Here is a 233,091-nt window from a genome sequence, read left to right on the forward strand (position 1 = left end):
CCACCCAAAATCATGGGCAGTGATAAGACACCTCCACAGAAAAAACATGGGTAATGCAACCTTTACAACTGCCAAGGGAATTGGTTATTAAGATTTTCTTTAAAGTTTCCCAGATGTGACACAAAGGCTTATTCTGAACACTGTCACAATTCTCAGTCTTCATGTTTTGTATTGTTTAACTGAGTGTACATAGGCTATGTGTTTGTACACTGTAAAAAAAAATCAGGTCTCCAATTGAACATTTTCTAGTGACTGATCACATCTAAATTTTTCAGCTGGCCAAATTGAATTTCTGTGAATTGATGCAATTTAATTAACAGAAATTCAATTTGGCCACCTAAAAAAATTAGATGTGATCAGTCATAGAACATTTTCAATTGGAGACCTGATTTTTTTTTTTACAGTGTAAGTATAATTATGCAATAGTCAAATAAACACAAGTTAATGCTGAGTAACGTACATATTTTTAGACAGTTACTTTGTCTGTTTTTTCTCCATCAACTTGCCCTTTTCAGACTACACGATTTTAGCCCGATTTTGACACAATCCGTTTGATGTGGGGATTAGTAAACGACAATGGCCGTTGGGATGCAAGAATCGATTGTTTTCTCTCATATAGTGTGTGGACGACAACCGACGCCGCGTCAGCGATGCTTCACTAGCATAAGCTACAAAAAGCTCCGTACACAGCTTTCAAACATGTCAAAACGAAAGAGAGACGTGTATTTGGTGCAATGGATGAAAGATTAGTGGAGCTATGGCAGTACTCCTGTCTTTATGATGTTTCCTCGAGGGACTAACGTTATCACTGTCGAACGATAGCAGAGGCGCTTCAACAACCAGTTCTCTTTTGTGGATTTTATACTGTCCTCCAATTCAGGAATGTGTCAAATGTCAGGTTTTCCTTCATTTTGGGGCTTTTATGACGATAAGACATCCAGTGCAAAACATGGTAGCCATTTTATTGTTTGCTTAAGCTCACAACACCTGTCAGTCGATAGTTTATGTGCGCATAATCGTGCGCATAATCTGACGCAGTGACCAGACAAAAATATCATGTAGTCTGAACACGGCATATAATAGTTCCAAACTTGCATGTTTCCAAGCAACACTGGCATTCCCTTCCTGAATGAATAAGTTTTCGAACGAATCGGCTGAATGAATGATTCAATGGCTCACTCACAAACACAGAATTGTTTTATTCTGCGGGAGTCAAATCAAAGATGTAGCTGTCGGTAACTCTGGTGTTCTTTGGATGGGAGCGGGTGGTCTGACAATAGCCCGGCCGCTCGTGACATCCTTTGACAACAGCGTATCTGTGCTTGAACTTGAAGTGAACAAAACTTTCTACAGTGGTGGCGTTCACACAATTCCTCGTTTCCGGCCCTGAGCCTGGCAATATATGTTCTTTGCATCCCATCCACAAGAGCACCTTCGGAGAGAACATTCAGCCTTTGTGGTTGGATTTTGGAGGAGAGACGTTTGATAATGAAACTGTCGTCAGTCAGTGACATTCTGTTCTTGCATGGATGTTAAAAAAAGATTTCAGTAGCTATAGCTAGTAAGCCGAAGTTTTCTTTTATTTGTGTTTTTGGCTGATCATTTGTAGTGACAGATGTCGTATTTAATTTAGCCTATTTTTGTCTGTGACATTTTTTATGGTATTGACAGTATCATGATAAGACAAAAATAAAAAAGCCAACATTTTATATTATAGCCAACATTTTATATTAGTTATCCCAGTCACTCTCTTTCTTTAGGGGAAATTTAAACCTGGAAACAAGGTCTAAATTTAGCGGGATCGGTCAGGTCGGGAAGAAAATCATTCTAAGCAGTAAGCAGATGAACAGAGGGAATTTTAAGCGGGAGCAGGTGGGAGGGTGCGGAATAGAACCTAGCAGGAGCGGGCGGGACAAAACTACTTTTCAACACTCAAATAGATGCTTCCTTGTTTCCTCGCTCCTCCATCCTCCAGCCTGTGACCCGAAAACTGATCAAAGTTAGCCATCTTGAAGGACATCTGAATTTTCTAATGCACCGCTAGGAACGAGGAGCAAGGAAGCTTCCGGAGCTATGAGCGAGGATGCACAGGTGTATCCTATGCAGAAGTCTTTCTTCTCAAAAGACTTGACGCCATATAAATTCTCCTCCCACTCCCAACATCTGTCACACTCATTTTAATTTCACAATCATGTTGTCACAATTCACCAGTGTGAGTGCCCGTGGTTACCACCAGAGGGCACTCCACCCCAGACTGTCACTCCATCAAGGACTACATCTCCCATAATCCTTTGTCCGGACTCATTAGTCCCTCTAGTACAGTACATTAGTACAGTCCCTCACCGGACTGTACGTTCTGCTAACCCAAGATGGCGGCGCGAGTAGTTCGCGAGGCTCCGGGTCTCTCCAGATTCTGCAATTTTGCGGTATTTTTCCTGCTCATCTCGGGTCTGTTCGTTCAGAATAGTTGTGCCTTAACATCGTACACCCGTGGTGAGATTTTGGATATTGGTTTGCGAATTTCCGACAGTTTTATGGACAATCTTCGACTCCTTCCTGAGATCGCTAGAACACCCGAGGCTATGCACTCTGCCCGGCCGGGCGGAAGTGCTCGCAGGCGGCGCCGAGATCGTAAACAAAGGCGGGGAAGACGCGGTGGTCTGAGAGCTAAGCTAAGGCTAAAGCTAAGGCTTACCCCACATCGGCTCTCTTTACCCAGTATTTTCCTTGCCAATGTACGGTCGCTAGTGAACAAAATGGAGGAGATTCGACTCAGCATCACACACAGCAAGAAACTTTTGAACTGTAACGTCCTAATCTTCACGGAAACCTGGCTAAACGGCGGAATACCGGACACCGCTATTGAGCTAGCGGGATGCCACACGCTCCGGGCGAATAGAACATTAGATGGCTCCGGTAAGACCAGAGGTGGTGGATTGTGCATTTACATTAACAAAGCCTGGTGCACAAACTCTGCTATTGTTGGGAGTCATTGTTCAGCTAACCTGGAGTTTCTCATGGTTAAATGTAGACCGTTTTATCTGCCGCGAGAGTTCACTTCCACCATTATAACTGCAGCCTATATTCCACCCGATGCTGATGCCAAGCTTGCTATGAAAGAACTTCACGCAGCCATCAGTAAACAACAGACTGATCACCCGGAAGCTGCTTTTATTGTTGCAGGTGACTTTAATCATTCAAACTTAAAGTCAGTGCTACCCAAGTTTCACCAGCATGTTTCCTGCCACACCAGAGGAAACAAAACCTTAGACCACGTGTACACAAACATGGCGGGAGCTTACGTTGCGACACCCCTCCCCCACCTGGGACAGTCAGACCACATCTCTTTGTTCCTCATCCCCAAATATTCACCCCTCATCAACCGTGTGAAGCCATCAGTGAAGACCATCAAGGTGTGGCCTGCGGGGGTTGATTCCACACTCCAGGAAAGGTTTCTACACACAGACTGGAGTATGTTTGCTTCTCAAGCCACCAGTGGCGCTCACACGGACATTGACTCATTCACTTCCTCTGTATTGGATCATATCAATACCACCATTGACAGTGTTACAACCCAGAAACAGATCACCACATACCCAAATCAGAAGCCATGGATGAACAGGGAAGTGCGACTCCTGCTGAAGTCACGCAATACTGCCTTCAGATCAGGAGATGCACAAGCCTACAGCGCATCCAGAGCAAACCTGAAGAGGGGCATCAAAAAGGCCAAGCACTGCTACAAGCTAAAGATAGAGGGTCACTTTTCCAACTCTGACCCTCGACGCATGTGGCAGGGCATCCAGGCCATCAGTGACTACAAACCCACCCACTCCACCCCCGCAGCCACTGATGTCAACTTCCTGAACGAGCTAAATCACTTTTACGCTCGTTTTGAAAGAGACAACAGAGAAACTGCCACCAAGCTCAAACCCTCAGCTGACCCACCAATCACACTCTCCTCCACAGATGTCTGCAAGTCACTGAGCCGGATCAGCGCGCACAAGGCTGCTGGACCAGACAACATCCCTGGTCGTGTTCTCAGGGCATGTGCGGAGCAGCTCGCTGAGGTTTTTACAGACATTTTCAACCTGTCTCTTGCCCAAGCAGCTGTACCTTCATGCTTTAAACGCACGTCCATTGTGCCAGTGCCAAAACACTCTAACCCGAGGTGCCCTAATGACTACCGCCCTGTAGCACTCACACCCATCGTCATGAAGTGCTTTGAGCGGCTGGTCCTGGAACACCTAAAAGACTCTCTACCATCCACATTGGACTCACACCAGTTTGCCTACCGCAGCAATAGGAGCACAGAGGATGCCGTTTCCATGGCACTGCACTCTGTGCTCACTCACCTGGACAATAAGAACACTTACGCACGCATGCTGTTTGTTGACTTCAGCTCAGCATTCAACACTGTCATCCCAACCAAGTTAATAGCCAAACTTGGAGACCTGGGCATCAATACCTCAATGTGCAACTGGATTTTGGACTTCCTAACTGACAGACCCCAGAATGTTCGTTCAGGATCCACCTGCTCCACATCCATCACACTCAACACTGGTGTACCACAGGGCTGTGTGCTAAGTCCGTTTCTCTACTCCCTCTTCACCGCCGACTGCAAGCCTGTGTATGGATCTAATTCTATCGTCAAGTTTGCGGACGACACAACGGTGATTGGTCTCATCAGCAACAACGATGAGACTGCCTATAGGGAGGAGATCCAGCACCTGGCCACATGGTGCGCTGATAATAACCTGCTCCTCAACACCACCAAAACGAAGGAGCTCATCGTGGACTTCAGGAAGGAGTCAAGAGGCACACACGACACCATCCACATCAATGGAATGGCTGTTGAACGTGTCTCCAGTTTCAAGTTCCTGGGGATCCACATCTCGGCGGACATGTCGTGGACGACCAACACCTCCAGCCTGGTCAAGAAGGCTCACCAGCGCCTCTTCTTCCTGAGGACACTGAGGAAGAATCAGCTCTCCTCGGCTATCCTGGTGAACTTCTATCGCTGCGCAATAGAAAGCATCCTGACCAACTGTGTGGCAGTGTGGTATGGGAGCTGCTCTGTTGCGGAGCGCAAGGCACTGCAGCGGGTGGTGAAAACTGCCCAGCGCATCACAGGGACTCCACTGCCTGCCATCGAACACATCCAGAGGAAACGCTGTCTGCATCGAGCTCGCAGCATCCTCAAGGACTCCTCTCACCCAGCCCACAGACTGTTTTCTCTCCTGCCCTCCGGCAGGCGTTTCAGGATCCACCGGACCAGGACCAGCAGACTTAAGAACAGTTTTTTCCCCAGAGCTGTCTCCTTACTGAACTCAAACCCCCGCTGATCCACTCCCCTCATATACTGATAACTCTCCTACCTCACATCCACCTTCACTTTGTTATTTGCACTACCGACTCTTTATTACAGTAACAACTGTTTACTTATTCATTTTGCACTACCACACCGTAACTGGATTATGCTCATTTGCACTGCCGACTGTTATTTACAGTACCTACTGTTTACATTTGTATTTTGCACCGTACTTCTAACTGTAATATGCAATCACTTCCACTGCACTTTTACACTTTTTTTCGGATAGCTTCTGTCCATAATTTATTGCACTACCTTAATCCACTGCCATATTCCTCATTTTAGCCTAACATATCATTGTATACCTCTATCTGTAAAATTCTGTTTATAGTAATAGCCATCTGTATATTATATTATATTCATAGTACATATCCACCTGTAAATTATGTTTATAGTATTAACCATCTGTATATTATTCACTGTACATATTCACCTGTAAATTCTGTTTATAGTAATAACCATCTCTCTATTTATAGACATATTTATATATACTCAGTACATATCCATGTCCTGCACTTATGCAAACGTTGTATATCCTGCACTTGCTGCTATTGCACTTCTGGTTAGACCTAAACTGCATTTCGTTGCCTTGTACTTGTACTTGTGTAATGACAATAAAGTTGAATCTAATCTAATCTAATCTAATTAGCACTGTTTACACCTGTGTCTCATTTCCCTGTTCACGTCACCCTATATAAGCCTGGTTATCTCAGTCATTCATTGCGAAGTCTTGTTAGTTGTATCACTACATTTCTGAGCGTTTTCCCTGGTTTCTTGTCTCTTGGTTTTGGATTACTTGCCTGTTCCGTACCCTTTTGCCTGTCTTGTTTTTTTGTTTGTTTGGACTGCTTGCCTGTGTATGACCTTTTGCCTGTTTTTGACTACGATTGTGGATTACCCTTCAATAAAGCTGCATTTGGATCCTCAACCTTTGAGTCTCAGAGCAGTACATTACAGAAGACTTCGACTTCCAAGCATGGATCCAGCAGTATGTCTTGTCTGTCAGCGCCAAGGAACTCACTCACTCGAGGACCACATCAGAGACTTTCTGAACATTGCAAACATCACCAACCTCTCTGACTTTATGTTGATTGACTTATTTTGCCATTGACTCAATAAATCGTTACAAACCAAACTTGTCCGTGATTGTCCTCGAGGGTCCCTGAGTGAGTTCCTTGATTATGCCCTTCAGGAAAGTGGCTCTGCATTCACTGTGGGAGTCGCAGAGGACGAATGTAGTCCCATCATGGCCGCCATTCCAGAGCCTCATCCTGTCCTGGTCTCCGTCCAGACCCCAGTGACATTTCCTGTTTCGAGTCCTGACATGGCCGGGAGGGCTGTGCTGGGGTATTATGTGGTGGTGGTCTTGCATGCATGGGAGGAGCACAGGGTTTCCTTCAGAACTTCGGAGGTTAGCAGCCCGCGGTCATCCTGGAGGAGTTTCCAAAGCTGCCGAGGTGCATTGCCTTGCCATGGCCAGCCACTGACCAGCGTCCAGAGAGGGCTCCAGCCACTGACCAGCGTCCAGAAAGGGCTCCAGCCACTGACCAGCGTCCAGAGAGGGCAGGGCCGGCTCTAGCTCTTTGGTTGCCCTAGGCGAGATTGAGTTTTGCCCCCCCCCCCCTTAATTGTTAAGCCCACCGGCAACTATAGTTGCCAGTGTATAGTTGTCATTTTCCTTCTGTAAGTATTTTTCTAGATATTATCCATGTTTTATATCTTAATGACACACAAGCAGACAACCAAATAAAGGATTTCAAGAAGAAAAAAAAAGTATTAACTTCCTTCCTGTCACATCCTTCCTGAAAGCAGTTATTTTGAGTTAGATGCTAAATGTTCTCCTCTTATCCATATTTGACATTGAAGGGGTGCATACGACATATTTGCCCACCGGCAACTATAGTTGCCACACATTCAAATACGATTTTCAAGAAAAAATTCAAAAACCTGGGGAAAATAAATGCAGAACATGCCATTCAGAAAAAAGTTGGGCACAAATGGGTTAAGTATTTATAAAAACTATATAAACAAAAATGCTCCTATAGTTACTCCAATACTTAAAAAGCTAATTATGACTTAAATGATACACTCTAATAAATTGCACATACAAAAATGCTACAAAGAACGTTGGAGGATATTTAACAAATTATGACTCAAACTATGGATGAACAAACAAAAATGCTTTTATAGTCACTCCAACAGTTAATCAAGAAAATTAAGACTTGAAGGATCAACTGCAATAAATTGGTCATACACAAATGCTAGAAAGAATGTTCAAGGATATTTACCAAATATTAACTCCATAAACTGTGCAAAAACTTAAGCACCTGTAAAGACACTTAAGCAAATTATGACCCATAAACTGGATTAACTATACCCTCTACAAACAAAAGTGCTATTATGGATACACTGTACTTACCACTACAAAAATTAAAATATATAAGTTCTTGTAGCTCTATCCCTATCTTAAATAATAAAAGATGAACAGTTGTTTATGGCATTTCTATTCACCTTCAAAATTGACGCAGCATTAAAAATTGGCTCGTCTGGATTTCCTTATTGTCATTGAAATGCGTAGTAATATGTAGATAGCTAGCTAGTTATAGCTTAGCGACAGCAATAAAACGTCCAATGCTGTCCAATATTAGTTGATAATATCGATAATACGAAGTAAATTTATTTTGTTTGACACCTTTATGGCTGAGATGAGAAGACTTACCTCTATACTGGGCTTTCTTTTGATCGTCTGCCTTTCTCTCTTTCCGTCCCTGTGCACTCGAGGGTTTAGACCACATTTTTGAAGAACGCGCCAGTGCTGAGTTAGTGCACTTGCCTGACCTAACGCCTGAACGCCTGTGCTCGACAATACTCACCATCAATTCAATCTAATAATCAGGTTAAGTAATTAAACGTGCGGCTGAGGGGGCGCCCAAGGATGATCCTGTTTAATAAACATTATGTTTTATTTCGCTTGTTCTAATTCTATGCTTAATGGGAAGTAAGTTTAAGGGCGCCACTACAGGGCGCCTGGCTGCGCCCCCAACACATTTGTCGCCCTAGGCAACCGCCTAGCTCGCCTATAGCAAACGCCGGCCCTGAGAGAGGGCTCCAGCCACTGACCAGCGTCCAGAGAGGGCTCCGGCCACTGACCAGCGTCCAGAGAGGGCTCCGGCCACTGACCAGCATCCAGAGAGGGCTCCGACCCCTGTTACGAGTCCAGAGAGGACTTCGACCCCTGTCACGAGTCCAGAGAGGACTCCGACCCCTGTCACGAGTCCAGAGAGAAGGAGTGATGAGATAGTTAGCAGACTATCATCACTCAATGGCTGGTTGTCTAAGTGGTGTCTGCAAAATAACATAGGGTTCATAGACAATTGGAAAAGTTTTTGGGGCAGACCTGACCTGTTGAAGAAGGATGGCATCCATCCCTCTTGGGGTGGTGCCGCTCTTCTCTCTAGTAATCTGGCACATAGTCTTAGAGCTAAACCTTGACTCACTAGGGCCCAGGTCAGGAAGCAGACAAACTGGCTAAACCGACCGTCTGCTAGCTGTCTCACGTTACCGGAGTCAGATAAATCCCAGCACATAGAGACTCTTTCACCTAGATATTATCATATAGAGACTGTGTCTGTTCCCCGAATTAGTAAATACAAAAAAACATCAAAACCATTCAACAGTAAAAATTTAATTGACGTCCAACAAATAAACAAAATATATAATACAGATGAACAATTGATAAAGCTTGGGTTGCTGAATATTAGATCCCTTTCCCCAAAAGCGCTTATTGTTAATGATATTATTACAGATAATAATCTAGATGTGCTCTGTTTGACAGAAACCTGGCTAAAACCTGACGACTACATTACCTTAAATGAGTCCACCCCCCAAGATTATTGTTATAAACATGAGCCGCGTCTGAAAGGTAAAGGGGGAGGGGTCGCTGTAATTTATAATAATATCTTCAGTATTACTCAGAAGTCTAGTTTCAAATATAATTCCTTCGAAGTTTTGGTGCTTTATGTAACGCTATGTAGTGTACATGATAAAACCCGTTCAACATTTGTGTTAGCTACTGTATACAGGCCACCTGGGCATAATACAGACTTTATCAAAGAATTTGCTGATTTTCTATCAGAGTTAGTACTGGCCGTAGATAAAGTACTAATTGTTGGTGATTTTAATATCCATGTTGACAACAGAAAAGACGTATTGGGATTAGCATTTAAAGACACACTAAACTCTATTGGAGTTAGGCAACACGTGTCAGGAGCCACTCATCGCCATAATCATACTTTAGACCTAATATTGTCACATGGAATAAATGTTGATACCGTTGAAATTCTGCAGCAGAGCGATGACATCTCAGATCATTACTTAGTATCATGTATACTTAATTTAGCTAAGGTTGCAAAGCCGCCCCCTCGCTTTAAAAATGGCAGGACAATCACTGCCGCTACTAAAGATTGCTTTTTAAATAATCTCCCTCATCAGTATCATCTGCTCAGCATCCCAGATAGTATAGAAGAACTCGATGTTGCAACAGAAACTATTGACTCTCTCTTTTGCAGTACTTTAGACACAGTTGCTCCTCTGCGCTTAAAGAAGATTAAAGAAAATAGTCCAACGCCGTGGTACAACGAGCACACCCGGGCCCTTAAAACAGCAGCCAGAAAAATGGAGCGCAGCTGGAAGAAAACAAAATTAGAGGTATTTCGTAATTCGTGGAAAGAGCACATGATCACATACAGAAAGGCTGTAAAAACTGCTAGATCTGCTTATTTCTCAACTCTCTTGGAAGAAAACAAACACAACCCAAGGTATTTATTCGATACAGTGGCTAAATTAACCAAAAATAAAGCTTCAACTTCTGATGATTGTAAACAGCACAGCAGTAATGACTTTATGAACTTCTTCACATGTAAGATTGATAATATTAGGAAAAAATTTTTAACCATGCAGCCATCTAATACAGCATCACATCAGACAGAGCATTGTAGTGTCACTGAGGAAAAATTACACTCATTCACTGCTATAGGAGAAGAAGAATTGGCTAAACTCGTTAAATCATCAAAATCGACAACATGTATGCTCGACCCTATACCAACTAGGCTATTAAAAGAGATGCTACCAGAGGTCATAGATCCTCTTCTTAATATCATTAATTCATCTTTGTCATTAGGATATGTACCGAAAACTTTTAAGTTGGCAATTATTAAACCACTTATTAAAAAACCGCAACTTGATCCTACAGATTTAGTCAATTATAGACCAATCTCAAATCTACCCTTTCTGTCAAAAATACTTGAAAAGGCAGTGTCTTCACAATTATGTTCCTTTTTAGAAAGAAATGGTATCTGTGAGGATTTCCAGTCAGGATTTAGACCGTATCATAGCACTGAGACTGCTCTCGTCAGAGTTACAAATGATTTGCTCTTATCATCCGATCGTGGCTGTATCTCTCTATTAGTGTTACTCGATCTTAGCGCTGCATTTGATACTATCGACCACAACATTCTTTTGAATAGACTCGAAAATTATGTAGGTATTAGTGGAATTGCATTATCATGGTTTAAATCATACCTATGCGACCGTTATCAGTTTGTAGTAGTAAATGAAGATATGTCACACCGATCGCAAGTTCAGTATGGAGTACCGCAAGGCTCAGTGCTAGGACCGCTACTCTTCACCCTGTACATGCTACCACTGGGAGATATCATTAGGAAGCATGGCGTTAGTTTTCATTGTTATGCTGACGATACTCAGCTCTATATTTCTTCACGCCCTAAAGAAATTTACCAATTCACAAGATTAACGGAATGCATAGCTGATATAAAACATTGGATGACTGGTAATTTCCTGCAACTCAATTCAGAAAAAACTGAATTTTTAATTATTGGACAAAAAAGCTCCACAAGTAGTAACCTAGAATACTGTCTAACACTTGATGGCTGTTCTGTCAAGTCCTCGTCGTCAGTGAGGAACCTGGGTGTGCTCTTTGATACCAATCTTTCGTTTGAAAGCCACGTTTCTAGCATCTGTAAAACTGCTTTCTACCATCTTAAAAATATATCTAAATTACGGCACATGCTCTCAATGCAAAATGCTGAACAGTTAGTTCATGCGTTCATGACCTCAAGGTTAGATTATTGTAATGCTCTACTGGGTGGTTGCCCTGCTCGCTTAATAAATAAACTCCAGCTGGTCCAAAACGCAGCAGCTCGAGTTCTTACTAGAACCAGGAAGTATGACCATATTAGCCCAGTTCTGTCAACACTGCACTGGCTGCCTATTAAACATCGCATAAATTTTAAAATCTTACTTATTACTTACAAAGCACTAAATGGTTTAGCTCCCCACTACTTGAGCGAGCTCTTAACATATTATACTCCATCACGTCTACTGCGGTCTCAAAATTCTGGCCAGTTGATCATACCGAGAATATCCAAATCAACTGCAGGCAGTCGATCGTTTTCCTATTTAGCACCTAAACTCTGGAACAGTCTTCCTAACATTGTTCGGGAAGCAGACACACTCTGTCAGTTTAAATCTAGACTAAAAACACATCTCTTTACTGTGGCATACACATAAAACACTTTTTCAATGAAATGATTGTTAGGCTGCATTAACTAGGTCAGCCGGAACCGGGAACACTTCCCATAACACCTGATGTACTCGTTACATCATCAGAAGAATGGCATCTACGCTAATGTTAGTCTCTCTGTTTTATCCCGAGGTTTACTGCAGTCAGCTGGATCCGGGCCGTATCCAGATCAGATGGTGGACCTGCGCCCAGAGAAGACCAACACAGGACCCCGAAGTGTCTGGGAGACCGTGATTAGACTCCCCCTGAAACTGCCTCATCGACACGGCATCTCAATAAACCCGTCTCCTGCGTGTTGCCTCCGATCATTCGAATATTGCACTTTAATAATTATTTAATCAACATCATCCTCAATAAACCCGTCTCCAGCATGTTGCCCCCGGTCCCTCGAATATTCTGATCTATTATGACCTCCGAGCTGTAAAACTGCCAGAATAATAATAATAATAATAATTCGCTGTTTGTTAATTGGCCAGAGGAGAACTGGCACCCCGACTGAGCCTGGTTTCTCCCAAGGTTTATTTTTCTCCATTAGGTCACCTAATGGGGTTTTGGTTTCCTTGCCACTGTTGCCTCTAGCTTGGCGTGCTCAGTTGGGGACACTAAATTTTTCAACTAAACATCGAAATACATCTAAATAATAAACTAAATTAACCATTTAAACTAAATTACTGATCAAATTATTAATCTAAAGCCCACACTGTCACTGTATGATACTTGAAATTTTTCCAGAATGGCTATACAGCTGAATAAAATTATGCTGCATTATTTTCCTGTTTAACACTGTAAAGCTGCTTTGAAACAATCTACATTGTTAAAAGCGCTATATAAATAAAGTTGACTTGACTTGACTTGAGAGAGGATTCCGACCCAGAGAGGGCTCTGACCCCTGTCACAAGTCCAGAGAGGACTTCGACCCCTGTCACAAGTCCAGAGAGGACTCCGACCCAGAGAGGGCTCCGACCCCTGTCTCGAGTCCAGAGAGGGCTCCAGCCACTGACCAGCATCCAGAGAGGGCTCCGACCCCTGTCACGAGTCCAGAGAGGACTCCGACCCCTGTCACGAATCCAGAGAGGACTCCGTCCAGAGAGGGCTCCAGCCACTGACCAGCGTCCAGAGAGGGCTCCGACCCCTGTCATGAGTCCAGAGAGGACTTCGACCCCTGTCACAAGTCCAGAGAGGACTCTGACCCCTGTCACGAGTCCAGAGAGGACTCCGACCCAGAGAGGGCTCCGAACCCTGTCACAAGTCCAGAGAGGACTCCGACCCCTGTCACGAGTCCAGAGAGGACTCCGACCCCTGTCACGAGTCCAGAGAGGACTCCGTCCAGAGAGGGCTCCAGCCACTGACCAGCATCCAGAGAGGGCTCCGAACCCTGTCACGAGTCCAGAGAGGACTTCGACCCCTGTCACGAGTCCAGAGAGGACTCCGACCCCTGTCACGAGTCCAGAGAGGACTCCGTCCAGAGAGGGCTCCAGCCACTGACCAGCATCCAGAGAGGGCTCCGACCCCTGTCACGAGTCCAGAGAGGACTTCAACCCCTGTCACGAGTCCAGAGAGGACTTCGACCCCTGTCATAAGTCCAGAGAGGACTCCGACCCCTGTCACGAGTCCAGAGAAGACTCCGACCCAGAGAGGGCTCCGACCCCTGTCACGAGTCCAGATAGGACTCCGACCCCTGTCACGAGTCCAGAGAGGACTCCGACCCCTGTCATGAGTCCAGAGAGGACTCCGTCCAGAGAGGGCTCCAGCCACTGACCAGCGTCCAGAGAGGGCTCCGACCCCTGTCACGAGTCCAGATAGGACTCCGACCCCTGTCACGAGTCCAGAGAGGGCTCCGAACCCTGTCACAAGTCCAGAGAGGACTCCGACCCCTGTCACGAGTCCAGAGAGGACTCCGTCCAGAGAGGGCTCCAGCCACTGACCAGCATCCAGAGAGGGCTCCGACCCCTGTCACGAGTCCAGAGAGGACTTCGACCCCTGTCACGAGTCCAGAGAGGACTTCGACCCCTGTCATAAGTCCAGAGAGGACTCCGACCCCTGTCACGAGTCCAGAGAGGACTCCGACCCAGAGAGGGCTCCGACCCCTGTCACGAGTCCAGATAGGACTCCGACCCCTGTCACGAGTCCAGAGAGGACTCCGACCCCTGTCACGAGTCCAGAGAGGACTCCGTCCAGAGAGGGCTCCAGCCACTGACCAGCGTCCAGAGAGGGCTCCGACCCCTGTCACGAGTCCAGAGAGGACTTTGACCCGTCACGAGTCCAGAGAAAACTCCGACCCCTGTCACGAGTCCAGAGAGGACTCTATCCAGAGAGGGCTCCAGCCACTGACCAGCATCCAGAGAGGGCCCCAGCCACTGACCAGCATCCAGAGAGGGCTCCAGCCACTGACCAGCATCCAGAGAGGGCCCCAGCCACTGACCAGCATCCAGAGAGGGCCCCAGCCACTGACAAGCATCCAGAGAGGGCTCCGACCCCTGTCACGAGTCCAGAGACGAGAGTGAACAACGTAACCCGCAGAAAGAGTATAGAATGAACACTGAAATGACATAATTATGAAATGGTATAACATTATTTAATACTAATGTTACAGATTATATGAATTGAACTTTGAAAAAAACATTTCCCCTATACCCAAGTGATTAAATGCACACTCAGTTGCATGCATGATCATGTGATTTTCGTTGAAGGTTCTATAACATACGTTTTTTCTCGGAACACCATACTCAAATATTATGACACTGTTCACTGCATTATTCAACACCGTTGAATCTATATCACAAAAATATTATAGCTACCAATTTATTCCAATTTCCGAATGATTGAGTTGGTCCTTTTTAATGAATCAAAAGCATGCAGTGCGACCAGCAGTATGATTCTCTAACGAATTACTCTTATGGTTCTTTTTAGTGAATCAGATCGGTTTCTTAATTCATTTGACTCACTTAACCTAATTTTACATCATGTAGGCCTAATGTTTAACTCGAAATGTGCATGTGTAACCTAATTTTAACCCATTAAAGAGTCATGACACAAATCAGAGCTACTAGCTGATTGAACATAGCTATCAACTGAGTGAGTAAGTGAATTAAATATGCTATGTTAACACCTTTTCTGTTTAGAAACCAAAATCGTATTCAGTTGAATTCATATGAAATATGAACTTTACGTTATCTTTATAGAGTGTCAGTCTTTGCGTTATGTGGTGCCACCTACAGGAATGAAATGTCTATGACATGACAGACTGACTCCCATCACACCACACAATAAATCTAGAGCATGGCACACTACATCAGAAGTGAACATTTGTTTAGGGAGGACAGGCTGTTAGGGGGGATTCAGGTGAAGACAAACTGTGTTTGTGAATGGATTGAGTGGCCATTTATTTTGGTCATTAAGAAATCCATCCCTACTCCAGCTAGGCCCATCAACCTCACTAGCCACTGCTATTTATGGACCCTCTCAGAGTGCTTCTGTCATTCTCCTTTATGAAATCATCAGCATTTTCATGAAGGGAGAGGATGGGAAAATGCCTACACTTTTAGATCTCTCTCATGGGAGCGTCGGATATCTGTGAATGATAGAATAGCTTTTGAAGAAATGATCCATCAGCACGCAGTTGCCTTTATAGTCTCCTCAGCAGAGGCTGTCTGTGATGTAGAATGCTGTCAGTGTCTTTATACACAGACTATGAGAGAAAAAGATCAGAGGTTTGATTTTTGTATGTACATGAATGTATGTAAACACAGAGCACCGGTCAAAGAAACACAGCTGACAACAGATAACAATGACAGAATCAGATTATGCGTTAAACAATATCATTATTGGTGCTTAACCCACACTGACAGTAATGTAATGTATATTAAGTTAATATAATTAAAACATGGGACACATTTTTATATAAAGTGACCCCAAAAACGACTTTAAGCGAGACACAAAAAGCAAGTATTGCACTGCATTTGAAACTAAATATCAAACAAGTGGCTTTTGAAGAATGATTCTTTATCTTTAATCTCACTTTTTACGCCATTTTTGAAATGACTGTTATAGTCCCAAGATAATTTCATTTTTTTGGATGTATAATGTTTTACAAAGGTGTCCTAACAGAGTCTCACTATATTTGACAACCAGAATATGTTTAAATGTCATTTAGTCTTCATTTTAAATAAGAAAATTACTTGAAATATGAATATAATATAAAAATTCTGATGATTATGTTTGTGGGCTTTTTTTTGTATTTCAATAGATTCAGTTAGAGGCAGTACGAGCATGAAATATGTACTCTAATACCATCTGATAATGCAATACCAACATTTTGCCACAGGGAAGCAGTCTCTAATCGAAGGAGACAGTTTGGGGAGCTCTGCATTGCTTGTACTATTTGAATTACCATGACCAGAGAATTGGACCCTCTTTCAATAATTGAACTGATTTTTCTCTCTTGATCCTCTAATGGGCTGGATTGAAGCCAGCAGTCTGAATGGAGCAGATGCCAGCTGGAATTCATCCACCCACTTCATATAGTGATCAGAACTAATGAGGAAGATGAGGATCATTTCAAATATTACGTGGGGCCACTGGTATTTTTCTTTTAATCTGATTCTACATTCAAAGAAAAAAAAAGTCAACAAATATAGATAATGCAAATTGGGTACTTCAGATGGTTTAATGTGATCCTATCTGCTTGTATAATGAAATTTAATGATCACTTCTAGGAGCCTTCCTTTATTGAAAACTGTCCATTATGTTCCTCTATTCTCTTCTACCCACGACAAGCAAACAGAGTTGTGTGACAGTAATTCAGACAAAACGATGAGAGGAGACTTACCCTTGATGCCTGTCTACACAGCACTGAGTGTATTTAATTAACGTAATACATCACCATTTTTTCCGAATCTCTACCCTGTTGTCAGATGGCTCTGTAAATGAGATGCGAGGAACAAAAAGTACTACGGTAATTCTTCCTCAGAGAAGAGACTGTGTGCAGAGAACAATTGGGAAATCCCATGTGTCAAAGAGAACAAAATCGTCACTTCCTGGAAAATTAGCACAAAATGTCTGTAATAAGAATGTAGTATGTTGCTGCAATCGGGGAGGCCACTGTGACTCTTCCTTTTTTCTTTTTTTTTTTTACATCATAACTTACTTCTTGTGCCTCGAACCGAGCAATGTTCAAAGACAGATGCCTGCTGTTTGGGAATGCAATCGTACGAGTCACGTTATCCAATCACACATGATCTGTTGAGGTAAAGTCACGTGAGGCTTGTGTGTTGCCCATCCAGGGATTTATTCGGTAAATGTGTTTTTGAATGAATCACTTGAGTAAATGATTTAGTGACTCACTCATAATAAAGACAGCTCTGGCTGCATCCGAAATCACATACCCCCTACTAGTAGGCGAAATGTGTGAAAAAGCATGTCCGAATGCAAAAAAAGTACCCACTATTTCCGCTGAGACACTTACTATCCAATGAGGATTTGTGAATGACAATGACGCTGGTCACATGATAATGACAATATGGTGAATATTATGTGTCAAGATTATATTCATACAACACACATTCATGCGATATAGAACAGACTTTTTTAGCGGTTGCAGAGTAACTTATTCAAAATAAGCACCTACACAAGAGAGTATGCGATTTCAGACGCAGCCTTTGTCTCTCATTTGTAAGCACCCAAATTGAGGCTGCCTCATTTTTGCAAATTAACCATTAGCTACATTCCAAAGTAAGAAAGAAATGACGGTAGTTCACATCACTTTTATGAAAAGAAACATACTCAAATGATGTATGCGGTTGACAAATGCAACCTCTGGAGGGCACAGCCTTCCAAATGAGACTGTTTCACTCATGAATGAAGTATTTGTGAACAAACCGGCTGAATATATGATTCAAATGACTCACTCATGAAAACAGTCACTTGTTGCCACCTACTGGCAAAAAGATGTAACCTGCAGAAAGAGTCAATAATTCTTAGAGCCCTATTTTATCGATCTGAGCGCATGGTCTGAAGTGCATGGTGGATTAAGGTCATGTTTAATCCACTTTTAATAGTTTAACGGCGTAAAAAACTCTTGGCGCACCAGGCACATGGTCCAAAAGGGTTGTACCTAGTCTCTTAATAAGTCATGGGTGTGTTTTGGGCGTAACGTGCAATAAACCAATCTCATCTCAGTCTCATCTCCCATTCCGTTTAAAAGCCAGTAGCGGAAAGACTGAACAAAGAATGTTTGTGTGCTGCTGTGTGTGTAATAAGCAGAACAAAAAATAGTGCGCTATTGACTTTAGACCAGGTTTTTGTTGGTCAATGGCACAGACATTTTCAGTTGCCTCAAAATAGCAACGCGCCAACAATGCACCTAGAAACACACCTCGTTTTCAGACTAGCACACCAATGGGCGAACAGATGGACATGAGTGCATTTGCGCAGTGGACATGGCGCTGCGTCAGGTTGAAACTACCAAAAAACACTTTGAGTATGGCGTCGCATAGCGCCGGGTGTATGATGGGGCCCATAATCACTAATGCACAGACTGACTGTATAAGCACTCAAATAATGACACAATTAAGAAATATTATAACATCATTTAATATTAAAAATGTTTTATCCTTGTACCCAAGTATGAATAATGCACAGTTGCATTATATGTGGTCTTACGGTAAGTTATGTCCATGTCAGTGGACCTCTGTGAGCAGGGGCATTTGGGAGCTCTCTGGGGCTTGCAGAGGGCCGGCTAAATCAGAGACCACTGAACAGATCTGCTGTTTCTGCCCCATTTCTTTATTCATATTATTCACCTCACTCTCTCTCTGTTTCAGCTTCATCTGTGAGATCCGTTTCTTCACTGCTGGGGGCTGTGGACACACAATAAAACCGAGGGCTGTCAAATAATGCTTACATATTTAATTACAACATTTTACACAATATACAGTGGCAAGAAAAAGTATGTGAACCGCTTGCAGAATCTGTGAAAATGTGAACAATTTTAACTAAATAAACAAGATCGTACAAAATGCATGTTATTTTTTATTTTACATAAAAACTGTTTATATAAAGTCCACAAGACTATATAGCTGAATTTATTAAAATAACCCCGTTCAAAAGTTTATGAACCATTCATTCTCAATTCTGTGTGTCGTTTCCTGGATGATCCATGGCTGTTTTTTAGTTTTGTGATGGTTGTTCATGAGTCCCTTGCTTGTCCTGAGCAGTTAAGACATTCTTCAGTTTTCCAGCATCTTTTGCATATAACCCTCTCCAGCAATGACTGTATGATTTTGAGATCCATCTTCCCACTGGGGACAATTGAGGAACTCAAACACAACTATTAAAAAAGGTTGAAACATTCACTGATGCTCCAGAAGGAAACACGATGCATTAAGAGTTGGGGGGTGAAAACGTATTGAATTTGAAGATCAAGGTAAATTGTACTCAATTTGTCTTCCGGGAAACATGTAAGTATCTTCTGTTGCTTCTGAAGGGCAGTACTAAATTAAAAAAATATATATTTAAACAAAATAAGAAACATTTGGACATCTTCATCCTGCTCAAAAGTTTTCACCCCCGGCTCTTAATGCATCGTGTTTCCTTCTGGAGCATCAGTGAATGTTTGAACCTTTTTTAGTAGTTGTGTTTGAGTGCCTCAATTGTTCTCAGTGTGAAAAGATGGATTTCAAAATCATACAGTCATTGCTGGAGAGGGTTCAGATATGCAAAAGATGCTGGAAAACTGAAGAATGTGCAGGACCTGGAGGATTTTTCTGAAGAACATTGTGCAGTTTAACTGCTCAAGACAAACAAGGGACTCACGAACAACCATCACACAAACAAAAAAACAGTTGTGGATCATCCAAGGAACGACACACAGTATTGAGAATCAATGGTTCATAAACTTTTAAGCAGGCTTATTTAAATTCAGCTATTTTTTTGTCTTGTGGACTATATGTAAAAAAAAAAAATATGTAAAATATCTTATTCAGGACAGTACTAAATAAAAAATAGCATGCATTTTGTATGATCTCTTTTATTAAGTTGAAATTATTCACATTTTCACAGATTCTGCAAGTGGTTCACATACTTTTTCTTGCCACTGTACCTGATATATATCAGAGGGACTGTGTACACAGAGGTGAGAGGTTCTTGGAGGGGCCATAACGATCTCCCCTGAGGGTCCCTGTACAGTATAAATGTAATATTTAAATATTTGAGAGAAGAATCGCTCCAAATGAAGATAATTCAAAGGCATTACATTATTTTGGCAAACAAAAGTATTAAACAGATGTATTTTTGTATTTTATCTGCATTTTTTTAATAGGTCTAACATCAAACGAAAAGGAACATATTCATGCTCCATTAATAGCACTGAGATTATGAGCTCAGGAAAGAACAAATTTGTTGGAGCTACTGAAAAATCTATTAATTGCACAGTGTGGAGTTTCTTTGTAAAACCCCAGGCAGCCTGTGGCAGACAGCATGGATTTATACCGTACATATGTTCTGAAGATCAAACACACACACACATTCTACTTATCAAGTCACTGATACAAAACTAATCCACTGTTGCCATTGAGTGTACCTTTTCATAGCTTTCCTTTGGTATACAGTTGTGATGGCCCACTCTTCCACTCCTTCTGCCTGTTCTCTCTGCACTAAGGCCCTGCAGAGAAAGCATTTATTATAGACGGCACTTGGGTGAGCTATGAAGCCACTTAAAAGTGTCTCTATAGAGAGACAGAGAGACGGTGTGTCTGAGATGTTGAAAATGCCTATTTTAAGGCATGACATGCATCCGCGAGTGAGTAAATAAATCCATTAACTTATAAGTAAAAGCATTAGGGTCCCATAGACTTTCTAACCAGAAATGCATGTTGGATTCTTTGTAATGGATTGTTTTTATAAACTTAGGGAAGAATCAGAACTGTTTTCTGTGGCAAGGGCAACTTTTTGACTTGTTGTTTTATTTTTTTCTCTTTATGAGTTAGTGTCAGTTCAGTTTCTCACTTTCTATGTGAGCTTGTATGTAAGATACCCTATTATTTCTGTTGGTTACACAGCGTTCCTGCTGGCTTCTCTGCAGCTGGCTGATGCTTTCCTGTAGAGCCTGGTGAAGCTGGTCTGTCTCTTGTCTCTGAGCCTCCAGTTCTGCCTTCACACACTCAAGCTCGGCCTGTGTCTGGTAACCCAGCACCTGTCTCTCTCTGAGAGAAAGAAACAGCACAGACAACAAAACAGCAAAAAAAAAAGAAAAATTATATATCGGGTTAGTTCACCCAAAAATTAAAATTAGCCCATGATTTACTCACCCTCAAGTCATCCTAGGAGTATATGACATTCTTCTTTCAGACGAATAAAATTATTTTTATAACTATTTTTAGTTATAAAGTTATATTTAAAAAGTCCTGGCTAATCCAAGCATTATAATGGCAGAAAATTGTTATAAATTGCCATAAAAGTGCATCTATCCATCATGTAACTGCTCTACATGGATTCGGGGGGTTAATAAAGGCCTTCTGAAGCGAAGTGGCATGTTTGTGTAAGAAAAATAATCATATTTAAAACTTTATAGACTAAAAAAACTACCTTCGGGCGGATTGCAGTACACAATGATTTTCAGCGAAAGAGTAACCCTTGACACAAACGTATTGACGAACGCAGAAGCGCAGAGGATAGAGCAAAACAAAACACAGGTCATGGATTAGAGTCTAAAACGAGAATTTTTAAAGAGAAATGGTGGAGGATTTCGATATACAAGAGAAGACGGGCTTGAGTTTGTTGCCGAGCCCTATCCATGAGAGGCGTCAAAGCTTGCGATGCTCCTGTACATCGTGTCAGGGGTTACTCTTTTGCCGTAAGTCGAAATGCGTACGGCTTTCTGCCGGAAGTTAGTTATTTTAGTCTATAAAGTTTTAAATATTGATATTTTTCTTTATTAACCCCCCGGAGCCGTGTGGAGCAGTTATATGATGGATAGATGCACTTTTATGGACTTCATAAACGAGACAACAATTCACTTGAGTTCACTGACTTGAGAGTAAGTAAATCATGGGCTAATTTTCATTTTTGGGTGAATTAATCCTTTAAATATATATTTGTATATATATTTTAAACATACACACACACACACACATATATAAAGCTAAATATTTAGCAGCCATCACTCAAGTCAAATCCAAATATGCTGATTTGTGCTAAAAAAAACATGTACTATTATCAATAATAAATAATAAGTTGTGCTGCTTAATAATTTTGTGAAAACCATGATACATGTTTCCAGGACTCTTTGAAGAATAGAAAGCTCAAAAGAACCACATTTATTTAAAATAGAAAACTTTTGATGAAAGTAATTTTTTTTCTTTAAATAAATGACATTTTAAATGTACATTTATGCATAATCAATACTTTTAGTCAGCAAGGATGCACCTTGCTGACTAAAAGTATTGATTATGCATAAATGTAAATTTAAAATGTCATTTATTTAAAGGAAAAAAATCTGACCCCAAAATTATGTCCGGTAGTGTATGTACGTATTACATATATTATACATTATTTCATCCTATTTTATTATCTTATTTTGACATTCAACTTTTTCAAGAAAGAGAGGGAATTATTTGTCACGAGTGTGTGTTTTTCTGTTGTTTGCACCTGAGTGTGTGCATCTCTCGCTGGTTCTCCTGCAGCAGTAGTCGTTGCTGTTGGCTCTGGCTGTTCTGTATTTCAAAGTGGGTTCTCACAAACTCCAGGTCTGTTTGTCTCATAGAGACAATGTGCTGTCTCTCACCAGGAGGTAGGTGCTTTAAACTAGCACAACCCGACAGCTCACCCTCACTGAGCTCCAGAGCCTCACGCAGCACTTGCACTAGCTCCAGGTACTAAGCGAAAGACAACAAATAATGATTAATTAATGATTCACTAACACAAACTCAAAATAGAGCACAATCTCATGGCCACAGAAGCACTTTTCACACAATTTAGTTTAAATGTGTACGTGCTGTGCGTCACTCACTGTTTTCTCACTGAGCTCCAGAGTATCAGACATGTCCAGTCTGGCTGAACGCTCTCGTGCAGCCTCGGTCAGAGCTTCAGGGAACGCAAAACCACTCTGCATGTGTCACAAAAGCACACGTAAACACTCAAAATACAAACACACACAAAAATGAACAGAATGTATCCCTTCTGCTTTGAACCACGTGAACTCCACAAGTTTATTGAATTGCTTATTAGTGACCTGCAGAGGTGCAGAATCTAAAATATTTTAAAATATCTTATATGCATTTTAGCTTTACTTTCCATGACTGGATTCAGTACTGAAATGTACGTTATCAGTGAAGCTACTACCACAGAACTGATGGACCCTCTGTGAGCTGCAGATCTCTGAAGCCTCTGAGTCTTCATCCAACCCTGCTTGTCTGGCTCCCCCTGCTGGGTCAGACGCTCTGAAAACCACACAGAAGAAAATTGATAATGTAGAAGGTTAATGCTGGCCTGAAATTAGATCAGATCAGGATCGCATCCAAAGGTTTGATCATTAGTTCAAATGGATCGTAAGACTCACTGCTAGGCCACTTCTGTTCTAGAGCTCTGATTCGCTCCCTCGTGTCACGCAAACCTTCCTGCTGGTGAAGTATCGCTTCCTCGCCGCGATGACCTTTGTGTTTTGACCCCTGATTGATGACATCATTAGGAGCTGTCATGAGTGCCACATCCTGAGAAAACAACATCCATATAACAAGTTAGCAAAGTGTCCATGTGTGATCTATGAGAGTCTGTGTTTGTGACCCCGTTCATTTGTTTCCCTTTTTTTGGGTGAATGTACCCTACTATTCAAAAGTTTGGGGTTGGTAAGATTTTTAAATGTTTTTCTCTCTTGTGCTCAGCAAGATTGCAATTATTTGATAGAAAAAATACAGTTAAAAAGAGAATATTGTGAAATAGTATTACAATTTAAAATAACGGTTCTCTGTTTTAATATATTTTAAAATGTAATTTATTCTTGTGATGGCAAAGCTAAATTTTCATCAGCCATCACTCCAGTCTTCAGTGTTACATAATTAAAATAGATTTTTTTTGTAACATTATAGATGTCTTTACTGTCACTTTTGATCAATTAAAAAAATCTTACTGACCCCAAACTTTTAAACGGTTATACCCAGATGTGTTTTTTAGGCTAATATCAGGCACACTCTATGGCAGGGGTTTTCAAACTTTATGATGCCAAGGACCCCCAAATATGATGAACCTTAATGAGGGACCCCCTTCCTAAAATACATCTATATATTTTTGTGTATGAAAAAACATTTAAGTGTGACATTATAAATACAACATATTGTTTCCAAACATAAATTGGTTATACTTAATGTTGGATGTATAAACCTGAAGAACGTGTTCAATTAAAAATTATTTGTATGAGCAACTTTCACAATAAATGTATGTAAGCAGCTTACGTACTGCATTAAGAATACTGCCTTACAACCCCAGTGAGCAAGATAAAGGGGACTATAGTGAGAAAAACTCACTAGAAAGATACAAAGCAAACACATACAATTCTGGAAAGTATGTATATGGCAAGAAAGGAGAGAAACATTTAGAAATGAAACAGTTAGAATGTTCAGTAGACTTTATAAATTTTTGCTTTGTCTTTTTATTCTCTGAAATTTTCTGGGGACCCCTTTGAACCTTCTGGAGGACCCATGGGGGTTCACGAACCCCAGTTTGAAAACCCCTGCTCTTTGTGACTCATTCAGCTATTATGTTTCAATATACTATTATTATTCAACAAATTTAACAGAGCATATTTTCTTCTTTATCTTCCCTTGTCTCGATTTTCCATAAAAAATGTCTAAAGTATAGATAATTTCAGTTTTGTAAATGCTTGTCAAGTTTGTTGCCGATCTCACTTTAGTGTTTCTTGAGGGCTGAAGTAGAACAAGGCTTGTGTTCTCCATCTCTCTGTATGCTGCTGCTTTACTCTTCAGGTCTTCCTCAGTTTGTCTAACAAAAATGGAACAATATCTACTCAGAACATGTTGTGGATTCATTTAGCAGAGATGTGCTATCTTAAAAAAAAATACTACTTTGTTTGATCATTTGTTTTATAATGCAAAGATAAGTTTGAGGCCATTGCAGGTCGTACCTCAGTTTTTCTCCCAGCTTCTTTGTTTCTTCATCTTTCTGTTCCACAAGTTGTGACATCATGGTAAGCTTCTGTGCGAGCATGCTCAGTTGAATCTTCTGGTCTACAACTAAAGCTTTATGACTCTCCAACTCCAGCTTCTGCTGTTCACTTAGTTGTCCTGCACAGACAGACACTCGTTTAGAAGCACAAACACAGAAAGCAGTTGTACTCGCATTGTGTTGCTTTTGCGGCACCTGTCATGTCAGAGAGCCGAGCATGAGCCTGGGCCAGGTCACGACTTAAGGCATCGATGATCTCACTCTGACTGACCACTTCTTGTTGGGATGAGACCAGAGATGCCCTGCAGAACAAATTAGATACTGCGTGACTGATTTCTCACATACAAGAATATATTCTGAAAACAGTAAATTGAGTATGAGTATAGCGAACAGTGTAGATTGTTTAAAGTCGGCATGAAACACAAAAGTGCAATAGCCTTTTCTTCCCAATTGTGATTCATATCAGAGTGAAAAAAGGAGGACGGGATTTGATTTTGTCCTTCGGGATTTGATTGGATAGTTGTGGTTTCCTATTGCTGTGATGTCATGTGAGTGACAGGTTGCCCCGCCCTCGCACCAGTAAACACATCATCAGAGAAGAGATTCTTTTATAAATAAATAATAATAAATGATGTATATATTGTCTGTGGTTATCATAATTTATAAATTATTTAGAAGATTTACAAGATTTTGACAGTAATTGGATAGTAAAAAATGGAAGGAGGTAGAAAAAGAGGCATATTTGCTGCTACAATTTAACAGTGCCTGATCTATGAGATGATTTAAAGAAAAAAACATGGGCTTTGTCATTAGTTATTAAGCAAGAGTTTTTCGTTAATAATGCATGAATAAATAATGAACTTCATGCATTATGCATTAACAAGCGCACACTGTATGGATATTCTCCTGTGAATGTGACGACAGAGTAAGGAAATTGGTTTGCAAAGTAACTTGCAATATATAAATCTCTAAGCTACAATCTTACATACGCAGAGCTGTTGCAATCGGTTCCGGGGCAGGCCTAATGGATAAATACTCTGAATATTAATATACAACATAGTTTTTGGATGATGGGTAATGGAGTGATAGTATTCATGGGAGCTCTATTATACCGGAGGGATGTTATGGTTTGATCCAGTTCCTGAATTCCCTGTTTTTCTGATGTGTAAGATGTGCTGTTGCTTTCAAAGACCTCCAGTCTATTGAGTGCCTCTGTGGGACGAGTACAACAAGGGGAAACATGATAATGAACACAGAACACATGTAGGACACATAGTTTGAATTAGGAACCTAAGGCTTTAAAGAAGCTGCCCTCTATGGGTAACATATGAAACTGCCGCATTTCAAAACAATGTAAAATAAGTGAGTTTCAATAAAATTCACCTTTGAGTTGATCCTTCAGTGAGTCTCTCTCCTCCTCCGTCTCTCTCCGTCTTTCCTCACTCTGCTGGGCTTTGTTTATTCGTGTTTCCATTGCGACAATGGTGTATGCGTGCTGTCGCACCTGCTCCCTGTACTCCTCTACCTCGACCCTGTGTTTCTCTCTCTCCTCTTCAGCTCCTCTCTGCAGGGCCTTTGCCTCTCTTTCATCATACTGCTTCATCTTCTCGTTCCTCTTCTCCTCTTTAAGATGTAATTCACGGAGTGTTTCTTTCAACTTTGCCTCTTGTATCTTGGCTTCTTCCATCTTGGTTTGCCACTCAGCCTTGCGTGTCTCTATCTCCCGGCGCAAGGCACTCTTGGAAGGCAATAAAGTTATAGTTATAGTTATGGAGTTTTTTTTTTTTATCACTGTCATTTGAAAGCCCATTTCCATTACATAAGAAAACGCTTGCTTTGGTAAATCATAATTATGAGATAAAAAGGTCAAACACATACTACAGTAAGTCTTAATTATCACATAAAAATCTTAATTATGGCAAAAAGTAATAACTGACATCAAAGACTTTTTAAAGTCATAATTATGACCTTTTTACCTCATAATTTTTAACTTTTTATGTCTTAAAATCAAATGACCAATATGGTCATGTGCTAGAAATGCTTAAATTATGACATACAAGTCATAATTATAGTATTAAAAAGTAAATAAAATGTGTCTTTTTTTGTCATAATTATGATTAACCAATATTTATATAATTATGATTCTTTTTATGTGGTAGAAATGGGCTTTAATATGTGTCAAAGGGAGAAGCAAACAACCAATACGGCTATATGATGGGAACTAACACATATGGGTAAATATTTAGGAAACTAGACTCTCAGAAACCAGGTCAAATATAGAGATGGAGCACGTGTTGAGAGTTGAGGTCAGTTTTGTTTTTTATGGAATGAATTCAATTCTTAGTTTTAACTCACCTCAGTTTGTCTCACTAACTGTAGCTCAGCCTTGACCTCCTCCAGCTGTCGCATTAGTGTGTTTTTCATCTCTCTCTGTCGCTCAGCTGCCTGCATCATTAAAAGGTCAAAGGGCAGGAAAAACTTCAGAGAAACCAAATTTGATAGTAAATTCAATTAATTTAATGAATCTAGTCCATTAGCTTGGAGTCAATTCTCTGGAACACTTTCAATAATGAATTTCCATTGGAACTGGGATGAGTTTCACTTCTAATTATAACTGAAAAGGCTAAATGACAATCTAATGAGACCATCCCTCAAGAGGCCTATGCCTCAGAGACTAAATTTTGGTGTTTTTGAGAGAGGCAGCAGCACCTGAAGTTTCTCCAACTCAAACTGCTTTTGCATGAACTCCAGCCTGCTGTGAAGATCTCTGCTCTGCATCTCTGTCTCCTGAAGCTTTTGCATCTCTGACTTCAGTACGGGAAAGAAAGACAGTCATGTTTCTTACGAATCACTCATTTTCTGATTTTTTTACTTTAACTGATTTCGCTGCAATACCTTTAGTTTCCTGAGCTCTGATTGGATGTCCGTGTGGTCCTGGCATAAAATCTGTAAGGCACCTGATACTCCTAGACAAAACAAATCATAACAATAATTCAGACAACTCTTCTGTAAAATGCACTGAAATTCAGTGCATCACTTAGTTTTTCAAACCCAGTTCTGCTGAATCTCTTTAAACTTTCTGTTCCTTACCTCCATTCTTCAAAGAGACATCAACCCCTGCTGCCTTTAACATCTGAGTAGCATTTTTCAGCACTGTGCGTAGGAGGTTCAGTATAAACAGCGAATGCTCCTGAACCCAGCTGAGCACAGGACTCAAATTCATGTCCTGCAGTCCAGATATTTCCATCTGCACTGTGTCCGCAATGCATGCATCTTGTACTCGACTCTGTATACAAGCGCAAAGAGATATCATATAGCTGTGCAACATGTTGTGCATTGCTGTAACACAAACATACAATATTACTTGGCATAATCAAGTTTTCTAATACCTGACATTCTTGCAGTCTGGCTCTAAATTTCTGGGTCTCATCCAACATTTTACTCTGCGTGTGAGCTTCCTCTTTGAATTTCATTTCAAAGTCAAGCACTTTTGTTTTGTACATCTCCATCTGTTCCATTAGCTCTGATACACAGTCCAATACCTCCAAAATCAGAAACAAACAAGACTATTTTATTATAATAACAAAAAAATTCTGGCAGAAACTTTTTTTCTCACTCTCTTTCTCATATCTGTCCAAATCTGCATGACTTTCTTTCTTCCGTGGAACACAAAAGACAATTTTTTTTAAATCCTGGCCATTCTTTTCAACATAATGACAGGGAATATGGACTGAAGCTGTCAAGCTCCAAAACGACAAAAAAGCACCAGTAAAAAAAATCATAAATGCGGTCTACTCGACTATATCTATTTCTAAACTATATCCGTCTCTCAGATACATTTCTATTTAATTTCTTACCTTATAAAAATAAGTATACTTCAAGTTAATATTATTAAGTAAGTAAAGTTATATATATTATTTAAGTATATATAATAATTTTAAGTATACAAATATATTTTAAGTAAACTTTATGTAGTAAATATGCTAATATCAATGTACTAGTAGTATACTTGTATGTAGTGTGTACTATTTAAATACTACTTGGGACTAAATTGGCCCACTTTTTTATAAAAAATGTATAAATCGTGTATAAAAGTACGATTTTAAGTATACTTTAAGTGTAACAGTAGTATTCTTTGAGTCTAGTTTTGAAAACTAGTTTACAACTACATTTTTCCTTTGTACTGCAACTATACTACAAGTAAACTTGTAGCACATCTTGTAGTATATAAAAGTACACTTTGAAGTATACTCTCAGTAAACCACTAGTGTAGTAATTAAATTGCTGTCTATGGGGGAAGATATTTTCATCAGAAATATCTTAACTTGTGTTTTGAAGAGGAACGAAGGTCTCACGGGTTTGGAATGACATGAGGGTGAGTAATTAATAGACAGCATTTTCATTTTTGGGTGAACTAACCCTTTAAGTGTACTTTTAAGTATATTTCTGAGAAGTACATAAAGTATATTTCTGATAGTGACATAAAAAGTAGACTGAAAGTTTCATATTTTTAGTATACTAATAGCACATTTGAATAAACTTATTTTTTATAAGGGCCCAGCAGGCACACAACGTCATAAGACGTTGATATTTGGTTACATTTTGGTTGTGGCGTCAGGTGACCAAAATTCAACGTCAGCTCAAGGTCTAATGCCAACGTTAATTTGACGTCCAATACCAACGTCAATCTGACGTCATATTAACGTCCGGTGCCTGCTGGGGGTATGTATGGATGTCATGTGACGCCACATTAAGAGCCCTTTTCCCAACAAAAGGTCTTTCCAAACTAGTTTTCCATGACATTTGAAGTATCAACATAGAATTTATTCCCAAATTAAACTGAAACAAGATTTTGTTAACATTTGAAAAAATTTATTGATAATTAGCATTTCCATTACCTATATCGGTAAAAATGATGCGCTTGAGAAAAATCCTTGAATGAAAATGTAGCTTCTAATTAGCATGAAAGATTTTCTTACCTTTTGGTCCGATTCTTTGTCAGAAATACGAGCAGTCTTGACGATCTGGTCACGAAAACGATCAAACTTTGAAGAAATTTCAGATACGTTATAGACACCAGAATAATCGCTTTACCACTACTTGACTGTTGTTCCTGTCTTGAGTTCACTTACCCTTGACTGTGTGTGTTTGAGTTCTGCTAGAACTCTCTGTTCTCTCTGCTGCGTCTGCCCATTAAGCTGCTTCAGTCTGTCTATCTCTGACAGCAGAGAAGCCTTTTCCTACAGCGCACATCACGCACGAACATACATGACATCAGATTTCATAAGCTGGCATTGCCTGGCCCAGTGGCCAAATGGATAAGACACAGAGCAGTGTTACCAACTATACTCAATGGAAAGTAGCTAAAGTCTGCTCAAAAAGTTGTTAAATGCCGCTAGATGACTTAATGCGCCAACTGTCGGCAGTTTACATCTGTTTTCTCTCCTAATCCATGCTCACATACTGTAATTTTAAGATAATATATAGCCGAATGTCCAATAAAGTTGTTCACATTGACATATTTTCTGTCAGACAATGGAGTGAGTATGATATAGTGACTGACTACTTTAACAAACAATCCAAAAAGTTGCTAGATTTGTCACTAGTCACGTTTTTGAAGGGGAAAAAAGTCACTACAGGGGTCTGAAAAGTCACTAATCTCACTGTGTGGAGAATCAGGCCTGGGTGTGAGTGAAACTGAAAACTCACTTTCTTGAGGGATTCTGCCTCACTCTGCCTGGCAAGCAGCTCGTTCTGATGCTTCTGGGAGACTTTCAACTTTTAAAACAAAAGAGAAATCATTATTTTTTATTAATAAAACATCAAGTCAAAACAGCATCATTAAAACATAAGTGCTGATGCAGGAACCTTGTCCATCATGCTTGCGAGATTGGCTTCTTTGTGTCTCACATCTTGTCTGAGCTTGTCCACCTCAGCTGCTAGTTTAAGAGCCTGTTTCTCTCGAGCTGACACATCTCTCTGCAAACTGCTAATCAACGCTGAATAAAAAATGGAAGTAAAACACAGGGTAACTAACTGCTCAGATATAACAGGATGGTGCCTGTATGCAAAACATGTCATTGATAATTCAATTAATTCATTTAGTCAATCAAAAATACAGTAAAACAGTAATATTATGAAACATTATTTAAATTTAAAATAAATGTTTTTTTTGTTTTTTTATTTATTCCTTTGATGGCAAAGCTGAATTTTCAGCAGCCATTACTCGTTGAAGACAGTTGTGCTGCTTAATTATAATTTTTTTTGAAACTGTGATACATTTTTTCAGGATTATTTAATGAATAGAAAGCTCAAAAGAACAGCATTGAACAGTAAATGCATCATACAAATAATACTATTGTTTACTTAAAATTTTACTTTTATACAAATTGATAATTTCATAATATCATATCATATATAATAAAAATGATCAATACATCCTAATTCTTTTCACATAACAGCTTTCCACAAGGTTTAGGAGTGTGTTTATGGGAATTTTTGTGAGGTCAGGCACTGATGTTGGATGAGAAGGCCTGGCTCGCAGTCTCCGCTCTAATTCATCCCTAAGGTGATCTATCGGGTTGAGGTCAGGACTCTGTGCAGGCCAGTCAAGTTCAGTCTGCAAGTTCTGTGCAGTCATGTTGGAACAGGAAGGGGCCATCCCCAAACTGTTCCCACAAAGTTGGGAGCATGAAATTGTCCAAAATGTCTTGGTATACTGAAGCATTAAGAGTTCCTTTCACTGGAACTAAGGGGCAAAGCCCAACCCTTGAAAAACAACCCCACACCATAACCCCCCCCCCCCCCCTCCACCAAACTTTACACTTGGCAAAATGCAGTCAGGCAAGTACCGTTCTCCTTGCAACCGCCAAACCCAGACTCGTCCATCAGATTGCCAGACAGAGAAGTGTGATTCGTCACTCCAGAGAACACGTCTCCACTGCTCTAGAGTCCAGTGGCACCGTGCTTTACACCATTGCATCCAACGCTTTGCATTGCACTTGGTGATGTAAGGCTTGGATGCAGCTGCTCAGCCATGGAAACCCATTCCATGAAGCTCTCTACGCACTGTTCTTGAGCTAATCTGAAGGCCACACAAAGTTTGGAGGTCTGAAGCTATTGACTTCTGCGCACTGTGCACCTCAGCATGCGCTGACCCCGCTCTGTGATTTCACGTACGTTGTTCCAAATTGCTTCCACTTTGTTATAATACCACTAACAGTTGACCGTGGAATATTTAGTAGTGAGGAAATTTCACGAATGTACTTATTGCGCAGGTGGCAACCTATCACGGTACCACGCTTGAATTCACTGAGCTCCTGAGAGCGACCCATTTTTTCACAAATGTTTGTAGAAGCGTCTGCATGCCTAGGTGCTTGATTTTATACACCTGTGGCCATGGAAGTGATTGGAACACCTGAATTCAATGATTTGGAGGGGTGTCCCAACACTTTTGTCAATATAGTGTATATCACCCCTAAATTATGATCATACCTGTAGAGGAATTATTTTCATTCCTCAGTTTATTCATCTGTTCTGATAGACTACGTATCTTCTGATCTCTCTCTGTAACAGCCTGACCGGTCACCTCTCCAGAACATCTCTGAAGATCCAGCATCTACATCCATTAAAGAGATAAAGCTCACGGCAGTTAATAATTAAATAGCACATGAAAGATTTCCGATGGGTTTTCGAGAGAGAATAATTAGCTTCATCAAATAAATGTCTCTCTGAAATTGAATCTTAAAACATAAAATAAATAATGAAACTTGAAACATTACAGTCAAAAATGGGTATTTATGCTACAGAGTGCATGCTTTCACATGGACCTTCTTGCCCACTAGGGTCATTGCAACATTTATAAGAGGTTTCCTGATTCTTTTTTAAGATGGAGACAACGCATTAAGTTTTCTGTGATCACATTCTTGTCCTGTAGCATAATTGCGGCTTTTAATCCCAGATTTACCAAATGTACATTTTTACTGCACTATAATATTAATTAAATTATAACTCAAATGGCAAGAAAAATGACACGTTGTATCATGAAATCAAACCTACAGCCTTTGTATTTGTATATGAATGTGAATCTGCTGCTAGCAATTAGTTGCAGAAGGCTGACATAATCTAAGTTAATACTATTCTTACACTCCTTCAAAATAGGCATGACCCAGGTGGGACTTGAAGTCACAATCCCCCGCTCCTGAGGCTGATGCTTTATCCATTACACAAAACAGTAAATAATGTAAAGTGCAAAGTAACAAAGCAGACACCTGCTCCTTTAGCTGTTGTATCTGATCTTTCTTCTCTTTGATGTCACTCTCCAGGCAGCGAAGTCTGTGTGTGACATCTGGATCACCCTGCTTCTTCTGAGACAGCTGGAGCTTGAGAGATGACACTTCCTCCTTCAGGGCCATGATCACATCATCCTTCCTTCGGGACTCATCCTCAAAGCACAAAGACACACGAACGTGTCCCTCTCCGAGCCGATGAAACCTCTCCTCCTGAGAGAGAACACAGTTATCAGTGTATTGCTTAAGCCTTTTAGCCCTATGAGATGGCATAACAATAGCATGGATAGTCCAGCAAATGTACACTAGTTACACTCACCTCCTCCATTGGCAAGGAGTTAATGCTTTGAGAATCGTGAGGTTGTGTCTTACTTCTTAAATAACATCCTTTCCCTGTGTTACCACTCCAGCTTCCTGACAAAAAATCCCCCAAAAAAGCAATCAAATGTATCCAGTTTGAAATAAAAAAATCCATGCTTTCACTTTCCTTTCATCCCTTCCTATTATATCTTATGCTACTCTGAGCAATGTCTGAAACTTTGTATTTTGAGCACTTCCTGTGTTTATTTGCCTCTTCAACATGAATCGCTTGCTGTATTCCTCATTTGTAAGTCGCTTTGGATAAAAGCGTCTGCAAAATGAATAAATGTGAACTCTTTCCCATCAGTTTGGTCCAGTGTTATTTTAGTAGTTATATACAGTGCTATTATAGCATTTATTGATATTTTGAATGAGCTTTTCTTTCTTTTTTTACTTAATGTTTAGTCATGATGTTATGTGCTTCTGTCATTTTTATTCGTTTTTGTTTTTTATTATTACCATGTAGTTTTAATGTATTTTTTATTTCAGTTTTTGTTTTTGTTTATTTCCAGTTAGCCGTCTTAATGCTTCAACTTCTTCCATTTCAAAATCTTCAACAAGTTTGTTTAAAATGTTTTTCATGTAATATTTATGTTTTATTTTATTTCAGCTTTATTTTAATGAAATTCTTTTTAATACTTAACGCTGATTTAGGTCTCTAAAGAAGTCTCTAAACTAAGAAATAATAAATGTGTAATCAAATTTTTCTAAACCAATATTTTTATTTTGGTTAATTTTGGCCATTGTCTTCCTATCTGGTATCATGAAAAATAAGGTAATACTCGAATTTATTAGGTAATTTTTTCCTTACAATCAAAACACTCACCGCGCTAATTAGGTGCCAAGACCTATATATCAGTACAAAAATGTGAAAATATAAAATACTTTATTAATAGGAGATAAAGATGTACAAACGTTTCGGTTCTTTGCCTTCGTTCAGTGACACATTTTTCACTAAAAAAAGAAATTATATTGTCTGTTGAAAAAGACTTTAACTGCTACCTGGTCTGCTAGATTGGGTTTTGCGATCCGGTGTATTTAAACCCCTTTTAGACCCAGCACTCATGGGGCGAGGTCTGGTGGGAGGGTGGGGTGAAACAGAAGGGGTCCGAGCTCGTACCCAAGCCTGGGGAATGGGAGACTGGGCAGCCAGAAGAGGAAACTGTTAGGGAATGACATTTTATATAAATATTAGAATGTTATTTATTATATAATTATGTAATATAAACTTGAATCTGTAGGCCTACATTACAGGCTTTATTTGTGTCTTTGAACTTGAACTTAAGTCGATATAAAATGCTACTGAAACATACAGAATAAACTTAATAAACATTTCTCTTATGAGTTCAAACACATCAAAAATGTTACTGATTTCTCGCTGTCAATGGAGAGCTCATAGGTCGATCCTCCGTAGCCAAAGTGAAGCTGGTCTCCCGGAGAGAGGCGCACAGTGGCATTGTGTATCCGGCAGTCGTTGACGTAGGTCCCGTGGGCAGAGTTTAAGTCACGAATAACATAGCAGCTGTCCCCTTCACACCAGTCAATAGTGGCATGACACTCATCCACCCCACTATTCTGAGTAGATGAGATGAGACACTTAAAAAATGTCATTTCTAGTGGCATGTCTAGTAGGAGTCAGAATGTCATATCCACTATCAGATTATCATCTCAACAGGATATATAATTAAATGTCAAATCAATGACCATGTGAATTGGCATACTAGTGGACACACCTGGGAAAGAAAGTTTAATACCTGTAGACAGAGGTCAGAGTCTTTGTGTCTTCCTATAGTAGTTCTTTTAGGCTGAAGTTTGAATACCCAATTTAAAGTTTTGAGGTAACCCCTCATTTCAACCTGAAGTGGAGAGAAAACTAATAAAATTGACATTCAACCCTTAGTGAAAGTCTCTGTATCCGTGTCTTTTTTAAAACCTCAGTTAGGCTACTTGCAGAACATAGTAGGCAGCAGCAGTTTTTTTTTATAGTACTGTATATTGTAATACTTGCGTCTTGACAACTCACCAATAAGAGTTTTCATCTGCATTCGTCCAAACCGTGTCCGACCCTGCAGCTCATGGACATTGTTACTTGCTGTCTCTAAATAGGTTGTGTACGAGTGTCATGGTAACGTCAAAGGCCGTGGAGCCCCGCCTTCAACACGGCGTGCAGTCAGGTCGGTCTGGGTGAGCGGACGTCAATCTCCCACCGTGGAAACATTCGAGAGTCGACACGCGCAGAACTTGAAGGTTGTCAATATAAATGATAGACTTTTGAAGTATTTTAAATACTTAAGTATTTAAGTCCTTCATTTAAACTATTGTAATGGCCTATTTTATTCACTTATTATTTTATTTCTTATATCTCGTTCTATTCCAACATTACTTTTGGCTCTCAGGTTGGTTCGACTTAAAGAAAATTCTGTAGCCTAATTTCCCGTCGCTCGAAAGCGAATGTATTTTGGCGGTGCGAGGTAATTAAACACGTTTTTGAACAAAACACAACATTTGTGAATTTTAAATCTATAATGAAGTGATACAGTAGCCTAGCCTACTTGCTAACGTTACTTCTGTTTATGCGACCTGCACACTTTCAACAGTCTTTCAACGTTACACTTGTGGCTCCTAAACGGTGGTCGTAGCCTTTAAATGTCATATAAAGTTTATGATATTTAAAATATATATATTTAGATAAAAATGGGACAAATAATTGCTTAATATAGTCATAATTTAAGTAGCCTAAATTAATAAAAAAATTAAGTGAAGTTCCAAACGTAATTTAGGGAGGAGCGAGCCCATCTAATCTTTCAATCAACTGCCAAAAGCCAGAGTATAAACAGCTGCTTACCTCTCCTCAGTCTCAGATGTTCCAGCATCCCACCACCTCCCCAAACTCCACTTTTATCTTAGGTCCCTTGCCCTACATAATCATTTAGTCACTATGGGGGTTTATCAGAGCTCGAGTTGAAGCCGCTTCCATGAGCCCCTCATCAGTAGACAGCAAGCCAAATAAGCTTAAACTAAATATCTTAAGATTATATGGGCAAACAAATTCGTTAAACATTTTTGAATTTCAGAATTGTCAAAAAAGTGATTACTGGTTCAGAATGACTGGTCTGGGCGTGAATGGGTGTCCCTTATTTTGTAGTGATATTATAGGATTGCCAAAACCACAGTCCGTAGCAGGCATAAAGTGCTCAAGCAATGGTTATCTCAGCATTCACTACCTCAACCCACAGCACTTTAGCCAATGAATTATCTAAATTAGATATTTAATTGGAAAAATATATTAGGCCAATAATAACATAACCACAACAAGAAGATGATTAAATACAGTTTTTTATATATATTTTTTATTTTTTACTTCTTTAAAGTCAATTAGACAAGAGTTTTGTTCCACATTTTGTTGTTGTTGATGATGATGATGATGATGATGATTTTGAAGTAACCACACCTTCCACACTTTAATAAGAGGTCATCACCTGAAAAAAAGGCCAGTTTAAATATCTAATACGTCTTAAATGAATGTCAACAATAGGATATGTGGAAAAAATGGTGTCAGCTCGGAAAAAGACCAACAGTTTTGTAAAGTGTGCTCACCTTATTGATCCAGGAAATGTAGCCAGACACACGTGTGAAGACGGAGGGCTTCTTGCGGTAGTTGCAGCCCAGGCTAGAGCCAAAGCTCACAACACCGTGAACATCCCAGGTGCCATCATTTCTCTGGCAGTTCAGAGGGCCACCAGAATCACCCTGCACCAGTGAGTAACAAAAGTTTACATCAGTGTGCATTTTCACACATACTGGTTGTTAATAATGAAATATCACAAATATAAGCACTCATTAGGGATAATGACTATAAATAAGGCTATAAATAACAAGTGTCAAACCCACATTGCAGCTGGACACAACTCCATCTCCACCAGCGCACACCATGAGGCTGGTCACAAGGTTGCCCCACCAGTCAGACTTAGTGCAGGTAGCGTGGTCCACAACAGGGAGCATAGCCTGCTGCATGATATCAGCAATGGGACCATTGGCTGAAAATAGAGAAAAAGGAAAAAGTTTTTTGGGGGTGCTTGAAAATAAGTAAATAGCATTGCAGTGGAAATGCACATACTCCAGAGGCGTCCCCAGCCAGTGACGTAACAGGAGAAGTTGTGAGGCAGGACGCTTCCAGAATCAGGCAGGCAAGCAGGTGCGATCTTGTCGGAGAAAGTCACTGGAGTTGACAGCTTGATCAGGGCAATGTCATTGCTGAAAAACACAATACATAACAAAAAACACTCTTAGATTAGATGTCTAGAATAATTACTTACGACAGTAATATGGCGAAATATTGTTACAGTTTTCAGCATCAATACTCCAGTCTTAAGTGTCACATTATCTTTCAGAAATCATTGTAATATGCTGATTTGATGCTCAAGAAACATTTCTTATTATTATCAATGTTGAAAACTTTTTTTTCTGCGTAATATTTTGGTTGAAACTGATACACTACTATTCAATTTTTTTTCAAAGAAATTAATACTTTTATTCAGCAAGGACACATTAAATGTATCAAAAGTGACAGTAAAACATTTATAATGTTGCAAAAGATTTTGAATAAATGCTGTTCTTTTGAAGAATCCTGAAAAATGTATCATGTTTTCCACACAAAAAATATTAAGCAGCAAAAACAGTTTTCAACATTTATAATAATAAGAACCAATATTAATAAATGAGTACCAAATCAGCATTTTAGAATGATTTCTGTAAAATAGAAAACTTTATTTTAAATTGTAACAATATTTCACAAACAATATTAGCGTTTTTATTGTATTGTTGATCAAATAAATGTAGCCTTTGTGATCATAAGATACTTAATAAAAAAATATAAAAAAAACGTAATTATTCTAAACTTTTGACCTGTAGAGTACATTAAAATCAGATGAGGACCAACCGGATATTGTAGGAGTCCCAGTTCTCATGCACGACAATTCTGGCAGGAGAGATGGCGAGAGAGCCGGACTCGCTGCCGACTGCCAGGTTGTGCTTGCCCAGGTAGACTCGGTAAGTTCGGCTGCTGCTTGGCAAAATTTTAAGACATAGTTTTAGTCCATCTCACGATGAAAATGAATGAAACATTCATCGCATCCCTTCAATGCCAATGAGAGCAATGCAGCATTATGTTTCATGATGCCTATTGTGACAGAAGGAGCAGTGTACCCGATGCAGTGAGCAGCAGTCAAGACCCAGTCCTTGGAGATCAGGGTGCCACCACAGGTGTGATAAAAGCTGGAGCCACTCTGGTACTGGAGAGACACCTGAAATATTGAGGAGGTAAAGAGGGTTGAACTGGAGCTCTTTTCAGTGCATTAAGTTATACAATCAAAATCATTTAAAAAAATCGCATTGCTGTGTTTTTAATTACTATTTGATGGCAGAGAATTTTAGGATGAGATTAATGAACTGTAGCATTCACAATACCTGCCATGGCCAGCTGTTTGGTTTAACATCAGTTCCACCCACCACCTTTGAGGCGAGAGGTTTATAGGTGGGCTGCCCACATCCGTAGGCTGTTTCAAGACAACACACAATGATGAATTACATGTCTGGTCAGGTTCATTTGCTGCAATGCATGTGAATGTGAAAGATATCCCTGCTCATTCCGATGCTTAGGAACCAAAGAGAATTTCTGAACTCTTTTTAGAGTTTAGAGTAGACAAACGATCATCTTACCGCCAGCAATGAACAGAGCCAAGATCACAAGTTGCATGATGCCTGATTGCAGTAGCTACAAGCGTACACCCATCACTTATATACAGTAACCAGGGTTGCCAAGTAGTCTAATTCCATAGTTCCCGAGTTCCCATTCTAACAATGATACAACTGTGCTAGTTCACTTGTAGGGAGCTCCTTCAGGAAAACTGACTGTTTATGTTTACTACTATAAGTTGAATTGTGTACAATGCATACAGTGACTGTAAAGGATGTTTAGGTATGGGAGTGACATATTTTAAGTGTTGAGCATTGGGATAGGATCATTGGCTATTAGACTAGTTTTATCACGCAGACCTGGCAACCCTGAAAGTAACTAACCTGGACAGCACTACAGGCCAGTTACTATTCCTGTAGCAATGCACCGATAGCATTTCCAGTATCATTTAGCCTTGTAGATAAACATCCCATAATATCAGTTATCGTACAGGTTTTATGAATGCGGCCTGTGAAACGCACAGATGACATGCTGATATGAACAGTAATCCCTTGCCAAAGCCAGATGGCCTTTTGTGCTTCACAAACACTGCATATTTAATATTTGTGTGTGTGTGTTTTGGGATTTAACTAATATACATCTGAGACAAAAATTATATATCTGAAGACAGTATGCAGGTGGTGAAATTAAGGGAAGACAACAAAAAAACTATTAAAAAAAAAGATGATTCTGCAGGAAAACTAAATGTGAGAACAAACCTTCAACATGTTAATCAACAGCTACATTATTTGGAACTGGAAATATTAAGTTCAATGTGCACCAGAACTACTTTTTTTCTGACTATGTTTTCTCTAAAGCAATCATTCATTCCAAAAGACGAATTGAGAGTGAATTGGTCAGTTTAAAAACATGAAGTTTGTGCTCTTTCTGGTTGTTGGAGGTAAGAAGTCTTAAAGACTGATAATACAGTTTTTTATTTATGGTAACCACAAGGAGGGTAGTATAATTATTAATTATCATACAAATGCATATGAGTCAATGACAAATTAGAGTGTTCAAAAAGCCCAGATAGTAAGATCAGATTTCCAGATATCGGAACACCACTTCAGGCTCACTGTCAGACCACCATCATATTATAAACTTGCCTGATCATTAATAGAATAATATTGATTATTATTACAATATGAAGTAAGTGAAATAAGAAGTATGAATGATCAAAACGTAGAGATGAGCAAAATGCCTGCAGAATGCCAAATCTGTCCCCTGTTGACCAGACTTTTTATGTGGGATGTCTCAACTTTCAACCTTGCACAATTCCACTTTGATAGGTTTTAATTAGGGGTGTGCGATATATTGACAAAAAAATGATCTCGATATTTTCTAGGATTTTATCGAAAATTATAATTAAACTATGTGTTATTGTGCTGTACCTTGGCAGGTTTAGGACTGCTGTGGTCAGCTGACTCCTAAAGTTTTTGATATTCTGTGTGGTGGTCAGTTCACAGCAGTGACAGATATCATCTTTTCCTTAAAGTTTCAAATGATTTGTTTATCTTTTTATGGGCCTTTTTACCTTTATAATATTTTTTTTTTGTGTCAATTTTCTAATTGTCTTTTGTGTCGATTTCATAATTTAATAAAATGTAATTATAATAAGACACAATAGGGCTGTTACCAATCAAATTAAATAACAAAATGTATCTTTGCAATGGAGAGGAAGTGAATGAAGTGGCATTTAGATGCATTTAGACTGTTTAATGCAGCTCAGAGGTGACAATGAATAACCTGCAGTTACAAATGCATAAATAATGTTTTGATGTTTTAAACATAAAACGTTGAATATTGACATTTGAAATGAATTAAGACACGAAAAGATACTTTAAATGTGAATTTAAAACCGCCAGTACATGGCAGCAAGTCACTGTTAATGAGTGAGACATTGAGATTCAACCAATTCATTCAAACGGCTGATTCATTCAGGAACAAATTCTTTGGCTGAATCCGAAATCGGCCCCTATACCCTCAAATAGGGCATTATTAGAGGGGCCAGCCATTTGTAGTGGTGTCCGAAACCATAGTGGACGTTATTGAGTGCACTCATTCAGTCTTACATTGCACCTCAATAACGAGTGTACAGCCGATGTACACTCAACCGCTGTCCGAATTCACTCATTCGTTTTCATTCACTCCTTCAAGTAAACTGTATTAGTGGACTAACGTAGGGAATAGTGAATAAGGGTTTAGGGGGCGATTTCGGATTCAGCCTTTGATTATCTCAATTTTTCTTAGTCATCGAATCATTGATTCAACTGATTCGTTCAAAAAGCTCATTCATTCAGTATGAAAACACTGCGTGTTTTGCTCAGAGACACAACAGTGCTGTGGCTTTGTTTTAAACTATTTTCATTGGCGAAGTAGAGCGAAAACAGGCAGTGTCCAAAATGTAAGTCACTTATTAGAGAGATGTGTATGGGAGTGGATGTGTGGATGTGGATGTGAATGTGAATGGCCCCATAGACATAATAAATAAATGTATTATGTCTATGTATGGCCCTGCTTGTGTAGTTCTTATTTTGTGTTCAGAATAAAAAGAGAAAGAAGGTGATACTGCCTCCTGCTGGTCTGTTCTGCCTGTGATCCTATTCTCAGAGACACTCATGGTCGTGCGGTGTATGGGACACGACCATGGGCCCCACATTCTTCAGAATAACTGCCAGTTATTACACTATATTAAATGATTTAAATATAGAGTAAATCACGCAGTGAAAGTGTGCCCTGTAAATGCCCACCTGCAGTAGTCTAACCTACAGGACTACATCACGTGTATGTGTGCGCTCTCTGGGTGTGTGTGAGGGATATACTCGATAATGTCAGACAATTATGATATTATCGCAGACGATATAGCCTATGTCGATGAATGTGATGTTCATTGTCAGAAGTTTTAGTTAGCGAATCACACAGGCTATTTTCACTTATCAAAAGTGCAGGGGTCGATTGCTGTTTTTTCAAAACTGCGGGGGTCATGACCCCCCCTGTCCCCCGTGTCAACGGCGCGCCTGTTCTCTGAGTGGTAGTAGCTTGTACAACACTTGCGGTGGCAGCCTTATTTCCAGTTAGTGGGTTCTGACTGCTGCTCACTGCATCAGGTGAGTGCTTTGTGGGTTAGGGCTGTTTACTTTGTCTGATTCAAGGCTGAGGAATAGGTTGAGAATCTTAGAAGCCAGCAGAATTAATTAATTACAACTCCATAACTCCATAAGTCCATAACATGATCCCATGATGAGACCCCTTTTAGGTTCTATATAGAAGACAGTGGTGTTATCACTTGATGTCATTACTACAGTGGTATCACTACAGTACTTTTTATAAATGAATGTTTCATACTTGGAGTGTTTCTGAACTGTTTTGTCTTTCCTTTTGTGGCCTTGCAGCAGTGGCAGACGTTACGGAGTGTATTCGGGAAAACATAATCTGATGGAGCAAGAGAGAGTGGATCTGTCGCCATCTCCCCTAGCAAGATCATTATCCGTTATGGCTGGGATTCTACCACTTTACGGTATGGCCAAAGAGACTTTAGTACTTAAGTGAGGGGGATGCAGAGTTACCGCATATTATAAAAAATGGGTAATTAAGAAATTACACAGCCCCGCACATGACATGCAGCGGGAACAAATGTATATCTTGGACACAAATTAATAATTAGTCAGCACGTTTTACTAATTCGTTCCTTCATTTAAAGTAAATTGTGTGCACAATACGATCATTTGTTTTACTAAATCATGACCACATTGTAATTGTGGTTAGTTAAATCAAAACGAGAGAACAAATTAGTTCAACGTAGCCACGACCACAAATTAATTTAAAAGTAATGGCAACTCATTTTTAACTAAAATGAATGAGCTAATTAGTAAATTGTTGTCAAGAATTGTGGTCACCATTTACTAAAAGGAGAGAACTAATTCTTAATTTGTGGCCATTATATACACTCACTGGCCACTTTATTAGATACACCTGTTCAACTGCTCGTTAACGCAATCTAATCAGCCAATCACACGGCAGCGTCTTAATGCATTAAGTCATGTAGACATCGGGTGTGTCACAATCAGCTCCCTAGTTCAGTAGTCAGGGCACTGATCAGGGAGTCAGCCACATTCATGTATACCCTATACTGATTCACAACCTAGGAAACTAGGGAGCTGATTGAGTTGCATGGTCAAGACGATCTGCTGAAGTTCAAAGTGAGCATCAGAATGGGTAAGAAAAGTGACTTTGAACATGATATGTTTGTTCCTGGCAGACGGGTCTTTCAGAAACAGCTGATCTACTGGGATTGTCATGCACAACAATCTCTAGGGTTTACAGAGAATGGTCCCAAAAAGAGAAAATATCCAGTGAGCAGCAATTCTGTGAGTGAAAATGCCTTGCTGATGCCAGAGGTCAGATAAGAATGCCCAGACTGGTTTGAGCTGATAGAAAGGCAACAGAAACTCAAATTACCACTCGCTATAACCAAGGTCTGCAGAAGAGCATCTCTAAACGCATAACACGGCAAACCTTGAAGCAGATTGCCACTCCTGTCAGATAAGAACAGGAAACTGAAAATTGGACAATAGAAGATTGGAAAAATGTTGCCTTAGTCTGAAGAGTCTCGATTTCTGCTTGATTTCATTTAGATGGTAGGGTCAGAATCTAGCGTAAACAACATAAAAACATGGATCCACCCTGCCTCGTGTCAACGGTTCAGGCTGGTGCTGGTGGCGTGATGGTGTGGGGGATATATATTCTTGGCACACTTTGGGCTCCTTAGTACCAGTTGAGCATAGTTTGAATATCACAGCCTGAATATTGTTGCTGCCTATGTCCATCTCTTTATAACCACAGTGTACCCATCTTCTTATGGCTACTTCCAGCAGTATAACATTCCATGTCACAAAGCGCAAATCACCTCAAACTGGTTTCTTGAACATGATAGTGAGTTATACTCATGAACTCTATACTCAAATGGCCTCCAGTCACCAGATCTCAATCCAATAGAGCCCCTTTGGGATGTGGTGAAACCGGAGATTCACATCATGGATGTGCAGCCGACAAATCTGCAGCAACTGTGTGATTCTATCATGTCAATATGAACCAAAATCTCTGAGGTCAAAATCTCTGAGTTTCCAGTACCTTGTTGGATCTATGTCACAAAGAATTAAGGCAGTTCTGAAGGCAAAAGGTCCAACTCAGTACTAGCAAGGTGTACCTAATAAAGTGGCCGGTGTATATATGTTTGACAGCGTCATATGCTGGGCTCCGTAAGGTACTGGCAGCAACAAAAGAGCTAAGAAACACTCACTGTTGGCTGGATAACTGGAACCGTAAACTGTGGAAAAGTGAAGTGTGTTGCTCTGGGTCACTTTAGCTGTGTCTCTCACATATCCAGTTGAAAAGCGTGAAGGCCACAACATGACAGCAACACTGACCAGCCCAAATCTGCATTTTTTTTATTGCTGAAAACAATTACAATAAGACAATACAAAACAAAAAGGGAATCCAAGTAACAGAGCAGAACTACACAAAAATAAAATGAATCAAATGAAAACAACATCTTATATATCAGGGCCTTCTGATAAATTTAATTAAAAAAACTTCTTCCACTTTTCACTTTTGAAAGTAAACAATGGCTTTAAGGCACCAATTTCCCTAAAGAAACATTTTTCAATAAAAACCGTAAGTATACGTAGATTTGCGGTTGTGCCTTCAATCTTGATCTTCGACTGCTGAACATCTGCACTTAGGTTTTATTTTTACAACCATAAAATAACCTTCCCACAATGTTGCAGGGAGGTTTTTTGTAATAACCTAAAGAGTGTAAATATATTTGCCTTATGAAAAAGTGCAGGGGGTCAATATTAGCTTTATTAAAAGTGCGTGAGACAGGTTCTTCTTGTTTATTCAACACCAGTGTCTTGAACACTTGTGCAGTGAATATACTTAATTATCCTCATTTTTTTGTTATGATGCCATATGAACCATTTATGTTAAATATTGTCTGAAATTTTAGTCTAGAAAAGTATTTGGAAATGGGAAATGTGTAGGAACCCTAAAGTTTCATGTCATTATGGAAACATATATATATATATTTTTTTTTTCATCTATTACCGAGCATGTCCAGCTATTAGCAGGAGTTTTGCATCATCTATGGCTTGAACAATAAAATGATCAAATACACTCTTTATATTCATGTATGGCCTGTATGATTTAGTTCTGTGAACACAATGTTTGTTTTTTTACATTATTTCCATTCAAAGTTCTAAAAACTGTTGTGGTTGTGAGGACTTCTAGCTCAGTGACATTTCCATTGCAGCCCACTGGGCAGAAATGTAGTGTTTTATTTGTATTTTATTTAAGTCTATTCTGTTAAGTCACATTTCGGAAACTTCGCTATTAATGGAAATACTGCTAAATAAATTGAAGGTGCACTCAGCAATGTACGATAACTATCAAAATATAAACACATTTCAAGGACGATGACAGACTAAGGATTATAAATAACGTGTGCATTAAACCCACATTCTATCTTCAAACTCAATCTTCACTGGCACACACCAGGCTGCCCCACCAATCTGACCCAGTGCAGACAGCATGTCCACTGCTGCAGGATATCACTATCAGCAATGGGACTTTGGGAGGGAGAGACAAAAGGGGTGTTTTTTGTTTTGAAAATGAACGACTGAAAATGCTGTTTTATTCATGCCAGGCCAGTAGTTGGCATTTACATACAAAACTTGCGCTTTGAAAAGTTTGCGTGTTCAGGCCTTCAAAACTCTGTTGTTGTGTAAATGAATGACCAAAATGCGTTTGTCAAGTTGAAAACGTTGTCATGTAAATGGACACTTTGATACAAATATGTTTCTATCTAACATTACTTATTTACTTCTCATGCTAAGGTTCTGTTTAGAAAATTATTTAATAAAGACAATGGGCCTCATTCATGAAACATGAGCAGAACAAATTTGCGTAAATTGTTCGTAAAGCCGCTCTGACGTAAATTTTCGGATTCACGAAAATGTTCGTATTTTCAAAATGTTCGTTGAAATTTGCACCTGCTCCCTACCACGTGTAAATGGTGCGTAAAACACTTCTATGTAAAACACTTCCACGTTCTATGTTCTAATTTAGGCAAACTGATGGCATTGCATTTTGATGCACTACCAAAATATTATTTCAAGAGTTGATTTGCAGCGTCTTTTCAACATTGGGTAATTGGCAGCGCTCGTCACTGTCACTTTTTACCAAGCCGTCCAATCACAGTTGAGGAGGGGCAGGACAAATACTACACGACCAATAATCCTGTACACCAACTGAACAACAATAATGTAGAAGTTAATACTGCTTTTTACGGCATTTTTTATAATCAGTAATATTATTCAAAATGAGATACTAGTTACACATTACTACTGCCATGGATATTCTGTATCATTCATAGCAATCAAAGTATCTCAGCTGGAAAAACGCTGCCCTTGCCCTGGCCGTTTTCAGAAGAGCACCAGGCGTTTTTTAGCTGGCTAAAAATGCTTTGGCGACACACGATAATTGAATATTTATTGCTAGGCATATGGTCAATTATTCTCTTTAGCATTTATGCAAAATACTGAAGCCAAACCTGAGAAAGAAGGCTTCCAGAAGATTCCACAGCATTCACGTCATTTGCAGTTGCAACTCATGGGCGGGGATTATGCTAATTATGAATGAGCGTGCACGCCCGTCTTATTTACGAATGTTTGGAAATTCATTAATATACACACGTTTAACTACCGAATCCGTGGTATACAAAGCATTTGTGAATCTGGAGGAGAGTTTTCGCAAAGGTCCATTTTACGCGCAAATTACTCCGAATTTGCTCATATTTACGAACATTTCATGAATGAGGCCCATTGATAATAAATAATGTGTGGGGCAAGAGAAAATGCATGCAAATATCAGATTCAGACGTACACATTCAAATGAAAATAGAAGCAGACCCACAGATTTATTGATTACTTTTTACTCTTTATTTAACTCTTTAACTTCTTTGGCAACTTCATATTTGGGCTACCAAAGAAAAAGAATGTTTTTACTAATTTAGAATAGACTTTAGAAAGAAATAGTCAACTTACCACCAGCAAGTTTCATGATGCCTGATTTCAGTCTACTAACATTTATAAAACAAACCTGAGTTTCACAAAAGCATCATTAGCCAACTGTGGTCGCAAGTTTCGTTGAACTCTGTTGGTAACGACGAAACTTGCGACCATAGTTTTGGGAACCCCACCCCTGGACAGCACTACAGACCAGCTGAAACTCATATAGCAATCCGGTGCCCCCCAGAACGTGACTTCACCCCTGCCCCAGCGGAGGTCTGTGCACGCCACAGTATTCTCAGTACCATTTAACCTTGTAGATAAACATCCCAAAATATCAGTTATCTTGTGGTACTGTGTGTTAGCAGCCTGTGAAATGCACAGATGACATTCTGATATGAACAATAACACCTTGTGCACAAAGCCTGTGCCTAACAAACTATACATTTCATAACATATTTGATTTTCTTTCTTTTTTTTTAGCTTAATCTTGTGAGAGAAAAGTAGCTATTGACAAGAATTTGTGTCAAAAATAGTGGCCCAATATATATATATAAATGTAAAGTAGATTTTTGGTCTTCAGTTAAATACATTTATCCAAAGTATTAGTGCAAATAAAAGGGGAAGCTGTTTGAAAGGTGGTTCTGTAATGAAATTTTAATCAACAATAAAAATTACTTTCAATTATTCGATTATTCCCTGTTAAATATCAAGGTCAAAGTGTACCAAGTGGTGCTATTTTATTTGTTTTTCCTAACGCAGTCAAGGACATTTGTTTCAAACGATTGCTTAACTGTGGACATACATTACGTTGAAAGTGACCTGGCCAGTATATAAGCCACAGCAGAGAGGGCAAATGTTGACGATACAACCATGAAGTTACTGGTCTTGGCTGTTCTGTTTGTTGGAGGTAAGAAGCCTTTAAAGACTGATAATATACAGGACTGACTGTAGGTATGGTAATGAAATGCAGGGACAGTTGCATCATTCTTAATTTTCATCCAATTAATTTAAACAAACAAAAATTTACTTTTTTTAATATGTTTAAACAATATTATTACTTTTAAAATGCCTAATAATGTTTATTGCTATCATTTTATTTTACCACAGCTTACGGATGTGGGCTGCCCACCTACCCTCCTATTGTGTCGAGGGTTGTGGGGGGTGTGGATGTCCGTCCTCACAGCTGGCCTTGGCAGGTAGAATCACATTCCATTCATTTTTAAAATGGAAAAAGTTTATTGAAAATTTAGACAAAACATAAAAAAAAGTTTTGCATATTTGTTTTTTGTTGTTGTTGAGTATTATAATTGAAAATGCAAAACAAAATCAGCACACTTGCTCCCACAAAAAATAAAAAGATATATATATTTAAGCTCACCAGAATAGCATAATGTGACATTTCGAGCAAGTCAGCTCTTAATCATATGAGACAAAGCATCAGGCTTTTATGGCTCATATTATTATGATACAGGAGAATATGGAGCTCATACTGGAGGAGTAAAACATTTTATTAAGAGGCCTAAACTTAGCAAAAATATGCAGTTTGGTGCAGTTGCTGATATTTATATAAACCACAATAAAAGATGAAATTCTGATAGCTTGTAATGCAAATCAATGAGATATTAAACAGTATATAGGACTACTAACATATATGAATGCTTAGTTTTATGATCAAATCTTTGTAGTTTTTATTTTGGGGGGCAAAACATATAATGCAATGCAATACAATGATGACTGAGAGATGAACAAATAAACGTCCCTCAAAAGCCTGATATATCATACACTCTAAACAAAAAAAAAGGTTCTATATGGCACCAAAAATGGTTCTTGGCTCGTAATCATAGGGGAACCTTTTTAAGTGCTATATAGCACCATTTTGGTGCTTCAGTGGTTCTTCAGAGGTTCTTCACCGGTTCTTTGACTAAGGTGCTATATAGCACAGCTAACTAAGGTACTATATAGCACCGCTACCAGAACATGTTAAGATATGGTGTTATAAAGCACCAAAAGTGGTTCCTCTATGATTATGACGAAGAACCCTTTTTGGTGCCATATACAACCTTTTTTTTTTGAGTGTATTATTTTTTTTAAAAAATGATGTGTGGATAATCAAGTAAACAATGTGTGTTCATCTTGAAATATTACTAACAATATAAAAGTTATTCCTACATTTACTTGACCTGAAGAGGGACATTTTTAGAATTATACTAAAAGACCTTTTGCTTGCTAAAAAAGTATAAACTATCAATCAGACGATTATGCACATAGATTTTGTCCAACAGATTATTCAGCAAAGTTTTGATCATTTAGAGGCCTTAAAATGTATAGGGTTTATATTTGCCGACTTACACAAGGACACAAGGAAGTCAACTGACCCCTGTTCTGTTCTTCACCCAGGTTTCCCTCCAGTACAAGAGTGGTAGTAGCTGGTACCACACTTGTGGAGGCAGTCTCATTTCCAATGAGTGGGTTCTGACTGCTGCTCACTGCATCAGGTGAGTCTGAGGAATAGGCTGAGGATCTTAAACGCAGCCCGAGTTGGAAATAAAAAGTTATGGTCACACTTTAGATTAGGGTCCAATTCTCACTATTAACTAACTATTAACTGTGACTTTTGCCTCAATAAACTCATAATTACTGCTTATTAAAGGGTAAGTTCACCCAAAAATGAAAATTCAGTCATCAACTACTCACCCTTATGTCGTTCCAAACCTGTAAGACATTCACATCGTTCGTCTTCAATTTTGATGAAATCCGAGTGCTTTCTGACCCATCCATAGACAGCAATTTAATTACCAATTTCAACGTCCAGAAAGGTAGTAAAAACATTGTTAAAATAATGTGACTCCAGTGGTTCAACCTTAATGTTATGAAGCGATGAGAATACAAACAAAAATAACAACTTCATTCAACAATCTATTTCCTACGCTGTTGACTTAGTGTAAACAGTGCAGTACTTCCGAGTTCTACGGCTCACCATTGGCTAGCTCCTGCGTGAGCATCACACACATACGTCATGGTGCTCACGTGAACAGCGTCGGCCAATGGTAAGCCGGCGTTCTGCCGTAGTGCTTAAAAAGCGCAGCACTGTATTTACTACGTCTACAGCGTAGGAGACTGGCACAGACGAAAAGAGATTGTTGAATAAAGTGATTATTTTGGGGGGTTTTGAACCACTGTAGTCACATGGATTATTTTAACAATGTCTTTCCTACCTTTCTGGGCCTTGAAAGTGTTAATTAAATTGCTGTCTATGGAGGGGTAAGAGAGCTCTCGGATTTCATAAAAAAATATCTTAATTTGTGTTCTGAAGAGGAACGAAGGTCTTATGGGTTTGAAACAATATGAAGGTGAGTAATTAATGACAGAATTTTCATTTTCGGGTGAGCTATCCCTTTAATAGTTGGTAGGGTAGTTAGGTATTGTGTAGGAATAAGGGATGTAGAATATGACCATGCGAATAAGGCATTAATATGTGCTTTATTAATACTAATAAACTGTCCTAGTTTATGTATCCTAATAAGCAACTAATTAATATTAGGCTAAGTGTTGGACCCTAAACTAAGTATTTTAATATTATAGAGTTCAGTTACATGGCTTATATCAAAGTACCATGGTATTTCTTACCATTGGATAGCACTTGTAAGTGTTTCTGAACGGTTTTGTCTTTCTCTTGTGGCCTTGCAGCAGTAGCAGAACTTACAGAGTGTATCTGGGAAAACACAACCTGAAGGAGGAGGACAACGGCTCTCTCGCCATCTCCCCTAGCAAGATCATTGTCCATGAGGGCTGGAATTCCTTCACAATCCGGTACGGGTGCCTCACGAAGAACAGATTTTAAACAATTGAGCAGTGAAATGTAGTTTTAATGTTGTCTCTGGACCGCAGTAATGACATCGCCCTGATCAAACTGGAGAGTGCTGTCACCTCAAGTAACACTATCACACCTGCATGTCTTCCTACGGATGGCGACATTCTGCCCCACAATGCTCCCTGCTACGTCACTGGTTGGGGACGTCTCTACAGTAAGTAATGCTGATGGATATGCATCAAGACGATCACAGTAAATGTGGAGATTTCCACATTTTAGAATTTTTTTCTTCTTTTCTTCTCTAGCCAATGGACCCCTTGCTGATATCCTGCAGCAGGCTCTCCTGCCTGTGGTGGATCACGCCACCTGCTCCAAGTCTGACTGGTGGGGTTCTCAGGTCACCCAAAACATGGTCTGCGCTGGTGGAGATGGTGTTGTTTCTGGATGTAATGTAAGGAGATACTACTGACTTTTATATCTTTTTTTTATCAAAAAATATGTAATCTTTAATTACAATTAATTCTAATTAGCGTACAATACTAATAAACATAGGCTGCTTCCCGCATTAAAGCTGGAATACACTACACGAAATCTGAACAAATTTTAAAACACTAGGCATCATACACTTGCCGACTTTGTAATGAGAAAAACTGGGCATCATACACTGACTGATAAATGTAAAGGATATTTTCGTCAAAAGACAACAATAACAATGGGCTTATTAAAACTGCTCCTGTCACACAACACAGGGCGACTCTGGTGGACCCCTGAATTGTGCTGGTAGCGACGGTGCTTGGGAGGTCCATGGTATTGTCAGCTTTGGTTCAGGCCTGAGCTGCAACTATTCCAAGAAGCCCACCGTTTTCACTCGTGTGAGCGGCTACATTGACTGGATCAGCAAGGTATGTGTTTTATATTAACAAACAAGTTAAATAACCTGCAAATGTCATTTTGGATAGTGTTTGTTATTCTGGAAAATACTGTAATACTACTGAAAATCTTTTGTCTTTCTAATCTCTTACAGAACATGGCCAGCTATTAAAGATCAAACAGATAAATGGGTTTTGTATCATCCTTGCCTTGAACAATAAAAATATTAAACACACAAGAACGTTGTGTCAATGTATTTGCACTATACATACATTTTTGTTTATCATTTATAACATTATAAATAAATGATTGAAATGCACTTATGATACATATAATTTAGCAATTTTAGTCAAATTTGAGTTTTGTTAGTTGTGTTTGTCAAAATTATGAGATCTCATAGCTCAGTAAGTCACATTTTTTTTAGATTGTATAAAACAATGGACGAAGTGTCCATGACGCCAACCGTAGGTTTCTGAAGAGCATTTTTGAAGCCCAAAGTGGGCGGACCTGGCCGTCGCCATCTTGGCAGCGTGTCACCGTGCGTCACTCCTGGATAACCAAAAATGGGCAAAGAGGCGGGACATGGGTGGAGCTTAGGTGCCTGGTTACTGAAACCACGCCCACATAGCAGCAATCCACCTGTCACTCAAGTGGCCATGCCCTTAATTATGCATAACTTTAAGGCTTAATATAAATTAAACGAATGAGTTATACAAAAATTCACCCCCTCACAGTTGCCGTTAAGGGCAAATTTAGCTATATACACCTAAACCACTTTTTGTACCAGGCTGTAAACATATTTGTTTCTGCTGTAAAATTGGGCATTTTAAAATGGGGGAGAGACAGATTTGACTCCCTTTTGAAGACTGTCCCTAGCGGCCAGTCGATGAATTGCAGTTTAAGTCTCTTCCGTCAAGAGAGGGCCGCTTGGTCCCATCCAAGACAATTTTATATGTTTTTTTAGATTAAGTAATTTTAGTTGACCATCGTTTGTTAGTGTTTTGCAAATGTTCTTCTATCATTTCCAGTCTCTCAATTTAAAATTAAATTCATCAGATTCATAGAACAAATATCTACTGCTTTTGTTGGTATTTGTAACCAAGTGGTTGGAAGTAGCTACCTGATGCATTTTGTTGGAATTGACCATATTTATTGCATTTTTAAATTCATGAATTTGAGTGCAAGAGAAGAAAACGGTCCAAAACAGGAAAGGGGACATGTGGCATAGTCTCAGTGTAAGCTGTTATTAAACATGATCTTTCATGCGTTATGTATAGTATACAGACAATAACATCTTAGGGTATTATTGAAAACAATGTTTGATATCCATATATTTAATAATAGGAAACTACCAAAAAGTGTCCATGTGCAGGTTTGTTGTCATGCAGAGGGGACACACAATTAATGTGGGATTCAGCCTCAAGTCTTAATAAATAATTTTAGTGGTACACTTATACGAATATGTGAAAACAAATTATTCTTGCATCATTAGCAGTCACAGCAAACAATACAGAAGCACAATTCTTGCCACAAACATTGCTTTAAATGATTTAGGACATTTTGAGCACCAGAAAATATTTTAGAATGGAAGGGGATTTGAAGACTGATCAAATCTGATAAAACAGATCTTCATCTTGGTCTGCTGAAACTCACTCACTGTGCAGCCACAGTGATGTACCTCGGCTCCATGTTACCAAAGTAGGACTTCTCCCACTCACTCATGAGGTCAAAATGGAGAGGCCGGTCACAGAATGTGCATGAGGCTACAGCCGGTCCATTCAGCGGTAGGCCAACCTCCTGCCAGACATCCAACAGTTTCTCTGTCCAACATAAAATATTATTAAAAATACAGATACAGATCATAATCAGTGTAAAATGTAAGCACATCTGGGGACATCCCTACAGCAATGGCACATGTTGTGTAACAAATTAAAATCAGTTTAACTGCTATTCTGTATATCGGCGCTAGCATTTCTCTTAAACTATAAAAAGGAATAGTTTGCTCAACAGACCTTATTCAGAGCGTGAAAGCGAGGCTGTGAGGGATAAACTTACTGTGTTTTCAGTGGCATCCGCTGTATAAAGCTCCTAGATCACTTATAATTTTCCACAGCTCATGTTGCCTGTATTTTTTGGTCTACTGAAATTACTTGGAAAGATATTTTTTGCAGTGTTTCATCCGCAGAACAATCCAAAAACACATTAAATAATAGTACAACCCACTGAAGAGATGTATGTTTATCCCTCACAGATAAACAAAGATGGCGCTGCTGTGAATAAGGTCTATTGCATATGATCACTCACCTACAAAGTAGTTCATCATAATGGGGTTGTGGAAAGGAGAAGGAGCCAACCGCAGTAGCTCCTCCCCGCGAGCCACTGTCGGGTAATTTATGGCCTGAACATAGATGTTGTGTTCCTCCAACAGAATATCACACACCTTGGAGTTTTTCGCTGCATTTCCAACCTGAAATATCAGATTTAAAGTTGAAACATTTATACTTGTGCAGACCAAGTCTTTCTCCACATGACATATAATTAGAGCTGTAACCACCATAAACATTGAGGGTAATAATAATCAGATATGGCCAAATCAGATATCCCCCCCATTCCTCCTTTACTTTAGCTACTTAAGATGTAAGTAGCTAAACACTGAATAGTGTTTACCAACTGACAGTAAAAAGTGTAGGGGTGTAACCCCGGCATCCTGGCCAAATTTGCCCTTTGGCCTCTGTCCATCATGGCCTCCTAACCATCCCCATATACTGATTAGCTTCATCACTCTGTCTCCTCTCCACTGATAAGCTGGTGTGTGGTGGGCGTTCTTAACAAATTATTATTATTAAATATGAGTGATGCAAAAAAGTCAATGTTTTTCTGTTTAGAATTGAAAATGCAGCCGATAATTTTCATGATTCGTGTGTAGTTCATAACTGAATGTGATGGGACAAGAAACATTAACAGAGCTGCTTTCTGTTCCCCATGCAATTTGTATGGTCCCCCAATGTGTTCAAGAAATGGTTACATTCTTGCAAATAACATGCACACTCGTCAGTGCAGTTATAGAACAATTAAGGGGTTAGTTCACCCAAAAATGAAAATTATGTAATTAATTACTCACCCTCATGTCGTTCGACACCCGTAAGACCTCCGTTCATCTTCGGAACACAAATGAAGATATTTTAGTTGAAATCCGATGGCTCTGAAAGGCCTCCATTGGCACAATGGCACTTTACACTCTCAAGACCCTTAAAAGGTACTAAAGATGTCGTTACAAAGTCCATCTCACTACAGTGGTTCTACAATAACTTTATAAAGCGACGAGAATAGTTTTTGTGTGCAAAAAAAAACTAAATAACGACTTGTATAGTGATGACCGATTTCAAAACACTTCATCATGAAGCTTCGAAGCGTTATGAATCAGCGAGTCGAATCATGATTCAGATCGCGTGTCAAACCGCCAAAATGCTGAAATCATGTGACTTTGACAATTTAAACCGCTGAATCGACTCACTGATTCATAACGCTTCGAAGCTTCATGATGCTGTGTTTTGAAATCGGTCATCACTATATAAGTCGTTATTTAGGGGTTTTTGTGCACAAAAACGGTTATCTTCGCTTTATGAAGTTATTGTAGAACCCCTGTAGTGAGATGGACTTTGTAACAACGTCTTTAGTACCTTGCGACCCATAAAGTGCATTGTGCCAATGGAGGCCTTTCTGAGCCCTCGGATTTCAACTAAAATATCTTCATTTGTGTTCTGAAGATGAACGGAGGTCTTACGGGTTTCCAACGACATGAGGGTAAGTAATTGTTGATGACAGAATTTTCATTTTTGGGTGAACTAACCCTGTAAAATAACTTGAGTATTTACAGCCCATAATTGTTAACACTACAATTGCCAACACTGACCCGTATAGGAATGATGTGGCTGGGGCAGTTGACCACAGGCAGCCCAGCGTCCAGCAGCAGCTGTCTCATGAGTTTGACGTTTCTCTGATGGGCTCTGCGCAAGGCCTGGCCTTCTGCGCTCTTCAGCACTTGCACCGATTCCAGAGCCCCCGCCAGCACCATGGGAGGCAAGGAAGTAGTGAAGATAAACCCGGCGGCGTAGGAGCGCACAGTGTCCACCAGGGCGGCAGTGCTGGCGATGTACCCACCCACACAGCCAAATGCCTTGCCTAGAGACAATTCAAACAGTGTAATCTTGATGAAAAGGATTAAGGCAAGAACACAGGTGACATTGACTATACTGGATATAATCATGCTTTTGACATTGACTGTATCTCTCTTACCCAGAGTTCCAGAGACAATATCGATCTTGTGCATGATGTTGTCTCTCTCTCCTACACCTGCTCCATGAGCCCCATACAGTCCGACAGCATGGACTTCATCCACAAAAGTCAGAGCACCATATTTGTGTGCTACGTCGCACAGTTCTTCTAAAGGGCAAATTGCACCTGAGAAACAAATTGAGACGTAGTTAGTTGCAGCGTCATGCAAAAGATGGAGTTTTAAGTTACAGATGCAGAGTAGAAATGCACTATTATCAGTTGGCCATGATTAATTTATTCCACGAGCCAAAGCATCTGATAAAAGGGTTGTTGCCAAGATAAAGTGAGCAGTATTTGGCTGGTCACGTAATCTCAAAATGGCCGCCCCAATGAGGCGACCCGCTCCATGTAAAATAAAACGGCATATACTGGCTACCGATAACTGGAATCTTTATTTCATGTGAGTGTACATACACACTCAGCAAAAGGGTGTCAAAATGTAGGGGTACACCAGCTTGTCACTGGGGCAGTACTCTTAAAAGGACATATTTGTACCTTTTTTTTACCACAGAAAAGTTCATAGTACCTTAAAGGGTTAGTTCACCCAAAAATGAAAATTCTGTCATTAATTACTTACCCTCATGTCGTTCGACACCCATAAGACCAAGACCCTTAAAAGGTACTAAAGACGTCGTTACAAAGTCCATCTCACTACAGTGGTTCTACAATAACTTTATGAATCGGCAAGAATAGTTTTTGTGCGCAAAAAAACCCTAAATAACGACTTATATAGTGATGACGATTTCAAAACACGGAATCATGAAGCTTTGAAGCGTTATGAATCAGTGAGTCGATTCATGATTCGGATCGCGTGTCAAACCGCCAAACTGCTGAAATTTGGCAATCCAAACTGCTGATTCGACTCACTGATTCATAACTCTTCGAAGCTTCATGATTCCGTGTTTTGAAATCGTCATCACTAAATAAGTCGTTATTTAGGGTTTTTTTGCGCACAAAAACTATTCTCGCCGATTCATAAAGTTATTGTAGAACGACTGTAGTGAGATGGACTTTGTAACGACGTCTTTAGTACCTTTTAAGGGTCTTGAGAGTGAACCGTGCCATTGTGCCAATGGAGTCCTTTCAGAGCCATCAGATTTCAACTAAAATATCTTCATTTGTGTTCCGAAGATCAACGGACTTCTTTCGGGTGTCGAACGACATGAGGGTAAGTAATTAATGACAGAATTTTCACTTTTGGGTGAACTAACCCTTTAATATGTAAGTATGTGTACTTGTACTAATATGCATCTTTTAGGATAAAAAAAGGTACAAAGATGTCCTTTTAAGGGTACAACCCCAATGACAAGCTGTTGTATCTCTAAAGGTACAATTTTGATGCCCTTGTGTACTAATTTTCCAAAGTACATTTTATTTTTTAATAACGAAAAAATACTGAGTGCACTTGTTTTCAAGTTTTACACCGTATACGCTTTCCCTGGGAATCAAACCTATGACATTGTCAAATTTTTGTCTATATTTTTCATGATTCATGCAGAATTCATGATTGAATGTGACGCGACAAGAAACAGAGCTGTTTTCAGCTATTTTGATACTAGAAAACAAACTCTTTAGAATCAATTGTGTGATATTATCTACTCACCATCCATTGAATGCACAGTCTCAAAGGCCACGATTTTGGGTGTGAGTGGATCTGAGCGGCTGAGAAGTTCCTCCAGGTGACTGGCATCGTTGTGTCGGAAAATTAAGCGCTTAGCCCCGCTGTTCCTGATGCCCTGGATCATGGAGGCGTGATTGCCCATGTCTGAGTAAATCTCACAGTCTTTGCAGAGAAAAGACATTTTTAGAGGATTTTCAGAAGAACAACACTACTGTTCAAACGTTAAAATTAATTTATTAATTCACACAGTTCATTCTGTTTTGTTTGATACCTGGGAGAATTTTAGCCAAAGTAAAGAGGGTGGAATCATTGGCTACAAAGCAGGAGGAAAAGACTAGGGCTCCATCTTTCTGGTGTAAACGGGCCAGCTCAGTCTCCAAGGCCACGTGATAGTTACTCGTCCCAGAGATATTTCGGGTTCCACCTGCTCCTGCACCATGCTTCTCCAAAGCCTCTCTAAGAAACAATAAAAGCTGTGATTACTCAGTTCGTTTTAGCAGCTATACTGTATGTATATCCAAAAACAAACAATTCGAATCTTTAACGTTGTATTAAAATTGGCATACAGTATTTAGCAAATCTACAATGCCACCGTATATTTGAAAAACATACAGCACAAGTTAGTATACTTTGCTGCACCTTCATTTGTTATTCTCTACATAGGATAACAGATAAGGGCAAACATTTTTTCAATGTCTGTTTTATGTACTGACCTTATGGCCTTGACAACTCTGGGATGTCGGCTCATGCCCAGGTAATCATTACTGCACCATACAGACACCTGGGAGCCCAAGCGTCCAGGGATGGAGTAGTCCTCAGCAAAAGGGAAAACCTCCGCAAAACGGTTCACCGTCTTAAAGATACGGTAGGTATGGTCATTCTTCTTTTCCACTATCTTCTGAGTGAAGAAGTCATCGTAGTTGAAACTGGCTCTGGCTGAATTATTTAAAGAGTAGACAGGCAATTACCACAGTCAATAAGTGGGAGGGAATGAAAGAAGATTGAGACTAAGTGCTGCAGAATATACACTGTATACTATATTAAACCGTCTTGGATCAATTCGATAACTTACCCTTTACTGACCATCTATTATTCCACATTGTCATTCCATTAGTTCAGTTATAAAAACAGATATTTTCACACACAAAGAAGACTTCTTGCAGTCCAATCAAATAATGAGTCAAAAATGTGATATTGAATATACTGCAGATATAGTAATATACAATTGTACAGTAAATCATAAGGAAAATGATGTCAAACTCACCAAAATTGTCCTGAAGAAGGTGTGTAGGACCAGTGGACTGATGACTTTGCAAGCCACCGAACATCGAGCTCATCAAACCTGGAGAAAAGAATTCATCGATTTGTCAGAAATTCATCAAACACACACAAAATTCAGTTTTTTTCACATTGAAATCACTTTTACATGTCAATACATATACAAAACTAAGCCCCGGTTTCACAGACAAGGCTTAAACTTAGTCCCAGACTAAAGTGCATGTTTGAGCTGTTTTAACTGAAAGCAACTTGCACTGAGATATCTTAAAATAATAGTCAGTGCCATTGTTTTGTCTCAAGATTCACACCAGTAATGTTTTTTTTTTTTTTAAGGCATGTTTATAAAAGCTACTGAAAATTCTTGAACTAAGGCCTAATCTTAATCTAAGCCTTGTCTGTGAAACCAGGCCTAAGTGTTTGGTATTTAATCCCACTGTTTAAATCTTACATTTTCTTTAAATTACAGGCTATGCAGTAGCACTATGCACCATACTTCAAAAACCAAAAACTGCAATTTTCCAATTAGGTATTATTTTCTAGTAAACATGCGGCTGTGTGAAGTTTCATCTGTAATGCGATTGTCTGAAGACTGGCTTTTGTTACATCAGCAGTCTGAGTCATCATCATCTGCTTACTATTCACAGCTGAGGAGTCTCTGAAATTGGAGTTAAATGGCGCAAATTGCAGAGAGGAGAATGTTCTCCAAGCTGCATGTTATTATGTAAAATGCATCCAACCGCTGCATGATACACCGCTCAGACAAAAGAGCCTCTTCAGCAGGGAACTAATTATACTGAGGGGGCAAAAAGAGACATCAGCCAGTCAGTCAGTCAAGTCCATGAATCTATCACACAGAGTTCTTTTTTTTTACCCAAGGTGCCTTGATTCTCTAGATTAGGCTGAACATCCTCTTGTACTTGTGGACTTGCTTTAACCAGTCCAATCTTCGAGGAAACAAAAGGACAGCCTTTGGACATGGAGATCGCCACCTGAGTCGCTGTGGTCGCCAGCTGTCGGTTTGGCTCCTTGTGAGGGAGCAGGCCTGAACACAAAATTTAGATGAATATAAGCAAGTGTACATATCTGGGGTATTAACTACTGATTTAGCCTCTTGGGTGCCACTGTCCTCATACGAGGACATTATATTTTAGTGAATTTCTCTGACACCACAGTTTTAGGCTTTTCAGAGATATCATTTGTTTTGAGGATTCACCAAGACAACAACTGAATAATCAAATTTAGCACTCTTATGGAAATATTATACTATTTTGTAATAATTGGGGACACTATACATTTTTCAACTTAATATCCAAATAATTCTAATTACTAAACTAAATCAACCATATCAACTAAATTACTGATCTAATTACTGATCTAAAGCCCACACTGTCACTGTATGATAATTGAAATGAACTGATGACATCACCGTTTTCTCCGGAATGGCTATAGGGCAGAATAAAATTCTGTTGCATTATTTTCCTGTTTAACACTGTGAAGCTGCTTTGAAACAATCTGCATTGTTAAAAGCGCTATATAAATAAAGGTGACTTGACTTGACTTGACTAATAGTTTGTAATTATAATTTAAATTGACTCATTTTCAAATTGTTTGTTATATGCTGGGTTAAAAACAACCCAAGTTGGGTTGAAAATGGACTAAGTGAATTATTTAACCCAGTGAATAGGTTGTTTTAACCCAGCAATTGGGTTGTTTTAACCCTGTGAATGGGTCATTTTAACCCAGCAGTTGGGTTAAATGTTTGCTTAAAACAACCCAATCGCTGGGTTAAAACAACACAATTGCTTTGAGTTTTTTTACCTAACAGCATTTTTTAGAGTGTATAAATCAACATCTCAGGAAAATGTGATGGGGTTTCTAATCAAAATATGACTTTCTGTTACAAAACAGGGCATTGATTTCTTATTTAAATCATTGTTTATCAGACATTTTAGGAGACACAACAAGTGAATAGGGAAAGAAATTACACATCAATGTTCCTATAAAATATTAGATATTATTGTGAAAATGTTGCCAACTATTACTCCCATTATTACACAATTGATAAAATGGTATGAATTCATTATATCTTTCATAACATAGTTTAGAATCATCTATAAACTAAGTTTGGTTAATAAAAAAAATCCTGAAAGCCTAGCATAGCATAACATTACATAACATAAAATATTATTTTTCACACACAAAAATCTGACTGAAAAAAACTTTGACGGGTAAAATAGGCCTACTTGGTCAGTTTTAATGAAATTTGAATAACGGAATATTATAAATATGGAATGTTAAAGTCATTATTGTATCTGGTACCTATAGTAAACATTATGATATACTATAGAAAAATATAGAAAACAACAGCATTACCATTTCCCTCTGAGAATTGGGTGGCTTTTACAGAGATCTGGCGGACAATGATCGGACATCGGTCAGCCAAGCTGAGGTATGCTGCCACATTTCTTAGAGAAGGGCCTGGGGTAGACTTCAGGAATGGACAGTGATGCAGAAAAGCAGACATGATTTTAACAGCTGTAAAAAAATGGAAAATGTGTTGGTCAGTGGGATGAGTATTTTCAAAATTACTTTACCATAACCATTACGATACCATAATAACCATAACCATACCATTACCATAACGTTATTAGATTCAAAGGAAAGAGGCCCCATATAAAAAAATAATAATAATGATTAGGCTACATAATATTAATATGTCAGCGCCTTAAAGACCCTCAATTAGGTGACCCGAGTTTCGAGCAGCGGAGGTGTGAGCGCACCGGGCACCTGGGCGCGGCCGATAGCGCTCCTTATCTGGAACGCGCAGACTCGGGCTTTCCACAGCACTCCGTTCTAAAAGTTGAAAACTGACGTCATATTGATAAAGGCTAGATTATACTTACCGAGAAGTTTCAACCTTATAACACGAAGTATTATTACAATGGCCCAAAACAACAACAACAACAAAGTTTCATAGTGTATTTGCGAAAATGTAAACTAATTTCACTCATATTACATATAACCTAATATTAATAATAATAATGACATTGTTGTTAATATAGCTAATAATCATAACAGTCTAATAATAAGAAGAATGACTTACCATTATATTAGGCTATGTGATAAAATATAGGTACGGTTAAATGAGAAAACCACACACACAATTCCACTAGGCTATTTATCTTTCAGTAGCCGATAGACTTTCCCTGTTGACTATTCCTGTGTTCTGAGGTTACATTCAACATCATTTATCAGCATCAAAGGATTAGAAAAGAAACACTTTCTATATTTCTATGAGTAGGCTAACTAATTAAATCAAGGCTTGGCAATTTACTTTTTCTTTTTTTTTTGACTGATCCGGTCTTTCGCAGGAATTTGCAGAATTGTAATTCCCATCTTTCCAGAAGGTGAAGTTTTACTTGTAAATACCCTTCGTTGTAAATTAATGGGATACATACTGTTCCCATTTTAAATATTGCGTTAATATGACGGAAAACATAGCCTACCTGTTGACCTGCACTGAGGACGAACTTCTGAACGGCGCCTGACGCTCTAACGAAGAGCCTTCAGGAATTGAGCCTGTCAGTCACTCTGCGTCACTGCTCACGCCCTAATACTGTGAAATTGTGAATCGTGCGTGACAGAAGATCTCACACAAGTCAAGTCAATGGACAGAACTGCACGAATTACTGAGTACAATTGCTTTTGCTTCGTTTCATTAGGAAGATATCATTCATTTTATGTATAAAACACACACACACACACACACAAAAAAAACAATTTGCTCTAGTAAAATCGTAGTAGCCTTTTGTAGCCTGGATGCAAGCCGAACTTAACCCCGCTAAGTATTGTGTCTAATTCGTTTCTATTCTGTTCTTTCCCGTTTAATAATCTTGAGACAGAAGAGGTGAAATGGCCAAATGGTTTATTTTGTGCAAACTTGGTGAGGCTCTTCATATCAACATAAACAATATAAGCAATACATTGAAAATTATTTGATATCAATAGTACAACCGATTAATTACACACTGGCTGTTAATAAGACCAAAATACAAGTATGTTCCAGCATTCATTTTGTGCCCATAAAAATGCACTTGATTTAAAATGTAGTCTGGGCCAGTTGCATAAACAGCCATTATGTTAAGACTAGTATGAACAACTAGCTGTTAGTTAGGGGTCAAATTAGACCAATCTACATTTTAATGTAACTGACTTATGAAAAGTTTTCAAGAACAAAATTTGATGACTAACTTGTAAAACTAGTCTTGGCAGTTTATGCAACCGGCTACTGGTTACACAATAGATTAGGATGTCCTCAAAACGGTGTTTTTTAATGACAGATGAGATAAATAAGAATAGTTATTTTCCTGAGCAAAAGTTCATTTTTAGTCAATTTTAGGCACTTTGTTTTAAAATTAAAGCTGTATGAACTCTAACCACGCTTCTATACATTATGCCATTTATACACCTCATATTCATCTACAGTAACATGTTAGCATTTCCCATTCATTATAATGTGGTTAAGACATATCATGATATTCCCCAAATCATCTCGCATGCATATCAAGCCAGACGCATGATGCTCATCCCTATAAATACAGCATGTGCACTCTCATCAGTATACTACAATTATTCATGATCTAAAAACACATCAGCCTCACTTACAGTAATGCTACATTTTTCCATACATCCAACGTTTTTTGAAGATAAGCTATCAAATATCTTAACCAAAAGATGCTCTTTAAAAAAAAGAAAATCAAATAAAAACTTCATATACTTTAAATATATAAAATTTGTGCATACTAAGACCTTTAGGTAATCAGCCCCTCAAAGAATGACTATTTTGAGTCAAGTAGTGCTTTAGTGGGAGTGTAGATCCAATCCGTCAATCCGTTTCAACAGTTGAACGCAACTTTTCCACATTGAGAAGTACACCAGCATCACAGGATTACATTATTGCTTCTATAAAGTCAATGCAAGGTTACATGGAGGAATTAGGGCTTGTAGACTTGATGATTTCCTCCAGCAGCACTAGGAGCCAGAGGCATCCCAGGGTTTGAGCCAGACTGAACATCCACAAAACCCATCCGTTGCCGTCTCTTCCTCTGCTCTGTCATCTAAATGAACAGATACACAGCCATTATTTTATATAGAATCTGAGAAATTCATTCATTCCAGTGTCCCAACGTCATTAATACTGGGCAAACATAGCCTAGAAATCTAGACGCACCCTAGCGGCAGCAAATATAATTTGCAGCCAGGGCGTCTAGCAACTCTCCGTTGGCTTGCGAGCTGGAAAAACCAAACTCTGGTCAGGCCAATCACATCGTGTATAGAGTCGGTGGGCGGGCTTAACATAATGACGGCAGAGTTGCGTTTTTTGCGAGGTGGGTTCTGCGTTCAGTAAATATTTTCTTTGCAACAATGGAGTTCAACAAAAAAATTCGACCGACGACTAGGTTCAGGCTTTGAGCATATATGCGGAGGAGGACATCCAGCGGGAACTGGAAACGGCGACCCGCAATTAAAAAAGGTATAACGTTACCTGAAGATATCGACTCGGTTCCAGTCACACTGGAAAACAGTGCAGAGAGAAGTTAAAGAAATTAAGACAAGATTACAAGAAATTAAAGGATCATAACAACCGGAGCGGTTCCGACCGGCGTATCAACAAGTGGCATGACCGCCTGGACGCGTTGTTGGGACAGACCGTCTTTTTCTGACGCAGCGGTAATGAAAGACTCGGCTAATGCGTTGTTGGAAACCATCCCGGAATCCGAGTGGGTTGAAGGTAAATATCTCATCTTGGTATCATCTATTAAACTCGTTGCAGTGTAACGTTGCAGTAACTTTTTCCAACGTGCTTTTCCAGACGTAACGGGTGGCCCTGATGAATTGCAGGCAACGGAGACCAGCGTATTTTCCCCCGCGGTCACCAGTACACGTTAGCCCTCGTCCCGTGTCTCCTGCCGAAACACACACATGCCAGAGGTATAAAGCTGACAAAATGTGTATATATTTAAAAACTGATGTGTAATCCATAATGGTTTTGAGTAGTTTTGTTGTTTTTAATTGTAAACTTAAATTGCCAATGATAGAAATTGCACACTGGGCATTGTTCAAGCTGGGCAAGCAATTGTTCATTATTTGTAGTGAAAACACTAAATAATTAATTGATGGTTTCTATTGTTTCATGGTTGCCTTGTGTATTAATTTCCATGTGTTTCTGTGCAAGTTTTCTACTTAGGGAAAAGGAAAAGGGACTGTCTTTTCTTGATGCACTGAGGGACATGGAGGATGCAACCCGGGCGTCCTGCAGCATGGACAAGAACAGCGAGACCAATATATGCAGCTGTTACTGGAGAGCCAGGCCGAGGAGAAATGAGGAGGCAAGAGCTGGCATTCCACCAGTCAGAAGCGGAAGAAAGCTGACGGCAGCAGAGGGACTTTCAGACCGGGTTTCTGTCTGTTCTTGGACAGTTTGTCCAGTTGTTCAAGAAGTAGCCACAATGACCAGCCGCTTGAATGAAGCATTTGCTCTATCACATTTGTACTTTATATATTGTACGTGTTGGCACAGCTCTTGGACAGGTTACTGAAAAATACACTTTTTTATATTGTTGTTTTCACATTTTATAATTTCATTTTATTGTTCTAGTAATTTATTTGTCTTTGCACACTTATTTTAATTTTGTAAGAACTAATCTGTCTAAAATAAAGTCAAATGTGTAAAATGTCACTGTGTCTATTTAATTTCCACATTCTAACTATATAACCACTTTCTAATTGTAGTGTTGGAAGCAAATAAAAGGGCTGCTGCTCGCAAGTCTTTCTGAATATGCACATAAACATATCTAGAAAACCCAAATATTATATTTTTAAATGTATAACTATGTGAATGTAGTATAATAACTTATAACCACAACTTAAGTGAAGCCATACGTGTGGTCCTGCTTCATTTCAAATTTGAGGAAGAAGTCTCTAAAATTATGCATTTAATGAAGCATATTGTAATACTAGTCATGTGATTTTTTTTTTTTTAGTGAATGCTTAGAGATGTTATTGTGATAAATAAATACTTGCAGTCTAGTACCTAATCTTTCAACCGCTTAATTCAGTCTATTGTTTTCATTCAATTAACTTTTCACACATCTGTCATGAATGACTGACCTCATTATCCTTTTATAGAAAATATTTTGGAATTGAGCTATTACAACACATTCAGATTTTGGATTGCCCATCATCCCATTTTGCATTAAAATGGTCAAACCAGGTGAAAGTGCACGTTTAAATAAGCAGTGTTGGTAATGTGTATGCAAAAGCAGCGCTGCTTGCATCTTCTCCACTTGTTGTTGCAGACAGTATCGCGCAAAAGTGATTCATGTCCGTCGGTGACTGGGAGGAGCAGCCGCGCGCATTCTCACGTCACCGGGCTAATTTGCCTAATCTCCCCGGTACTTTAGACCGCGGTGGAAACGCAGAAAGTAGCAGGTCTGGGGGAGAAAAAGTTCCTGGGAAAAAAGTTTCTGGTACAAATAGTTCCAGGTAATTTCTGTGGAAACGCGGCTTAAAGCTACATTGAGAAATATACCTGTTCTTTTAGCTCTGTTAACTGGCTTGTGAGTTGCGTGACCACTTTCATAGTTGAGGTGAGCCGATCCTGCAGGTTCCTCATTTCATTCTGTTCTCCGTCTCCCTCCGTTACAACCAGAGACATGGCCTGCATGCGTGGGAACCAATCCAGGTTCTTATTCTAACAAGAGGCAGCAACAAAACCATTACAAAGTGAAGGAAGAATTCATTAAAGCTACATACAAATATTTAAAAAACTAACAAAAAGGACAAAAGCAAACAAAATAATTTGTATTAATAAAGTATTAATAAATACCCTAATAGTATACAAATAATACTGAAACAACACTGGTAATAGTTATTAATACAATGAGTGTGAGCAGTATCCAATCAGCTGGAACTTTCCTTAAATGTACCTTTATCATATGGGCCACGTAGCTCTCCGGGCCAGTGTAATCTGTTCTGTTTTTCTCCCGTACCAGCACGATGAAATAGAGGTAGTTCCAGATGTTGTGCTCCAATTTAATGTGTTCCTCGAACGACACGGTCTTGTTATCAAACTTGTCCCTCTCGAGACCTGTTGAAATATAAATACAGAGCAATTCCTTTATGTAATGTCTTCTGATTTCAGGTGATTTATATTTGGGTGACTTTTATAAAGACTGTCAAGGGTTGGGTCATATTTAAAAAATAAATAAATTAACAAATTATATTTTTAATAAAGAAATAAGCATGCATTAAGGAAAATTGAGTTTTTTAGTGCATCATGACATTCATTTCAGGACAATTTAACATATTTTACCCCACATTCTCTTCACTGTAATGTATAATGCTTTTTCAAATTCGTATCATAACAAAAAAGTTTTACATTGCCGTATTTATGCAAAAATGGGGTGGAAAATGTGCTTAATTTTCATAAAAAAATAATGTTGCAATGCAACAAAAAAAATCTGTGAGATGTCAGTGAGATTTATTTATTTATTTAATACATTTTATTATTATTATTATTATTTTAAATAATAAAAAAATATATATATTTTATTAAATTATGAAATGGTAATTTTACAATATTTTTGTTCTGGTTGTATTTTGATCAAAAAAATACAACAAATAAATACAGTGTGTGTGTGTGTGTGTGTGTGTGTGTTTCAGTCACATTATCAGGCTGTAGCAATAACATGTTTCGATCCATTGATTTCTTACCACAAATGAAACAGGTTGTCTTCAGTATCTCCTCTTTCTTCTGTTTTTCACTACGCAGGTCAGCGAAGGTGTCAATAATCACACCAAATATCAAGTTGAGAACAATGATGATGACAATGAAGTAGAAGAGAAGGTCATACACTACACGAGCAGGGAACAAAGGCTCCTGTAAGATGAACAACATTGTACGAGTTTGGTTAGATTTTGTATTCAAATGTGCATATATTTGATTATGGTTATGGGTCTCCATACATTCTTAGAGGGTTTGCGCAGGACATCTCCCACACCTCCTCCGTTCCTCAGCCCATGATTCAGCACCGTAACGATACACATGAGAAGAGTGTCACATGCTCTCTCTCTGTTGTCTACGTCTTCTGCAAAGCCATTTAAAAAAATCAGTTGAGTTCTGATGCCAGTAAAATAATCATTCATTATTGTTTGGTTTTTAATGTTATACTCACCCTCTGGTGGAGCAACCATCCCAGTTTCCTCTGTGCAGTCCAATCCGTCTGCACTGCAGCTGCTCATAGAGTTATCTGTACCTGCATAGAGGACAAATAACACCATTAAGCCTGTCAAAATGATATCAATGGTATATTTTAGTTTTCATCATAAGTGCTGGATTTGATCCTTTTCTGCAACAACTGTTGGGTGAAAAACTATTCAGATGGAGGTGTATGCAATTTACCTGTATCTAGGATAAGAAGCGGGTCCACTTCCATGATGAAGTCATCCCTGAGGCAGAGAAAGCCCACGATGGAGAACAGATAGACCAGGATGATGGCCAAGACAGCAGTGAGGAGAATAGAGCGGCCGTTACGTGTCACACTCTTGATGACGTTAAACAGTGTCTCCTCACGGTAGATCAGATCAAACAACTGAAGGAGGTAAAAGAGGAACACGAGGTGAAGTAGACAATAGATGATGTGTGTCTTTCGGTCATAAACAATCACGTCACGCCACAGTTTCACAATTTGTTTGAAAGCATCTTATGTTTCCACTGACAAGAACATTGGCTGCGTCCCAATTCGCCTACTTATACTACGTCCTAAAAGTATGTACTCTTTTTGTGAAGAAAAAGTACATACTTTTGAGTGTGTAGCAGAAGAGTATGCAAGCTTTGGGACATACTACTTCGTCATCTTTAACGGACTCTCTTACGTGCGTCCCGTCACCGTTTAAACTGTCAATCATTGTCACAGTTCAAATCCCCCACTTTAAATTTAATTTCCTACCGTAACGGAGAGAAATGTAGTCGCTCGTTGATCTGCCTTTCGTGGGTCTTTAGACTCCTCTCATGTGTTTGCAAAGTTAATGGCCAAACGTATCATTACAAAAGTTCTCAATGCTGCTGCAGGTGAAATATAATGTGGATAACATTGAATAAATATCTTTTCGTCAGGTTAAATACTGATAATTGCTCACTCAAACCACTTTATCTAATCCTCTCCACTTAACCGTCAGACCCGTCATGTTTGTAGTTTAACACTTTTTATCCGCGTTTGTAGTTCTAATCGAATCCTCGTCCATCTCGCAATGGGTTGTGGGCAATATCAGCCGTTAGAGTGCGCATCGATCTGCACTTCGGATTCTGACCGGAAATAGTAAACCATCCGGGAATCTTTGGAATACTCTTTTCAACATACTACGATTTGGGACATACTAATTCTTTTTTCGAATACTATTTAGTACGGATAGTATGCGAATTGAGACGCAGCAATTGTTTTTTATTCGCCAAATTAATTTTTATTTGCATTTGGTGTTTGGAAAGAGTTTTATGGCAATCAGCAATGAAAAAAGCAAACGAATAAATAAAAAAAAGCTAGTTTATACTACCTTTCAAAAACTTAGGGTTGGTAAGATTTTTAAATGTTTTAGAAAGAAATCCAAGTGAAATACTTTGCAAGGCTGCATTTATCACAAACATGAAAAAATTTAGTGAAATATCATTACCATTTAAAAATAGTATTTTTTTAAAGTGTCAATTATTGCTGTGATGGCAAAACAGAATTTTCAGCAGCCATTCAGAATCCAGTTTTCAGTGTCACATGATTCTTCAAAAGTCCTTCTAATATGCTGATTTGGTGCACAAGAATAATTTCTTATATCATCACAGTTGAAAACAAACGTGCTGCTTAATATTTTGTGGAAACCACAATATATATATATATTTAAGATTCTTTAATGAATAGAAAGTTCAAGAGAAGAGCATTTATTTGAAAGAATCTTGTATAACACTATACATATCTTTTGATAAATTTAATGCATCCTTGCTGAATAAAAAAATAATAATTATAATCTTACTGACCCCAAATTTTTGAACGGTGGTGTATGAGTGATAAAATAAGTTGTGACACACCCACCAATATGCTGTAGAAGAGCTCGTGAACAAACAGCCCCAGTGTGCTAGTTAACACATAAGCCAAGTGGTAGATGAACTCTACATCCATGACCATGGCTTTGTATCCCATGATGAAGGTGCCATTGTTTCCCACAAAGCTAACCACAAACACTATCTTATTGATGAGCTGGTTAAAAAGAGAAAGAGGCAAATGTTTAATTAAATCAATTAATTTTTATCTAAGCAAACATACAGTATTATGTTCTTCTAAGACTTACATTTAGAGCGCCCATCATGATGAGACTCGGCCCGATGCCAAAGTGATAGATGCAACGCAGGGTGACGGCGACAGTGAGGGCCTGGAACCCATAGCGCTTGGATAACAGGCCCAAAACAGCCAGTGCAGCGAATCCCCAGAACAGCATAATCAGCAACGAAGCGTCTATGCTACCTGTAGGCACAAGAGACTGTTAAAACTACATGCAAAAGCTATTTGCAAAGTCAGTCCAATAATGATGTGCTTTTAAACTGATGCTAAATGTATAGCATTTAATAATATAATACAATCAATACTTTATAGCTACCAACAGGTAATGCACACATAAACATACCAGAGTGACCAGATTCATGTGGGTAGAACAAAGCGATAATAAGATTGATGAACACAGCCAGATTGAATGATATGGTGCCCCAGAGAGACATTCGGCGAGAGAACCAGTACAGCACTGGCATGCCTAAAACACACAAACAATCACACTAAACCTGGTGTAAAGCTCCTTGCTCAAGCACATATTTGTAGAAATTTGTACTGGCATCATTTGGGGTGCCACACCACGCCAGGCCCAATACTTACTGCGGAGCTTTTTCTGCCATTCCATCTCGTTGTGCAGGAAGGAGGTCTGCTCGAAGAATTGTGTGATCTTGCTGCCCTGCTCATCCTGCTCTGTGGTGGTAAACACGCGGATCTTTGACTCCTCCGTCAGGAACTCGCAGATGGGGTGAACAGGAAACACTATCTGCTCCATGCTGCGGTCCTCCCGCACAATCTGCATGTCACATACAATTTTGACTGTCATTTTGAGAATTTGTGAAATAATTTACATTGGTATCACATTAAAGGTTAACCAGTGCTACATTTACATTTACATTTAGCAGACGCTTTTATCCAAAGCGACTTACAAATGAGGGAAATAGAAGCAGCTAGAGCAGTCTAAGGGCAACAATATTAACAATATGCAAGTGCTGTAACAATTCTCAGTTAATCTAGCACAGAACAGAAATTTTTTTATTTTATTTTTTTTTTATAAATAAATTAGACAAGACAGACAATGAATAGAATGATAAGTGCTATTCTCGATGGGTCAGGTGTTGCTGAAAAAGATATGTCTTTAGACGTTTTTTGAAAATGGCTACAGACTCGGCCGCACGAATTGAGATAGGCAGGTCATTCCACCAGGTGGGAACGGTCCAGGAAAAGGTCCGTGACAGCGATTTCATGCCTCTCTGGTATGGCACCACGAGGCGTCGTTCACTGGCAGAACGCAAGTTCCTGGAGGGTGTGTAAGTCTGAACGAGCGAGTTTAGGTATGTTGGGGCAGAGCTAGTGGATGTTTTGAAGGCGAGCACCAGTGCCTTGAATTTAATGCGAGCGGCTATTGGTAGCCAGTGCAGACTGATGAGGAGAGGCGTGACGTGTGCTCTCTTCGGCTCACTAAAGACCAACCTCGCCGCTGCATTCTGGATCAGTTGCAAGGGTTTGATAGTGCATGCCGGAAGGCCCGCTAGAAGAGCATTGCAGTAGTCCAGTCTGGAGAGAACAAGAGCTTGTACCAGTAGTTGTGTGGCATGATCTGATAGGAAGGGTCTAATCTTCCTAATGTTGAATAGTGCAAATCTGCAGGACCGGGTTGTTGCAGTAATGTGGTCAGTGAATTTTAGCTGATCATCAATCACAACCCCAAGGTTCCTGGCTGTCCTGTCCTTATGGTTGATGATCCTAGCTGAATGGAGAGATTGTGATGCAGTGCTGGTTTGGCTGAGACCACAAGCAGTGCTAAACTACACAATGTAATTGATGACATTAGTAAAGCAGAAATTGCAATAAGGGCAATGATTACAATACACAAAGAGAAATATATTATATATATATATTTCTCTTTGAATTTTAATTTGAATTTGCGCGCGATGTGTAAGAAGTGTTGTGTGCATACACACAGAAATCCGCGTCTCAAACCATGTTTATACTTTCACCTGGTTGGAAGGGGAGGCGTGTGCAAAGTTCCAAAAAATTTTGTGAACAACTGCCATGCGAAATGGGGTCGCGAAATGTTTTAGTGACAACAGCCTAATATTCCTACTGCTGTTTGTTTTTGCACACATATATCTTTTTTTCAATTACCTCAATCTGAGCAGTTTGATGGTCATAGTGCTCCAATGGATCCTCCTGTTGCTCCTCCAGCTGTTGCTTGTTCAAGGTGAGCTGCAATAAACACAAGCAAAAACTCAAAAACAGAAAATGCCAGACTTTATTTTCTAGAAAATATGAAACATTTGCTTAATAAAAGTACAGTTCATAGGTTACCATAGAGGAGATGCTTTCCTCTTCTTCCTCTTTTGTCTTCTTTTGTGGTTTAAGCAGCATGATGAGTGATTTGTTGTGTCGTGCAAGCTGCAAAAAAACAACAACATGGAAACTTTATGGTCTTTACAACTGCCAGTCAGAAAAATCGTAAATTATTTATAGGTAAATAATTACATTACACAATTTGATTTTAAGGTTGTTGTACTATATATAGAACAACAACCTTAAAATATGATATATATATATATATATATATATATATATATATATATATATATATATATATATATATATATATATATATATATATATATATATATATATATATATAGGTGCTATAAAAATATAGGTGCTGGTCATATAATTAGAATATCATCAAAAAGTTGATTTATTTCACTAATTCCATTAAAAAAGTGAAACTTGTATATAATATTCATTCATTTCACACAGACTGATATATTTCAAACGTTTATGTCTTTTAATTTTAATGATTATAACTGAACTCTAAGGAAAATCCATAATTCAGTATCTCAGAAAATTAAAATATTGTGAAAAGGTTCAAAATTGAAGACACCTGGTGCCACACTCTAATCAGCTAATTAACTCAAAACACCTGCAAAGGCCTTTAAATGGTCTCTCAGTCTAGTTCTGTAGCCTACACAATCATGGGGAAGACTGCTGACTTAACAGTTGTCCAAAAGACGACAATTGACACCTTGCACAAGGAGGGCAAGACACAAAAGGTCATTGCAAAAAAGGCTGGCTGTTCACAGAGCTATGTGTCCAAGCATATTAATAGAGAGGCGAAGGGAAGGAAAAGATGTGGTAGAAAAAAGTGTACAAGCAATAGGGATAACCGCACCCTGGAGAGGATTGTGAAACAAAACCTATTCAAAAATGTTGGGGAGATTCACAAAGAGTGGACTGAAGCTGGAGTCAGTGCTTCAAGAACCACTACACACAGGCGTATGCAAGACATGGGTTTCAGCTGTCGCATTCCTTCTGTCAAGCCACTCTTGAACAACAGACAGCGTCAGAAGCGTCTTGCCTGGGCTAAAGACAAAAAGGAAAAAAAAGTGGTCCAAAGTTATGTTCTCTGGTGAAAGTAAATTTTGCATTTCCTTTGGAAATCAGGGTCCCAGAGTCTGGAGGAAGAGAGGAGAGGCACACAATCCACGTTGCTTGAGGTCCAGTGTAAAGTTTCCACAGTCAGTGATGGTTTGGGGTGCCATGTCATCTGCTGGTGTTGGTCCACTGTGTTTTCTGAGGTCAATGCAGCCGTATACCAGGAAGTTTTAGAGCACTTCATGCTTCCTACTGCTGACCAACTTTATGGAGATGCAGATTTAATTTCCCAACAGGACTTGGCACCTGCACACAGTGCCAAAGCAACCAGTACCTGGTTTAAGGTCCATGGTATCCCTGTTCTTATTTGGCCAGCAAACTCGCCTGACCTTAACCCCATAGAAAATCTATGGGGTATTGTGAAGAGGAAGATGCGATATGCCAGACCTAACAATGCAGAAGGGCTGAAGGCCACTATCAGGGCAACCTGGGCTCTCATAACACCTGAGCAGTGCCACAGACTGATCGACTCCATGCCACGCCGCATTGCTGCAGTAATTCAGGCAAAAGGAGCCCCAATTAAGTATTGAGTGCTGTACATGCTCATACTTTTCATGTTCATACTTTTCAGTTGGCCAAGATTTCTAAAAATCCCTTCTTTGTATTGGTCTTAAGTAATATTCTAATTTTATGAGATACTAAATTTGGGATTTTCCTTAGTTGTTTGTTATAATCATCAAAATTTAAATAAATAAACATTTAAAATATATCAGTCTGTGTGTAATGAATGAATATAATATACAAGTTTCACTTTTTGAATGGAATTAGTGAAATAAATAAACTTTTTGATGATATTCTAATTATATGACCAGCACCTGTGTATATATGTGTATATATATATATATATGTGTATATATATATATATATATATATATATATATATATATATATATATATATATATATATATATATATATATATATATATATATATATATATATATATATATATATATATATATATATATATATATATATATATATATATATATATATATAATACATTATATATAATTATAAAATTAAACAATACATGTATTATTATTATTAAAAATCAAACAATATATTTAATAACACTTTAATTTCAATGTTTGATTTATATCAGGTATTGGACAAAATATAACAAGACAAAATAAAAAGAATCAGTGGCGGTATCAGTTAAAAAACAATTCTCCAAATACAACAGTATGGCATTATGATTCAGTGGTCCACCTGTAGTGCCAGGATGTAGATGTTGTGTCCAACTTCCCGTGGCGACACTTCTCCCTCCTCACATTCAGTCTCTTGCTGGTAAGCCTTTTTTATCACCTCCACCTAAAGACATACAATACAGTACTGTTAAAATATTACTTTTACACTTCGTACACCTAATACACAAGACATAGCCAGACTGACCAGTTCTCGGGGCCGAAGGTTAAACAGGATCCTCTCTGCATTCTCACTGTCATGACGACTTTCCATCAAAGCGAGGAGCAGCTTAGAGGCATTGTCCTGACAATAATCGCACATTAGTTTGAAAGAGAGTTAAGAGTTATGAAAATTATTTTTATGATTCAAGCAAAGCCTGTGTATGCATCCTGACTTTATCTTCACCTTGAGCTGCAGCACCAACTCCATACGGTAACGACAGAGAGGACTGATGTCATTCAGAATCAAGGCTGTGATGATGTCAATGCCGTTGCACTCGTGTGAGACAATGCAGGTCTTCAGAGAGACAAAAAAGAGGTTTCATGAATTAAAAACAATGTTTTGCTAGATAATTTGTCTCTGTCGACAAAAATCATTTAAAAAAGAAACGCTTTGCTTTTATAATAAATATTGGGTTGTGCGTTTTAATACATGGTCGGTAAAGCTCTTTCTGAATCTGATGTTTACTGAATCTCCATTTTCTGTTTTGAATCTTAAATTTTAATTTTATAATCAAGTATTTAAAGGGATTATTTTATTTTAGAGTGAAGTAAGTCATTGTCTACTCACCATGGTGTTGTTCTAATGCCGTATGCCCTTCTTTCTTTTTTTGGACCACAAAAGGAGAATTTAAAAAAAATTCCCACTCGCACTTGTCTATGTCAGTGAAGAGCAACCAGCATAAAGCTTTTTAAAAAAAAGACAGCAAAAGTGTCTGAATGATCCCATGCGACAAGTGCTGTATATTCCAAGTGCTCTGAGGGTATACAATAGGGTTTGGTGAAAAACAAACCGAAATATAATGTATTATTTAACCAAAATCTTGACCGTGGCCATTTGTCTTCTGTGCTCTACTGCGTGTTCATGTGACTCTATTAGCACAACAGTTCACTCCGACTCACCCAGAAAAAGCACACAAGTAAGTAATCGAGACTAATACCATGCTTAGAAATCCCCAAAAAGTATCTGTGTATTTTCTTTACCGAGTTGAATATCTCCAGACCGGAACTCGATTGTCAGACGACAAATGACAATGCGATAATGGATACAACAAATATATTCACCTGGATACATGGATTGTACTGTACTTCATATCAATGTGTCTTGATTTCTCAAATTTTTTGTGCTTTTTCTGGGCAAGTTGGAGTGAATGGCGGTGCTAATAGAATCACACAAACAGATAGAGTCAGATAGATAGACAACAGACAGAATCATCACATAGCCGTGCACAGAAGACCAACAGCCAAGGTCAGGATTTTCATTAAATAATACCCTACATTATACACTTTGTTTTTGTTTTTTACCAATCCCTGTTGTATAACCTCCGAATACTTGGAATATACAATATGTTGCATCGAAACATTCTTTGATACTTGTGCATTTTTTTTTAAAGGTCCCATGGCATGAAATTTTCATTTTATGAGGTTTTTCAACATTAATATGAGTTCCCCTAGCCTGAATATTGTCCCCAAGTGGATAGAAATGTTGATCGGTGTAAACCCGAGTTCTGGCTGTCTTTCTCTGCCTTTGAGAAAATGACAGGCCAGACTAGCCAATCCTGAAGTCTCCTGGTTTGACGTCACCATTTTATGATGTAAAAATCATACTAACAATATAAGTACACCTCAGGAGACACTATAAAATGATAGAAAAATGCCATACCATGGGACCTTTAAAAGCTTGATGCTGGTCGCTATTCTCTGCCATTATATAGACATGCGCGGGTGGGACGTTTGTTTTTTTAAATTCTCCTTTTGTGGTCCAAAAGAGGAAGAATGGCATAGAAATGATGAAATTATGACTTCATAATTAAAGTGCTAATTAAGCAACTTCTCAGCTGTGGATTATTAAAAGCATCTATGGCCAAAAAATGTTCTATACAAAATCTCACCTGGTTCTCTTGGCATGGTCCCTGGCAGTACTCAGTGAGGGTCTCCAGGGTTTGTGTGATCAGCTCCACATTGTTCTCATTGATGTAAAGGCCCAGCAGTCCCAGCCCTCCTGTCGTACTGCCACACATGATATCCAGAAATTGGAGTGTCTCACACACCAGGTTATAGTTTGTCTTATTGTTCTGACAGCGAAGAAAATTCTAGAGCAAAGAATGCGAATTTTTTTAATTAAACAAACATTATAATTAAATGATTGGGGTTAATCATTTATGTACAGTTGGGTCCAAAAGCCCTGATACTACACTGAACATTTGGGATAATTTTTTTTTTTATCTAAACCTGGGAATAGGACCTGGGAATAGGCTCTTTGGTTCATTCTCTAATCATCCTAGATGACATAATCATCGGATCTGATTCTAAATTTAAATTCTAAATTCTAATCTGGGGTTGTTCAGACCTGAAGGTCCTGATTGTGGTTCTCACAGAGGAGCTGTAGAAAGCGCAGGATGGGTTTCATGATGGTGACAGAGGGGCCCATTTCGGTTTCTACCTCCTGCTGCTCAGGTTGTATTGGTTGTTCAGATTGGCTGAAGGAAGGTACTGAACCTGAAGGAAACCATTGTTAGAGCCAGCAATGTATGTAGACTCATTTGTTTCATTTATTAGAAATGCATATTGAATAAATCAGATGTAGCATTCAAATTCTTTTTTTTTAATTACCTGTCTCTAAATCTTTGTCATCTTTGGCTTTATTGGTCATTTCTCCCACATTGACAGAGATGGTGGATTTGATGTCCAGCTGTGCATTCTTCATGCGGTCATTCAGCACTTTAAAAAACTTCTCCGACTTGTTGTCTCCCATCATAAGTTTGTAGAAGGAGTTCTGTTATAAATATGCATAGGAAACAATGGGTACAATATTTGTAACTATAGCTAAATATTTTTATGACATCAGCTTCCCTACCTGGATCTCTGTGTTGCCTCCTTCTAGCAGACAGATGGCGAGCTGAATGCTCTCCTGGAAGATCTTCTCGTTTTTACTGCTTGTTATGAGGTCTGTGAAAAGTTTGGTGCCACCTTCTTTATCCAGACGACACTGTAATGCTGCAACTGCCAGCCAGTCTCTCTCTACCTCTCCACCTGCACATACACAGACACCACCATTTTACACAAGACATATGTTTTGTGCTGATCCAATTACACTACCAGTCAAATGCCAGCACTCTTGCTAGTGTGGCATTTCTTAATTCTATCCATTTTTCATTCACTTTGGGTGGGTTGCACCAACAAGGATTAATCTTAAATCTCGATTAAATCAAGGTTTATATAATAATGTTGTACCAAACTTTAATCCTTGTTTAAAAATAAGCAGGTTTACATTTAAACCATCCTTTTTATCCTGGATTTAATCTATATTTAAGATTGATTAACTTATATCCTGTTGCTCCATAACTTTAAACTCAGATTTAAATCTCAATTATGGATTAATTTTAAACTTGCATGTGAGGAGGTTTAAATTAAGAAATTAAATAAAGTACACCTACAATTAAACTATGCGGATGATTGAACAGAGATAGAAACTGTGGGTGTGTCGTCATGTCTCAAAGAAGTGTTTATTACTAATACAAATGAAAAATAAAAGCGCATTGAGCCGGCAGAGTGTGAGGGTCGTGGCGGCCCGTGAGTTCGCAGATCCGTCACGTCATTTCAAACAAAGAAAAGAAGAGAGGAGTATATTTAGCATTAACGGCAGCGGGGATGATGAGGTGAGCGCCAGTGATCAAACGGAATGGGCGGCGCTGTCAAGAGCGGAGATAGTCACTCCCCCAATCATGACAGTTGTTTTGTCATAAGTTACGCTGCCACAATACTCCATTAATTGATACTATAAATATATTCCCATGCTTATGAAATCCGCATGCGCTTCTGCAATGTTTTCATTGCCTGCTTGATCAGTAACAGTCTCTCTAAGTAGCGCTTTATAAAGACAGACATAAAGTTTATTTCCTTTATCCGCAAGAGCTACTTATGTCAGAGAGAGAGAGTTTCTGGTGGTCAATAAAGAAGGAAATTGAATATTAGTATTGTTGCTGTCAATGGCGAATCCATCATGGCGGCGAAAATGAATCGTAAATGGAGGTTTTAATCGCAGGTTAAATTCGAATCCCCGATTTGTTAATCTGGGTTTCAAATTAAGTGGTGCAACACAACTCGATTTAAAATAAAGCCTAGATCAACAAATCCCAGATTAAACTAAACTGTGCTTAATTGAATCCTTTTTGGTGCAACCCATCCTTAGTTCCCTTTCGAGGGAACTCGCACTGCATCGGGACGACGCTTTGGGGATGCTCCCTTAGCATCAGCGAATCTGAAACCAGAATGCCAACTAGGCCAATCCGATTGGCGTGCGTGATGACGTCATTGTGACGGCATACCCGGAAGTATAAAAGGGGAGCTGGAACGTAATGGCGGTAGTTATTGCTCTTCAGCAAGCGCTATCTGTCAAACTGTCTGTCTATTTACTGTTGTATGTCAGTGAAAGTGTGTGATTGAAATGAAGTGTGAAAAAGTGAGAGAGTTCAAGCAGTGTGTGCATCCTTGCCCTCGCTACATGTCGGGCTCGGATACACACCTGCTGTGTGTGCACTGCCTGGGCGTTCAGCATGCTCGAGCGGCTCTCGAGGGAGCCGCTTGTGAGCATTATGAAAGCTGACGCTCAGAGTGCTCCGCTCTCGGCGTGAGCCCCGTGGATCGGTCCCGCATCCGCCGAGGCGGTGCGGCGAGGCTGGTCATGGGGCTCACGGATGGACTGTCAGCGGGACTGGGACTGCTGAGGCATTTTCCCAGTCTTTATCTGACAGTTCAGATGTTCTCCTTCCCCGTGTGGAAGCCCGCGCTGCGGCTTCTTCCCCCGGGGCGGAGGACGCGATGTGTGAGAGGTCTGATTCTGAGGAATTAGACGTACTCAGCATCGAGGCAGTCAAAGTCATAAGCACTTCTTAAATATGCAAGATTCCATCCACGCGATTGCTGGAAAAAAAAAAAAAAAAAAAAAAGGCAGCGCGCAGGTTATGGGTCTGCAATTAATGTGAACACACGCGATCGGTGTGCATGAGATACTGGTTGGCTTAACGGACGAGTCCGTATAGTAAAATAAATCAGTATTTGTCTGATATGGCTGCATTTAAGTCTGAGGATTTAAATGAGATATTATCTGACTCTGAGGAGTTAGATATTCAGTCATTTCAGACCATGTTTCACTGTATTGTGTGACACTGTTTGGCTTTTTTCTCGAGGGATGAAAGCCAATTGTATTATGACGGCTTGAACCACGTTGCTGAGGCAACGCGGGGTCTATGAGTCCGTATAAATACAAATAAAACAGTGTCGTCTGATTAATTACGGCTACATTTAATTCTAAGGAATTAAAATTAAATATAATCTAACTTTGAGGAGTTAGATATTCAGCCTATCATTCAGACTATGTTTCACCTTATTGTGGCTGCATTTAATTCTGAGGAATTAAATTAAAATATTATCTGACTTTGAGGAGTTAGATATATTTTTTATTCAGCCTATTATTCAGATCAGGTTGCACGGGTTTGGTGATTATGATGGCATTTAATTCCGAGGAATTGAGTGTCATGTTATCCGACTTTGATAAGTTGGATACTTTAATTCTGTCACCCAAGCGTGTTTAACTTGTGAACTGGATATTCATCTAAGATGGAGCCCTCCTGAAGTTGATGTCGTTCTCGCCGCCTTGTGGCCTGCGGGACACATCAGTTTCAGGCAATTGCTAATCGCAGTGTCCGCTCTAGGGTTGTGGCCCTGTTGAGCTGCTCCCTTAGATGAGGCCCCCTGCTGGCCAGCCCCCTCTCCCGGGTAGGAGCGATCGAGGTCGCCTCCCCTGTGGAGTTTTCGGGAATCGATGCTGTGTTCCCGCCGTCTAGTACGCTTCGGGCCACATCGTTTCCCCGTGCACGCGTGCTGCACCAGCCGCCTCTAGCAAGACTTGCGGTGGTCCAGCAAACGCGTACGCACACCGAAAATCTTCCTCGATTTCGCCCTGCCGGTAAGCCGCTTCAGGGGGTCGGGGAGGAGGCTCGGTTGACACCCGAGACCGGCCTCGAGAGGCTGGTTCCCTTAGCAGATTATCTCGGCGCATGGTTATGCCTCCGAATATATCAGCTTGGGGCCTGCGACTGTAGGAAGGGGCATACAGACTGCAGTCCGGTTACCTTCCCCTGAAGTTCAGTGGGGTGGTCTGGACGGCAGTGGTCCCTGGGCAGGTTCGGGTAATGGAACAGGAAGTTCACTCCCTGTTGGTAAGGAGGCCACAGAATGTGCTCCTCCGCCAGACAGGGAGTCCGGGTTCTACAGCCAGTACTTCATAGTTCCTAAGAGGGATGGCGAGTTGCATCCAACTTTAGACCAGAGGTACTTGAATCGTTCTCTGAGAATATTCAGATTCAAGATGCTTAGCATTTCCTCCATTGTGATTCAGATCCAGTCTGAGGACTGGTCTGTCACGATGGGTCTGAAGAGGACGCATACTTCCCTGTATCCATCCTTCTGTGTCACAGGAAGTTCCTGAGGTTCGCTTTTTGGGGCAAAGCGTACCAATATCGGGTTCTTCCAGGCGGCCTGGTCTCTAAAATGAAGCTAGGCCACAGCATCACTGTGAAGCAGTTTAAGGCTGCTGGGGCTCATTGCGGCTGCGTCCAACAGAATATTTCTTGGCCTGCTGCATGAGACCCTTACAGTGGTAGCTGGGAATCAAGGGGTTTTCCTCGGGGGAAAACCATTCTGTATGATCAGGGTAACGCGCAGATGCCTTCGTTCCCTAGTCATATGGAAGAAACCTTGGTTTCTGTCCCAGGGGCCAGTGTTGGGAGCGTTCTGTTGCCGGTAATCCGTTTCAACAGGCGCCTCCCTCACTGGCTGGGACGTGGTTATGGGAAGTAAACCAGGTGGCTTTCCTTGAGGGGAAATCCATTCTGTATGATCAGGGTAACGCGCAGATGCCTTCGTTCCCTAGTCATATGGAAGAAACCTTGGTTTCTGTCCCAAGGGCCAGTGTTGGGAGCGTTCTGTTGCCGGGAATCCGTTTCAACAGATGCCTCCCTCACTGGCTGTGACGTGGTCATGGCGGCCGCTTTGCGAGAGGTCTGTGGGAGACCAGGCATTTCTCCTGGCACATCTACTGCCTGGAAATGCTGGCGGTCTACAAAGCTCTGAGGAGCTTTTTCCCGGACCTCCGCGGCCACCATGTACTGATACGGAGGTAAACCAGGTGGCTTTCCTTGAGGGGAAATCCATTCTGTATGATCAGGGTAACGCGCAGTGGCCTTCGTTCCCTAGTCATATGGAAGAAACCTTGGTTTCTGTCCCAAGGGCCAGTGTTGGGAGCGTCCTGTTGCCGGAAATCCGTTTCAACAGACGCCTCCCTCACTGGTTGGGGCACGGCAGGGGGGTTTGAGGTTGCGCCCTCTTTGCAGACTGGCGCATCACATCCTCCTGTGGTCCCAAGGGAAACTGTTGTCCATCAGGGCAATGTATGTCCCGGGGGTCCAAAATCAGGGAGCAGACATCCTGTCGAGGCAGGGGCTGAGGCCCGGGGAGTGGCGACTCCACCCAGAGGTGGTGGAGGCCATATGCAAGAGGTTCGGCCCAGTGGAAGTGGATCTGTTTGCGTCTCGAGAGACGTCCCACTGTCCACTGTGGTTTTCCCTCACGCATCCAGCTCCGCTGGAGCTGGATGCCATGGTGCAGACGTGGCCGAGGCTGCGTCTGTACGCATTTCCCCCGATTGCTCTGCTCCCGGGAGTCCTGGAAAGGGTCCGTCGACAGGGGGTCAGTCTACTTCTGGTAGCACCCCGTTGGCCGACTCGAGTTTGGTTCTCGGATATCATAGCTCTGCTAGCAGGTCAGCCGTGGGAGATTCCTCTGAGGAGGGATCTCCTATCTCAGGCGGCGGGTACGATATTTTACCCCCGCCCGGAGATTTGGAACCTGTGGGTCTGGCCCCTGAGGGGACCAGGTTCATAGAGGCTGGCCTATCGGCAGACGTGATAGAGACCTTACTCAGCTCCAGGGCTCTGTCTACGAGGAGACTGTACAGCTTCAAGTGGAATGTATTTTCCACTTGGTGCAGAGAACGTGAGGTGGACCCAGTTAACTGCCCAGTGGCTTCAGTGCTGGAGTTCCTCCAAGATCGTTTCTCTGCAGGGCTTACCCCGTCCACACTCAAGGTGTACGTGGCTGCCATTGCGGCTTTCCACACTCCTTTGGGTGATGGGCCTCTGGGTAGGCACCAGCTGGTTGTACAATTCCTCCGTGGGGCTCGGAGGATGAGGCCTGCGGCTCGGTCCAGAGTTCCAACCTGGGACCTGGCAGTGGTTCTCGAAGGATTGGCTGAGGCCCCCTTCGAACCATTGGAGTCGGCTGGACCAAAGGATCTGACCCTTAAGGTGGCTTTTCTCCTTGCCATTACCTCTCTCAGGAGAGTGGGAGATCTCCAGGCCTTGGCGGTAACGCCGACCTGCCTGGAGTTTGCCCCGGGAGGAGTAAAAGCCATCTTACACCCTAGGCCGGGCTACGTGCCTAAGGTGCCATCAAGGGTGGTCAGGTCATTGGTCCTGCAGGCATTTCATCCTCCGCCTCATGTGACGGCGGAAGAGGGGAGACTTCACCTACTCTGCCCGGTTAGGGCGCTCAGAGTTTATTTGGCGAAGTCTGCACAGTGGAGGAGATCACAACAACTGTTGGTGTGTTTTGGCTCACCTAAGAAGGGATTGCCTGCGTCTACTCAGACAATCAGTAATTGGATTGTCCAGGCGATTACCATGGCCTATCAGGTGCGCAGTTTGCCTTCACCTGTGGCCGTGAGGGCTCATTCCACCAGAGGCATGGCCTCTTCGGTGGCCCTTCTTTCTGGGGTCCCCTTGCAGGATATCTGCGAGGCGGCCGGGTGGGCTACCCCACACACTTTTATCAGGTTCTATAGCCTGGATCTCCCTACGACGCCTGGTGCTAGGGTGCTCCAGTCCTAGCTGTGCCCGGTTTCCGGCTTCACACTAGGGCAGGCGCTACCCTTCGGTGTGGCCTAGTGGGTACTCGTTCCCCAAAGCGTCGTCCCGATGCAGTGCGAGTTCCCTCGAAAGGGAACTGCTCGGGTTATGTATATAACCCTTGTTCCCTGAGAAGGGGAACGAGCACTGCATCCCGACGCCACACCTCGGCGCGCCTGGAGCGCATGCTTCAGAGCAATTACTACCGCCATTACGTTCCAGCTCCCCTTTTATACTTCCGGGTATGCCGTCACAATGACGTCATCACGCACGCCAATCGGATTGGCCTAGTTGGCATTCTGGTTTCAGATTCGCTGATGCTAAGGGAGCATCCCCAAAGCGTCGTCCCGATGCAGTGCTCGTTCCCCTTCTCAGGGAACAAGGGTTATATACATAACCCGAGCAGTTTCTTTAATATTTTAATCTAAAATGTAAAAAGTTTACAATTTAAATTTAAACTGTGTAAGTATTAACAAATTACCTCCACTTTGTTCAACAAGCTCTGCTTTTATGTTCTTTTTGTTGTTGTAGAGGTAGTTCTGGAGTAACACCTTTCTTAAGGCAAAGCCCTGCAAAAGACAGCATTGATTTAATAGATGTTCACTGTTCACACTCACCTTCACCCATCTAAACAGGGACTTCCTTTTGACTTTCATTGTAAAATTAAACTAATTACAATCACTATAGAAAACAAATTCTAGCCCCAAAATAAGCCAGAACCAAAAAAATAAGACTTTTTTGTTTGTTTGTTTTTTTGTTTGTTTTGTTTTTTGTTTTGTTTTGTTTTGTTTTTTTCTAACCTCTGGAAATAGCACAAAGGAACAATCTTGGTTAACAGTCCACCGCATCTGCAGAAAATAATTTCAACTCATTCCTCAATTTGCAAAAGCAAGTTATGCAATTCCTGTAGGTGAAGTTTTTCTCTATGTAAAAAGGTGCTGTAACAATTTAATGTCTCTAAAATGTTTCTGATTATTTAATAATTTACCTAAACTTATCTTACTTAGTATAAATTAGAATATAAGTTAAATTCTATTACATTTCATATTTAAAATATGCTTAATATATATAATATAAAGTAAAATAAAGAATATATTTTTTTCATTTTTAAAATGGGATACTTTACCAATTTAAATAAACAAATAAATAAATATTTAAAATGTATAAATTATTTTTTAACTTCAAGTTCACATCAACTAATTTGATAATTTACATTTGTATGAGAAATGATTTGATTACATTGTGATATAATTAGTATTATTATCTGTAACATTTTACAATAAGGTCTAATTTGTTTACATTAGTTAATGCATTAAACAAACTAGCAATGAGCAATATGTTCTTACAACATTTATTAACCTTTGTAAATGTTCATAAAAATGTTCATGTTCTTAAAATGAATTTTAAATGTATTAGTAAAATCTGATATTAATTGTTGTTCATAGTTAGTTCATGTTAACTAATGTAGTTAACTAATGTTAACAAATGAACCCTTATTGTAAAGGGTTCCTTATTATCTGATCTCACCTTCTCATCAAAGTCCAGATCACGAATGAGCATTTCCTGTAGAGTTCTGAGGACTTTGATACAGAGCTTCTCATCTGAATTCATGAGGGCCTTTGTGTGTTGGATCAATCTGCAGAGTTTAAGAAGGAGTGAGATGACGAAGGCACACATACTCACAAACAGTAATATTGCATGATGCAATATAATCTCGGTTTATTTAACTGATCTCTAACAGTTTAGACAGAAGTGACTCACTTAGATATGAAGCCTCCTGATTCACAGCGAGCTCGAGCATCAGTGCCTTCCAGGAACAACAACTCAGGCTGGTGCAGCACATCCACCAGCACTGACAGCTCTGCATTAACCAATGGCATCACACGCTCCTCCAGTGTGTTAATGATATCCTGACAGCAGTGTTACAGAAACATTAAAGGTGAAAATTCGTCAAACCCGTAAGACCTTCGTTCATCTTCGGAACACAAATGAAGATATTTTTGATGAAATCCGAGAGCTCTCTGACAGCTATTTAATTAACACTTTCAGGGCCCAGAAAGGTAGTAAAGAGATTGTTAAAATAGTGCATGTGACTCCATCGGTTCAACCTTAACTTTATGAAGCGACGAGAATAAAAACAAACAAAAATAATGACGTTATTCAACAATTTCTTCACGTCTGTGCCAGTCTCCTACAATGTTGTCCAGCGCTTCCGAGTTACGTCAGAGCTATGCCAGAATGCCGGCTTACCATTGGCCGAAGCTGGTCACGTGAGCACCACGACACATGCATGTGATGCTGACGCAAGAGCATAAACTGCGTCGAAGACTGACACAGAGGAGAAGTCGTTGTTATTTTTGTTTGATTTTTGTGCACAAAAAGTATTCTCGTCGCTTCATGAAATTAAGGTTGAACCACTGGAGTCACATGGACGATTTTAACGATGTCTTTCTGTATACATGTATACATTATTATTGATAGAAATTTGACCCCCAAAAAAATATTCAAGTGTGAATTGTGTTGCACCTTTTTAGAGGGTACTCACTTGGTGCCCTAGGCAAGAGCATAGTGTAAGATGGTCACAGTTTTGTTTTGTTTTTTATACAAACACATTTTTTATCTATCTAGCAACTTACCCTTGAATTTTTTTAAAGATACAAAGTATTTCTTTTGGAAGTCACTTTTCTCCAACATCTGTAGTCGTAGTTTGAATGGGCATGGCGCTTCTTTTTCAGACACACACACACACACAGGTACCTGTAGTTTCTCAATGATGTTTTTGTAGTCCCACGGGTTGGTGGGAGCAACAGCCCTTGTGAGGCGTAACAGGGTTTTGCTGATCTGGTTGGAGCGGGACAGTGAGAGGGCGTTACTGTGATTCAACATCATGTTGACATGAGCCTCCAACTCCACTGGCAGAGGGATGGAGCGACTCTTTGCTGTGTGGACAGTCAGGTAAACAAATAAGTTGTCTCGTCATACTTCAAAAACCTTTACTGAAACTCCTGGCACATTTTAGGCTTGTAAAATCATTTTTAAAAATGTCTTCGTTTTAGTTTTTTTTATCCCTTAGAGTTGAACTATTGTCTTAGAAAGCAGGTTGACCTACTAGTCATTGCCAAAGTTCGGATGCATGCCTCTACTTGGATTTTTTGTTGTGGCTGCAGCCAGGGACAATCTAACAGACGCATAGTAGACTGCAGCAGCTGTTTTACAGTGGTGTGATGAGCCTGAATGAGACAAAGGAAAGAGAAAATGAGAAAGAGAAAGAAATTAGAACAATTAAAAGTGACCTGATGACACCATGATATATCAATAGACATAATATATCAGTTATCATATTTATTCTATTAGTCCTTCTGCAAAGTTATCTACTTCTCTAAAAAAAAAAAAAATAATAATGCATTTTATTTAGAGGCGCCTTTCAAAAAAACTCAAGGAAACCTTACAACTTAATGACAGAAAAAACATAAATAACTCAGATTCTGTCAGATTTAGGATGTGTTCAAACATGTAGTTCAGTTCGCTTGGTTCGTTTGGCCCGGATTCAAAACTAAATAAAACTTTAAGTTCTGGTCCGCTTGGCATTCACACTGGCATTTTTAACACCAAACCTAAAGATACCGAATCTAAAGGCAAAGGGATACGTGGTAAACGTAACATCAACCTGACGACGTAGGCTATATTTTGTGACGGAACTTACCAAACATCTAAAACAATGCTGTGTGCTGGGATAAATGTGCTCTTTGTATGTGTGTGGCCTACATATTATGGTATTTAGACCAGCTGAGAACTCGTGAAGAGCTTATTAAAATGTGTAAGAGTTAAAACAGCGACAGGAATCCCTCTGTCACACACAGAAACGAAGATCTGCTGATGCCTGTACCGAACTGTGATGGGCAACATCGTGACTATGACAAGAAAAAACAGGTATGCGTGAGCATTCTGTCCTTTTTAGGGTCTCTTCGGTCTGCTTTTTGGTTTGTTTACATTTCTTTGGTCCATGTTGCGTTCATATTTTTCCAAACTGCTCCAGAGTTTGTTTGGAAATGGACAGAGACCCATCTTTTCGGCAGTCTCTGTCCGCTTGTTTGGTGCGCAGCGGGGTTCAGATGGTAGCGTTTACAGAGCAATCACACCAGGGTTCGTTTTAATCGAACCAAACATGCCAAGTGTGAACCCTGCTGTTTAAAAGTTTGGGCTCAGAAAGATTTTTTTCTAAAGAAATTAATACTTTTATTCATCAAGGAAGCATTCAATTGATCAAAAGTGACAGTAAAGACATTTTTAATGTTATAAAATGTTGCTCTATTCTTCTGAACTTTCTATCCGGAAAAAAAAACATTTCCACAAAAGCAAAACTGTTTTCAACATGTTTCTTGAGCACCAAATCAGTATTTTAGAATGATTTCTGAAGAATTATGTGACTGAAGACTGGGGTAATAGCTGCTGAAAATTAAAGTGCAACAATTTTTCACAATATTACCCTTTTTACTGTATTTTGATCAAATAAATGCATAAGATGAGCATAAGGGACTTCTTTCAAAAACATCTTACTGACCAAAATCCTTTGAACAGGAGGTTATTTTCACACAGGAATATTGTGTGTTAAATACTGTCCACAGCATCTGTGACACACTGACATATACTGCAGAAAATATTCTGCAGTAAAGTATATACTGATTCCTCAATTTGATAAACTAACGATAACGATAAACTTAAGGTTATGCAATTCCTGTGGGTAAAGTTTTTCTCTTTGAAAATAGTTCTGGTTATTTTAGAAAATACATTATAATTTAGCTTACTGTAGAATAGTTTTTTAAATATTTAAATATACCTATACACATTTTTTGACATTTTTAAAATGGGATACCTGACATATTTTATGTCAATTCCTTTACCAAAAATGTTAGTTTTAGCAGTTTCATTTGTTGCATACATTTTTTTACATAATCTTTCAATTTCAGTGCTTGGGCCCTAATAATCTGGAGATAAAAGTAGAAATGGCAGAGAACAGAAATAAGAATCTGAAAGACTGATGATGCCTCACCTCTGTGCTGGTGCTGTTCTCTGAGAAGGGAGAGCTGAAGAAGGCATTTATAGTGTCTAAAACCACCCTGAATCACATACTTCTCCAGCACAGGGTCTGACATGCGTTTCTCACGGTTGGAGCACACCTGGAGTCAAATCAAACCAAGTTAAATAAACTTTACTCAGTAAAACACATCTTATCCAGCATCAGTGGTACAGTGGACTCACCCTGGCCATATCTACAGTGAAGCTGTCAAACAGCTTCCAGATATGGTTGCTGTGTAGATCTCTTTCATCTCCACTTCTGTGTCTACATAGCAGTGGTTCACAAAGTTTACATAGGCAATTTTCACCTGCACGACACAGAGGAGATTCCTGATCTTTCTGATTCATAACATGTGACAGGCTTTGACTTTTGTTTTCAACATGTTCATGCTATAAATGCTACTGTAAATTAATCAATTAATTGGCTCTGGCACCACAACAAACAAAAATATGGAGGCTGAATATAATCCTTCCAGACAAGTGAGGGGGGGGGGGGGGGGGTTAAAAAATTTTTTTTTAAATAAGAGCTTTCATTTCATGTCTGCCATCATCGGATTACCTCTGTGATACAGTCTTCATGTGTGATTACATTCACCATGTCCTCTAGGGCAGCAGAGATGTGCACTTGATCTCGGTGTAGACGTTTTGCCCTCTGCGCATGCAGCCAGCAGCTCTACCAGAGAAATATGGTACCCGCAGAGGGCTGTCGTCCTTCACCCTTCCCGTGACTGTGTCATCAGATCCACCATGATCTCAAATGACGTGCCATCGTTGTAGGAAGACGACCACCTCATCGCCTGCACTTGTAAGCTAATGGTTAAAAGAGATGTCATCTGACTGTATATACCACCAATTGGACTGACATTTCCTTGAAATCATTATATAATAAGAATAAAAACATGTAAAATACCTCAAAATTAATATCATAAAATTATACAACAAACAAAATACATTGTAAATCATTTATAACAAAAATAGTAAGCATTGTAGCATGATACCAACCAATCAAATAAATAAATTAAAACCGCTACAACAAATGGTCTCCAAAATATATCCATTTTAATTCAGCACTGTTTTTTAGTATTTTAATTGAAGATATATTTGTTATGGTTAAACAAATGGTTAAAATGAATAATACTGTACAATATTTAAGTTTGCTTTATTTTAGTCGCAATCACAAACCTCAGTCATGATCATGTCTTGACATTTCTTCACATATTTTCCCTCTGCCTTAATGATGGTGTGCAGAAAGTTGAGGTACTGAATGTGGCGACCATGTGTGGCCAGGCAATGGATAAAATGATGCAGCACAGACTCACTGATCTCAGAACAGAGCTGGAAATTATTACTGAAAATCTGCTGCATTGTTTCTGCCTCAAGGAGCTGAGAGAGAGAGAGATGGAGAGAGAGAGAGAGAGAGAGAGAGAGAGAGAGAGAGAGAGAGAGAGAGAGAGAGAGAGAGAGAGAGAGAGAGAGAGAGAGAGAGAGAGATGAGAGAGAGAGAGAGAGAGAGAGAGAGAGAGAGAGAGAGAGAAACACAATGTAAGAACACAATGAACAGACATAATAAACATCTTAGGCTTTTTCAAGAAGGGTTTTTTGGAGTGCTTTGCACTCACCCCAGGTGTGAGAAAGAGGTTAAGGTGTTTATGTAGAAGGGTCTGATTCTCCAGATTCCCTGTACAGAACTTCTGCAGGAACAGGTGCGTGTACTTGATGATCTCCAGCATTTTAGTGTCAGTCTGTTAAGAGAAAGAAATCTGTTGTTTAGGGACAAGATCAAGAGCTTCATATCTAGTACAGATTTTATCTGATTTAAAAAGACCACAGACCCGATCATAGGAGATCTGCAACAAGTCCAGCATAACTTTGTGGGCGCCCATGTTCTTCAACAGCCTTTGTTGCTTCTTAAATACACCTGAACTGCACATTTTATTCAAGCGCTCTAGAATCTGGAGATCAGATAAAAGATTTCAATATTGGTTTCCATCCATCTATGCCATTATTTTGCATACACATTTAAATATACTGTATATTAAATACAAAATATATATAAAACATACAGTCAAACCAACATTTATCACAGTATATTCGCTATAGTTTAGAAAATGGTAATAAAATATGACAAGACCTCAGAGTTATACTGTGTCAGAACAAATTCATATGGACAATGTCAGATAACTTTGATAGAAAGGTATGTAATGGATTACAATCAACCAATCAGCTGTCAGCTATTACATTTAAGTACACAATTAGATAATACCAATTTAGTTCAAGCAATTACCAAGCAATGCTTAATTTTCTTCAGTCTATGGTGTAAAAGGTCACATTAGCAATTAAAGAAAAAACACTTAAGCAAAACATGGTCAGGTTAAAGTGTCTGAATCATTTTGGTCCCAAATTTTATCAATTTTACTGGTAGTCCACTGTATGAAGTATTTTTGTGTATAGTATTTCACAGTTTACTTTATTTTGCGATCCTCAAATCAATGAACTATAGTGTCCTGCACTCACTAGTAAAAAATTATATCTGAAGTCTAAATAATTTTTGGTTTGACTGTATATATAAATGTGTATACAAGTCTTAATACAAATTATATCTGAAGTCTAAATAATTTTTGGTTTGACTGTATATATAAATGTGTATACAAGTCTTAATACAATACAATACAATACAATACAATATAATTAATATAATATAATATAATATAATATAATATAATATAATATAATATAATATAATATAATATAATATAATATAATATAATATAATTCATATAATATATAATATAATATAATTAATATAATTAATATAATATAATATAATATAATATAATATAAAATAATATAATATAATATAATATAATATAATATAATATAATATAATATAATATAATATAATATAATATAATATAATATAATATAATATAATATAATAATATAATATAATATAATATAATATAATAGGGTCAGTAATTATTTCAATGTTTATGAAAGTAGTATCTTATGCTGACCAAGGCTGCATTTATTTGATCAGTAAAAAAACATGAAATATTATTTACATTTTAAAATTTTTTAAGATCATTTAAAATGTTATTTATTATTAATTTTAATAAATGTATTATTTAATCCAGTCTTACTTCAGTGTTACATGATCCTTCCGAAATCATTCCAATATAAAAGTATTAATTTCTTTCCAAAAAAAAAACAACAATCTATTTTACTGACCTCACACTTTTGAACTGTGGTATAACATAATGTTTCATACTTTTGGTTCCCACTGTAATTAATATAATATATTATTGATCAACAGAGAAAACAACTGAGAACATCACCTCTTTGACATTCTGGTAGCTTTCATTGCTCTTTTCAACCTTCTGTTTCTTAGTATCTGCATCCTCTTCTGGAGGCTCCTGCATGAAAAAGAAAGAAAGAAAAATTAGCTTCTTTCAATTTATTATTCTGTTATACACAATCCCACATACCGCAGTGCATGACTCACCGGCGCAGCCTCTTTTTTCTCTTTCTTGTCTTTTTTATCTTTCTTGTCTTTCTTCCCATCACCAGAGCTACTTTTCTTAATGACCCAAAGCTCAGACTTCTCCACCATAGTGCGCAGAAGATCCAGATCTCGTTTTATGTGCTTGTAGTTGTCAACATCCTGAGTTGAAATGAGGAGCTGGACCTGAAGAGAACATAGCAAGATGAAGAATTGACATCAACAATTTCGATCTTAAAAACGAATTGCGTTTCAACCACTTGAAAGAGTATTTTCTTTACTTTTGAGTCACTGAATTTGTGATTTATGGCATGCAAATGTGCAATAAAATGTGAATTGTATGGTCTGGGTGGTTGCACATCTGGGAATGTGCATGAGCTTTATCTGCAGATGTTTGACCTGAGGGTGTTAAGGCACATCTTTTTACCAATAAAAGCAAGTTGTTTGTATGTTTGAGTGGTCTGTACAATCTACCTGTTTAAAGGTGTGGAGGACTTCTTGTCTTTGACTGAAATGCTTGAAGAGCAACTGCAAGGCCCCAGAAACCAACGGAGGGTAGTCATGCATAATGAGGTGGATGAGAACACGCAGAAACATTCGTCCCCCTTCATCGTCCACTTCCAGAATGCTGTTTCCTTTACTGTACGGTCAAAGAAAAGTCATAGGTCACAAGCACTGTATTAACTTTCATGAACAGTAATGTGGAAATAGAATTAACTGTTCATTAACATACCCAATTCCAAACATGGCCTCTGCCTGCTCTCCAATGTGCTGGAGGTTGATGGTAGCTGTTAAAACATTTAAAAATAAATAAATAAATATATATATATATATAATAAGACCGCACAATTAGAAAGCAAATTCAAGCATGACTACTTCTAATCTAAATCTAATTTAAAGATTTAAAATGGTCTTCCATTAAAGGTGAAGTGTGTTATTTCTGCACCAGTAGCATTCCATCAAATGGCACTACAAAAATCAAATGGGTTTTCCAAAATACAAATGTGTTACTAATAGTTGTCTTGCATATTAAGTGACAGGAGAAAGTATTTTTAACACAAACAAATTACACACTTCATCTTTAAGGAATTCATTTTAAAAATCAAGAAATTATGAAACATTGCCACTCTCACCAGAACGAGGCTCTGAGACAAACACAACAATGAAAAATAGAATAGAGGGATTAGTTCACAGAAGAAAGGAAGAATTGTTGACATGTTGTTATTTGATTATAATGTTATTTTATAGATTGTTAATTGATTATAGTAATAGGTTATTGGATTAGCAGGTAGGTTCTGACATTCATACAGTTTCCTTTTATATATTTGTCTAAACAACAGTTACCCTCTTGCTCCGTATGATGTGTTGCATCCGCATCACCCATAGGATAGACATCCACAAACTCCTTCTTGAAGACAGAGAGTAGGAAGGAAAGGCGATAGTCCAGGCGTACACTGAGGATGAACTGCACAAAAAAACAGAAGTTTTAGATCTTGCCAGCACTGACAGCACAAACTAGTTCCCATCTTTTTCGACAGCATCTACCTGTAATATCTCCAGGATCTTCAGTTTGGTGTCCATGACAGTGATGTCCTGTGTGTCAATGCTATCTTTACTGCCAGCCTGGCTGTCTAGAGCACCAGGGCGACCAGGGGTGGAGAAAAGGGACGGCTTCCTGTTTAGCACCATAGTGGACATCATCTGCCCCATGCCATGAATAGAGCGCCTGACGTTCTTACCTAAGAATTATGATTTAAAATTTTAGACACTGAAATTCTAGCAAGTTTAATTTTGTCATTGTGGATACAACACAAATTATCAATTTATACACTCAAAAAAAAAAAATTAATAATAATAATAATAATATGGAGCTTAAAATTAAACTTTAGAAGACAAATTATATAACTGCAATAACAATGCACTTTGGCTAATTATTAAATCATTATTTTGAGGAATGTTTTCCATTATTATAATTTTTTTGCAGAAAATGCGACCATTTTAGTTGAGTCTTGTGTTTTCTCGTTCTTGAATACTAACCACTGCCATCATCACTAAACTGTGGGTTCATCGTAGCATCACTTGGAGTGCAGTCTATGATTCCCAGGAGAGTACGAGTTAACCTCAAGAGCTCGAAAAAACTGTAGAAACCAAAGTAGATGAGGTGTCTCGCCAAGCTCACCACCTACAAACAATGTAAATAAAGCAAATATGTGATTTAGGTATATGTGTCAAATATGTAACATGTTTATGCAACATTTACATGTTTGACAGACGGTTTATCCAAAGCAACTTACAATACACCTAAACTAGGCACCCATCACTACTTGTTAAAAATGTCATCTGCGAGGCTGCTCACTGCAGAGCCAATGGGTGGTGCTTGACCTCCAGCCACAACCTAACCCTATTCCTAAACATTCACTGTGTCCGAAATCAAATACTTCCCTACTATATAGCATCCGAGAAACACTACACCAAAAGAGTAGTATGTCTGAATACATATTATATGAAAAACAGTACGCGAAAGTCCCCAGATGATATACTACTTCCGGCGAGATTCCGAAGTGCGCATTTGATGGACACTTTATTATCCCATGAGGCAATGGGAGGGGATTTATGAATAGAGGTGAAGCGACATAACTGACGCCGTAGGTTATGACAACATGGGGGATGTAGTACCACTGAATTTCATTCATACTAACCATATTCATGGTCGCTAAGTAAATTAAAATGTAGTACCTTCTCAGAAAGTATGGGTTAAGCTCCATTCAATAGGTTCACAGAGGTGGAGCTGGACGTCATTTTGCTCTGCTGTGAGCACCACTTGTGTCGTCTAGACAATTAATTTGAATAACAATATGCAATTGTACCTCATAAGTTAGCTTGTTTTTCTCCTCATTGGCAAAAGGCAGGTCATCAATGAGAACGTTGTTGAGGTACTCTTCCATAAAAGCCATTGTATTGGCAAACTTGTTCTTTTTATTGTCTCGTGAATAATCCAGGTGAGAGTCATAACTATAACAGAAAACAGAAAACACCATGATTACACCTTTCATTATTTAAATAATGAACAATGCAATATAAAACATTTATTTGCATACATTATCAATTTCTTTTGAACAGTACTTTTATTCCGCAAGGATGCATTAAATTGACCAAAAGCGACAGTAAAGACTTTAACATTGTTACAAAAGATTCCCATTTCAAATAAATGCTGTTCTTTTGAACTTTCTATTCATTTAAAAAAACAAAAAAGTATCACAGTTTTTACTAAAATGTTAAGCATCACTACTGTTTTCAGTAGTGATAAGAATAATAAGATAATAAGAAGAAATGTTTATGGAGCACCAAATCAGCATATTAGAATGATTTCTGAATGATCATGTGACACTAAAGACTGGAGAAATAACTGCTGGATATTCAGCTTCAACATCACAGGAATAAATTACATTTTAAAACATTAAAATACAAAATAATATTTCTCAATAGTACTGTTTTACTGTCATTTTGATCAAATAAATGCAGTTTTGGTAAGCATAAGAGACTAAAAGTATGCTTTAAAAATACACTATAATGTGATTGCGTGGGTATGTAAACACACTCTTTGATGCTGATAGAGGTGGGGATCTCTGCCCACAAGCGAGCAAACTTGATGGGTGTCACAAGCTCCTGAGGGTCACGGTCGACGTGTGCATGTAGCATGAGCCTACAGAAAGACGCCCGCAGGTCAAAGGGAAGAGCCTCATCCATCATACAGAGGGAAATCAGCTCCACATCCAACTGCTTTGAGATCTCATCTATGGCCAGATACTGACGATCGAAACACATTCGTGCAAACAGTTTGAGCTGGTACCTGGATAAAAAAACAGTAAAACTATTTGTATGGATGTAAGCAGAGGATAACATTTAAAAAAAAAATTACAATTATTGTCCAGTAATAACATGTTGTTATAATTAAAAAAAATGCAGTTATTTCCACGGCTGTCAATTTTTATATAGTACAATCAGTAAAAAAAAAATTCATATGTTTTATTGACAGCAGTAGTTATTTCCCTTCTCAAGTACCTGTAATATGTCAGCACATTTTCGTCATGCACATTCCCTTGGCGGGCCTCTTGGGCAAGCTGTCGAATGCTCTTCTCATGGGTCTCTTTTTCCTTCTCAGACCAGATCAGCCAAACTTCATCCTCATCTCCAAATTCTTCCATGTATTCAGAGGTATGATGTGTGTCCTTAGCGGCTCGCCGCCTTCACAAACACACACAAAATGTATTCACACAAGCACATAACCCAAGACAGACACACATTTTGGTTTTTCGTAGACTTACTCAGTTTTCATGAGAATATCCTGGTTCTTGGGATCCAGCACGCATTTACAGATCAGCTCTTGAGTAACTGGGATCGCTACGTTATTGGACACACACAAGTCTGACAGATAGTCCAGAAACCTGGAAACCAAAACAAACAGCATGATGGAACAGACATTTACAAACAATCAGATTTAGAAAGGTCAATGCTTTATTTTGTCATCCATGTGCCCTTATTTTGCTACAACAGATTTACATGCATCAAAAAAAAACAACACTTTAATTGCTGTCTGCTGTCTTGAACAAAGAAAGCTTCAGTGCGTCCTCGTGCAGGTTTTTGCGTTTAATATTCACAGATGCTAACAGAGTAAACTTAGCCTACTTGCACACAGCGGTGGAATCCGTTTCTTTCAGAAATGAACAGCTTTTCATGGAGAATTATTCAAGGATTATTAAATGCGTCTCAAAATGATGCAGTTGATATAGGAATGCAGTACTTGATGTGTTTGTTTGAGTTGATGTGTGTGTGGGCGTCGCCTCCAGAGCCTCAGTATTTGAATCTCAATAGAATGCGCGGTTCGTGGGCGTGGGCGCATTAGTGTATAATGAGCCGATCAGGAATGACTAACATCTCTCTGCTTTCAACCAGATTACATAAACACAGAATATTTGTTTTTGATTTGGTTTACAGTGTTTAAAACCTTACATTTCAGCGTTTCTTTAGACATATGTCTCATGTTTGTGAGACAAGTATTCACTAAGCTAGAGGTCATTTTCTGAAGACTATCTGAATGAACGTCTTTGACAGAGAGGCTGCAGATCGCGCATCATGTTTGATTTCTTTATTTTGCAAAAAGCACAACAATTAGTTTTTATTGTGACTGTACACAAAAAAATAGAAATTTAACAGATTATAATGATGTATAACACTTGCCTGAATGATAAAAAACTACATTATTTGAGTCTCTTTGGCACTGATAAGAAAAAAAGCAAGCCAATCACGCCGGCGCGACGGCCGACTTGAGAGGGTTAACAGTCTGCTGTGATTGGTCTACAGCTTACTGCGCATGTCGGAAACAAAACAGGCATTACCATATCAGAATTTCAGCTCCAGAGGCTTCCTCAGCACTTGTGTACACAGTGATAGGAACAGTAACGATTTTTTCCGTAAGTGGATTCGCAGCGCAGAAAACAGTGTCTTCTAGACATGTCGACAACACAAACCAAACTCTTCTAGGCCTCAGCTACAACTACAGTGTTTGAGGGCGGGTCAAAGTAGACATTGATCTTTTGATCATTTGATCTTTAAAACTTTGCAGACCTTTTACATTCACAAACAGCTATACTGCATACTGCATGAAAGGTAATAATAAATAAAAAAAACATAATTGGGGCACTTTAAAAGTATAATATCATACATTGTTACTTAAAAAAAATGTTGTGCCTAAAGCCCAAAACACACTACAAGATATTCGGGGCAAGATTTTGGACCGATTTCTCCCCCTCAGACAATCCTAGGTAAAGTCCAGATTATCTTTTCAGATTTTCCTGTGGTGTGAGATTGAAACATCGGAGCCGCCCCAATCTCGAATTGTAAATCAGAAATCCTGTTGTCCCGAGGACAAACGCGTGCACTCTCTAGACATTATCATGTGAAGCTAAACAATATCCAATCAGAAAGCGAATGTTTACACCTTCATCTAAACATTTTTCTTTTTTTCCCTGGAAATTTTCTGTAAAAAGCAGTCCATACACTATAAGCGCTTTCTTCTTGCCGGTCATCCGCCATGTTTGTTTACTTTAAAGTCCCGTTTGATATGAGAGATTTTGTGTGATTTCCTGTGTTCCTCTGTTGTTTGTAAATGGAATTTGTTAGTGTGTGGTGTGCTTTCCTGGTCACATCGTGGCACTCCACACATTAGAGGAACAAACCGGTTAAAATCGTCATGTTTGTGGTCTCTCACATTTTGAAAATCTTATAAGATTTAAAAAATCTTTTAGTGTGGGCCAGCCTGGGATTGTATGTATGCATGTGTGTAATTGTTTGTTTGTTTTACATTTCCCCCTTGAATATAGGGTGTGGGTTACTGGTTTGATGATTTTTTGGAATTTTGAGTGGGCTATCGAAAGGTTTCACTTGAGATGACATGTCATTTTTACTATTCCTTGAATGTAACATTATGTATTGTCTTGGTAAATACCAATATAAAAATAAATGTCCTTAATCATGGCCATTTTTATCCTCTCTCTTCTATCCTCTTCTAACCCTAACCCTCCCTATTACCTCACTGTGCTTGGATGGGGGGAGATTCTAAACCCATCCAGGGTTTTACAGAAAGTGAATTTCCATGGCAATCCGTGTTTATCTGAGTGTCATCAGTCAGTAATTACTTACAAAGAGGGTTCATCTGATGAAAATCACTAACCTGGGCTCCCTGTTCTTACGGACCAGACTGACAAAGGTCTCCACCTCAGTTTTAGTGATGTGCTTCTCCAGCAGTTTGCGGTTGTTGTGTAGCAGGGCTGTGATGGTGTCCTCAGCCAGAATATCATAGCCAATCTGTGACTGCATCATTCCAAACTGCTTGGCTATGTGCTCCTATAAGGCACAAGAGAAAAATGGCTCATAGAACAACATATTGACTGAGTCCCCATCTTTGAATGCTGTCTAGTGCTTATACCGTGTAAACATTCAACATCACTGCTTCTTGTTGATGTGTTCTTAACCATTCTTAAGCACCTGTGTTAGTATGGATTTAAGTACCTGATTCTTACGATAGTCGTCCTGTGAGTGACGCAGCACCCTGTAGCACAGTCTGAGCATGTACTGATAGGGGGCGTATTTCTGGTCAGACAACTCTTCTAATGTCAGCAGAGGAGGCTCGGTGCCCCTCTGTTTAAATGGGGCTTTAATGATCCCAAATATCTAAGCAGAAAAATAGACAGCAAGATTGGTTTGAAGAGAATGAACATTAGATCAATTACTAAACAATATGTTTCAACTGTAGACACACCATATATTTACAATTGTTGAAAACCAGACCTGTTTAAGAATGTTCTGCTCTCTCATAAGTTTCTGCCTCTCTCGGTTGGGCTTGTTCATCGTCACCTCCAGGGGAGGCTGGCCATTATTAGACTGATCGACGACAAAGAAAACCACATCCTCCAGCAGTTTAATGGCATACCTGTGCAAAGAGAGGCCACACACATCTCTGACAATAGGTTTACTTTACAAGTGTTTAAAAAAGTAAATCCACAGCCATTAAGGATTCACACAAGGATACCATATCCAAAGTATAAAATCTCAGACTGAGATTCTGATTTGGTGCTTACAGTATGTGTTGTGTCAACTCTACCTTCTGTCATTAGGACTGGGAAAACCGGAGTCGAATTTGTCGACAACGGTGCTCAACATGAGGCTGGCATCATTCGCAAAGTCTAGATCTCTAATCTCCATGACCGGCACAGAGACGATGGCAAAGGCTTCTTTGTCCTCTTTAGTGGGGCAGGTGCCAAGCTAGCAGGAGGAGAGGACACAATATATATATATAAACACACACTACCATTCAAAGGTTTGTGGTCAAAAAATATTTTAAAAATTAATACGTTTTTCTTTTTTTAAAGAATGAATGCATATAATTTACAAGTATACATTAAATAGATCAAAAGTGACAGTAACAACATTCATAATGTTACAAAAGATTTCTATTGCAAATAGGTGCTGTTCTTTGGAACTTTATTTTAAAAATCCTGTAACACAGTTTTCAAAAAAATATTGTTTTCTACAATAAAATTAATAAGAAATTTTACTTGAGCACCAAATCAGCATATTATAATGATTTCCTAGGATCATGTCACACTGAAGCCTGGGTACACCAGGGGCTGCTGGAAATGTAGCTTTGACATCACAGGTATAAATTACATTTTTAAATTAGTTATTAATTAAAATATTTTTTTATTAATCAAAAATATTTGAAAAAAAAAATTACAACAAACTTTTAAACTGTAGTGTAATATAATTGATAAAATAATACAATTATGTGATATACCACAGTTAGCAATTGCAGAGTCAATTTTTTTAATAAATTCATCAAATGAAAGCTGTAGTAAAACATACGATTGATGTTTTAATTCTACCTGTTTTGAAATTGAGTTAATGAATGAAGTCAGAATGAAACGTTTCAGATATAAATATATACAGAATTCTTGACATTAAGAAGTTATCATAAAACAAATTGTACAGTAGGTACAGAGAAAGTTTTTCACCATTAATCGAATGGGCCTCTCCTCATCAATGTCAATGGGAATGTTGGTACTTTGGATCCAAGTGTTTGTGCACAGATGACGGAATCGAACATAAGAATTTCTGTTGGCAGGCAAGAAGATGAATATTCAGGGGGTAAATCAAGAGAAGTCCTTATACCCACAGAATGCAACAAGACAAAGAGAGAGAGAGAGAGAGAGAGAGAGAGAGAGAGAGAGAGAGAGAGAGAGAGAGAGAGAGAGAGAGAGAGAGAGAGAGAGAGAGAGAGAGAGAGAGAGAGAGAGAAAGTAAAGCATCTAATTAAATACCTTGGCACAAATGAATCAGTCTTCTGCAATGTGGTGGGGTCCAGCTCAAACAGAGAGGCAATGTCATTCCCATGAGGCACTGCTACGAGCTTGTATTTTATCCTTTCTCCAAGGCTTCTCTTGATACGGCTACTGTCCACCTATGGACAGAGTGACCAGTGACACACTAAGTTTTTACTCCTGATTAAAGAGTTTTCCATCATGTTATCATGTCTTATAGAAACAAGTCATACTGAAAATGCCATTTATCAAACCTCTATATCATTGATGTTTTCTTTGTAGCCTGGATTCTCCTGCAACAAAATAAATCACATAAATAAATCATTTTAATATTATTAAACCATACATCAGATTTCCATAAATGTGGATGGTTTTACCTCAGCAGCGAGATAGTTTCCTGTGGCCAAGTGTTTGAATCGGTAGAGGCTGTTCCAATGCCCTGCTCCTCCACGGCATGGATCATGGTGAACCACCTACAACAAACAAGCAAACAATCATCATCGTGTCATTATGGAAGCACCTTTCAAAATTGTGATTTTCTTTATTAATTACTCTTTTGCTATCACATTATACCAAAGATTGAGACGACAGGCTTCTACACATAACATATTGCATGCCCCAAAACATAAATAAATGTATAAGAAAATATTAACCAGTTATTATATTAACATGAATCTATTTTGAATACATTTCTAAATATAACACAAATACATTTTTATGTAGTAATATTTATTGGCTCTCTTGAGTCTGCACCCCTAGAAACTTCCACATCTAAATCCTACCATTAAATGCAGAAATCAATGTATGAGGATACTCTTACCTCCACCTCCCATAATGCATTGGAGCTGGTGGCTGAAGTAGCAGACTGACGCAGAGTTGTGCGCAGGAATACATGTAGCTTTGCCTTGTACTCATCACAGGTCAGAAACTTCTCTTGTTCTGCGTGGAAGAGTCTCACCACGTCTCCCTATGCATGAACAGAAAACCAAACAGTCACCTGTGACTTTTATTATGAAATGTCAACATAACAGGCTTGGCTTTGGATATATATAGCATAAAATTTGAGAAAGAAATTTATGATAAAAATTATAAAACTTGATAAAAATGTAGCTAAGATATATAAAACGGTCCCACATGGGTGAACATTCTATAGAATTTATTCTAAAAGCAGTGAAATAACAGCATGGATTTGTTGGTATTGACTACAGTAAAGGTTTGTATGTGTCCGTTGCACTTACTCCCTTAAGGACTTCATCTTTGTGGTCACTGAACATCATAAACAGATTGATCTTCCAGCTGGTGTTGCTGTTCACTGAGTTGATCTGTAGGTGGCAGTCTTGCATTATAAAAAGACAATGGCACGCAGCACTCATTTCAGCTTACTTTTCTTCACAGAGCCATCACTAATCTCAGACAACATATACTGATGGCTGCAACAACAGGTCTCGAGTTAAGCCACAAGTAAATGTGTCTAATAATCCCCCACAATCCCTCTGTCTACTTCACAATCATGTTGACAAAGAACTTCAAGGCAAACTGATCACGCTTTCTTGAACATGCCCACCTCTTTGCACCCTGGGTGATCAGGAAGCTCATAACTACTGGCATGGAGAGGCTGTCCAGCGTTAACAGGATTCATGATCACCTTATCTCCAACTACCACCTGAAATGGAGTGCAAACAATTCAGTGAGGGACTTAATATGACTGTCACGGCCACAGATATCTGAAAAGCAAATATGTACATCTCTATCAGTTTACACAAGGGGGAAGCAATCTACAAACATTTAAACGCGGATTAGCTCGGTAAACCTGTTTAAATGTGTAAGAGGATCATTTGCATGCATTTACCTAACTTTGGGAGTTTGTATGTGGGCTATGTGTATGGAGCACTGGTGTCTATATTTGTATAGACTGATATATAATAGATTGATATGTAATTAGGTGTGCAGGTAAATGCAAATACCTTAAAAGAACATTGTTGTTTGTGTATATAGCTGCATTGCATCCATAAAGAAATTTAAAAATTTTTGCATTTAATTTGTTATTTCCATGACAATTATGTACATATTCCCCTCAAATTTGGATTAAAAGGCATCCAGATGATTTATTTTGAGTCTTATTATTTCTCTAAGATTTCCATTTAATTATAATTAATAAAATCGTTTTTGTGTATTACAGCAAAAATATTACAGTGGTACATCTAATAAATTCAGCATAAATTACAAAAATACAACCATCATGTACAGTGGTTAGACAATGAAAATGAAACACCTGATTTTAGACCACAATAATGCATTAGTATGGTGTAGGGCCAATTTTGTGGCCAATTCAGCATCAATTCGTCTTGGGAATGATAGAAGTACTTCACAATGGACAGAGGGACTTTGGGCCATTCCCCTTCCAAAACAGTGGCCAGGTCACTATCTGATGCTGGTGGAGGAAAACGCTTTCTGACTTGCTCCTTCAAAATACCCCAAAGTGACTGTGCAGGGCATGGAAGATGTTCTTCACTTTTATGTTCATCAAACCAACAAGTCTTGCTGTGTTGTGTGTATTGGTGCATTAGCATGCTGATACATGGCACCCTCTTCAGGATACTTTGAACCATTAGGTGCACATGGTCCTCCAGAATGGTTCGGTAGTCTTTGGCAGAGATCAAGCACAGTAGGGAATGGCATGATATTGCAGCCCAAACCATCACTGCTCCACCCCCATGCTTCACTCTGGGCCACAACAGTCTGTGTGTTAAGCCTTTTTGGGGCTTCTCTTGTGGATGTGGGAAAGACAGTGAAGGTGGACTCATCAGAGAACAATACATGTTTCACATTGTCCCCAGCCCAAGATATGCACTGTTGACACCAACGAAACCGACATTTGGCATTAGCACATGTAACCAAAGGTCTGGCTATAGCAGCCCGACCCTGAATATTGACTCTGTGGAGCTCCCGACAAACAGTTCTGGTGGAAACAGGAGAGTTGAGGTGCGCATTTAAATCTGCAGTAAGTTGGGCAGATGTGGCTTTATGTTTTTTTGATACAATCCGGGTTTGCCTGGACAGCCCTTTCAGACAGCTTCCTCTTGCATTGACAGTTACTCCTGTTGGATGGAGTTCGTCCTATGTTCCATGTGGTGGTATCATGCCGACATTACACTGGATACCATAGCTCTCGAAACAAAACAAAGACTTGCTGTCCTGGTCACAGATGAGCGAGCGAGACATGCACTAACAATTTGTTTTCTTTTGAACTCTGATATGTCTCCCATTATGTTGTGTGGATTGCAATATTATATGTACAGCTTATTGTACATATTGCACAGCTTGTGCCATTTCTCTGCTAATTCAACCTTCACACTCCACCCTTACTGATGGAATGTAAAATCAGTGAAGATCGGCTATATTGGACAGTGTTTCAGTTTCATTGTCCAACCCAAATAATTTATATATATTTATAGTGGTATATTATTTTATATGTATCATAATGTCTTGTTTTTTTGTTTTTTTATCTGAATTTATTCTTGACAGATTTCATGAGATTTGCCCATATAGCTTGTTAATATTGTGTGACTGTTGAGTAGATTGTGTGTGTGTGCGTGTGTGTGTGTGTGTAATTACATTGTCTCCATTAGCTCTGAGTTTCCAGAAAGGCTGAACGAAAAGCCAGGAGCCCTCATTCCCCGTCCCATCAAGAGTGACACGCATAGCATTCTTCTCCAGCAACGCTGGGAGACGCTTATTCACCGTCAAATACTTGTTACTCTTCATGTGTAGGAGCTGAAAACACATTGACACTTATTAGAATAAACATTTCTATTCTGTAAAATTCTGAAAACACAAGGTGTCACTAATGCAATAAATAACTTGGAAAAAATGTTATGATTATAATTAGAATGTTTTTTAATAATAATTATTAACTGAACATTTGTGTCTTAAATCAATAAATAAGTCACTCAAGACCAGCCTCTTGTGGCTTATTGCTTTTTTTAAAAAGCACACCGCCTAGTACAGAGTTTATTAATAAGAAAGCACTACCTTTTTGTCAAAAAAAAGATCATTGCAAATATCTTGAATGTGTACGCTGCGGCTGAAGTATGGTAGCACCTTTCTGCCACTGTGTGCTGAATGGCAGAAAAAAGAGCTGATCACTTTAAATTACTCGACACTTTCTGATGACTACAGTGGTATTTCATTTTTAAAGGAGCAATTCACCACTGGCAAAATGGGGTTTGTAAAAACTTGGCTACCTATGCGGTATAAATCCGTGCTACCTAGAAAACAGAGAAAAAGGGATGTTGTCCTTTTGCCAAATAAGTAGGAAATAGGTAGGCAAACTTCAACACCCATAATGCACTGGGTATGTTGCCATCAAGGCCACTGCCAGTCTCCTATGGATACTCTTGACCAAGACCGAGTCATTACTTCTTGAGTCAAATACTGCCTTGTTGCTTGAGTAGAAAATACTGCTTAGCAAACTTTTAATCACAATGTGGACTTGTATAGTTCCCAGGTGCAAAAATTCAAAGAGTAAACGTTTAGTGGGAGTGAGCTATTTTCAGTTTCCAGTGAAGGATCCAGAGCGTTGTAGGCAGTGGCTAATGGCAGCAAGAAATCGTAAATAGGGAAAGAATGCCATGACGGAAAATCTGAAAAACCTCACTGTTTGTATCCGTCAACCTCCTGAGATTTAAAGTTAATAAGTTAGGCCAATAATACACATAATAAATAATAATAAAATTAAGTTCACGCTTCTCAGACATCAGTTAATGGTCACATGACATGCAGGTAAACAAATAAAATATATATTTTTAAATATTTTTTTAGTAAGCATTTTTTAATTATTTATTTTAATGTAAATATACATTTCCTAATAGCAAATCAAGTTACCTAAAGTTACCTTAAATGTGTAATATAATGGATTACTTTAGTCACTACAATTTTTGTCATGTAATTTGGAATCAGTATTTGATTACAATTTGTAAGTAATCTACCCTAACTTTTAGATTACTTTTGACTCATTTATTAGATTGATTTGAATAGGATAATCTAGTACCATATTCATATAAAAACACAAAGAAAAGAAAATATATTCCATATTGTCAATCCACCGTGGACAGGGATACAAAAACGCGGAAGCATAATCTGTAGTTTTCACGAAAGCCCTGGATCTGTCAAATGACGGACTTTTGCTGACAAATAATTGGGAATATCTCAGTCCAGCTAATACAAGAGCACACATTGTTCATTTACATATACTACCGACAATGTAACAATACAAAGCGGGTTGACAATCTGCAAACTTATGACTGGATTTCTAAGCAGAAGCTGTAACCCTCAGGAATCACAGGGCATTAGAGGCTCTTTTTTATTTAAGGATACCCTAAAGTATCAGGAAAAGGGCCTGTTTCCTATAGTGAGGCATTGCTGTAGGCACATTATCTGTAACTGACGTCACTAACAGGAAGGAAACACATTTCTTTTTGCCTTTTGAATTAGATAAAGATGTGCGGGTATAGTTGTGACCCCGTCAACAAACTCAGCATGTTTATTCTACTTTTCCTGCCTTTAAAAAGTCAGCAGAAAATGAAAAGTGACCTTTAAGTTAATTAGTACACATACTGTGCACGATTCATTGATGCATGTTATTCCAAAGAAACAAAAGGTTTGTCTTCTTCATCTTTTATCGAAACGACTTTCATTTTCGGCTTAAAGTTCCAGCTCCTTTTGTATACATATCATGTCCAGACAAATACGCTGACTCATTCTTATAAGCACCACCCATTTTTCAAGATCCAGGCCATTCCCAATACATAAGTTTAAATCCAGCTGTACTTTTTTTCCACTGTAAAACGCATCATATAACAGAAGCATGTGGACTTGAACTTTTGGGGGGGTTAGGTTACAAAGTCACTCTTTTTAGAGTCCATAGTTGGTGGTGCGCCTTGAATCTTGAATGAAATGCATGATTACTTTGGGTAACTCCTAATCTTTTGTTTCTAGAAACAAGATTTATGCCACATAATTGCCTATTCCTGTATAAAAGGGCTTAAATGGTTTTACTCTTAGGTCTGACAATCTGGACTAGACTGCTGTTTGATAGAGCTGAACTCCTGGTTTTGTACGTTTTAACATAATTAAATGCGGTAATGATGTCCTGAAGAAATGTATCCATGTACGGGGAAATACATACTTTCACAAACACACTGACTGCTAATTAACTAAGTATCATTTTAACAAATGTGAGTTCTCACCTGAACGACGCTGCCGTATTTTACCACGTCCCCGTGGACCTTTTTGTTCTCAGCATCATTTTGTTTTTGTTCCAAATTAGCTGCATGCTTTGGTACAAGCAAAAAACAAACAAAAACAAATGAATAACAAAGGAACTGAAAGCAGCTCCAAGGCTCAAATGTCAACATATGAAATGCGCGTAAGCAAACCTACTGAATCCATAAGATTTCTCTTTGCTCACAGCTGTAATTAAAAACCAAAGGCAGGTTCTGCTTCATGATCTAAATTCAATAGAGTTGTTTGTCACTTACTTGCAATTTCTGAAGAAGCACCATGTCTCCAATCTTATCCTTCTCATGCTTTGCCTGTTTAGCCTTCCAGAACTGTTTCTGGGCAGAATATCGGTTCATGGGATAAACCTTAAAGAGGCAGTCTAGATCAAAAAGAACAAATAACGTGTATCAGCCGATTAATTTCTTATGTGGCTGTTTTTAGAAAATGAGATTTGATCTCCAAAAACACTTTGTAGACACTGTTCTTGACCTGAGGGGAAAAAAACTCTAAATTCTCAATTTTGGGAAAGTAATAAGACGAATTTTGAAAATTTAATTTCACACGAAACAGGAAAGAAATAATTTCGTATTTGCTCACATTTGATCTCAACTAAATGTTTGACTCACCTGCAGATCAGATCAACTATGGTTCAAGGGATTGGGGGGTTTGTGGTTATCTCTCTGCATCGCTGACCCAGTTAGTGCAAACAAACCAACACTAATATAAATAGCAGCTTGCAAAACAACTTGTATCACCCTAAAAGGGTTTATTTCATGAAGTGACTGACTGCACCAGTATACTGTTAACTAAAACTATTAAAAATCATTTTCATTAATTAAAATGAAGCTGAAATAACATTTTATATAAGTATTAAATGAAAAACTTTAACTTAAAAAATGTAAACTAAACTTAAAAATGTTTCTCTGGCAGCTAACTGAAATGAATAGATGTAAATTAAAGTACTAAAATTCCTTAAACTAAAATGAAAATAAATTAAAGCGAAATAGAACATAAGAAAATTACCAAAAAATGTAACTAAACTTAAAATGAAAATATAAAAAATACAAGTTAATTCAAAATATTAATAAAAAATATAATAATATATAAGTATATTATAAATGTTATCAAAATAAGAATATTATCCCACTACCAAATAAGTAAATATGCACATAATATGTTGATTTGAGTTGGAAAATAGTTCATTACATGAACAAAACCAATGGCCTAGCAACAAAACCACTGGAACAATATTACATGAATCCTTTATATATCATGTTTTATTATTATTAATCACCAATCTAAGTTTTTATACAGACAAGTTAGCTAGCATATTTAGCTAAAATGTAGCATGTCTTCCTGCTTTAAAGGTATAGATAGTTCACCCAAAAATGAAAATTATCCCATAATTTACTCACCCGTCGGGTCACAGGTTACTCTTTTAGCACAGTTTAGAAGTCAGGGTTCGGTACAGCAGTTTTACAAAATTGCTTTTTGTTTATTTTTATTCAACAGTGGTTTACTGAAAAAATTGTGTCTGTCCTTAAATTATTTAAATTATAACTAAAATTGTCTGAAAGATAATGCTGTAAACTATATAGGGAGCCCTTACCTACACATTGCTATAATATTAAAGGTTAACAACAGAGCCCAAACTATTAGCCTAAATTCAGTTGCTATTTATTTTTAGATATAATAAATGAACACTCATAAGCTTCACATAATGCATAAAATAAAATTCACATAAAACAATGATAAATTAAATAATAAATATGTAATTCAACATACAATAAGATTTGAATGGTCCTCCTCCACACTTTACTGTGGTAAAGTGCGGTACTTCTGCTCACGTTCGGCGTGACCTTTTCAACGTACGTTACGCAATGCCTGGCTCGTTGCAGACCAGCACAAGACGATCAATTGTGGTTAAAAAGTATATACATTTGAATTTTTTTTAGAAAATGACTGATCGTTTTGCTAGATAAGACCCTTTTCCTCAGCTGGGATTATCATTTGAAGCACTGTAAAGCCCTTTGAAACTGCATTGATGTGGACGTTCAACATTTTGGTTGCAATTGAAGTCCATTATGTGGAGAAAAATCCTGAAATGTTTTCCTCAAAAAACTTAATTTCTTTTCCACTGAAGAAAGAAAGACATGGACATCTTGGATGGCATTGGGGTGAATAAATTATCAGGAAATTTTCATTTTGAGGTTAACTAATCCTTTAAGAGATATTAATTCATGTTTATTGTTTAGGAAGAGATGATCGCGTTCACTTGCGCGCCGCGCTACCGCTTGAACTTATGCACCTATACAGTGATCAGTCACGTCACGTTAAAGAGCATCAAAACGGCATTTATCGTTTGAATTTCATGATAAAATGGACTGAATACTTAAAATGTTCGTGTGGGAACTTGGATTGAATTGTGTTCCGTGCTTAAAACAAGCCGACTGTTAACTGTCAAAGATTGCATTCGTACCGATCGGTACACACATGCACTGAACCGAAAGCCCTGTACCGAAACGGTTCGGTACGAATACGTGTACCATTACACCCTTAATGGATATTTATTAGGGATGCACCGATATGATTTTTTGGGGCCGATACCGATTTTAACAAACAATTATTGACCGATACCGATATTTGTAACTTGCCCTCTTATTTGAAATGTTGTCATTAAAATAGAGTGTTTTGATCATGTTTTAAATCAGCAAAGTAAAAAAAAAAACCATTACATTAACTTATAGCCTACTAGCTAGTTTATTGCTGCATTATCAAATCATTTCTAATGAACACAGACTGGATCCTTTTAACATTCAGCAGGCCAACATAAATATAATATAATATAATATATATATATATATATATATATATATATATATATATATATATATATATATATATATATATATATATATATATATATATATATATATATATATATATATATATATATATATACATATACATACACATACATATATATATATATATATACAGTGAGGAAAATAAGTATTTGAACACCCTGCTATTTTGTAAGTTCTCCCACTTAGAAATCATGGAGGGGTCTGAAATTGTCATCGTAGGTGCATGTCCACTGTGAGAGACATAATCTAAAAAAAAAAATCCAGAAATCACAATCTATGATTTTTTAACTATTTATTTGTATGATACAGCTGCAAATAAGTATTTGAACACCTGTCTATCAGCTAGAATTCTGACCCTCAAAGACCTGTTAGTCTGCCTTTAAAATGTCCACCTCCACTCCATTTATTATCCTAAATTAGATGCACCTGTTTGAGGTTGTTATCTGCATAAAGACACCTGTCCACCCCATACAATCAGTAAGAATCCAACTACTAACATGGCCAAGACCAAAGAGCTGTCCAAAGACACTAGAGACAAAATTGTACACCTCCACAAGGCTGGAAAGGGCTACGGGGAACTTGCCAAGCAGCTTGGTGAAAAAAGGTCCACTGTTGGAGCAATCATTAGAAAATGGAAGAAGCTAAACATGACTGTCAATCTCCCTCGGACTGGGGCTCCATGCAAGATCTCACCTCGTGAGGTCTCAATGATCGTAAGAAAGGTGAGAAATCAGCCCAGAACTACACGGGAGGAGCTGGTCAATGACCTGAAAAGAGCTGGGACCACCGTTTCCAAGGTTACTGTTGGTAATACACTAAGACGTCATGGTTTGAAATCATGCATGGCACGGAAGGTTCCCCTGCTTAAACCAGCACATGTCCAGGCCCGTCTTAAGTTTGCCAATGACCATTTGGATGATCCAGAGGAGTCATGGGAGAAAGTCATGTGGTCAGCTGAGACCAAAATAGAACTTTTTGGTCATAATTCCACTAAACGTGTTTGGAGGAAGAAGAATGATGAGTACCATCCCAAGAACACCATCCCTACTGTGAAGCATGGGGGTGGTAGCATCATGCTTTGGGGTTGTTTTTCTGCACATGGGACAGGGCGACTGCACTGTATTAAGGAGAGGATGACCGGGGCCATGTATTGCGAGATTTTGGGGAACAACCTCCTTCCCTCAGTTAGAGCATTGAAGATGGGTCGAGGCTGGATCTTCCAACATGACAATGACCCGAAGCACACAGCCAGGATAACCAAGGAGTGGCTCTGTAAGAAGCATATCAAGGTTCTGGCGTGGCCTAGCCAGTCTCCAGACCTAAACCCAATGGAGAATCTTTGGAGGGAGCTCCAACTCTGTGTTTCTCAGCGACAGACCACTGTATATACGTGTATATATATATAATATATAAATACAACAGAAAATATGAAATAAACAGTGCTTTTTAAATAGGTTTAATGTTAAATAACACTGCATATTCTTCAAATTAAATGCATATAATATTATTGCATTGAGACGTAGCTCTTCTGTACAACATTAATCCTGTCACAATTACTTTGTTAAACTGAACTTTTATTTTGACGGGTTGCCGTGTGCTTCGAGTTCCTGTGTGTGTGTGTTTTTATTAGGGCTGTGCAATATATCGAAATTATCGAAATATCGCAAATGTACATATCGCAATAGGCATATCACAAGGGCACACAATATCTGAATGATTTTAATAGGCTATTTCAACATTGTGAAAAGTGTAAGTTTTAGATTGATGCATATATCAGAGAATAGACTGGGCACACGACTGTTACTTATGTGACTTGCTTGATGTTAAAAAGAGTTATTAAAAGCAATAACTTGCAAAAAACAACTCCTTGCAGTCTCGTGCTGTCTGACACACACACACACCGAAACGTGCGCACAAGCCGTTCTTTTTTTCGTGTCTTGTTACACACTCGAATTGTCAAATACACACACGGTTATGTCAGAATGGCTGTCTTGATGAATATTCATGTAAACACAGTCGGTTATGCTTTAAGTGAAAGATATCAGTTGGGGAAAGAAATTGATTTTACACACTTAAAGCAATATCGTATCGCATATCGAATATCACATTATTTAACAAGGATATCGCATATCGCATTTTTCTTCAATATCGCACAGCCCTAGTTTTTATGATATATGACGATAGATTTTGTCAAATGAAACGGTAAAGTGACTGGAGATGCATTCATGTCTTCATATTGTGGTGGCAGAGGCTGAAAAACAAGGCGAGTTTCAGTGTGTGTGTGTGTGTGTGTGTGTGTGTGTGTGAGTGTGAGTGTGAGTGAGTGAGTGAATGAGTGAGTGAGTGAGTGAGTGAGTGAGTGAGTGAGTGAGTGAGTGAGTGAGTGAGTGAGTGAGTGAGTGAGTGAGTGAGTGAGTGAGTGAGTGAGTGAGTGAGTGAGTGAGTGAGTGAGTGAGTGAGTGAGTGAGTGGTAGGCTAAATGAAACCACGCGTCGCCTCCATTCATTCACAGAGAAAGAGAAACATGCAGGATTCATATTTAAACAGTCTTTTTGCGGCTTAATATTCACAGACACTAGTAGCGGTATATATCGCAATTTGATTTAAGTGTACTGAACAATGTTTTATTTATTCATCAAAACAAATTCCGTGCCATTCCGCATTATGCAGCAAATTCCGTTTTTATGACTGGATTCTGTCTGCGTTGTCTGCATCGCGGAAATGAATCCTTGTGAAAGTTTAGTCAAGAGTAGTGAGCGATTTATTTTTTTGTTTGTTGGTCTTTTGTTGTTTGACAAAGATTAAAACACAGACAGCAGCAGGAATATTACATTATAATCTTGGATTATGCAGCAGACATTATACAGCTCAGTGCCATCACACAGTTCATTAATAAACCATCGGTTTATTATATCAGCCTTTTTCATGCTATAGCCGATATGCCGATGGTTGTAAATTGATCAAAAATCGGCCGATAAATATAAATATCGGCGGCCGATACATTGGTGCATCCCTAATATTTATCTTACAAAAACGCATCACTTCGCTTCAGAAGGCCTTTATTAACCCCCTGGAGCCGTGTGGATTACTTTTATAATGGATGGATACGCTTTTTTGACCTTTAAATCTAATTTACCATTCACTGCCATTATACAGCTTGGAGGAGCCAGGATATTTTTTATATAACTTTTAATGAATATGATTTTGGGTGAACTATCCCTTTAAGTTGTATGTGCAACTGACCAATCAGAATAAAGACTTCCAATGAGCTATGCAATAATTATTCTGAAGGTACATTGAGCTGTGTGAAATACCTCTGAATTTTTTGGGAGGATTCTCTAGATCTCCACCTGCTGGCTCCACGACACACCGGTCATCCACCAGCCTGGGAAGGTAAACACACAAGAGTCATCTCAATAAAACAATCCTTCAAAAGCCTTTGAGAGGCATATCAGTATCAGTGGTCATAAAGAATTATGGTCGGGTCACAAATTCTAAAAGAGCTTAATTCCTGGTTTGAGTGTGAATGCCCTTGTTTCTACACAAATATTTTAAAGTATAAAGTCCAAATGCTCTGCCAAGTTGCTCTAAAGGTCTAATTATATTATATATCAAAATATATTATATTTGGCAATATCCACCGGGCTAAACTACATCTAACTGTAGCATTCTTTGGGGGGTTCTAAGAAACAGGTTAAAACGTGTTTAGATTGCCTGGCCAGTTCAATAAGACTCTCAGTGAGCCTGTCTAACAGAATGGCTGAAATAGCCCAAGGAAAAACCCTGGACTCCTTTGAATGCTGTTTCAGAGAGCCATTCCTGCATAACATTTGCTTTTTAAGATGACCGTCTCCATCTATTTGTTCTTGTATCTGGCTTGTATCCAAAACAGGGGTGGTATTTCCTCCTGACATTAAAACAACAGTAATGGTTTGGGCTGAAAAGTTCATTCAATGAGAATAACACTAAACAAGGTTGCTCCCAGGGGTGGTTCTAGACCGTTTTAGGAGTCTGACGTCTCAGCCCTCCTAAAACTAAAATCTGAAAGATTTATATTTGCTTTTTCAAGAAAGTATAATTTTCACATGTTTTAAGTCTTATCGGTTTAAACATTTAAGTGGTTTTAAGCCATTCAAGCACAAGAGAGTGTTAAAGAAACGTAATTCTGTACTAATGCGCTCTGCACACAGAACGCCACCTCTCAGACAGTACGCGAGTACACAGAAAATCATGTCAAAATGCCCATCTTGATGAGTATCCACATAAACGCAGTCGGTTATGTCTTAAGTGAACGAAAACAGTTTAGGAAATATCAGATGTGTGTAAATAAAACAGATCCGTGCAGTCTTAAAGTGAAAGCAGCCTTAAATGCCTTCTGTTTCCTATGATAGAAAAAGAGAGAATCACTCACTGTGCTTAGCTAAATAACTTCTGTATATGTGTATATTTACTTCATACAGTAATACCGTTTTCACAAACACTGTAAAGTACTGCTTATTTAATTTGTATCTTTGTTCTCTTGTATTTGTTTGTTTTAAATTATTATTATTATTCTCTTTAATGTTTGAACTTTATATTAGTTAAGCTATGAGCTTTTGCTGTGATCCGACCAGGCCAGAAGAAAAAAATCCTTAGTGTCCTTATTTTTGTTTTTTAGCAAGTTAACAGCAATACTTGTTAGCTATAATGATATGATCTGTTAGTCAAACAGTAGTCTAAATATGTACCGGTTAGGGCTGTGCAATTAATCGAATTTCGATTTCGATTTCGATTTTGCCTCCCAACGATCACCAAAATAGTACAATCGAGAAAAAACGATTATTTTGCCTTGCGTTCTGAATGAAACGCGCACGCGCACATCCGCCCCTCCCGAACCCACAAATCTCTCTCAGTTCGTGAGTCTCGTGTGCATATCATCCGCTGGAATTTAAAAACTCGGCGCGAGTAAAGATGGCAGAAGGAGGGCAGTTACAGCAGCGTTTGGTGAGCAAAAAAGGCAAAACCAACTCCGTTGTCTGGGAACATTTTGGCTTCGAGGAATCAGACGATAGCAGAAATATGTTTCGTGCAAGATTTGCTACATGGTAGTGGCTGCAACGCAAGGCAACACCACGAATTTGTTTAACCACTTGAAAATTAAACAGAGTGACCTATGACAATCTAATAAAGAAACAAAAACTGACGAGAGCAGGGGTGCCGTGTAAACGTCCTTTTTTTCCTTCATATTTTTCAAATAATTCTCTCTTTGTAAACTTTGTTCAATGCATGCGAGATTGCGAGTGCTGCCATATTTTCGAATATGACCAGTCGTTTTCACCGTCATCACCCGGGTGTAGTGCTTTAGGGTTTAGGTTTAGAATGAGAAGCCGCGCGCGCTGTGAGAAAATGTGTCTCTGTGTCATCCGAGAGCGCGCACACGTCTCTCAGCGCGCAAATATTGAGTTCTCTTTCAAGTCTTGCTCTTAAACGGACAAACTCACACAAAACGTATGTCAACATGTCCATCTTGATGAGTATCTTAGCAGACATAGTCTGTATATGCCTTAAGTGAACTTTATACAGTCGATAAAGAAGACGCGAGGTCTTAAAGGGGCAGTATCCTTTACTGCTGTCTGTTTAATGTCAAACAACAAAAGACAAGGACATCACTCACCGCTCTTGATTGAATAGCTTTTGTAAATTTAATAGGATTAATCTTTAATTTATGCACTCAAATATGCAATGTTATTTTACATTTGATACATTTCTGTACCTGAAAACTAATGTTAGACGTACATGAAAAGCATAGCCGAACCATATTGTTGATCTTATTTATTTGTGGTTATCATTTTTACGTGAATACTTTTATACTTTGATTCGAATATATGTTATATTATTTATTTTAATAGTTCAAAAAGTACAACAAATGTTACAATTTCAATTGAATTGTTGAAAGGTGTACTTTTAATAAATACAACACATTCCCAAAGTCATGTGAAATAATCGTGTTACATAATCGTGATTTCAATATTGACCAAAATAATCGTGATTATGATTTTTTCCATAATCGAGCAGCCCTAGTACCGGTTTGAATTATACTGCAAAAAGACTGGTATCATTATATAATTCATAAAGTTTTTGTATTGACTTGGTACCAATTTAAGGGTAATTTGACTTACTACATAGTAATAAAGTGGTGCCAATTTGCAAAGAGCCACCAATGGTTTTTGCAACACATTCACACTAAGACCAAATCCTATAGAACCGATGGTTTCCCTTTCCATGACTAATTTGCCTGTCTATCTATCTATCAGTCAAAATGTGATTCACAATCTAGGCTGTAACTTAACTGCACACCTGTGTGCAGATCTGTCTTTGCAAAACAAAAACTCAAACACATCAAAGTGTAAAAGTATGCCACAGTAGCTACAACCAATAGCAGAGAGAAAGAACAACTTGCAATCTCAAGAGTAGAAAATAAATGTTATTTAACAAACAAATAGATTGATGCGGAATTTCATTTCACATCAATCTATCAGTTTGTTAAATAAAAATGACCATGCTTTACTGTATTTTAAATGAACATTAACACTGTGTTAGGTACAGGGTCTTGACCTGAGGTGAAGGAAGGCAGGAAGACAGAAGTCAATGAAAGACACTTACCCCAGAGTGCTTATAAAACCATTGACAGTTCCTTCTGCATACAGGGAGACAATATCCCCTATATGCAGAAAACTGGACGCTGAATCAGACATCTTTGCTATTTCAAGCGCGCAGCACTCTTGATACTTCAGTTCTTAAGACGCCCGGACACTTTTCTTACAGACTCTTCCTGAAACAGCGGGTGTAGGCACGCGCTTCACCCACAGTTGAAGTATAAATGCATCTCGGTAGAGTTGAGAATCGCGCTAAGGAAAAAAAACAACTGCAAAAATGTAATCCCTGGTTGGATGTGAAGCTGGGGATGTAGAGCACATAGGTCCGACAAGTAGAAGTGAGTTGTTGTTGGAGTTTTGCAGCGTACCTGAGGTCATAGTGTTTCAAACCAGGAAGCACGCGCAACTTTGTCAAGTCAAAACACGCCTGTAGGGGAGGGCACCGCGTGGAAGAATACAGATGAGACTCGCTAACACCCTCTCAACACTGCAAGCGAGCAACCTGGCAGAAAGAGAAAGTTCACAAGTAAAACAATGAATGAGAGAGTGCTGTACAGACAGCTTCATATGAGCTATTTGGCGTATGTTCGCTTAATACTCGTGCTGCTCGCGTGGCGGTAAAAAAAAAAAAAAGACCGAATTTTTGATTCGACTATTTTAATTAGCTAAATGTAGCCTACTATGTTTTAGATCAATAATGTTTTTATATATATATATATATATATATATATATATATATATATATATATATATATATATATATATATATATATATATATATATATATATATATATATATATATAGCCTATTAGGGGATTTTATGGTACTACTAAATTATATTTATGGAATAGTTATGATCCATTTATATTTTTAACCAATTTTGTGAGCACCACTTGATTATAACTTAGACCTGAAAATTAAATTTCCAACTGTCATAAATAATAAAACTGTCATAAAGTTAGGGTATAGGCAATTTATTTTATAAACACTTTTTGCTATACTGGTTGAAACTCTCTTCACATCCTGATAGCTATCAATAAAAGTTGTCTAAATATGAAAACATGTACATATCTTCTGTGGATGTCTAAGGACCAGAACATGTTCGTCCAATCATTGCATTCGGTCCGAAACATAGACTGTAAAAAAAGATGGATGACACACCTTCACTCTCTTCCGTTGGAGTAAGTGAAGCCGCCAGTGTCCAAATATGGCGCTGACATCTTGGGTCTAGTAAGCATGAAGTGGAGGTCCCGCCTAATCATTCACACACCCCTGAACTTTTTGTGAAATAAACATTTATGGGGATCTATGAAGTCAAAGGGAGGCAAGCACCGCCTCAGCAGAAGAATATCAACGCCTACTTCATCACTGCCTGTTTAGCCCCGCCCACCAATTCACGCATGACATGCAATAGAATAGGTAGCCTAAGACCTATGTGGTGTTATGCTGCGTTCACACCAAACGCGAATAGAGCGTCTGGCGCGAGTGATTTCAATGTTAAGTCAATGGAAAGGCGCGTTGACGCGCGTCTGGAGGCCTTCCGCGCCGCGAAGGACGCGAATCCGCCTCATTCGCGCGTCCAGTTCGCGCGGATGGCGCGAATTGGACGCTAATTGAGCGTCTTGCGCGATACGCGCGTTACACGCGAATGGTGCTTTTGTGCATTCACGCGTTTGAAGCGAATTCGCGTCTGACGCCCGAGTTGAACAATTTGAACTTTGGCGTCAATTCGCGCCGCGTTAACCAATCAGGAGCCTGCTCGCTGCGGTCACGTGGTAAAGTGACGTGATGAGAAACCCTGCATAATTTAAAAATAGAACTATTGTGTCACAAAATGTAGTTTTAAGACTTTTCAGGTGAGAATGTAGTTGTTTAAGCTCAAATCTGTGGTTTATTTATAAAGAGAGTGCCTATTTAAAAAAATAATCTTGTGTTTTTGGAGTTGTGAGATCCAGGCAATCACCGGGCAATCACCGCTCATAACCCCGCCGAGAACAGCCTTTTCTCGGCCAGTCCTTCTGACGTCCGCCGCTGGCTCGGATGTCTCTGTAGTGGTTCGTCTTGTGTGGATCTAACGGCCGATCTTTGCTCTCATGAATCTATAATTTGTTGTCTGCCAAATCGTTTTGAATGAGGGCAAAGAGATGTTTCATAACTTTATATTTTAAGGATATTTAAATATACATATAGTGAAGATAATGTAGGAGTTGCCTGGACCACATTTGTGTGGCTATTAATGCTTAATATATATGTTTAATGCAAATGAAAAGGGGCAGAGTGGTGTTTTATGACATATTTCCCTTGAACGCGCGTCAATTTAGCTTCCAACGCTCGATTTCTACGCGCGTCCAATTCGCTGCGGACGCGCAAATGCATTCAAAATGTTCGCACGTGAAACTAGACGCGGTAGACGTGATTTTGACACTCTATTCACGTTTGGTGTGAACGCAGCATAAAACCAGATCGAGCTACCATGCAATAAACATGCTGTTGAGGATTACAAAATATTGTGCAGTGCCTGGGCTCAACAGTAATGCAACATGAAGTAACTGTGTTAATGCCTGCTCTGATGTGTAATGATTCATGTAGTCAGATGTTCTTTGTCTGTGTGTCAGTAAATCAGACAGTGACTAAACGTCAACTTGCGTTGTTTCTCGTAGTAGGATGAAAATAATCTGTTATTTAATGGTGATTAAATTCTATAAAGAAAGTGATCAAAGAACGCTCCCTTTGCTATCGTTTGAGCAGCGTGCGCTGAAGCTATCAATCAAACAGCACTAGTTTATCAGTGACTGAGTTCTGGGCTCGCGCCAAAACTCCTGTTTTATTCAACGAATCTCTTAACTATATCACGTTTGCACTGTTAGTGAAGAGGAAAGCATTCGTTGTGTACAGAAACTGAGTTGCTTTCATGCGCTCAACATGTGTGATCGGCTACAATGATCATCACTGCAACCTTTCATGCCACGATCTAAATATAATGCCATAGATCTAAATATAATGCCATAGATCTAAATGTCATGCAACACTTTTCACGATTAGTTAACCATGAGAGCTGTAATTGTAAAATCGAGTTAATAGAGAGAGTAATAATATTTCAAATGTAAAGACATTAGCCAGTGGGTGTTTACACTGAAGTCTCCCAGCGGACACGCCCCTTAAAACAGGGCGTTCAGAGCAGAGGGCTAAAATCAGGGTAGGAAAAATGCCTTTTATTAATAAATTATTAAAAATGTTGATGTAAAAAGCATTCTAACATTATAAGTGCACCCCAGGAAACATCATAAAACAATAAAACAACGCAGTTCATGACCCCTTTAAATAAGTTGTGCTCCAAATTTGAAGTTCAATAAGATTTTGTTTGTGCGCAGTACCAAACGTTTCCACTAGATTAAATTCCTCCCCCATTCATTTCCAATGCATCTATTGACTGCGAACAATACAAGTGTGACTATATTTTAGGACCATACCATATAACCTTTTCTAATAATTTCCATGTTTTTTTGCATTCACAGAGAGAGAGAGAGAGAGAGAGAGAGAGAGAGAGAGAGAGAGAGAGAGAGAGAGAGAGAGAGAGAGAGAGAGAGAGAGAGAGAGATTATACATTTATAAAGATAACAAATGAGAATGCTATATAGAGGCAAAGGCCTCTATAAAAACAGACCCACCCAACCTTTCATTTTAAAAACTAGGACTAAATTTCCTGCTTCAGTTCATAAGACAAAACATGGTATTCAGCAACACAATACAAGGGGCACCTGGTTTAAATATGGACGCAATTTTGTTATATTTTTGATAGGTCAGACTAAGTTCAGCTTCTGCAGTAATTGTTCAGTCATATCAATCTGTAACGAATCAATAATAAATATAACATTATCAATATTTAATGCTTTAGCTGTATATTCTTGGACTTAAATGTGGTACTGGCAGTTACTGTAAACAGGCAACAAGAGAGTTTCACACGTTGATGTGGTGTGGTTTATGCTGAGAGGTTTTAGATTCACAGCTGAGAAAGGTGCGATCAATCTTTCCATTCATTTATGCTTGAAAACAAGATCACAATGTGTCAAGTTGGTATATAAAATGATTATCCACAAAAAGGAGCCATGGCAACGCCGGCGTCAGTAAGAAAAGGTACGCACAAATCTACGACATGCAAAATCACATCTGTGCACTGCACATGCTTTAAATGTCGAGCTGAGTTTCTACGTATTCAAAATGGATGTCCAGGCAAATTTGCATTCAAATCAAGCATCAGGAAAGATGGGATGCAATTGTGGTTGCATTTGCATTGCGGGCTGGCACTGACAAGTCAATTAGAAGTTTATTATGACTTCCCCACTCTCTCGCTCTCCTCTTGCAGCCCCATATTTTTGATTAAAATGTGAAAACTCTACTGGCATACTTTGGGAATGTTGGCACACAATGGTTTTTACACAATTGAGAAATGTTTCTGGAGCCAAAGAATCTGAGCAGCACCTTCTCAAATCAGGATTCATTAAAACCACTTTGCACAATAGCAAAGGTTTTAACTTTATGGTTATTTAAAATGCAATAAGAGTAAACAAAGGTGAGGCCGACTCTTTTCTAATTAGCACTTCAGTCAGTGAACACATCACATGCGACCACAACAAAAATCTCTGACACCATAGAAGGTTTTTATTTTCTAGCATGGCCTCATTTGGAAATGTCCTTATATTCACATTATCTTCAAGCCCAGTGTTTTACAAGCTCCATTGGCTTGTTAAATCTTGCTTTTAGGTCAAATCTCCCTATATGGGCAAGGTCATAGACATATTTTTCTTGACGGCATATGAATGACTCTTAACAGAAAGTCAGTTGAGCCTGAGGAAACTTGCACAAGCTGAAAATGACTGTATAACCAGAAAAAGGTGTGATCACTAGGAAGTGAGTGTGTATTTAAAGCATGCTATGCTCACTTAAGGCACATGATCTAAGGATCCTCCAGCTTTACCTATGGTTTGTTCCTCATATCCTTATTGACACAGGGAGATGTCTACAACGCCTCAGCCCACTTATCAAACAGAAGAAATGCTTCGTTACCGCAAAAAAAAAACAAAAAAAAGCCTCAAGTTCTAAAATATCATTTTAATGTAAAATCGAAGCAGTCTTATAGGATCATCAACATATATCAATCACTACACATTTCCTGTAAATGGAGCAGAGTAAAAGCCCAGAAAGAAATTTGCTAGAACTCTCTCTTCACAGTAACCACTAATGATTCCGACCTCATTAGTATTAGATGACATTTCCTGTTGGTTTTTCATAACGCTTATATTTTATACGTTATGGTTTTGCAGTTCCTACATCAAAACATTATGAATATTATTATGCTGATAAATAAATAATTATTATGACAATATAAATATGCACCCTAAAGCTTTTCTGCAAAGCAATTAAAGAAAAAGTATATTGAAAGAAGGGTGTTTGCTGTTTTTGACAGATGTGCAAGCTTAGATGCTCTTTGTTTTTTTATGCATGTGTATGAGTGTAGAGCTGAGAGATAATATAATCCATATAGATAATCTATTCCCCACCCATACCCACAAAATGTGTAAATGTGCCACTCCTTCCTGTTTCACTTACACTTAAACATTGAAGCATCAAGTTTCAGAGTTTAGTAGATGCTGACTCCAATGTGCAAAGAACTGCGTGATGACACTTATACATCTTACATTTACAATTATTTACACTCACAGTTGCATTAGCAGTAGCCTATTCATGTGACCTATTGGCTGAGCAGCCATTGAGAACAAATCACAAATCACAAACCACATTAATATTAGTATAATATTAGTAAAATCAGCTGTTGGATTCTTAAGTAGGCCTATTGGCCCATCTATAGAGTGTGTGAATATCTTTGGTAACCTAATGGATTTCGGTAATAGGCATATTTAAAAATTAATGAATGATGTCATGCAAATACATAATGCACAACCCAAAAGGGAAGAGGTGGACGAAATTTCTGAATCACTAGCAACATGTCACACTCACGCTGTTGGTGTTGCTTTACTAAGCATTATACACATGCACTGTTTAAACTCCAACAGAAGGATTTTGAAAATGTGTAGCTGACACATTTGGCACACAGTGCATTTGACAGTGTTCATTTAACATGGACAACACATTTTAATACTTGTGGTTAGTGTGTAAACTATCGTCATTGCAGTCTTTGCATCATTGCATTATTTTGCAAACTGCGCCCTCCCTAGAACAAAACAGGAACTGCAGCACAAAATGCATTTATCGATCCATAGAGTTTACACCGATCAGGCATAACATTATGACAGGTGAAGTGAATAACACTGATTATATCTTCATCACGGCACCTGTTAGTGGGTGGGATATATATTTAAACGAGCTACTGTAAATCAAATAGCTCAAGTTAATGCTGGTTCTGATAGAAAGGTGTCAGAACACAAAGTGCATCGCAGTTTGTTGCGTATGGGGCTGCATAGCCGCAGACCAGTCAGGGTGCCCATGCTGACCCCTCTCCACTTCCAAAAGCACCAGTGGGCATGTGAGCATCAGAACTGGACCACGGAGCAATAGAAGAAGGTCTGGTCTGATGAATCAGGTTTTCTTTTACATCACGTGGATGGCTGGGTGTGTGTGCGTTGTTTACCTGGGGAACCCACCCGGGGGCACCAGGATGCACTATGGGAAGAAGGCAAGCCGGCGGAGGAAGTGTGATGGTTTGGGCAATGTTCTGCTGGGAAACCTTGGGTCCTGCCATCTATGTGGATGTTACTTTGACACGTATCACCTACCTAAGCATTGTTGCAGACCATGTACACCCTTTCATGGAGACGATATTCCCTGGTGGCTGTGGCCTCTTTCAGCAGGATAATGCGCCCTGCCACAAAGCAAAAATGGTTTGAGGAGCACCAACGAGTTTGAGGTGTTGACTTGGCCTCCAAATTCCCCAGATCTCATTCCAATCGAGCATCTGTGGGATGTGTTGAACAAAGGACTTAAAGGATCTGCTGCTAATACCTTGGTGCCAGATAGCCTACCACAGCACACCTTCGGGGGTCTAGTGGAGTCCATGCCTCGACGGGTCAGGGCTGTTTTGGCAGCAAAAGGGGGATCAACACAATATTAGGAAGGAGGTCATAATGTTATGCCTGATCGGTGTATATCGCAAACTCTGCTTAAAGGGATCTATCTATCTATCTACAAAATAAAACTTATAACTAAAAACTATACAGACAGAAAAAGACAAAAAACAATAACATTTTAAAATAGATATTAATTTGTAGCCTCTTGAATTCTCCACAGCTTGACCACAGTGCAGTAAATTATAATTATAGTGAAATTATAGTGCTTTATAATATAATTGTGATGCCAGCAGAGGGCAATCACACCCATCAGTCAGTGTGGGACAACAGCAAAAGGGGGTGTGACTCCATAGACCCCTATTGAGAGGGAGCAGCCATCCATAGCTTTGCTAAGAGAGCTGCTCTGTGGCCAACAGGATTGCAGAAAACAGAACATTTTGGCACAAGGGATCCCAAACTGCAGTAGTGCATTCTCCAGGGTTTACACTTCAGTCTCTGCAGTCTGTTTTAGGTACTGGCTTTAAAGTAGTTTCCTCTGATTTGTATATTACTGGACTTTGAGTTGAAGATGGGGATGAGAGATTATAAACTGATTTATTTTATGACTCTGGCTTTGCTTCTGAGTGCTTGTGCTTCAGAAGCAAGCCAAGGAAAGTCTGGACTGAAAGAGCAAGACAAGACACCTGTAGAAGAGGAGAGTTTTGATCAAGAAGATTCACAAGAAAGCACGCAGCAAGAAGAAGTGCTCCCTGTGAAAGATGAAGATAAAGGATCCATGGACACACAAACTACAAGTCCTATGCCCTTCACAGATATGACCAATTCTTCACTGGCTGAAATTGGAAACAGCACTGACATGACTTCTGGACATGTCCCGAGTAGCAATCCAACAAAAAGGAGCATCACAAAAATCCACAATCCTTTGTTTCCCATCACTGACAGCTCTTACAGCGCCTATGGGATTCTCTTTCTGGCTTTTGTGGTGTTTGCCTTCGGCGTTGTGGGCAATCTGGCGGTAATGTGCATTGTTTGGCAAAATTACTTCATGAGGAGCGCGTGGAACTACTTTCTCGCAAGTCTAGCTTTTTGGGATTTTCTGGTGTTGTGCTTCTGTCTGCCTGTTGTGGTCTTTAATGAACTCACCAATAAGAGACTGCTGGGGGATTTCTCCTGCAGAGTTGTGCCTTATATAGAGGTGAGGCCCAAGTTTTAAGTTTACTTATAATCTTGATCATTTTCACATGGTCTAATTTACCTGAAGAATATAAATGTGGCCAAAAGTTTAGCTAGTGCCAGCAACACTATTAGTTCTGGATTACTAACACTACAAACCATGTAACTTTACCTTTTCTCTTTAACTTAAATGTTTTCATATAACATGCAGAATGGACAATTATAAACACCCATGTAGAAGACATCTAAAAATCTTCATGCAAATCTATAATCATTATTTATAATAATCTAGAGGGTCGCACAAAATATATGGACCTACCATGTTTGGTTATACACTGCCCGCTGTTTGGATTTAACTAGGCAAATGCTTAAGAGTTTATGATTGGATCATTATTGCAGTGATTTTTATATTTCTAGCATGTTATATGTTTGGCAACAGTTCTTCAAACCCTAAATTAAGCTTTTCATTTCTTAAACACCCATGTAGGAAGACAAATCATGGTCATATGTTTCATTCATGAATTGGCACCTCTGAGTCCAGACCTTAAATTCATTGAAAGTCTTTGGGATGTGCTGGAGGAGACTTTACAGCGTCTGGAGGAGACTTTACAGACTCTTGCATTGTCAATACAAGATCGTGACCAAAAATGTATGCACCTCTTTATGGAAAAAACATCACAACATTTATTTCCATCAAGAGGTGCAACAATGTTTGGTCAAGATCCAATATAATTATCGCCTTAATGGGATTGACCAAAATTTTTATACGGGTGCATCCCTACTAATTAATTTTGACTGTATCTCATGAACAAAATCATGGAAAACACAAACATAGCAATGATGTTATTTTCACCCCCTCCAGGTAACGTCTCTTGGTGTGACAACCTTCAGTCTGTGCGCTTTGGGAATAGACCGCTTCTACGCTGCCACAAGCTCCCTGCCAAAGGCCAGACGAGTTGAGCGCTGTCAGAAGGTCCTGGCCAAGCTGGCCGTGGTGTGGATTGGCTCTATGGTGCTTGCAGCTCCTGAGCTGCTCCTGTGGCAGCTGCATCAGGTGACACCATCTACTCTGGGTGACCAAGTGGACACCTGCATCATGAGTCCATATCCAGATCTCCCTGAATCCATCTATTCTCTCATTATCAACTACCACGACGCACGCATGTGGTGGTACTTTGGCTGTTACTTCTGTCTACCCGTTGTCTTCACCCTGCTCTGTCAACTGGCCACCTGTCACGTGTCCGGCGGGAGTGGAAGTTCTCCCAAGCGGCCTGAGGAGCGATCCCTGTCCAAGAAACAAAAGCTTCAGCACGCTCAGCAGGTCGAACGGCAGCTCAACTGCACGGTCATGGCTCTAGCGGTGGTCTATGGTGTCTGTACGCTGCCGGAGAACGTTTGCAATCTGACCCTGGCGTACGCTCCCATCCAGGTGTCCGAGGAGGTGTCTTCTCTTCTGGCCCTCATAAACCAGTTTTTCCTGTTCTTTAAGTCATCCGTGACGCCAGTGCTGCTGCTTTGCCTGTGTAAATCTCTGGGACAGGCCTTCATGGACTGTTGCTGCTGCTGCTGTGAAGAATGCCAACCGAGCAACTCTTCATCCACCCAAAATGTCGCTGAAGGCAAGCTCAAGACCACCAATGATGTGTCCTCCATTTTTTTCGACAAAGCCAAGGACAGTTCAACCATCTTGTCTATTGGAAGTTGAGTAGGGGGATCCTGTCCCTAACTGATGACATCATGAGATGACATGGAACCACACTTGCAACCTACCTTCTTCCCATCGTCCACAAGTGGCCATCTTTACATTTGCAGTTCTTACTGTTATGTTGGAGCAAGTTAGCGTTGTTCAATAAATCAGGCCAGATTGCAATTCTGCATGGTTTAGGTACAAACTTAGTGGGCACAACAACATTTTCAGTTAAGTTCTAAGTTTGGCATCTGAGGGCTAATTCACTCTTAATTATGTTGATAAATCTGAAACCCGAGATTTTTCATCCCATAATATCTCAGGATGGCTCAATGTACCTATAAAGTCTTAAAGGGATAATTCACCCAATCATTTACTCACCCTCCAAACCTCTATGACTTTTATGTCTTTTGTAAATGTCTCAATGTTTTTGTCCACACAAAATGATTGTCCATTGTTGTTTTAGACCCCGCTGACTTTCACTGTATGGACAAAAACAGTGAAAAAATTCTGCTGAAGAAAGAAAGTCATACTGTACCGGTTTGGAACAACAAAATTATGACAGAATGAACTATCCCTTTAATATATTCCCACAGGGTTTCCACTTAAGTCATTGTAATTTTGACTTCAAATGCCCCACACTCGTAGTTCTACAGACAAATATACATTTTACACATAGCTCCAAGTGTATAAATACTTAGCTAAACACTGTGAGATCAGAAATGCAGTGAATACTACCATATCACACATAACACATCATCTTGTTCATATAATAGGAAAACTTGCAAAACAAAAATGTAAGGAGTGTTTGTCTGTTACTCGGGCAAATGTTATTTATCACTAATTTTAATTAATGCCACTTTTTCATAACCACTGATCCATTCGTCTACACTGTTGATTGTCAACTTCTACTGTATATAAGCACTCATCTGTATTAGAATGTAAATAGATTATTTTTGAAAGCAAAAGCCCTAAGCAAACAAGCTTTTCAAGCCCCATTTTGTAGTATGGTAGTCCGAAAAGACAGAAATTGAATGGCGTATCTCGTAAAGGGACTGTTGAAACTTTTGCACATAGTTGCTTTCATAAGCAAAGTCCATAAACAGTTTATAAACCTCTATTCAATAAATGCCTTTAAATAATTGATGTTGTCTCATTCATCTTTGAAACCGCAAGAAATAGTGTCAAGAGTTGTACTAATCTCTCAAATGTCCATCAAGGCCTGAGGGAGAAGATTTGTCCTCGCAGACTTGGTTTGTTCATTCCCATAAGGTTTCTATTGTTCTGAAAAGGAGATGGAAGTTTCTACTGTGAATATCAATGGCCAGACTACGGCTGAGTTGCCAAGATACCGTCTAAACAATTCACGTGTTTTTCCAGAATGGCCAAATGTGAACAAAAAAACCCACTTGGATTTGTCACCTTTTCATGTCAATGGAGGAATCAAAGAATTTGTCAATAGTACAACGTTTGTACGCTCGTCATGTTCGTCGGTGTGCTGACCAGTGCACATGGAAGCAAAGACACTCAAAGGAGCCATTAGTCATAAAAGATGTGTTTTCGCAGACGGGATCTCGAAAAATTTGTCTTCAAACGAATCATCTAACATTCGGTCGACCGTGAAAGATAATAAACTGAATCAAAGATACTAATGTTTGGGTTAGACCGACATGTGTGCTCCTGCTGGGGTTGTTGGGCGGGGGGGTTGTGGTTTTGGCTAGCACTCAGAGCCTGTCAGAGATTCAGAAGACAAGTGAGAGAGGTAAAGAATGGCCTCATTAGAGAATTGAGCAGGGCTTTAAGAGAGGAGCTCCACTGACCATAATGACTGAAGGAGAACAGACGAGGCTCTGTTCCCTGTAATGAAGTTTGTGCCACAAATCAACAAATCTCCTCACAACACTCATGCCAACGCGACAGGAAACATTATACTACAGTAAATCATAGAATTGAAACAAAACACATCCATTAGGAGAGGTAGTTCTGACATGGTCATATTTGGATTTGGAAAGTAAAATTGTTATTTACTTCATGTCAGTTCAATTGCATTCAAATGTACTCTGTTTGGCATGACAGCTTTCATGCGGTCTGTCAAGCAATCAGTCTTGAGTTCTTATTGAGGTCACTTCCAGCGCTATGTCAGTTTGGGTTTAGCATCTACAGAATGTCTCTTGATGTCATTCTTATTAATATTTATATATTTTTTGAAAGTGTCATTATTTAAAATTGTTTTTTGACAATTTAGTTGAAGAATTGAATAATCGATGACCGAGAATACCAGTAAAAGAGATTAATCTAAACAGTCGATTTATTCTATCATTTATATGTTATAGGCATATTATATACACATTAAAGTGTTAGTTCACCCAAAAATGAAAATTCTGTCATTAATTACTCGCCCTCATGTCGTTTCAAACCCATAAGACTTTGGAACACAAATTATATTTTTGATCAAATCTGAGAGTTTTCTGAACTTAGTGTGAAGAACATTTTAAAGAAACTTTTTCCACTATAAAGAACCTTTGTGAAATTGAAGGTTTCCATGGATGCTAAAGGTTCTTGGCGAAACCATAGATAAAGAATCATTAGTTTGTTTTGACATTGATATGCAACATAAATTTGTAATTTTTCTGAAGAAAATGAGTGAGGTGTTTGCCCTTGCAAACCTATCCAACCCATAAAATTAAAGAACTTTCAAGGCCCAGAAAGGTAGTAAAGACATCGTTACAATAGTCCATGTGACTCCAGTGGTTCAACCTTAATGTTATGAAGCGACGAGAATACTTTTTGTATTCTCTATTCACGTAGGCTAAACACAGTGCAGCGCTTCCAGGTTCTATATGTCAGAATGTCGGCTCATTCATAACATTAAGGTTGAACCACTGAAGTCACATGGACTATTTTAAGGATGTCTTTACCTTTCTGGGCCTTGAAAGTTACAATGAAGTTGCTGCATGTGTGGTTCAAAAACCTCTCGGATTTCATCAAAAATATCTACAATTGTGTTCCAAAGATGAATGAAGGTCATGCTGGTTTGGAATGACATGGGTGTTTAATTAATGACAGAATTTTCATTTTTGGGTTTCATTTTAATGTCATGATAGCAAAACTGTGAATTGAAATGGAACGATTTCACTCAATTAAGCTTGGTAACATACACCGCAAGAACTAAGAGATTTGTTAGTTTTCTCGAGGTGGCAAGAACAAAGTTCGTTCTGGCCAGGACATTCCATTCTTCACGAGAAAAGCAGGTGCCGCACATTTAGTTTCTCTGCATTAACCCCGTCCACTTTAATGACTGACCAATCACACAATAGTTCTCGGACACCCACAAGAAAAAAGTTCTGCTCAGATGATGTGTCAAGAACAAGCAGCAAGAACTCCCAAACCAGTGCTGCGAGAACAAAATGACGTAATTTTGTTCTCGCAGCCCTGGGAGCAAGAACTTTTTTCTCTGTTCTTGCTGAGTATGTAATGGCCTTTAGTCTACAGATTTGCCATCATGCTCCAAAAAGAGAAAATAAACTGGGCACAAGATTGGTTGTGGTTGTGTCAACATAAAACCACAGAATAGTTTCAAATGTTATAAAGGGATTTTTTTTTCTTTCAAGTTTACTACAATCTTTTCCAAAAATGTCTTTAAATTAATATATTGTTATAGTGCGTGCAGAATTATTAGGCACATTGATTTTCTCATCATTTTTTTTTTCAGGCACATTTTACCTATTACAAACCACATTAATCTTATTAACTACTATTAATTTTGTATTAAGAATTCAATACTAGACATTGCAGTTAAGGCATGACCATTGGACAGTGAAATGCTCATTGGGTCAGACAAAACAGGTGGCGAAGAAAAGACACATGTTAAATGCTAAAGAATAAATAATTAAGGTATAGAATTAAGTGTGAAACAATCAGGAACCCTTTAGTCTCCAGCACCACAATTTTCCAGAACTGCAACCTTCCTGGAGTCTCCAGAAGTGAAAGGTGTCAGGATCTCAGAGACTTAAATTAGGTAAAGAATCTCAGAGACTTAAGTTAGGTAAAGAATCTCAGAGACTTAAGTTAGGTAAAGATTCCTAAAAAAATGACCCCCACTTAATAAGAATCACAAGCTGAAGTGTTGTAAAATACAAAAATACAGTTTTTTTTTATAGGCTTTATAGACAGGTTGAGAGTGACTCTCTTGAAGTCAAACAGTGGTACAAGAGGATGTGGTGCTGGTCCTTCAAGAGTCACTCTCAACCTATCTTTCTTCATTTTTGTGAGTCTTATTAAGTGGGGGTCATTTTTTAGAAACTTAAGTCTCTGAGATCCTGACACCTTGCACTTCTGGAGACTCCATGAAGGTTGCAGTTCTGGAAAATAGTGGCGCTGGAGACTAAAGGGTTCCTGCGGGTTTCACACTTAAAGGATTAGTTCACTTCAAAATGAAAATGTCCTGATATTTTACTCACCCCCATCTCATCCAATGTGTTTGTGTCTTTCTTTCTTTAGTCGAAAATAAATTAAGTTTTTTGAGGAAAACATTCCAGGATTTTTCTCCACATAATGGACTTCTATGGCAACCAACGGGTTGAAGGTCCAAATCAATGCAGTTTCAAAGGGCTTCAGTGGGCTTTGCACAATCTCTGCCAAGGAATAGGGTGAAACGATCAGTCATTTAAAAAAAAAAACTAAATTTTAAACTAAATTGCTCATCTTGCGCTGCTCTGCAACGTGCCAATGATTACTTAATCACATCGGAAAGGTCACGCTAGACGTAGACGAACATGTGAAGATTAATACAAACACTCTTTACCCCCCAAAAAATCCATCTCCATCTTCAAAATTGTCCGACATTGTTGTTTTACCTTTTTTTGCTAAAGGACGTTTGTATTAGTCTTCGCACGTTAGCTTTGTAAACACGGGGTGGTACTTCTGCCTACATCTAGTGTGACCTTTCCGACATGATTACGTAATCCATGGCGCGTCGCAGAGCAGCGCAAGATGAGCAATTTAGGTAAAAAAATTATATAATTTTTTTTTTTCTTTCAAAATGACAGATGGATTGGTTAGATAAGATCCTATTCCTCGGCTGGGATCGTGCAGAGCCTCTAAAGTCATTCGAAGCCCTTTGAAACGGCATTGATTTGGACTTTCCATAGTTGGTTGCCATAGAAGTCCATTATCTGGAGAAAAATCCTGGAATGTTTTCCTCAAAAAAAAACGTAATTTCTTTTCGGCTGAGGAAATGTAAAATGTAAAAATGATATCCATGTCAAAAACAAACTAATGATTCTATAGGGTTTCATGATGAATCTTTAGCATCGATGGCAACTTTCCATTGAACAAAGGTTCTTTATAGTGGAAAACATTTCTTTAGATTATTGTTCTTCACACTAAGAAAAACTAGTTATTTTAAGGACTGTTCATTGAAAGGTTCCGTTAAGGTTGAAAAACTCTCTTTTGGAACCTTTTATTTAGCCTTATATAAGAATGCATTGAAATTTAATTATTAACAGATGAAAGACAGATTCCATGTTTCATACCTCAAACCCCAGCTGAAGGATGCACTCATCAAATATGTGTGTACACCTTTAAGAGCTATTTTGGCATGGTCAAGATGACAGACTGGTGAGGTGAATCCAGGGCTTCCCGTTTCAAGTCACCCTCAGCAGACGTGAGAAAGTGGTGAGTGTCCTGTATGCGGGGACTCTCTTATTCTCAGACTAAACTCAATGAGGAAGGACTAATATGACCTGAATGTCCTGCACTTCTGAACAGAACGCTGTCTCTCCGCGCCTTGTTAAGGGACAATGTTTGTTTTGTTTCACAGAGTTCTGAGAGGGGGTGGAAGGGGACGGGGGGTCCGTGAGAGATTCAACACAGTTGCTGTGGCAACTAGTTTTGGCCCCTTGAGTACACTAACATACAAATCAGGGTCTGGACTGAGGTTCTGGGCACACAAAAAACAACGCAACCGGAGCCATGGACCACCGCGAATAGAGGACAGGAAATGCTAGTGAGTTTCATTCTGATTCACTAAATCATGATGCCAGTTTAAGGATAGAAAACAAGTTTTCCATTGCACTTTCTTGTCATACTTGTGTATTCAAGGCACATGGCAATCTAAAAACAAGAGTAGGTACTGCAATGGCTCCCGGAGAGGCCACATTTCCCTGCTTCTCAAGGGCACATCTCAACCCTTTTACCCCTTCATGTTGTGTGCCAAGGTTCCGATAGAGAACAGAATTGCACTGTGTGAATACATCTCACAGGCCATCCAACAATTACTTTTGATTGTGAGAAACAGAACATAAAACCGTCATATCATAGGATATTTCATGGCTCAGTTTTCTTTCAATTTAATCAAGTCCTCTTACTTTTTAGTCAAATGACAAAGGCTTTACAAACTGCATAGGCTACTAGTCACAGAACAGCAATAATAGCTGTTGATGCAATACAGAGGAAAAAGTTATTAAATGTTTTTCCTCACTTTGTGTTGTTAGAAAAACCAAACTACCAAATTCTCAAAACAAAAAAAATGTGGAAGTGTCTTGTATAAATATATCAATGCATGGGACAAGCCCACACAACGCCTAATGAAATTTATATAAGTATCAACAGCGCCCCCCAGCGGCCACAAGACTAGCTCACATTTGCATCATGATGATGGAGATGATCGGAGTCACAGGCGCAAAATGGAACGGAAAAACAACTATTTATTTGTTAACATTGAGTCACCTTGATTAAATTTTTGCCTCACTGTAAACTGGGCAAATGTATAAAGTTTAGATGTAAGAAAAACGTTTTATTATTACCCCATCAGCACTTTGAATCATTGACACAGCCTCGCTCACGACTCCTCAGGAAGAAGCCTCAAGATATTGAAAAGCACCCCAGTTCGTGTAGCTCACACACGGAACGCTGCGAGCTGGAAATTTTCTAGAAACCATTAGTTCCATTAGAAACCATTTTTCTAGAAACCTGTGACTGGTTTCTAGAAACCATTAGAAACCCCCCTTTCCAGCTCGCAGCGTTCCGTGTGTGAGCTACACGGACTGGGGTGCTTTTCAATATATTGAGGGCAAAGGTCATGGTAATATAAGAATAACCTGTAAGTTTCAGAGCTGAAAACTTCCAGTGTGTGTGTGTGTGTCTGTGTCCGCGAGAGTGTGTGTGATTTAATCATTGTGTTTGTTTGATATTTTGCGAGTCCTCTGAGCATTTCCCCAGAAGATACCCATATGGACTGACTGAAGCTCATTAAATATGCAAATCTTATCCAATCCTAGCCGTGGGCGTTTACTTCCAAGTGTTCAGTGCGGCACGCCCATCAAATCCGAGTGTTTTTCAGAGAGCCTCAAAACCAAGGCAGAAAATAGCCTATTACTTATTCATTATGATGTTTTTGAATGTAAAAACCACACAAACGTCATAAGTTGACCTCAGATAACAGTATAAAAAAATAAAAAAGCCAGTTCATGACCCCTTTAAGTCAATCCATTGTGCCATCAGCTTGAAAGATGGCCCTGGTATAGTCGAAAAATGGGTGGCTAAACTGATTCAACATCTCAATACAAGCAATAATTTATTCCACCCTATGGGATTTGGGTTCAGGGTTCAACTGTGTGTTTCTGGGAAAGGTTAAAGGCTATCTAGATAAGAGTTCTTATGTTGGTGCTGTCTTTATAGATCTAAAACGAGCTTTCCATACTGTTAATTACAAAGTTCTTTTATCTAAATTAACATATTTCAATTTCTCTGAACAAGCTCTCAAACTGGATAAAATCATACCTATCCAGTAGAAAGCAACGTGGTTGTGTTAAAGTCCTCATGAAATCTAAATCGATCTTATTTAATTTGTTAGCCCACATTACAGGTCTTAGGGTGAACAACTAATCCGTGCAAGCTAATACACAGAAAAAAATTGTTTGCCGCGGTAATCTTTAAACAAAATCTGAAAAGTAACTTCCGGTCTTGAATGGCGTTCCCTTTCCGATGACGACTATGCGCCGGCTTGGGTTTGAATATCCTTAACCACTCCCCTCCATCCGTTAGTCTGCTATGAGCGCAAGATGGAGAGGAGGAGCGCTGAAGTAAAACCCTACCCTCTATTCAATATTCCGTTTCACCTGGAAATACGTCACAGCACTGAAATAAAGTCAGTTGCAACTTCCGGTTCAATGGGACTTTAATGATTCAAAGTCCCCATTCTGTGAATGTCCAGTAGGGGTCCCCCAAGGCTCCACACTTGGTCCAATCCTGTTTACACTGTATATAAATGATCTGCCAGAGGCATGTAAAAATGTTGATGTTCAGATGTATGCAGATATGCTGTAATCTTTACACATGCTAAGAACTACCAAGAGATGGCATCCACACTTACATCTGCAATGGCTCACATTGATGACTGGCTCACTAAGTCATGTCGATCTCTACCTAAACATAAAAAAATATGAAGGTGTCACATTCTAATGCCCCTCCGCTGCATGGCTTCTTCCAAAGCGGTGGTAGTACACGCAGGGGTGGAAAAGGGGTTTCGAGGGAGGACGGAGTTCCAGCTAAAAAAAAAATGGTTCAATTTTATTTATTTTTTTAATTAAAAGGATTTGTATATTTTAGCAACTCAATAATCTACAATATAATAGCCACATATACACGTAATGTAATGTATAATAATAAAAACGTAGCAGAATATTCTGTGATAAAGGCTGCATAATGTCAACTTTTGTGATTGGCCAATACCGGCAGACTGCAGCCAATGGAAATGCTTCTCCATTGGTACGTGCTTGAGGTAAATTATCTGGAATGATGAACTGTGATTTTTGACCGAAAACCCGTTACTTTAACTGTTCTGAATTAGGATATATCTGGATCAATGTGCACTGACCGCCACAGTGTTCATGTCAGAGAACTCAGAGTCATGGATAGATGATAGCCTTTTAATGATTGCTTTGTATTAACACAGATGGACATGTGCAAGGTTGATCTAGAACAGTTAAAGAGAAATAATCATTAACATATAAATCACTTAAGTGATATAAATAAACTCAACATAAAGTGTCTTCATCCTTAAACTTCAAAGGATTGACGTCAATGATTCAGCGCATAACTCACGTGAGATAAATAGATTGCATATGCATATAAATGAATAAAACTTATAAACAGTATCTGCAACGAATACACTTGTAATACAACATTAATATTCAAATAACACTGGACTTACTTGTACGTTACTCATACAATGTCCTTAAAGTGCGAGCAATCCAGCGACTAGCGCTACGCATATTCTCAGTCTACTAAATGAGCGTAAGCTGCGCATGTTGCGCAATATTCTGTAACTTGCAGCGCTGATTCTGCGCACATCTCCGGTTATTATGCTGAACATGGAGAATTCAGAACATTAACAGATGCCATAACAGAAACTTTGAAATGATAAAGCTGTGTTAACATGCCTGAAATGATCCTGTCTATAAATATAATAATAATACATAAATGGTCATCTAAAAATGATCCGGCCGTCTTTCCCGAAAAGAGCTTGAATTTCCGTTATATCGAGTGAAATCAGATCCAGAATCGCACAGTGTAATTCAGAAATGCATGCGAGATATGCACAAAACACACACAAATGGCGAACCATGCTGGTCAAAATTGGAAATGCAATGAAAACACAGGCCAAGCATGTAATAATGATACCTGGAAAATAAAATAAGGATTAAAATGGATTTAAGGTAATACAGAAAAAAAAGAAATAAGAATGGTAAAAGCAGTTCTAGTCTAATTGTAGCCTAGATGTGAGGTAATCCATTTAGGCTAAACTCTTTGCTTATAGTATTTTATTTAAAATATGCACACATTCAATATTCACTATGTCAAAAGTGCAAAACGTGTCTTATAACATATTTTAATAAAATATGGCGAAATTCCATAAAAAAATATGAACAGTTTACATCACTGTATTATTACTGTGGGTCGTTGAATACATCTATCATAAACAGTTGTCAAATATTAAATGTTTAGCTAAATGTTGAATGTCTATCATTAATGTTTTAAAAGAAGGAAAAAAAATTCAGAGACATCGGTAGCAGTTTTCATAAAAATATGCCATTACAACAAATATTTCAAATATACTGTCTTTAAGTTGTTTCTACATAAGTTTAGAGAGTAACTGTGGAATTATTACAATGAAAAAATATTAAAAACGCAGATGTTGAATGTGCGATTAATTAGTTACTTTTTTTAATCGATAAATATATAACTGCCTTACAACTAGATTCACCTTTACATGTTTAATTGTTCATTTTCAAAGCACTAAACTGAGATGTACAGTAACCATCCAAAACATTCAACAGATTTATTTAACCTGGGGACAATTTATTTAGAAGGTTTTTGTGACCTCTTAAACTGTGCAACTCAAAAAACAAAAAAAAAACGTAGTGAATTTCGGCCATTTCCACCACTGAGTACACAGGCCTCTGTGAAAGGGGACAGTGTGATACCATTTAGGTGCACCACTTTTGGACAAAACGTATTGTCAGTAATAGACGGAAAACTCTGGAATAGTTTGCCCCTTCCAATAAGAGAATGTCCTACATTGAAAACCTTTAAAACTCACTTAAAACAGTTGCTTCTAGAAAACCAGACATGTACTCACACATTTATAACCCATACATTTTCACTGTTTATTGAATGCAGTATAGAGGTGGATGAACAATGTCTTTGCCATTATGTGTCTTTGTTTTTTGTTTTATCAATGTATATGTCATTATTATGTGTATATTTTACTCTATAGTGAATGAATGCTGTTTGATTGTGGGCTGTCTTCTTGTTAGTCTTATGTTACCTGCCTAGGGACTGCAGATGAAAAGTAGTTATTTTGACTAATTCTGGCATATTTACATGATGTATTTTTATACAACAATGTTCATTTATATGCATAATCCCTATCAAATAAACCAATACAATAAAACTAAATAAAAGAAGTGTACTTTGCAAGGCTGTGGGTTCAACAAACAAATGATACTTTTATTCAAAGGGGTCATCAGGTCACATATAAGACACTATTGTCAGGATGTACCAGCGGACAGAGGTGTAAAATAAGTGACAGGGACAAAAATGCACAGTCCAGAGTGGTTTTAAGAAAAATAATACAGAGGAAAATAAATTTGCTATACACGAATGTAAGTTGGCTATGCCAATGTACAGGACCAAAAAATACAAACGAGATTAAATCTCTCCTTCACACTACCTCCCTGCCCTAAAATGGCTGTCTGAAAAAATGAAAAACATAATTTTAGGGGAAAACCTATAAGTTACAAACAGGTGACAAAGCATAAACAAACAAACCTTCATGACATTTCAACCTTACAACATATATTATTTACATCTATTAGCATGTACAAAGCTCAAAACAATAAAGATAAAACATACATCCCAGGCTCTCTTCCTCCCCTATGAGGTCAGAACCCAATGGAGTAATCTTTGATGAGCAAATGCTAGTTTAAATATGGCTGCAAGCAGCAATACTGGAGCCAAGTGCAACAAAAGCAAATAAGGAAGCTAGCAGCAGACCAAATGAAAAAATTAGTGAAGACATTTGAAGCAAAAATGTTAAAACCCCACATTAAAACATTGAGTTGTATAGAGCCAATTTCATATTTTGTTTAATTATAGCGCCACCAAGAGGCACAATCCTACAATAGGTTTTATGTGTTTTCGGAGTGAGCCCATACATATGTGTGTAAATTTTGGTGAAAATATCTTGTTTTGTTTAGGAGTTATAGACTTTTTATTTGAAAAAACACATAAAAAATTACTGACACCTGACTTTGATTGGATTTTACTACCCCTTACTATCAATATTTTGACATTTGGGTATTAACTTATAGCTATCGACCTTTGTTTCCAAACTTCTGATGCTGGTTTCGTCTCGATCGGACGAGTGGGTTTGAAGATATCAGCTAACGTTTTATAAACGCTAAATTACCACGCTGCACAAACCAAAGGCCGAAACCTGGCAAGTCTGGTGTCGTTGGACTCGGCAAGGATTCAGGAGACAAAAAACATTACTCCCATGAAAATAAGTCAACCACACCCAAAGTTATAAGCGTTTGAAAAAAAGAATTCTTTTTATTCTTTTAAAAAAAAATTTATATCAGACGACTCAGCATGCCGTCCTGAATCTAACGAGACCACTTTGATTTTTGGACAGACGGTTCAGAAGTTATAAGCAAAAATAGCAATTTTTTGGAATCTCTGGACCAGTAGGTGGCCCTGCGCCGAAACGCTCCATGTTGCCTCAGGTCATGCTTGTGATGACATGTACCAAGTTTGGTTTGAATACGATAAAGCGTTGCGGAGATATTGCCTTTTGTATTTTTGCAACAGCTACGTAAAATTTGTTTGCGCGTTTATCGAAAAACGATTTAACTAATCAACTTGAATTCCATAACTTTTTGTCAGCATGGTCTGAAGATGATCTGGTAAAATGTTTGTGAAAATTCCTCGGAGGAGTTCGCAAAAGTAGGTTAATTAAAAATGGCGGGAAAATCATCGTCAAATTATAAAACGTCATATGTGCAATCGAATCGGCTTGAGCCAAGGAATCAGAGGAAAAAAAACACTCTTCCGAATCCTCCGGATCCAATCGTCTCTCCCACGTTATAGAGAGTCTCAAAGGAGTCTGAAAAACAAAATATGAGAAATATATGAGCTTGCTAGATCCTTTGTTTTATATTTAAAATATCAGTGCAAACAAGAAAATAATAATACTGTTTAAAACAATGTTGGAGGAATAATGTCTGCGGATTGACCGTTATTTGGCTGGACGCCGGAGGGATCTGGATCAGGTGATGATGGACCAGGATCGGGCTCTGGCTCCAGATCCGCTGGAGGAACAAACGGCTCCACAACATCCTCAGCACCGAGACAACAGCAGAGGAGCGAGCGCCTCATAGCCTGACACACGTTCCTGAAGAAAGAACGATCTCCTTTCCTCTTCTTACAATCGGCAGGTTTTTCTGAAATGAAGAAAACAAAACTGAATTATTAGAAACATCTCTGACGCCAAATTAGGCTGTGATATAATGACATAACTTACATTTTACTGTTAAAGGGGTGGTTGCATGCGATTTCACTTTTTTAACTTTAGTTAGTGTGTAATGTTGCTGCTTGAGCATAAACAGTATCTGCAAAGTTACAGCGCTGAAAGTTAGATATTGTCTTTTAAAGTTATGGCAGTTTATTGCCTACAAAAACGGCCGGTTTGGACTACAACAAGCTTCTTCCCGGTTTGTTGATATCATAAACCCTTGCTATTAACATAAACACTGCCCCCGTGAACACGCAACAAAGTGGGCGAGGCCACGTCGCAGTCATTACGAAAGAGAGAGAGCTGTTGCAGAACTACAAACTACATTTGGCCATCTAACCAATCTAAGACCATTGCGTTTTTCAGAGGGATGGGCTTCATAGAAGCAGGAAGCAAACGAGCCGCTCAAAGGACAGTGGAGACAGCGGTGTGGAATAAAGGTAAAATATAAGAATAAAAATACGGCGTTTTAAAAAAAAAGAAGTATTAAGACATGTTATACTGCGCCCCATTAACACAACCAAGCTTAGAAAAAAACCACGGAACCACCCCTTTGATTCCAGAAAGAAAATTTCAGCAAAAGGAAATTAAATGTGACTGTACTGTGACTGTCAGAATGAAATATGAAATAGCAAAAATCTCCATCTGTACACTTTACACCGCCCAGCTTTATTTCAGTCTCACCTGTTGAGCTCCTGTTCACTGGTGAAGCCTCCATAAGGCCATTTGAAGTCTCCGTTGGCTCGACGGGAACTTGACCTGGCAGCGGAGGGCACATCCACTCTTCGAGGCTGTCGGACCTGGACAAACAACAGTCGCTGGAACTGCCCTGTTCGCTTAGGCTATCCGACCGATCGCCACTCCATTCGACGATGTACGTGCCTCGGCTGCTGAGGCTCAACGACTCTCTAGAGAACCACCTCACTATATTGTCAGAGAGGGACAAAGATGATATGGACATGATGCTTGGTGAAGATATTTCTTATCATATTAATAATCAATGTCAGTGGTCACATCAAATTGTTACTGTATTTATTTATTTTTCAACTTTCTATTTTCAATGACACATTATTTGATAACTGAGCAATAACTTCTTCAATAAAAGCCTATTCTGACCTCTGCGTAAGAGTTTAGATGGAGTGGATGGACGTCCATCGTCCTGGCTCTCCCGGCTGCCGCTCTGCCACTCCCTCTTCCTGTCCGTCTGACCTGTGGACACAGAAACACAAAACTCAGAAGACATAAGTGCTAAATGTGTAGGAAGCTCCTGGATCTGTGTCTGGGTCGGTCATCAGAACAGAACAGGGTCTCCAAACCTCCTGACCAGCCGTCTGAGAGAAAGTGGCTCTCCTGGATTTGGAGAGGCTGGAATATTTCAGAAACATAACATCCCATAAACAAATGAAACACCTAAAGCACTCACCTCCTGTTTCACCCATCATATTCGCCATCGACATCCTCCTCCAATCTGGAATAAAAACAATACAAAACACAAAACACAACACAACACAATACAATACAATACAATAAACTCTCCTCAAAAATACTCCTCCCAGAAAAATAAAAAAATAAAAAGAAATAAAATTTGAAACTCCTAAAATAAGAAAAGAACAATAAGATAGCACTATATAAATAATAAGAACTAAAACTCAAAAATATAACTCTGTGTAAAGGATATCTCCTGCGTTGTTCTTCCAGAATAAAACTCTTGTCTCAGGAATCGTCCGAACAGCTTCAAAATCTCAGTCAGCACAGAAAATATTCTGCAAAAGTTTTTGAATTCGCCTCGTCTCTCTCAACAACAGATCGCGATCAGTGCGCCTGCATATGAGATCAGAATCAATTCATAACAATGTTCATAACATGCGTCGCCATAGCAACTAAAACTCAAATCATTCATATGAGCAGAGCACGTGACCGCGCATCGATCTAAACACATTTATTGAATAGTTATGAACTTAATTTGGACGTTTTCTTTAATAAAAAGTCTGAATCTGTTTCATTGAATCAGTTCAAAACTTTGAATCAGTGATTCCTCTGCATCATCATCACTCAGAAATGCTAGATATCTCTACAATTACCAGGCGGACGTTTTCCAGAAATGTCCCCGTTTTTTACAGCTCGTTCAAAACAACCGGCATATACATTGCAAAAAAGCCCAACATACAGCAGCTGCTGGGGCATCATGTTGTAATTCTTTCACCAGCGGATGGCGCTGTGAGCTGCGCTGACTCTACTTGGTCGCGCACGCAGCTTCATGATGAACGTCACCGAAAGCAGACCGCCATTATCGTCAAATATCTAAAGAAACATCGTTATCACTTTCAAGGTAGTAGCATACTACCATACTAACATACTACATATAGTACAAATTACTATATGTGTGTGTGTGTGTGTGTGTGTGTGTGTGTGTGTGTGTGTGTGTGTGTGTGTGTGTGTGTGTGTGTGTGTGTGTGTGTGTGTGTGTATATAAATATAAAAGCTAAACAATTACACCTTACCCTAGCTCACAACAAATACATGTGCAGAATACACACATACTTAAATACATGCATAAAATAAGCCTAAAATGCAAAATAACAAGACCAATTAAAGATAGTAACAGTTATTTCAAGCACAAACGTAACAAAACATTTGAAGTAAAAGAAAAAAAGTAATTTATACAATATAAACTTGTGAAAATTAAAGTATTAAATACAATTATATTTGTTAAATAGTTTTATTCCATATTTATGTTGTTTTATTTGTGTAATGTGTTTTTGTTAAATCATGTTCTAATATTGTTTTGAACGGCTTGTGATTTACAGTGGTGGTTTTACTATGAACTGTTTTCATTGTTTGATTGTTTTTTTGTTTTTGTTTTTGCGGGTGCAGTGAATTGTATTAAAACCAGACCAAAAATCGTAATAATAATAAAACTAAATCATAATAATTGTTAATGTTAATAATAATATAGGGAGCCCAGCCCACAACGACAACAAAAAACATTCAAAAATATATTGTCCCTGTTTTTAATTAATGGACAGGCCTAATAACAAATGAGATTTAGTGATATTTTGACCACTCAAATCGGAAATGTCCAAGTTTCCATTTCAGAAATCTGGTCACCTTACTCTGCATGCATCAAAATGTGTTGCTAAATACTTTTATTTATTTATTTTTTACTATATTTTTCTATATTATTGCATATGAATAAAAAATGTTTTAAATAATGTTTCCTTGTATTAGTTTAATGGTGAATTTTTTAGTTCGTATTATTTTAACTTTTTTTTCATGGTATTAAAATGAAAGTTTATGTATGTGTGTTTGTGTTTAGTTGAGTTTCATACTTCAGGCTTTTATGGCGCATATACTATGATATTATTAGACTATGATTAAGATTTTCAAAGAGGGGAAAAAAACACCTTAATTTTATTCAGAAGCTCAAACTGAGCAAAAATGTGTAATTTTGTGCACCTGCTGATATTTATATTGTCAAAACGTAAGATGAAATTCTGATAGCTTGTAATGTCAGTCAGTGAGATCTTTATAATAGTCTTAAAATGCATATAAATATCTGTTGTCACTCTATATTCCCCAATAATGTCTTAGTAAGATTATATTGAAATGCTTTCACGATCTAAGCTCTGTAGTTTTTGATGACTGAGAGATGAACAAATAAACTCAAAAGCCTGATGGATCATATTTGATACTCACATTTTAACATGGGTTTCCTAAAACATTATGTATGGATAATCAAACTATCAATCAGACAACAGTAGATTGTGTGCAGATGTTTTTTCAGCAAAGTTTTGATTATGTTTATCATGATCAAAGAGGCCTTAGAAATGTACATATCAAATATTATACAATAGGCTTTATAGGGTTAATAATATTAATATCTCTCACTCTGGGCTGCCAAACCCCTGCTCTTATCGATACAATTAAACTCGCTTTCTGTCGTTTATCAGTTGATGCTCAAGGTCTGGGGGAGTAAGGAGGAAGCATCCCAACTGGAGAAGTGCGAGGCGGCTGCTCTCATTGTGGAGGGAACAGCTCATCAGCTAATGTCGTCGGATGGAGAAGTTGATTGATCCATACCTAGGAAACTTCAGTGAGGTCTTGTGTTAGCAGATTGTTTGCCAAGAATATAAGCTACCGTGCATTGGGGTGTTTTCTGCCATTTCAGGTTGAGTTTATTGAGATCCATGCCCTCCAGTCAGACCAGGAGGAGATAGACAGCCGTTTGTGCTCCGCCTGCATCATGCCGTCAAGCTGGGATTCAAGTCGGCAGTAGTGAGGACCCTGGACACCGACATCTTCTTCATCCTTCATCCTGCATCACGCTGACACCATCAACCTTGTCATCTACCTCGACACTGGCATGGGCCGCCACCGTCAGCTGGTCAATGTCCCAGAGCTGGCCACTCCTCTTGGGCAGCCGGACTGCAGCAGCTGCTCGGCTACTGTGTGTTTAGTGGTGAGGACTGCACCAGCACCTTCAAAGGCAAGGGCAAGGTGACACCGCTCAAAAAGCTCCAGAAGAACCCCAAATTTCAAAAGGCTTTCAGGTTGGTGGATGAATTTTAGACAATTGAATTTGAATGTATTGAATATAATATTTGGAGAGAGCAAACTTAGCAATTATCCCAACAATCTTCCTCCAGTCAGCTGTGCGATGAGTGGAAGGTGAAGTTGGAAGTGCAGGAGCAGCTGGAGGTCTTCACGTGTGTGATGTACAGTCAAGCATGTGAGACATCAGTCAAGCCGGTCAGGAGCAAGATGCTCAAGAAGATTGTGGGAGAAGACGAGACCCTCAGCATTAAGTCGAGAGTCGATTTTGCTCGCCTGCCCCACTGCCAAGACTCACTCATCCCTCACATCCAGCGGGCAAGCGGGCAGCTGAGCCGATCTTCCGGAGGCCTTAAACCCTATGACGAGGGTCAGGGGTGGGAGAAGACGGACGGAGGGATTTTGGAGCCTGTCTGGTAGGGATGGGCGATATCTTATCGTTTGCGATATACCGGTAAAAATTCTCCCCACGATAAGAATTTGCCTTCCCGCGATAATAACGATAAAGCCTAGTTGATGGCGCGACCCATCCGCACCGTGCCACCGCTGGCCGTCTCTTGATGCCCTAAACGTTATTACTTTATGATGGCCGCGGTGGCTGCGTTCGTCACTCTGTATAGCTGAACGGGGGTTGGAGAGAGAATTTCTTGTGGTGCCCCCTCAGCACTTGGTGCTCTACGCGCAGTGCTTGATAGGAGCTGCGGCACTGAATCCGCATCTCACGTGCAGAACGAAAACAACTATGGTGGAAGCTGCGGAAGAGTTCATAGCTAAACGAGGGGCTACCTGAGGGCAATCTGAACCATACAGATGTATTTTCACTCGCTGAGCACTTGGACTGAGCACTTAAGAGATTCGCTCTGTCTCAATCGATCGGTAAAGCACACTATTTCAGTTAATCTCAATGAATGCGCAGTGTATATGACGCACATTAAACACTAGTGTGAGGCGCGCGACTGAGAGCGCTCAGTGTTTCACACACACTCAAAGAGAGAGCGAGAGAGTCTTATACCAAACAGAATTGACGTGCTACATGTAAACAATATCCTTTGTTGCATTTTCCTGTAAAGTAATGGCGTTTATTTGGAATTATTCAGCCTTTCGTGAACAGGAAGAAAGGAATGCACAAACGGGAATCTCATTGGCTGGCGCGCACCTATTACTGTGCCTGTTTTGATTTCAGCCAATCAGTTGGAATGAACGCTGACAACGTGATTAATATTCATGAACCCAGAAGCTCATTATTCCTTAGTGCAGTTTATTTTTATTAGTAGAATAATTCGTGGTATTATTATATTATCAACTCAAATTACTGAAGTTCTATCATTAAATCATTATTTTCAACTTTTTTGTAATCTGAAGACATTTTTGGGATAATTACTTTTGCTGTTTCTGCTATTTTTACCACTGTTTGCACCATGTATGAATAAATACAGAATCGGTTTACATGTAAAACTTTTCATTGATTTAAAAATTATTTTTGTTTGTATTGTGTGACGTTTTTTAGCACAGTTGCACTATTTAAACATTTCCTGCACTTTTACAGAAGACAATTATATCTGCAACTTTTCAATTTCTGAAAAGGCTGGTGTGGAATTTTACATAAAAAAATTATTAAAAAATTTAAACATGGGGAATGATACTACATGTATCGTCATTGATATCGTTATCGCAATAAATACTAGAAAATATCGGGATAAATTTTTAAGTCCATATCGCCCATCCCTACCTGTGATCAAAGCTGAATTTATCATCATTACTCCAGTCTTCAGTGTCACGTGATCCTTCACAAATCATTCTCATATGAGGATTTGATGCTCAACAAACATTTATGATTATTATCAGTGTTGAAAACAGTTGAGTACAATTTCTATTTCAGATAAATGCTGTTCTTTTGAATCTTCTATTCATCAAATAATCCTGGGGAAAAGTGAGCAGATTCAGCACAAGAGACTTCTTTTTTTTTTTTTTGTTAAGTAGGCCTACATATCCCAGTCTGAACTGTAGAACTGTAAGGCTTTGAATATTAACACCTGAGCACTCTTGTGGGTTTGCTATTGTCACAATTAAAAACCGTATAAGGGTAAAAACATGACAGGCAGACATGATATAAGCAACACAGCTACAATGAATAACATCGATACTGGGTGTGCGAATTATCAAGAATTGACAATAGTCAATTGTATTGGTGGCACCAAGGGGCCCCCAAATAAAATTCTGCTTAGGGCCCCATAAAGGCTTGGGCTGGCCCTGATTGTGGCTTCTTCCTGAGGAGTGTTTTATCGACTAAACGTTACACATCTTGCCACAGTTTATTAATTAGCCTAGTATTATTATAATTATCATTATTGTTTACATGAACAAGACGCAAATGTATGTCAAATTACAAAAACTCTAGCCTAGGACAGTTGCAGAATTATAGCAGAGCACAAGAAAATTAAACAAACTGTAATACTATTAACAAATAAAAAGCAGTTCATAACTGGGAATAATTAATTGTTAATAATAACTGGTAATTTAAAAAAAAATACAGATTTGGTGTTTTGTGGAGGTTGAAACTGTTACAATATAAATAATTATCTGTAATGTTCAAGAATCCCGACATGCAAGATAAATCCAGCGGTGTAGAGTCATCATTCATTTAGTACTTGAAGTGACGCTTCAGTAGCGAGGATATCATTTCACTTGATTCAATTCCTCTGTCCTCTCGTCTTTTCCTTGCGTCCTTCCCTCGCACCCTGAAGGGGTGGAGATAAGACGCGTGGAAAGGAAGATAGGAAAGGAAACGAGAATGCACAAATAAGAATTGAGAAGCACCCCTAAAGGGGCCATTCACACAGACCGCGGTTTTCTATTGCCTTGCGCTACTTTCCCATTGTTTTTTGTAAACACGCTCAACTACGGCAAGGGAAAAGTCAACCACAAAATTATTATTTTATTGTATAACAAGAACGAACAACATAGGCCAGGGGTGTCCAAACTCGGTCCTGGAGGGCCACTGTCCTGCAGGGTTTAGCTCCAACTTGCCTCAACACCTGTCTGGAAGTTTCTAGTATGCCTAATAAGACCTTGATTAGGTTGTACAGGTGTGCTTAATTGGGGTTGGAGCTAAACTCTGAAGGACAGTGGCCCTCCAGGAGCAGGATTGGACACCCCTGACATAGGCCTACAATACAGAGGATCACAGTGTATTATTATCCATTACATTCATAATAGCATCAAAGGAAACAACAGAAAAACAACAATGTTTTAACAACATTAAAAATAACAAAAATAAACTATACTGGGGAAAACTCACAACAAAAAAAATCCAAAAAGAGAAGAATTCAAAAATTCTATACATCCGTTTCGCTCTTTATTTCTTGCATCTGTTAGGGCCTAAATATAATGTTTAAGTTCAGTTTTAAATAATATAATGTTAGGTTTATTATTTGTCCATTTCTGTTTGGGTAGCCTACACGTTATTTTCCATACGTAATTATCAAGTTAACCACCAAATTTTGCTCCAACCTCTTATTTTTGTAAAACAAAAATATATCTTTACCAGATAGATCTTTAGTTTTGTGAATTTAAATATCAGATAATCAACATCAATCCAACATAAACATTAAATGAATAAATGTTTTATGGATTCTTCTTGTTTTACAAAAGATGCATGTTGTCTCCATGTCCCTAAAACATCTTGAGACTTGTTTCACTGGAAATCAAATGAATAACCGTATATGTAATTTCTTTAATTTTATTGGTGAGACAGTATTTACTGGGTAAACTCCAGCAGTCCTCTTTCCATTCAATCTGATGATTATACATTAAGTACCACAAAATGATTGATATTATACATGATTTAGAAATTACTTTACAAAAACGTATTGAAATGATGGTACACAGTGTGCGTACGGGGGGGGGGGGGGGGGGTTGCTGATCGGAGTTGCCATAATGTGGTAAATAAACTGAAACTGGATTTGAAATAGGTTTTACAGACTTGAGGACAAAATTTTGATTTAACGTCACATTTATTTCACATAAAGCAAATAAAAAATAAAATTCATACGACTAATTCAAATGGGGAGAAAACAGAAGTTTCACTTCTGCTGTGACAAACCCTAATAGCAAAGACATTACAGTCAAAAAGCACTGAGGTTTCTACAAAATTGCCATATCAAAACATTCACATTTGAAATGAAAGCTTAACCTGGTCGGCAACAGCAATACAGATGTTACGATGTCAAAGATCATCCAGCTTTACAAACAAATCCAGGCACAACAGCTATAGTCCAGTTCAGTTAGAGGTTGCCAGATCATCATGATAAATAACCATTCATGAACTCCAACAGCCCACACATTTATATACATGTTCAGTAGGACATCTGTGTTGGTGACACTGTAAACATTGTGGTGGATTTAACATACGTCTCAGTTTCACTTTCCTTAATATTGTTACCACGATTTGTTAGTACTGAATAAAAGTTTTTCTTTTTTTAAAGAATGAAAGATTTTTTTTTTACTTCTGGGCAATCTGGTAGAAAACCAACAGCTAAATTTGATAATTTGATAAACTTCTGATGCTGGTTTCGTCTCGATCGGACGAGTGGGTTTGAAGATATCAGCTAACGTTTTATAAACGCTAAATTACCACGCTGCACAAACCAAAGGCCGAAACCTGGCAAGTCTGGTGTCGTTGGACTCGGCAAGGATTCAGGAGACAAAAAACATTACTCCCATGAAAATAAGTCAACCACACCCAAAGTTATAAGCGTTTGAAAAAAAGAATTCTTTTTATTCTTTTAAAAAAAAAATTATATCAGACGACTCAGCATGCCGTCCTGAATCTAACGAGACCACTTTGATTTTTGGACAGACGGTTCAGAAGTTATAAGCAAAAATAGCAATTTTTTGGAATCTCTGGACCAGTAGGTGGCCCTGCGCCGAAACGCTCCATGTTGCCTCAGGTCATGCTTGTGATGACATGTACCAAGTTTGGTTTGAATACGATAAAGCGTTGCGGAGATATTGCCTTTTGTATTTTTGCAACAGCTACGTAAAATTTGTTTGCGCGTTTATCGAAAAACGATTTAACTAATCAACTTGAATTCCATAACTTTTTGTCAGCATGGTCTGAAGATGATCTGGTAAAATGTTTGTGAAAATTCCTCGGAGGAGTTCGCAAAAGTAGGTTAATTAAAAATGGCGGGAAAATCATCGTCAAATTATAAAACGTCATATGTGCAATCGAATCGGCTTGAGCCAAGGAATCAGAGGAAAAAAAACACTCTTCCGAATCCTCCGGATCCAATCGTCTCTCCCACGTTATAGAGAGTCTCAAAGGAGTCTGAAAAACAAAATATGAGAAATATATGAGCTTGCTAGATCCTTTGTTTTATATTTAAAATATCAGTGCAAACAAGAAAATAATAATACTGTTTAAAACAATGTTGGAGGAATAATGTCTGCGGATTGACCGTTATTTGGCTGGACGCCGGAGGGATCTGGATCAGGTGATGATGGACCAGGATCGGGCTCTGGCTCCAGATCCGCTGGAGGAACAAACGGCTCCACAACATCCTCAGCACCGAGACAACAGCAGAGGAGCGAGCGCCTCATAGCCTGACACACGTTCCTGAAGAAAGAACGATCTCCTTTCCTCTTCTTACAATCGGCAGGTTTTTCTGAAATGAAGAAAACAAAACTGAATTATTAGAAACATCTCTGACGCCAAATTAGGCTGTGATATAATGACATAACTTACATTTTACTGTTAAAGGGGTGGTTGCATGCGATTTCACTTTTTTAACTTTAGTTAGTGTGTAATGTTGCTGCTTGAGCATAAACAGTATCTGCAAAGTTACAGCGCTGAAAGTTAGATATTGTCTTTTAAAGTTATGGCAGTTTATTGCCTACAAAAACGGCCGGTTTGGACTACAACAAGCTTCTTCCCGGTTTGTTGATATCATAAACCCTTGCTATTAACATAAACACTGCCCCCGTGAACACGCAACAAAGTGGGCGAGGCCACGTCGCAGTCATTACGAAAGAGAGAGAGCTGTTGCAGAACTACAAACTACATTTGGCCATCTAACCAATCTAAGACCATTGCGTTTTTCAGAGGGATGGGCTTCATAGAAGCAGGAAGCAAACGAGCCGCTCAAAGGACAGTGGAGACAGCGGTGTGGAATAAAGGTAAAATATAAGAATAAAAATACGGCGTTTTAAAAAAAAAGAAGTATTAAGACATGTTATACTGCGCCCCATTAACACAACCAAGCTTAGAAAAAAACCACGGAACCACCCCTTTGATTCCAGAAAGAAAATTTCAGCAAAAGGAAATTAAATGTGACTGTACTGTGACTGTCAGAATGAAATATGAAATAGCAAAAATCTCCATCTGTACACTTTACACCGCCCAGCTTTATTTCAGTCTCACCTGTTGAGCTCCTGTTCACTGGTGAAGCCTCCATAAGGCCATTTGAAGTCTCCGTTGGCTCGACGGGAACTTGACCTGGCAGCGGAGGGCACATCCACTCTTCGAGGCTGTCGGACCTGGACAAACAACAGTCGCTGGAACTGCCCTGTTCGCTTAGGCTATCCGACCGATCGCCACTCCATTCGACGATGTACGTGCCTCGGCTGCTGAGGCTCAACGACTCTCTAGAGAACCACCTCACTATATTGTCAGAGAGGGACAAAGATGATATGGACATGATGCTTGGTGAAGATATTTCTTATCATATTAATAATCAATGTCAGTGGTCACATCAAATTGTTACTGTATTTATTTATTTTTCAACTTTCTATTTTCAATGACACATTATTTGATAACTGAGCAATAACTTCTTCAATAAAAGCCTATTCTGACCTCTGCGTAAGAGTTTAGATGGAGTGGATGGACGTCCATCGTCCTGGCTCTCCCGGCTGCCGCTCTGCCACTCCCTCTTCCTGTCCGTCTGACCTGTGGACACAGAAACACAAAACTCAGAAGACATAAGTGCTAAATGTGTAGGAAGCTCCTGGATCTGTGTCTGGGTCGGTCATCAGAACAGAACAGGGTCTCCAAACCTCCTGACCAGCCGTCTGAGAGAAAGTGGCTCTCCTGGATTTGGAGAGGCTGGAATATTTCAGAAACATAACATCCCATAAACAAATGAAACACCTAAAGCACTCACCTCCTGTTTCACCCATCATATTCGCCATCGACATCCTCCTCCAATCTGGAATAAAAACAATACAAAACACAACACAACACAATACAATACAATACAATAAACTCTCCTCAAAAATACTCCTCCCAGAAAAATAAAAAAATAAAAAGAAATAAAATTTGAAACTCCTAAAATAAGAAAAGAACAATAAGATAGCACTATATAAATAATAAGAACTAAAACTCAAAAATATAACTCTGTGTAAAGGATATCTCCTGCGTTGTTCTTCCAGAATAAAACTCTTGTCTCAGGAATCGTCCGAACAGCTTCAAAATCTCAGTCAGCACAGAAAATATTCTGCAAAAGTTTTTGAATTCGCCTCGTCTCTCTCAACAACAGATCGCGATCAGTGCGCCTGCATATGAGATCAGAATCAATTCATAACAATGTTCATAACATGCGTCGCCATAGCAACTAAAACTCAAATCATTCATATGAGCAGAGCACGTGACCGCGCATCGATCTAAACACATTTATTGAATAGTTATGAACTTAATTTGGACGTTTTCTTTAATAAAAAGTCTGAATCTGTTTCATTGAATCAGTTCAAAACTTTGAATCAGTGATTCCTCTGCATCATCATCACTCAGAAATGCTAGATATCTCTACAATTACCAGGCGGACGTTTTCCAGAAATGTCCCCGTTTTTTACAGCTCGTTCAAAACAACCGGCATATACATTGCAAAAAAGCCCAACATACAGCAGCTGCTGGGGCATCATGTTGTAATTCTTTCACCAGCGGATGGCGCTGTGAGCTGCGCTGACTCTACTTGGTCGCGCACGCAGCTTCATGATGAACGTCACCGAAAGCAGACCGCCATTATCGTCAAATATCTAAAGAAACATCGTTATCACTTTCAAGGTAGTAGCATACTACCATACTAACATACTACATATAGTACAAATTACTATATGTGTGTGTGTGTGTGTGTGTGTGTGTGTGTGTGTGTGTGTGTGTGTGTGTGTGTGTGTGTGTGTGTGTGTGTGTGTGTGTGTGTGTGTGTGTGTGTGTGTGTGTGTGTGTGTGTGTGTGTGTGTGTGTGTGTATATATATATAAAAGCTAAACAATTACACCTTACCCTAGCTCACAACAAATACATGTGCAGAATACACACATACTTAAATACATGCATAAAATAAGCCTAAAATGCAAAATAACAAGACCAATTAAAGATAGTAACAGTTATTTCAAGCACAAACGTAACAAAACATTTGAAGTAAAAGAAAAAAAGTAATTTATACAGTATAAACTTGTGAAAATTAAAGTATTAAATACAATTATATTTGTTAAATAGTTTTATTCCATATTTATGTTGTTTTATTTGTGTAATGTGTTTTTGTTAAATCATGTTCTAATATTGTTTTGAACGGCTTGTGATTTACAGTGGTGGTTTTACTATGAACTGTTTTCATTGTTTGATTGTTTTTTTGTTTTTGTTTTTGCGGGTGCAGTGAATTGTATTAAAACCAGACCAAAAATCGTAATAATAATAAAACTAAATCATAATAATTGTTAATGTTAATAATAATATAGGGAGCCCAGCCCACAACGACAACAAAAAACATTCAAAAATATATTGTCCCTGTTTTTAATTAATGGACAGGCCTAATAACAAATGAGATTTAGTGATATTTTGACCACTCAAATCGGAAATGTCCAAGTTTCCATTTCAGAAATCTGGTCACCTTACTCTGCATGCATCAAAATGTGTTGCTAAATACTTTTATTTATTTATTTTTTACTATATTTTTCTATATTATTGCATATGAATAAAAAATGTTTTAAATAATGTTTCCTTGTATTAGTTTAATGGTGAATTTTTTAGTTCGTATTATTTTAACTTTTTTTTCATGGTATTAAAATGAAAGTTTATGTATGTGTGTTTGTGTTTAGTTGAGTTTCATACTTCAGGCTTTTATGGCGCATATACTATGATATTATTAGACTATGATTAAGATTTTCAAAGAGGGGAAAAAAACACCTTAATTTTATTCAGAAGCTCAAACTGAGCAAAAATGTGTAATTTTGTGCACCTGCTGATATTTATATTGTCAAAACGTAAGATGAAATTCTGATAGCTTGTAATGTCAGTCAGTGAGATCTTTATAATAGTCTTAAAATGCATATAAATATCTGTTGTCACTCTATATTCCCCAATAATGTCTTAGTAAGATTATATTGAAATGCTTTCACGATCTAAGCTCTGTAGTTTTTGATGACTGAGAGATGAACAAATAAACTCAAAAGCCTGATGGATCATATTTGATACTCACATTTTAACATGGGTTTCCTAAAACATTATGTATGGATAATCAAACTATCAATCAGACAACAGTAGATTGTGTGCAGATGTTTTTTCAGCAAAGTTTTGATTATGTTTATCATGATCAAAGAGGCCTTAGAAATGTACATATCAAATATTATACAATAGGCTTTATAGGGTTAATAATATTAATATCTCTCACTCTGGGCTGCCAAACCCCTGCTCTTATCGATACAATTAAACTCGCTTTCTGTCGTTTATCAGTTGATGCTCAAGGTCTGGGGGAGTAAGGAGGAAGCATCCCAACTGGAGAAGTGCGAGGCGGCTGCTCTCATTGTGGAGGGAACAGCTCATCAGCTAATGTCGTCGGATGGAGAAGTTGATTGATCCATACCTAGGAAACTTCAGTGAGGTCTTGTGTTAGCAGATTGTTTGCCAAGAATATAAGCTACCGTGCATTGGGGTGTTTTCTGCCATTTCAGGTTGAGTTTATTGAGATCCATGCCCTCCAGTCAGACCAGGAGGAGATAGACAGCCGTTTGTGCTCCGCCTGCATCATGCCGTCAAGCTGGGATTCAAGTCGGCAGTAGTGAGGACCCTGGACACCGACATCTTCTTCATCCTTCATCCTGCATCACGCTGACACCATCAACCTTGTCATCTACCTCGACACTGGCATGGGCCGCCACCGTCAGCTGGTCAATGTCCCAGAGCTGGCCACTCCTCTTGGGCAGCCGGACTGCAGCAGCTGCTCGGCTACTGTGTGTTTAGTGGTGAGGACTGCACCAGCACCTTCAAAGGCAAGGGCAAGGTGACACCGCTCAAAAAGCTCCAGAAGAACCCCAAATTTCAAAAGGCTTTCAGGTTGGTGGATGAATTTTAGACAATTGAATTTGAATGTATTGAATATAATATTTGGAGAGAGCAAACTTAGCAATTATCCCAACAATCTTCCTCCAGTCAGCTGTGCGATGAGTGGAAGGTGAAGTTGGAAGTGCAGGAGCAGCTGGAGGTCTTCACGTGTGTGATGTACAGTCAAGCATGTGAGACATCAGTCAAGCCGGTCAGGAGCAAGATGCTCAAGAAGATTGTGGGAGAAGACGAGACCCTCAGCATTAAGTCGAGAGTCGATTTTGCTCGCCTGCCCCACTGCCAAGACTCACTCATCCCTCACATCCAGCGGGCAAGCGGGCAGCTGAGCCGATCTTCCGGAGGCCTTAAACCCTATGACGAGGGTCAGGGGTGGGAGAAGACGGACGGAGGGATTTTGGAGCCTGTCTGGTAGGGATGGGCGATATCTTATCGTTTGCGATATACCGGTAAAAATTCTCCCCACGATAAGAATTTGCCTTCCCGCGATAATAACGATAAAGCCTAGTTGATGGCGCGACCCATCCGCACCGTGCCACCGCTGGCCGTCTCTTGATGCCCTAAACGTTATTACTTTATGATGGCCGCGGTGGCTGCGTTCGTCACTCTGTATAGCTGAACGGGGGTTGGAGAGAGAATTTCTTGTGGTGCCCCCTCAGCACTTGGTGCTCTACGCGCAGTGCTTGATAGGAGCTGCGGCACTGAATCCGCATCTCACGTGCAGAACGAAAACAACTATGGTGGAAGCTGCGGAAGAGTTCATAGCTAAACGAGGGGCTACCTGAGGGCAATCTGAACCATACAGATGTATTTTCACTCGCTGAGCACTTGGACTGAGCACTTAAGAGATTCGCTCTGTCTCAATCGATCGGTAAAGCACACTATTTCAGTTAATCTCAATGAATGCGCAGTGTATATGACGCACATTAAACACTAGTGTGAGGCGCGCGACTGAGAGCGCTCAGTGTTTCACACACACTCAAAGAGAGAGCGAGAGAGTCTTATACCAAACAGAATTGACGTGCTACATGTAAACAATATCCTTTGTTGCATTTTCCTGTAAAGTAATGGCGTTTATTTGGAATTATTCAGCCTTTCGTGAACAGGAAGAAAGGAATGCACAAACGGGAATCTCATTGGCTGGCGCGCACCTATTACTGTGCCTGTTTTGATTTCAGCCAATCAGTTGGAATGAACGCTGACAACGTGATTAATATTCATGAACCCAGAAGCTCATTATTCCTTAGTGCAGTTTATTTTTATTAGTAGAATAATTCGTGGTATTATTATATTATCAACTCAAATTACTGAAGTTCTATCATTAAATCATTATTTTCAACTTTTTTGTAATCTGAAGACATTTTTGGGATAATTACTTTTGCTGTTTCTGCTATTTTTACCACTGTTTGCACCATGTATGAATAAATACAGAATCGGTTTACATGTAAAACTTTTCATTGATTTAAAAATTATTTTTGTTTGTATTGTGTGACGTTTTTTAGCACAGTTGCACTATTTAAACATTTCCTGCACTTTTACAGAAGACAATTATATCTGCAACTTTTCAATTTCTGAAAAGGCTGGTGTGGAATTTTACATAAAAAAATTATTAAAAAATTTAAACATGGGGAATGATACTACATGTATCGTCATTGATATCGTTATCGCAATAAATACTAGAAAATATCGGGATAAATTTTTAAGTCCATATCGCCCATCCCTACCTGTGATCAAAGCTGAATTTATCATCATTACTCCAGTCTTCAGTGTCACGTGATCCTTCACAAATCATTCTCATATGAGGATTTGATGCTCAACAAACATTTATGATTATTATCAGTGTTGAAAACAGTTGAGTACAATTTCTATTTCAGATAAATGCTGTTCTTTTGAATCTTCTATTCATCAAATAATCCTGGGGAAAAGTGAGCAGATTCAGCACAAGAGACTTCTTTTTTTTTTTTTTGTTAAGTAGGCCTACATATCCCAGTCTGAACTGTAGAACTGTAAGGCTTTGAATATTAACACCTGAGCACTCTTGTGGGTTTGCTATTGTCACAATTAAAAACCGTATAAGGGTAAAAACATGACAGGCAGACATGATATAAGCAACACAGCTACAATGAATAACATCGATACTGGGTGTGCGAATTATCAAGAATTGACAATAGTCAATTGTATTGGTGGCACCAAGGGGCCCCCAAATAAAATTCTGCTTAGGGCCCCATAAAGGCTTGGGCTGGCCCTGATTGAGGCTTCTTCCTGAGGAGTGTTTTATCGACTAAACGTTACACATCTTGCCACAGTTTATTAATTAGCCTAGTATTATTATAATTATCATTATTGTTTACATGAACAAGACGCAAATGTATGTCAAATTACAAAAACTCTAGCCTAGGACAGTTGCAGAATTATAGCAGAGCACAAGAAAATTAAACAAACTGTAATACTATTAACAAATAAAAAGCAGTTCATAACTGGGAATAATTAATTGTTAATAATAACTGGTAATTTAAAAAAAAATACAGATTTGGTGTTTTGTGGAGGTTGAAACTGTTACAATATAAATAATTATCTGTAATGTTCAAGAATCCCGACATGCAAGATAAATCCAGCGGTGTAGAGTCATCATTCATTTAGTACTTGAAGTGACGCTTCAGTAGCGAGGATATCATTTCACTTGATTCAATTCCTCTGTCCTCTCGTCTTTTCCTTGCGTCCTTCCCTCGCACCCTGAAGGGGTGGAGATAAGACGCGTGGAAAGGAAGATAGGAAAGGAAACGAGAATGCACAAATAAGAATTGAGAAGCACCCCTAAAGGGGCCATTCACACAGACCGCGGTTTTCTATTGCCTTGCGCTACTTTCCCATTGTTTTTTGTAAACACGCTCAACTACGGCAAGGGAAAAGTCAACCACAAAATTATTATTTTATTGTATAACAAGAACGAACAACATAGGCCAGGGGTGTCCAAACTCGGTCCTGGAGGGCCACTGTCCTGCAGGGTTTAGCTCCAACTTGCCTCAACACCTGTCTGGAAGTTTCTAGTATGCCTAATAAGACCTTGATTAGGTTGTACAGGTGTGCTTAATTGGGGTTGGAGCTAAACTCTGAAGGACAGTGGCCCTCCAGGAGCAGGATTGGACACCCCTGACATAGGCCTACAATACAGAGGATCACAGTGTATTATTATCCATTACATTCATAATAGCATCAAAGGAAACAACAGAAAAACAACAATGTTTTAACAACATTAAAAATAACAAAAATAAACTATACTGGGGAAAACTCACAACAAAAAAAATCCAAAAAGAGAAGAATTCAAAAATTCTATACATCCGTTTCGCTCTTTATTTCTTGCATCTGTTAGGGCCTAAATATAATGTTTAAGTTCAGTTTTAAATAATATAATGTTAGGTTTATTATTTGTCCATTTCTGTTTGGGTAGCCTACACGTTATTTTCCATACGTAATTATCAAGTTAACCACCAAATTTTGCTCCAACCTCTTATTTTTGTAAAACAAAAATATATCTTTACCAGATAGATCTTTAGTTTTGTGAATTTAAATATCAGATAATCAACATCAATCCAACATAAACATTAAATGAATAAATGTTTTATGGATTCTTCTTGTTTTACAAAAGATGCATGTTGTCTCCATGTCCCTAAAACATCTTGAGACTTGTTTCACTGGAAATCAAATGAATAACCGTATATGTAATTTCTTTAATTTTATTGGTGAGACAGTATTTACTGGGTAAACTCCAGCAGTCCTCTTTCCATTCAATCTGATGATTATACATTAAGTACCACACAATGATTGATATTATACATGATTTAGAAATTACTTTACAAAAACGTATTGAAATGATGGTACACAGTGTGCGTACGGGGGGGGGGGGGGGGGGTTGCTGATCGGAGTTGCCATAATGTGGTAAATAAACTGAAACTGGATTTGAAATAGGTTTTACAGACTTGAGGACAAAATTTTGATTTAACGTCACATTTATTTCACATAAAGCAAATAAAAAATAAAATTCATACGACTAATTCAAATGGGGAGAAAACAGAAGTTTCACTTCTGCTGTGACAAACCCTAATAGCAAAGACATTACAGTCAAAAAGCACTGAGGTTTCTACAAAATTGCCATATCAAAACATTCACATTTGAAATGAAAGCTTAACCTGGTCGGCAACAGCAATACAGATGTTACGATGTCAAAGATCATCCAGCTTTACAAACAAATCCAGGCACAACAGCTATAGTCCAGTTCAGTTAGAGGTTGCCAGATCATCATGATAAATAACCATTCATGAACTCCAACAGCCCACACATTTATATACATGTTCAGTAGGACATCTGTGTTGGTGACACTGTAAACATTGTGGTGGATTTAACATACGTCTCAGTTTCACTTTCCTTAATATTGTTACCACGATTTGTTAGTACTGAATAAAAGTTTTTCTTTTTTTAAAGAATGAAAGATTTTTTTTTTACTTCTGGGCAATCTGGTAGAAAACCAACAGCTAAATTTGATAATTTGATAAACTTCTGATGCTGGTTTCGTCTCGATCGGACGAGTGGGTTTGAAGATATCAGCTAACGTTTTATAAACGCTAAATTACCACGCTGCACAAACCAAAGGCCGAAACCTGGCAAGTCTGGTGTCGTTGGACTCGGCAAGGATTCAGGAGACAAAAAACATTACTCCCATGAAAATAAGTCAACCACACCCAAAGTTATAAGCGTTTGAAAAAAAGAATTCTTTTTATTCTTTTAAAAAAAAAATTATATCAGACGACTCAGCATGCCGTCCTGAATCTAACGAGACCACTTTGATTTTTGGACAGACGGTTCAGAAGTTATAAGCAAAAATAGCAATTTTTTGGAATCTCTGGACCAGTAGGTGGCCCTGCGCCGAAACGCTCCATGTTGCCTCAGGTCATGCTTGTGATGACATGTACCAAGTTTGGTTTGAATACGATAAAGCGTTGCGGAGATATTGCCTTTTGTATTTTTGCAACAGCTACGTAAAATTTGTTTGCGCGTTTATCGAAAAACGATTTAACTAATCAACTTGAATTCCATAACTTTTTGTCAGCATGGTCTGAAGATGATCTGGTAAAATGTTTGTGAAAATTCCTCGGAGGAGTTCGCAAAAGTAGGTTAATTAAAAATGGCGGGAAAATCATCGTCAAATTATAAAACGTCATATGTGCAATCGAATCGGCTTGAGCCAAGGAATCAGAGGAAAAAAAACACTCTTCCGAATCCTCCGGATCCAATCGTCTCTCCCACGTTATAGAGAGTCTCAAAGGAGTCTGAAAAACAAAATATGAGAAATATATGAGCTTGCTAGATCCTTTGTTTTATATTTAAAATATCAGTGCAAACAAGAAAATAATAATACTGTTTAAAACAATGTTGGAGGAATAATGTCTGCGGATTGACCGTTATTTGGCTGGACGCCGGAGGGATCTGGATCAGGTGATGATGGACCAGGATCGGGCTCTGGCTCCAGATCCGCTGGAGGAACAAACGGCTCCACAACATCCTCAGCACCGAGACAACAGCAGAGGAGCGAGCGCCTCATAGCCTGACACACGTTCCTGAAGAAAGAACGATCTCCTTTCCTCTTCTTACAATCGGCAGGTTTTTCTGAAATGAAGAAAACAAAACTGAATTATTAGAAACATCTCTGACGCCAAATTAGGCTGTGATATAATGACATAACTTACATTTTACTGTTAAAGGGGTGGTTGCATGCGATTTCACTTTTTTAACTTTAGTTAGTGTGTAATGTTGCTGCTTGAGCATAAACAGTATCTGCAAAGTTACAGCGCTGAAAGTTAGATATTGTCTTTTAAAGTTATGGCAGTTTATTGCCTACAAAAACGGCCGGTTTGGACTACAACAAGCTTCTTCCCGGTTTGTTGATATCATAAACCCTTGCTATTAACATAAACACTGCCCCCGTGAACACGCAACAAAGTGGGCGAGGCCACGTCGCAGTCATTACGAAAGAGAGAGAGCTGTTGCAGAACTACAAACTACATTTGGCCATCTAACCAATCTAAGACCATTGCGTTTTTCAGAGGGATGGGCTTCATAGAAGCAGGAAGCAAACGAGCCGCTCAAAGGACAGTGGAGACAGCGGTGTGGAATAAAGGTAAAATATAAGAATAAAAATACGGCGTTTTAAAAAAAAAGAAGTATTAAGACATGTTATACTGCGCCCCATTAACACAACCAAGCTTAGAAAAAAACCACGGAACCACCCCTTTGATTCCAGAAAGAAAATTTCAGCAAAAGGAAATTAAATGTGACTGTACTGTGACTGTCAGAATGAAATATGAAATAGCAAAAATCTCCATCTGTACACTTTACACCGCCCAGCTTTATTTCAGTCTCACCTGTTGAGCTCCTGTTCACTGGTGAAGCCTCCATAAGGCCATTTGAAGTCTCCGTTGGCTCGACGGGAACTTGACCTGGCAGCGGAGGGCACATCCACTCTTCGAGGCTGTCGGACCTGGACAAACAACAGTCGCTGGAACTGCCCTGTTCGCTTAGGCTATCCGACCGATCGCCACTCCATTCGACGATGTACGTGCCTCGGCTGCTGAGGCTCAACGACTCTCTAGAGAACCACCTCACTATATTGTCAGAGAGGGACAAAGATGATATGGACATGATGCTTGGTGAAGATATTTCTTATCATATTAATAATCAATGTCAGTGGTCACATCAAATTGTTACTGTATTTATTTATTTTTCAACTTTCTATTTTCAATGACACATTATTTGATAACTGAGCAATAACTTCTTCAATAAAAGCCTATTCTGACCTCTGCGTAAGAGTTTAGATGGAGTGGATGGACGTCCATCGTCCTGGCTCTCCCGGCTGCCGCTCTGCCACTCCCTCTTCCTGTCCGTCTGACCTGTGGACACAGAAACACAAAACTCAGAAGACATAAGTGCTAAATGTGTAGGAAGCTCCTGGATCTGTGTCTGGGTCGGTCATCAGAACAGAACAGGGTCTCCAAACCTCCTGACCAGCCGTCTGAGAGAAAGTGGCTCTCCTGGATTTGGAGAGGCTGGAATATTTCAGAAACATAACATCCCATAAACAAATGAAACACCTAAAGCACTCACCTCCTGTTTCACCCATCATATTCGCCATCGACATCCTCCTCCAATCTGGAATAAAAACAATACAAAACACAAAACACAACACAACACAATACAATACAATACAATAAACTCTCCTCAAAAATACTCCTCCCAGAAAAATAAAAAAATAAAAAGAAATAAAATTTGAAACTCCTAAAATAAGAAAAGAACAATAAGATAGCACTATATAAATAATAAGAACTAAAACTCAAAAATATAACTCTGTGTAAAGGATATCTCCTGCGTTGTTCTTCCAGAATAAAACTCTTGTCTCAGGAATCGTCCGAACAGCTTCAAAATCTCAGTCAGCACAGAAAATATTCTGCAAAAGTTTTTGAATTCGCCTCGTCTCTCTCAACAACAGATCGCGATCAGTGCGCCTGCATATGAGATCAGAATCAATTCATAACAATGTTCATAACATGCGTCGCCATAGCAACTAAAACTCAAATCATTCATATGAGCAGAGCACGTGACCGCGCATCGATCTAAACACATTTATTGAATAGTTATGAACTTAATTTGGACGTTTTCTTTAATAAAAAGTCTGAATCTGTTTCATTGAATCAGTTCAAAACTTTGAATCAGTGATTCCTCTGCATCATCATCACTCAGAAATGCTAGATATCTCTACAATTACCAGGCGGACGTTTTCCAGAAATGTCCCCGTTTTTTACAGCTCGTTCAAAACAACCGGCATATACATTGCAAAAAAGCCCAGCATACAGCAGCTGCTGGGGCATCATGTTGTAATTCTTTCACCAGCGGATGGCGCTGTGAGCTGCGCTGACTCTACTTGGTCGCGCACGCAGCTTCATGATGAACGTCACCGAAAGCAGACCGCCATTATCGTCAAATATCTAAAGAAACATCGTTATCACTTTCAAGGTAGTAGCATACTACCATACTAACATACTACATATAGTACAAATTACTATATGTGTGTGTGTGTGTGTGTGTGTGTGTGTGTGTGTGTGTGTGTGTGTGTGTGTGTGTGTGTGTGTGTGTGTGTGTGTGTGTGTGTGTGTGTGTGTGTATATATAAAAGCTAAACAATTACACCTTACCCTAGCTCACAACAAATACATGTGCAGAATACACACATACTTAAATACATGCATAAAATAAGCCTAAAATGCAAAATAACAAGACCAATTAAAGATAGTAACAGTTATTTCAAGCACAAACGTAACAAAACATTTGAAGTAAAAGAAAAAAAGTAATTTATACAGTATAAACTTGTGAAAATTAAAGTATTAAATACAATTATATTTGTTAAATAGTTTTATTCCATATTTATGTTGTTTTATTTGTGTAATGTGTTTTTGTTAAATCATGTTCTAATATTGTTTTGAACGGCTTGTGATTTACAGTGGTGGTTTTACTATGAACTGTTTTCATTGTTTGATTGTTTTTTTGTTTTTGTTTTTGCGGGTGCAGTGAATTGTATTAAAACCAGACCAAAAATCGTAATAATAATAAAACTAAATCATAATAATTGTTAATGTTAATAATAATATAGGGAGCCCAGCCCACAACGACAACAAAAAACATTCAAAAATATATTGTCCCTGTTTTTAATTAATGGACAGGCCTAATAACAAATGAGATTTAGTGATATTTTGACCACTCAAATCGGAAATGTCCAAGTTTCCATTTCAGAAATCTGGTCACCTTACTCTGCATGCATCAAAATGTGTTGCTAAATACTTTTATTTATTTATTTTTTACTATATTTTTCTATATTATTGCATATGAATAAAAAATGTTTTAAATAATGTTTCCTTGTATTAGTTTAATGGTGAATTTTTTAGTTCGTATTATTTTAACTTTTTTTTCATGGTATTAAAATGAAAGTTTATGTATGTGTGTTTGTGTTTAGTTGAGTTTCATACTTCAGGCTTTTATGGCGCATATACTATGATATTATTAGACTATGATTAAGATTTTCAAAGAGGGGAAAAAAACACCTTAATTTTATTCAGAAGCTCAAACTGAGCAAAAATGTGTAATTTTGTGCACCTGCTGATATTTATATTGTCAAAACGTAAGATGAAATTCTGATAGCTTGTAATGTCAGTCAGTGAGATCTTTATAATAGTCTTAAAATGCATATAAATATCTGTTGTCACTCTATATTCCCCAATAATGTCTTAGTAAGATTATATTGAAATGCTTTCACGATCTAAGCTCTGTAGTTTTTGATGACTGAGAGATGAACAAATAAACTCAAAAGCCTGATGGATCATATTTGATACTCACATTTTAACATGGGTTTCCTAAAACATTATGTATGGATAATCAAACTATCAATCAGACAACAGTAGATTGTGTGCAGATGTTTTTTCAGCAAAGTTTTGATTATGTTTATCATGATCAAAGAGGCCTTAGAAATGTACATATCAAATATTATACAATAGGCTTTATAGGGTTAATAATATTAATATCTCTCACTCTGGGCTGCCAAACCCCTGCTCTTATCGATACAATTAAACTCGCTTTCTGTCGTTTATCAGTTGATGCTCAAGGTCTGGGGGAGTAAGGAGGAAGCATCCCAACTGGAGAAGTGCGAGGCGGCTGCTCTCATTGTGGAGGGAACAGCTCATCAGCTAATGTCGTCGGATGGAGAAGTTGATTGATCCATACCTAGGAAACTTCAGTGAGGTCTTGTGTTAGCAGATTGTTTGCCAAGAATATAAGCTACCGTGCATTGGGGTGTTTTCTGCCATTTCAGGTTGAGTTTATTGAGATCCATGCCCTCCAGTCAGACCAGGAGGAGATAGACAGCCGTTTGTGCTCCGCCTGCATCATGCCGTCAAGCTGGGATTCAAGTCGGCAGTAGTGAGGACCCTGGACACCGACATCTTCTTCATCCTTCATCCTGCATCACGCTGACACCATCAACCTTGTCATCTACCTCGACACTGGCATGGGCCGCCACCGTCAGCTGGTCAATGTCCCAGAGCTGGCCACTCCTCTTGGGCAGCCGGACTGCAGCAGCTGCTCGGCTACTGTGTGTTTAGTGGTGAGGACTGCACCAGCACCTTCAAAGGCAAGGGCAAGGTGACACCGCTCAAAAAGCTCCAGAAGAACCCCAAATTTCAAAAGGCTTTCAGGTTGGTGGATGAATTTTAGACAATTGAATTTGAATGTATTGAATATAATATTTGGAGAGAGCAAACTTAGCAATTATCCCAACAATCTTCCTCCAGTCAGCTGTGCGATGAGTGGAAGGTGAAGTTGGAAGTGCAGGAGCAGCTGGAGGTCTTCACGTGTGTGATGTACAGTCAAGCATGTGAGACATCAGTCAAGCCGGTCAGGAGCAAGATGCTCAAGAAGATTGTGGGAGAAGACGAGACCCTCAGCATTAAGTCGAGAGTCGATTTTGCTCGCCTGCCCCACTGCCAAGACTCACTCATCCCTCACATCCAGCGGGCAAGCGGGCAGCTGAGCCGATCTTCCGGAGGCCTTAAACCCTATGACGAGGGTCAGGGGTGGGAGAAGACGGACGGAGGGATTTTGGAGCCTGTCTGGTAGGGATGGGCGATATCTTATCGTTTGCGATATACCGGTAAAAATTCTCCCCACGATAAGAATTTGCCTTCCCGCGATAATAACGATAAAGCCTAGTTGATGGCGCGACCCATCCGCACCGTGCCACCGCTGGCCGTCTCTTGATGCCCTAAACGTTATTACTTTATGATGGCCGCGGTGGCTGCGTTCGTCACTCTGTATAGCTGAACGGGGGTTGGAGAGAGAATTTCTTGTGGTGCCCCCTCAGCACTTGGTGCTCTACGCGCAGTGCTTGATAGGAGCTGCGGCACTGAATCCGCATCTCACGTGCAGAACGAAAACAACTATGGTGGAAGCTGCGGAAGAGTTCATAGCTAAACGAGGGGCTACCTGAGGGCAATCTGAACCATACAGATGTATTTTCACTCGCTGAGCACTTGGACTGAGCACTTAAGAGATTCGCTCTGTCTCAATCGATCGGTAAAGCACACTATTTCAGTTAATCTCAATGAATGCGCAGTGTATATGACGCACATTAAACACTAGTGTGAGGCGCGCGACTGAGAGCGCTCAGTGTTTCACACACACTCAAAGAGAGAGCGAGAGAGTCTTATACCAAACAGAATTGACGTGCTACATGTAAACAATATCCTTTGTTGCATTTTCCTGTAAAGTAATGGCGTTTATTTGGAATTATTCAGCCTTTCGTGAACAGGAAGAAAGGAATGCACAAACGGGAATCTCATTGGCTGGCGCGCACCTATTACTGTGCCTGTTTTGATTTCAGCCAATCAGTTGGAATGAACGCTGACAACGTGATTAATATTCATGAACCCAGAAGCTCATTATTCCTTAGTGCAGTTTATTTTTATTAGTAGAATAATTCGTGGTATTATTATATTATCAACTCAAATTACTGAAGTTCTATCATTAAATCATTATTTTCAACTTTTTTGTAATCTGAAGACATTTTTGGGATAATTACTTTTGCTGTTTCTGCTATTTTTACCACTGTTTGCACCATGTATGAATAAATACAGAATCGGTTTACATGTAAAACTTTTCATTGATTTAAAAATTATTTTTGTTTGTATTGTGTGACGTTTTTTAGCACAGTTGCACTATTTAAACATTTCCTGCACTTTTACAGAAGACAATTATATCTGCAACTTTTCAATTTCTGAAAAGGCTGGTGTGGAATTTTACATAAAAAAATTATTAAAAAATTTAAACATGGGGAATGATACTACATGTATCGTCATTGATATCGTTATCGCAATAAATACTAGAAAATATCGGGATAAATTTTTAAGTCCATATCGCCCATCCCTACCTGTGATCAAAGCTGAATTTATCATCATTACTCCAGTCTTCAGTGTCACGTGATCCTTCACAAATCATTCTCATATGAGGATTTGATGCTCAACAAACATTTATGATTATTATCAGTGTTGAAAACAGTTGAGTACAATTTCTATTTCAGATAAATGCTGTTCTTTTGAATCTTCTATTCATCAAATAATCCTGGGGAAAAGTGAGCAGATTCAGCACAAGAGACTTCTTTTTTTTTTTTTTGTTAAGTAGGCCTACATATCCCAGTCTGAACTGTAGAACTGTAAGGCTTTGAATATTAACACCTGAGCACTCTTGTGGGTTTGCTATTGTCACAATTAAAAACCGTATAAGGGTAAAAACATGACAGGCAGACATGATATAAGCAACACAGCTACAATGAATAACATCGATACTGGGTGTGCGAATTATCAAGAATTGACAATAGTCAATTGTATTGGTGGCACCAAGGGGCCCCCAAATAAAATTCTGCTTAGGGCCCCATAAAGGCTTGGGCTGGCCCTGATTGAGGCTTCTTCCTGAGGAGTGTTTTATCGACTAAACGTTACACATCTTGCCACAGTTTATTAATTAGCCTAGTATTATTATAATTATCATTATTGTTTACATGAACAAGACGCAAATGTATGTCAAATTACAAAAACTCTAGCCTAGGACAGTTGCAGAATTATAGCAGAGCACAAGAAAATTAAACAAACTGTAATACTATTAACAAATAAAAAGCAGTTCATAACTGGGAATAATTAATTGTTAATAATAACTGGTAATTTAAAAAAAAATACAGATTTGGTGTTTTGTGGAGGTTGAAACTGTTACAATATAAATAATTATCTGTAATGTTCAAGAATCCCGACATGCAAGATAAATCCAGCGGTGTAGAGTCATCATTCATTTAGTACTTGAAGTGACGCTTCAGTAGCGAGGATATCATTTCACTTGATTCAATTCCTCTGTCCTCTCGTCTTTTCCTTGCGTCCTTCCCTCGCACCCTGAAGGGGTGGAGATAAGACGCGTGGAAAGGAAGATAGGAAAGGAAACGAGAATGCACAAATAAGAATTGAGAAGCACCCCTAAAGGGGCCATTCACACAGACCGCGGTTTTCTATTGCCTTGCGCTACTTTCCCATTGTTTTTTGTAAACACGCTCAACTACGGCAAGGGAAAAGTCAACCACAAAATTATTATTTTATTGTATAACAAGAACGAACAACATAGGCCAGGGGTGTCCAAACTCGGTCCTGGAGGGCCACTGTCCTGCAGGGTTTAGCTCCAACTTGCCTCAACACCTGTCTGGAAGTTTCTAGTATGCCTAATAAGACCTTGATTAGGTTGTACAGGTGTGCTTAATTGGGGTTGGAGCTAAACTCTGAAGGACAGTGGCCCTCCAGGAGCAGGATTGGACACCCCTGACATAGGCCTACAATACAGAGGATCACAGTGTATTATTATCCATTACATTCATAATAGCATCAAAGGAAACAACAGAAAAACAACAATGTTTTAACAACATTAAAAATAACAAAAATAAACTATACTGGGGAAAACTCACAACAAAAAAAATCCAAAAAGAGAAGAATTCAAAAATTCTATACATCCGTTTCGCTCTTTATTTCTTGCATCTTTTAGGGCCTAAATATAATGTTTAAGTTCAGTTTTAAATAATATAATGTTAGGTTTATTATTTGTCCATTTCTGTTTGGGTAGCCTACACGTTATTTTCCATACGTAATTATCAAGTTAACCACCAAATTTTGCTCCAACCTCTTATTTTTGTAAAACAAAAATATATCTTTACCAGATAGATCTTTAGTTTTGTGAATTTAAATATCAGATAATCAACATCAATCCAACATAAACATTAAATGAATAAATGTTTTATGGATTCTTCTTGTTTTACAAAAGATGCATGTTGTCTCCATGTCCCTAAAACATCTTGAGACTTGTTTCACTGGAAATCAAATGAATAACCGTATATGTAATTTCTTTAATTTTATTGTTGAGACAGTATTTACTGGGTAAACTCCAGCAGTCCTCTTTCCATTCAATCTGATGATTATACATTAAGTACCACAAAATGATTGATATTATACATGATTTAGAAATTACTTTACAAAAACGTATTGAAATGATGGTACACAGTGTGCGTACGGGGGGGGGGGGGGGGGGGGGTGGGGGGTTGGAGCAGAGTTGCTGATCGGAGTTGCCATAATGTGGTAAATAAACTGAAACTGGATTTGAAATAGGTTTTACAGACTTGAGGACAAAATTTTGATTTAACGTCACATTTATTTCACATAAAGCAAATAAAAAATAAAATTCATACGACTAATTCAAATGGGGAGAAAACAGAAGTTTCACTTCTGCTGTGACAAACCCTAATAGCAAAGACATTACAGTCAAAAAGCACTGAGGTTTCTACAAAATTGCCATATCAAAACATTCACATTTGAAATGAAAGCTTAACCTGGTCGGCAACAGCAATACAGATGTTACGATGTCAAAGATCATCCAGCTTTACAAACAAATCCAGGCACAACAGCTATAGTCCAGTTCAGTTAGAGGTTGCCAGATCATCATGATAAATAACCATTCATGAACTCCAACAGCCCACACATTTATATACATGTTCAGTAGGACATCTGTGTTGGTGACACTGTAAACATTGTGGTGGATTTAACATACGTCTCAGTTTCACTTTCCTTAATATTGTTACCACGATTTGTTAGTACTGAATAAAAGTTTTTCTTTTTTTAAAGAATGAAAGATTTTTTTTTTACTTCTGGGCAATCTGGTAGAAAACCAACAGCTAAATTTGATAATTTGATAAACTTCTGATGCTGGTTTCGTCTCGATCGGACGAGTGGGTTTGAAGATATCAGCTAACGTTTTATAAACGCTAAATTACCACGCTGCACAAACCAAAGGCCGAAACCTGGCAAGTCTGGTGTCGTTGGACTCGGCAAGGATTCAGGAGACAAAAAACATTACTCCCATGAAAATAAGTCAACCACACCCAAAGTTATAAGCGTTTGAAAAAAAGAATTCTTTTTATTCTTTTAAAAAAAAAATTATATCAGACGACTCAGCATGCCGTCCTGAATCTAACGAGACCACTTTGATTTTTGGACAGACGGTTCAGAAGTTATAAGCAAAAATAGCAATTTTTTGGAATCTCTGGACCAGTAGGTGGCCCTGCGCCGAAACGCTCCATGTTGCCTCAGGTCATGCTTGTGATGACATGTACCAAGTTTGGTTTGAATACGATAAAGCGTTGCGGAGATATTGCCTTTTGTATTTTTGCAACAGCTACGTAAAATTTGTTTGCGCGTTTATCGAAAAACGATTTAACTAATCAACTTGAATTCCATAACTTTTTGTCAGCATGGTCTGAAGATGATCTGGTAAAATGTTTGTGAAAATTCCTCGGAGGAGTTCGCAAAAGTAGGTTAATTAAAAATGGCGGGAAAATCATCGTCAAATTATAAAACGTCATATGTGCAATCGAATCGGCTTGAGCCAAGGAATCAGAGGAAAAAAAACACTCTTCCGAATCCTCCGGATCCAATCGTCTCTCCCACGTTATAGAGAGTCTCAAAGGAGTCTGAAAAACAAAATATGAGAAATATATGAGCTTGCTAGATCCTTTGTTTTATATTTAAAATATCAGTGCAAACAAGAAAATAATAATACTGTTTAAAACAATGTTGGAGGAATAATGTCTGCGGATTGACCGTTATTTGGCTGGACGCCGGAGGGATCTGGATCAGGTGATGATGGACCAGGATCGGGCTCTGGCTCCAGATCCGCTGGAGGAACAAACGGCTCCACAACATCCTCAGCACCGAGACAACAGCAGAGGAGCGAGCGCCTCATAGCCTGACACACGTTCCTGAAGAAAGAACGATCTCCTTTCCTCTTCTTACAATCGGCAGGTTTTTCTGAAATGAAGAAAACAAAACTGAATTATTAGAAACATCTCTGACGCCAAATTAGGCTGTGATATAATGACATAACTTACATTTTACTGTTAAAGGGGTGGTTGCATGCGATTTCACTTTTTTAACTTTAGTTAGTGTGTAATGTTGCTGCTTGAGCATAAACAGTATCTGCAAAGTTACAGCGCTGAAAGTTAGATATTGTCTTTTAAAGTTATGGCAGTTTATTGCCTACAAAAACGGCCGGTTTGGACTACAACAAGCTTCTTCCCGGTTTGTTGATATCATAAACCCTTGCTATTAACATAAACACTGCCCCCGTGAACACGCAACAAAGTGGGCGAGGCCACGTCGCAGTCATTACGAAAGAGAGAGAGCTGTTGCAGAACTACAAACTACATTTGGCCATCTAACCAATCTAAGACCATTGCGTTTTTCAGAGGGATGGGCTTCATAGAAGCAGGAAGCAAACGAGCCGCTCAAAGGACAGTGGAGACAGCGGTGTGGAATAAAGGTAAAATATAAGAATAAAAATACGGCGTTTTAAAAAAAAAGAAGTATTAAGACATGTTATACTGCGCCCCATTAACACAACCAAGCTTAGAAAAAAACCACGGAACCACCCCTTTGATTCCAGAAAGAAAATTTCAGCAAAAGGAAATTAAATGTGACTGTACTGTGACTGTCAGAATGAAATATGAAATAGCAAAAATCTCCATCTGTACACTTTACACCGCCCAGCTTTATTTCAGTCTCACCTGTTGAGCTCCTGTTCACTGGTGAAGCCTCCATAAGGCCATTTGAAGTCTCCGTTGGCTCGACGGGAACTTGACCTGGCAGCGGAGGGCACATCCACTCTTCGAGGCTGTCGGACCTGGACAAACAACAGTCGCTGGAACTGCCCTGTTCGCTTAGGCTATCCGACCGATCGCCACTCCATTCGACGATGTACGTGCCTCGGCTGCTGAGGCTCAACGACTCTCTAGAGAACCACCTCACTATATTGTCAGAGAGGGACAAAGATGATATGGACATGATGCTTGGTGAAGATATTTCTTATCATATTAATAATCAATGTCAGTGGTCACATCAAATTGTTACTGTATTTATTTATTTTTCAACTTTCTATTTTCAATGACACATTATTTGATAACTGAGCAATAACTTCTTCAATAAAAGCCTATTCTGACCTCTGCGTAAGAGTTTAGATGGAGTGGATGGACGTCCATCGTCCTGGCTCTCCCGGCTGCCGCTCTGCCACTCCCTCTTCCTGTCCGTCTGACCTGTGGACACAGAAACACAAAACTCAGAAGACATAAGTGCTAAATGTGTAGGAAGCTCCTGGATCTGTGTCTGGGTCGGTCATCAGAACAGAACAGGGTCTCCAAACCTCCTGACCAGCCGTCTGAGAGAAAGTGGCTCTCCTGGATTTGGAGAGGCTGGAATATTTCAGAAACATAACATCCCATAAACAAATGAAACACCTAAAGCACTCACCTCCTGTTTCACCCATCATATTCGCCATCGACATCCTCCTCCAATCTGGAATAAAAACAATACAAAACACAACACAACACAATACAATACAATACAATAAACTCTCCTCAAAAATACTCCTCCCAGAAAAATAAAAAAATAAAAAGAAATAAAATTTGAAACTCCTAAAATAAGAAAAGAACAATAAGATAGCACTATATAAATAATAAGAACTAAAACTCAAAAATATAACTCTGTGTAAAGGATATCTCCTGCGTTGTTCTTCCAGAATAAAACTCTTGTCTCAGGAATCGTCCGAACAGCTTCAAAATCTCAGTCAGCACAGAAAATATTCTGCAAAAGTTTTTGAATTCGCCTCGTCTCTCTCAACAACAGATCGCGATCAGTGCGCCTGCATATGAGATCAGAATCAATTCATAACAATGTTCATAACATGCGTCGCCATAGCAACTAAAACTCAAATCATTCATATGAGCAGAGCACGTGACCGCGCATCGATCTAAACACATTTATTGAATAGTTATGAACTTAATTTGGACGTTTTCTTTAATAAAAAGTCTGAATCTGTTTCATTGAATCAGTTCAAAACTTTGAATCAGTGATTCCTCTGCATCATCATCACTCAGAAATGCTAGATATCTCTACAATTACCAGGCGGACGTTTTCCAGAAATGTCCCCGTTTTTTACAGCTCGTTCAAAACAACCGGCATATACATTGCAAAAAAGCCCAACATACAGCAGCTGCTGGGGCATCATGTTGTAATTCTTTCACCAGCGGATGGCGCTGTGAGCTGCGCTGACTCTACTTGGTCGCGCACGCAGCTTCATGATGAACGTCACCGAAAGCAGACCGCCATTATCGTCAAATATCTAAAGAAACATCGTTATCACTTTCAAGGTAGTAGCATACTACCATACTAACATACTACATATAGTACAAATTACTATATGTGTGTGTGTGTGTGTGTGTGTGTGTGTGTGTGTGTGTGTGTGTGTGTGTGTGTGTGTGTGTGTGTGTGTGTGTGTGTGTGTGTGTGTGTGTGTGTGTATATATATATAAAAGCTAAACAATTACACCTTACCCTAGCTCACAACAAATACATGTGCAGAATACACACATACTTAAATACATGCATAAAATAAGCCTAAAATGCAAAATAACAAGACCAATTAAAGATAGTAACAGTTATTTCAAGCACAAACGTAACAAAACATTTGAAGTAAAAGAAAAAAAGTAATTTATACAGTATAAACTTGTGAAAATTAAAGTATTAAATACAATTATATTTGTTAAATAGTTTTATTCCATATTTATGTTGTTTTATTTGTGTAATGTGTTTTTGTTAAATCATGTTCTAATATTGTTTTGAACGGCTTGTGATTTACAGTGGTGGTTTTACTATGAACTGTTTTCATTGTTTGATTGTTTTTTTGTTTTTGTTTTTGCGGGTGCAGTGAATTGTATTAAAACCAGACCAAAAATCGTAATAATAATAAAACTAAATCATAATAATTGTTAATGTTAATAATAATATAGGGAGCCCAGCCCACAACGACAACAAAAAACATTCAAAAATATATTGTCCCTGTTTTTAATTAATGGACAGGCCTAATAACAAATGAGATTTAGTGATATTTTGACCACTCAAATCGGAAATGTCCAAGTTTCCATTTCAGAAATCTGGTCACCTTACTCTGCATGCATCAAAATGTGTTGCTAAATACTTTTATTTATTTATTTTTTACTATATTTTTCTATATTATTGCATATGAATAAAAAATGTTTTAAATAATGTTTCCTTGTATTAGTTTAATGGTGAATTTTTTAGTTCGTATTATTTTAACTTTTTTTTCATGGTATTAAAATGAAAGTTTATGTATGTGTGTTTGTGTTTAGTTGAGTTTCATACTTCAGGCTTTTATGGCGCATATACTATGATATTATTAGACTATGATTAAGATTTTCAAAGAGGGGAAAAAAACACCTTAATTTTATTCAGAAGCTCAAACTGAGCAAAAATGTGTAATTTTGTGCACCTGCTGATATTTATATTGTCAAAACGTAAGATGAAATTCTGATAGCTTGTAATGTCAGTCAGTGAGATCTTTATAATAGTCTTAAAATGCATATAAATATCTGTTGTCACTCTATATTCCCCAATAATGTCTTAGTAAGATTATATTGAAATGCTTTCACGATCTAAGCTCTGTAGTTTTTGATGACTGAGAGATGAACAAATAAACTCAAAAGCCTGATGGATCATATTTGATACTCACATTTTAACATGGGTTTCCTAAAACATTATGTATGGATAATCAAACTATCAATCAGACAACAGTAGATTGTGTGCAGATGTTTTTTCAGCAAAGTTTTGATTATGTTTATCATGATCAAAGAGGCCTTAGAAATGTACATATCAAATATTATACAATAGGCTTTATAGGGTTAATAATATTAATATCTCTCACTCTGGGCTGCCAAACCCCTGCTCTTATCGATACAATTAAACTCGCTTTCTGTCGTTTATCAGTTGATGCTCAAGGTCTGGGGGAGTAAGGAGGAAGCATCCCAACTGGAGAAGTGCGAGGCGGCTGCTCTCATTGTGGAGGGAACAGCTCATCAGCTAATGTCGTCGGATGGAGAAGTTGATTGATCCATACCTAGGAAACTTCAGTGAGGTCTTGTGTTAGCAGATTGTTTGCCAAGAATATAAGCTACCGTGCATTGGGGTGTTTTCTGCCATTTCAGGTTGAGTTTATTGAGATCCATGCCCTCCAGTCAGACCAGGAGGAGATAGACAGCCGTTTGTGCTCCGCCTGCATCATGCCGTCAAGCTGGGATTCAAGTCGGCAGTAGTGAGGACCCTGGACACCGACATCTTCTTCATCCTTCATCCTGCATCACGCTGACACCATCAACCTTGTCATCTACCTCGACACTGGCATGGGCCGCCACCGTCAGCTGGTCAATGTCCCAGAGCTGGCCACTCCTCTTGGGCAGCCGGACTGCAGCAGCTGCTCGGCTACTGTGTGTTTAGTGGTGAGGACTGCACCAGCACCTTCAAAGGCAAGGGCAAGGTGACACCGCTCAAAAAGCTCCAGAAGAACCCCAAATTTCAAAAGGCTTTCAGGTTGGTGGATGAATTTTAGACAATTGAATTTGAATGTATTGAATATAATATTTGGAGAGAGCAAACTTAGCAATTATCCCAACAATCTTCCTCCAGTCAGCTGTGCGATGAGTGGAAGGTGAAGTTGGAAGTGCAGGAGCAGCTGGAGGTCTTCACGTGTGTGATGTACAGTCAAGCATGTGAGACATCAGTCAAGCCGGTCAGGAGCAAGATGCTCAAGAAGATTGTGGGAGAAGACGAGACCCTCAGCATTAAGTCGAGAGTCGATTTTGCTCGCCTGCCCCACTGCCAAGACTCACTCATCCCTCACATCCAGCGGGCAAGCGGGCAGCTGAGCCGATCTTCCGGAGGCCTTAAACCCTATGACGAGGGTCAGGGGTGGGAGAAGACGGACGGAGGGATTTTGGAGCCTGTCTGGTAGGGATGGGCGATATCTTATCGTTTGCGATATACCGGTAAAAATTCTCCCCACGATAAGAATTTGCCTTCCCGCGATAATAACGATAAAGCCTAGTTGATGGCGCGACCCATCCGCACCGTGCCACCGCTGGCCGTCTCTTGATGCCCTAAACGTTATTACTTTATGATGGCCGCGGTGGCTGCGTTCGTCACTCTGTATAGCTGAACGGGGGTTGGAGAGAGAATTTCTTGTGGTGCCCCCTCAGCACTTGGTGCTCTACGCGCAGTGCTTGATAGGAGCTGCGGCACTGAATCCGCATCTCACGTGCAGAACGAAAACAACTATGGTGGAAGCTGCGGAAGAGTTCATAGCTAAACGAGGGGCTACCTGAGGGCAATCTGAACCATACAGATGTATTTTCACTCGCTGAGCACTTGGACTGAGCACTTAAGAGATTCGCTCTGTCTCAATCGATCGGTAAAGCACACTATTTCAGTTAATCTCAATGAATGCGCAGTGTATATGACGCACATTAAACACTAGTGTGAGGCGCGCGACTGAGAGCGCTCAGTGTTTCACACACACTCAAAGAGAGAGCGAGAGAGTCTTATACCAAACAGAATTGACGTGCTACATGTAAACAATATCCTTTGTTGCATTTTCCTGTAAAGTAATGGCGTTTATTTGGAATTATTCAGCCTTTCGTGAACAGGAAGAAAGGAATGCACAAACGGGAATCTCATTGGCTGGCGCGCACCTATTACTGTGCCTGTTTTGATTTCAGCCAATCAGTTGGAATGAACGCTGACAACGTGATTAATATTCATGAACCCAGAAGCTCATTATTCCTTAGTGCAGTTTATTTTTATTAGTAGAATAATTCGTGGTATTATTATATTATCAACTCAAATTACTGAAGTTCTATCATTAAATCATTATTTTCAACTTTTTTGTAATCTGAAGACATTTTTGGGATAATTACTTTTGCTGTTTCTGCTATTTTTACCACTGTTTGCACCATGTATGAATAAATACAGAATCGGTTTACATGTAAAACTTTTCATTGATTTAAAAATTATTTTTGTTTGTATTGTGTGACGTTTTTTAGCACAGTTGCACTATTTAAACATTTCCTGCACTTTTACAGAAGACAATTATATCTGCAACTTTTCAATTTCTGAAAAGGCTGGTGTGGAATTTTACATAAAAAAATTATTAAAAAATTTAAACATGGGGAATGATACTACATGTATCGTCATTGATATCGTTATCGCAATAAATACTAGAAAATATCGGGATAAATTTTTAAGTCCATATCGCCCATCCCTACCTGTGATCAAAGCTGAATTTATCATCATTACTCCAGTCTTCAGTGTCACGTGATCCTTCACAAATCATTCTCATATGAGGATTTGATGCTCAACAAACATTTATGATTATTATCAGTGTTGAAAACAGTTGAGTACAATTTCTATTTCAGATAAATGCTGTTCTTTTGAATCTTCTATTCATCAAATAATCCTGGGGAAAAGTGAGCAGATTCAGCACAAGAGACTTCTTTTTTTTTTTTTTGTTAAGTAGGCCTACATATCCCAGTCTGAACTGTAGAACTGTAAGGCTTTGAATATTAACACCTGAGCACTCTTGTGGGTTTGCTATTGTCACAATTAAAAACCGTATAAGGGTAAAAACATGACAGGCAGACATGATATAAGCAACACAGCTACAATGAATAACATCGATACTGGGTGTGCGAATTATCAAGAATTGACAATAGTCAATTGTATTGGTGGCACCAAGGGGCCCCCAAATAAAATTCTGCTTAGGGCCCCATAAAGGCTTGGGCTGGCCCTGATTGAGGCTTCTTCCTGAGGAGTGTTTTATCGACTAAACGTTACACATCTTGCCACAGTTTATTAATTAGCCTAGTATTATTATAATTATCATTATTGTTTACATGAACAAGACGCAAATGTATGTCAAATTACAAAAACTCTAGCCTAGGACAGTTGCAGAATTATAGCAGAGCACAAGAAAATTAAACAAACTGTAATACTATTAACAAATAAAAAGCAGTTCATAACTGGGAATAATTAATTGTTAATAATAACTGGTAATTTAAAAAAAAATACAGATTTGGTGTTTTGTGGAGGTTGAAACTGTTACAATATAAATAATTATCTGTAATGTTCAAGAATCCCGACATGCAAGATAAATCCAGCGGTGTAGAGTCATCATTCATTTAGTACTTGAAGTGACGCTTCAGTAGCGAGGATATCATTTCACTTGATTCAATTCCTCTGTCCTCTCGTCTTTTCCTTGCGTCCTTCCCTCGCACCCTGAAGGGGTGGAGATAAGACGCGTGGAAAGGAAGATAGGAAAGGAAACGAGAATGCACAAATAAGAATTGAGAAGCACCCCTAAAGGGGCCATTCACACAGACCGCGGTTTTCTATTGCCTTGCGCTACTTTCCCATTGTTTTTTGTAAACACGCTCAACTACGGCAAGGGAAAAGTCAACCACAAAATTATTATTTTATTGTATAACAAGAACGAACAACATAGGCCAGGGGTGTCCAAACTCGGTCCTGGAGGGCCACTGTCCTGCAGGGTTTAGCTCCAACTTGCCTCAACACCTGTCTGGAAGTTTCTAGTATGCCTAATAAGACCTTGATTAGGTTGTACAGGTGTGCTTAATTGGGGTTGGAGCTAAACTCTGAAGGACAGTGGCCCTCCAGGAGCAGGATTGGACACCCCTGACATAGGCCTACAATACAGAGGATCACAGTGTATTATTATCCATTACATTCATAATAGCATCAAAGGAAACAACAGAAAAACAACAATGTTTTAACAACATTAAAAATAACAAAAATAAACTATACTGGGGAAAACTCACAACAAAAAAAATCCAAAAAGAGAAGAATTCAAAAATTCTATACATCCGTTTCGCTCTTTATTTCTTGCATCTGTTAGGGCCTAAATATAATGTTTAAGTTCAGTTTTAAATAATATAATGTTAGGTTTATTATTTGTCCATTTCTGTTTGGGTAGCCTACACGTTATTTTCCATACGTAATTATCAAGTTAACCACCAAATTTTGCTCCAACCTCTTATTTTTGTAAAACAAAAATATATCTTTACCAGATAGATCTTTAGTTTTGTGAATTTAAATATCAGATAATCAACATCAATCCAACATAAACATTAAATGAATAAATGTTTTATGGATTCTTCTTGTTTTACAAAAGATGCATGTTGTCTCCATGTCCCTAAAACATCTTGAGACTTGTTTCACTGGAAATCAAATGAATAACCGTATATGTAATTTCTTTAATTTTATTGGTGAGACAGTATTTACTGGGTAAACTCCAGCAGTCCTCTTTCCATTCAATCTGATGATTATACATTAAGTACCACACAATGATTGATATTATACATGATTTAGAAATTACTTTACAAAAACGTATTGAAATGATGGTACACAGTGTGCGTACGGGGGGGGGGGGGGGGGGTTGCTGATCGGAGTTGCCATAATGTGGTAAATAAACTGAAACTGGATTTGAAATAGGTTTTACAGACTTGAGGACAAAATTTTGATTTAACGTCACATTTATTTCACATAAAGCAAATAAAAAATAAAATTCATACGACTAATTCAAATGGGGAGAAAACAGAAGTTTCACTTCTGCTGTGACAAACCCTAATAGCAAAGACATTACAGTCAAAAAGCACTGAGGTTTCTACAAAATTGCCATATCAAAACATTCACATTTGAAATGAAAGCTTAACCTGGTCGGCAACAGCAATACAGATGTTACGATGTCAAAGATCATCCAGCTTTACAAACAAATCCAGGCACAACAGCTATAGTCCAGTTCAGTTAGAGGTTGCCAGATCATCATGATAAATAACCATTCATGAACTCCAACAGCCCACACATTTATATACATGTTCAGTAGGACATCTGTGTTGGTGACACTGTAAACATTGTGGTGGATTTAACATACGTCTCAGTTTCACTTTCCTTAATATTGTTACCACGATTTGTTAGTACTGAATAAAAGTTTTTCTTTTTTTAAAGAATGAAAGATTTTTTTTTTACTTCTGGGCAATCTGGTAGAAAACCAACAGCTAAATTTGATAATTTGATAAACTTCTGATGCTGGTTTCGTCTCGATCGGACGAGTGGGTTTGAAGATATCAGCTAACGTTTTATAAACGCTAAATTACCACGCTGCACAAACCAAAGGCCGAAACCTGGCAAGTCTGGTGTCGTTGGACTCGGCAAGGATTCAGGAGACAAAAAACATTACTCCCATGAAAATAAGTCAACCACACCCAAAGTTATAAGCGTTTGAAAAAAAGAATTCTTTTTATTCTTTTAAAAAAAAAATTATATCAGACGACTCAGCATGCCGTCCTGAATCTAACGAGACCACTTTGATTTTTGGACAGACGGTTCAGAAGTTATAAGCAAAAATAGCAATTTTTTGGAATCTCTGGACCAGTAGGTGGCCCTGCGCCGAAACGCTCCATGTTGCCTCAGGTCATGCTTGTGATGACATGTACCAAGTTTGGTTTGAATACGATAAAGCGTTGCGGAGATATTGCCTTTTGTATTTTTGCAACAGCTACGTAAAATTTGTTTGCGCGTTTATCGAAAAACGATTTAACTAATCAACTTGAATTCCATAACTTTTTGTCAGCATGGTCTGAAGATGATCTGGTAAAATGTTTGTGAAAATTCCTCGGAGGAGTTCGCAAAAGTAGGTTAATTAAAAATGGCGGGAAAATCATCGTCAAATTATAAAACGTCATATGTGCAATCGAATCGGCTTGAGCCAAGGAATCAGAGGAAAAAAAACACTCTTCCGAATCCTCCGGATCCAATCGTCTCTCCCACGTTATAGAGAGTCTCAAAGGAGTCTGAAAAACAAAATATGAGAAATATATGAGCTTGCTAGATCCTTTGTTTTATATTTAAAATATCAGTGCAAACAAGAAAATAATAATACTGTTTAAAACAATGTTGGAGGAATAATGTCTGCGGATTGACCGTTATTTGGCTGGACGCCGGAGGGATCTGGATCAGGTGATGATGGACCAGGATCGGGCTCTGGCTCCAGATCCGCTGGAGGAACAAACGGCTCCACAACATCCTCAGCACCGAGACAACAGCAGAGGAGCGAGCGCCTCATAGCCTGACACACGTTCCTGAAGAAAGAACGATCTCCTTTCCTCTTCTTACAATCGGCAGGTTTTTCTGAAATGAAGAAAACAAAACTGAATTATTAGAAACATCTCTGACGCCAAATTAGGCTGTGATATAATGACATAACTTACATTTTACTGTTAAAGGGGTGGTTGCATGCGATTTCACTTTTTTAACTTTAGTTAGTGTGTAATGTTGCTGCTTGAGCATAAACAGTATCTGCAAAGTTACAGCGCTGAAAGTTAGATATTGTCTTTTAAAGTTATGGCAGTTTATTGCCTACAAAAACGGCCGGTTTGGACTACAACAAGCTTCTTCCCGGTTTGTTGATATCATAAACCCTTGCTATTAACATAAACACTGCCCCCGTGAACACGCAACAAAGTGGGCGAGGCCACGTCGCAGTCATTACGAAAGAGAGAGAGCTGTTGCAGAACTACAAACTACATTTGGCCATCTAACCAATCTAAGACCATTGCGTTTTTCAGAGGGATGGGCTTCATAGAAGCAGGAAGCAAACGAGCCGCTCAAAGGACAGTGGAGACAGCGGTGTGGAATAAAGGTAAAATATAAGAATAAAAATACGGCGTTTTAAAAAAAAAGAAGTATTAAGACATGTTATACTGCGCCCCATTAACACAACCAAGCTTAGAAAAAAACCACGGAACCACCCCTTTGATTCCAGAAAGAAAATTTCAGCAAAAGGAAATTAAATGTGACTGTACTGTGACTGTCAGAATGAAATATGAAATAGCAAAAATCTCCATCTGTACACTTTACACCGCCCAGCTTTATTTCAGTCTCACCTGTTGAGCTCCTGTTCACTGGTGAAGCCTCCATAAGGCCATTTGAAGTCTCCGTTGGCTCGACGGGAACTTGACCTGGCAGCGGAGGGCACATCCACTCTTCGAGGCTGTCGGACCTGGACAAACAACAGTCGCTGGAACTGCCCTGTTCGCTTAGGCTATCCGACCGATCGCCACTCCATTCGACGATGTACGTGCCTCGGCTGCTGAGGCTCAACGACTCTCTAGAGAACCACCTCACTATATTGTCAGAGAGGGACAAAGATGATATGGACATGATGCTTGGTGAAGATATTTCTTATCATATTAATAATCAATGTCAGTGGTCACATCAAATTGTTACTGTATTTATTTATTTTTCAACTTTCTATTTTCAATGACACATTATTTGATAACTGAGCAATAACTTCTTCAATAAAAGCCTATTCTGACCTCTGCGTAAGAGTTTAGATGGAGTGGATGGACGTCCATCGTCCTGGCTCTCCCGGCTGCCGCTCTGCCACTCCCTCTTCCTGTCCGTCTGACCTGTGGACACAGAAACACAAAACTCAGAAGACATAAGTGCTAAATGTGTAGGAAGCTCCTGGATCTGTGTCTGGGTCGGTCATCAGAACAGAACAGGGTCTCCAAACCTCCTGACCAGCCGTCTGAGAGAAAGTGGCTCTCCTGGATTTGGAGAGGCTGGAATATTTCAGAAACATAACATCCCATAAACAAATGAAACACCTAAAGCACTCACCTCCTGTTTCACCCATCATATTCGCCATCGACATCCTCCTCCAATCTGGAATAAAAACAATACAAAACACAAAACACAACACAACACAATACAATACAATACAATAAACTCTCCTCAAAAATACTCCTCCCAGAAAAATAAAAAAATAAAAAGAAATAAAATTTGAAACTCCTAAAATAAGAAAAGAACAATAAGATAGCACTATATAAATAATAAGAACTAAAACTCAAAAATATAACTCTGTGTAAAGGATATCTCCTGCGTTGTTCTTCCAGAATAAAACTCTTGTCTCAGGAATCGTCCGAACAGCTTCAAAATCTCAGTCAGCACAGAAAATATTCTGCAAAAGTTTTTGAATTCGCCTCGTCTCTCTCAACAACAGATCGCGATCATAGGATCGCGATCAGTGCGCCTGCATATGAGATCAGAATCAATTCATAACAATGTTCATAACATGCGTCGCCATAGCAACTAAAACTCAAATATTTCATATGAGCAGAGCACGTGACCGCGCATCGATCTAAACACATTTATTGAATAGTTATGAACTTAATTTGGACGTTTTCTTTAATAAAAAGTCTGAATCTGTTTCATTGAATCAGTTCAAAACTTTGAATCAGTGATTCCTCTGCATCATCATCACTCAGAAATGCTAGATATCTCTACAATTACCAGGCGGACGTTTTCCAGAAATGTCCCCGTTTTTTACAGCTCGTTCAAAACAACCGGCATATACATTGCAAAAAAGCCCAACATACAGCAGCTGCTGGGGCATCATGTTGTAATTCTTTCACCAGCGGATGGCGCTGTGAGCTGCGCTGACTCTACTTGGTCGCGCACGCAGCTTCATGATGAACGTCACCGAAAGCAGACCGCCATTATCGTCAAATATCTAAAGAAACATCGTTATCACTTTCAAGGTAGTAGCATACTACCATACTAACATACTACATATAGTACAAATTACTATATGTGTGTGTGTGTGTGTGTGTGTGTGTGTGTGTGTGTGTGTGTGTGTGTGTGTGTGTGTGTGTGTGTGTGTGTGTGTGTGTGTGTGTGTGTGTGTGTGTGTGTGTGTGTGTGTGTGTGTGTATATATATATAAAAGCTAAACAATTACACCTTACCCTAGCTCACAACAAATACATGTGCAGAATACACACATACTTAAATACATGCATAAAATAAGCCTAAAATGCAAAATAACAAGACCAATTAAAGATAGTAACAGTTATTTCAAGCACAAACGTAACAAAACATTTGAAGTAAAAGAAAAAAAGTAATTTATACAGTATAAACTTGTGAAAATTAAAGTATTAAATACAATTATATTTGTTAAATAGTTTTATTCCATATTTATGTTGTTTTATTTGTGTAATGTGTTTTTGTTAAATCATGTTCTAATATTGTTTTGAACGGCTTGTGATTTACAGTGGTGGTTTTACTATGAACTGTTTTCATTGTTTGATTGTTTTTTTGTTTTTGTTTTTGCGGGTGCAGTGAATTGTATTAAAACCAGACCAAAAATCGTAATAATAATAAAACTAAATCATAATAATTGTTAATGTTAATAATAATATAGGGAGCCCAGCCCACAACGACAACAAAAAACATTCAAAAATATATTGTCCCTGTTTTTAATTAATGGACAGGCCTAATAACAAATGAGATTTAGTGATATTTTGACCACTCAAATCGGAAATGTCCAAGTTTCCATTTCAGAAATCTGGTCACCTTACTCTGCATGCATCAAAATGTGTTGCTAAATACTTTTATTTATTTATTTTTTACTATATTTTTCTATATTATTGCATATGAATAAAAAATGTTTTAAATAATGTTTCCTTGTATTAGTTTAATGGTGAATTTTTTAGTTCGTATTATTTTAACTTTTTTTTCATGGTATTAAAATGAAAGTTTATGTATGTGTGTTTGTGTTTAGTTGAGTTTCATACTTCAGGCTTTTATGGCGCATATACTATGATATTATTAGACTATGATTAAGATTTTCAAAGAGGGGAAAAAAACACCTTAATTTTATTCAGAAGCTCAAACTGAGCAAAAATGTGTAATTTTGTGCACCTGCTGATATTTATATTGTCAAAACGTAAGATGAAATTCTGATAGCTTGTAATGTCAGTCAGTGAGATCTTTATAATAGTCTTAAAATGCATATAAATATCTGTTGTCACTCTATATTCCCCAATAATGTCTTAGTAAGATTATATTGAAATGCTTTCACGATCTAAGCTCTGTAGTTTTTGATGACTGAGAGATGAACAAATAAACTCAAAAGCCTGATGGATCATATTTGATACTCACATTTTAACATGGGTTTCCTAAAACATTATGTATGGATAATCAAACTATCAATCAGACAACAGTAGATTGTGTGCAGATGTTTTTTCAGCAAAGTTTTGATTATGTTTATCATGATCAAAGAGGCCTTAGAAATGTACATATCAAATATTATACAATAGGCTTTATAGGGTTAATAATATTAATATCTCTCACTCTGGGCTGCCAAACCCCTGCTCTTATCGATACAATTAAACTCGCTTTCTGTCGTTTATCAGTTGATGCTCAAGGTCTGGGGGAGTAAGGAGGAAGCATCCCAACTGGAGAAGTGCGAGGCGGCTGCTCTCATTGTGGAGGGAACAGCTCATCAGCTAATGTCGTCGGATGGAGAAGTTGATTGATCCATACCTAGGAAACTTCAGTGAGGTCTTGTGTTAGCAGATTGTTTGCCAAGAATATAAGCTACCGTGCATTGGGGTGTTTTCTGCCATTTCAGGTTGAGTTTATTGAGATCCATGCCCTCCAGTCAGACCAGGAGGAGATAGACAGCCGTTTGTGCTCCGCCTGCATCATGCCGTCAAGCTGGGATTCAAGTCGGCAGTAGTGAGGACCCTGGACACCGACATCTTCTTCATCCTTCATCCTGCATCACGCTGACACCATCAACCTTGTCATCTACCTCGACACTGGCATGGGCCGCCACCGTCAGCTGGTCAATGTCCCAGAGCTGGCCACTCCTCTTGGGCAGCCGGACTGCAGCAGCTGCTCGGCTACTGTGTGTTTAGTGGTGAGGACTGCACCAGCACCTTCAAAGGCAAGGGCAAGGTGACACCGCTCAAAAAGCTCCAGAAGAACCCCAAATTTCAAAAGGCTTTCAGGTTGGTGGATGAATTTTAGACAATTGAATTTGAATGTATTGAATATAATATTTGGAGAGAGCAAACTTAGCAATTATCCCAACAATCTTCCTCCAGTCAGCTGTGCGATGAGTGGAAGGTGAAGTTGGAAGTGCAGGAGCAGCTGGAGGTCTTCACGTGTGTGATGTACAGTCAAGCATGTGAGACATCAGTCAAGCCGGTCAGGAGCAAGATGCTCAAGAAGATTGTGGGAGAAGACGAGACCCTCAGCATTAAGTCGAGAGTCGATTTTGCTCGCCTGCCCCACTGCCAAGACTCACTCATCCCTCACATCCAGCGGGCAAGCGGGCAGCTGAGCCGATCTTCCGGAGGCCTTAAACCCTATGACGAGGGTCAGGGGTGGGAGAAGACGGACGGAGGGATTTTGGAGCCTGTCTGGTAGGGATGGGCGATATCTTATCGTTTGCGATATACCGGTAAAAATTCTCCCCACGATAAGAATTTGCCTTCCCGCGATAATAACGATAAAGCCTAGTTGATGGCGCGACCCATCCGCACCGTGCCACCGCTGGCCGTCTCTTGATGCCCTAAACGTTATTACTTTATGATGGCCGCGGTGGCTGCGTTCGTCACTCTGTATAGCTGAACGGGGGTTGGAGAGAGAATTTCTTGTGGTGCCCCCTCAGCACTTGGTGCTCTACGCGCAGTGCTTGATAGGAGCTGCGGCACTGAATCCGCATCTCACGTGCAGAACGAAAACAACTATGGTGGAAGCTGCGGAAGAGTTCATAGCTAAACGAGGGGCTACCTGAGGGCAATCTGAACCATACAGATGTATTTTCACTCGCTGAGCACTTGGACTGAGCGCTTAAGAGATTCGCTCTGTCTCAATCGATCGGTAAAGCACACTATTTCAGTTAATCTCAATGAATGCGCAGTGTATATGACGCACATTAAACACTAGTGTGAGGCGCGCGACTGAGAGCGCTCAGTGTTTCACACACACTCAAAGAGAGAGCGAGAGAGTCTTATACCAAACAGAATTGACGTGCTACATGTAAACAATATCCTTTGTTGCATTTTCCTGTAAAGTAATGGCGTTTATTTGGAATTATTCAGCCTTTCGTGAACAGGAAGAAAGGAATGCACAAACGGGAATCTCATTGGCTGGCGCGCACCTATTACTGTGCCTGTTTTGATTTCAGCCAATCAGTTGGAATGAACGCTGACAACGTGATTAATATTCATGAACCCAGAAGCTCATTATTCCTTAGTGCAGTTTATTTTTATTAGTAGAATAATTCGTGGTATTATTATATTATCAACTCAAATTACTGAAGTTCTATCATTAAATCATTATTTTCAACTTTTTTGTAATCTGAAGACATTTTTGGGATAATTACTTTTGCTGTTTCTGCTATTTTTACCACTGTTTGCACCATGTATGAATAAATACAGAATCGGTTTACATGTAAAACTTTTCATTGATTTAAAAATTATTTTTGTTTGTATTGTGTGACGTTTTTTAGCACAGTTGCACTATTTAAACATTTCCTGCACTTTTACAGAAGACAATTATATCTGCAACTTTTCAATTTCTGAAAAGGCTGGTGTGGAATTTTACATAAAAAAATTATTAAAAAATTTAAACATGGGGAATGATACTACATGTATCGTCATTGATATCGTTATCGCAATAAATACTAGAAAATATCGGGATAAATTTTTAAGTCCATATCGCCCATCCCTACCTGTGATCAAAGCTGAATTTATCATCATTACTCCAGTCTTCAGTGTCACGTGATCCTTCACAAATCATTCTCATATGAGGATTTGATGCTCAACAAACATTTATGATTATTATCAGTGTTGAAAACAGTTGAGTACAATTTCTATTTCAGATAAATGCTGTTCTTTTGAATCTTCTATTCATCAAATAATCCTGGGGAAAAGTGAGCAGATTCAGCACAAGAGACTTCTTTTTTTTTTTTTTGTTAAGTAGGCCTACATATCCCAGTCTGAACTGTAGAACTGTAAGGCTTTGAATATTAACACCTGAGCACTCTTGTGGGTTTGCTATTGTCACAATTAAAAACCGTATAAGGGTAAAAACATGACAGGCAGACATGATATAAGCAACACAGCTACAATGAATAACATCGATACTGGGTGTGCGAATTATCAAGAATTGACAATAGTCAATTGTATTGGTGGCACCAAGGGGCCCCCAAATAAAATTCTGCTTAGGGCCCCATAAAGGCTTGGGCCGGCCCTGGGTCTGGGAATAGGCTTAAGCCTTGTCTGTGAAACTGGAAAATAAAAGGGAGTCAATGAAAGGATATACACACATTTGAGTTTTCGATCAGATCGGCCGACAGCCGAATTCGAACGTATTCTTATTTTCGATATTTCAAACTATTCAATAAACACCGTTCAATTAATCCCCACATGACCTCAATTCATTTTTCCATGCTTCCCAAACGTGAGCGTCCGCGCACCCCGTGACCTCGTTTCGACCAATCAGAAGCGATATTGCGCTCACTAGGAAATCCACATTGAGAGCGTTTCATTGATCCAGGCAAGACTGAGCAAAGAGCCAAACGGAGCAGGCGCGGCGCACGAGCGTCTCAGGAAGGCAACCTGACTGTCTGTGAGCCAGACTGAATCGCTGGAAAAGCATAGTTTTTTTTTTAGCTGTAAGACTCTCGCTATATTGTGAGAAGAGATGGCCCTGTCTTCGGGACTGACATAACGGTCAAAGGTAAAGCGTTCGAGCCTCGTATGTATTTATTTGGGCTTTATTTATTGCCTTGTAAAACAACGCCTTACATAACTTGAGCCGGTGACCCACTTTCCCATGTTTGTTTTCCTATTGAAGGTTTTCAAACGTTTTTCTTATATTGGTCTACGCTTTTCTCGGGTTATCTCGTTTTATTTTTAGGGAACATTTGTGCGGAACCCGAAATGTATACATTAACTGTTTTAACTACAATGTCTCGCCAGTTTTACCTAACGTCACTTGACCCAATTTCTTCCCCAGGATGCTTAGTGTGTCTGTGACCAGTCGCGCGCCACTGTGAATGTTGTTGTATATTTTTGTTCTCTAATATATTATTTATTATAATTAGAGAACAAAAATCAATAGTAATTTGAGATGGGTGCAATTGTGAAAATCTGACCTAACGTTACCCCTTTCTTCTTTTAATGTTAAAAGTGTGCAGGGATTGGTTGTGGGTGCTTTTGGTAGTACATTTAGATTTTCTGTCCTACCCATGTTGTAAATTTAAAGCTGACAAATAGTTTAAATTACTGGTGGTAGACAGTCTTAATTGAGGTCAGATTTTCAGTAGACTGTCAGGTAAAATGTCTTTTTTAAATAGCCTAGATATTAAGGCAAGACAGACACCATAGGTGAATTGGGTAAAATATAAATATCAGCATATTAAGCAGGTTGATTCATTACAGGACATTAAAAACAATTGTTTTATATTACAAGTTTTCTGAAATGTTTTGTTTAAATATGTAAATGATGCATTAGCTCATTAAATATGCACTAATTGCCATACATTTCCAGAACAGAAATATGAACTTTGGCTGAAGCCAGGTTCAAAAATATATATATTTTTTTCATTTTGTTAGCAAATTTATTTTTGGTAAAATCTTCTCGATCTCTTTTTATTACTTCATAAATCATGAAATGCTGTCAGCAGCCAGCAAAATCGGCCAATTATATATGAACAAAACCCTCTGTAAAAACTTTCAGAATATAGAAGGTTTGGTGCTACTGAAGTGGAGATTTGAGAAAACCGACTTTAAATATATATCGTAATTGAAATCTACAGATGCGAATAGATAATGTGTAGTACAACAATTGTGTTTTTATCCACTAGTCTGAAAGTTATGGAACATGGCAAAATAGCCCAAAATCTCAAAATTCACTAGTGCATGAAAAAACTATGGTTTTGCATATAGTGTGTACAGTGTAATAGTGGCTGGTGTATATTGTGCACTTTAAGTAACATGTGATAAACTGCTATTGCATGTAAATTAAGTGGTCCTGTAGTATAGAAATGTGAACCATGTCCTGTATAATTAGCTATTATAGCATATAATGTATGATTCAAGCAGGGCTCAAAGATGTCCAGACAGGATTCTATAAATGTCACAGTATGGCATTGATTTATGGCATTGAGTATGGTAAATTCAGTCCAATGCAGACGTCATGCATCTTGAGTCAGACTGAAGAAAAGCCAAGAATTGAATGTCACAGAATGACTGCTCAGATGGACAGGTTTTAAGTCCAGATTTGGAGGATTCCTCTGTCATGAACGGAAACAGGACAAGGAGAAAAGATTCAAATCTATACCAAATGGTCTCTGAGCAAAAATTCAAAATGGCAATCCTTTTTACTATATTAGAGTAGGTTATTGTGATGATACGGATGTCTGTCAGATAGAACAGAAAGAAAAAGTCTTACAGACAATGTCGTCAGTAGATAATTTAATTGCATTTCTGTTAAAGGGTGATGTTTTGGAGATTGTCCTCAATTTCAGTCTTTTACAACATTTCCCTTTCTCTGGATCTCAGGAAATGCTGTTTTTAATTATGAAACTGACAGTAAGATGCTAAGAATACGATGTTGAAAGGATAAAATTGGGATTGTGGTCCCAAATTTCTTCATTTATTTTTATTTATTTAATTTTTTACAGAAATGTTGTGTAATTTCACTTTTACACTGTTCAATGAGGGTGTGATTATTCAAAAAAGTTAAATGTTTTAAGGCTTTTCATTTTATTATTTTGCTTGAGATCATATGAAACATTTGCCAATGACATCTTTTCCAATTAATCAACAGCCACTAGAATGAATGAACTTGTCCTGATTTATTTATTTATTTATTTTTTGAAGGGTGACTCAGTGAACATGGCCCCTAATTCCATCCACTGGTTCCGGAAGGGACTCCGTCTCCATGACAACCCTGCACTTCTGGAGGCAGTGCGTGGGGCAGACACTGTTCGATGTGTCTACTTCCTGGATCCCTGGTTCGCTGGGTCGTCCAACCTTGGGGTCAACAGGTGGAGGTTAGTGCATTTCTATAAGAAAGCATCTTTTCATCTTATAATCAAGCAAATCTGTCAGTTATCAGTTTCCAAAAAAGCTCAAGACACTACGAATCTGTACCTTAATTTATTGATAAGTGATAATTGTAATGTTATTATATGCACTGATGTATGCATGTTTTATAGGACAAAAAAACACTAAAAACAAAAACTAGACTTATCTAGGTCTTATTTGTTACTGCATACTGTGTGATGCAACTTGAAAAGCAGAGTAGCCTTGACATATATAACAACTGCAAGGAAACTAGTTGCTAAAGTGAAAGTGTTTTCTTCTGACACATTCACATAACAACGTCATGTAGCAGGTGCTGAGGTCAGAAACTGATATTGAGGTCATGGTGTTGAAGAAATCAGCATTTTTATATTTCTGTACGTTCAGTTCCAATGAAAACAAACCCCTTTGTTGCATGAACCTGAAATACGAGATGATGACCACATAAGCAGTCTATTGTGTATGTACTATTGCTGTTTGTTCCAACTGTAAAATATGACCGCTCAAAGTCATGACGTTACATGTTAAAAAAGGTTAAACAAAAGATTTAATAACCATTTTGTAAAATTGCTACAATTTGTGCAATTTTACCGGCACATCCTGCCTGCGGTGATTATAAAGGTGCAGCCTTATTATCAGTCGATGCAACTGCATTTAAAAAAAAAAAAACAGAAATGTCATTTTCTCTAATGACATCAGTTTTTTAACTGTTGGGTGATGACCTAAAAATGGGATATATATTGTAGTAGATGGCATATTGCATTGCTGGGTCTGTCCAGTACCTGGTAATGTTATACATTTTCTTTGATTTGATTTTAAGAACATTTGTTTTATGTCTGTACCATAAACAATTTTAGTATTATATTAGGTGACCACTTGATTTGGGGTTCTGACGCAAAATCAGTCATTTAGACAATGGTTAAAATTAGGAAATGCCCCTTTTGATTCAGGCACCTGCTGCTTTCACAAATAGGATTTCAGAATTGTGTTACAGTCGGATGTAAGCAGTCAGACATGCCTATTGTTTTCTATTTTAAACAAGCAAATACCCACACATGACACGCATGGCCATGTATGCAGATTGATCCAGTGCCATAACAGTAAGTCATGAGGAAAGTAGGCCAAGTCAGAGACCAGCAGATGCTTCGATCTCAGAAGACAATCAGACAGTCTGTTCTCAGAGCTTGTCATTCAGCTCTGCTCATTAAAAAAATTATTAGGCATGTGATGGTATAACATTTTCATATCATGATAACTGCTGAAGTTTTTACTATTGTATATGGTATTATCACATATTGAATTAGATTAGAATAAAGTGTTGTCCTCCTAATAACTTTTTTTTCTTGCAATAAAAGAACTATGAACATTTAATTACAACAAAACAATACACAAAAATGTATAAAGCAAACAAATGTTTCAAATAGATTAAAGTGTAAAGAACTATAAAGAACGATTTACAATAAGGTCCCATTAGTTAACGTTAGTTAATGCATTAAGTATGTTAACATTAACTAACAATGAGCAACATCTACATTTACAGAAGTTTTTACTCTTTGTTAAAGTTAATTAATAAAAATACAAGGGTTCATTGTTAGTTCATAGTCCAAGTCCATTGAAATTAGCAGATACAACTGTTGATTTTAATAATATTTAGTAAATGTTCAAATTAACATGAAGTAAGATTAATAAATGTATTAATAGTATTTTTAATGTAGGTAACTGATGTTAACTAATGGAGCCTTATTATAAAGTGTTACCGAACAACAATAAAGAATCAAATATTTTCAGTCAATATCCAGGGCATGTTTTAGGTCGGATTAAAATGTAAAAATGTTCAAGTTTGAAAATAAACAGCCTATTAAATGAACACCACAGCACCAAATACAAAACACAGAATGCAAAAATTGGAATGGCTGTTAAATATTGTTAAGAAATTTTACGGGTTACCGTGGTAACGGCTTCATTTCTGCTGTTCCATCAGCACCATCTGCTGTCAGAGAGTGAATGTGCATTTTCATTCAGTCGTTCCCGTGTTACTTATTTAATAAAAAAATTGCGTTTTAAAGATGAATAATCATATTGGGCTGTATCGCTGTTTTTACATAACCGAATTGAAAACCTCTTAAAATAAGACATTTTATACTATTTAAGATATTTAAGAAATGTTATTTGCACACATGCTCCTAAATACATTTTACAGTTCACACACATCTATTTTTAGTTTCAAATGCGAGTGAAAAGCTTGCACTGTGGAGCCCTCTGACCGCATGTTAACGAGAGCTAATTCACCAGATTAAAAGATGAAGCACCCGTGACTGGATTTGTCATTGTCAACTGCAGTGTTCAGATGGCCTCTGCAGTCTTAAAACACCTGTCGAGCTCCAAGTTTAGCTACTTTAATGCAGGAGAGGAGGTTGCAGGTCACGTTGTAAAAATAAGTTAGCTTCATTTAGGATTCTTTGTCTTCACTGCTATCATGGTCACTAGTCATTATCCTCAGTAAAGGCATGTTGTTTCATGTCAGTGCATCATGTCAAAAATACACTTGATGTCTTGCACTACACAATTAGCAGTAACTCAGTAAACCACGTTGACACAACTGATGTAACTGATTGAGTTAATGATAACTCAGGGCTCAACGCTAAGGATTTTTTTCGACTTTTTACTAGCTCTTCCAAAATTTTCACTGACCCTACCACAAAAAAGTAGTAAATAAATTAAAATAGTTATGGTTTTAATTGTGTTTGACCCATGCAACCTTAATCGAACAAACATATAATTGAAATAAACAATGCTTTTCAAGGTTTTCAGGTACAGAAATTAAATAATCACATCTAAAATAACACTGCATAGTCTTCGCTATAAATTAAATATAGATTAATCTTTATTAAAGTTACAGAAGTTATTCAGTCAAGAGCAGTGAGGGATTTTGTTTTTCTTTGTCCTTTGTTGTTTGATTAACTTTAATGACACAGACAGCTGAGAGATTAGGCTGCTGTCACTTTAAGACCGAATGTCCGGATCGAATGTAGTGTTACACATGCTATTTATTTCTCAACTGTTTACATTCACTTAAGACTCTGTGTGAATTTGTCCATTCAAGTGCAAGACAAGAAAGATAACTCATTTGCATGTGCTTCGGAAGTGTGTTCCGCGCACACAACTTTTTACACAGCGTTTGAGAACCCAATTGCGTTCTCTATTGTGCTTGAATATTTAAATATTCTATACATAGTATCATTTTCAGTGTAAAGCCGCAGGTAAATTACATTTATACTACCGTCCAAAAGTTTGGTATCTGAAAAAAATTAACACCTTTATTTAACAAGGAGACATTTGATTGACCAAAAGTGACCGTAAATACATTTATTTTCAAATACAACTTAACTTTTTATTGAAAAATCAGCACATCTATTTTCATCATTGATAATAATAAGAGATGTTTCTTAAGCACTAAATCAGAATGGTTTCTGAAGGGTCATATGAAGTCTGGAGTAATAATGCTGAAAATTCAGTTTTGCCATCACAGGAATAAATTAAAATAGAAAAAAAGCAATTTTTATTTTTTAACAGCAGGGCCTGTTGCTGATGTGACGTCACACCAGCCCCATGGCTGAAAACCAATCGTTGGGAGACACTGTTTATGATTTATGGGGATTTAAAAAAAAGGTGTGGGTGGATTTTTTTTTTTATCACTGTAGGGTGGTTGTGTACACACATTTCTAACACACAAACACACATTTATGTCCAAACACCATACAAAAGTGAATTTTGCATAACAGGTCCCCTTTAAAAGACTGAACCTTCTATTGTCCCACGTCTGTTTTCACGTGATTTGAGGGAACGGCAATACAAGGATGTGATCTTTTCTCAGACTAGGCATTGAGAGTGTTGTTATTGTTGAAAAGAGGTCACTGGGCTAATTTTATGGCCTCCAGTGGTGGAGACCATGTGTACTGTAAATCTAGGCCAGGACAGTTACATAAGGAATAATGTATGACAGGGCAGCATTCTGGAAAATTGTTTTTTTCCATCCTCACACTCCAAATAGTTATTAGTTTTTGTGTTCTGTCTTATTTTTTTGGATTTCATGAAAGCAGGTGTGTGTGTATTGGTAGAGTTGTGCAGTTGTGTCAGTGTGGTGACTGGTCAGCCTGGATCTGGAGCATAGGGAGCTTTGTCCCGGTCTGGTCCCTAATCAGGGCTTTGGTTGCTGACAGTCTGACTTTGTGCTCAGTCAGGACTCTAGGACCAAATAACAGACATGGATAGAAGGTCGGACAGGCCTTTCAGACAAATACTAGAGCCACATTAATGAAGAAAAAACAACAACAAGATGGGTCTATCGGACTATTCTATCTGCTCTTCTTCACTCATATTTGATGATGCCAACTGAGTGGGCTTGAATAAATAAAACAAAATATAATGTCAAAAGTACAAGTGCATTATTTGGTTAAAATAAAATGTCCACTGAATAAAACAATAAAGATATATCAATTAATATGTAATTGATAAATAAAGTTAAAACTAAATATGACCTCTTTATCCAAGTGCACAGTGTGCATCTGTTTGCTGATAGTACTTATGTCCCTTTAGCTGGTAAGGCAGATGTGTAGAGAGGAAATAGCAGTTAAGCTCCTAATGTTTTAAACAGTTAATGAATGAACAGATTTGTGAATGGAAACTCTAAGTGCCTGTATGTTTGAGGGACAGCTTGCAGAACAGGTAAAGCCTCAGGGCTTTGCTGTAGATCATTAGTTCTCAAACTTTTAAGGCCAAGTACCTGGTCAAGTCGAATCAGGACATCTCAGTACCATCTATTCACTACGATGTTCACTATATACGTATTGGTATATTTGACTCTTATTAGAATCATGCATTGGAGGTGGGTATGCTTTTATAGTGAAAAGAAAATAATACAATTACATTTTACATTCGTAAAGCACAAAATATTGTTTGATAAAGCTGTAGATGCCAATAATTTTAGGTGGTGCTCTTTAATTGTTTTTTTTTTCATTGTAGAAATTATATTTTAAAACGCTTCATGTTCGATTTCAATTTTTCCCTGACAGATTTCTCCTGCAGTGCCTGGAGGATCTTGATTCCAGTCTAAGAAAACTCAATTCCCGCCTTTTTGTCATCCGAGGACAACCAGCCAATGTTTTTCCACGCCTTTTCAAGGTGAAATTCATTGGTCTAATTTAACGAACCTTTCTGAAAGCTACCCGTTACAATTTAGTTCAATCCATGCCCTGACTTTTTTGAGCAACTATCTGTTCTTGCAGGAGTGGAAAATATCCAGGTTGACCTTCGAGTATGACTTTGAGCCATTTGGGAAGGAGAGGGATGCAGCTATTAAAAAGCTGGCGATGGAGGCTGGAGTTGAAGTCATTGTCAAGATCTCACACACCCTTTACAACCTTGAGAAGTAAGAGTTATTTCTTAAATCTGAACATTTTTGATGTTTACATACTTTCTCCTATACCTGCTAAATGTGCAATTATAAGTAAGCCATTTATAGGTTGATTTCCCCAAAAAGTGTTAACACTGTGGCATCCCAATAGCCCAACACAATAACTTTTGTTTAACCAAATGGTACTCGGGGAGAGTTCTGGAAGCATGTTTGATATTTACTTATCTATTTATTTATTCAAATAAGCTCATTTTTGCTGTTGCTAATATCACAGAAAGAACACACTTCAGCTTTGATGATATTTACCCATTTAAAATCTAACATCACTTCTATTTGACCATTAGTTTTGTTATATATTATTTTTCATTGGATTTATTTTGCTATATTCTATTTTATGCCCTCTCCATTATTTCAGGGTCATTGAACTAAATGGTGGTCAGCCTCCCCTCACATACAAACGTTTCCAGACTCTGATCAGCCGGATAGACCCACCGGAGATGCCAATGGAAACCCTCTCCAACACCATTATGGGCTGCTGTGTCACACCTGTCTCTGAAGACCATGGAGACAAATATGGTGTACCCTCCCTGGAAGAACTAGGTGAGTTGAATGAGAGTGAGCTTTATCTGTCAGGTTTCAGGTAAATTTCTGTTTAGTTAAGTCAGTTTGGAATGGTGATTTAAAATTTAATTTGAATTCCCAGTATATTAGAGACATTTTTTAAATGAAATGCACTTGACCTAAATTTTACAATCACTGTGTCCATTTCCTGTGATCTAACACATATTCACGAGTTAGCTAAACTGCAACTCGAGAACCCATCAGGTTATGCAAGTTTTGTATTAGTTCTTTAACCTGCATTATCTTGAATCAGGATTTGACATCGAGGGACTACCTTCTGCTGTCTGGCCAGGAGGTGAAACGGAGGCATTAACAAGGATTGAAAGGCATCTGGAGCGAAAGGTGTGATCATATATTGATGTATAGCAGCGGAGTCAAAACTCTGGTTAACTGGGGCCATATGCCAAGTGGTGTTTAACAGCTAAAACAAGTGGTTTTACAACAATTAATTTTCACTATAAAGGCCCGGTTTTGCAGTTATTGATGCATATATGTACCTTTTCAGATATATTAGGCCATTGTTAAGCTTTAACAAAACTTTAACAGGCTGAAAGTGAAGTAAAAGCAAAAATAATAATGATAATTACATAATTATAATATCATTATAACAATTTATATAATTATCTCATTAAGTAGTTATATAAAATAATTATAAATAATAATTCCGAGTCAGACCGATATATATATTTAAAGCACCACCTTAAAGAAATAGTTCATCCAAAAATGAATATTGTCATTATTTTCTCACGTCATATCTATCTAAACCTCTATAAATTTCTTTCTTCTGCAAAAGAACGTATTTTGAAAAATTGAAACCGTAAAAGTTGTAAAATGGAAGTCAATGGGAACCAAAATGGTTTAGTTACCAACATTCTTCAAAATATCTTCGGTGTTAAAAATATCTTCATGTGTGTCATGAGGGTGAGTAAATGACAGAATTTATATTTTTGGTGGACCATCCTTTTAAATATAATGTTGCGATTGCAACATGTGCTGCCTATATGTTTCATTTTAAAAAATCTTTAAATTGTTGCCATGTGCTCCTTAATAGCAGACCAGACTTTACATTTTCCCTCCTTGTTTTTCCAGGCTTGGGTTGCAAATTTTGAAAGACCCAGAATGAATGCAAACTCTTTGCTGGCCAGTCCGACTGGCCTGAGTCCCTACCTCCGTTTCGGCTGCCTATCCTGCCGCCTCTTCTATTTTAAACTCACAGACCTCTACAGGAAGGTACAGACATTATTCTACACTAACTATCTGCGTATAAACCTAGTGTGCTCATATCATTTCACTTTTCAATACAGGTGTATCGATTAGGGGTGGACTGTAATGGTATACTATACATCTTGTATAGTAATGTTTTTCTTTGCTTAATTCAACTAAAAATGCTTTATATGTTAGATAACCATGTGGCAATATACTGTTTGCATAAGTATAAATTCATCTAAATATCTATGTGTGAAATTCTGCTTTCAGGTAAAGAAAACCAGCACTCCTCCACTCTCCCTCTATGGTCAGCTGCTGTGGAGGGAATTTTTCTACACTGCTGCCACCACCAACCCAAGATTTGATAAGATGGAAGGCAACCCGATATGTGTGCGCATCCCCTGGGACAAGAACCCAGAGGCTTTGGCCAAATGGGCTGAAGCTAAGACAGGTTTTCCCTGGATTGATGCCATTATGACCCAGTTGCGGCAGGAAGGCTGGATCCACCACCTGGCTCGTCATGCTGTCGCTTGTTTTCTCACTCGTGGAGACCTGTGGATCAGTTGGGAAGAGGGCATGAAGGTGCATCTCTTACACATGATTAGAATTTGAAAATAAAAATAAATTGGATTAAAATGATTAAAATGATAGATAACAGTACATTACTATATTGAGTAAAAAAAACTAATTTGTAATGTTAATTTTGCACAGTACAAATTGGCTGTTTCTGCATTAAAATATATAGCTTCCTTTTACATTTTAGGGAGGGTCCCTTGCTCATGGATGATCATACTGCGGGGTCTGTGAAATCTAAAATGTTAACTCTTTTTAGAGCAGGGTTAGCTCCATTTACATGTGCACCCTATTGCAGCAAGTACAAGTTGAGTCAGTACAAGTTGATCCGTGGTGCTCTTTCAGTGGGTTGCCCTGCATGGGTCTGTTGAGTAGCTCGGTCTCACTCATGCTCATGGCGGTGATGCAGAATGGTCTGCTTTGAATACATGAAAATTGTTTGATAAGGATTGTGTATATAATTATTGAAGAGGGATTGGGGAATTTGAAAATGGCACTTGTCATGTCAGAAAGGTTGCCAGCTATAAAGAGGGGTTATAAAAATATGGCAGATGGTCACACTTGAGTGTAAAGACCTTGGGTTTTAGAGTGACCATCTACTTTTTAGCAGCCTTGTTTGCTGAAGTATTTTTTTCCCCCATTTCATTTTCAGTTTAAAATAAAGTTATTAGCCATGAACAACAAAAAAAGCTTTATTGACTGACCCCAAACTTTTGAACAGTAGTGTAAATGGGTCTCATTTTAATGGGTCTGAATGACTTCTTGATATCAATCATCTCTGATCGGTTGCAGAGTAATGGTAGTTATGATTGACAGGTGTTTGAGGAGCTTCTTTTGGATGCTGACTGGAGCGTGAACGCAGGCAGCTGGATGTGGCTCTCCTGTAGCTCTTTCTTTCAACAGTTCTTTCATTGCTACTGTCCAGTGGGTTTCGGCAGACGCACTGACCCTAACGGCGATTTCATTAGGTTGGTAACGTTCCCAAACATGCACACTAATTCCAGGCTGAATCACCTGCTTTCACCAAAGGTCCTTTGTTTAAAAGCTAGAATGCATAAAAATTAACCACATGGAAGGACAGATGAATAAAACGAGGAAACAACTTAAAAGTATCTCCATTAGAGGAATGTAAATACAGTACACAACTATTATTGTACCACAGGGCAGCATTTGTCTTTACAGTATATCTCACTGAGATCCAAAACCATATCATTTGAGGTCTAGAATTGTGTTTTAAGTACCTTTTCTATATAAATTAGTCAGGAAAGCAAGCCTGTCCCATGTAGTTTCTTTTTTGCTCTACCTTTTTTAACCTAAGGCCTTCCAGTTCCAGTATTTGGTGTTCCAGGATTTTGGTATTCTCCCAACACATTGTCCTCTTTATAGGCCACGTCAAGGAACAGATGTTTGCTTGTAAACATTTGTCACCAGGTTTACTGTAGCTCATACGAATGTTGGCCAAAAGCTTGTATGTTTTTGTGTTTCTGTGTATTTGCTTTACGGATTGGGTGAAAAGTTCAGCTTTCCCTTTCCCCTTTGTGAATTGTGGTTGATTGGTTTTAAGACGAAAGCCATTCTTAGCCAAAGCATTTGGAAACCTGTTAGCTGTGAATCTGGTTGAAGCTTGATGCTTTATCAGCGGGAAATGTAGTAGCCTGTTCTTTAGCTTGGAAGCATCAAACTGCTCGGTAGGGAAATATACCTGGTCTGTTTTCAATGCATAGAGAGCCACAATGCATTTCCCAGAGTGCAACTCCCCCAGAGTGGGAGTGAGGCCCAAAGCTAGAGCAAATGACTTCAATCTAGCTCTGGAGAACTCATCTTTATCAAACTCTTTTTGAAAGATTCCTCTAGGCGTTGAATGCAGCCCTGCTTGTGCAAGAGAACAAAAGTCCTGGCCTTCAACACAACACAACACCGTCCCAATGAAGTCTCTCACTCTGCATCTGTAGATGTAACGTGTTTGTTGTTTGCTTGTTCAGGCAGGATGTGAGCCTTCCGGGTAAAAGGGTTCTGGTATCTTGGCGAAAAGAGGGAGCCACCCAGCAGCTCAGGACAGTATACTGCATTTTTCCTTTGGCGGCTAACAGGTTTCTCTGCTTTGGCTTGGGGTCACTGTCGTCTCAAAAGCGATCAGTGGCAGTGCGAGGGGCAGGGAGCGAACCTGAACCTCTCACTCAGTTTCGATTTGTTGAAGCGGGTGGGATGGGGTTGTGGGAGAGTGCTTGGTCATTGGATTGGGAGGGCTTGGTCACTGCCTCTTTCTAATGCGTGTTGTAGTAGGAATCTCCGTAGTGTCTCAGCACAGGCGGGACCTGTAGCCCTGTTTAAACTGCGTCCGCCTGTCTGCAAGCCGTGCCTCCTGCAGCCCTCTGTCCCCATGCTCTGGTAAGGTGGAGCACCTTAGGTAGGTGGCCTTTTCTGTCCGCGGGACCTGGAGGAGTGATGCAAGTCCTGATTTACTGAATTTTTCAGTTCTTTTTCTTTTTGTTGTTGTTGTTATGGTGTTGTGTTGACCGTTACATTAGTAGTATTAATTGGCACATATCCATAAATTCACATATATGATAATGCAGTTAAATGGGACTTTTCCTAAATTATAGTACCATTTTGAGATTCTTGTAAATTAATCACTAACTCATGCTGCAGTCTTGGCGCTTGTTGTAATCGGAGAAACCGCATTCTTTTTGTAACCACATGCCCAAACATGGAAACCCAAAAACCATCTTGTGTAACCTTCCTCGTGTTTATGATGAGACTGGTTTATTCTCTTTGTTCTTTCAGACGATATTTACCCATTCTCAGAGGTTTCCCTGCCAAATATATCTATGACCCATGGAATGCCCCAGACTCAGTGCAGGCCGCTGCCAAGTGCATCATCGGCGTCCACTACCCCAAACCCATGGTAAACCATGCCGAAGCGAGCCGCCTCAACATCGAGAGGATGAAGCAGATCTACCAACAACTTTCACGCTACAGAGGACTTGGCAAGAATTTTTGTCTTGTAACAAATAGCTAGGTTACGTGCAATCACGTTTATCCCTGGAAAGAAGCCTTGTGCAATTAAGACTTCAGAAATGGCTGTATGTGGAAATAGAGTAAAAGTGTTGTAAGTGCTAGCAAATCTATTTGTGCATTATAGCAGTGGAGGATAATTCTACTTTCTATGTTTTTCCAGGACTTCTGGCCTCCGTACCATCCACACATAATGGAAATGGGAATGGGATGGCATACTCCCCAGGGGAACAGCAGTTCGGGACCAATACACCAGGTAAAAGTCATTGTTTTTCTCACTTTATTTGAAATTACAAATCTTGAATTATTTAATCTTGAAGCATATCATTAGAAATACTCATAGATAATAATGGTTAAAATTAACTTTTTGGCTCACTTAAAAGCAAATCTTGAATAATTGATGATAATACAATTATATAATATCATTTAATAAAAAAAAGTGATATAGTATTATATAATATTATATATTGTAATATTATATTTTATTTATTTGAAGAAATGAAGGAATTTAGAAAACGTGCACCCCGCACATGGCATGCAGAGGGAAAAACAAGAACATTTTGTTGCCATAAATGAAGAATCTGCTCCCACATTATCTTTGGGTTTTTCCCCCGCATGTCATGTGCAGAGCTCCGTACTGATGTGATGTAAATTGACTTTGTGATATCCCAATAGCACCAGCTGTATCGGGCAGTTCTGTTGCCAGTGGTAACAGGAGTGGGAGTATTCGGCTGAATTTTGACAATGAAGAGCACCAGGGACCAAGTGGAGTTCAGCAACAAAAACAGCAGCAATTAGGTGCCACCTTGCACACTAATATAATGCACTACTAGATGTATAGTTGTAAAAGATTGTTTGAAAAATTAGCTGCAAAACATTTATAATAGGGGTGTAACGGTACATTTGTTCGTCCCGAACCGTCACGGTATGCAGTCAGACGACGAATACAGTCAGAATGGCCGTTGCGTGTGCGTGTCCGTTAAGTCCACGAGACCGCAGAGTGTCCCATTTGTCATTTTAGGTCTCAGAAGGGTGCGGGCGAGCGCCCCCTTTGCGGTCGATATGCGCCCTCGATGCGCACTTCTGCCGAGCCTGCACTGGTGCGGGTCACGTAGCGGACTTCTTCCCGGCAGTCAAAGCGCCATTACGTTGTGAAAGTGCAGACTCTGAGGAAGACCGTTAGGGTTTAGGGTGCCATTTGGGACCGGGCCTTAGATGCATTCGATGCACACTTTCTGTGCTCATGGACAAAGGAGCATACTTTGAAAGGCACTCCCACTCCAACTTAAGTATAGGAGGGTTGGGCTTATGTTTAAATATAATTTAAATGGAGCAAATTGTAACACTCTAAGTGTGCTAATGCACAAATAAAATTTTTCATTCTATTGATTTTGTACTTTTATAACACAAGATGCTTTTCAGTTTTGTAGCTGATTGTGACCAAAAACCTTTTGTTTTTTTACAAAAAAATATGACCTACCGGTATGCTTGAGTGCATTCTGTTTCTTAGTGCTTAATAGACTATAGGAGACTGTACTGTACCAACTACCTCAGGGCGGACTAAATGCCGCTCGGTGGAACAAACTGTAATTTGCAATACTGCCTGTTCAAAAGAAAAGAAAAGAAACCTAGCATTGGGATTTGATGTTTTTTTCCAGTAACTCTTTAGTTAAGGGTCCGATTCTCACTATTAACTAGTAGGGCTGGTCCAGATAAAAAAAAAAAAATTTTGGCTTCGAAGCTTCGGTAGTAATCGACACAGAATATTCAAAGTTTCGCAGGGAGGGGGCTGACATATTCTTCTCTCTAATAAAGGCAGGAATCTCGAGATTAATTTGGTGCTACGAATTGGTGCTAATTCTAAACCGAAAGTAAAATGCGCACGGCCGCACACTGTCATTCACGGTGCACGTTTTCAGTTAATTCTTATGTAAGCTTAAATTAAGAGTATTTTATTTCGCCAGATTTTATAATGTAAACATATATTCAAGCGTGAATGAGAACCGTTTCGAGGGGGATCCCAGGTGTGTGAAACAAAAATAAATATTCGAACGCCAAAATTGAAAATTGAAAACCAATCCACCGAACAAATATTCTGGTCCAGCCCTATTAACTAGCTTATTAGCATGCATATTACTAGGATATTGGCTGTTTATAAGTACTTATAAAATGCATGACCTTATTCTACATCCCTTAATCCTACCCAATACCTAAACGTACTAATACGGGGGTTTGAGGTAAAAGTCGTAGGTTAATAGTTAGTTAATAGTGAGAATTAGACCATTTTTCCTTGCTGTCTGAACTCGTATCGAACCGTGACATCTTCTGTGTACCGTTACACCCCTACATTTATAAGATTTTTTTTTCATGCGTTTCTTCTGTCTTGCTTGTTTCCAAGGATACCATCATATGCCTGACACGGGGAACAACAGTCGAATTTACCAATGTAATGTCTCGCATGACATGGCAGGCCCTCAACATTCAGGTAATGGACATGTATGTTATATGAGTATAATACAGTTAAACACAAACGTTTTTGAGGAAGTTGCTTTAAGGAAAGGTTTTAACATATGCTTGCTTTTATGTATTTTCAATATTCGATGTGGTGTTCAGCAGGACATTTACATTGAATCATTTAGCAGATGCTTTTATCCAAAGTGACTTCCAAATAAGGAGAACCAATAGAAGCAATCAAATCAACAATAGGCAAGTGCTGTAATAAGGCCCAGTTAGTCTAGCACAGTACATGTATCACACTTTTTTTATTAAAGAAAAAAAGGTTGGAATAGAAATATAATAGAATAGTAAGTGGTAGTATTAGTATAGTATACACGGGTCATGTGTTGATGAAAAAAAGATGCGTCTTCAGTCATTTCTTGAAAGCAGCTCGGGTTGAATTAGGCAGGTCGTTCCACTAGCTCTGAACAGTCCAGGTAAAGGTCTGTGAAATTGATTGTGTCTCTTTGAGATGGCTCTACAAGGTGCCGTTCACTTGCAGAACACAAGCTTCTGGAGGGCACATATGTCTGACGTAGTGAGTTTAGGTAGGGGGGCACAGAGCAGAGCCAGTGGTCGTTCTGTAGACAAACATTAGAACCTTGAATTTAATGCAAGCGACTGTTGGCAACCAGTGTGGCAACCAAGAGATGTGTGACGTGCGCTCTCTGCAGGACACCTGCTGCACAAAGGAGGAAGCGTGACAGGAAAGAGGGAGAGGGAGTCGGAACGAGATCTTGAAGGTGAAGATGACACCCTCTCCATCTCTCACAAGTTACAACGGCAAATTGCAGAGGTCACTTCGGTTCATGCCACCAGCGGGAACCAGTCAAGTATGGAGGATTGAACTTGATGCATAAAAGAACAATCACACAATGCATTTGAGATGGATTTTTTCTGTTCTTTTTCCAGAAGAGTTTAATGGACATCATATTGTACTGAGCAGAACAGATTCAAAACGAGGCACAGTCTGAATGGGACTGACTTTCTCCATTTGAGTTTAGATTTGTTTTCATTTAAACAACTCTTAAGCTTCCTGGAAAAATGTATTTGACATTTATTTTTCTTTCTTTCCTTTTCCCCATTGTTAATCTTACATGTTCAAAGGATATTGATCAATTTTGATCATTTGATGAAATTCAGTTGCTTTAAAAAGAACGTAGTTATTTTACATCCATTGACGGAGGAAACAACAACCACAAAAAGGTTTTTCCTTGTTTCCTTGGCGAACCCCTTTCTCTTTTGGTCATCTTTGTGATTTGTTTCATTGTTGCAAAGGTAAGAGTTTTATTTCCTGTCAAGTGAACCTTACTAAGTGGGATAAGCTTTTATCAAGCAGAATAAACCTGAGCTTTATTGGATTTTTTTTAGAAGTATTTTTGCAGTTTGGTTGGCTCCAGCACCAGCCATTGGTTGAAAAAATAAACTACAACCATCACAAAACACTTTTGTACATTGTCTGACATTTTCTTATTGTACAGTTTCGCTGATTCTCAATAGAGTGGTGTATGTGCCACTTTTTGTAAACAGAAACATGTATACAGGTATATTTTATATTGGTGTTTCACTCTTAAAACCATATATATAAATAAATATTAAATACCAGCAGAGCTGACGTTTTAAAATAGGTTTTAAAGATTTCTACAATAAAATCACCTCCATATATTTACATTGCTTTACTGATTTTAAAACCTCGTGTTTTAACCTTAGACCCATTTTTAAATTCTATCAGGGACAGAACTGTGGTGGACCATGGTTCTCGAATGGTTTTTAAATGGGCTACAGTGGTTCATTAAATGCATCTATAGATTAGCTACAGTATCTTCTTCATTGTCATGCTTGGCAGAAACACACAGACAGCTGACCTTCACGGTCAGGCCTTAAACAATTATAAAAACGCCAACGTAAACTCTGCCAAAGCCAGGAAATGACTCTGGGAAAAGAAAAGTATCCTAGCTCATTGATCACCGGATCTGTAAAGCAAAACGTTATGGATCTTTAGGAAGGAAGTGTATGGAGGGGAAAAAGACACCCTGTTGTATCTCTACCCCTTTAAATCTCTTCGCACATTTTACATGCATGTGTTTTTTTATTTTATAAATCCAAAATATTTGACATTCATCTGTTTGTGCCTATTCAGGTAAAGCAAAACAATCTTGAAGCATAATCTTAACAGTATTGATCATAACATGACAATTTTACATTGGCTGCCATTCCAAAAATAAGCAAAATGTTGACTATTAATCACTTTTTTTGTTTTGTTTTTCAGTGTGATAGGTTTTGCTGCAGTTTTTTATTTATTTATTTATAGCTCTCAACTTAAAAAAATGAGAGCAAATAACATTAATTACACAGGTATTTCTTCTGGTAAAGTAACCAATTAGGATTAAGAAAATGTTTAACCTCTGTATTTGGCCACAAATGCTTTATACCAAATTCCCCCTACAGACCAAATATCATTTATCAAATTTAGCTGTTGGTTTTCTACCAGATTGCCCAGAAGTAAAAAAAAAAATCTTTCATTCTTTAAAAAAAGAAAAACTTTTATTCAGTACTAACAAATCGTGGTAACAATATTAAGGAAAGTGAAACTGAGACGTATGTTAAATCCACCACAATGTTTACAGTGTCACCAACACAGATGTCCTACTGAACATGTATATAAATGTGTGGGCTGTTGGAGTTCATGAATGGTTATTTATCATGATGATCTGGCAACCTCTAACTGAACTGGACTATAGCTGTTGTGCCTGGATTTGTTTGTAAAGCTGGATGATCTTTGACATCGTAACATCTGTATTGCTGTTGCCGACCAGGTTAAGCTTTCATTTCAAATGTGAATGTTTTGATATGGCAATTTTGTAGAAACCTCAGTGCTTTTTGACTGTAATGTCTTTGCTATTAGGGTTTGTCACAGCAGAAGTGAAACTTCTGTTTTCTCCCCATTTGAATTAGTCGTATGAATTTTATTTTTTATTTGCTTTATGTGAAATAAATGTGACGTTAAATCAAAATTTTGTCCTCAAGTCTGTAAAACCTATTTCAAATCCAGTTTCAGTTTATTTACCACATTATGGCAACTCCGATCAGCAACTCCCCACGTACGCACACTGTGTACCATCATTTCAATACGTTTTTGTAAAGTAATTTCTAAATCATGTATAATATCAATCATTTTGTGGTACTTAATGTATAATCATCAGATTGAATGGAAAGAGGACTGCTGGAGTTTACCCAGTAAATACTGTCTCACCAATAAAATTAAAGAAATTACATATACGGTTATTCATTTGATTTCCAGTGAAACAAGTCTCAAGATGTTTTAGGGACATGGAGACAACATGCATCTTTTGTAAAACAAGAAGAATCCATAAAACATTTATTCATTTAATGTTTATGTTGGATTGATGTTGATTATCTGATATTTAAATTCACAAAACTAAAGATCTATCTGGTAAAGATATATTTTTGTTTTACAAAAATAAGAGGTTGGAGCAAAATTTGGTGGTTAACTTGATAATTACGTATGGAAAATAACGTGTAGGCTACCCAAACAGAAATGGACAAATAATAAACCTAACATTATATTATTTAAAACTGAACTTAAACATTATATTTAGGCCCTAACAGATGCAAGAAATAAAGAGCGAAACGGATGTATAGAATTTTTGAATTCTTCTCTTTTTGGATTTTTTTTGTTGTGAGTTTTCCCCAGTATAGTTTATTTTTGTTATTTTTAATGTTGTTAAAACATTGTTGTTTTTCTGTTGTTTCCTTTGATGCTATTATGAATGTAATGGATAATAATACACTGTGATCCTCTGTATTGTAGGCCTATGTCAGGGGTGTCCAATCCTGCTCCTGGAGGGCCACTGTCCTTCAGAGTTTAGCTCCAACCCCAATTAAGCACACCTGTACAACCTAATCAAGGTCTTATTAGGCATACTAGAAACTTCCAGACAGGTGTTGAGGCAAGTTGGAGCTAAACCCTGCAGGACAGTGGCCCTCCAGGACCGAGTTTGGACACCCCTGGCCTATGTTGTTCGTTCTTGTTATACAATAAAATAATAATTTTGTGGTTGACTTTTCCCTTGCCGTAGTTGAGCGTGTTTACAAAAAACAATGGGAAAGTAGCGCAAGGCAATAGAAAACCGCGGTCTGTGTGAATGGCCCCTTTAGGGGTGCTTCTCAATTCTTATTTGTGCATTCTCGTTTCCTTTCCTATCTTCCTTTCCACGCGTCTTATCTCCACCCCTTCAGGGTGCGAGGGAAGGACGCAAGGAAAAGACGAGAGGACAGAGGAATTGAATCAAGTGAAATGATATCCTCGCTACTGAAGCGTCACTTCAAGTACTAAATGAATGATGACTCTACACCGCTGGATTTATCTTGCATGTCGGGATTCTTGAACATTACAGATAATTATTTATATTGTAACAGTTTCAACCTCCACAAAACACCAAATCTGTATTTTTTTTTAAATTACCAGTTATTATTAACAATTAATTATTCCCAGTTATGAACTGCTTTTTATTTGTTAATAGTATTACAGTTTGTTTAATTTTCTTGTGCTCTGCTATAATTCTGCAACTGTCCTAGGCTAGAGTTTTTGTAATTTGACATACATTTGCGTCTTGTTCATGTAAACAATAATGATAATTATAATAATACTAGGCTAATTAATAAACTGTGGCAAGATGTGTAACGTTTAGTCGATAAAACACTCCTCAGGAAGAAGCCTCAATCAGGGCCAGCCCAAGCCTTTATGGGGCCCTAAGCAGAATTTTATTTGGGGGCCCCTTGGTGCCACCAATACAATTGACTATTGTCAATTCTTGATAATTCGCACACCCAGTATCGATGTTATTCATTGTAGCTGTGTTGCTTATATCATGTCTGCCTGTCATGTTTTTACCCTTATACGGTTTTTAATTGTGACAATAGCAAACCCACAAGAGTGCTCAGGTGTTAATATTCAAAGCCTTACAGTTCTACAGTTCAGACTGGGATATGTAGGCCTACTTAACAAAACAAAAAAAAAGAAGTCTCTTGTGCTGAATCTGCTCACTTTTCCCCAGGATTATTTGATGAATAGAAGATTCAAAAGAACAGCATTTATCTGAAATAGAAATTGTACTCAACTGTTTTCAACACTGATAATAATCATAAATGTTTGTTGAGCATCAAATCCTCATATGAGAATGATTTGTGAAGGATCACGTGACACTGAAGACTGGAGTAATGATGATAAATTCAGCTTTGATCACAGGTAGGGATGGGCGATATGGACTTAAAAATTTATCCCGATATTTTCTAGTATTTATTGCGATAACGATATCAATGACGATACATGTAGTATCATTCCCCATGTTTAAATTTTTTAATAATTTTTTTATGTAAAATTCCACACCAGCCTTTTCAGAAATTGAAAAGTTGCAGATATAATTGTCTTCTGTAAAAGTGCAGGAAATGTTTAAATAGTGCAACTGTGCTAAAAAACGTCACACAATACAAACAAAAATAATTTTTAAATCAATGAAAAGTTTTACATGTAAACCGATTCTGTATTTATTCATACATGGTGCAAACAGTGGTAAAAATAGCAGAAACAGCAAAAGTAATTATCCCAAAAATGTCTTCAGATTACAAAAAAGTTGAAAATAATGATTTAATGATAGAACTTCAGTAATTTGAGTTGATAATATAATAATACCACAAATTATTCTACTAATAAAAATAAACTGCACTAAGGAATAATGAGCTTCTGGGTTCATGAATATTAATCACGTTGTCAGCGTTCATTCCAACTGATTGGCTGAAATCAAAACAGGCACAGTAATAGGTGCGCGCCAGCCAATGAGATTCCCGTTTGTGCATTCCTTTCTTCCTGTTCACGAAAGGCTGAATAATTCCAAATAAACGCCATTACTTTACAGGAAAATGCAACAAAGGATATTGTTTACATGTAGCACGTCAATTCTGTTTGGTATAAGACTCTCTCGCTCTCTCTTTGAGTGTGTGTGAAACACTGAGCGCTCTCAGTCGCGCGCCTCACACTAGTGTTTAATGTGCGTCATATACACTGCGCATTCATTGAGATTAACTGAAATAGTGTGCTTTACCGATCGATTGAGACAGAGCGAATCTCTTAAGCGCTCAGTCCAAGTGCTCAGCGAGTGAAAATACATCTGTATGGTTCAGATTGCCCTCAGGTAGCCCCTCGTTTAGCTATGAACTCTTCCGCAGCTTCCACCATAGTTGTTTTCGTTCTGCACGTGAGATGCGGATTCAGTGCCGCAGCTCCTATCAAGCACTGCGCGTAGAGCACCAAGTGCTGAGGGGGCACCACAAGAAATTCTCTCTCCAACCCCCGTTCAGCTATACAGAGTGACGAACGCAGCCACCGCGGCCATCATAAAGTAATAACGTTTAGGGCATCAAGAGACGGCCAGCGGTGGCACGGTGCGGATGGGTCGCGCCATCAACTAGGCTTTATCGTTATTATCGCGGGAAGGCAAATTCTTATCGTGGGGAGAATTTTTACCGGTATATCGCAAACGATAAGATATCGCCCATCCCTACCAGACAGGCTCCAAAATCCCTCCGTCCGTCTTCTCCCACCCCTGACCCTCGTCATAGGGTTTAAGGCCTCCGGAAGATCGGCTCAGCTGCCCGCTTGCCCGCTGGATGTGAGGGATGAGTGAGTCTTGGCAGTGGGGCAGGCGAGCAAAATCGACTCTCGACTTAATGCTGAGGGTCTCGTCTTCTCCCACAATCTTCTTGAGCATCTTGCTCCTGACCGGCTTGACTGATGTCTCACATGCTTGACTGTACATCACACACGTGAAGACCTCCAGCTGCTCCTGCACTTCCAACTTCACCTTCCACTCATCGCACAGCTGACTGGAGGAAGATTGTTGGGATAATTGCTAAGTTTGCTCTCTCCAAATATTATATTCAATACATTCAAATTCAATTGTCTAAAATTCATCCACCAACCTGAAAGCCTTTTGAAATTTGGGGTTCTTCTGGAGCTTTTTGAGCGGTGTCACCTTGCCCTTGCCTTTGAAGGTGCTGGTGCAGTCCTCACCACTAAACACACAGTAGCCGAGCAGCTGCTGCAGTCCGGCTGCCCAAGAGGAGTGGCCAGCTCTGGGACATTGACCAGCTGACGGTGGCGGCCCATGCCAGTGTCGAGGTAGATGACAAGGTTGATGGTGTCAGCGTGATGCAGGATGAAGGATGAAGAAGATGTCGGTGTCCAGGGTCCTCACTACTGCCGACTTGAATCCCAGCTTGACGGCATGATGCAGGCGGAGCACAAACGGCTGTCTATCTCCTCCTGGTCTGACTGGAGGGCATGGATCTCAATAAACTCAACCTGAAATGGCAGAAAACACCCCAATGCACGGTAGCTTATATTCTTGGCAAACAATCTGCTAACACAAGACCTCACTGAAGTTTCCTAGGTATGGATCAATCAACTTCTCCATCCGACGACATTAGCTGATGAGCTGTTCCCTCCACAATGAGAGCAGCCGCCTCGCACTTCTCCAGTTGGGATGCTTCCTCCTTACTCCCCCAGACCTTGAGCATCAACTGATAAACGACAGAAAGCGAGTTTAATTGTATCGATAAGAGCAGGGGTTTGGCAGCCCAGAGTGAGAGATATTAATATTATTAACCCTATAAAGCCTATTGTATAATATTTGATATGTACATTTCTAAGGCCTCTTTGATCATGATAAACATAATCAAAACTTTGCTGAAAAAACATCTGCACACAATCTACTGTTGTCTGATTGATAGTTTGATTATCCATACATAATGTTTTAGGAAACCCATGTTAAAATGTGAGTATCAAATATGATCCATCAGGCTTTTGAGTTTATTTGTTCATCTCTCAGTCATCAAAAACTACAGAGCTTAGATCGTGAAAGCATTTCAATATAATCTTACTAAGACATTATTGGGGAATATAGAGTGACAACAGATATTTATATGCATTTTAAGACTATTATAAAGATCTCACTGACTGACATTACAAGCTATCAGAATTTCATCTTACGTTTTGACAATATAAATATCAGCAGGTGCACAAAATTACACATTTTTGCTCAGTTTGAGCTTCTGAATAAAATTAAGGTGTTTTTTTCCCCTCTTTGAAAATCTTAATCATAGTCTAATAATATCATAGTATATGCGCCATAAAAGCCTGAAGTATGAAACTCAACTAAACACAAACACACATACATAAACTTTCATTTTAATACCATGAAAAAAAAGTTAAAATAATACGAACTAAAAAATTCACCATTAAACTAATACAAGGAAACATTATTTAAAACATTTTTTATTCATATGCAATAATATAGAAAAATATAGTAAAAAATAAATAAATAAAAGTATTTAGCAACACATTTTGATGCATGCAGAGTAAGGTGACCAGATTTCTGAAATGGAAACTTGGACATTTCCGATTTGAGTGGTCAAAATATCACTAAATCTCATTTGTTATTAGGCCTGTCCATTAATTAAAAACAGGGACAATATATTTTTGAATGTTTTTTGTTGTCGTTGTGGGCTGGGCTCCCTATATTATTATTAACATTAACAATTATTATGATTTAGTTTTATTATTATTACGATTTTTGGTCTGGTTTTAATACAATTCACTGCACCCGCAAAAACAAAAACAAAAAAACAATCAAACAATGAAAACAGTTCATAGTAAAACCACCACTGTAAATCACAAGCCGTTCAAAACAATATTAGAACATGATTTAACAAAAACACATTACACAAATAAAACAACATAAATATGGAATAAAACTATTTAACAAATATAATTGTATTTAATACTTTAATTTTCACAAGTTTATACTGTATAAATTACTTTTTTTCTTTTACTTCAAATGTTTTGTTACGTTTGTGCTTGAAATAACTGTTACTATCTTTAATTGGTCTTGTTATTTTGCATTTTAGGCTTATTTTATGCATGTATTTAAGTATGTGTGTATTCTGCACATGTATTTGTTGTGAGCTAGGGTAAGGTGTAATTGTTTAGCTTTTATATATATATATACACACACACACACACACACACACACACACACATATAGTAATTTGTACTATATGTAGTATGTTAGTATGGTAGTATGCTACTACCTTGAAAGTGATAACGATGTTTCTTTAGATATTTGACGATAATGGCGGTCTGCTTTCGGTGACGTTCATCATGAAGCTGCGTGCGCGACCAAGTAGAGTCAGCGCAGCTCACAGCGCCATCCGCTGGTGAAAGAATTACAACATGATGCCCCAGCAGCTGCTGTATGTTGGGCTTTTTTGCAATGTATATGCCGGTTGTTTTGAACGAGCTGTAAAAAACGGGGACATTTCTGGAAAACGTCCGCCTGGTAATTGTAGAGATATCTAGCATTTCTGAGTGATGATGATGCAGAGGAATCACTGATTCAAAGTTTTGAACTGATTCAATGAAACAGATTCAGACTTTTTATTAAAGAAAACGTCCAAATTAAGTTCATAACTATTCAATAAATGTGTTTAGATCGATGCGCGGTCACGTGCTCTGCTCATATGAATGATTTGAGTTTTAGTTGCTATGGCGACGCATGTTATGAACATTGTTATGAATTGATTCTGATCTCATATGCAGGCGCACTGATCGCGATCTGTTGTTGAGAGAGACGAGGCGAATTCAAAAACTTTTGCAGAATATTTTCTGTGCTGACTGAGATTTTGAAGCTGTTCGGACGATTCCTGAGACAAGAGTTTTATTCTGGAAGAACAACGCAGGAGATATCCTTTACACAGAGTTATATTTTTGAGTTTTAGTTCTTATTATTTATATAGTGCTATCTTATTGTTCTTTTCTTATTTTAGGAGTTTCAAATTTTATTTCTTTTTATTTTTTTATTTTTCTGGGAGGAGTATTTTTGAGGAGAGTTTATTGTATTGTATTGTATTGTATTGTGTTGTGTTGTGTTTTGTGTTTTGTATTGTTTTTATTCCAGATTGGAGGAGGATGTCGATGGCGAATATGATGGGTGAAACAGGAGGTGAGTGCTTTAGGTGTTTCATTTGTTTATGGGATGTTATGTTTCTGAAATATTCCAGCCTCTCCAAATCCAGGAGAGCCACTTTCTCTCAGACGGCTGGTCAGGAGGTTTGGAGACCCTGTTCTGTTCTGATGACCGACCCAGGCACAGATCCAGGAGCTTCCTACACATTTAGCACTTATGTCTTCTGAGTTTTGTGTTTCTGTGTCCACAGGTCAGACGGACAGGAAGAGGGAGTGGCAGAGCGGCAGCCGGGAGAGCCAGGACGATGGACGTCCATCCACTCCATCTAAACTCTTACGCAGAGGTCAGAATAGGCTTTTATTGAAGAAGTTATTGCTCAGTTATCAAATAATGTGTCATTGAAAATAGAAAGTTGAAAAATAAATAAATACAGTAACAATTTGATGTGACCACTGACATTGATTATTAATATGATAAGAAATATCTTCACCAAGCATCATGTCCATATCATCTTTGTCCCTCTCTGACAATATAGTGAGGTGGTTCTCTAGAGAGTCGTTGAGCCTCAGCAGCCGAGGCACGTACATCGTCGAATGGAGTGGCGATCGGTCGGATAGCCTAAGCGAACAGGGCAGTTCCAGCGACTGTTGTTTGTCCAGGTCCGACAGCCTCGAAGAGTGGATGTGCCCTCCGCTGCCAGGTCAAGTTCCCGTCGAGCCAACGGAGACTTCAAATGGCCTTATGGAGGCTTCACCAGTGAACAGGAGCTCAACAGGTGAGACTGAAATAAAGCTGGGCGGTGTAAAGTGTACAGATGGAGATTTTTGCTATTTCATATTTCATTCTGACAGTCACAGTACAGTCACATTTAATTTCCTTTTGCTGAAATTTTCTTTCTGGAATCAAAGGGGTGGTTCCGTGGTTTTTTTCTAAGCTTGGTTGTGTTAATGGGGCGCAGTATAACATGTCTTAATACTTCTTTTTTTTTAAAACGCCGTATTTTTATTCTTATATTTTACCTTTATTCCACACCGCTGTCTCCACTGTCCTTTGAGCGGCTCGTTTGCTTCCTGCTTCTATGAAGCCCATCCCTCTGAAAAACGCAATGGTCTTAGATTGGTTAGATGGCCAAATGTAGTTTGTAGTTCTGCAACAGCTCTCTCTCTTTCGTAATGACTGCGACGTGGCCTCGCCCACTTTGTTGCGTGTTCACGGGGGCAGTGTTTATGTTAATAGCAAGGGTTTATGATATCAACAAACCGGGAAGAAGCTTGTTGTAGTCCAAACCGGCCGTTTTTGTAGGCAATAAACTGCCATAACTTTAAAAGACAATATCTAACTTTCAGCGCTGTAACTTTGCAGATACTGTTTATGCTCAAGCAGCAACATTACACACTAACTAAAGTTAAAAAAGTGAAATCGCATGCAACCACCCCTTTAACAGTAAAATGTAAGTTATGTCATTATATCACAGCCTAATTTGGCGTCAGAGATGTTTCTAATAATTCAGTTTTGTTTTCTTCATTTCAGAAAAACCTGCCGATTGTAAGAAGAGGAAAGGAGATCGTTCTTTCTTCAGGAACGTGTGTCAGGCTATGAGGCGCTCGCTCCTCTGCTGTTGTCTCGGTGCTGAGGATGTTGTGGAGCCGTTTGTTCCTCCAGCGGATCTGGAGCCAGAGCCCGATCCTGGTCCATCATCACCTGATCCAGATCCCTCCGGCGTCCAGCCAAATAACGGTCAATCTGCAGACATTATTCCTCCAACATTGTTTTAAACAGTATTATTATTTTCTTGTTTGCACTGATATTTTAAATATAAAACAAAGGATCTAGCAAGCTCATATATTTCTCATATTTTGTTTTTCAGACTCCTTTGAGACTCTCTATAACGTGGGAGAGACGATTGGATCCGGAGGATTCGGAAGAGTGTTTTTTTTCCTCTGATTCCTTGGCTCAAGCCGATTCGATTGCACATATGACGTTTTATAATTTGACGATGATTTTCCCGCCATTTTTAATTAACCTACTTTTGCGAACTCCTCCGAGGAATTTTCACAAACATTTTACCAGATCATCTTCAGACCATGCTGACAAAAAGTTATGGAATTCAAGTTGATTAGTTAAATCGTTTTTCGATAAACGCGCAAACAAATTTTACGTAGCTGTTGCAAAAATACAAAAGGCAATATCTCCGCAACGCTTTATCGTATTCAAACCAAACTTGGTACATGTCATCACAAGCATGACCTGAGGCAACATGGAGCGTTTCGGCGCAGGGCCACCTACTGGTCCAGAGATTCCAAAAAATTGCTATTTTTGCTTATAACTTCTGAACCGTCTGTCCAAAAATCAAAGTGGTCTCGTTAGATTCAGGACGGCATGCTGAGTCGTCTGATATAAAAAAAATTTTAAAAGAATAAAAAGAATTCTTTTTTTCAAACGCTTATAACTTTGGGTGTGGTTGACTTATTTTCATGGGAGTAATGTTTTTTGTCTCCTGAATCCTTGCCGAGTCCAACGACACCAGACTTGCCAGGTTTCGGCCTTTGGTTTGTGCAGCGTGGTAATTTAGCGTTTATATATCCAGTTTCACAGACAAGGCTTAAGCCTATTCCCAGACCCAGGGCCGGCCCAAGCCTTTATGGGGCCCTAAGCAGAATTTTATTTGGGGGCCCCTTGGTGCCACCAATACAATTGACTATTGTCAATTCTTGATAATTCGCACACCCAGTATCGATGTTATTCATTGTAGCTGTGTTGCTTATATCATGTCTGCCTGTCATGTTTTTACCCTTATACGGTTTTTAATTGTGACAATAGCAAACCCACAAGAGTGCTCAGGTGTTAATATTCAAAGCCTTACAGTTCTACAGTTCAGACTGGGATATGTAGGCCTACTTAACAAAAAAAAAAAAAAGAAGTCTCTTGTGCTGAATCTGCTCACTTTTCCCCAGGATTATTTGATGAATAGAAGATTCAAAAGAACAGCATTTATCTGAAATAGAAATTGTACTCAACTGTTTTCAACACTGATAATAATCATAAATGTTTGTTGAGCATCAAATCCTCATATGAGAATGATTTGTGAAGGATCACGTGACACTGAAGACTGGAGTAATGATGATAAATTCAGCTTTGATCACAGGTAGGGATGGGCGATATGGACTTAAAAATTTATCCCGATATTTTCTAGTATTTATTGCGATAACGATATCAATGACGATACATGTAGTATCATTCCCCATGTTTAAATTTTTTAATAATTTTTTTATGTAAAATTCCACACCAGCCTTTTCAGAAATTGAAAAGTTGCAGATATAATTGTCTTCTGTAAAAGTGCAGGAAATGTTTAAATAGTGCAACTGTGCTAAAAAACGTCACACAATACAAACAAAAATAATTTTTAAATCAATGAAAAGTTTTACATGTAAACCGATTCTGTATTTATTCATACATGGTGCAAACAGTGGTAAAAATAGCAGAAACAGCAAAAGTAATTATCCCAAAAATGTCTTCAGATTACAAAAAAGTTGAAAATAATGATTTAATGATAGAACTTCAGTAATTTGAGTTGATAATATAATAATACCACAAATTATTCTACTAATAAAAATAAACTGCACTAAGGAATAATGAGCTTCTGGGTTCATGAATATTAATCACGTTGTCAGCGTTCATTCCAACTGATTGGCTGAAATCAAAACAGGCACAGTAATAGGTGCGCGCCAGCCAATGAGATTCCCGTTTGTGCATTCCTTTCTTCCTGTTCACGAAAGGCTGAATAATTCCAAATAAACGCCATTACTTTACAGGAAAATGCAACAAAGGATATTGTTTACATGTAGCACGTCAATTCTGTTTGGTATAAGACTCTCTCGCTCTCTCTTTGAGTGTGTGTGAAACACTGAGCGCTCTCAGTCGCGCGCCTCACACTAGTGTTTAATGTGCGTCATATACACTGCGCATTCATTGAGATTAACTGAAATAGTGTGCTTTACCGATCGATTGAGACAGAGCGAATCTCTTAAGCGCTCAGTCCAAGTGCTCAGCGAGTGAAAATACATCTGTATGGTTCAGATTGCCCTCAGGTAGCCCCTCGTTTAGCTATGAACTCTTCCGCAGCTTCCACCATAGTTGTTTTCGTTCTGCACGTGAGATGCGGATTCAGTGCCGCAGCTCCTATCAAGCACTGCGCGTAGAGCACCAAGTGCTGAGGGGGCACCACAAGAAATTCTCTCTCCAACCCCCGTTCAGCTATACAGAGTGACGAACGCAGCCACCGCGGCCATCATAAAGTAATAACGTTTAGGGCATCAAGAGACGGCCAGCGGTGGCACGGTGCGGATGGGTCGCGCCATCAACTAGGCTTTATCGTTATTATCGCGGGAAGGCAAATTCTTATCGTGGGGAGAATTTTTACCGGTATATCGCAAACGATAAGATATCGCCCATCCCTACCAGACAGGCTCCAAAATCCCTCCGTCCGTCTTCTCCCACCCCTGACCCTCGTCATAGGGTTTAAGGCCTCCGGAAGATCGGCTCAGCTGCCCGCTTGCCCGCTGGATGTGAGGGATGAGTGAGTCTTGGCAGTGGGGCAGGCGAGCAAAATCGACTCTCGACTTAATGCTGAGGGTCTCGTCTTCTCCCACAATCTTCTTGAGCATCTTGCTCCTGACCGGCTTGACTGATGTCTCACATGCTTGACTGTACATCACACACGTGAAGACCTCCAGCTGCTCCTGCACTTCCAACTTCACCTTCCACTCATCGCACAGCTGACTGGAGGAAGATTGTTGGGATAATTGCTAAGTTTGCTCTCTCCAAATATTATATTCAATACATTCAAATTCAATTGTCTAAAATTCATCCACCAACCTGAAAGCCTTTTGAAATTTGGGGTTCTTCTGGAGCTTTTTGAGCGGTGTCACCTTGCCCTTGCCTTTGAAGGTGCTGGTGCAGTCCTCACCACTAAACACACAGTAGCCGAGCAGCTGCTGCAGTCCGGCTGCCCAAGAGGAGTGGCCAGCTCTGGGACATTGACCAGCTGACGGTGGCGGCCCATGCCAGTGTCGAGGTAGATGACAAGGTTGATGGTGTCAGCGTGATGCAGGATGAAGGATGAAGAAGATGTCGGTGTCCAGGGTCCTCACTACTGCCGACTTGAATCCCAGCTTGACGGCATGATGCAGGCGGAGCACAAACGGCTGTCTATCTCCTCCTGGTCTGACTGGAGGGCATGGATCTCAATAAACTCAACCTGAAATGGCAGAAAACACCCCAATGCACGGTAGCTTATATTCTTGGCAAACAATCTGCTAACACAAGACCTCACTGAAGTTTCCTAGGTATGGATCAATCAACTTCTCCATCCGACGACATTAGCTGATGAGCTGTTCCCTCCACAATGAGAGCAGCCGCCTCGCACTTCTCCAGTTGGGATGCTTCCTCCTTACTCCCCCAGACCTTGAGCATCAACTGATAAACGACAGAAAGCGAGTTTAATTGTATCGATAAGAGCAGGGGTTTGGCAGCCCAGAGTGAGAGATATTAATATTATTAACCCTATAAAGCCTATTGTATAATATTTGATATGTACATTTCTAAGGCCTCTTTGATCATGATAAACATAATCAAAACTTTGCTGAAAAAACATCTGCACACAATCTACTGTTGTCTGATTGATAGTTTGATTATCCATACATAATGTTTTAGGAAACCCATGTTAAAATGTGAGTATCAAATATGATCCATCAGGCTTTTGAGTTTATTTGTTCATCTCTCAGTCATCAAAAACTACAGAGCTTAGATCGTGAAAGCATTTCAATATAATCTTACTAAGACATTATTGGGGAATATAGAGTGACAACAGATATTTATATGCATTTTAAGACTATTATAAAGATCTCACTGACTGACATTACAAGCTATCAGAATTTCATCTTACGTTTTGACAATATAAATATCAGCAGGTGCACAAAATTACACATTTTTGCTCAGTTTGAGCTTCTGAATAAAATTAAGGTGTTTTTTTCCCCTCTTTGAAAATCTTAATCATAGTCTAATAATATCATAGTATATGCGCCATAAAAGCCTGAAGTATGAAACTCAACTAAACACAAACACACATACATAAACTTTCATTTTAATACCATGAAAAAAAAGTTAAAATAATACGAACTAAAAAATTCACCATTAAACTAATACAAGGAAACATTATTTAAAACATTTTTTATTCATATGCAATAATATAGAAAAATATAGTAAAAAATAAATAAATAAAAGTATTTAGCAACACATTTTGATGCATGCAGAGTAAGGTGACCAGATTTCTGAAATGGAAACTTGGACATTTCCGATTTGAGTGGTCAAAATATCACTAAATCTCATTTGTTATTAGGCCTGTCCATTAATTAAAAACAGGGACAATATATTTTTGAATGTTTTTTGTTGTCGTTGTGGGCTGGGCTCCCTATATTATTATTAACATTAACAATTATTATGATTTAGTTTTATTATTATTACGATTTTTGGTCTGGTTTTAATACAATTCACTGCACCCGCAAAAACAAAAACAAAAAAACAATCAAACAATGAAAACAGTTCATAGTAAAACCACCACTGTAAATCACAAGCCGTTCAAAACAATATTAGAACATGATTTAACAAAAACACATTACACAAATAAAACAACATAAATATGGAATAAAACTATTTAACAAATATAATTGTATTTAATACTTTAATTTTCACAAGTTTATACTGTATAAATTACTTTTTTTCTTTTACTTCAAATGTTTTGTTACGTTTGTGCTTGAAATAACTGTTACTATCTTTAATTGGTCTTGTTATTTTGCATTTTAGGCTTATTTTATGCATGTATTTAAGTATGTGTGTATTCTGCACATGTATTTGTTGTGAGCTAGGGTAAGGTGTAATTGTTTAGCTTTTATATATATACACACACACACACACACACACACACACACACACACACACACACACACACACACACACACACACACACATATAGTAATTTGTACTATATGTAGTATGTTAGTATGGTAGTATGCTACTACCTTGAAAGTGATAACGATGTTTCTTTAGATATTTGACGATAATGGCGGTCTGCTTTCGGTGACGTTCATCATGAAGCTGCGTGCGCGACCAAGTAGAGTCAGCGCAGCTCACAGCGCCATCCGCTGGTGAAAGAATTACAACATGATGCCCCAGCAGCTGCTGTATGTTGGGCTTTTTTGCAATGTATATGCCGGTTGTTTTGAACGAGCTGTAAAAAACGGGGACATTTCTGGAAAACGTCCGCCTGGTAATTGTAGAGATATCTAGCATTTCTGAGTGATGATGATGCAGAGGAATCACTGATTCAAAGTTTTGAACTGATTCAATGAAACAGATTCAGACTTTTTATTAAAGAAAACGTCCAAATTAAGTTCATAACTATTCAATAAATGTGTTTAGATCGATGCGCGGTCACGTGCTCTGCTCATATGAATGATTTGAGTTTTAGTTGCTATGGCGACGCATGTTATGAACATTGTTATGAATTGATTCTGATCTCATATGCAGGCGCACTGATCGCGATCTGTTGTTGAGAGAGACGAGGCGAATTCAAAAACTTTTGCAGAATATTTTCTGTGCTGACTGAGATTTTGAAGCTGTTCGGACGATTCCTGAGACAAGAGTTTTATTCTGGAAGAACAACGCAGGAGATATCCTTTACACAGAGTTATATTTTTGAGTTTTAGTTCTTATTATTTATATAGTGCTATCTTATTGTTCTTTTCTTATTTTAGGAGTTTCAAATTTTATTTCTTTTTATTTTTTTATTTTTCTGGGAGGAGTATTTTTGAGGAGAGTTTATTGTATTGTATTGTATTGTATTGTGTTGTGTTGTGTTTTGTGTTTTGTATTGTTTTTATTCCAGATTGGAGGAGGATGTCGATGGCGAATATGATGGGTGAAACAGGAGGTGAGTGCTTTAGGTGTTTCATTTGTTTATGGGATGTTATGTTTCTGAAATATTCCAGCCTCTCCAAATCCAGGAGAGCCACTTTCTCTCAGACGGCTGGTCAGGAGGTTTGGAGACCCTGTTCTGTTCTGATGACCGACCCAGACACAGATCCAGGAGCTTCCTACACATTTAGCACTTATGTCTTCTGAGTTTTGTGTTTCTGTGTCCACAGGTCAGACGGACAGGAAGAGGGAGTGGCAGAGCGGCAGCCGGGAGAGCCAGGACGATGGACGTCCATCCACTCCATCTAAACTCTTACGCAGAGGTCAGAATAGGCTTTTATTGAAGAAGTTATTGCTCAGTTATCAAATAATGTGTCATTGAAAATAGAAAGTTGAAAAATAAATAAATACAGTAACAATTTGATGTGACCACTGACATTGATTATTAATATGATAAGAAATATCTTCACCAAGCATCATGTCCATATCATCTTTGTCCCTCTCTGACAATATAGTGAGGTGGTTCTCTAGAGAGTCGTTGAGCCTCAGCAGCCGAGGCACGTACATCGTCGAATGGAGTGGCGATCGGTCGGATAGCCTAAGCGAACAGGGCAGTTCCAGCGACTGTTGTTTGTCCAGGTCCGACAGCCTCGAAGAGTGGATGTGCCCTCCGCTGCCAGGTCAAGTTCCCGTCGAGCCAACGGAGACTTCAAATGGCCTTATGGAGGCTTCACCAGTGAACAGGAGCTCAACAGGTGAGACTGAAATAAAGCTGGGCGGTGTAAAGTGTACAGATGGAGATTTTTGCTATTTCATATTTCATTCTGACAGTCACAGTACAGTCACATTTAATTTCCTTTTGCTGAAATTTTCTTTCTGGAATCAAAGGGGTGGTTCCGTGGTTTTTTTCTAAGCTTGGTTGTGTTAATGGGGCGCAGTATAACATGTCTTAATACTTCTTTTTTTTTAAAACGCCGTATTTTTATTCTTATATTTTACCTTTATTCCACACCGCTGTCTCCACTGTCCTTTGAGCGGCTCGTTTGCTTCCTGCTTCTATGAAGCCCATCCCTCTGAAAAACGCAATGGTCTTAGATTGGTTAGATGGCCAAATGTAGTTTGTAGTTCTGCAACAGCTCTCTCTCTTTCGTAATGACTGCGACGTGGCCTCGCCCACTTTGTTGCGTGTTCACGGGGGCAGTGTTTATGTTAATAGCAAGGGTTTATGATATCAACAAACCGGGAAGAAGCTTGTTGTAGTCCAAACCGGCCGTTTTTGTAGGCAATAAACTGCCATAACTTTAAAAGACAATATCTAACTTTCAGCGCTGTAACTTTGCAGATACTGTTTATGCTCAAGCAGCAACATTACACACTAACTAAAGTTAAAAAAGTGAAATCGCATGCAACCACCCCTTTAACAGTAAAATGTAAGTTATGTCATTATATCACAGCCTAATTTGGCGTCAGAGATGTTTCTAATAATTCAGTTTTGTTTTCTTCATTTCAGAAAAACCTGCCGATTGTAAGAAGAGGAAAGGAGATCGTTCTTTCTTCAGGAACGTGTGTCAGGCTATGAGGCGCTCGCTCCTCTGCTGTTGTCTCGGTGCTGAGGATGTTGTGGAGCCGTTTGTTCCTCCAGCGGATCTGGAGCCAGAGCCCGATCCTGGTCCATCATCACCTGATCCAGATCCCTCCGGCGTCCAGCCAAATAACGGTCAATCCGCAGACATTATTCCTCCAACATTGTTTTAAACAGTATTATTATTTTCTTGTTTGCACTGATATTTTAAATATAAAACAAAGGATCTAGCAAGCTCATATATTTCTCATATTTTGTTTTTCAGACTCCTTTGAGACTCTCTATAACGTGGGAGAGACGATTGGATCCGGAGGATTCGGAAGAGTGTTTTTTTTCCTCTGATTCCTTGGCTCAAGCCGATTCGATTGCACATATGACGTTTTATAATTTGACGATGATTTTCCCGCCATTTTTAATTAACCTACTTTTGCGAACTCCTCCGAGGAATTTTCACAAACATTTTACCAGATCATCTTCAGACCATGCTGACAAAAAGTTATGGAATTCAAGTTGATTAGTTAAATCGTTTTTCGATAAACGCGCAAACAAATTTTACGTAGCTGTTGCAAAAATACAAAAGGCAATATCTCCGCAACGCTTTATCGTATTCAAACCAAACTTGGTACATGTCATCACAAGCATGACCTGAGGCAACATGGAGCGTTTCGGCGCAGGGCCACCTACTGGTCCAGAGATTCCAAAAAATTGCTATTTTTGCTTATAACTTCTGAACCGTCTGTCCAAAAATCAAAGTGGTCTCGTTAGATTCAGGACGGCATGCTGAGTCGTCTGATATAAAAAATGTTTTAAAAGAATAAAAAGAATTCTTTTTTTCAAACGCTTATAACTTTGGGTGTGGTTGACTTATTTTCATGGGAGTAATGTTTTTTGTCTCCTGAATCCTTGCCGAGTCCAACGACACCAGACTTGCCAGGTTTCGGCCTTTGGTTTGTGCAGCGTGGTAATTTAGCGTTTATAAAACGTTAGCTGATATCTTCAAACCCACTCGTCCGATCGAGACGAAACCAGCATCAGAAGTTTGGAAACAAAGGTCGATAGCTATAAGTTAATACCCAAATGTCAAAATATTGATTGTAAGGGGTAGTAAAATCCAATCAAAGTCAGGTGTCAGTAATTTTTTATGTGTTTTTTCAAATAAAAAGTCTATAACTCCTAAACAAAACAAGATATTTTCACCAAAATTTACACACATATGTATGGGCTCACTCCGAAAACACATAAAACCTATTGTAGGATTGTGCCTCTTGGTGGCGCTATAATTAAACAAAATATGAAATTGGCTCTATACAACTCAATGTTTTAATGTGGGGTTTTAACATTTTTGCTTCAAATGTCTTCACTAATTTTTTCATTTGGTCTGCTGCTAGCTTCCTTATTTGCTTTTGTTGCACTTGGCCCCAGTATTGCTGCTTGCAGCCATATTTAAACTAGCATTTGCTCATCAAAGATTACTCCATTGGGTTCTGACCTCATAGGGGAGGGAGAGAGCCTGGGATGTATGTTTTATCTTTATTGTTTTGAGCTTTGTACATGCTAATAGATGTAAATAATATATGTTGTAAGGTTGAAATGTCATGAAGGTTTGTTTGTTTATGCTTTGTCACCTGTTTGTAACTTATAGGTTTTCCCCTAAAATTATGTTTTTCATTTTTTCAGACAGCCATTTTAGGGCAGGGAGGTAGTGTGAAGGAGAGATTTAATCTCGTTTGTATTTTTTGGTCCTGTACATTGGCATAGCCAACTTACATTCGTGTATAGCAAATTTATTTTCCTCTGTATTATTTTTCTTAAAACCACTCTGGACTGTGCATTTTTGTCCCTGTCACTTATTTTACACCTCTGTCCGCTGGTACATCCTGACAATAGTGTCTTATATGTGACCTGATGACCCCTTTGAATAAAAGTATCATTTGTTTGTTGAACCCACAGCCTTGCAAAGTACACTTCTTTTATTTAGTTTTATTGTATTGGTTTATTTGATAGGGATTATGCATATAAATGAACATTGTTGTATAAAAATACATCATGTAAATATGCCAGAATTAGTCAAAATAACTACTTTTCATCTGCAGTCCCTAGGCAGGTAACATAAGACTAACAAGAAGACAGCCCACAATCAAACAGCATTCATTCACTATAGAGTAAAATATACACATAATAATGACATATACATTGATAAAACAAAAAACAAAGACACATAATGGCAAAGACATTGTTCATCCACCTCTATACTGCATTCAATAAACAGTGAAAATGTATGGGTTATAAATGTGTGAGTACATGTCTGGTTTTCTAGAAGCAACTGTTTTAAGTGAGTTTTAAAGGTTTTCAATGTAGGACATTCTCTTATTGGAAGGGGCAAACTATTCCAGAGTTTTCCGTCTATTACTGACAATACGTTTTGTCCAAAAGTGGTGCACCTAAATGGTATCACACTGTCCCCTTTCACAGAGGCCTGTGTACTCAGTGGTGGAAATGGCCGAAATTCACTACGTTTTTTTTTTTTTTTTGAGTTGCACAGTTTAAGAGGTCACAAAAACCTTCTAAATAAATTGTCCCCAGGTTAAATAAATCTGTTGAATGTTTTGGATGGTTACTGTACATCTCAGTTTAGTGCTTTGAAAATGAACAATTAAACATGTAAAGGTGAATCTAGTTGTAAGGCAGTTATATATTTATCGATTAAAAAAAGTAGCCTAACTAATTAATCGCACATTCAACATCTGCGTTTTTAATATTTTTTCATTGTAATAATTCCACAGTTACTCTCTAAACTTATGTAGAAACAACTTAAAGACAGTATATTTGAAATATTTGTTGTAATGGCATATTTTTATGAAAACTGCTACCGATGTCTCTGAATTTTTTTTCCTTCTTTTAAAACATTAATGATAGACATTCAACATTTAGCTAAACATTTAATATTTGACAACTGTTTATGATAGATGTATTCAACGACCCACAGTAATAATACAGTGATGTAAACTGTTCATATTTTTTTATGGAATTTCGCCATATTTTATTAAAATATGTTATAAGACACGTTTTGCACTTTTGACATAGTGAATATTGAATGTGTGCATATTTTAAATAAAATACTATAAGCAAAGAGTTTAGCCTAAATGGATTACCTCACATCTAGGCTACAATTAGACTAGAACTGCTTTTACCATTCTTATTTCTTTTTTTTCTGTATTACCTTAAATCCATTTTAATCCTTATTTTATTTTCCAGGTATCATTATTACATGCTTGGCCTGTGTTTTCATTGCATTTCCAATTTTGACCAGCATGGTTCGCCATTTGTGTGTGTTTTGTGCATATCTCGCATGCATTTCTGAATTACACTGTGCGATTCTGGATCTGATTTCACTCGATATAACGGAAATTCAAGCTCTTTTCGGGAAAGACGGCCGGATCATTTTTAGATGACCATTTATGTATTATTATTATATTTATAGACAGGATCATTTCAGGCATGTTAACACAGCTTTATCATTTCAAAGTTTCTGTTATGGCATCTGTTAATGTTCTGAATTCTCCATGTTCAGCATAATAACCGGAGATGTGCGCAGAATCAGCGCTGCAAGTTACAGAATATTGCGCAACATGCGCAGCTTACGCTCATTTAGTAGACTGAGAATATGCGTAGCGCTAGTCGCTGGATTGCTCGCACTTTAAGGACATTGTATGAGTAACGTACAAGTAAGTCCAGTGTTATTTGAATATTAATGTTGTATTACAAGTGTATTCGTTGCAGATACTGTTTATAAGTTTTATTCATTTATATGCATATGCAATCTATTTATCTCACGTGAGTTATGCGCTGAATCATTGACGTCAATCCTTTGAAGTTTAAGGATGAAGACACTTTATGTTGAGTTTATTTATATCACTTAAGTGATTTATATGTTAATGATTATTTCTCTTTAACTGTTCTAGATCAACCTTGCACATGTCCATCTGTGTTAATACAAAGCAATCATTAAAAGGCTATCATCTATCCATGACTCTGAGTTCTCTGACATGAACACTGTGGCGGTCAGTGCACATTGATCCAGATATATCCTAATTCAGAACAGTTAAAGTAACGGGTTTTCGGTCAAAAATCACAGTTCATCATTCCAGATAATTTACCTCAAGCACGTACCAATGGAGAAGCATTTCCATTGGCTGCAGTCTGCCGGTATTGGCCAATCACAAAAGTTGACATTATGCAGCCTTTATCACAGAATATTCTGCTACGTTTTTATTATTATACATTACATTACGTGTATATGTGGCTATTATATTGTAGATTATTGAGTTGCTAAAATATACAAATCCTTTTAATTAAAAAAATAAATAAAATTGAACCATTTTTTTTTTAGCTGGAACTCCGTCCTCCCTCGAAACCCCTTTTCCACCCCTGCGTGTACTACCACCGCTTTGGAAGAAGCCATGCAGCGGAGGCGCATTAGAATGTGACACCTTCATATTTTTTTATGTTTAGGTAGAGATCGACATGACTTAGTGAGCCAGTCATCAATGTGAGCCATTGCAGATGTAAGTGTGGATGCCATCTCTTGGTAGTTCTTAGCATGTGTAAAGATTACAGCATATCTGCATACATCTGAACATCAACATTTTTACATGCCTCTGGCAGATCATTTATATACAGTGTAAACAGGATTGGACCAAGTGTGGAGCCTTGGGGGACCCCTACTGGACATTCACAGAATGGGGACTTTGAATCATTAAAGTCCCATTGAACCGGAAGTTGCAACTGACTTTATTTCAGTGCTGTGACGTATTTCCAGGTGAAACGGAATATTGAATAGAGGGTAGGGTTTTACTTCAGCGCTCCTCCTCTCCATCTTGCGCTCATAGCAGACTAACGGATGGAGGGGAGTGGTTAAGGATATTCAAACCCAAGCCGGCGCATAGTCGTCATCGGAAAGGGAACGCCATTCAAGACCGGAAGTTACTTTTCAGATTTTGTTTAAAGATTACCGCGGCAAACAATTTTTTTCTGTGTATTAGCTTGCACGGATTAGTTGTTCACCCTAAGACCTGTAATGTGGGCTAACAAATTAAATAAGATCGATTTAGATTTCATGAGGACTTTAACACAACCACGTTGCTTTCTACTGGATAGGTATGATTTTATCCAGTTTGAGAGCTTGTTCAGAGAAATTGAAATATGTTAATTTAGATAAAAGAACTTTGTAATTAACAGTATGGAAAGCTCGTTTTAGATCTATAAAGACAGCACCAACATAAGAACTCTTATCTAGATAGCCTTTAACCTTTCCCAGAAACACACAGTTGAACCCTGAACCCAAATCCCATAGGGTGGAATAAATTATTGCTTGTATTGAGATGTTGAATCAGTTTAGCCACCCATTTTTCGACTATACCAGGGCCATCTTTCAAGCTGATGGCACAATGGATTGACTTAAAGGGGTCATGAACTGGCTTTTTTATTTTTTTATACTGTTATCTGAGGTCAACTTATGACGTTTGTGTGGTTTTTACATTCAAAAACATCATAATGAATAAGTAATAGGCTATTTTCTGCCTTGGTTTTGAGGCTCTCTGAAAAACACTCGGATTTGATGGGCGTGCCGCACTGAACACTTGGAAGTAAACGCCCACGGCTAGGATTGGATAAGATTTGCATATTTAATGAGCTTCAGTCAGTCCATATGGGTATCTTCTGGGGAAATGCTCAGAGGACTCGCAAAATATCAAACAAACACAATGATTAAATCACACACACTCTCGCGGACACAGACACACACACACACACTGGAAGTTTTCAGCTCTGAAACTTACAGGTTATTCTTATATTACCATGACCTGCCAGACCAAAATGCATGTTTGAGCGGTTTTAACTGAAAGCAACTTGCACTGACATATCTTAAAATACGTCAGTGCCATTGTTTCATTTTAGGATGCCTTGCACACCATTATGTTTTTTTGTTTGTTTTTTTCTAAGGCACGTCTATAAAAGCTACTTAGGGCGTCGAACTAGGGACGGTTGCCTTGTGCCCTGGCACGATTGAGAGAAACGAGAAACGCACCGCACCTGCTACACCTACACCAGCCAGGGTTGCCAAATCTGCGGATTTCCTGTGGAATTGGGCTACTTTAAAGTAGGCCTAGCCCAATTGTTTGGGTTGCCACGGGTTGGAAAAAAAAAAGTTTGACATATTGCATAAAATATATTTGACTGAAATATTTGTATTTAATTATTTTGTATTCTGCCAATGATAAAACTGTGCTTGATGTTGAGTTTTGTGATGGGGGGCCACTGGTAGTCTTTGAGCTGTATTTATGATCACTATAAATTAGTTTACATAACATAACAGTAAAATATGTATTTTAGGTATGGGAATGCCATATTGTGAGTTTTGATATTTGGGATATTGTTTTGGGCTGTTTTTATGCAGACCTGGCAACCCTGTGATTCACAGATTTCCCAGCGCACTGAGTTTGAGTAATTTTCACAAAAGGCTGACATTTATAGGCTACACATCTCATTGGTTTGACAATATTTTGTAAAATTTTGGATGGATTGCCCCCCAACCACCCGCAAAAAAAAAAAAAAAAAAACTTGATTCTGCACATCACAATAAATAACATAATTTTGCTTCAGAATGGCAAAATTCGTCAAAAGGCGACAGCCTTGAAGCACTATTAATTTTGTACCTACAATAATCGTGGAACTGAATTATCAAATGCAAAAAAATGTTTAACTTTTTTTGTCTTTTGAAAGTTAATCAATCTTGCTCAAAACCCTGAGGGTGCACGTGTCTGTTTGTGGGCTAAATTGACTCGAGACTGAAGTAATGACTGCTTAAAATACAGCTTTGCCATCACAGGAATAAATAGCATTTTAAAATATATTACAACAGACAACCAGGTAATTTGAATTGTAATAATATTTTATTTCACAATATTGCTGTTTTTACTGTATTTTATTTTTTACTGTATTTGAATAAATGCAGCCTTGATGAGATTAAGAGACTACATTCAAAAACATGAAAAAAACGTAATGTTTTGAAACCTTTGACTAGTACTGTATAACCCAGAAAGAGATGCTTCCAGAAATCAGAGATCCTCTTCTTAATATCATTAATTCATTGTCATTAGGATACATAACAAAAACATTTAATCTGGCTGTTATTAAACCTCTTGATCTCAGACCAATCTCGATTCTCCCTTTTCTGTCAAAAATACTAGAAAAGGCAGTACCCTCACAACTATGTTCCTTTTTAGAAAGAAATGGTATCTGTGAGGATTTCCAGTCAGGATTTAGATTGTATCTTGTACTGAAACTGCTCTCATTAGAGTTACAAATCATTTGCTCTTATCATTCGATTGTGGTTGTATTTATCTGTTAATGTTAGTGGATCTTAGTGCTGCATTTGATACCATTGACCACAACATCTTTTTGAATAGACCATATGAAAATTACGTTGGCATTGGTTCAGATCATACTTATCTGATTGGTATCAATTTGAGATACATTACAGTTTGTGAGATGACATATCAATCACAAGTTCAGTATGGAGTACCGCAAGGCTCAGTACTAGGACCATTGCTTTTCACCCTGTACATGCTACCCTCTAGGAGTTATTGCCATTAGTATAGTCTTGTACCATTGTCCTCTTTTTCGCAAAGAAATAAGTCTTCTGACATTTCTCTCCTACGTGGTTCCATTGTTGTCAGCAAGTCTGAGAATGTATCAATGGGCTAGCCTATATAACACTTTTAATAGTCAAGAAATTACTCGTATTTAAACGTTTGGTTCAACATACTCACCTGTTGATCAAAAATTGCCTGACTCGAACCAGAAATTTTGGGTGTACTCATTTTTGCAACACAATATGTTATCACTTTGATAAGAAAATCTTCCTGATTAATATTGATATGCTTCTTTGGCAACTAATCAAGCAGACTTCCTGGAACATATCTTCAAGGAACCCTAATATGTCTTTTATGTAAAGAGTATATGCTGAATTTGTTAACTTTCAGAGAGGTGTACTTGTACAAGCCTTTGTGTCTGATACCTTGTACGCTTCTATTCTCGAAAATTCACTAGTATACAGTACACACTACACACATAGACTGGGTAAACCCAGCCTGATCTGCAGGCGATTTGATTTCGCCCTGCAGCTCAGTCTGGAAACCTGTACATTCATTTCTACTGCTTCTGTTACACTTTTGCGGAAACCAATCACAGACTGGCTTATCCACCTGGCGCACTATTGACAGGTTTAACACGGATAGAGAAG

General features: G+C 38.6%; 14 protein-coding genes and 5 long non-coding RNA genes across 19 annotated transcripts; 10 read left to right on the forward strand and 9 right to left on the reverse strand.

Moving 5' to 3' along the window:
• Window positions 1-18,646: 18,646 nt before the first annotated feature.
• fhad1 (forkhead-associated (FHA) phosphopeptide binding domain 1) lies at window positions 18,647-35,640 on the reverse strand (the record flags this gene model as incomplete). The annotated part of the gene is made up of 27 exons (XM_079826342.1): window positions 18,647-18,826; window positions 20,548-20,628; window positions 21,022-21,169; window positions 22,614-22,840; window positions 22,975-23,070; window positions 23,307-23,404; window positions 23,524-23,674; window positions 24,866-24,959; window positions 25,102-25,261; window positions 25,338-25,444; window positions 26,255-26,354; window positions 26,526-26,880; window positions 27,498-27,620; window positions 27,852-27,950; window positions 28,038-28,108; window positions 28,233-28,428; window positions 28,532-28,684; window positions 30,122-30,187; window positions 30,275-30,382; window positions 30,852-30,920; window positions 31,005-31,141; window positions 32,637-32,760; window positions 33,413-33,643; window positions 33,750-33,844; window positions 34,793-34,931; window positions 35,159-35,365; window positions 35,545-35,640. 27 exons carry the CDS (start codon window positions 35,638-35,640, stop codon window positions 18,647-18,649), a joined length of 3,711 nt encoding a protein of 1,236 aa, XP_079682468.1.
• A 1,468-nt stretch (window positions 35,641-37,108) lies between these two features.
• On the reverse strand, window positions 37,109-39,555 carry ela2 (elastase 2). The gene is made up of 8 exons (XM_079827133.1): window positions 39,509-39,555; window positions 39,257-39,345; window positions 38,996-39,093; window positions 38,730-38,852; window positions 37,908-38,044; window positions 37,682-37,827; window positions 37,388-37,540; window positions 37,109-37,269 (listed from the first exon to the last, which is right to left on the reverse strand). Exons 1-8 carry the CDS (start codon window positions 39,543-39,545, stop codon window positions 37,252-37,254), a joined length of 801 nt encoding a protein of 266 aa, XP_079683259.1. The 5' UTR covers window positions 39,546-39,555; the 3' UTR covers window positions 37,109-37,251.
• Window positions 39,556-48,463: 8,908 nt separating this feature from the next.
• On the forward strand, window positions 48,464-52,487 carry ela2l (elastase 2 like; the record flags this gene model as incomplete). The annotated part of the gene is made up of 8 exons (XM_079826343.1): window positions 48,464-48,500; window positions 48,701-48,789; window positions 49,991-50,088; window positions 51,281-51,403; window positions 51,482-51,618; window positions 51,710-51,855; window positions 52,154-52,306; window positions 52,429-52,487. The coding sequence occupies 8 exons, from the start codon at window positions 48,464-48,466 to the stop codon at window positions 52,444-52,446; spliced, it is 801 nt and encodes a 266-aa protein (XP_079682469.1). The 3' UTR covers window positions 52,447-52,487.
• Window positions 52,488-53,698: 1,211 nt separating this feature from the next.
• Window positions 53,699-63,128, reverse strand: alas2 (aminolevulinate, delta-, synthase 2). The gene is made up of 11 exons (XM_079827187.1): window positions 63,015-63,128; window positions 61,882-62,043; window positions 60,380-60,550; window positions 59,495-59,572; window positions 58,944-59,166; window positions 58,502-58,686; window positions 58,213-58,392; window positions 56,571-56,735; window positions 56,188-56,456; window positions 54,579-54,741; window positions 53,699-54,094 (listed from the first exon to the last, which is right to left on the reverse strand). Exons 2-11 carry the CDS (start codon window positions 62,030-62,032, stop codon window positions 53,928-53,930), a joined length of 1,752 nt encoding a protein of 583 aa, XP_079683313.1. The 5' UTR covers window positions 62,033-62,043; window positions 63,015-63,128; the 3' UTR covers window positions 53,699-53,927.
• A 284-nt stretch (window positions 63,129-63,412) lies between these two features.
• On the reverse strand, window positions 63,413-118,354 carry itpr3 (inositol 1,4,5-trisphosphate receptor, type 3). Its single transcript, XM_079827188.1, is given in 65 exon segments — window positions 63,413-64,625; window positions 67,100-67,261; window positions 67,497-67,657; window positions 68,284-68,449; window positions 68,536-68,657; window positions 68,745-68,825; window positions 68,972-69,161; window positions 70,647-70,811; window positions 70,903-71,075; window positions 71,236-71,358; window positions 71,478-71,670; window positions 73,023-73,103; window positions 73,206-73,292; window positions 75,542-75,643; window positions 75,725-75,820; window positions 75,923-76,033; window positions 77,628-77,828; window positions 78,086-78,234; window positions 78,349-78,511; window positions 78,593-78,768; window positions 85,183-85,270; window positions 86,229-86,337; window positions 86,463-86,611; window positions 87,459-87,640; window positions 87,811-87,931; window positions 89,752-89,817; window positions 89,819-89,878; window positions 89,961-90,010; window positions 90,013-90,085; window positions 90,337-90,383; window positions 90,386-90,424; window positions 90,427-90,469; window positions 90,471-90,493; window positions 90,496-90,553; window positions 90,555-90,587; window positions 90,960-91,160; window positions 91,397-91,519; window positions 91,610-91,729; window positions 93,113-93,190; window positions 93,280-93,462; window positions 93,751-93,916; window positions 94,010-94,064; window positions 94,621-94,741; window positions 94,822-95,015; window positions 95,314-95,458; window positions 96,144-96,288; window positions 96,875-97,126; window positions 97,339-97,521; window positions 97,602-97,721; window positions 100,007-100,179; window positions 100,345-100,506; window positions 100,624-100,765; window positions 100,937-101,097; window positions 101,847-101,946; window positions 102,153-102,292; window positions 102,407-102,445; window positions 102,530-102,625; window positions 102,973-103,119; window positions 103,391-103,474; window positions 103,717-103,815; window positions 105,768-105,926; window positions 108,401-108,487; window positions 108,692-108,813; window positions 114,616-114,686; window positions 117,944-118,354. Coding segments are annotated over 65 exon segments (7,926 nt in total). The 5' UTR covers window positions 118,036-118,354; the 3' UTR covers window positions 63,413-64,502.
• A 7,053-nt stretch (window positions 118,355-125,407) lies between these two features.
• On the forward strand, window positions 125,408-129,024 carry gpr37l1b (G protein-coupled receptor 37 like 1b). The gene is made up of 2 exons (XM_079826882.1): window positions 125,408-126,214; window positions 127,055-129,024. Exons 1-2 carry the CDS (start codon window positions 125,588-125,590, stop codon window positions 127,895-127,897), a joined length of 1,470 nt encoding a protein of 489 aa, XP_079683008.1. The 5' UTR covers window positions 125,408-125,587; the 3' UTR covers window positions 127,898-129,024.
• Window positions 129,025-138,868: 9,844 nt separating this feature from the next.
• Window positions 138,869-142,778, reverse strand: LOC307132216 (uncharacterized protein). The gene is made up of 5 exons (XM_079826388.1): window positions 142,381-142,778; window positions 142,074-142,166; window positions 141,642-141,881; window positions 140,680-140,886; window positions 138,869-140,549 (listed from the first exon to the last, which is right to left on the reverse strand). The coding sequence occupies exons 1-5, from the start codon at window positions 142,412-142,414 to the stop codon at window positions 140,473-140,475; spliced, it is 651 nt and encodes a 216-aa protein (XP_079682514.1). The 5' UTR covers window positions 142,415-142,778; the 3' UTR covers window positions 138,869-140,472.
• Window positions 142,779-143,186: 408 nt separating this feature from the next.
• LOC307132217 lies at window positions 143,187-147,592 on the forward strand. Its single transcript, XR_013817268.1, has 4 exons — window positions 143,187-143,286; window positions 144,908-145,050; window positions 145,126-145,507; window positions 145,604-147,592. It is a non-coding gene; the product is annotated as an uncharacterized lncRNA (long non-coding RNA).
• A 2,758-nt stretch (window positions 147,593-150,350) lies between these two features.
• On the reverse strand, window positions 150,351-152,146 carry LOC307132510 (uncharacterized protein). Its single transcript, XM_079826883.1, has 3 exons — window positions 151,930-152,146; window positions 150,968-151,174; window positions 150,351-150,837 (listed from the first exon to the last, which is right to left on the reverse strand). The coding sequence occupies exons 1-3, from the start codon at window positions 152,021-152,023 to the stop codon at window positions 150,761-150,763; spliced, it is 378 nt and encodes a 125-aa protein (XP_079683009.1). The 5' UTR covers window positions 152,024-152,146; the 3' UTR covers window positions 150,351-150,760.
• Window positions 152,147-153,467: 1,321 nt separating this feature from the next.
• Window positions 153,468-157,919, forward strand: LOC307133292. Its single transcript, XR_013817420.1, has 4 exons — window positions 153,468-153,567; window positions 155,235-155,377; window positions 155,453-155,834; window positions 155,931-157,919. It is a non-coding gene; the product is annotated as an uncharacterized lncRNA (long non-coding RNA).
• A 2,758-nt stretch (window positions 157,920-160,677) lies between these two features.
• Window positions 160,678-162,473, reverse strand: LOC307132552 (uncharacterized protein). Its single transcript, XM_079826945.1, has 3 exons — window positions 162,257-162,473; window positions 161,295-161,501; window positions 160,678-161,164 (listed from the first exon to the last, which is right to left on the reverse strand). Exons 1-3 carry the CDS (start codon window positions 162,348-162,350, stop codon window positions 161,088-161,090), a joined length of 378 nt encoding a protein of 125 aa, XP_079683071.1. The 5' UTR covers window positions 162,351-162,473; the 3' UTR covers window positions 160,678-161,087.
• Window positions 162,474-163,801: 1,328 nt separating this feature from the next.
• On the forward strand, window positions 163,802-168,213 carry LOC307132255. Its single transcript, XR_013817272.1, has 4 exons — window positions 163,802-163,901; window positions 165,529-165,671; window positions 165,747-166,128; window positions 166,225-168,213. It is a non-coding gene; the product is annotated as an uncharacterized lncRNA (long non-coding RNA).
• A 2,779-nt stretch (window positions 168,214-170,992) lies between these two features.
• LOC307132392 (uncharacterized protein) lies at window positions 170,993-172,788 on the reverse strand. Its single transcript, XM_079826655.1, has 3 exons — window positions 172,572-172,788; window positions 171,610-171,816; window positions 170,993-171,479 (listed from the first exon to the last, which is right to left on the reverse strand). Exons 1-3 carry the CDS (start codon window positions 172,663-172,665, stop codon window positions 171,403-171,405), a joined length of 378 nt encoding a protein of 125 aa, XP_079682781.1. The 5' UTR covers window positions 172,666-172,788; the 3' UTR covers window positions 170,993-171,402.
• Window positions 172,789-174,109: 1,321 nt separating this feature from the next.
• Window positions 174,110-178,527, forward strand: LOC307132640. Its single transcript, XR_013817315.1, has 4 exons — window positions 174,110-174,209; window positions 175,843-175,985; window positions 176,061-176,442; window positions 176,539-178,527. It is a non-coding gene; the product is annotated as an uncharacterized lncRNA (long non-coding RNA).
• A 2,758-nt stretch (window positions 178,528-181,285) lies between these two features.
• On the reverse strand, window positions 181,286-183,081 carry LOC307132363 (uncharacterized protein). Its single transcript, XM_079826611.1, has 3 exons — window positions 182,865-183,081; window positions 181,903-182,109; window positions 181,286-181,772 (listed from the first exon to the last, which is right to left on the reverse strand). The coding sequence occupies exons 1-3, from the start codon at window positions 182,956-182,958 to the stop codon at window positions 181,696-181,698; spliced, it is 378 nt and encodes a 125-aa protein (XP_079682737.1). The 5' UTR covers window positions 182,959-183,081; the 3' UTR covers window positions 181,286-181,695.
• A 1,347-nt stretch (window positions 183,082-184,428) lies between these two features.
• LOC307132953 lies at window positions 184,429-188,420 on the forward strand. The gene is made up of 3 exons (XR_013817338.1): window positions 184,429-184,523; window positions 186,179-186,778; window positions 186,875-188,420. It is a non-coding gene; the product is annotated as an uncharacterized lncRNA (long non-coding RNA).
• An 871-nt stretch (window positions 188,421-189,291) lies between these two features.
• cry3a (cryptochrome circadian regulator 3a) lies at window positions 189,292-208,203 on the forward strand. The gene is made up of 14 exons (XM_079827601.1): window positions 189,292-189,518; window positions 191,666-191,838; window positions 196,942-197,050; window positions 197,155-197,297; window positions 197,698-197,882; window positions 198,157-198,245; window positions 198,993-199,133; window positions 199,380-199,691; window positions 200,499-200,650; window positions 202,467-202,669; window positions 202,861-202,953; window positions 203,373-203,495; window positions 205,096-205,182; window positions 205,868-208,203. The coding sequence occupies exons 2-14, from the start codon at window positions 191,681-191,683 to the stop codon at window positions 206,038-206,040; spliced, it is 1,968 nt and encodes a 655-aa protein (XP_079683727.1). The 5' UTR covers window positions 189,292-189,518; window positions 191,666-191,680; the 3' UTR covers window positions 206,041-208,203.
• A 6,264-nt stretch (window positions 208,204-214,467) lies between these two features.
• On the forward strand, window positions 214,468-217,683 carry LOC307132955 (uncharacterized protein). Its single transcript, XM_079827602.1, has 5 exons — window positions 214,468-215,272; window positions 215,487-215,579; window positions 215,772-216,011; window positions 216,767-216,973; window positions 217,104-217,683. The coding sequence occupies exons 1-5, from the start codon at window positions 215,239-215,241 to the stop codon at window positions 217,178-217,180; spliced, it is 651 nt and encodes a 216-aa protein (XP_079683728.1). The 5' UTR covers window positions 214,468-215,238; the 3' UTR covers window positions 217,181-217,683.
• Window positions 217,684-223,728: 6,045 nt separating this feature from the next.
• On the forward strand, window positions 223,729-225,586 carry LOC307132956 (uncharacterized protein). Its single transcript, XM_079827603.1, has 3 exons — window positions 223,729-223,962; window positions 224,718-224,924; window positions 225,055-225,586. Exons 1-3 carry the CDS (start codon window positions 223,869-223,871, stop codon window positions 225,129-225,131), a joined length of 378 nt encoding a protein of 125 aa, XP_079683729.1. The 5' UTR covers window positions 223,729-223,868; the 3' UTR covers window positions 225,132-225,586.
• Window positions 225,587-233,091: the final 7,505 nt, after the last annotated feature.

This window comes from Gobio gobio (genome assembly GCF_949357685.1).
Source record: "Gobio gobio genome assembly, chromosome: 10".
Taxonomy (NCBI): Eukaryota; Metazoa; Chordata; class Actinopteri; order Cypriniformes; family Gobionidae; genus Gobio; species Gobio gobio.

Excerpts from the sequence above, each read along its gene's own strand:
- alas2 (XM_079827187.1), bottom strand. The coding sequence starts at position 62,032 with ATGTCTGCTTTTCTGCATCACTGTCCATTCCTGAAGTCTACCCCAGGC. Across the intron at positions 60,551-61,881 it reads CCAATTCTCAGAGGGAAATG|GCCTGCTCCCTCACAAGGAG; the intron begins GTAATGCTGTTG and ends TTTTGTGTTCAG. Across the intron at positions 56,736-58,212 it reads GACTGTGCATTCAATGGATG|GTGCAATTTGCCCTTTAGAA; the intron begins GTGAGTAGATAA and ends TTTGTTTCTCAG.
- LOC307132216 (XM_079826388.1), bottom strand. The coding sequence starts at position 142,414 with ATGTCGATGGCGAATATGATGGGTGAAACAGGAG. Across the intron at positions 141,882-142,073 it reads ATCTAAACTCTTACGCAGAG|TGAGGTGGTTCTCTAGAGAG; the intron begins GTCAGAATAGGC and ends CTGACAATATAG. Across the intron at positions 140,550-140,679 it reads CGGCGTCCAGCCAAATAACG|ACTCCTTTGAGACTCTCTAT; the intron begins GTCAATCCGCAG and ends TTTGTTTTTCAG.
- LOC307132510 (XM_079826883.1), bottom strand. The coding sequence starts at position 152,023 with ATGTGCCCTCCGCTGCCAGGTCAAGTTCCCGTCGAGCCAACGGAGACT. Across the intron at positions 151,175-151,929 it reads AGTGAACAGGAGCTCAACAG|AAAAACCTGCCGATTGTAAG; the intron begins GTGAGACTGAAA and ends TCTTCATTTCAG. Across the intron at positions 150,838-150,967 it reads CGGCGTCCAGCCAAATAACG|ACTCCTTTGAGACTCTCTAT; the intron begins GTCAATCCGCAG and ends TTTGTTTTTCAG.
- LOC307132392 (XM_079826655.1), bottom strand. The coding sequence starts at position 172,665 with ATGTGCCCTCCGCTGCCAGGTCAAGTTCCCGTCGAGCCAACGGAGACT. Across the intron at positions 171,817-172,571 it reads AGTGAACAGGAGCTCAACAG|AAAAACCTGCCGATTGTAAG; the intron begins GTGAGACTGAAA and ends TCTTCATTTCAG. Across the intron at positions 171,480-171,609 it reads CGGCGTCCAGCCAAATAACG|ACTCCTTTGAGACTCTCTAT; the intron begins GTCAATCCGCAG and ends TTTGTTTTTCAG.
- LOC307132956 (XM_079827603.1), top strand. The coding sequence starts at position 223,869 with ATGTGCCCTCCGCTGCCAGGTCAAGTTCCCGTCGAGCCAACGGAGACT. Across the intron at positions 223,963-224,717 it reads AGTGAACAGGAGCTCAACAG|AAAAACCTGCCGATTGTAAG; the intron begins GTGAGACTGAAA and ends TCTTCATTTCAG. Across the intron at positions 224,925-225,054 it reads CGGCGTCCAGCCAAATAACG|ACTCCTTTGAGACTCTCTAT; the intron begins GTCAATCCGCAG and ends TTTGTTTTTCAG.
- ela2 (XM_079827133.1), bottom strand. The coding sequence starts at position 39,545 with ATGCAACTTGTGATCTTGGCTCTGTTCATTGCTGGCG. Across the intron at positions 39,346-39,508 it reads GGCTCTGTTCATTGCTGGCG|CCTACGGATGTGGGCAGCCC; the intron begins GTAAGATGATCG and ends GTCTTGAAACAG. Across the intron at positions 38,853-38,995 it reads ACTGCTGCTCACTGCATCGG|CAGCCGAACTTACCGAGTCT; the intron begins GTACACTGCTCC and ends TTTGCCAAGCAG.
- LOC307132955 (XM_079827602.1), top strand. The coding sequence starts at position 215,239 with ATGTCGATGGCGAATATGATGGGTGAAACAGGAG. Across the intron at positions 216,012-216,766 it reads AGTGAACAGGAGCTCAACAG|AAAAACCTGCCGATTGTAAG; the intron begins GTGAGACTGAAA and ends TCTTCATTTCAG. Across the intron at positions 216,974-217,103 it reads CGGCGTCCAGCCAAATAACG|ACTCCTTTGAGACTCTCTAT; the intron begins GTCAATCTGCAG and ends TTTGTTTTTCAG.
- LOC307132552 (XM_079826945.1), bottom strand. The coding sequence starts at position 162,350 with ATGTGCCCTCCGCTGCCAGGTCAAGTTCCCGTCGAGCCAACGGAGACT. Across the intron at positions 161,502-162,256 it reads AGTGAACAGGAGCTCAACAG|AAAAACCTGCCGATTGTAAG; the intron begins GTGAGACTGAAA and ends TCTTCATTTCAG. Across the intron at positions 161,165-161,294 it reads CGGCGTCCAGCCAAATAACG|ACTCCTTTGAGACTCTCTAT; the intron begins GTCAATCCGCAG and ends TTTGTTTTTCAG.
- cry3a (XM_079827601.1), top strand. The coding sequence starts at position 191,681 with ATGGCCCCTAATTCCATCCACTGGTTCCGGAAGGGACTCCGTCTCCAT. Across the intron at positions 198,246-198,992 it reads AAAGGCATCTGGAGCGAAAG|GCTTGGGTTGCAAATTTTGA; the intron begins GTGTGATCATAT and ends TTGTTTTTCCAG. Across the intron at positions 205,183-205,867 it reads GGCAGGCCCTCAACATTCAG|GACACCTGCTGCACAAAGGA; the intron begins GTAATGGACATG and ends CGCTCTCTGCAG.
- LOC307132363 (XM_079826611.1), bottom strand. The coding sequence starts at position 182,958 with ATGTGCCCTCCGCTGCCAGGTCAAGTTCCCGTCGAGCCAACGGAGACT. Across the intron at positions 182,110-182,864 it reads AGTGAACAGGAGCTCAACAG|AAAAACCTGCCGATTGTAAG; the intron begins GTGAGACTGAAA and ends TCTTCATTTCAG. Across the intron at positions 181,773-181,902 it reads CGGCGTCCAGCCAAATAACG|ACTCCTTTGAGACTCTCTAT; the intron begins GTCAATCCGCAG and ends TTTGTTTTTCAG.
- gpr37l1b (XM_079826882.1), top strand. The coding sequence starts at position 125,588 with ATGGGGATGAGAGATTATAAACTGATTTATTTTATGACTCTGGCTTTG. Across the intron at positions 126,215-127,054 it reads GAGTTGTGCCTTATATAGAG|GTAACGTCTCTTGGTGTGAC; the intron begins GTGAGGCCCAAG and ends CACCCCCTCCAG.